Source organism: Pleuronectes platessa, chromosome 13 (assembly GCF_947347685.1).
Source record: "Pleuronectes platessa chromosome 13, fPlePla1.1, whole genome shotgun sequence".
Lineage (NCBI taxonomy): Eukaryota > Metazoa > Chordata > Actinopteri > Pleuronectiformes > Pleuronectidae > Pleuronectes > Pleuronectes platessa.
In genome coordinates, this window is record NC_070638.1 from 1,337,975 (window position 1) to 1,621,331 (window position 283,357).

General features: G+C 45.4%; 19 protein-coding genes and 1 non-coding gene across 27 annotated transcripts; 7 read left to right on the forward strand and 13 right to left on the reverse strand.

Annotated features, from left to right (window-relative positions):
* Positions 1-4,840: 4,840 nt before the first annotated feature.
* basp1 (brain abundant, membrane attached signal protein 1) lies at positions 4,841-26,911 on the reverse strand. Its single transcript, XM_053437483.1, has 2 exons — positions 26,627-26,911; positions 4,841-5,818 (listed from the first exon to the last, which is right to left on the reverse strand). The coding sequence occupies exon 2, from the start codon at positions 5,800-5,802 to the stop codon at positions 5,155-5,157; it is 648 nt and encodes a 215-aa protein (XP_053293458.1). The 5' UTR covers positions 5,803-5,818; positions 26,627-26,911; the 3' UTR covers positions 4,841-5,154.
* A 3,803-nt stretch (positions 26,912-30,714) lies between these two features.
* myo10 (myosin X) lies at positions 30,715-96,197 on the forward strand. The gene is made up of 41 exons (XM_053437484.1): positions 30,715-30,750; positions 53,246-53,344; positions 57,617-57,775; positions 65,610-65,797; positions 71,699-71,833; positions 72,102-72,226; positions 72,599-72,612; positions 72,708-72,792; positions 73,084-73,187; positions 73,466-73,595; positions 74,115-74,233; positions 74,421-74,567; positions 74,896-74,996; positions 75,096-75,162; positions 75,926-76,018; positions 76,144-76,212; positions 76,322-76,404; positions 76,751-76,859; positions 77,513-77,593; positions 83,075-83,199; positions 84,154-84,268; positions 86,823-86,929; positions 87,027-87,251; positions 87,464-87,503; positions 87,788-88,936; positions 89,241-89,361; positions 89,509-89,752; positions 89,919-90,014; positions 90,120-90,213; positions 90,410-90,465; positions 90,813-90,955; positions 91,190-91,381; positions 91,463-91,620; positions 91,710-91,833; positions 92,469-92,766; positions 92,871-93,078; positions 93,160-93,296; positions 93,373-93,493; positions 93,901-94,377; positions 94,500-94,691; positions 94,848-96,197. The coding sequence occupies exons 1-41, from the start codon at positions 30,730-30,732 to the stop codon at positions 94,965-94,967; spliced, it is 6,471 nt and encodes a 2,156-aa protein (XP_053293459.1). The 5' UTR covers positions 30,715-30,729; the 3' UTR covers positions 94,968-96,197.
* A 2,833-nt stretch (positions 96,198-99,030) lies between these two features.
* Positions 99,031-104,483, reverse strand: marchf11 (membrane-associated ring finger (C3HC4) 11). Its single transcript, XM_053438808.1, has 4 exons — positions 104,121-104,483; positions 100,377-100,532; positions 99,695-99,887; positions 99,031-99,353 (listed from the first exon to the last, which is right to left on the reverse strand). The coding sequence occupies exons 1-4, from the start codon at positions 104,481-104,483 to the stop codon at positions 99,031-99,033; spliced, it is 1,035 nt and encodes a 344-aa protein (XP_053294783.1).
* A 3,434-nt stretch (positions 104,484-107,917) lies between these two features.
* On the reverse strand, positions 107,918-113,832 carry znf622 (zinc finger protein 622). Its single transcript, XM_053438254.1, has 7 exons — positions 113,721-113,832; positions 111,589-112,171; positions 111,105-111,386; positions 110,708-110,870; positions 110,068-110,180; positions 109,179-109,322; positions 107,918-108,909 (listed from the first exon to the last, which is right to left on the reverse strand). Exons 2-7 carry the CDS (start codon positions 112,163-112,165, stop codon positions 108,776-108,778), a joined length of 1,413 nt encoding a protein of 470 aa, XP_053294229.1. The 5' UTR covers positions 112,166-112,171; positions 113,721-113,832; the 3' UTR covers positions 107,918-108,775.
* A 247-nt stretch (positions 113,833-114,079) lies between these two features.
* Positions 114,080-116,514, reverse strand: LOC128454745 (tripartite motif-containing protein 16-like). Its single transcript, XM_053438260.1, has 2 exons — positions 116,439-116,514; positions 114,080-116,186 (listed from the first exon to the last, which is right to left on the reverse strand). The coding sequence occupies exon 2, from the start codon at positions 116,039-116,041 to the stop codon at positions 114,368-114,370; it is 1,674 nt and encodes a 557-aa protein (XP_053294235.1). The 5' UTR covers positions 116,042-116,186; positions 116,439-116,514; the 3' UTR covers positions 114,080-114,367.
* Positions 116,515-118,463: 1,949 nt separating this feature from the next.
* Positions 118,464-120,583, reverse strand: LOC128454744 (tripartite motif-containing protein 16-like). Its single transcript, XM_053438259.1, has one exon. It carries the CDS (start codon positions 120,426-120,428, stop codon positions 118,752-118,754), a length of 1,677 nt encoding a protein of 558 aa, XP_053294234.1. The 5' UTR covers positions 120,429-120,583; the 3' UTR covers positions 118,464-118,751.
* A 3,250-nt stretch (positions 120,584-123,833) lies between these two features.
* On the reverse strand, positions 123,834-138,950 carry ranbp9 (RAN binding protein 9). Of its 2 annotated transcripts, XR_008341644.1 has the most exons (15): positions 138,400-138,950; positions 135,994-136,105; positions 134,886-134,938; positions 133,336-133,503; positions 132,866-132,888; positions 131,131-131,315; positions 130,323-130,435; positions 129,528-129,636; positions 129,195-129,349; positions 128,756-128,909; positions 128,420-128,541; positions 127,989-128,140; positions 126,945-127,056; positions 124,364-126,705; positions 123,834-124,281 (listed from the first exon to the last, which is right to left on the reverse strand). XR_008341644.1 is itself a non-coding variant. In XM_053438257.1 (14 exons), the coding sequence occupies exons 1-14, from the start codon at positions 138,614-138,616 to the stop codon at positions 126,575-126,577; spliced, it is 1,806 nt and encodes a 601-aa protein (XP_053294232.1). In that variant the 5' UTR covers positions 138,617-138,950; the 3' UTR covers positions 123,834-126,574. The 2 variants fall into 2 exon arrangements, 1 of the variants encoding a protein (XP_053294232.1); XM_053438257.1 differs by having other exon boundaries at positions 123,834-126,705.
* Positions 138,951-141,868: 2,918 nt separating this feature from the next.
* rnf182 (ring finger protein 182) lies at positions 141,869-142,732 on the reverse strand. Its single transcript, XM_053438263.1, has one exon. It carries the CDS (start codon positions 142,730-142,732, stop codon positions 141,869-141,871), a length of 864 nt encoding a protein of 287 aa, XP_053294238.1.
* Positions 142,733-150,417: 7,685 nt separating this feature from the next.
* On the forward strand, positions 150,418-159,697 carry retreg1 (reticulophagy regulator 1). The gene is made up of 7 exons (XM_053438262.1): positions 150,418-150,858; positions 154,112-154,229; positions 154,703-154,787; positions 155,144-155,266; positions 155,396-155,463; positions 155,965-156,088; positions 156,641-159,697. The coding sequence occupies exons 1-7, from the start codon at positions 150,827-150,829 to the stop codon at positions 157,135-157,137; spliced, it is 1,047 nt and encodes a 348-aa protein (XP_053294237.1). The 5' UTR covers positions 150,418-150,826; the 3' UTR covers positions 157,138-159,697.
* On the reverse strand, positions 159,685-164,302 carry nol7 (nucleolar protein 7). The gene is made up of 8 exons (XM_053438265.1): positions 164,104-164,302; positions 163,389-163,449; positions 163,019-163,074; positions 162,908-162,933; positions 162,725-162,791; positions 161,731-161,852; positions 160,942-161,019; positions 159,685-160,860 (listed from the first exon to the last, which is right to left on the reverse strand). The coding sequence occupies exons 1-8, from the start codon at positions 164,289-164,291 to the stop codon at positions 160,787-160,789; spliced, it is 672 nt and encodes a 223-aa protein (XP_053294240.1). The 5' UTR covers positions 164,292-164,302; the 3' UTR covers positions 159,685-160,786.
* A 569-nt stretch (positions 164,303-164,871) lies between these two features.
* On the forward strand, positions 164,872-167,286 carry epdr1 (ependymin related 1). Its single transcript, XM_053438266.1, has 3 exons — positions 164,872-165,107; positions 165,631-165,839; positions 166,380-167,286. The coding sequence occupies exons 1-3, from the start codon at positions 164,872-164,874 to the stop codon at positions 166,571-166,573; spliced, it is 639 nt and encodes a 212-aa protein (XP_053294241.1). The 3' UTR covers positions 166,574-167,286.
* Positions 167,287-169,113: 1,827 nt separating this feature from the next.
* Positions 169,114-174,824, forward strand: stard3nl (STARD3 N-terminal like). Its single transcript, XM_053438264.1, has 9 exons — positions 169,114-169,289; positions 170,742-171,087; positions 172,567-172,644; positions 172,726-172,803; positions 173,075-173,128; positions 173,252-173,369; positions 173,639-173,737; positions 174,078-174,145; positions 174,233-174,824. Exons 2-8 carry the CDS (start codon positions 170,890-170,892, stop codon positions 174,140-174,142), a joined length of 690 nt encoding a protein of 229 aa, XP_053294239.1. The 5' UTR covers positions 169,114-169,289; positions 170,742-170,889; the 3' UTR covers positions 174,143-174,145; positions 174,233-174,824.
* On the reverse strand, positions 174,472-190,195 carry LOC128454751 (solute carrier organic anion transporter family member 5A1-like). The gene is given in 10 exon segments (XM_053438267.1): positions 174,472-179,388; positions 179,390-179,748; positions 180,279-180,343; positions 180,501-180,745; positions 181,920-182,079; positions 183,244-183,442; positions 184,756-184,920; positions 185,132-185,349; positions 185,800-185,932; positions 188,981-190,195. Coding segments are annotated over 10 exon segments (2,655 nt in total). The 5' UTR covers positions 189,927-190,195; the 3' UTR covers positions 174,472-179,223.
* A 1,638-nt stretch (positions 190,196-191,833) lies between these two features.
* On the reverse strand, positions 191,834-193,998 carry LOC128454743 (tripartite motif-containing protein 16-like). Its single transcript, XM_053438258.1, has one exon. It carries the CDS (start codon positions 193,794-193,796, stop codon positions 192,114-192,116), a length of 1,683 nt encoding a protein of 560 aa, XP_053294233.1. The 5' UTR covers positions 193,797-193,998; the 3' UTR covers positions 191,834-192,113.
* Positions 193,999-203,042: 9,044 nt separating this feature from the next.
* Positions 203,043-230,303, forward strand: LOC128454466 (double-stranded RNA-specific editase B2). Its single transcript, XM_053437876.1, has 10 exons — positions 203,043-203,307; positions 222,673-222,759; positions 223,225-224,168; positions 226,173-226,290; positions 226,697-226,859; positions 226,944-227,095; positions 227,393-227,546; positions 227,737-227,931; positions 228,662-228,830; positions 230,139-230,303. Exons 1-10 carry the CDS (start codon positions 203,229-203,231, stop codon positions 230,301-230,303), a joined length of 2,226 nt encoding a protein of 741 aa, XP_053293851.1. The 5' UTR covers positions 203,043-203,228.
* On the reverse strand, positions 210,109-219,196 carry LOC128454740 (uncharacterized). Of its 2 annotated transcripts, XM_053438256.1 has the most exons (4): positions 218,997-219,196; positions 218,734-218,760; positions 215,271-215,372; positions 210,109-214,352 (listed from the first exon to the last, which is right to left on the reverse strand). In XM_053438256.1, the coding sequence occupies exons 3-4, from the start codon at positions 215,362-215,364 to the stop codon at positions 210,904-210,906; spliced, it is 3,543 nt and encodes a 1,180-aa protein (XP_053294231.1). In that variant the 5' UTR covers positions 215,365-215,372; positions 218,734-218,760; positions 218,997-219,196; the 3' UTR covers positions 210,109-210,903. The 2 variants fall into 2 exon arrangements, with proteins under 2 accessions (XP_053294231.1, XP_053294230.1); XM_053438255.1 differs by lacking the exon at positions 218,734-218,760.
* Positions 221,271-221,353, forward strand: trnal-uaa (transfer RNA leucine (anticodon UAA)). The gene has a single exon. It is a non-coding gene; the product is annotated as a tRNA-Leu (tRNA).
* A 1,852-nt stretch (positions 230,304-232,155) lies between the features above and the next one.
* LOC128454752 (WD repeat-containing protein 37) lies at positions 232,156-245,176 on the reverse strand. 6 transcript variants are annotated; one of them, XR_008341645.1, is made up of 17 exons: positions 245,027-245,176; positions 243,978-244,124; positions 243,560-243,595; positions 242,659-242,755; positions 242,428-242,523; positions 242,239-242,303; positions 241,620-241,706; positions 238,325-238,460; positions 237,811-237,882; positions 237,629-237,673; positions 237,252-237,328; positions 236,906-237,143; positions 236,557-236,698; positions 236,133-236,267; positions 235,330-235,444; positions 234,683-234,904; positions 232,156-234,594 (listed from the first exon to the last, which is right to left on the reverse strand). XR_008341645.1 is itself a non-coding variant. In XM_053438269.1 (16 exons), exons 2-16 carry the CDS (start codon positions 244,113-244,115, stop codon positions 234,773-234,775), a joined length of 1,611 nt encoding a protein of 536 aa, XP_053294244.1. In that variant the 5' UTR covers positions 244,116-244,120; positions 245,027-245,176; the 3' UTR covers positions 232,156-234,772. The 6 variants fall into 6 exon arrangements, 5 of the variants coding, with proteins under 5 accessions (XP_053294244.1, XP_053294243.1, XP_053294245.1 ...); XM_053438269.1 differs by having other exon boundaries at positions 232,156-234,904; positions 243,978-244,120; XM_053438268.1 differs by having other exon boundaries at positions 232,156-234,904.
* A 466-nt stretch (positions 245,177-245,642) lies between these two features.
* gtpbp4 (GTP binding protein 4) lies at positions 245,643-253,407 on the reverse strand. Its single transcript, XM_053438274.1, has 17 exons — positions 253,269-253,407; positions 251,682-251,852; positions 251,444-251,547; positions 251,112-251,248; positions 250,585-250,685; positions 250,245-250,337; positions 249,646-249,837; positions 248,863-248,928; positions 248,473-248,562; positions 248,275-248,385; positions 248,084-248,161; positions 247,828-247,879; positions 247,628-247,728; positions 247,297-247,494; positions 246,999-247,064; positions 246,468-246,611; positions 245,643-246,317 (listed from the first exon to the last, which is right to left on the reverse strand). Exons 1-17 carry the CDS (start codon positions 253,314-253,316, stop codon positions 246,165-246,167), a joined length of 1,905 nt encoding a protein of 634 aa, XP_053294249.1. The 5' UTR covers positions 253,317-253,407; the 3' UTR covers positions 245,643-246,164.
* A 2,549-nt stretch (positions 253,408-255,956) lies between these two features.
* Positions 255,957-279,586, forward strand: larp4b (La ribonucleoprotein 4B). Its single transcript, XM_053438275.1, has 17 exons — positions 255,957-256,538; positions 261,202-261,335; positions 267,410-267,563; positions 269,846-270,019; positions 270,377-270,455; positions 271,293-271,429; positions 272,112-272,215; positions 272,541-272,651; positions 272,835-272,888; positions 273,055-273,261; positions 273,396-273,502; positions 273,619-273,882; positions 274,288-274,312; positions 274,558-274,728; positions 274,847-275,037; positions 275,368-275,479; positions 275,929-279,586. Exons 2-17 carry the CDS (start codon positions 261,255-261,257, stop codon positions 276,259-276,261), a joined length of 2,304 nt encoding a protein of 767 aa, XP_053294250.1. The 5' UTR covers positions 255,957-256,538; positions 261,202-261,254; the 3' UTR covers positions 276,262-279,586.
* The last annotated feature ends 3,771 nt before the right edge of the window (positions 279,587-283,357 follow it).

A 283,357-nucleotide genomic window follows, 5' to 3' on the forward strand; every position in this document is an offset into this window, starting at 1 on the left:
CATTTACTTCATGAACGTACTTAACTACATGTTTCATGTGTCGGTACATTACACAAGTGTTTATTTTCAGGTACTTTTCACTCTGATACGACATATATCAGCAAATATTTGTACTTTCTAGAGGTTTCCCATAAAGCGTTACCTTCCATGTTCACTTCAGTGTTTCATCGATTATCCCACTGATCCAATCAGAGCTGGCAGGTTAAACCAGACCACGCCTTCTCCAGCAGCAGCATCATGGGTGAAGAGGAAAGTATAAATCTATTATAGAACAGGCTCCACACTGCAAGTACTTTTAAAGGTAATAATTTAAGTACATTTAAATTCTCTTAAATTGTGATTCCTTGACCTTTACATTTATATTGATTTATTTGTATTTCTACTTTAAAACAATTATTTGAATACTTCCTTTACCGCCGGTATCATGTTTCTTTTAAGTATAATTGACATCAATTAAAATGTACAGCTTTATTAACTTGACTTATTGTATGTGTTGCACCCTACAAGATAAACTGTAATGAAAGGATCTGAGGGGGGGGGGGGGGGGTACAGAAGTCCACAGCTTCACTTGAGAGACTGAGCAGTTTAATTACACGTGAACAACGAGCAGCTATCGAGAGTATTTGTGTTTCCTGCTCTCTGACAGGAGAACACGTCCTCCATGATTGTTTCCAACAGACGTCTCTCCTGCTCCTCCATCATCGTTTGTTTCCTCTCCAGTGAATCCGACTCTCGTCCTTGTTCCTTCGGCGTGAACAAGCGCCCGAGCTTTAAATATTCAACACATTATGTAAGATTACGCAAGAACGACGGGGAGACATGAGCGAGATCATGGGAAACACTGAATATTTTAACAGAGCCCTCATGCTTCAGTGGCTCCGAGGAGCAGCTGAAAATATTAGTACATTAGTACAAATGCACATTTCCTTCCTAAACTGTTTTCACTGCTTCTTGAGGAAAGAAATGAAACATTTCTGTCGATTTAATGTTTTTAAAAAGATGAAATGCTTCAGTGTGTTTTCAAATCTGTTCTTGATCTGTTTAATGATTATTGGATTCTTGGGTTTGGGGGTTCGGACCTCTTGGAGGGTGAATGAAGACAGAAGTAAAACCAAGGCGTCTCAATCGCCCCCTAGTGGCTGGCTGCAGTATAGTTAATTAACCCCTCCTCCTCCATGTTAGCAGATGGGACATAGATACGTTAAATAAATGTTTGTCAAAGATGTTTCTGTCATTTCAGGTCGTTCTTATCCCTCTGATGTTTGTTCAAGTGTTTCTGATCAGTTTGGTTTGAATCAGCTATTTGATGATATAAAGAAAGGGGTGTGACGTCATGATGACAGCTGAGGCTGACGCCTGATTGGTCGAGACATTCCTCTGTCTTCCACTATCATCTTCACAGTAGTGCTGCAAATGCTAAGAGCTGAAGCACAACAGACGACAGCTAACCCAACAATGATAATGGAATAAAGAACATCGGAGAACTAGGCTAACTCACGTAACCACTGTCAGAGCCGTCACTGCCCTCAAATCTAGATCTGCACCAAGGACCCGAGCATCAGCTGCTACCACCTGATCTTTTATAGAGTTTTGAAGTTGAGTGCTGTCCTTCATTAACTTTGCCTCCTCGTCCTTCTGGAATGAGCCGGAGTCACTTCCTCTGATCTCATTTTGGACTGCAGCCCTTCATCGCTCACATTTTAATGTGCGCTCTTTCATTTCATCCAAACGGCACTTTATCAAATTGAACACGTCCATTTGTAGAACGACTCCCAAAGTTTATGGTCTTTAAAGTAAAGATGGTCTGAGCTGTAAAGTGCTGTCACTTGATCTGAAACACAGACACCTGCCGACCTGTCACTCGATCTGCTCCCACTGCCAACAGCTTCTCTAATGACTTCACATTCTGACACCAGCCATCGTGTATATACATCCAACACTTCTACCGTTAAAGTCCTTTTCATTTCAGTAGCATTGTAATGACCATTAGAGGCTCCTGTCTGTCCCCTGAGACAGAGACATGTCTGATATTCACACGTATGTCTGGTGACAAACATCCTGTCACATCGTCCCTGACGTTCGCCTGAGCAGGGCCGCTGCCAGATACCGGGCTGAAGCCCCCCGATCCCCCCTGGACGGAGACCATCCATGTGACAGGAGGATCTGACTCATCCTCCACAAAGCATCGCCTGCATCTGCCTCCCTCTCCGTCTCTGCGTCTGATCCTCCCCCACAATGCTTTGCTTTGAAGATGGAGAGAGATGGAGGCTGGGTAAGAAGCTGAACACAGTCAGCAAGCTAAATGACACAGGCTCTTTGAAAGCAGCTCCTCACGCAGGCTTCAAACGCCCCTGAAATGAGAGGGAGGAGAAGAAGAGAGAGACAGGAAGCGACCAATCAGGAGCTGGTTGGTTTGAGGGAGTTTGAAGCATCAGGTCGAGTCCTCACTGGAGCCGAGGATTCAAACCTTTAAACTGCAGCAGGAACTTAATGATTGTTCGATAATGAGCAAACGACTGATGAAGCTTGTACTTACCACTGCAGCAAGTGTGTGTGTGTTTGTGTGTCTGTGTGTGTGTTGTGTCTGATTCGTTCCACATACTAAAGGTCAGAGTTTCTGCTTCGGAGCATTTTGATATTTATAGCAGACACAAACAAAGACTTACCTTAGCTAGTGTTTAGAAATATAAAGATATCAGTGGAAATGTCAGGAAGCTTCAGGAGGTGTGAAGGAGAGAGAGAGTGAAGGAGAGAGAGAGTGAAGGTGTGTGTGTGAAGGAGAGAGAGTGAAGGAGTGTGTGTGAAGGAGAGTGTGTGAAGGAGGGAGTGTTTGAAGGTGTGTGTGGAGGAGGGAGTGTGTGAAGGAGAGAGAGAATGAAGGTGTGTGTGTGAAGGAGAGAGAGTGAAGGAGAGAGTGAAGGTGTGTGTGTGAAAGAGAGAGAGAGTGAAGGAGAGAGAGAGTGAAGGAGTGTGTGTGTAGGAGAGAGAATGTGAAAGACTGTGTGTGACCTATGACCCTGAGGTAAAATAATATCCTCATCAATTTATGTGCATGAATAAAAACTGACTCCTCCGGAAGTTTCAGTCAATTTCTTATATTTTATTACTGTTGCACCATTTATACAAGTACATATAATTTTGAATGCATCAATTTCATATCATCTTTTTGTTAGTTGGATGGACGTGTGGTGGGGAGCGGCGGTGACACATGGGATGAAGATATCCACTGTAGTTGCCATGAATTTCCTTTTTTTATTATTTTTATCATTTTTTTTTTTTTCCACTTGACCAAAACGACAGGACTACAGGTTCACCCAACCACGGACATGCAATTCACCGAGTCAAGAGAAGAAGAGGAGATGACCCCGGTGACCCACAGCGCCCCCCGGTGGTGGTTTCTGCTACGGTTTGACAAGTGTGGCGAGGAGCACGCTGCGTGTCACTGGACGAACTGAAAAGTCTGATGAGTGCTGAGATGAGTAAATATATATAAATACACATACGCCCACATGTATGTACGCATAAGTGGAAAGTAGGAAAAGTACATTTAATCAAATATTGGTTTCTGGCACCGTAAGCCGATGTTTATCTATTTTCTGTCAGTTGGTTTAATTTGTAATTTACAGATTGTCGATAATAAATTATCACCGATGTTTCATGTGTTTCTCCTGACGTCTTTTCCTTTCTCCTCCTTCTCTCTTTCCTCGTTCTTTCAGTCTCTCATTCCTCCTCCTGTCCTTTTTAATTTTTCCCATCATAGAAAAGCATGATGTCTTTTTGCTGCTCGAGTCCTTCCTGCCTTCCTTCCCTCTTTCCTTCCTTCCTTCCTTCCTGCTTTCCTTCCTCCCTTTTTCATCTTCCACTGCTGCATACATGCACTGACTGTTTATGTGATATATATATATATTCCAGGAAAGTTAAGAAAATGAATGAGGCATGGAAATCAGAGGCTGCCTGTCATGTGCAAGGCTCGTCCATCCCATAATGATGGCAAATTTATTTGACACACTGAGAGTGTGATTTGACAGTTGGGTCTCGGCCGAGGTTTGAGTGACGTTCCAGTTAAAGTTTCTGTCTTTAATATCTCAGGTAAGAGAATTTCAAGGTGAGGAAACCTAAAGTGAGAAGGGTTGCAGGAGTTAACTAATCCTTAAAATAGAAAATCTCAAAATATTTAAATTATTTCATTCTCAAATTGTATAAATTTGGAACTTTGTTTGGATTTGAGTTCAACCTGCAGGAGAATGTACGACTGATTTAAAAAGTATTTTCCAGCGAAGGATTTTGTTTCTGTCGTGAATCTGCACCGTCACAGGAAAGAGTTTAAGAGTGGAGTCTGTTTTCTACCGACAGGATGTGGACGCTCCTGAACGCCACCTGCCTGGAGGGTGCGTCTTTCAGAAAAATTAATCTTATCATATCATAAGAGTTTGTCTTCAGATGCAGGATCAGAGATTTTCCGTCTTTCTAAGAACATCATAGACGTCTCTGCAGCGAGGCTTTGCAGGATTTATTAGCATATTACAAATGTTAAAAAACCACTTAGTGCACTTACAATATACCTAAGGGCTTCAGTACAAAATCTAGAACCTTATCAGAAAAATTCCTATGACTGTTTTTTATCTCTAAGAATGTGTTTTTCTCTGCAAAGCTCCTGAGCAACTTCCAAAATGTTCTAGAAAGACCGGAGGTTCTCCGTCCTCACGACAAACGACAGGGGGGGGAACCACAGCTGTAGATACCAGGCTGAGAACACGACACTCTGAGGAGGAGGAGGAGGAGGAGGAGGAGGAGGAGTGGACTCACCAACTCCTTACACAAGATCAATTTGCCTCTGGGTGGGTGGGTGGGGGGGGGATGGAGGTGGAATGGTGAAGCCGACACAGACTCGTATCAAAGTTCAAATACTACAGCAGAAAAAAATAGAATAAAACATAACAATAATAATAGCAATAATCATCTGCAGCGGTGGAAACTTCTCCAGGTGTTTGCTCCCGTCCTCCTCGTTCAACAAATCGTCATCATTACAATTATTATCATTATTGTTGTTATCAGAATAAGGGGCGGGGCTAGTTAATTTCTTCTTCACTTTTTTTTGTTCTTCATCGTTGAGTTATGAACTTTATTTTTTCATTTCCGAAAAGAAGCTGTCCATTAATCTTGAACTGCTACGGTTTGATCCTTGCTCGGTGCCTCGGTGGCGTTCGCCTCCTTGGCCGGAGGCTCGGCGGCTGGTGTTGAACTAGGTGCAGCGGCCGCCTCCTTTGCCGGAGCGGGAGCCGGCGCCTCTGTGGGCTTGGGGTCGGGGGTGGCCGCGGGGGCCGTCTCGGCTTTGGCTGCTGGTGCCGCGGGGGCCTCAGTCTTTTTGGCGTCGGCCTCATCTTTGATCTCGGCCGCCGGGGCTGGAGCCGCGGCCTTGGCCTCAGGCTCCTTGGGGGCGGGGGCCGACTCTTTGGCCGGGGCGGGGGCGGCTGGTTTCTCCTCGGCCTTGGCGGGCTCGGCGCTCTTCGGCGCCTCTGCTTTGGGCTCAGCGTTGGCGGCAGGTTTCTCGGGCTCCTTTGCGGCGGGAGCTGCGTTCTTATCTTCGTCTTTGGCCGCCGCGGTGTCGGCTGCCGGCGCCTCCTTGGCCGCTGTGTCGTTCGCTACTTCCTTAGCGTCGGTGGCAGCCGGCGCCTCATCCTTGTTTTCTTTCGGAGCTTCGCTCTCCTCGGCAGACGCCCCCTCGGCTGTGGCATCTTTGTCTTTGGCCTTGTCATCAGTGACGTTGAACCCCTTCTTCTTTTTGCTGAGCTTGCCTCCCATTTTGGATCTCTGGCTTCTGAAAGAGAAGAGGAAGGAACAGTCAGGATTATTGGAAGATAATGAGCACATGTGAAGCGTCTCACGTTTATAGAGAAACATAATGTGGGCTTTTTGATGAAAGCTCTCAACCTGAACCTCAGAGATATTCATCATGTTATTCATCATGTTATTCTGAGAGATGAGCACGAGGACAGGAAACAGTGAGTGAAAAGTGATTTTAAAATTGATGGAGCTCATATTTACAGAAGGAAAAAACAAAGACTCTTTGAATCACGTAAAACAGTGAATCATCAGCAAAGAATTGATTTCTCTGAATTAGATCTTTGTATTTCTTGGCTCTAAGAAAGAATTATGAAAAGTGATTCAGACAATGAGCAGGTAGACAGCAAACAAACACACACACAAACACACACACGCGCCAACACACAGACACACTCTGCTGGCTCTCCTTCAGACAAAGCTCTTTTTTCCACCATCACCATCTGTCGGCTCGATGGGGGGGGGGGGGGGGACTTCAATAACCCAACAAATCAGATCTATTAGGAGCAAAGACTCGAGAACGGAACAATTTGTTTGTTTATAAATCTGTTTATAAATCTAAGTCTGATTCGTAAAACTGCCAAAAACAGTATTTTATAGCTTCAGGACTCTTCACTGAACTCGTGTAAATTGTTAGTCAGAAAGTTGTGAGTGTGTGTGGAATATGTTGAGTGAAGTTAAAGGAATTAACACGTTGTGGGTAAATATTTTAGATATCCTTTTGCTCGCCCTGTGATCCGTAACATTTTTACCGTCCACACAGTCACACAACGTTTTTGCTTTTGCTTCTTTTATCCTTTTCTTTTTCCATTACTTTGAAATGTTGTATCGTTTAATCTGCAGCTGAAACGTTGAACATGTTTATTTTATCAATTGTTTGGAGAAGTTTTCATTTCCCCAAATAATGAGCCGTAATTAACTTTAATGAGTCTCAAGTAAAACCAACACAAAACCAGTTTGAGTGGATTTTTACTATCGGAAACATCCCAGAGTACAAATACTCTTAAATGGGAGATATTAATACTGATGGCTAAAAGAAGGTGTAAAATGTAAATTATGAAAGTTGTGTGTGATTTTCACGACACCTGCAGTCTCCTCTGAAATCCACAAAGCTGCTCTGGACGCACCCCCGACCTCGTCCTCCTGAACAAACCACTGGGACACTCTGCTGGGCGCTCAGATCCCAGTTCCCTGTGACTGGGACAGAGCCGGCGGTGAATCCACTCAAAATGCAAATCACCTCGTCTCCACAGAGTGAATTCTCCACTATTCATGCAGAACTCCCCCGAGCGGCCGACAGGCGGTATCTGCCCGGGCCGCCGCTCCTGCCGCAGCTTCACACCAGACACAATGGACGTCCCTCTGCTGCATCACATCATTTGACTGCCGGCTTGTGCTGCCAGGACAATGACTCACAATCATCTGGGCACACAATGGCTGCTTGTCAAGCTGCCAGACGTGTGGTTCTGGTGTTTGAAGAGCCGGGGCAGGGCCGGGACAACCTGGAGAAAATGCTCCGGGTCTCACAAGAGACTTAATTTAACCTGCAGGCTGCAGCCAGGGGACACAAGGGACGTCTGTGGACTTCCAGCTTCACTTCCTTTCAGCAGCGTCATCACTGATGTGCAGCTACGTGACTTCAGACTCTTACACAGCTGCTGCTCCACTGGGTTCAGCTTCTACTCCACTGGGTTCACTGGGTTCAGCTTCTGTGAACCATCGACTCTCCACCACACTGGAAGCTGATAATCATCTCACAAAATGTACTTTTACCAAACACCTTTAACTTTTGCTGTAACTTAAGTTTCTTTTATCCTTTTCTTTTGAATTCTCCTCTGATTCTTTGTTTTTACGCTCACTCTCCGTCACGTCATCCGTCAACAGGCCGGTGCTACTGGTCTTGTCCCAATCTACAACTCGCCTCCCACTTTCCTCTCTGTGGGATGATCCCTCCATCGTCCCTCCAGCCTCTCTGAGTCTCTGCTCTCGTCTGCTTCACCTTCACCGTTTCCTCTCCTGAGTTTGTGATTTCAATCCCAAACTCTTCCTCCCTCCTCTGTTATATTTTCTAAATGAGTCTTCCCCTCCTGAGACAGTTTTCCTGTGGATGCACCTTCACCATCTTCTCTCTCAGCTGGAACCTCTTCTTCCTTCATAATAACACGATGCTGAAGCCCTTATGTTTGCAGATTTTTCTACTGCATCAAACATTTTTCCAGCCCATAACTTTACTGATTCTGCTCAGTTCTGTTTTCATCCATCAGGACTCAACCCTCTGTCCACAACCGGCCCAGCTCCACATCGATGAAGGTAAATAAGATTACGTGACAAGAACTTTCTGTGGAGATAATAACCTCAAGAGTATTTCTACCCTCTGGGCGAATGTTCTGCTAATTGACGCAGGTTTAAATTGATTTTACTAATGAATTGTTTTCTTTCCATTCAAATGTAGGAAACAGGTCAAATGATCCTCTACTGATGAGCTCAGTCTGTGAATTGATTGGTTTCGTGTGTGAAAGTCCTCTCTGCACAGAGGCCTCGTTCTCTTGGTAAATATTTGATCTCTGTTTCCTCGGAGCATATTTTTGTGGGTTACATGGTAATCCCTCTGTCCCGTCCCTCTGTCCCTCCTTCCCGTCCCTCTGTCCCTCCGTCCCGTCCCTCTGTCCCTCCGTCCCGTCCCTCCGTCCCGTCCCTCTGTCCCTCTGTCCCGTCCCTCTGTCCCTCCGTCCCGTCCCTCTGTCCCTCTGTCCCGTCCCTCTGTCCCGTCCCTCTGCTCGGGCAGATGGACGTCTCCAGGAGGTCCAGGCGTCTCGGTAAATCCCCGGCCTCAGAGCAGTGGCCAGCCGAGCCTGTAGGTTCTGTGTCCCTGCCGTCCAAGATGACACGTTAAAGGTTGAAGCTGTCGCTGACCCGACGCCGAGCGGCTCGGCCACGTCGCTCCGTGGGGGAATCGACCGCTTCTCTTTCTATTGATATGGACCACTATTATGTTCTCCTGGGCATTTCCATCCCCAGATCATGAGAATGTGATTTTCAAGAGCACGACTGTGGCCTCATCCACTCGACAACATTTCTCAAGAGGAGCGAAAACGGAGAAGTCTGGAAACTCTGGAGCTGAACGAGGAGAAACTGAGATGTTTGGAAACGATGACCACCTCTTGCTGATTGGTTCTTTTCTGTCATGACGTGGACTTCTCTGATTCGTCAGGCTCCTGTCACATGACCTCCTTCCAGAAGATTTGTCTGATTGAGTTCAATTCTGTATTTTACAAAGATGCAGCTGTTAAAATGTGGAGGAGAACAGAACAAGTGGTCGTGTGGGTGGAGCCTGTGTCTGTCGACTAAACTCTAAATACGCTGAAATGTGAATAAGGTTATTTTTTTCCATAAAAGTGACAAGATGGATCTTTAATGTTTTCACAGAGTGGCTGACGGTGTGTTCCTCATCCTCTCTCCAGCCTGAGGACACAAGCTGCAGTTCCCCCTCCTGGTTTCCACTGAACTGTGTTTTAAAGACAGCTCGTCCTCGTGGGACTGACGGAGGACGGATCTGCTGCGTCAGTCCGAGGAGGCAGCTGCTGCACCGACTCTGTTTCAGCTCGGTTGGAGGAGATTTGCACCGAATCAGTGCTCAGCCACTCGGTTCTTCATCTGACCTCCATGACCCAGCAGCTGTCACAGACACAACACGACGTGGATGTACAAATTCCAGTTAGCTTGAGAATAATTTCATCACAGAAAATATTTGATTTCTGCCGGTTTTAATATTTATAATAAAAACTACACAAAAACCAGAAGACAATACTTCAGTACACAAACAAAGACACATGTTTAACCTGCTCTAAAGTTAACACAGTGATTAACAGACACGCTCTGATGTGATAACCCTGCACATCTGTGTCACAGCTCGTTCAAAACCGTCCAAATAATTAGGTTAAAAGTAGGTGAAGAACAAAGTCCTGGCTCCGACCTCTTATTGTCCTGTTTTCTACGTCACATTCACTGAATTCATGTTTTTACAAATATTAAATGAGACCGTTCAGCCGTGAAGATTCATATAAATCTCTTTTTCGTCAAATCTCAGGATGCATGGTTAGCCTAGCTTAGCACAAAGACTGGAGACAGGGGGCAGCAGCTAGCCATCAAACCTGCAGGTCACCTGTGAGCTTTACAGTCGAGGAGCAGCGTCACGTCAGGCGGCGTGCACGGGAAGGTGACGTGTGTGTCAGGTGGAATTAGTTTGAACCTGATTTTTGGAAAAGTGAATTCAGTAATGTAGATGTGAGCACGAGACGTGAGGAGGGAGCAGAGTCACAGCACGGAAACCAAACTCCTCGTAAAAACTGTCTGTGTCGTCAATCTGCTGAATAAAGAAACGTTAAAACTCTACGTCCCGGAGCAGCGGTGTGAGGGAACATAGAGCAGCGGTGTGTGAGGGAACATAGAGCAGCGTTCTGAGGGAACACAGAGCAGCGGTGTGAGGGAACACAGAGCAGCGATGTGAGGGAACACAGAGCAGCGGTGTGAGGGAACACAGAGCAGCGGTGTGAGGGAACACAGAGCAGCGGTGTGAGGGAACATAGAGCAGCGATGTGAGGGAACACACAGACGTGGTTCAGTATCTGGCGCCAGCGCTCACAACGTGAACGTAACTCTACGGCTGTAATTCACGACTCTGCACTTCCAGCTGGAAGATTTAAGACGAGTGTGTTTCTCCTGCAGCCGGCGAGAGCAGGGAGCTGATTGGACAGGAAGGAAACTGGAGCAGAAAATCTGGCCCACTACACACACACACACACACAAACAGACACACAGACAGACAGACACACAGACACAGAAACACACACGTCCACACCAGCTCTCTGCATTTAGAGAAAAAAGGTGGAGCATCAGAGCTCTCCTCACAGAGCTGCTCTGGATCGTGACATCACGGCCACAGATGATGTTAAAGTTCTTTCTCCATCACGTTCTCTACATTTTGAGCCTAAAACCAAAAAGCTGTGATTTAAAATTCACGCCACGGAGAGAAACCACGACTCTTACTTCCAACTGTGTGACGCTGGTTTCATCATCATGTGACTTGGGATCAACAGGAGAATCAAGCGAGGACCTTTCAGACCTTCTCCTTTATTTCTGAATATTAAATTGCTCTGAAAGCTTTATCAGCTGCAGCATTTCCTCTGGATGGAGGGGAGGTAAAAAACTAGGCTCTGTTATTCTTCTCCTTGTTACAGACGTCATCTGTCAGATTGAGAGACGACTTATTGATTTCAGGTTTTATACGAGTTTCTCTCAAGCAGCTCAGCTTGTCCTCAGATTTAACATGGCTGTCATTTCACAGTAAGATGGCAGAGAAGGTTCCTCGTGACACGTCTCAGTTCATGTTGATCATCTCCTCATTTAGCTCGTTCAGTTCACTTTAGCTTTCTGAATGTGTTGACGTGGAATCGAACCCACGGGACCAACGATGAGCTAATTAGCATTTAGCAGCTAACAGCACTAGCATGTTAACAGTCACGGCAGCACCTGCTCACCACCCCCCCCCCCCCACTGGGAATGTGACTGATTGGACTCAGATGTGTTTTCAGACCAGTGGACCCTGTGGCCTGTTGGGTAGCGACACGGTCTCAAACCTGCGGTGTGATCAGATCCGAGGAGCTCTGTCTGGTCCTCCACTGAAGTAACGTGTCCATACTGGTTCTTCACTGGTTTCTAACTGGACCTGGAGACTCATCTGGATTCGCCTCAGGTGGATCGAGCTTGGACCCCAGGGAGCAGCTGTGAGTCGGGACATGAGATGAAGACGAGCGGAACCATAACGTTTCATCACCCCCCCCCCCCCCCCCCCCGTTATGACGTCCTCTGACCAATCAACACGCTGCGTGCAGTTTAATTGGCTGATGTGTGTTGAGGAATGTGACTCGTTGCACATTGATTCGACTCGTCTGTGGTTTTCAAACCTCAGTGAGACTTTAATGATTTTCCTTCAGAGGTGACAACAGGTCTTCAGAAATATGCACCATGACGCATCGTTCTTTGTGAATTTCATGAATAGAGCGAATCGACCCGGCACTGAACTTCGCCCCCCCGACGTGTCCCCGGTGGCCGTGGCAGCGACAGAGAGGCGGCGGCTCTGAAGCTGCTGGGACGAGATCCATGTTCAACCTGAAGCACACGGACGGGTTCAATGTTCGTCTCCGTCTCTGGAGCTGAGAGTTCAGTTCTTATTTCCTCTGAGTGGAGAACACTGACAGGATGGATCCACCTGAGCGGGGGGGGGGGGGCTGTTCTGGTTTGCTCCTCACTGGACACAACAGAGTTTTCAGCTACAGCTAAAATCCACAAACACAAAAACACATCTCAACATTCCATTATGAGTGTGTGCTTTTTAATAGCTCGGGGACAAAAACCCTCGGGGGACATTTTCAACTTGTTTCCTTTGTCCAACCAACAAACCACAAATGAAAAAATTATAATAACTATCCTTGAATTTCCCTCAAGATCAGTTAAGTATCTAAATATATTCTGTTTGCTTCAATTCCTGACATGTTCCTGATCTTTATCTGATGCTACACTCTACAAACAGGACTGTCAGGACAATGTAACTGCTGCTTTGTATATTTATATTCCAGCACATATGTGGGATAATATGAAACTGAAAAGGTTTTGAAGCCTTTCATAATGTTGGGCATCGAGTGGAGTCCTGCTGTGGACGAGTCCAGCTGAGAGGACAGAAGTAGAAAACGATAATGAGAAGCTCGTCTGAATCCAGAGAGCACGAGGAGCACGGAACAGAACTTCCCCCGACTCGTTAAACAGAACGAGCCGATTGGGAAATGGTGAAGTTTATAAAGAGAAAGAAAATCCACTGAAGCTGAGTTATAACTCTGCAGGTGTAGAGAGCACGGGGACACATTCAAACTTAAATAAGCATAAAAGAAAGACTTCCTGTGGGTTTCATTCAACTTCTGAACACGACGAGACAAATCTGGGTTTTTCTGCTCATATCGACTTCACAATCAAATTCTGTAGATATTCAAATCAGCAGAGAAACAGAGAGTAAGAAAACTCATCTGGGTTCAAATCCAGGAGAACAATCCTCAAACTTTAGTTTCACATGGCCGTGTGTGTGTGTGTGTGTGTGTGTGTGTGTGTGTGTGTGTGTGTGCGTGTGTGTATGAGACAAATATGTAACTTGTCCACATGAAGCAGAAGTTCAGTGTGTGTATGGAACAGGCCACTTCCTCTTTATCTGCCTCGTGCTGAAATTATTTATTCCAGATCCTTCAGTGTTGATAAGAAGAATATTTTACATGAGCGGATCTGAAAAAATAAAAAATAATAATAATAATATATATCACTCTCACTCTGTTGCTTTCCTACTTTGATCAGTGGAGATATCTTCTAACTGGTTCACTCGTTCAGTAACAGCAGCACTAACGTATTAAAGCTCATTGATTCACCGGCTGATTCACGTTTAATGAAACACTGATAATGTTTCACTCATATCTCATCAACCATCTCATCGTTTACACTCTTCTCATGTGTATTCACAGATATCGTGACTGATCAGCAACATCCACAGAATCACTTCCTGAGCTGAATGTCAGAGCTTTTATTTTTGAAAAGACGTGAACATGGCTGAACCGGTTGTGAACATTCAAACTTTAATATAGTAAGTGAACAATAATAAAGAAAATTGTTTCATTTGATTTAAATCATCGACTCTAAAACCTGCAGATAAACCAGGTAGGATGAACACAGAGACTGTTTATAAAAAGCTCTGCACACTTTGTTGTTTGAGACTCACTAATGAGAAGGAATCATTCTGAAGTGTCATAACACAACAACACAAACACACACGTTAACAACATCACAAACACACACGTGAGCAGGATTGGTACATGTAGATAAACCTGCTCGTCAGAGGTCGACTGGGCATCATGTCCAGTCTATGAGGTCATGATACTGGATTCAGTATCAGAACATCTCTAGTTCCATGTGAGGAACTGTTAGAGCGCCCCCTCCTCCGATCAGCAAACTCACAATGATCATTATTAATAAGCCTGCAGCAGATAACAATGATCATTATTAATAAGCCTGCAGCAGATTCAAAGCTCCTCTGTGAACCTGATCCTCTTTGACCTGCTGCTGTTTGAAGGAAGGACAAATAAAACCTGCTTTTCTGGTTCTCTGCTCTCAAAGAACTAATCTACACACAATTATGGAAATGTGACGCTTCAGTGACACGCACATGCACAACCTGACCACACGGAAATCCAGCCCCACAGTTAATGCAATGGGAGCGGCAGCATTTGTAAACTTCTCCGTTTTAGCTCTAAACCTCTGAAGTTGTGTGAACATGAAGTAGTGATGATGTCACATGTAAATAAAGATGGACGACAAGACAGCTGTCAAAAGTGAAGCCAAAGCATCTTGATCGCCTCCTGGTGGCTGCAGGACGGGTCGTACACCCGGTCTCCTCCATGTCAGCAGTTTGGACATGGAGCACATCAGATTCTCTCAATGTGCAGGTTCTTAATCTGAGGAAGTGACCATGACACAGAGCAGTTCACAGTCATCAGCATGACACTGGGATTCTGCAGAAGGCCACAGAGGCAGTGCTGACGCATGTAGGGACACACACACACACACACACACACACACAAATGCGCGCACACACACACGCACAAGCACAAGGCATTTTGTGTGTAGAGATAAACACACACAATGTTTATTAATGAGAGACGGGGACAGTGTTTCTGAGAAATATGTGAACTCTGACCTGCTCCTCCGCTCACTGCTAAAAAACACACACACACACACACACACACACACACAGACACACACACACACACAGAAACTGAAATGCTGCATTTAAAGAGACAGTGCAGTGAAACAGGTCTTTAACTAAACTTTGAATCAAAGTGAAAAAAATTATTTCTGAGTTTATCTATTTTCTATCCGCTGGGGAGGGGGGGGGGGGACACATGAACGAGCTGAGGAGTTTCATTCCTCATGTGGTGAGGAAATGACACCAAATGTGTGTGTGGGGGGGGGGGGGGGGGTCTTCTCCTCATTCCGGCAGGGTTAGACCTTGTGTGGCGTTTGTTTTCCATCAGAGATTAGAGACAAACAAACAAACCTTCACAACATGTTTCTAAAACCAAGCCGGTCTGATGCCAGAGAGGAGGAGCTATCGGACTGGGGGGGGGGGGGGGGGGGGGGGGGGGGGGAGCCTGATGGACGAATGGAACATGAAGCAATAAACACAGAAATTGACAGAAGTTGAAATGTTGAACAGAAACTCTGCTTCCTCCTCGACTGGTTCTGAAAATACAGAATAACAGCAACAGGGAACTTTCCAATCTAAATCTGCCTCTGAAGCTTCAAACATCCAGAACTGAACTTGTGATACTGTGACATTCAACTTCTGCTCATTATTCAGCAGCTGGTTAATAAAACTTATTTCCTCTTTGTCACTTTCTTCTCACCAGGCCGGTGCACTTTCACATCAAGGACAGTTTAGTCTGAAACCACCAGTCGAGGTCGACGTGCTCAGGCAACAAAACTTTCCCTTTTTGAAAAGTCCTTCAGTTTTAAATTCCACAAGTCATTATCTTAAAATATGTTCCCACACATTGTTTCCATCGCTGCAGACGAACGATCAGCAGCTGAACCTCGAGACGTGAGGAGATCACTTTAGATTCTGGTGTTTTTTAGAGAACAGCCTGCAGAGAAATCTGAATTAAGACCAGCAGCTTGTGATCCAGTGTGATCTGACTTCAGAGAAGTGAACAGAAGAAGAATATAAAGATGAAAACCTGCAACAAGAGGAAAGATTTCTCCTCCAAAGACATGAACTGAAGTCTGGACGTTTCCCTGAAGGGATCTGTACGACAGAAATCAAGTTCTTTTATAGAAGTCATCCTGCCAGAGTGAGAATACAGCAGGAAAGAGAACAGAAAGTTCAGAGTGGACGAGTTGATGAGGTTTCTAACACGTGACGCACGTGAAACCTGAAGAACACAACTACCTGAGGATGAAGAAGAGGAGACGTACACGTGGAAGACGAAGACGTCAACGTGGAAACACGAGGAGATTCCAGATCTTTTTAAATGACTCATTTTATTGCGGAACAATTGGAAACAATGAAGTTAAACAGTGATTCTCAATCGTCCTTTAAACAACCTGGACACGAGCGTTTGAAGAAGATGAAGATGAAGATGAAGAGGCTGTCGAGCCTTCGTCTTGTGGCCCAGCAGGTTTCCCTGAAGCCCGTCGTGAACTCGATGAACTCTGACTCGAGTGGACGAGCTGAAGAAACTTACATCCTTCAGTTATTTGCTCAAACGAAGAAGCTTCTTCTCTTTGAGGGAAATAAATGTTTTAATGAGCGGCTCCGAACCGGCAGAGCGGCAGAACAGCCCATAAAAAAGCACTTAAGCATCTATTTACCACTTCGTGAAAATTAAACTTCCGTGCATGTTCCCAGATCAGCTCTCTAAAAATAGCAGCGGAGTCGTTGGAGGACTCGTGTCCTCTGAGGAGACGGAGACTTGAGGGAACAGAAGGTTCAGCGAGTCCACATGAGGCCTGAGTGTTCCTCCTGAAGGATTCATCAGCTGGGATCACTGTGACTGTTTGATTATCATTTATTGCTGTGTTAAGGTTGTTTTTTAGTAAACTTTATTATCCATCTGAGGCCAGCATCTCGAAAATAAAGTAGAACTTCCTCCCATTAAAGCCCTGCACATTATACTGGAGGCACTGGGAACGGACATGTTTATATTCCTCAAAGAGAAGAATCCAAAGTGGGAAATGTTTCCAAATCAAGCAGATTTAACTGGGAATAAAAATCATAGAGTGAATAACTGTCAGTGGGAGGAGTTAATGTTCGAGTCGACGAGAGGGAGACACAAACACACACACACACACAAACACACACACCCACAGAGTGCAGACAAATAAATGTGACACCTCCGGCTGAGCACAAACAGCCTGACAGAGAAATTAGCTTTGTTCGGGTCGGACACTCGTCCTGTTGAAGAGTCTGATGACTTCAGAGATGAATTGACACAAAGTGTGTGTGTGTGTGTGTGGTTTCCTGAGCATGAAAACATTTGACCTGAATACCACTCGTTTGAATCCTGCAGAGTCCAGTGATGGTTTCTATTGTAACAGAACCACGATGTTCTGAAAACAAAACTTTTCTTTTAAAGAATCTTCTATTTACGAGAAACCAAATAAATGTCGACAATGACAAACTCCCCGCTGACCTCCCCGTGACCCATGAGCAGAAACCATCAGTGCATCAGCCTCATCACATTTCACCACATTGAAGCTGCTCGTGACTTCTCCTCTAGGAGCAGCTCTGGATGCTTCCAGCCCTGTGGATGCTCTGGATGCTTCCAGCCCAGTGGATGCTCTGGTTCTGGCGACCTGCCGCTCTGTCTGCTGAACCCTGCTCAGCACCGCGGTCCACTCAGTCGGTCAGAGACTCTCTGAATCCTCTCAATTAGCCGAGCGGCAGAGTGCAGCCAGCTCACCGAGGGAACCAGCCAGAGCCGTTTATTCTTAATACCAGTTTATTAATGTTGTCTCCGGTTGTCGGAGGGGAACCAAACACGAGCTGAAGAGTTTAACAGCTGTTACCACAGAGCTGAAGACCAGTTACACCAGTTCATGTATTCTATGGAAACCACTGAGCATGGTAGGGGGGGGGGGGGGGGGGCATATTGAGCGTCTACACACGAGTGAACATGAGAGATCAAACTATTACACTGGATTATTCTTCCTTTCTGTTGATATCTGATGTCTTCATGTTGTGAAGACGGTTCTTCTCTGAGGGTCTGTTAGCATCCGGCTCTGATCAGTCCACTCGGCAGCCATTTTGAGCAGAAGTGCACGTGTAAGATAAGCTGCAACAAAGTGCACATCACAGACCACCGACCAAAATGGACCCGGAGACGGAGACGACACAGGGAGGACGTGTCCGTCTTTCAAAGGGACTTGTCTCAAACTGAAGAGACAGCCGACTCCATCACAAGCTCCTGCCAATAACACACACACACACACACACACACACACACACACACACACACACACACACACACACACACACACACACACACACACACACACACACACACACACACACACACACACACACACACACACACACACACACACACACACACACACACAGAGAAAGGCTCTGTGTTTTGTGACGTTGCTGACACAACATGGTGGTGTCCACTGTCCGGCGCCATCTTGGTTATTTGAAACCAGAAGTAACCACAGATGAAGCAAAAACAAACACAACAACTGGTTTTAACATGGAGTCAAAAACTAATTAACACACGAGTCCATTAGCACGAAGCACTGAGTCATCACCGCTGTGTGTCATGTGTCCGTCTGTGTTCTCAGCTGTGTTTGCGTGTTGTCAACAACATACATGTGTTCTCAGAGGGATTCGAACCTTTCCCCTCTTCTGTCGTGTGTCACACACACAAAGAGAACAATAGAGAATCCAGAACAGGTGCTCGGTGCCACTGAAGGGACCAGAACCTGGTGGAGAGGAGACGAGAAGCATCGAGACGTTAACTGCTTCCAGATCATCAGGTCCTTAAGAACAAGTTCATAATCACACGAGTGACAAGTTTGACTCAATCATTAAATACTCAGAGAAGTAAAGTGGGCAGAGATTGTCTTTGTCTCCAGTGGAGTAATTTATGCGTCTTGTCCACAACTGTACCTGTTCATATATGAGTATATATGATACTTAAATATATATATGAACATTTTGAGGAGACGACCACCGGGGGATCGTTTTTAAAGCTGAGGATTTCTTCCCTTTGTCTTTCAGCTCGATCTCTGGTGTCAATCAATATCACTGCAGCTCTGAGCCCGACACACCAGGGGGCGCTCTGCCATCCCAGTGTCCAGCAGCGTCCTCCATCTGTCTGCAGAGATCCCAGAGGACAGACCTGGTCTGAGATCAGTCCATATCTCCCCCGGGCCGCTGAGCGGAGTGGGTGTCTCCGAGCCGAGGGACACTTCTGACAAACTTCTGGGAATGGAACAACAAACTCCGATGGGGAACTGGATTTGGTGGTTTTGCTTGTTTCACCTCATTAACTGCAGAATGTGCTCATATTTCACCAGAGTGACTCATCGGGTTTTGTTGCTGGTTTCTTACTTGACTGAACTTTTCTAATTCAGGATGGAAACAAACATGGTTTCTCCTCCTCCTCTTTTTAAAGACACCGTGTGAGAGCAGGAGGACGACGGCTGAACGCTGGAGTCAGATCCAAGAGTCGGATTCAAGAGTCGGATCCAAGAGTCGGATCCAAGAGTCGGATTCAAGCACAAAGGAAAAAACACGGATTCAGATTTGAAACTAGAAACATAATCAAACAGAAATATTGTCCTTATCATATTCTTCACATTTTGGGGGGAGGGGATGGCAACACCGATATTGGGCAGTAGAAGATTTCCGATACCAAAATAGCCGATATAGTTGGTACTTAAAGAAATGTACATGAGGTTTAATATTTCACAGTTTATCTTTTCTTAATTCTTTGATCTGTGAAATAAAAAATTTCATATCAACATTAACGCAGATACTGATATGACTGTTACAGATTAATCAGCTGCAGCAGCGTTATTACTCGTTTGCCTCCTCGAGCTCTTCCTCGTCTTCGATGAGTCTCGAGTGGAGAATCGTCTTCAGCAGATGAAACCACCACGAGACTGAAATAGTCCTGAGACTCTGCAGAGTCAGAGGTGGAAGTGAAAAGTGGCTGCGTCATCCTCACAGCTACACAAACACTTCCTGTTTCAAATGCAACACAACGACAGTTTCCTCTGTGAACCTCCTACTTCTACTTCTACTTCAATTTTATTAATTTCAATTATATAAATACAACTTGCACCACCCTTGACATGTCACACAGCCAAAGTTGTGCAGGACTCCCGATGTGACTCAGTCAGACCTGAGGACGTCTGTTATAAAAGCCCCCCCCCTCCTGCCACCAGGTCGTAACTCTCCCCCTCGTTCTGGGGACGTTTCTGGGATGTTTATGATCGGCTCTAACAGTTTGATCCGAGCGCACAGGGAAACATAAAGCACCTTCCCGGGAATCAACTTTAATATCGAACCATAAATCTGACGCATGAAGGGAGAGAGAGAGACGTTTAGAGGAGGCGGCGAGAGGAGGTTCTGCTGCTGCCCACACACACACCAGACCTCCAACACACACACACACACCAGACGTCCAACACACACACACACACACCAGACCTCCAACACACACACACACACACACACCAGATGCCCAACACACACACACCAGACGTCCAACACACACTTAGCGCTCTGCACAATCAAGTCCTTGAATGGCCGCTCTCAGTGGTGACGTCACGCTGGGTTCACACTCGGCCACGTTCCAACATGTGGAGCAAAGTCTGTCATCGATGAAAGTGACTCCGCCCACTTTCCATCAGAGCTCAAACCGCAGAGAGGAAACTGTGGTCGGCACCAGAACCTGGACCGAGCTTTTTAAAACAGAAGATCCAACAACACGACTGGAACAAACCAGAAACCAGAGCGTCAGACTCCAGACACTGGTTTACATCCACTGGTCTGTCTGACCACCAGCGAGTCTGCAGCTCAGGGCCAGACGCCGCTGGATCCAAAATGGAGGTGGCGGGCGTCCGCTGTCCCCGGCCACAACAGTGAGACAGTGAGAGTGTGAGGAGTGAGGCTGGGGGGGGGGCAGGACAGACGAGGGGACGGGACAGAGTCGTCTCTGAACTCCAGCTCACCCTTCAGAAGAGCCAGAGGGGGGGGGGCAAGACAAACACATTAGTCTGCACCACCCAGACAGACTCACTGAGGACGGGGGGGGGGAGCAGTTTGTCTTCAACTGTGAGATCTACTGTTATTTAACTGGAACAACTCAGATTAAAACATTAAATACTAATCAGTTTTAATCCATCCATTCATTATTATCCATGATATTTTAATAAAATAAATGTTAAAATATATGATACACAATCAAATATTCTAACCACATTATTCTACCCCCCCCCCCCCACACACACACACACACAGTGTTTCAGACAGGCCCTTGATCACGTCTCGCTCTTGAGGGAAAAAATAAAAATCCAGTGGGAGGTTATTTTTGTAATTTCCTCCGTGTCGTCAGTTGTCTGTGTGTTGATGGGAACTGACAGAACTGGGACTGCAGCACAGACGTGAGGAGGACGAGCACCTTCGAGTCTGAACCCCGTTCTACCATCTCCTTACTTTCACACTACGTCTCTGGACTGTTTAAGATTCACGTGGTGACGAGCTCCAACTTAATGGGGGGGGAGTGAGGGGGGGGGGGTGATGAAGGCTGTGCAGCTCCAACGTGAGCTCACCGCTGAGGAGATGTGTTTTCTATATGTGTCTATATTCTCCTTCTTTTTCATTGAGCTGCCACTAGAAAGGATCCCGTGAATTCTGAAGGGGAAACAGAGACTCAACCTGTCAGCTGCTCATGATTCTCCAATCAGGAGCTGCTTTTTAGTTTTTAATGCATCTCATACAATCATCTATCGACTGCAGCGACTGATTCAACAGATCTGTGCAGATGTGGTTCATCTCACCAGCTTCACACCGGTGGTTTGTGTTGTCCAGGGCCTGAGGAGGTGATAGGATCCATGTGTTATTGAGTTGATCTATAATTCACATTCTGCGTCTCCTCCACAGATAAGACGACAGGCGAGAGGAATCTCGTCTGATCGGCTCCTTCTCTTTCTGACTTCACATCCACGAGGACTTCCCCCCCCCCCCCCCCCGCCGGCCACATATCAGATCATGTTGTCTCTTTCGGTCGGAGCTGTAATGTCCTGGAGGACGAGGCGCAATGTGACAGATGGTGCTCATGGTGAAAGAGCTGCTGAGGACGAGGACACGTTGAACTGTCGTCAAACCTCCGGCAGGGACACGAGGACGAGCCGGACGCCACGTCCACTAATACTTCATCACTGCAGCAACACTGACTGTGAGACACGTCCAACCCCGGGTCAGACACCCGGGTCAGACGCTCGGGTCAGATGCTCGGGTCAGATGCTCGGGTTCAGCATCTGTAAACTCGTGTTAGCGTTGAGTTCCATTTAGCAGATAAAACATGTTTTTATCTTTAACCTGTTGAAAGGTAGGCTCTCTGCTCCACTTCGGCCCCAAAGCATCAAACCTTTCTCCAGCTTCTGTTGATGCTCAAACACAAAGTGACTTTACGTCTGCAGTCATCTATTTGTGTCCACTAGGGGGCAGAAAACAGCAAAACATGTTGACAGATCCAGCCGCAGAGTTACCAGCTGTTCTCACTTTGGACAAACACAGAGCAACGGGCTCATCCATCAGATCTGCTCAGGCTCTCCAGTCTGATATTCAGACTCAGTTTTAATTTACTCTTTTTGAATCACTAGACGATCACATGTTTTCAGCAGCGAGCTCGTTTCCTGAGAGAGGAAACTCAGAGACACACAGACACTAACGTCCACGGGTACATTCACACCTGAGGCCAATTAGAGTCTCCAATGAACCTGATGCACTGGACCGGGAGGAAGCCGGAGCACTGGGAGAAAACCTCTGGAGAACATGCAAACCCAACATGGAGAGGTTCAGAACCACACGTTATTAAAGAAACTCAGTTAATGCAGGATTCTGATGAATATGAATCTGGTTTGTGGATCTTCACCCTGACAGAGCTGTCATGACTCTGTGTTAATGGTGGTCAGTCACAGTCAGATGCAGAAACTGATGGAGACGTTATATGACTCATTTAAATAAAATGTCAGCCCTCAGTGACTCATTATAACTCAAACTAAACGTCAGGAACAAGCTGAGGACCATGTTACTGTAAAGCCTCAGCGTTCTGTCACAAACCAAAATAAACTTTTTAGAGAAGTTATTCAATTCACTGAGTCACGCTTCCGTTGACAGGAAATCTAAACATCCAACTTCCTGGTTCTGGTCGACCGGGCGGTGACGAGCGGCTCTGACAGTTTTCAGCTCTAAAGTGTGAAAGTGTGAAAGTGTTTTTAGAGAATGAACCACTTCAGGTCCAGCTGCTCTGGAACAACTGGCTGCTGACGGAGGCTTGAAATCCACTTCCTCATGTCTCACCCAAACAGCTTCACAGCCGAGCCGAGCGTCTGCAGCAGCAGCTGTGATCACGCTGCAGCTTCCAACGAACCAATGAGAATCAAGGAGCACGACACTGAATGAGCACAAACACACAAACACGTGTAAACAACACAACAGTGAGTTGAGCCAGAGGACGTTTCACTTCCCACTGAGACACACATCGTCTCTGTGAGGCTCAGGTTTGATGCTTTAAATCACATTCTGCTGGAAAACACAGAAACATCTAATTTACATATCGTGGAGGTGATGGATGCTGGACAACATAATTCATAATGTGTTCATAATTCAAAATGTTCATTCCTTCAGTGTGTGTTGTAAACATGTGTGTGTGTGTGTGTGTGTGTGTGTGTGTGTGTCTGTAGTGCTGTGTTCTCTTGTCCTACGTTCATTTTTCAGAATCTTGTATTATAAATATATATATATACTTATATTCAATATTCTGTCACTTACAGTTTGTGTGCAGAGCTTTTCATAAACAGTCTATGTTCATTAGAGCTGGTTTATCTGCACTGAAGATTTTATATTTTTTATCAAATTAAACATTGAGACTTTTGTGTGTTTCTTTAACAACCGACACAATCTTCAGACCCAAGTCAACAACTTTTCAAAATAAAAGCTCTGTGATTCAGCTCGACATGAAGCATGGCCGCAGTAGAACTGACTCTGGATCAGCCCCTGAACTGCCCGGGTGGAGAAGGGCCTCTTGAAGCATCAGGTACCAACCGCGTAGAAACTGAAATCTGATTGGCTACGCGTTTAGGTCTCGAACCCCCGGGGCCCCACAAGCTGCAAGTCACAGTGATGGAGAAAACCTGCACCTTAGATGAAGGTGTAGAGTCAGAGCCTGGCACAGGTGGAAGATGGAGGGAGCGTAGAGAAAAGAGAGGGAGGAGTGGGGGGGGGGGCAGAGTCGGACTCGAACCGACAACACCTCCGTTGATGGAAGTCGCTACCGCCCAGTTTCACACTTAAGTCTTTTTTCTATTAAAACTAGAGACGCTGTAGAAGAGCGGTGGTGAGTCAACCTGCAGCTGCACCCACTCCCCACCCTCTACACACACACACACACAGACACACACACTCTCACTCTCAGTGCTGTGCGTGCCTGACAAAGCATCTGCTGCCTCCCATTGTCTCCTCTGCACCACACGCACACCGATGGTTTAATTAAGACGCTGCACCGTGTGATCCAGATCCCGTTGATCACATGACTCACTGGATCCCAGACAAAGAGTGTGTTTTTCAGGCTTTGACATCTTAACAGGGACACACACACACACACACACACACAGAGGGGACGCTGCTCCATGGTAATGATGCCTCGCTCGCCCTCTCTCTACTTGTGTTTGTCTCATACTAATAAACTACCTCTTCTTCTGTTGGACTAAAGTATGTGGTCATCTTTGTTATGGCCCAAATAACTCTTTGTCCACATATGTGTGTGTGTATGTGTGTGTGTGTGTCTGATTCATAAAGACACAGGAAAGAGTTGTGTTTGCAATAGAGAGACACACACACTCACACACACCTGGAGAAGCGCTCCTGGATGAGTCACTCATCAGGCCGCTGCTCGTCTCAAGGATGATTGGACGCGCTCAGGGCGGGATTTACGTGAGCCAATCAGCAGCCAGACAAACGGGAGACATTACTACAGTCCAAGCGTCACCAGAAGGACACACAAACTCACAATTCATCCCAGTTGTAGAGCCGAGTGACCTGTGATTTTGGTTTTTGTAGAAGATGTTTGTGTGAAGGGTCACATGGCAGTGCACGAGCCAATCAGGAGGCACCATGAGCCCCAACTGGAGGATGACACGCAGCACAAACTTTACCAGAGAGCTCAACGCATCGCACAACAAGAAAAGATCCTCGACAACACATGTGCTGCAAACACACACAACGCAACTAAACACAGACAACAAGTGTTTCCAGTGAATCCGAGCTGAGCTGAAGTAGCACGGTCCGGTTCGTCACTCTTTGTGTCCCCTGGAAACACCCCCACCGCCTCCACCTGTGTGTTTGTGTGTTTGTGTTGTGTTGAGCTCTCCGGGCCACCGTACATCAGTGAACCCCTCACAGACAAACTACGATCCTCAGTGTGAGTAATAATTACATAGAACAGATTATGAGAGGGTTAAAAAATAGGTTACGTCAATATTCATTAATACTGCAGTACAACTGGCAGTTAAAGTACTGAGTGGTAATCATGTACTGTGATATAAAAACATGATTTATATATCATTATAGCAAAATACTGGGAGATAACCAACATTGGTTGATACCACAAATGCATCATGGGAAGAAAACTCCATTACAGGTCAATCTGAGCAGTTGATATGAAGATTATTAAATACATATACATATATATATATGTATAGATACATTAAATCCTAATATTTTTAACACATCTGAAATTAATCCACATAACTGAGTGTTCATGCCAAATAAGGACTTCAACAATAAATTAATAAAGGTTCTGAATGACTCATTTCCATCGACTAATAGATTCACCGACAGTCAACAATTGATCGATCAAAAACCTGATAAACAGCGTCACACACACACGCACACGCACACACACACGAACACACACACTGTATCTCTGCAATCATTTCTTTACTCCTTGAATAAACAAATAAACCGACAATTAAAACGCCATCCTCCTCCTCCTCCTCCACCTCCTCCTCCTCCTCCTCCTCCTCATCCCATTGACAGGCAAGGTGGCATCTCTCCCATCCACACCCAACACCCAGTGCGCATGCGTGCCACGGCAAACAAAGGACCATGCAATCAACCGACGGATGATGGCGAATAAAGTTTGACTCGCTGCAGAAATCACATCGAGGCGGGGAGAGAAGATGTGCGTGTGTGTGTGCGTGTAGCGAGGGATGGAGGGAGGTGCAGATACATCCCAATTCCTCCATCACTCCTTCCTCATCCCACACGCACTCTCCCCAATCCCCCCATCCTCTTATAATAAAAGTGCACGGATATGGAATCGTCCGTTCATCATCGTGAAAGAACCTGGTTACAGACGCTGCGGGTTCGCGAGCGTGCACGTGCGGTGTCACACCTCCGCACAGACAAAGAGCTGCTTATTCCTCAAACTGGTCAAACTGGGTGGAAATTAAAACACGCTCCAGCTGCGCGTCACAACCCGAGGAGACCAATCACTCACCAATAATCAATAATAAGAGCGCGCGAGGACACTGTCCAGTTTGATCCATAAAAGTGAAAATGAGGAGAAAGAGTGAGGCGCGTGCCTGCCCCCTCCCCCCCAACACACGCACACACACACTGTACACACCCCTTTTCAAAGCTCGTTCACGTTCTTCTCCTCCTGGTTTTAAAACATGAAGGAAACAAGAAGAAATTATGGAATTGATCAATTCTCGGTTGTTTCTCCTCCAGCGTGAGGAGGGTCCGTGCGCGTGCACGGTGCGCACGGGCATGGCAAAAGACAAAAGGGACGAAGATATATAAATAACTTGCAGCAGCAGCAGGTTGTGGGGGTGAAAGGAGGAGAAAGGAGGAGAAGGAGGAGAAAGGAGGAGCGGGGTCCGAAGCGGCGGCTCTTACCTCGGACTCTGAGCTGCACGCGCTCCCTCTGCTTCCTCCAGGTAGCGGATGCTCGGGTTCTACTTCGCGGCTTCTCCTGCGCGCCTGGCGGCTCGTTCCTGCTGCACGACGGCTGGGCTCAGCGATCCTCCGCCTGCGCGCACATGCACCCGCGCGCACGTGCACCCGCATGCAGTGTGTGCACGCACGCGGAGAAGAGATGCACGATGCAAATGTTGTGAGGAGAATAAACAGTGAAAGTGTGTCAGTTTGTTGTGCGTTGTTCGAGTGAGGTTTGTGTTTGTGTGAGGATTTAACTTCCGTCTTTCTCTAAGATGACAAGGAAGAGTCTCCACAGAGGACGTGCGTGTCGCGCGTTTCTCTTACGATCAAACATTTTGTCACGCACGTTTCTCTGCGCCTCCATTCTCTGGCTCTGCGCGCCCCCTGCAGGCGGGTCCGAGCACTGCCTCGCTGTCCCAGGGGACTTGTTGATGCACATGAAGGTTTCAAACATCTGATCAGAAGAAACTCAACAGCTCCTGCATGTTAGGATCAAAAACAGCACAAATCGACAAAATTCACTTTTCTATTTGATATGGTGATAATATTAAAGTTAATTTATACATAAAAACACAGTTACCAGGTTCTTTACAAGTAAAAAATTATGGTAAACAAAAGGAAACAGTTCAAAGCTGTTTGAAGATCAATCAGCATCAGAGCAGAAAAACAGAAAAGAATAAAAATAAGATAAAATATAATTTGATCTTTGCCATGTGGCACTTCATTCATATACATATATATGTGTATATGTATGTTTGCATCATTCTTCATCTTCTGCATCTCAACTATCCAAAGATAAAAAATATTCTATCATAATAAACACAGGAAAAAACCAGACAAACCTCACAATTATGAATCTGGAACCAGAAGACTTATCACTGAGACAGATTCTTCATGTTATCAGTTTGTTATTTCTGTGTGCGACGGGGACAATGAGACGCCATGAAGCTGAAGGACGTCTCACAACTTCTTCACTGCTGCTTATGAACAACACAACCACACAACAACACAACTCAACAAGCTCCATCTGAATGAGTGGAACCGTCTCAGCTCACAGCACATTGAACTTTAGACTGATTCCTCTGATGGGATCATGTTTTCATCTGGAGTTTGAAAAGTCTCCTGCCACCGGGATCCGTCCAATCCTGAGGCAGCATCTCTTCAAACCAGCCAATCACAGGACGAGCGAGCACAAAACCACTTGAAGGATCAAACTACTGATTCGAGCTGTGACTGGAAAACTACAGAACTCACACAGACGTGGATTTGGTTTCTGTGGATGTGTTGAACGTTGGGGCCTTCTTGTTTTAAATGATGTACTACTTCAACTTCAACACCAGGGGGCAGCGTTTGCACAGACCTGAGACTTATTGACGACGTCACCAAATAATTTAACTGAGCCAATGAACAGCTCAGTAGAAGAAGAGACGGAAGTTCCCTCAGCAACTCTTTATCCAACCAGGAGCGAGAGATCTAATCTGAAAACTGTACATTTAATAAGTTCAATAAAATAAAGGTCGTTGCCTCTGAAATGAGGGAACTGAACCTACGATGGTGAAGGACGTGTATGTGTCAAGATAATGAGACTGAGGTCAGAATACTCCACCAGTCTTAATCTGATTGTTCATTATTCTGATTACTTTATTACATTTCAGTTTCATAATCAGATTATTGTCCTAATCTGTTTAATATCTGAATATTGAAGTTCATATAATCAAGTCATTGAAAATATGAGTATAAATGAAGTCAACAATTTATCTTGGAGATTTTTCTGGTTTTATTCAAAGGAAATTGACAAACTAACATTCAGATATTCATAACTGGGATTCATCGTTTAAGGAATCATTATATATGTGGGGGGGAGAGTCCTGCTGGTCCTGCGCCCCCCCCCCCCCCCCCCCCACACACACACTTCCTGCAGGGAGTAAGAGGAGATTAGGTGGAGACCTGAGCGACCCGGCTGTACCTGACCTCTGCTCCGAGCTGCTGCTAAACCCTGAGTGTTCTGAGATGATCCCACTGCTTCTGAACTAAATCTGACCCACAGGCTCCTCAAGATCCTCCAGATCCTCCAGATCCTGCAGATCCTCCAGATCCTGCAGATCCTGCAGATCCTTCTCTGTGTTTCATAACATTAACAACAACAACAACAACAACAACAACAACTAAAAGTGCCTCACAAGCGTTGGTTCAATAAAATTGCTTAAAACACAAACACAAATGTCTCCTGACGGAGACATCAGGCCTTAAAGAGACTTCTGCATCCGAGAGGAACACGAGGAGCACGAGGAACACGGAGAACAGGAGGAACACGGGGAACGCGAGGAACACGGGGAACAGGAGGAACACGAGGAACACGGGGAACATGCAGGGAGTGAATCCAGATTCATATTAAAGCCACATTCCACTAATGTCCCTCGTCTAAGGACCTTAGAGATGGATTCATCTTCATATTTTTATATTTCTACTCTTGTACTCTTTCTACTTTATTAACTTGATCCCAGGAGCAGAGGAAGTGGATCTTCTGAGTTGTGGTGATCATGAAACAATCAGAGGTTCCTTCAGCCCCTCGTCACTCTCACAGATCGACCTTCCTCTCAAACTCAACACCTGCACTCAGCCCCGGGGACAAGGGGGAGAGCGGAAGGTTCGATGCTTCCTGGTGAACGTGTGTTTCTGAGGAGGAAATCTTTGGTCCAGTTTGACCCTGACTGAATCCTCAGGACCGAGAGTGTAACTTAACCTCTGTCAGCCGCCGGGAATCAGAGGTCAAGGGTCACTGAGGTGACATGGTCCAGACAGGTGGAGAATCCTCAGAGACGAGGTGAGGACGGATCAGAGAGGACAACTAGTGCTGTCGTCTCTTCTCGACTCTTCACAGAGCTTCATCTCCTCTGGACGGATCCCCACGTGGATTTCAACTTTTCCTCGTTCACACAGATCTGATGGTTTTCAGAACAAAACCTTTATTTATGTAGAAGTCTACATCTATCGACTAATTCCACAAACTGGAGTCTGAACCGTTCATCTCCTCAGCTCCACCCTCGTCACGTGTCCAGTGAAGATCAGTGACGAGTTTGATTTGGACACGTGACATGTTCAATATTAATAAACGTTGAATAACAGCGGTCAATGTCCACTGAACTTTGAATGCTCTGAAGATGATGTCACGAACATAAGACACGTGCACAGCAGAGCTAAACAATAATAATCATACTAATCGTAATAATAATAATAATAAACTTTATTATATTATTTATGACAACAAAGCAAGAAAAGTAAATAAAAGCATGACACCATCACAGCTGCAACATGAAGAACAAGTAAAGTACAAGTTGAACAGAAACAAAGTTCTCGACCGTAGTTCATATCGAGTTTCTTCAGCAGGTATAACAGTGATCGTAGTTTTAAATATGATTAATATGTAAAAGAATAAAGCTCAACGTGGCACAGACATGAGGACACCACACGCACCTGGATGAAAAGGCACAAGTCGAGTAAACAGATGAAGAACAACGAGCAGATGGAGCAGATGGGGACATGTTGGAGTACCTGCACCTCCTCGCTGGGATTCAGCTGGTGTCAGCAGGAGGAGTCAGAGGCGCAGGAGCAGGAGCAGGAGGAGGAGGAGCTTCAGGATCATTGTCCACCGAGGACTCACTCTCTGAGGCAGACTCTCACAAGTTCCCCGGCCTGTCCTCGGTCTGTCCCCGGCCTGTCCTCGGTCTGTCCCCGGCCCGACCCGAACCCACCACCGAACCGGACGGAGCCGCGGAGCCGCGTGACGCACGGATACGCGCATAGCGGGGGCGCACGGAGCCGAGTCCGCGCTCCGGGACCCGAGGAGCCCTGAGCTGGACGTGTGTGTGTGCGGGAGTGCGCGCTGCAGCTGTGACCCATGAAACAAAGAGTAAAAGTTCCACTGAGTCCGCGCACGTCAGGGACCGAAGCCCCCGGAGCCGCTTCCCTTTGCTTGGCTTGGAATCGCACCATCAACCCATGAGCGGGGTCGAGCGGACGCGCGGTCTCCTCACAGTCAAGCCCCGGGGATTCAAATAACCATGGACAACTTCTTCAAGGAGGTAAGAAGCTCCTCTTTGACTCTTTGACTCTTCATCTGACTCTCTGACTCTCTGACTCTTTGTGTCTCGTGCTGGTTGTAGTTTGTGAGTCTTGGCAGCTGCAGGAGAAATGAGACTCAGCTCGCCTCTGTTCATTGGGAAACGTTTCAGGGAATGAAACATGATGAGTTCTGTAGAAAGGTTCCAGATCATCAGCTCGGACTCTTTGGAGGATACCACACACGCGCACCGTGGCCGCCTGCAGGTTCATCCCAGTACCACCACCTCTGACCCACTGGGTCTGTGCTGTTTCCGCTCCTCTCTCCTCGTTTCCTCCCACAGAAACTCCAGTAAAGTTATAAATAGTCTGAATCCGAGCTTCTGATTGGTCAGCCAGCAGAGACACTTGTTGAATGGACAGTTTTATTTCCTTCCAGGACTCATATTTATACACACATGCATCATATGTAGAGCATTACACAGTAATAATCAGAATCCAGAGCGTCACGGTATTTGAAGCAAGTCTCCAGAAAACTTCTCCAACTCCAACTGAAAACTTCTTTCAGTGAATGTTTCTCATCTTCGTGTTCGTCTTTAGCTTCGACTTTCTAGAGATTTGTTTTTATTAATATATTTGTCAAACATCCTGTCATCAGGTGATTAATTGATAAGGACAGAAAGTTTTATTATTATCGACCAAATGATGAATCAATCAAATCGATCTGCACAGTTCCCTGATGTTTTCCAGAGCGGCTGCGTGTGGGAACGTAGATGTCGGAGTCAGTTGCTCTGGAACTTTTCATTCCAGCTTCCTGGTGAAATGTCTGAATATGTGAGGAGAATTAGTTTCTGATAATCAGATTGTGTTCCCGTACGTTTCTTCAGCTTCCTGTTTGAATGAGAATCAGTTTTTCTTCTTCGTGGGGAAACAGCTCGTCCCTTCCTCATCCTGACGTCTCCTCTGGATACAGACGTGAGTGGTGGGACCAGTTTGTCGTGATGATTTCAGTTTGTGCAGCAGTGAGCTCTGCAGTGGGCTGCACAGTGTGTGTGGATGAAGCCCTGGGTGGTGACTCATGGTGAAAGCCCTTCAGCCGGTGGATCCTCAGCTCTCTGTGATCACGTCAGGTAACGGCTGCAGCACCTGAGTCACTGAGTCGCTGCAGCTGATTGGCTCACGAGAGGAAAGCACACAGAGCTGGTTTCCTGGGTAAAGAGTTCTCTGCTCTCTCATTGGTGCGTTTTGAAAATCCCGAGAGGGAAGAGGGGTCAAAGGTCACCAGACCCGCTGAGCTCCTAGGTGCCTGTGTGAGTTAAACAAACACTCGGAGGTTGGACAGATTTTCTCTGGAGCAGCAGAGTCGTGTCGGCACAGCTCCTCTGGAGAGAGAGGGAATCGAGCAGGCGGCACAGTGGTCTCAGATATCGTCCCGCTGCCTCAGGATCTGCTAATCGCAGCTGAGACAAAGAGCCCAGTCTTTGAGGAAGAAGCTGTTTGACAGGAGGGAGAAGCAGCGTCCTGCCGCAGACACTTTGAGCAGGAATGTGAAGCGGGAGGAAACCGGAGCGTTTCATATTTATACTGAAGACAGTTGAGAGACCCACAGAGACGCTGTGTTGTTAAAGGGAATCGAACCCGCGGCTGGTTCACTCCTTTGGTAAACGCTGCAGACGGACACCCACAATGCATCATGGGTACTTCCTGAATCTACAAACCGCTTTGGACTTTGTTTGATCATTGTTGTTTTTCAGGTTTAAAGTGAAATTACAAACTTTTGTTGGTTTAATCCTGAATTTTTGTTTATTTGAAACTCGACGACCTTTGATCCCAAATGTGATCATCAGATTTAACATTTTACCAAACATCTTTAGTTTTTAGTTTAATCTCAAACTTTCATGATATGAATTTTGAATATTGATGAGCCCAACATTCACTCGTTGATGGTTTCATTCTTGAAAAGACTCCGTGTTTGTGTTGAATCAGCATTTTTTCAGAGTTGATGATAAAGTTTTTATTGTGTAATCAAATTCTTTATTTGGTATATAAACACAGTTTCAGGTTTTTTCTAAACTTTTGAATATTCTAATTTCATCCTGTGAATTCCTGTGTAGCTTTAATAAAGTGTTCAAATATTGAAGGAAGCCTAAAAAACCCGGTGGAATCATTTTCATAAGTTTCATTGTTTCTGTGGAACAAGCAGTGTTGAGTCGGGGGGGGGGGGCTCAGGAGCCTGTTAAACTGTCAAACTGGTGGAGGACCAGTGTGAACCAGTGAGAAGCTGTTACTTTCAGCACTTTGAAGAGCTTCAGAGTTTAAAGAGAACAACGAGGAGGAAACCACCTCTGGAAACTTTATATGAGCTTTTTTTAAATGGCCGACGTGTTTAATGAGGTCAGAGGTCGCGTGCCTCAGCCTCACCTCCGCTCACCTTCACTCTGAGGACAAGCAGCAAAGCTCCATCGTCCCAAACCACAGAGACGTCTCTAATTACTGAGCTGCAGCCAGAGCGACCTGAGAGAGACTGTGAACAGAACCAGGTTCCACCGCTCCGTCCTGAAGCCTGGTGGGTTCTCCTGTCAGGGCCGAGCACGAGTCGAGTGCAGGTTCGAGTCCGATGCACAGGTTCGATTTAAGCTGCTTATAGAGGATGTTCACGTGTCAGAGTTTCCTCTTTATCGAGAGTTGTACTTCTGCAATAACACTTTTTTCATCTTCTACTCTTGTTAGTTTATTTATTATTGTCGCTCCGACAAGTATCATAACACAATCGTTGCATCGTTTAAACTGGAGGAGACACATCAGCTGATGCTGATAGTGATGTAAAGACATTTTTAAACTCTGACGTCAAAGAAATGTAAGTGAGGTTTGATGTTTTACAGTTAATAATAATAATAAACTTGATTATAACTATCTATAAGAAAAATAAACAATCCTGATCTTTTTTCCGGAAGCTACGTTTTTAGTTTAAATCCCAAATTTCCTCGACGCTTTAACGTTTTTTGAAAAACAATCTTTTGTTTTTTAAAGTTTTTAATATAATCTCAATATCTCAGGTTGAAGTTTGAATTTTCAGGCACTTAACATTAACTTTTTGAGGATTTATTCTTGAAAATACTCAATTTCTGAGTTTAATCAATAATTTCTAGGTTTTTGTAATGACTTTTGTTTTTAGTCCCAGAACTGCGACATTTATTGTGTTAAATCCTAATTTAAATTTGCATACAAACAGTATTTCAGGTCAATCTCAGACCTTTTGTCTTTTAACAGATTTTTCTTTTTAATTACTGATTTAATGCCAACTTGTTGGATGAATATCACTTTACTACCTACTTATAGAACTAGTGTTGGCAAATTAAACGCTGATTTAAGATCAAATTTTCTACTTTGTTTATGCTTTGAAACAACAAACGCTGATAAGTCTGTGAAAGGTTCATTCAGGCGGGTTCATCGGAATCTGGATTCATGTACGTCTCCACGTTAACTCCCCACAAACATGTTATCAACTCTTAATAGAGCTTGAAAACCTCTCACGTCTCTTTTGATCGTTTCCACCCTGTGTCGTCCCAGCAGGGGAGAGTCTCCCAGTCAGCAGACGACCCAGTAGCATTAATGTTCCGTTCTGTTGGAGAATGAACCAGGATGATAAACGTGAACTGATCCAGCAGCTGCAGCTCTGGCAGCCTGAGCTCAGTCCTGGCAGCGAGCAGCTTCCAGGTCTGAACTTCCCTGAGAGCCGCTGCTTCATGGTCCTCATAAAACAGAAGACAGCCATACTTCCAAAATAAGCCTGTAAGAGTCTTTATAAGATTCCAGCTTTCTCTTCCTCTCTGCTCCGCTCCTCCTCCTCTCACGAGCTTCAGCCTCCTGCAATTCTCATTAGAGCCATAAAGAGCAGGAGGCCAGTGATCGAGGCTAATCGACTCGCCGGCTGAGGAAGACCCGGCAGCTCCAGTGAGGAAGAGGAAGACAAACACTCGGTCATCAGGACAGGGGGGGGGGGCGGATTCAAAAAGACAACAAGCATAGAAAATGGAAAAGCTAGAAAAAGAAATGTTTGTGTGCAATTCTGATACCTGGACTTTGTGTCCTTTAACAGCTGTGTGTTACCAACCCTGTATGAAGTGATGATTACTATCATTGTGTTATGACCTGACTCAGGTTAAACACTTTGAAACACAAATACAGAGAATGAATCTAAACTGAAGAAGAACAAATTCAACATTTACTTTAACTTTCAGGACGAGACTTCATTTACAATAAAGGTCAGAAAATAATAAAAACATTTCAACACAAAAAGAAAATAGAGAAATCTGCCAAATAGCAAAAACAAGAGAAAAAGTTAAAGCCTCAGGAAATCAACAAAAACAAGAAGAAAATTACAAATTACTGACATGTTAGCTCTAGCTAACGCTGCCCTCCTGCAGATCACTTCCTCTTCCTCCTCCTCTTCCTCTTCCTCTTCCTCTTCCTCTTCCTTTTCCTCTTCCTCTTCCTCTTCCTCTTCCTCTTCCTCTTCTCAGCTCTAAAAGCAGAATTTACGAGAGGAGAAGAAGAAGTAGGCGTGATTTCTGGGAAAAGAAAATTGCTTTGCGTTCTCACAGAAGCCCGACCCGGCAGAATCTGTGTCAGTACGTCTGTACATATGTAGGATATTTATAAAATATGGAAGAGCATGTATGGTTTTTTTATGCACATAAACACTCAAATATATTTTTTGATAATCTCTGACACATGGTTACGTATATGTTGTGAAAAAACAATGAAGTTATGAAGTTAAAAATTTTCTCTCCGTCTCCTAAAAGACTCAATATCGTTAACGTGCGCCGTAATTAAATGAGCATAATAAAAAAGAAACGTTCAGCTTCACTTTTAGTTTCAACCACACGAGTTCCTCTGCTGTGTCACAGCCTCAGCTCCCCCCCCCCCCCCCCCCCGGCTCTTCCCAGGCCGAGCTGAAACCTGACGCCTGCGAGCTGCGAGGAATTTAAACAACTTGCAGATTTGTCGATTTGTGCACTGCAGAGCCCCCCCGTCCCCCCCGCCCCCCCTCCCAGAGGACAACTGTGTTGGACGTGCAGCTGAAGTTTTTAAGCGGTCAGGACTTTGACAAGCGACCAATCAGAGACGGAGGAATGTGAGAAGCAAATAACCGTCATGTCTCCGGTTAATGTCCACAAGTCTTTGCCTGAAGGACAAAGAGAAGAGGACGGTAGAACCACAGGAGACCAAAGTCTGTGGACACCTCAACAAACTCAAGTTCATTCTTGATCTCGGAAACAGCGACTTCACAAAAACAAACAAACCCGGTCCCAGAGGTCGACTCCCGGTGTTTCCTCACCGGACAGAACAGAACCGGCGGTTGAAGCCGAGATGGATCAGTTGTGACCACAAGTGGAATGGAAACGTGTTCATATGAGAACGGGTTCATATGCAGTTAGTGAAAGCTTTTGATTCTGCTGAAGGACACGACAGGAGCAAACACAACTTAACTATTATTAATTATGTGTTGAAGTAAATCAAAACTTCTCTTCATCATGAGACTTCGGGAAATCAAACCCAGTTACTTTTATTTCCTTCATTTCAATTTATCTATCTTCTGATTCCAGGAGTCTCTCACTGTGTGGAGCAGACGGAAATTAAATAAAAAGCTTTTATGATTTTACAAAAAGAATTATGAGAGTTATTGTGACTGATCTGCTGTAGTTCAAGAACAAGAGATGAAACCTTTTCTCTCTCTGTCTTTTACATGATGATCAAAACGTCTGTAAACTCTTGTTGTGACTCTGATCAGCTCTGAAACCATGATGATGATGATGATGATGATGATGATGATGATGATGATGATGAAGGTCGCTCTCCTCTCGTCTCCTCCCCCGTCTGTAACTCTTTGTTTCTTCTTCACCTCCGTCTGCTCTCTCTAAGACTTCTGGTCTTCCTGCCGGATGGCTCTGAACATTCCTCTGGACCCGGACACTTCCTGAGCGCTGACTCTCTCCAGCTTCCTGCTCACGCTCATATGGAACAAGGAGGAGTGATGTCATCTGTCAGTCACACTGTGCTGGGACATATTTAACGTTTTGCTGTAGAACATCTCAGACATGTATATGAGATGGATGAGAATGTGATGACCCTGGAGAGGTCCAGTAGAGTTTGAATGTTCAGGTGTTTAAAGTGTGAGCGGTGGTTCACCATCACCTGACCCCCCCGGTGACCCCCCCCCCCCCCCCCATTATTGTGTGATAGAGCAGAAACTCCATTAAGTGCATGTTAGAATCCGTCACTCCTCCTGCATGTGCTGCGTCCCGACTGTGCACTGTACGCGCTCTGTGCACAGACCTCGGGTCAGTTCCCCCGTTCGCTGGCTGCAGAGAAGTAATGTCCAGCATCCAGTGGAGTGGGTTTTAATCTGAGGATCTAATCCCTCAGCGTCCTGCTGGGATGAGCCCCCCCCCCCCCCCCCCGTCCAAGTGCTCAATTAAGAGCAGGAGTGGAAGGAGCTGGTTCATCTCCACTGATCTGGGTTCATCTGACCTGCTGATACAGATACTGACAATCTGTACGAGGGTTTCTCTCTTCATCAATTCATTCATTTGTTATTTCTGGTTCTGCAAAGTCTAATTAGTTAGTTTCCTCATTAGTCGCCTCAAATAATCATAATAATAAATTTAAAAAAGTGAATTATCAGAGTTATTTCTAGACACTTTCTTATGAAACAATCAGAAACTGTGTTTATTGCCAAAAAGGTTGACACGACCCGGGAATTTGCTGTTGTGTGTTTGTGTTTGTCTCTGGTTCACAATCCACACGTTCACAAAGTGATATCTAAATCAGTTCAGTAGAAAACACATTGTCTCGGTTGGAAGGATTCATGAGTCAGAAATCATGATTCATGTGTTCCCACGTGCTGCCATGCAGTTTGTTATATTTATGAGACCCACACACCGACAGGCAGGTTACACCGGTCATACACAGAGCAGTGTATGATACACACTGATGGAGACACACACACACACACACACACACACACACACACACACACACACACACCTGGTCCACGATATAAATCCACCTGTCAAACTGCTGTGATGATTTAGTGGGAACACCTGCCGGGAGGAAGCCATCTTCTTTCAGTCCGTTCCCTGAGGGGATAAAACACGTTAAAGGGAGAACACGTGTGTAGAAGGTGTTCTGTCATACATGTTCCCAGTCTGCTCTGACTGACTGTGATTGGTCAACTGCTCTCACTCTACCTGGCTTTGTTAGGGGGCGTGTCACCAGCTGTCATGTGATGAACCGTGTTTGAGAGAATGAATTTAATATCGTCTCAGTCTCCTGGTCGGGTCTGAGAGAGAAGTGGGAGGGAGGTTATCTGATCCCAGATCTGTGTTGACAGCGGCTTCCTGGAAACCCCCGTCCACACACACACACACACACACACACACACAGACACACACAGGATAGGCACAACCCCAGAACAACCAAACATCCCATTTCCACTCATTAGCTGCCTCTCATGCGATCCTCTGAGGCCTCCTCAGGACACTTAGTGCTTCATCAGACCGGAGCTGAAGAGCTGAGTCATCACAGATCGGCCTCGATGCTGATTGGACCGTCTCTCTCCAGATTCCCGAAGCCCATTAACAGTTTATCGCTCTTTGATTGATTGATCCACGGCGTCTCTTTGGAATCTCACATTAATGTTCTGTTGTGTCTCCGGCTGAAGGGGTCTGGACTTCCGGAACCAGGAAGTACCTCAGCCGGTCGGTGGACACTTGTCTCGCTCCCCGTCCGTCTGTCCAGTCTGTAAATGATCGATGTTAGTGAACGAGGAGGTCGGGGGGGTTGAGGGAGAACATGGTGTCTTCTGAAGAGTGTCTCCAAAGACTCCAGAGCCCTGCCTCAGACCAGGTGGAGGACGGAGGGTTGGGTGAAGAATTTAGACGTCTGTCAAGAGGAAGCACTTAAATTAGAAATAAAGAAAAATGTCTGTTTCATTGATTTGAACACTGGGAATCGCTGCTTACTGGGAACAACGACTTGCTGTAGAACATCAGGTCTGGTCCACGACGTGGTTGAGATCATGGGATCGGCCACCGTCTTGTTCGTGTGTGAGGAATGTCGGCCGATGAACAAAGAGTCAGTTTTTGTTGGTTTTGCTGAAACTAAAGTCTGGATTCTTTTCGCGTGATTTGCTTTCACATGATTTTTGACCTGGAAACAAACACAGAAGCTTCTTCTCAACACAAAGACCCATTTAAAAAAACCATAATGTAATTTAGTGATTTGTTTTTTTTCTCTTTCAACTTCAATGAGGACAAATGAGTAGATTTGATCAAGATCCACTAATTCAAACCTTGCTTTTTTTGTTTTAAACTTTCTTTATTGAATCTCTCAAAAGAACAAAACACTTTCTACTTTATATTACCCAGAGTTCAGTGCAGGTCTGAGAGCAGCTTTTTATGTCAGAGTAAAGTTTATCAGCTGTCGAGTGAAGTTCATTCAAACTCTTCTCCTCACGCTGTTTGAAACACGGGGATTCAAAGACGCTTCTGAGACCTGATGTGTAAAACTCTCCATTTTGTTTTGTTTACTCGTGCTCGACAGAATCATTCTTATCTAATTCAACCCTAACCACTCAACCCAGTCCCTCGCCGGCCAAGCCACCAGAACCACTAGATGGTCTTTGCCTGGGCACTCAGGGACTTGACTCGTTTCCAGAAGAGCCATCAAGTCATCGGAGGAGGTTGATGGTGGAAGCGTGTCCCCCGGTGGATCAGCCCAGTTCTCCCACTGCAAACAGCCCCAGACAGAATAACACGCTTATCTCTGCAGGTCACTGGGTCGAGCGGCTTCAAAGGGTTCTTCATACCTGGAGATCAAGGCTTGTTTCCTTAGGTCAGATCAGTGGGAGTCGGGGGGGGATTCAGAAACTAGAGGCACAGGGTGGAAATGTAGGTCAGAGAGGACGAGAGGATTTGATTCGGTTTGGACAGTGGCATGCTGGAATGTGTGTGTGTGTGTGTGTGTGTGTGTGTGTGTGTGTCTTCAGCCCTATGTTGTGTTTGGACACAGAGGGACAGTGGACTCGTGGATCGTCCTTCAGGGGTGTTATGAAGTTCTCGACCCATCACGGGTCAGAGCTCATTCCTTAAAGGGGAGTTCCCGACGCACCAAGTCCCGCCCCCTGCTGCTTTAACGAGGCTCCGCCCCTCGTCTGATTGTTCCCCGTGTTGACTTCCCATGACGTGTAGATTCCATGACATTATGCTGCATCCACTTTAGGGTCAATAGTCAGAAGTTAATGTCGGGTTCAGATTGATGTAAACGTGTGTTTCCTGTTCATAATGATGAAAACGTGTTCGAGGAGAAGTAGAAGAAGTTCTAACTTTTAAGATCCAGCTCTGAACCAACCTTCAGCAGACTGCAGATCAGCTCCCAGGGAACCGCAGCCTGACTCTGTGCAGACACACAGTTTGTTTCTCAGAGTGAAACCGACTTCTTTCTCCTGTGAAACCAGAAGAAACAAGACGTGTGTTGTTCGCTGCCAGGAGCCGAGCGGAGAAAGGAAGACGTATTTATATTCTGCCCGTTCGCTGCGAGGAGCCAGCGCCAGGCGACCACAGCTGGGAAACACATGGCAGCTCGGGCCTCAGCTGCCAGCCTGTAACACACACACACACAGACACACACACACACAGACACACACTCTTTTCAGACAACGTTACTATTTACTCTAAACTCTAAACCAAACCTTCACTTTAACCTGCTCTTAACTTACATTTATATTATTTACCTCATTGGGACTGAAACTGTGTGAATAGATTCACGTCCCCACAACATGACAAATCCTGTAAACACACACAAACACACACATGAACTCACAATAACACTAAACATCCTAACCGCACCTATTGAAATCGTACGTGCACGCACTTCTCTTTTCCTTTGTTCCTCTCGTGCGCTTGCTATTCCACACGAATGTCTCCCACGTGCACGCACATTCTCTCGTGCACATTCTCTCGTGCACATTCTCTCGTGCACGCTCACGTGCAGCGGGGGAAAGTAGGTCAGGTGGGCTTTAACGAGGGGGGGGGGGGAGTCTGGTCATTTCCCCTCTTTTATGGGCCCTAGTGCTCCTCAGGGGTGGAAACTGGTCTGAGCTCAGTTAGTTCAGCAGCGGGTCGACTCTGACCCGGGGCTGCAGATCGTCTCACACTTTACTTTCCTGCGCTGAACTCAGATCCCCCCCCCCCCCCCCCCCCCCCCCCCAGTCATGTGACTCTGGTTGCGGCTGCAGAGACGAGTCGCTTCTCATCGTTGTGGCGACTAATTAGTCACAGGCCGAACTTATGAGTAAATAACAAACTGCCTCTTTCTGCACATTTTGTGATGTTCTGTTCTGAGTTCTTCTTCTTCTTCTTCACCCTCATCATATCTGTTTTCCTCCTTTAATGAAAAACAAAGTGGTGCAAACAGTGAAGTGTTGATCTTGACTAACGGCTCTCAGACAGGAAAGTAATGTGGCTTGGCTTCGTGAGGAGCTGGTTCTCCTGTGGTCTGGAAAGTATCTGAGCTGCTCAAGAAAACAATAATCAATAATCTGAGGGCAGAACTCAAAGACACACTTTAACTGATGTTTGCTGAGAGTCCAGTGAAAGTGTGAATCTGGTGAAATAACAGAAAACGGGGCTGAAACTCAAACTATGCAGTCTCATTGTCTCTGGACCACAGAACCCTCTGAATGCTCTGGAACACAAAACCCTCTTTTCTGTGGATGCTGCATGTTTGACTCAGTGCAGAGGAGAAAACACAGAAAGATGCTCAGCCAGCGTAACTGAGACGAGAGCCTCGGTTTGATGGATCCAGTCGCTTTGTTCTGTGAACCACAAACAGCTTGACCACGCCCCCTCATTCGGGGACACGCCTCCTCATTCAGGGACACGCCTCCTCATTCAGGGACAACACGTGAAGAAGAGGAGGCGACTCTCTCACCTGCTGCTGACCTGTGGGCCCGACTCCTTCTCAGGGGGAAGCTGCAGGTTGAATGTCAAAGCGTTTTGATCGCCCCCTGGTGTTTAGGTGCAGTATAAGTTGTCCTCCATGTTAGCAGATGGGACATGGACCCAGCTAAACAAAGGAGACATTTGTAAAAGGTGGTTGACTCATGATTGGTCGAGCTCCTGTGTTCATGCTGCTTCTCCATCCCCCCCGATCACTGAGAAGGACGATGATGTTTTTAAGAGAGAAAAATATGTTCATTTTAATGTTTGAGTTACATTTAAAAAGTAGCTTGAGTTACTTTAAAATGGTTTTTAAATTTTTGGAAAAGTTGCTTCATCATGTTTGACTCAGACGTTGGACTCATCTGGACTCACTGGTATGAGACTGGACCAAAATGGCCGCCCCCTGCATTAAACATATTCCCCCTGAAAAGCAGGAAGGAGTTGGACAAAGACATGTGTCCCGGGGACAGGAAGAGCAAGTCAGAATGTCTCCACTTCAAAGCTGTGTGTTTTCAAAGGGCTTCTTCAAATCTCTTTTGAACACGTCCATCGTTCCTCTGCAGGATAGAAGTGTTTATCTTCTAGTGGGGGGGTTCAAAATGTCTCCGAGTTTGTTATTTCTTTTGCCCTCTTGTTGTTTCATGTGGCCGCTGTGAGGCCGAAAGCCAAAAGCATCTCCTCAGTGGAGTGTAGCCGAGCCAGAGACCAGGTGCTGAGGTTTAGATGACAAGTCCATTCAAAGACAACAAAGAGTTCTGAGGCTGAATAAGAAGGGACCCGGTGTGCAGGTGTCTGAGCCCGGCATCGAACCTTCACGTCTCCAGTGTGGTTCCCCTCCTGGTGCCTGGACACAGGCTTTGTCTCCTGATTGAAAAGTTCAATCTGCCGTTGACATACAGACGTGTAGTGAAACACAAAGCTGCAGCGACAGCTTGTTAAAGATTTAAAGGTTGTTTCCACGTGTCTGAAATAAGCTGAATAATCACAGAGTTTTGCTCTAAGAAGCAGATTTGATGTCAAACAGGCTGCAGCATGTTTTAATGAGACAGTGTTAGTCATTAGTTATTGTTTAATGAAAACACTCAACCAGGTGACACACAGTGAATATTCATATCTTTCATAATAGCTCAAAGCAAAGGTGTGGATCTATGAATATGTTCCACTTCACACTGACACATTGACACATTGACACAGTTCACAAAGACAATAACAGTGTCTCCAGCACTTCTCTGGTTTCGGTGGCCGTGAGGTGAAAGTCCTGACTCGGCCCTGAAGTGACGTAGAGATGGTGAAACCTCACAACACACCCTGCTGAGTCAGCCGGGTCGGATCCTACCGATCTACTCTGGAAGACACGAGACACGTTCTGACACGCTGAGGGACAAGACAGACAAGAAGGTTCTGATTAATGATGCGTGTTGAAATGTCTGATTAAATATTTTCTAAGTTTGTCAGAGAGTTTGTTTCTTCACTGAACGTCACAGAGCAGACACGTGGTGCGATGGTGAAACCTCCTCAACAAGTGGGAGCAGAAAGGAAACGGGGGGGAGGGGGGGGGGGGGTGATGACGGTTATTAGAGCAGCGGTGACACTCGGAGTAAAGACGTCTTTCCCTCTGGTGATACTCTGCTGCTTCTAATGCAGACACCTCCTCACATTTGAACATTTGTACATTTTCACTAGAGTTATTATTTTTTCTACTACTGTATTATCCCACCTATAGTGTATTCATATTTATATTTATCTTGCTCTTAGTGTATTCATCATTCTTATATCATACCTTACCTCTTAATACTGTTCATATTCCATTTATATTTCTATTTATTTACATATTCCATGCACAATACTCTTCAACTTTTACTGCCTTTTTTACACTTCTGGTTAGATGCTAAACTGCATTTCGTTGTATATGTACTTTTACTGTGCAATGACAATAAAGTTGAATCCAATCAGTCGAGTAGACTCAGGTGAAAAACCAGAAGCTGACAGGTCCGGTTAATATTCTGCACTGTTGTTGTTTACTCGTTAAATTGAATATGAATATGATCAGAAATCGTCTCTTTTAACCGAATCTACCGAGGACAGAAGTGATTTCTACTTCAGTGAAACTCCTCCTGACACAAACTGCAGGTTTACACTTCACTTCTCTCAGGGAAGTTAAATGTCTGACTCCCTCAGGTCTTGGTGAGTTGTGTCAGTCGGTGTCACACAGTAAACACATTGAACAGGTAGAGGCACTGACGTCCTGTCTGTGAGCTTGTTGCTCTCCTGTTGCATTCTGGTCTCTCACAACTCCTGGAGCCCCCCCCCCGGCGGTTCGATATATTCCCTCGAACCAAACTGAGATTCCAAGTCTCTCCCGAGGCGGATCCACCCTGCAGCTGCTCACCAGATCCACCACGGGCCTTTTCATTATCTGCTGAGCAGCTGAGCCGGACCCGGAGACAGAACCAGGAGCCTCTGAAGTCTCCAGGGTTGGATTGTGGGAAAGTGTCGTGTCTCCATTCGGTGATTTGTAATTTGGCTAAATGGCTCCTGATCTGCCCGACAGCCTGTTGAGAGGTTCCATCCCCCCCCCCCCCCCCCTTTGTGCTGGATGTTTCCTGATCACTGACAACAGGAGGAGGACGCAGCCGAGGAGCAGCTGCTTCCTGTGGAGCCTCCAGTCAACACCTCTGCTCTCCGACACCAGAGTGTGCCGAGACACGTGACCTCTGACCCCTCCCGACAATGGCCCTGTTAATAATTCAAACAGACCAGGTGTGCGTTGTGTTGTCGACTGGGTTGTGAGCTGTAAGTGCAGAGTGACTTGTGTTGAGTTGCTTGTTTGAGGAGTTTGGAAGCTTTCCATTCATGTTGTTCTACACTAATTAATCATCTCAGGCTACAAGAGGACGGTGTGTGTTTTGAAAAGAGCTCGTTGGTGAGCAGAGAGGAAACTGTCCCGGCCTGAACCCCCCCCCCCCCCCCCACACACACACACACACCAGGCAGCAGCAAACCACACTCTTACTTTTCTGACCATTTCTAAATTGAGTCTGGGCCCGAAATATATTCCGACCACTGAGCCTCTGAGCTGATGTGGAAGTCGTCATCGGCAGGAGCAAGACGCCGGCTGGGGGGGGGGGGGAAGGGGGGGGGGGGGGGACGCTCGTTAGGAGTTGATCCTGTGGTCAGAGCTCAGTCCTGGAGGAAGATTCCAAAACAGCGTTTCTGTTGTTTTCACATGTTGGAGTCCAATCAGCTCTTTTATTCAAGTTTCTGACGAAGCGTTTCTTTAATTGCTTCATCGGGATAATTAGCTTCTTCTGGAGCCTCCTGGCAAACGGCTGGTTCACGCGGTTGCTTTTTTTTTTTCCTCGTTAAGTTTCCTTTGTTTCCTGAGCTCAGGCGTTCACGTTTTCTAGAGGGGCTGTGGGTAAGTGTCTGAGTCAGCTGCTCTGGACGTCGAACATCAGCTCAATCTGTGCTGTAGTTTAATAAACACCCAATAAAAGCAGCTTGATCCAGAGACTGTCAGTAAAGTCCACTCAGCATCTCCTCGCAGCGTCTGATTGGCTGCTGTGACCATGTGCTCCACATATTCATGTGACAGCGATGAGTTACGGATCGTCCACAATAGAGCTTGTGTGTGCAGATTTACTGTAGTTGTGTGTGTGTGTGTGTGTTTATCTCTGTGTGTTGTCCTGGTTTGAGTGTAATAACCACAGTCAGCCTTTCTCTCCTCATCATCATCATCATCTTCATCATCAGTCGTCCTTGAAACACCAACAATAAATCATAAACACTGAGAAGCTCGGAACACGCAGACAAAGCCTTTCTCACTGGTTTAATATCCCGAGACGGCTTCTCCCCTAAATCAAATTAAAAAATAATAAAACTTTAAACAATGACTCCTGACATGAAGAGAAATCTACAGAGAGGAAGTTCCAACAGAAACAGAACCCACAGCAGGTTTTAATAAAGAGGACGGATTAGGAAAAAATGCCTGAATATTGGGAGGCAGGCCTGTGTCGGCCGGATGTGGCAGCAGAACTCCTGACTGCCGAACACATGGTTCAGTTTAACCCTGAACAAGCTCCCAGCCGTGTTCCACATCCAGCCGGGCCTCAGAGAAGCTGGAGTTTCTCTGCGTCTCGGTTACAAGCCGAGTGGGTGTGATTAGCCTGTGATCGAGTTCTGTTGTTCTGCTGCCACATCAAGGAGCCACAGGAGGGAGGAGGTCCTCTGCTGCCTCAAGTCCTGCTTTCTCTTCTGCATACTTTTCAGTTTGCTCCCCCCCCACTGACTCTCATAAGCTGCTGAGGTCCAGAGGTTGGCCTGAAATCTTATAAAGTCAAATGCAAGAAGAAATCTGGAACTTCAGGGGCTTGTATTTGTTTGTTATTTATCGTGTTTCTCTCTCTTTATTGAATCTTGTGTAGAAATGAGACCATTTGAAGGTGTGTGGGAGTGCAGCTGTTTTAAAGACTTGTTGTTTGTCTCTAAAGTCGGATCTTTACTCTGCTTCAGATTTCCATAAATGACATGTAGAGCAATGGAACCAATGTAGAGCTCTGACTTTAATAAAGGGAGGAAATCAATTTAATAACTTGTCATAAGTGGCTGTAAAGGATCTTTATGTCTTTATTTATTATCTTTTTACATGTGAGAGGAGTTTTGTCCTGATATAGACTGATTCCATTTCAGTTCATACACATGTTTTAAATTAGGTTTCACCAATAATGTCCACTTACTAGCTTTCAGTTGACATGTCTCCTTTAGATAAGGTCAAAGGTCACAACTAAAGCATTTAATGAGACCTTGGATTAGGGTTAATTCAAAAGCACAGTTTCCAAGCTCAAGCAGGAATGTGTGAGCAAAATGATTTTAAACATAATTCTAACAGGAAAAATCCACAGATGTTTTGACGACTTGTTGCCCTAGCCTCTCCTCGTCTGGTACATTAAACCACGTGAAACAAATTATCACAAATATTTGGAATTTCTAGTTTGTTTTTGTGTGAAATTTCACGTTATAATGTGTTTTTCCGACTCTGCAGCATATGTTCAGGGTTCTACACACACATATGATCTAATGCTCCTTTAGTATTTGATATATGCTGTTGCTGTGCAGCCTGGCTTCACTGCAGCTCTGCAGGAGAACATCTCCCTCCACCTGAACTCCTTCAGGTCTCCACACTCTGATGTGAAAGTTCCTCTTCAGCTACTAAACGTATGAGCCGCTCCTCGCCGCGCTGGGCGGTTTGGAGGAATGTAACATCTCATTAAGGGTTATTAAAGTCTGGAGATTTAATAAGGGGGATCTGAAGTGAAGGCAGCAGTTATTATGACAGATGATGTGTATGCCATCTTCTGAGGAAGGGGTTCCAAGATGTTTTTTTTTGGTCTTTTGTCGTGAGTTGTGCTCCCTCATGCGACTTTAGCAAAACTTTTGTGTTATTCCAAAGCTAGCCGACGATCACACAGACTCCGAGAGACATTTGCAAGATGGCTGCGCCCATATCTCAGATATTGTGGTTAATTTTTGTACAGTAGGAGGAAGAAGATTCGTTATATGCATCTTTATAGCACATTTATAGAGGCCGTCCTTCACTCTTAGCCACAAGAGGCTCCACCCACTCCTCCACCCTCAGCTCCTCCCACTCCTCCACTCTCAGCTCCTCCCTCTCCTCCACCCTCACCTCCACCCTCAGCTCCTCCCTCTCCTCCACCCTCAGCTCCTCAGCTCCTCAGCTCCTCCTCACGCTGCACCGATGATCTCCTGCTGAGCTTCAAACCGACAGCAGGACCAACATGTGTAGACTCAACAGTGGAGCTGCACTATCAGTTGTGTTGTGTGTGCGTTAGGGGGAGCTTTGCATGAGTTGCACACATGAAGGTTAATGCATTGCTTTGTGAGTCACAGGGTTTGCTTGTGATCACGTGTGCGTGTTTGTATTTTACTGTGAGAGTGAACTGTAGTGTGTCGATACCGTGTGAGGGAGATAAACGGGTTCATGCTGATGTGTGTGTGTGCACTTGAGTTTAATGATTGTCCTCTGTGTTTGTTTTGTGTGTGTGTGTGTGTGTGTGTGTGTGTGTGTGTGTGTAGGAGGGACCAATGAGGCTCTCCCAGACCTTTCCAAAAGTAAACACGTGGAGCTTATCAGTTCCCACAATCCCTTGCTCTAACTCCGTGTGTTATTCAAATCTAAACAGCCTTCAGTGTCGTCCCACGTTGACAAAGGTCCAGAGTTGATTTGCAGTCGCACACTTCCCTCCTGGCTGCGTTTCTCACAACACACTCACTGGTGTGTGCATTGTTTCTATTGTGCTGTCACTCAGCGTCATCACAGGGAAGCGTGTTGAATACTTTCAGCTTTTTTTACCCTTTTACCCCCAAGGCCCCAAATTCCTCTGCTGCTTTTGCAAAAGCTGAAGATAACAGCTGGAACATGTGGAGAGCTCGATCTTCAGACGCCTGGAGAGTGAAGGAGATGACAACCTCTCCTCTGCAGCACTTTAATTGTGTGTCTGTCTACACACCGGCTGATACATTCAGACGCACACAAACGGTAATCATGTGAAGGGAGACGGCTCCTCGCTTTAACCTTGATCGTAAAACACACTTCCCCTCCTGAAGTTAATGGTTAATCCCTCGAACCAGTCGTCCATGTGCTTATCTCCCCGAGGCCAAACACAGGGCCCAGTACAGACGTCTGCAGCACAGACCACAACAATGGAAGAGCAACACAACCGAGACGGGGAACGTGTGTTCGCTCGTCTGGTCTCAGGGATCCAGGCTGATTGAATCCTCTCTGATCGCTGCTCCTCTCTGAAATCACGTGACCATTCACTGACTTTATTCACCTGCACTCAAACAGTCAACATCAAATAGAACACGCCTCTCAACCATCAGATAAACGTTGTGTCACCTTGTGATCCGTTGTTCACCTTTGTCCCTCAAAGCATCGAGCTGCACTTCACCAGTAACTGCCCACGTTACGTGTTCGACTGTGTGTGGTACAGCTGCCTGGTGAGGGGGGGGAGATGATGAGCATGAGGGGCTTGTACAAACAAGACGGAGACGGAGTGTTCCAGTCGACTGACGGAGGGGAACCTGCTGTTCTGCAGGTGGGGGGAGGGGGAGGAGTAAGAGGGGGGGGGGGGTCTAGTTTTGAAGGAATCACATGAATTCACAGCATCAGAATCATTTGAGAAACAAAGTGGCTGAAGAGTGTGAATCACTAACTTGTGGTTTTATAACATTAAGTGCAAACGACATATTGTAGCTGTTATCGTAGTAATTCAATTAAACTTTGAGTTTCATCTTTACTAACATCAGCAGTTTAAGTTCCTGTTTGTCATCAGCCTGTCATGTTGTCCACAATTTAATGCAGGACAGCGTAGTATCAGAAACCTGTCTTCTGTGTACTGACCAGCAGGGGGCGACTCCTCTGGTAGTTTCTATAGAAAGTGACTTCTCACTTTATAACGTCAGTGAACATTCAGGAGTTTCTGTCTCAGTCTCTAGTTTCAAGTCTTCTTCAAACAGCTGAAGTTCATTTAGTGAATTATGATCATTTAGAGTCAAACAGACCATAAAGCACTGGATGTGTTGGGGGGGGGGGGATATCGCAGCGTGATTGACAGCTAGTACCGCCCAATGGGTGCAGGTGGCAGGTGTAGGTGGGAGTGTCCTCAAGCTCTCAATCAGGCTCCACCCCCCACACTCACAAACCAATGGGTGACATCACGCTGGGTTGCCCCCCCCCCTCACATTTAAATGAGAAGGTGGAGGTAGCTGAGACGAGAGGGGATCATGTGACCTTTTAAATCATCCACATTCTGCATCTCACTGTTTCATACCAGCGCTGGGCTCAGCCCCATATCTCGTATATGTGAGGAATCTGTAGGCAGAGTAATGAGTTTCTATTTATACTCAATATTATATTGTAACACCTGGAGTGTGATGTTCAGTAGATTCAAACTACCAACCCTCACCTGCCCAACGAGGGTGTGTGCAGGTTGAGAGCAGACGGTGGCAGTGGTTTGCAGGAGCAGCAGGGCACCGCCTTCCAGGGAACACACCAGTCGGTGGTGTAGAGTCACAGTTCCAGTGTTCACCCCCCCCCCCCCCCCCCCATCCAGTTGAAGGCCCTGACAGAGACGAGGGCTGTGGTTCGAACACAAGACTCTGTTTGTTACAGCAGAGGAAGTGGGATCTCTCAATCGAGACAGCTGCTCATTCCCGACCCCAGCGGCGTACGAACGCCCCCCCGATGGCGTCCTGCAGTGAGAGCATTAGCCAAACATGTCGAGGTTTGGCTAATACACGCTGGACACGGGTCACTGCCTCGGCTGTACCGAAGCATTCTGGGAGGGAGGAGGTTGTGTTGTTGTGGCTCTGATCTGCAGGAGGTGTCTGGAGTGAGAGCAACTTCCTGGACAATTGACTAAAGACATCATACAACTTGAGATCTGAGGCAGAGAAGTTGAACATGTTAACGAATGACAATCAGGATCATTTTATGCAGATTTCAATCAAGCGTCCGGTGCCTCTATCACCTGACGATACAGGAAGCTGCTCTGGACCGCTCTTGTTTTATGGTTTTATTATTGGTGCAACACTTATTTCATGTCAAAACATTTCCTGGAACACGACGCCGCCCTCAGAACGTGACTGCTGCCACAACAGAGAGATGAAGACATCAGGTCACTGCAGAGACATGTCTCCACTGAAACCAAACACAGTGTAGGTTTGTTTTCCTGACTTTAACATCCTGGCCTGCGTCGCTCTGTCTCTCTGACCCTGACACCTCTGCTCTGGGAGCTGGTTCACTCGGGTTTGGATGAGAGGCTCCGAGGTCTCAGAGGTTCAACAGCTGGGCCTTGATCCACAGCTCCCAGTCCCAGTTGGATCTGCTTAGTGTCTCCCAGCTCGTGTGTTGACATTACATGGCTGAGGCCCAGCTGCCCTCCATGTCAGGGGGATGGCAGAGAGTCCATGTGAACCCAGGGTTTTTTCCTCCCATATCCACAAAGTTGTTGGTGTTGAGGAACATTAATAATCAGGACTTTACTCAGCCCGATCAGATGAAGTATGAAGCTGCCTTTGTGGACGTCCAGGGGCGTAACAACAGGCAGATGTGCTCGGCCCTGAGCTGAGATGGGGCCCCTGAGAACAGCTGACTAAGTTTCTCCATAGTGAAAATTGAATTCTATGATCAGTTATAAGAATTAGACTGGTCAGAAACTCTCTAAAGGCTAATTTATTCTGTCTTTACATTAAAAAATACATCTGTAGATTAACGTTCTTATGGCTGTAGAGCAATACCTCCACTAGGGGGCAATGTAGAGGTGGACGATTCTGACGACATCAAACATGGCAGCGGTGGAGGAGGTAGTGATGATGTGAGAAAGAGGCTGAGCAGTGAAGAGCGCTGGTCAGACTCGTGAAGACTCTTCTCAAAGAGTCATTGTGAAATATCGGTGTCAGACGTAATCCAACACCACGGAGGATTTGGCGTCTCCCTCGCTGAGCTGAGCGTCGCCCCCTGCTGTTTGGATCTTTGGGTTTTGTTGCAACAGAAGTTTGGTGTTCGTCCAATCACAGAGACTTGGGTCCTCGTCCTCTTTAGTTCATCGGAAAGTTCAAACGAGATCTGATGTTCAAGGTTCAGGCACAGAGGCCGACTGTAGACATTGGCTGGTAGCTGTGTGTCTGTGTGTGTGTGTGTGTTTGTGTCTCTGTGTGTGTTTAGACACAAGGGGCGGATGGAAGGAAAGTAGATAGTGTTCCACTGTCTTGAGTCGTGTCTCTCCAGAGGCGGGGGGGCGGCACACGCTTCCCACAAAGAACACGGATCTGTGTGTTTACATGTGTCGTGTTCTTTGGTGGTGACAGAGCCTTGAGAAGTGTGTCAATGGGGGGGGGGGGGGGGGGGGGGGGGGAACCTGCCCTTCTCCACCCAAACTTGATGTAAACATCAGATTCCTCTGGTGGTGCACGTCAGGAATGTCCATGTGGTCACAGCTGGTAAACAGCACACGCCTTCTCTTTGTGCACGTTTCAATGGGACGTCTTCTTTTGTTTGGTCCTTTTCTGTCTCATCAAAGTGACTCTCGTCCACCGGCGTCCCAATGAAAGGCTTTCTATATGTCTGTATCCCCCCCCCCCAAAAAAAGAATGACAAAACAGAAAAACTGTGATATAGAAATTAAAAACGCTAACATCTAGAACATCACTCAGTCCAGAAGATCAAGTTCTCCTTTGGAAGTTGGTCAGACAAAGTAAAGACAGATTTGTTTGACGTTCTGTGACCAGGTCTGGATCAGTGGCTCTGTGATCCACTGCTGACACTGCAGACGCCAGCTTTACTGTGTGTGTGTGGCTGTGTGTGTGTGTGCTTGTGTGTGCATGTGTGTGTGTGTGTGTGTTTATCCATTCATGCATCATTCTCCCCCCCTCAGCCAGGTGCCCCTCTCCACCATGCTATAGTAGAAGTGAAGGCCTGTGGGTCAAAGGTCGCTCGTATGCGCCCCCTTGGAGAGGGGGGGGGGGGGGGTCGAAGCCTCCCACAGAGCACAGCGTTTGTTTTTCCCATTAGCGTTAGCCTGTCACGCTAATGAGCAGAGACACATGTGGCTTCACGATCAGAGGAGGGCGTCCACTCAGTCCTCAGCTGGTTCCTGTGTCCTCCTGCATCACAGTCACAACTTATCATGTGATCACATTCAAAAATAAATAATTAACTAAACTGAGACGGAAACTTTCAAACTTGTCGTCAAGACTCGGACTTCCTTTGAAAGTTTCTCCGGATTCTCTGCAGCAGTGATAAAACCTCCAGCTGCTGGTGGGGGGGGGGGGGGGGGGGGGGGGGGGGGGGGCACCACTGTGTGACCAGGAGCAGTAAACTTCACAGGTCATCAGGATTAATACGAGCATGCAGGTTTACTGGCTTCAGGTAGAGACCAGTGAAACCAGAGACCCTCCTACTGTTGGGAGAAAGGTCGGTGCCTTGGGAACGAGCTCCACGTGGAGATGAATCTATCTTCAGGTCAGAGCTTGTGTGATTAGCAAAGAACTTAATACAACGTTACACAACCTGAAAGGACATGAACACAACAGGTTGTCTAACAGATCGCACAAGAAAATAACTTCACAACGGAAGAGAGAGTTCCATCCCATTCCTTCTGTTTACCAGACGACTTATTAGAGATCAAACCCGATATTAAAATTACACCGTTTCACAAATGACACAATAAAAAGTCCTACAGAAGTTCACGTCAGGGGCAGAATCGAAACTTTATTATAAAATACAATGTTTACTTCAAGTATAAAGAAGCATTTAATGGAAATTTACAAGAACCTTAACAAGTCATTTAGACTCTAGGTGGAAAAGTCATGTGATTTCTCTGTCTTCTGGTTTACTGTGTTTTCACGATGCTGGTTTTTCATACTGGTTCACCCCCCACATCCCAGTGTGTGTGTTTGGATCTAACGTGCCTCGTTCTCTCTTCCTGTGCAGGGCGACCGGGTGTGGCTACGGGAGGATGAGCAGTACCAGCCCAGCACCGTGTCCTCCTGCTCCGGAGGCGTGGTGGCCTTCGCCACAGACTACGGCCAGGTGAGAGTCACTGGAGGCACTGGAGGCACTGGTGGTTGTCCTCTCTGTGAACCCACACATGCAAACACTCTTCCTGCAGTTTGACGTCAGGGATTCGACAGCGTCCTTCACACTCGAGTATCAAACTCGGGGATTCGAGCTCGTACATTGTCCTGCTCGTTGTTTTCGTAAACCTCCAGGAGAGCAGAGGCTTAGAGAGGTCCACTCATAATTTAGGATCAGCTCAAGATGGAGTAAATCCTCTAATCCCCATATGCTTCTGCATGATTCTCCTTTGATCCACGTGTTGTCTAAACAGCCGATGGAGGACGGGAGGGACATATGGAGCAGGGGTCACCGGGGACTTATGTATTTAAGTTGGTTATTAAGAAGGAGGAACTATTCAAACTCTTCTGGAGGTTCTCTGCAACACAAGATAACTTATTGAAGTGAACTCACTCTCTGGATTTGTATATGAAGCTTCTCTGTGACTTTGAATTAAAGTGATCCAGAGAAGGGTTCCAGTTTGATGAGGAGGATTAGGGACAGGGTCACTGAGGTGGACTCATTACAGTGTCATGTCCTCAGAGGTTTTCATTTATCAACTGAACCTCAACTCAGACGGAACCTGTTTAGTCTGAGTTTCCCCTGCAGGTGGATTTCATCCTCCGCTCATTTCCTGTTTTAGTTTGAAAAACGTGGATGATCAGAAAAGGAGATGATTGGAAGCGATGACGTGGACGCTCTTCCTGATAGGTTCTTGTTAGTAGCCTCCTCTGATTAGTCAGGTTCCTGTCACATGACCTCATGCATGAAAAAACAATCAGCCTCATCTTCCGGTGAAGAACACAACATGGAGGATCAATCACAAGTGTAACTGACCCTGTGTCTGTGTCTCACAGCTGCTGTTCAGTTTGTGGGTTCTCATGTTCACCTGCACGTGTGTGAGAGGTCATGTGATGTGTGTTTTCAGAACAGGGATTAAAACGGATTCGTGGCTAAAACTCTGAGATCGTTTTAGTTTAGTTTGAAAACAGTGAAGCCAGGAAAGCATGGAGGTGTCTGTGTGGAGTTACTGTGCAGCCCCCTCCTGTGCCGACAGCTTCAACAAAGACTTCCTGTGTGAGAGCGGGTCGCTGCCGGAGGACGAGGTGTGAATGTGAGCGCTGGAGGATTTAGGGTCATGTCGAGCTGGAGTATTGTCCTGGAGATTTACAGCAGATTAAGACATTCTTATCACCGGGCTCCGACTCGCTGAGCGACTCCATCAGAGCCGCTGGTCACTGAAGCTAATGATCCTCCGCACCACAGTTCACCCTCTGGATCCTCCGTGAGGTGCTGAGCTGGTTCAGCTCCGGGTGGGGTGGGGGGGGGGGTGGTTTTCCAGCCACACAGATATTCTTCTGAGTCTGACTTCCACAAGCACCTTGAGGTCGACACTTGAGCCGCTTGAGTCCACTAGATGTTGAAATGTGTCTGGGACTCAAGGCCTCCTGCAGGACATCTCAGAGTCCATCAGCTCCCATCAGAGCCAAACACTTAAACCATTAAATGGAGTTTGGTGGGTTTGGTTGGAGACACCGGGTTTTTCTAAAACCTATAGGATCTTAGAAATCAGGTCCTGAAACCTCCAGTGATACAGGAATCCCCTGTTTGACTCATCCTCCAAGTTTATTTATGGTTAATCTTCTTTTACATTATCATAATAATTGTATGTCAGGTCTTTTATTTTCTAAGGATTATGATTATGATCATCTCATGAGTGGTTCTTTCATATGAGCTGTCGGGGGGGCCGCAGGGCTCCTCTTGTCTTGCTCTGGTTTCAGTGTTCTGGACGGAGCAGACAGGCTCCTCCTCCCGAGCTGACTGCAGCACAATGCAGCAGCAGATGAATGGTGATTCAAAGTGCAGCTGTTGCTTTTGATGATGAAGATGAGGATACGGGGGGGGGGGGGGGGGGGACTGGGTTACCTGGTCGACTGTCTGACAGAGTGTGTGTGTGTGTGGGGGGGGGGCGGGGCCGAGGGCTCAGTTTCCCTCCTGACGACGCATAATTAAGAGTTTCTTTCCCGAGGGATCACTGGCTGGAGAGTCAGAGTCGTTATTAAATGCGTTTTATAACACAGACACACACACACACACACACAAAGATAAAGATAATAATCTGACAAATTCAGTGTTACATTCAAAGAAAACTGTCAAATGTACGTATAAGTCAGGGCTGGACGATATGAACATGAAGTTTATCACAATAAAACAGTCAATAAGGATAATTATCAGAGTAAATGTCACATTGTTATTTGTCTTTATGGTTAATAAATGAGTTTTTGTTTACAAAATGCATAAATAAATATCCATTTATAGTGAATCTTCCTTACGTTGCTACAGATGAAAAGGATTGATGTTGTTTTCTTTCCCAGCTCTAATGTAAATAATTAAAACAAGTTATGGCTTAAGTAGATGAGTTTCATTATGAGAGTTCCTCAGTTGCTCATTTCACGTTCCTCAGGATCGTCTCATTGCCTCCAGCTCAATGAGAACTCACTTTTCTGATCCGTTCAAGTAAGAACAACAGACCTCCTCCTGGCTGATCCCAGAACAGATCCTGTGGTACAGTGCTCACGACCCACCTCCTCTGTCCAGGGGCTTTGTTTCTCAGGGATTTACTCGCGTTAGCATCTGTCGCTCGGCTTAGCGCCCGGGCCCCAGCGCTTTGTTCTCCAGGCGTGGACCCTCCTCATCCCCGCCAGGACAACTGGGCCAATTAGAAACCTAATGAGTCTCCACGGTACAGTGTCAGAGAGGTTCTACTGCCAAAACCTCAAGGGTGCATAGGGGGCGCTCATGAGACCAGAATGAATGGGGGCCCATGGAGCTGAAGCAGAGTTATGGGGCAGAAACAAGTGGTTGTGGTGGCTAAGTGAAGCCAAAGTGTCGGCCATCTTTATTGACACTGTGGTTTTCAGTGTTTGAGGAACAGGTTGACAGGTGAGTGTGTGTTTACACTCACTCACCTCCCTCTCAGGACTTCAGGGCAGATTGAACTTGTTCAACTGTTGAATGCAAACAGTGTTAACAGGTCTAACAAGTCACTTATCTCCTGTGTGTAACTGTCTCCTCTGCAGAGCACAGTCTGAAGGCTACACTCACAGAGCTCCTCATGAACTCTGGTTAGTTTAGTTTCTGAGCTCAGTAGTTTTCTCCAGGTGCCTCTGGACGTTTGGTTTTCCTCACCTGGACTCTCTGTTCTAAACCCATCAGAACACGGAGGTCTCGAACGCATCACAGAAAAGACCCCATCACATTTCACATTCTGATGTTTCTGTGACATTCAGTTTCCCCCGAAGCGTCACTGAGGCAGGAATGTGAGAAATGAGGCCTGGCAGGATGCTGGGGGGGCGGGGGGGGCTTTGGAGGTTAATATGTGTGTGTGTGTGTGGGAGGGGGGGGGGGGGGGGGGTCAGATGTGATTGACTTCCCAGTCAGACACTGGCTTCCTTCAGGAATAGTCGCCCTGACTCGCTTGGTCACGGCAGGTCACCGACCTACCGACCAGCCGGAGTTCAGTGTGTGTTGATCACAGTGTGAGACGTGTGGTTGAGAGTCACAGTTTCATTTGACTCCTGAAATGTTCAAATGTGTGAAACACTGAAGAACAAGAGGAATCGGCTTGTTGCGGGTTTTTGTTTCCAGTTTCTCTCTTTTTATCTTTACTTCCAGCAAAAGAAAAAATCACAGATTAACCAAATGATGTCACTGACTTGTATCTTTATCTTTATTTATATATAACTGTTTGCCTTCTAGAATGTGACTCAGTAGATCTTCTCCAGCAGCCCCCTCATGAAACCACCATGCAAATCCATGAGATTCACGTTTTTATTTGGAGCTGCAACCAAAGTGCACACACACATAAATATCATTCCCCTACAGTAGACACAATATCAGACACTCGACAGGACTCAGATTCAGTTATCATCGGTTTGGACTCGTCACTGTGGGGGAAGCAGTTCAAACTGTTTTGTCTTGAGAAGCTGTTCGACCTCGTCCTCAGACACTCGAGCAGCAGAAACCTTCCTCCAGCTCATGGCCACGTTCAATCTGTCCTCTGTCTCCGGCACAAAGAAAAGTGAAATATGAGAAGCAGGAGGAAAGTACATGTTCAAACTGCAAACAAAAGATGGAAGGGGATGAAAATACATCACCAAGAAGGAATTGAGGCGATGTTGTTAATATCTGTTCTTCCACTTTTTTACCCACATAATGAATTGTGTGTCTCTTGTGTGTGTGACGCAGGTGTACACCTACAAGCAGAATGCGCTCACCAGGCAGAAGGTGCAGCCCATGCACCACAGCAGCGTCACGGGGGTGGAGGACATGGCCACGCTGCAGGACCTCCATGACGGGGCCATCATGCACAACCTGCTCCTGCGCTACCAGCAGAGACACATCTACGTACGTACACAACTCACCCGATTCCAACAGCAGCCCACAGACAAGGACACGGGGGAAGCAGCTGAGATTTAGCTTATCTGGTTCTGCTTTAATCCCTTGTGGACGAATGTCGCAAATTCGCCTCAAACCCCATTCCGGTCTTTATGCCGCTGAGGTCACGATTGTGCCTGATGGTGCAAATACTACACATACCAAGGAAGGTATTGGAAGCACTCTGCCGCCATCTAGTGGTCGCAGTGGAAAATACATACTAGCCCCTTGGGACTGTGCAGCAAAGTTATTTTGAGGTATTAAGCTGTATTTGAAATACTGTGATGATGGAACAGCAATGATTGTACAGAAAACATGTTGTTATTCAATTTACAGCAAAAGCAGCATCAATATAATAATCTATATTCCAACATTTGTTAAATTAAGGTTATGCCCCATTATGCCTAATGTCGCTAATTTGCCTCATACCTAAAAATCGATTGTATATGTTATATTGAAATTAACAATCTCCACTTAATTTAGCATCCGTATGACAGACCAAAAACACCAATAATATTTGTTTTATATAATTGGAAATTAATTCAGGCAGTAAGGGGTTAATAAAATCAAGATGAGCGCTGAACAGGTGATGATTCTGAGCCAAGTCGGGGGGGAGATCTGAGAATAGACAGGAGCCGTGTGAGCGTTCACGTTCCTCTAAGTTCTCTGTGTGGGAATCTCCTGAGAACGTCTGAAGTTGCTCAATCGTTACGTAACAGCAGAGATAAAGGTCTAGACCCAGAAGACAGATAAGAGATGGACCAGTTAGACAGAGGAGGAGCTCCCGTCCTTCTGGAACCATCACAGAACAGTCGAGAGCTTCTTATGGTTTCTCACCTTCTGTCAGAGACGTGTGGTATTCCGAGGTCACAGCAGCGTTCCCTGTCAACGCCGTCATGAGACCGTTTGGCTGTCGGCCTTATTACAGACAGTGAAGGTTGATTGACAGCTTCACTGGTGGGAAATAGAAGATAATGTTCAATAAGCATCAAGAGGGAAACGTGCACAGACGCAGCAGAAACCTGCCGGACTGCTTTCGTTGCTTCAGGTGTGAAACCGATGACGGATGTTTCCATCGCATAATCTGGTGATTATATCTGATATGGTAAAAGAATTCACGTTTGGTCTACAGGTAGTGAGAAAATGTTGTGAACCAAGGTTAGATCCTGCAGTTCCAGGCCTTCAGGGGGCGCTGTGACGATGAGAGACGTGCCACTCCTCCTTTTATAGAGTATATGTACCATCAAAATAATTCTTAAGCTGTTATTTAAAACTATATAAATGACCTAATGTTGCTTTATAGGTTTAGTGTGTCAGATTTAGGTATAAGGATCTATGGCAAATATTTAATATAAGTATTATATATACATTTATAAATTATAAATAATTCTAGTGATGTTTCCCTAGTGTTTTTCATCTACATTGCACAAATGTTGTTTTATTTACCATAGAATGGTCCGTTTATATTTAAATACTTTATATTTACATCCTTCACACGTGGCTCGTCATCGTTTGGGGGCGGGACTTAGGCCCGGTGACTGATTGGTTAACCGCAGCAGTCTTGCTCAGCGGTTGTGGAAGCAGCCGTGATCGGAGCTGAGATCTTTTCTTCTGCTGATTGAACACAGTATTAATTCCCATCCTGCTTTGCACAGCGAGCTGATTGGACAACAAAGCAGCTCTGTTCCCCCCCGACCCCGTCAGACTAAACTCTGGAAACAAAGGAATATGTGGGACGAATGTCTCTCCACCATTACTGTCTCATTTTCTACTTATGGACTAATGAACCGACCTGACTCAGCAATTTCTGCAGCAGAACAAGCCGGTGACAAAGGCAGCCTTGTGCTCGCTGCACACATTCACCGCAGTGACCTTTGACAAATAGCATTTAGTTACTTTAATCACAACTGAATGCTCCCGTATGGTCGAAATTATCCAATCAATTCATCACAGACGCCCGTGCTCCACACTGACGGGCGTCTTCTACCCTTTCTGGGCCAGAAGCTGCAGCAGGGGAACATTAGAGGAGCGGTTTGAGTGAAGTGGGTCGCGGTGGACCAACGGGAGGATCCGCAAACACAGAGCCGGCATCAAACTCTGCCACGGGTCAGAGGTTAAACAGGTTAAAGTCGGACTTTAACTGGTGACGCTGGTAGTTTCAGGTTACATGAAACTCCTGGGAACTCAGGACTGTGATTATTATCTTCCTTTTGCACATAACCAGTGGAGTTTTTAAACCAGTAGAAACAGTATAAGGACTGGTTTCATGTAGTCAAGTTTCCGATGGGACAGTTTGAACTACAGACAGATCCAGGACCTGCACATGAAGGTCTGGATTCTCTCACTTTGCTGCTCATGCATGTTTTCTCTGTCCTCATGGACATCGTGGTTTCTACCTTCCTGAGATCTGCCCTGACTCCTGACACGCGTGTCGAGTCCTGTGTGGTCTTTAGACAAAAGCTAAAGACCCCAGTCAAACGTTTAGAGGGACGGACATGCCAGGGACACACGCTGCTGAGATCTGAGAGCTGCAGGAAACACAGATAAAGTTCCTGACTTTACTTTGGTTTCTTCATTTCCTGTGTGTGGTGTGAAGAAAAGGGCAGAGAGAGGTGAAGTGTGCATGAACGCATGAAGTCAGATGCATTAGAGCAAGGGGCCCCGATGCCATAACCTGTCAGAGGCCCCGGAATGTCTGAAAGCACCCCTGCTGACTTCTGAGAATCACACAGGCAGAATTAATGAGTTGATGCTTTGTCTTTTAATCTCATCACGTTCTGTCTGTACAGGATGAGACAGATTAATAACATTACGATTACAGTGTTTACATTTAAGACTTTAAAAGAACAGTTTGATGATGATGAAGACGATGAAGACGATGAAGATGGTGATTTTACTGGAACAAATCATATTTTAGTTTTGAACTGGCAGCTAGCAGCTAGCCTCAGTGCTAAAGCTGCTTCACTTTAGAGTTGGCATGACATAGATGAACTGGAAATTTAGCCTGGAGGCTTCCACACTGGTTTGTGTGTGTGTGTGTGTGTGTGTGTGTGTGTGTGTGTGTGTGTGTGTGTGTGTGTGTGGGTGTGTGGGCGCGTGCGTGTGTCTGTGTGCGTGTGTGTGTGTGCAGTCTTTAGCTCCTGTGATTGTAACCAGCTGTGCTGTCTACTGGTGGCCTCCCTCGTCTCCTGTGTGGATTCCAGTTGAAATGTGCACACACACACACACACACACACACACACACACACACACACACAAACTATGTCTCTCTCTCTCTCTCTCTCTCTCTCTCAGGAATCTCTGACTTGCTCGGTTGCCCTGTACTGTCCCTCTTTCTAAAACACACACTTTCAGACTTTCATACACATCCTCTCACACATACATTTTAAACACATGAATTTTAAACATACATGTTAAACACATACATTTAGAATAACGTCATCTCGTGGCAGCACATTCCTTCCCTGGGTATTTCCTCTCTGTTTACATTGAGTGCTTTGCTCTGTGATGAATTGCAGTGACAGTTTATTATTCTCTCACGTTCTGTCTTTAAACTCATTTTAAACTCGGAGTGTTGAGCACAAAGTGAAAGTTGTTCTGCATCGATGAAGAAGAAGATGGAGGCTCCTCAGTGACTCATGTGGGTTTACTACAGGTGGCTGCAGAGAGCGAGCAGCAGATGAAGATGATGAAGATGATGAAGAGCGCTGCTGCTCTCCAGCTCGAACAATAAACTTTATTCAGACGGCAGTTTTAAAAAAAAAGTTCACAAAGAAAGAGCAGAAAGAGTTCATCGACACACACGTCCCTTTATTCCCACAGTAGATGTCTGGTCTCCTCATACATACACAACCACACACGTACTGAACACACACACACACACACAGATACACACTGTGTCCTTACAGCATGTGAGCTTCCAGACGAGTCCACCTCGGCGTCCTGATCACAGACAGATGTGGAGAAACCGTCCTCCAGCCAAAGAGGAGTCACATGATGTCATTTCCTTTCAGCTATGTTTACAAATAACCGGGGCTCATGTCACTTCCTGTGAAAGCTGTCGTGAAATAAATGAGTAAAAGAAATTTACTAATTTCTTTGATAATTTACTTAACAACAAAAATTGAAAAACGATGGAATCAATAGAAATCATACTGTCTTAATGAAGTCAAAACATCTGGATCGCCCCCTGGTGGCTGGCTGCAGTATAGCTCATAAACTCTGCCTCATCCATGTTAACGGCCGGGACACAGACCAAACTGAAAAGTAAACATCCTTCTGTCATTGAGTTCTTATCACACTGATGTTTGTTCCAGTGTTTCTGATCAGTTTGGTTTTAATTACTAATTTGATAACGTCAAAGTGTGCTGAGACGTCGTGAGTGACAGCTGAGTCCTGATTGGTCGAGTGCCTGTGTATGTCAGCGGCTCTAGCAAAGTAAAACAATCGTCCTCTTCTCCCGAACAACCCGGCTTTCACAGATGTGGGATTTCTGTCCGTCAGCAGTGATATTAAACACAAACAGCAGGATCGCTGCGATGCCAAGAATAACAAATGTGCAGGAATTTGTCTTTGTGACCCAGTAACTCTGTGACTGCTGCAGATTCTCTCCTCCTCTCTCTCTTACACTTCCTGCCGACGCTCTGCCTCTGATCCTCCGTCTCTTCTCTGCATCTGTTCTTCATTTCCCACTTTCTGCATCTCACTGTCTCAGAGAGAGATCTTGTTTTTTGGCCTGCATGCCTCCCTGAGCTCTGTAGTTACACCATCAACAGCCACTGACGCCTCTCTGTAAACAGGGACGTGGCTGTGGCTGCAAACTGTCGACAAACAGAAGATCCACGTTGGGTCAGGGATCTGCCCTTTGTCCCGAAACTGAAAGTATTAAATATTAAAATAATAGTATTAAAGTATTAAAATATCTCTAGAAACTAAACGCTCCTGCATCAAGATCCTCCACATGTTCCAAACCTCTGTCATTGGACTCAAGTGGTTAATACAATCTAATTAAATCCAATAAAGCTGATTTCAGACCTTTTGCCAAACATCAAATGTTAAAGATGTTTGAACTCATGACGTTTGTTTCACATCCCACTGAAGTCGAGGTGTAAACCTGAACGTCCACCGTCCAGAGTGCCGCGGGTTCGATGTCTCAAACAAACACTCGAGTGAGTATCGTGTTTCCTGCGTCACCTCTGTGGTACGGCAACGATATGTGATTTGACACCAGGCGGGGGGGGGGTCTGATGAGAGTGGCAGCCAAGGTGCTGCAGTGGTAACTGTTCCCAGGTTGGAGACACAGGGAGATTTAATTCAGTCCAAATGGTTTAAATTCACTGAATTAAGGGAAGGACTTTATTTTGAAGTCTCAGTGACACAAACCAACCGTCTGGTGTGAACGCCTCCGGCTCAGAACTGAAACCCACTCAGTGTGAAACCAGACCAGGTGGAGCGTCCACCTCCTGCACAGGGAGGTGAAGGTCGAGTCCCTTTTCCTCTTGTGTTTACAAGAACTCAAGTAAAAAATCCCAAACACGACGTGAAGCATCAGGAGAAACGATCGCACACGAGAGTGAAGCTCACGAGCCTCGAGCCAGAGACCCGTCCGACTGGGAAGTGTTCACACCGCTGGCAGAGGAGGAAGCCACTACATCTACACACAGACACACACACACACACACACACACAGTCATTTATGATCCACAGGACATCACTATAACAACCACACACTCTGGCAGGACAGTCTGTGTTTGTCATGTAAATACATTCACCTCAACTGCCAGTCAAATGTATTTGCATCCAGGCTGAATGTAGGTCAGTCAGTCAGTGAGACGTCTGAGTGGCGAGGGGCAGTGGGGGGGGGGGGGGGGGGGGGTCAATGAGGAGCTCGGGGGTCAACAAGTACAAATGCTAAAACAAGGCCTGACCAGTAGATGGCGATAAAGTCTACGATCCATCCAGTACCAGAGAAGAACGCTGTGGTGACTCTATCGCCATCTACTGGTCGGGCCTTGTTTGAGCGTTTGTTATCGTTTCTTTGTCTTCGTCTAGACGGAGACATTTATTCAGACGATCGTCTCATGGACGGACGAGAAAACTGTCTCTGATCTCGTCTTGTCTAAACAGGAAGTACCAGACGGGTCGCTCACACCTACTGGTTTATACGGCTGCCACCAGACATGGAGTAAAGAGAGGACCTCTCTGTATCTGCTGGCACCATCGACCATAACCATATTACGATGAGATCATTGTCTCCATGCCCCCCCCACACTGTGCGCCCAGCAGGCCTGGCCCTTCACCCAGTTATTATTGTTATGGCTGTAATGTGAGTTCTCCACCTCAGGGCACCGGTTCCACCTCAGGCTTCTTTTTCCTCCTCTTCCGATCCGTCCAAAATAAACACTTTCTCTGAAGTCACGTCCGTAATAATAATTCACCTGCCACAGTCTGAACTTTGAAGTTAAACTTTAATATAATAAACTTGAGTCGCAGCGAAAATAAACAGCGTGAACTCGAGCGGCAGCGGGAAAGATGTCGGAGAGGTTTGACGAGACGTTGGCCGTCAGACGTCGTCCGGTGTTTTTGTCGGTGAGGACAGACGGAGACGCTCTCTGGTCTGTCCCTCGTCTCGATGCGTCTCGTCCCCGTCCTCCACCAGGCGCCTCTGATGCGTGTTTATGGAAACGCTACGAAACATTTAGAATTTCACGTTGCACGAGTTGTGATGTTCTCATTCTCCAGGAACCGGGATTAAACTCTGTGAACGGTTTGAGTGAAGCTCAGGTTCATGAGCTCCTCCTGGTGGCCGGCTTTAGTATCGCTCAGAAACCCCGCCTCCTCCATGTTAGCAGATGGGACGTGAACCAAACTATTATTTTCTTGTGACGTGAGCGTGTCTGAAAGATGGAAAACGTCTCTTCGGTTTTGACGGCCTCACCTGTTTGTCTCCGAGAACCCACGTGACTCCACTGTAACCGTTTTAGACTTTTTAAGAAATATCTGTTGCTTCTGTCACAGACGCTGATGTGTTGCCTTTTTCCAACTCCATTATCCATGAGTCACCACCACCACACTACAGCCTCTGCCAAGAAAACAGCCCCCCCCCCACCACCACCACCACCACCACCCCCGGCTTCACAAGCTTCAGCCGTTTGGTTTGTTTTTGCTTCGAAATGTGAAAAAGGTCTGATGTGTTCATATTGGAGTTTTCCCGACTGAAGGAGGTTTTGTGTGTTACTCAGGTCACGTGTCATGTTTGCTTTCCTCCACCTTCCTGGGAGCTTAACAAGGCTTTTATGACTCTGTGCTTTTGTCCGGTGAATTGGATTAACTGAAGCCTCTGGCCCCGTGTGTGCTTCCACCTGAGCAGCGACAGGCAGCGTGTGATGTGATTGGCTCTGATCGGTCTGCCTCTCTGTCTCGCTGCTTATTGAATGAGAAGTTATGACGTATCGGCTCAGAGACGTCGCTCAGATTACCTGACAGCTTTTCAACTTCCTGCTCTGAGTAGGAACTTCTTTCCTTTTCAGTTTTACTCCATTTTGCAGAAGCAGAATATTTCTTGAGTCCCGTTTTCCTGCTTAGATGTTTAATTCAACTAAATTCAGTTTTATTTGTTTATTTTTTCAAGACCTCACAATATTATAGAGAAACTGTCTCCACTCCATAAACTCCTCCAAACATCTGGAACATCTCCCAAAGTCTGGATGTGAACTGGTTGATGAAGACGTATATATATATATATTTATGATTCCTATTATTCATGTTAATGATTCTCACACTTCTTCTCTCTCCTGACCCTCAGACGTACATCGGCTCCATCCTGGCGGCGGTGAACCCGTACCAGACGCTCCCCGGGCTGTACGACCGGCCGGCGGTGGAGCTCTACAGCCGGCACCACCTCGGGGAAATCCCCCCCCACATCTTCGCTGTGGCCAACGAGTGCTACCGCTCGCTGTGGAGGAGGCTCCAGAACCAGTGTGTCCTGATCAGGTGGGTCCCAGGGTCGTCGTCTTGGAATCGAACTCACAACCTGACACAGAATCCTGAAGTAGATAAGATTGTTGCTGCTGAGTCTTGAGCTTCTTCAGTCGCTCTTCTCTCGGTGCGTCAACCGCTTTGATCGAGGTTCGAGTCCCATGGGCGCTTTGGCAGCACTTCTGAGCGTGACACACACACACAGACACACACACACACACACACACACACACAGAATGTTACTATCTCCATCCTCTGCTTCCCGTCCTCACTTCCTTCCTCTTTGATTTTAACTGGACGACTTTCACCTCTGCTCTCTCTCCATTGTTCGAACCCTTCCTCCTCTGACCTGAAAGAGAAAAGTTATTTTTATATTTGGCTTCGCCGGCGAACTGGGGGGGGGGGGGGGGGAACAGATCGACTCTGTGGGAACCTTGTGTTATGTAAGGACACAGCACATACACAATAACACACAAACGTTTTTTTTTAGACCGGGGATGAATTGAATATGTTAAGTTTGTCCCGAAAAATCATTCAAATTAAATCAACTTTTGGAAAGTTTTTAAATGCCAAATATTAATATTACAACTAGAGCCCTACATATATCTTTAAAACATGTATTGCACAGAATAAACACAAAAGTTATTTAAAGTTATTCATATTAAAGTTTATGGTTAAAAGTGTCACAGATTGATGACATCATTTTAGGAATCATTGCCAAAATGATTTTTAACATCATCCTTCATCGCAAATATTTAATCTGCATCAGCCCATGAAACTAAACCCAAACGGGTCGAGATCTATTTGTTCTGGGAAACTGATCTCATCAGTTTTCTCGGTGTGAAGGAGCTCGATGGTGAACGTGTGTGTTCTGTGTTTACAGCTTGTTCAGCAGAACCAGAACCTGAGACCAGCAGGAGTCTCAGTTTGAAGCTTCAGGCACAAGTGCTGCAATTTCATGTAAATTATCTGGCCTTAGTTTACAGCCCGTTTGGCCCGGTGGTTAATGAGACACACATGTTCCTGAGTGAAGGCAGCAGCAAGTGAACAGTGGCTTTTTATGACTTTAATAGTTAATGATTCATTAAAAACTCAGCAGCTCTCTGCACTGACGTGAGTTCAGAAACATTGTGTGTGTTTAGAAACCCACATGTCTGACTGTGTGAGATTCAGAGGAACCAGACGATTCACATTTATTAATGACACACTTTAAAATATCTAAATACTTATTATAATAATTAAAGTTGCATGTGTATCTCTGGTAAAAGCCTCTGTTTCCCTGGTGGTCTCCTGGTTGGAGTCGTCCTCCTGTTCAGGGCACAGAAGCTCCTTTGTCTGACAGGATGTTGGTCAGTGGGAAGAACATCCACCAACGCACACACACACCGAGGCGTCAACACAAACATGTTGTCATAATGAGCTGCACAATCCTGCCAGTCTCCCCACAGAGACGTGGAAGTCGTGTTCATCTGGATCTCTCTGACTTCCCGGTTCTTTCCCGGCTGCAACGAGCAGATTCCACTCAGGTTCATCCGTCTGGAGAGAAAACTGAAAACTCTGAATCCAAATCTAACTTGGAGAAAAAGAGAAACAGAAGTTTGGCTGCAGAGTTTTTCCAGAGAGGACAAACCACAGACCACAGGCCTGACCTTCAGCTGTTGTCTCAGCTAAAACACAACCTGAGGCTTTACTGTCTGTTAAAATAGAGAAAATGACACAGTGAGCCTCCCAACACACACACACACACACACATACACACACACACCCACACACAGACACACACACTCCCTGTGAGACCTCATTCTCCTCTCTGATCCTCTGTCTGGAGATGTGGAGGTTGAACGTTGCATCTTGTCACAGGAGGGTTCAGGACTCAGCTGGAGATCTGAACCTGTGGCATTAAATGGCTTCTTCTGGACTTCAGTGAGGAAACGTTTTTCAAACTCCACGTGGACGAGCCACTGAACCACCGTGCCGCCCTGCTGCAGGTGAAGCAGATCCAAATACTCCTTTAAATCATGAATCTAAAAAGAGTCAGTGTCACTCTCCTGCTTCTGTGACCACAAACAGCCAGTGAGTGTTTTACAGCCTCTGAGCTGCTAATCAGCTGTTAACCGTCGCCCTCGAGCAAGGCACTAAACCTCCGTCTGCACCAGTTGAGAGAATATAAACCGTGTGAGTGCTCTGCAGATCCTCCCTGGTGCATGAATTATTAATATAAGAATCCACTTCAGTTTGATGAAGTCTCTGGGACCCGAGGGATCGGTTCCTCAGAGTCGCTCCTGAACACAACTGGTGTCTTCAGGTCTAATGTGTTGATATGTGTGTGGTCAGATCGTGTGCATGTTGTTGGATGTGTGAGGGAGGGGGGGGCGCCCTCAGTGTGTGTGCAGCTCGCTCTGTGGCTGATGCATGTGTGAGGCTGTGTGTAATTGCAGGGCGGAGTTGTGTGTTTTTCCTGAGGGCTCCGGTCTCCAGGCGGCTGATCCTCGCTGGTGTTTGGTTACAACCTAAATAATATCGTGTTGTCATTTTATATGATGCTGTTTAATAAAAAACACAACTTAATAGATGACGTGGACGCTCTCAACCTCCTCCTGGTCACAGAGTAGCCTTCACTGATTCGTCAGTTTCCTGTCACATGACCTCCGTCAACCATGAAATCAACCAGCCTCAGCGCCCGGAGGAGAAACAACATGGAGGATGAGTTACGAGTGTCTGTGCTCACAGCTGCTGTGGAGTTAACGTGTTGACATGTGGAGGAGGAGCAGGAGAACCTCCTCTGGCTCCTGAGATCAAGACATAACCCGACTTGCATTTCTGTGTTTGGAGAGAGAAGCAGGATGGAAGTGAACTCTGAGGCTTTAGATGGATGTGTGTGTTTGGAACTGGATCCTGGAACTGGTGTGTGTTTGGAACTGGATCTTGGAACTGGTGTGTGTTTGGAACTGGATCCTGCTGCTGTCAGTGAAACAGAAGTCGCTCTGCACCGATGGAGCTGAGCTGCAGACTTCCCACAGCTCGACCTCCAGCTCCTTTCACTGTTTGATGCCCTGAAGTTCAATTTAGTTCCTTCTTGTTTTGTGGAGGATCATTTTAACGCAAAGTCCCAGCTCCGCCCCAGCTGCCCCAGTACGTGGTCTGGTTCACAATTAACTCACACACACACACACACACACACACACACACACACACAAACTGTTGGTCCCTCAAAAACACCAAAGCCATTTCAGAGCAGACCCTCGTAAAACATGTAACATGGCAGCCCCCCCACCCACACACAAAAAGAGTAATTTCATGGTTAGTGTCTGTGAGTGCGTGTGCCTGTGTGTGTGTGTGTGTGTGTGTGTGTGTGTGTGTGTGTGTGTGTGTGTGTGTGTGTGTGTGTGTGTGTGCGTGTGTTTGTGTGTGAGAGGGAGAAAAGCTATAAATTGCACTTTTAGGCGAAGGCAGGAAGCTTCGCGTCGGATTTAGGGATTGTGGGTAATCAGATCCAGGCAGAAGGAGGCGAATGAAACAGGAGCTGGTTTAGAAGAAGAGGAGGAGGAAGAGGAGGAGGAGGAAGAGGAGGAGGAGGAGGAGGAGGAGGAGGAGGAGGAGCGAACTCTAACAAGATGCATCTGCTCATTAATGCTCATGAACCCACTTTGTGTTCTCACTGATGCGGATCCCCGGCTGCGTTGAGCCTCATGATTTTAACGTTGTCGCTGCAGATTTCACTGAGAACTCAGCGTGAACCTCCAAAGAGGAATCCGCTGGAGATGCTCCAGACTGGTCAGACTGGTTCCTGAGAGCAGCAGAGACCAGCACGGCAGATTTCCTCCAATAAACAGATTCAGACTTTTCATTTTCACGTTTTCCTCACTGAATGTTTGGTGTGAACAGTGAGTTCCTGCTCCAGGCTTCAGAGGAACAGTTTTCAGAACCGGTGTCGGACCTTTACTGGTCCCAACGCCTGGTGTGAAACCTGAAACCAGAAGATCATGTGATCATGTGATCTGATGTCAAAACAATCATTTTAGTTGAAGTCCTTGAACCTCGGACTCGATCTCGACCCAGTCAGACTTCAGGGCTCATACTGGTCTGACTGTGGCTCTGTGTCCGGTGCAGCCCAGGTTTGATTAAATCCCCGACCCGGCAGTTTCTGCCCGACCTCCTGACCCCAGAGGTGCATGTGAGGTCAAACCCTCGTTAATCACTCAGGAATCTGCAGTAACACAATCCCTGCAGCTAAAGCAACAAAACGAGCACCGCAAAAACACGCCTGAAAAAGTCTTCTTCGGGGATTGAGCCGGTTTTATCTGCGTCGTCCGGATCCTCCTGTTTTTGTTGTGAGTTTTTATTGAGTCACATAAATCTGAGCTGGTCCAATCAGAGGTGACGATGCATCTTGGTGCCTGATTCAAAATAATTTGTCAGATTCTCTACTGAACCAACATTCTCTAATGTTTCTAAATCTACCCATCGATGAAACCACATTTTAAATACACTAGATCCAGATTTTTTAATGTAAATGTTGAAGAACGTGATGAAAAGGTTCCGTCCTCCCACCAAGTGGTTTCTGTTTTCTATTAAAAAACTAAATGTCCTGCAGAAAGAAACACGCTGACCACACAATATTAATAACTTACGTTTGCTCTGTGGTTCGGCCACAGTGTGGTAACATGAAATCTTTCAGTCGGCATCAGCGAACGCAAAGAAAGATGGACGACGCTTCACCGCTTCCTCTCGTTTTCCACTTGTGTTTCCTGAATAGTGAATTCAAGACTTTCCCCTCTCACCTTCTTGTGAACGTTTGCTGCAGAGATGGAGGGTTTCAGTGTTTCTGGCAGAGCAACAGAAACTCCCACTGACCTCAGCCCTACATTCCAGTCCGTCCCAACAAGTCACTCAATCCTAATCCTCCTCAAATCTCTGGGTAGATGATGGTGACATGATTTCACTTCCATCTCCCGTGTAAAGAAATCGTTCCTCTAAAGACTGGAGACCTGATTGGACGACACGTGTGGACAGACGTCCCTCTCTCTCTCACTGCGTAACACTCTCTCGTCTCAGTTTCTCGCCCCCCCCCCCCCCCCCCCCGGGTGAGGTCCAGCTCTCGCTCAGTCGCTGGGATGAAGGCTCCCTCCTTCCTGCCTGTGTGGGAGGGGGGGGGGGGGGTACCTTGGGTGGCAACAGTGTGTGCAGAGCCAGGGATTGGGACAAAGACCGGGTGCTGCTCGGTTGTGTGTCTGTGTGTGTCTGTGTGTGTGTCCGTCTCAGATCAGTTGTCCTGCTGCCAGACGTCTTTTCCAATGGGATGCATTAAACCAGCCCCTTCACTGTAATCTATTTAAATGAGTCACACGCACATCGAGCCTCTTAGGACACAAGTGAAAGAAGTTTGAGAAACTGATGGACGAGTGAGATCTGAACTTTGTTGCTGCGATGCTTTTACATTCTGGTGAATCACAGAGCTTTTATTTTGAAAAGCAACATCGACTCAGTAAATCATTAGAGTGAACAGTGATAAAGTTTGAAGACCGGAGTCCAGTGCCCCCCCTAGTGGCTGGAACAGTTCCCATGATGCTGTGTGTGTGTGTGTGTGTGTGTGTGTGTGAACAGCATCAGTTGTGAGTCAGTCATCAGTAGCTAATTCACATCTGACCCAGTTTGTTGTGAGTTGCAGCAGCAGTGCACACAACCTGCAGGCAGACACACACACAGTCACACATTAAATAAAGACACAACCCTCGCACACAGTTTGAATTAAAGAGCCGGCGTCGGGCCTCAGGACTCATTAAAGACACGGGAGGTTTTCCAGATCAGGAAGAAAAGAAACATCAAGATAGATCCTAATTATTAGAGGCCAGTGCCTTGCTCAAGGGGCAGTTGAGAGGCAGGGACTTGAACCTCTGTGTGTTTCTCTGCCCCCAGTGGAGAAAGCGGAGCGGGGAAAACAGAAAGCACCAAGCTGATCCTGAAGTTCCTGTCGGCGATGAGTCAGCACTCTCTGGATCTGTCCTCCAGAGACAGGACGTCCCGCGTGGAGGAGGCGCTGCTGGAGAGCAGGTGACCAGGAGCTTTGTGTGAATTAAAGAATAAACACACTTAAACACACACACACAACACAACGATTAACTGATAGAAAGACGTCAGGACAGTTGAGCCCTTAAATGTAGATTTCTTATAACAAAAGTGATTTTAAAAACAACATTAATATGTTTCTTCAGCACACGACTCAGTTTCCAGCTCATAAAACACATTGAAGTGAAGTATCAGGTGAATTGTTGATGATGACTCAGTAAACGTGTGTGTGCTAACGCCTCTGCTCCTCCAGTCCCATCATGGAGGCCTTTGGAAACGCCACCACCGTCCACAACAACAACTCCTCCCGCTTCGGGAAGTTCGTCCAGCTGCACTTCAGCCAGAAGGGAAACATCCAGGGCGGCAGGATCGTGGACTGTATCCTTTGAAACCCATCACACTGTCACTGGGATGAACTGGGACAGGCTGCTGGTTGTAGAGGTGAAGACGAGCAGAGTCCTTCATGAGGATCTGAGTCCGTCTGTCCTGAGAAGAGTAGAACTAGATCACTGCAGTTTATAGTGGAGCAAAGTAGAAGACAGGACATTTAGGGCCTTGAGTATTAAGAGGGTGTGGACCAGCGGGAGTCGAACCATGGACCTGCTTCTCAGGGACTATGTTCCTGGTGCTCATGCATGTGGAAGGTCATCAGGTTTAGTCTCTCTCTCCCTGTTGCTCTTGGTTTCTCTGTGGGACATTTAGCCGAGTCATTCAGTTCTTGTGCCTTGACCGAAGCTTCTCCGACCGCAGACCTCTTAGAGAAGGTGAGTGTCCGTCCTCCGACGACCCTGAGCCTGGACCTCAATGAGATGAGTCACCGGCGGTTGAGTAATGAGCGGTTCTCTCTTCTTCTCTGCAGAACCGTGTGGTCCGGCAGAACCCGGGGGAGAGGAACTACCACATCTTCTACGCCCTGTTAGCAGGAACCAACAGCCAGCAGAGAGGTGAGCAGAAAACACAGTGCCAGGTCCAAACCCGACGTGTGCAGCATCGAACTCTCGTCTTTACATCAGAGACAAACATCCTGTTAAGTTTCAGAGTTAAAGCAAAAACATGAAACTGTCCCTGAGCGACAGCGCCCCCTGGTGCCACACAGGGTGCCTCGTTCTGTCAGAGTCGATCAGTCCCACTGAGTCGTCTCATTCTGAAGCTGCTGGTTTAGTGTTGACAAGTTGCAAAGTGTTGCCGGCTGTGACAGCGTGTGTGTTTGTTGTGTGTCCGTTGTGTGTCTGCAGATGCGTTCGCGTTGACCCACACCGACAGCTACCACTACCTGAGGCAGTCGAGCTGCGTCACCGACAAGACAATCAACGACAAAGGCACTTTTCAGGATGTTCTGGTACGCAGGTCACAACACAGACACACACACACACGCACACACACACACACACACACACACACACACACACACACACACACACACACACACTAACACACTACTGTCGCTTCTTAAGAGTAAAACTAATAAATATTCTTTCACTGATGTGTGTTTAAGTGTTTCTGATCAGTTTGGTTTTAGTGTTTTGATGATATCAAAATGATGGAATTCGATGTGAGTCCATGGAGAAGATGAAGGTGCGACTTGAGGAGCTCACTCTTCTTCTCTGTTTTTCCCAGAATGCCATGCGGACGATGCAGTTCACGGAGGAGAACATCGGGGAGATCCTGCGCCTCCTGGCCGGGATCCTTCACGCCGGGAACATCGAGTTCATGACGGCTGGTGGAGCACAGGTCTCCTCCAAATCAGGTCAGAGCTCTTCTCCTTCATCCTCTTCACTCCTCTTCCTCTTCACTCCTCTTCCTCCTCACTCCTCTTCCTCTTCACTCCTCTTCCTCTTCACTAACAGGGTTTCCTTACTTCAGGTTCAGATTCATTTGTTAGTTGGAAATGAAACGTCGTCCTCCACAGATCAGGGTCAATTTAACATATGACACATTCATTTCATTTCGGTTCTTATTTATTTCTAAAAAAAAATTATACAATCTGAGCGAGAAGGAATTCAAACTTATTTAATCAGGCTTCTTCTCCATAAATCATTAATTAATTATTATCTTATACCAAACCAGCTTCCTATACATCTGTAAATATGTTTTTTAACTGTGCTCTATATTGTATATATTGTACAAAAAAATTATGTATTAATAAACACAATATAAATGATTAAATAAGGCTACATATATATTCAGTATATATATATATATGTATGTGTAACTCAAAATGTCAGTGATAAGACCTGAGTTCAGTTTGTGTTGCTCTCGTCTGCAGCTCTCAGCCGGACGTCCGACCTCCTGGGGCTGAACTCAGACCAGCTGGCCGAGGTTCTGACCCACAGGTCCATGATCCTCAGGGGGGAGGAGATCTCCACCCCCCTCACCGTGGAACAGGTGAGTGATCTCATAACCTTCAGGTGTAAAGGTGAAGTCATGGGTTTGAATCTGAGCTTCTCTCCATCCTGTGTGTGGAAGAGGATCAAATCCCAAGTGAGAAGATCGAGACGAGACTCCTGATCATATTCTTTTCTATGTGGGACATGGTCCTTGTCCCCCTGTGACGTGGGTCTCTTGTCCTCAGGCGGTGGACTCCAGAGACTCCATGGCCATGGCCCTTTACTCCCAGTGCTTCAACTGGATCATCAGGAAACTCAACAGCCGCATCAGGGGCAACGAGGACTTCAAGTCCATCAGCATCCTGGACATCTTCGGGTTCGAGAACTTCGAGGTGCGTGGAACACTTTGTCAGACGAGCACATTCCAACCACAGGATTCATTAACAGATTCTATCATCAGAGGATTCAGAGGGAAATGAAAAACGCCTTCAGCTGTTTGAGTGTCTCACATGAAACCAGGATCTCATTAACTTCTCACTGATGAATATAGTTTATTGAATTTAAATCCAAATTCAATCTCTGACCTTATATTTCTCCTCTACTCAGTATGTGAATCATATTGTAGTTGTTAATGAAGACATCAGTAGATGCAGCTCAGTGACTCCTCGTCCTCCAGCTCATTCACTCTCTGCTCTCTGTGTCTGGTCTCATTCTCCACAGGTCAACCGCTTCGAGCAGTTCAACATCAACTATGCAAACGAGAAGCTTCAGGAATATTTCAACAAGCACATTTTCTCCCTGGAGCAACTTGAGTACAACAAGTAGGTGGAGGCCGTTCGGTTCCTCACTGTGAAGAGAAGAGACGTGATGTGTTCTAAAGGTTTCCTCCTGTTGACCACGTGTTGTCTTGTCCCCTGCAGGGAGGGGCTGGCGTGGGTGGACATCAACTGGATGGACAACGGAGAGTGTCTGGACCTGATCGAGAAGGTACGGGGGGGTGGGGGGGGGGGGAAGAGAACTGTCAGGAGGACAGAGAAGGTTTCAGAGCTTCAGACGTTTCAGGAAAGTTGTTTAAAACTGTCGAATGAGGAAGATGATGATGATGATGAGGATGAGGAAGATGACTGTTGGAGAATGATAGAGTCAAGCAGCAGAAAGAGATGTGACGAGGATAAGATGATGATGAAGATGAAGATTATAATGATGATGAAGATGAAGATGATGATGAGGATGAGGATGATGATTGTTGGAGAACGATAGAGTCAAGCAGAAGAAGGAGATGTGACGAGGATCTGATGATGATGATGATGATGATGATGATGATGATGATGATGATGATGATGATGATGATGACGATGATGAGGATGAGGATGAGGATTGATGGAGAATGATAGAATCAAGCAGCAGAAAGAGATCTCACGAGGATAAGATGATGATGAAGATGATGATGAAGATGAAGATTATAATGATGATGAAGATGAAGATGATTATGAGGAAGATGATTGTTGGAGAACGATAGAGTCAAGCAGAAGAAGGAGATGTGACGAGGATCTGCTGATGATGATGATGATGATGATGATGATGATGAGGATGAGGATGAGGATGAGGATTGATGGAGAATGATAGAATCAAGCAGCAGAAAGAGATCTCATGAGGATAAGATGATGAGAATAAGATGATGACGATGATGATGATGATGATGATGATGATGATGATGATGATGATGATGATGATGATGGTCTTTCAATAGAAACTGGGTCTCCTGGCGCTGATGAATGAGGAGAGTCACTTCCCCAAAGCCACAGACGACACCTTACTGGAGAAGCTCCACAGCCAGCACTCGGTAGGTGTCCCTCCTCTTTTCTGATTATTTATGATTATTATTATGATGCAGGTTTGATTTCAGCCAAACTCACGGACAAATGTTAAAAACCAAATATCTGAACCGTCTTTTTTCTCTGGCTGCAGAAGAACTCTTTCTACGTGAAGCCCCGGGTTGCTGTGCACTTCTTCGGAGTCCGGCACTATGCAGGAGAGGTGGGTGCTGCCTCCTCCTCCTTCTCCTCCTCCTCCTCCTTCTCCTTCTCCTTCAGTGTAGTTCAGGGTGTTGTGTTCGGATCTGACGCCCCCTTGTGGCTGGTTGCAGGTGGTGTACGACGTGAGGGGGATGCTGGAGAAGAACAGAGACACTTTCAGAGACGACATCCTCAACCTGCTGAGGGAGAGCAGGTGAGAGGCAGCTTGGATTATAATGCCTTGCTCAAGAGCGCCTGCACTAATGTCACTGAAACAAGAAATAATAGAGAAATAAAAGATTCTCACGATACTTCTCGATATATATACGAGTCACGGACAGACAGGGATTTCTGGAATTATTAAACAGAAGATCATTTCTGCACTCATTTAATTTCTACACTCGTCTGTTCATCTTTCTTTTGTCAAACGATGATCAGATGGAAAATACTCATGTTTTGATGTCTTTCTCCGATTGTTCATTAAACTTCCAGATTTGCAGTTTAGCTCAAACTGTGATTTTTGACACGTCCTGACTCCCTGTGTCCCCTCTGTGGTTCAGGTTGGACTTTGTCTACGATCTGTTCGAACACGTGTTGAGCAGGAACAAGCAGGACACTCTGAAGAGCAGCTGCAAGCGCCGCCGGCCCACAGTCAGCTCCCAGTTCAAGGTAAGTTCCCAACAAACTTCAAACTGGTTCAGGAATCACCGGAGCTGAAGAGAAGCACATGTGACTCAGTCAGTCCCGACACTACCAGCAGCCGAGGAGCAGAAGTAGCTGTACAGAAGTAGTGTTCAGTGGGAGAGAGGGTTGTCGTTATAACAGCTTTAACTGATATATTATGATAAATATGAATAATTCATAGCTTCTCTGCAGCTGCGACAAACAGTGAATCACCTGTGGAAACAAGTTCATGTTGTTGCTGCTGCAGAAAACAACTGTTTACATATCATGTTGTAGTAATAGAAGCAGCAACTTACACATATAGTAATAGATGTGGTAGTACCTTATCGTAAAAGTATTACAGCCGGCATTGTATTTACTGTGGTGGTCCACAGTATTGCAGAAGAAGTAATATTGTTATTATAACTACGGGAGATAGAACGGAGAAGATCAGACTATTCTAGTTATAGTGAGTGTTTGTTGTTCAACCTCTGGAAACATCTAAATATCAGCAGTCATAGTAGTGAAAGTAATATTATCTGCACATTAGTAGTAAGCAGCAGTAACTGTAACAGTAACTGTCATAGTAACTGTAATATTAACTGTAATAGTAACTGTAATAGTAACTGTAGTGTTTGTGCATGTTTGCTTTGATGCAGAATTCTTTGCACTCCCTGATGGCCACACTCTGCACCTCCAACCCGTACTTCATACGATGCATCAAACCAAACACACGCAAGGTGAGTACACACACACACACACAATCACACACTCACACACACACACACACACTCACACACACACACACACACACACACACACACACACACACACACACACACACACACACACACACACACACACACTCACACACAAACACACATGCAGCAACCATTAGCAGCTCAGGACGTGGGAGCGTTTGTCATTTTAATAATCAGACCATTCCCCCCCCCCTCCTGTGTCTGGTCCTCTCTGGTGCCCTTTGACCCCAGGTTGCCTAGCAACAGGCAGGAGTCGTGGAGAAAGTACACACAAAGTATTCACAGGAGCGAGTGGGGGGAGGTTCACTGTGACTCCCCCCACAGACAATATCACAAGATATTCTGGAGTGATCAGTTGTGACATCATCAGCGAAAATGAAGTATTTTGTGACCAAAGAAAATAGTTTAGGATTTTAATGGCTCGAGTTTCTCAGATTTACATTTCACTCATTCACTCAAAACTTCACTGAACTAAATAATAATGAATAATCTAAATATATGATATGACAAAATAAATGTACAATAAAAATACAGTATATGGTTTGAAAAGTAATAATCAACAATACAAATATATAATAAAAGAAAAAAATCTACAATATAAGAAGAAATAGTCAAGAAAAAATATACTATAAAAAAAACAATAATCCAACATCTAAATTTACAATATAAGAAAACAAATCTACAGTAAAAATGTAAAATATAAGAAATATTCCTCAATATAAGCAACAATAATCCAAATGTGAGCTCGGCAGCGTGGACTAACTGATCGATAACTGTCTGGACGACTCATCAGAGACGTGACTTCAAATGTTAAAATATGGAACCAGTCACTTTGATGGAAATGATCCGACTTGGAACTAAACTGGAAATGTTCTTCGTAGGTTAATTTTTTATTAAAGTTATTACCCAGCATTTTCTGGGGCCAGAATTTCTTAAGTCTTTGTGAGCAGCTCTGTGAAGAGTCTCCGTCACACTGGAGGTGTTCAGACAGCAGAGAATTCAAAATGGCTTCACAGCGTCTTCACTGTGCAGCTGTGACGGAGTCGGACGTGGTCACTGGAGGTTTGTGACGCAGACGTGAAGAAGCTCTGAGCGGTTTGTGTGTTTGAGACTCTGGTTGTCGTGTGTGGCAGCACAGAGGGTCCCTGTGTGTGTGTGTGTCGGGGGGGAAGTGTGTGTGTACGTGTGAGTGTGTGTGTGTGAGTGGGAGGGGTTCTGAGCAGAAATGGTGACAGATCCAACAAATTCCCTGCAAACTGAATCATTTATTACATTAACACCAGGAAGATGTCCATGGTCTGATAGATTTCAAAGTATTATTTGTTTCCGAAGTGTAACTGAGTTAGTTTGTTATATCAAAATACTTATTTTGATTCTGAACCAAATGTCAAGAAATAACCTAAATCTTATTAATTAATAAATCCTGGATCTGCCCACTGGTTTGAATCATCTCCAAAGTGAATGATTTCTTCGTTTGGCTCACAACCGAGTTTCAATCAAATCAGTTCAGCAGCTTGTTGTGAATCCTGCTGAGAGACAGACAAACTTTGACAGGAGACGGAGACACAGATGGACGTTCATGTCCTCAGAGACACCAGTGAACAGCCGGCGTGCTTCTATGAGACGAACCGTCTGGATCCTCTTGTGATCGAATGGTGAACGAGGTCCGGTGATGACTTTCAAATGGAGCTTAATGTAGTGAGGGGGGGGGGGGGGGGTCAGGGGTCAAGGAGGCACGTGGCCCCTAAAGGCCCCTGAGGACCGTGTCCCCGTCATCTGCCTGTTCCACTCTGAGCAGGAGGACAGGAGCTCCATGATGTCTCATCCTCAAAACCAGTTTCATCTTCTTAGATCATCAGCTCCAAACACATTTTAATATAAACGTTTATGGTGGGAACAGTGGAAACAGCCTGCTGGGTAATGGGACTCCTGCAGCTGGGAAGTGGAATCTGAGGGTGAATATCAATCTATTGACAGAATGCATACTGGTGTGGACAGACCTCTAAACACAACTAGGACACACAAATACACACACAGTCATTAACACAACAGTGTGTAAGATAAACTAAAGCTTGTGACTCTTAGCTTTAATGGCTTGTTTAATCGATATCCAAAGGTGGAGCCAGATAATCTCCATCGCCCCCTGGTGGCTGGCTGCAGTACAGCTCATCAACCATCCTCCATGTTAGCAGATGGAACATGGATCAGACTAAAAACTGTAATATGTATGAAATCGGTAATTGTGAAAACGTAATTATATCAGAGAAAGGTTAGCAAAATGAATAAATACATATTTTAATGTTATTATTGTAATTTAACTGCACGTTATAAGATAAAATATATTTAAGAACTCGAGGATGAATCTGTCGTTATGAAGAAAACATCTTCTGCTCAGATTAGAAAATTCAAATTAGCTGCAGCCGTTCATCTGACCAGTCCCCATCACGTTTGAATATAAACAGCCTTCTCTATGCAGACACACACACACACACACACACACACACAGACACACACACACACACACACACACACACACTCTACAAGTGGTCGCACAAATTAGCCTCAGCAGGAGATGCATCGCCATGGCAACCTCAGCCCTCCCTCTCCACACACGAAGGGGGAGTGGAGTTACTGGTTTGAAAGCCTTTGTTAGTCTGTGTGTGTGAGTCTGTGTGTGAGTGTGTGTCAGTGTGTGTGAGGCGCTCAGTGTGTGGAGGAGACGCACAGTGTCGGGAAGTTCTCTGTCGTGTGTCTGTGGATTTAACGTTCAGACGGAGAGAGACGGGCGAGCGAGGATGCGCGGTGAGGCTTGTGTGTACTGTTGTGTGTTGAAGTGTGTACGTGTTGAAGTGTGTGCGTGTTGCACAGAGGTTGTGTGTGCACGGTGGACGGAGGTGACAAGCAGCTCTCAGGTGTGTCTTCATATCCAGGACGAGTCAGACAGAAAGACAGTTGAATTATTATTTTGTCCTTTGTCGCTGGTTATTTCTCTTTAACCTCAAACTGGTTCCCACTGCTGGTTCCTTTCTCCCTAACTGGACTTGAAGGTTTTCACCTCTGGATTTCCACAGTCGAGTTTCAAAGCATGAATGAGGCCGAGGACATGATGAGGAGACTAGAGGACATGATGAGGAGACTTGAGGACATGATGAGGAGACTTGAGGACATGATAAGGAGACTTGAGGACATGATGAGGAGACTTGAGGACATGATGAGGAGACTTGAGGACACGATGAGGAGACTTGAGGACATGATAAGGAGACTTGAGGACATGATGAGGAGACTTGAGGACACGATGAGGAGACTTGAGGACACGATGAGGAGACTTGAGGACACGATGAGGAGACTTGAGGACATGATGAGGAGACTTGAGGACACGATGAGGAGACTTGAGGACATGATAACGAGGAGACTTGAGGACATGATAAGGAGACTTGAGGACATGATGAGGAGACTTGAGGACATGATGAGGAGACTTGAGGACACGATGAGGAGACTTGAGGACATGATAATGAGGAGACGCTGTGTGTCTGGATGAGATGTTTCAGATCTGCTGGTTTCTGATTGGCTGCTGAGGAGACACTGTGTCCTCAGATGGATCCTGGTGAAGCTCTGACTCCTCTGACAGCTGATGTTGTTCACAGCTACTAGAACCTTCAATGTCTGGTTTGTCTCAGAAGCTCCACGTCTGCAGGTTGGACTTGTGTCATGTCTCGTGTGTCAGAGGAATTCAAACCCAGAAGAATCTTGTAACTTGTGTCCTGATGAAAGAAGAGACAGGGACCTTCATGCCGGCGCTGAGGGACGTTCAGCTCCTCCTGAGTTAGATTGTCTCTCTGTCCCCCCCCCCCCCCACCACCACCGGGTCCAAGCCCCCTCGGGAGCGCACTGACACGCCCCCTTTTGTCCTCCTGAATGCCCTGGGTCTTTGAGGGAAGTTGAGACAGACACAGAGTTTCGTCCCTCAGGCTTTTGTTGTCCCGTCTCTGTGGACGCCTGAGATGCTCTGTCTGCCTCCGGAGGACGATTCACTTCACAGAACTGGACCTCAGAATATTCTGACCTCTGGACGAACAGAACCCAAATGTCCTCGTATAACATCTGCAGAAATTATCTGTTACAAATTTAGTCAAGCAATACAAACGATTAGTGCCAAATGTTACAGATCCATTTATTCTTGGTGGAAAACCTCATATTTTAAGAGAGTCTGCATTAAAATACATTTTGATAATATTTAGATAAACTGTCATTGTTTATATCTTCAACATTTCTCAACATAAGATCATCACAACAATACGATGAGTTGACATTAGGCTGTTTTCTCTTTCACTTCTGAAACACGAGCCATCAGAGCAAATCTCAGACAATTAAGATCTTAATACTGTCTTGAAATCGCAAATTTAAAATTAACAAAGAGTTAGTTCGTAGATAATATCTGTCCACCCTGGGCAGGTAAATTAGATAATAATAATATCAAGAAAAAGAATAAAAACATTTTGTCAACAAAACTGTGTTTGTCAAAGTAGTTCCCTGTTGTGTCCTCGCTCCAGTTATACAACAAAGTCTTTTGGGTTTTCAAAGACTTTGACAGTGAGACAGTTTAACGTGGTTGAATTTAATCCCTCTGGATTTCATTCACCTCTAGAATCCTGAACAGAAAATCCACCTCACAGCTGCAGCGCTTTGTCGGCAGCACGACACGTGTCCCGGTTGTGTTGAGGTTACGAAGAGAAGCCAGAAGGAGAAAACTCATTTCATATTTAACTGTGTGACATATAAAAAGAAAGAGAGCGAGAGGAGAATGGGTAGAGAACGTGTGACAGACAGGAAGCAGCTTCCTGACTCCACTCGTCTTTGTGCCGCCGCTGACCGGCCGTATGCAAATGAGCTTTATGCTGATGAGGTGTCCTCTGTGACCAGTGGCTGTTAAAGAATCCATTCAGTCTCTTCAGTGAACATCTCAGCAGCTCCACTGGGTCGTCAGCCGGCTCTCAGGGGACATGGGGGCTGAATGAAGAGGATGTTACAGCCGGTATGAAAGCCACCCCTTATCCAGAGACCCCCCCCCCCCACCCACGCCCACCGAGGTTACAGGGTGAGAGGGGTCCCCGGGAAATAAAGCGTCTCTCACTGAATGCACTTCTGTAAGAAATGAGGGCGTCTCATCGTCAGTGTGTGTTTCTCTGACTTGTGCGACTCATTTCTGACTTGTCAATGAGTCGAATGAAGTTTGAAGAATGTGTGTGGAAGTTTAAAGGGACGGGGGTGAGGTGAGGTTCAGACGTCAACATGAGGATTGTTCACAGCTGATGAGCCTCACACACACACACGTCTCTGGTTTAACAAGGGAAATGTCTGGTTCTGTGTTTCCAGCAGAGAAGAGCGTCAGAGAGTTTAAACATCTACAACTCCAGATGTTAATGTGTCTGTTTGCATCCCCCCCCCCTTGTCTGCCTCCAGATGCCTGACCACTTCGACCAGACCGTGGTTCTGAACCAGCTCAGATATTCAGGCATGTTGGAGACGGTGAAGATCCGGCGCACAGGATTCCCCGTCCGGAGAGCGTTCCAAGACTTCTGCTGCCGGTGAGTCTCAGCAGCTCCTCTCACACAGGGTTAGGGTTAGGGTTAGTGTTAGGTTTAGTGTTAGGGTTAGGGTTAGGGTTAGGTTAGGGTTAGGGTTAGGGTTAGGGTTAGTGTTAGTGTTAGGGTTAGGGTTAGGGTTAGGGTTAGTGTTAGGGTTAGTGTTAGGGTTAGGGTTAGGGTTAGTGTTAGTGTTAGGGTTAGGGTTAGTGTTAGGGTTAGGGTTAGTGTTAGTGTTAGGGTTAGGGTTAGTGTTAGGGTTAGTGTTAGGGTTAGGGTTAGGCATCATCTTCTGTGTGATGACGGCTCTACAGTCTATGAGCCTCACACACCAAAAGAACCTGCAGGTCTTAGTTTGACTTCAGTATTTCACCAAATATCAATTTCTAAACCAGTGTATTTCACAGATATTTAGGGATGTACCGATATGGACATTCTTGGCCGATAACGATGTTTGTTTATTTTGTTTTTGTTGTTATTCATTCACCCTTTTGTGCCGCGGAAAATAATAATTTAAAAAGCACAATTTAAAATTATTTCAGCCCTTTATCACTCTGATCTTTTAATGAGCACAAATTCAAATTCAAATTCAGATTTATGAAACAATCTTTAGTTTAATTCCCACAAACTAAACTTTATTGAAAGGAGACATATTATGCCCATTTTACCACAGTTGATTTGGCTCCTTGGGGTCTTATTTATATGTCTGTAACATATTTTGGTCAAAATACCAGAGGGATAATTTAATACAGCACCTTTTTCACCCTGTTTAAAACAGCCCTCCTCAGATTGACCTGTTTTGAGTGCCCCCCCCCCCCCCATCTCCATTCAGGAGACTCTGGTTTCTAGCTTCACTTTCCTATTCAGTGTTTTCAAACAGGGACTCGAACCTTGTCCCTGCATCCTGTGAACCTGAAACCCTCTGGATCCTGAACCTTCTCTCCCCCTGCTCCTCAGGTACAAGGTGCTGATGCGGGAGGTGTTGACGCCGGAGGACCCCAGGGGGCGCTGCATCCAGCTGCTGAACCACTATGACAGCAGCAGCGTGGAGTGGCAGATGGGAAAGACCAAGGTGAGGGACAGACGTTTGTATGTCCAACTTCACAGGACGCAGTCATCATGTGCTGAGTTCAGGGTATGACTTTTCCTGTCAAACCCTGAACTCCTGAACATCCTGTTCCTCCTCCGGCGCCGCAGCTGATCCGTGCTAATGTGGAATATTATTGGATGGAAGTTCGCCACCGGGGGGGGGGGGGGGGGGGGCAATCCACTTCGGCTGCATTCTGCTCCCCACAGGGCCTAATTTGGCTTTGTGCGCCACGTGTGTGTCTGTGTGTTTCTATGTGTGTGTGTGATTATGAATGATTGAGGTCCAGAACACCTGAAGCATGGAATCCAACAGCTATTGGCTTCAGTCCCTCTGCTTCCACTACAACGGGTGCCAGTGTGCGTGCCCGTGCATGTGAATTCTGTTAGGAAATGAAAAGACAGATGGTCGACGCACATCCCTGATCGCAGTGTGATTGTGTGATGCTGCAGAGGGCGGCAGCAGGAAGTGTGTGTGTGTGTGTGTGTATGTGTGTGTGTTTGTGTGTGTGTTTGTGTGTTTGTCCAGGACAGACAAGAAGCCGTGTGAGGAGTCAGCGCACTCGGCTGGAACCTTCATCACCTGTATGATGAAGACGAGCTGCTCTCACACTGTGTCCACGCCGTCCTCCAGCCTCTGCCTGTCAAACCCTTAAATCACTTCTATGTCCCTCTGAGGGATTGGCCCTCGGAGCCTCTGCCCCCCCGCAGACAGATTTACACTGAGCGGCCTCCGGCTCCTTTCAGGACACACATGTCCTCACCATTGTTTTGTTTTAACAGCCTCAAACTTAATTTCCTGGTAGCCGAGCCGCCTGCTCCTCCATCCACGGGTCTGAACCGCCCCCCCACCCGAGACCCAAAAGTGCTCCGAGGCTTATCCAGACTGTTGTTGCTCTAATTAGCATTTTAATGAACTGAGAAGGATTCGTTCCTCAATTCATGGGGATGCAAATGTCCGGCGCTTTCTGTGCACGTGTGATTCCTGTTTGTGCACGTGTCCCTTTGTGTCTACGTGTGTCCTTTATATGAGTGTTTACCTGTGTGTGGTCACGTTGTGGGGACATCTGGTCCCCTCATGAAAACTATAGAGGTACATGCATGTGTGTGTGTGTGTGTGTGTGTGTGTGTGTGTGTGTGTGTGTGTGTGTGTGAAACAGAGGAAAAATCGACTGAATAAATTCCTTCTCAACTGTTTTATTATTTATTTTCCTTTATTCCACCTTTCATTTCCAGATGAACTCACTTTCATCTCCTTCATGATTTTATCTTTGTGGTTTCTTCGGTGTAAAGTTATGAGATTTGTGAGATTGTGAAGTTTTGTTGTTATTATAACATCGTGGCTCCGTGCGTGGGCGGAGACATTTGATATCTTTGATCGATCGACTGATTGATTGGAAACGCTCTTACAGCCTGACAGCAGCTGCGTTCAGGGGGGGGGGGGGGGGGGGGGGCGTTGGCAGTTGTGTGAGTTTGTCTTTGTGTGTTTTAGTCGTGTGTGTGCCTGTAGGTGCACGTGCATGGGCATGTACTGCACGTTTGATTAACCTGCTCGTCAAAGAGAGAAATCCACATCACCCCGGAAATCTCATTAGTGCTTCACCGCTGAGGATTCAACCACCCACACACACACACACACACGCACACACACACACACACACACACACACACACACACACACACACACACAGTACATTATTCAACAGCAGAAAGGCGATCTGTATCCTGTACCCCACAGCACTGTGACATTTCCCCACCGCCCCATATCTAATTTCCCTCCCTCTAATCGGATTAACCCCGGGCGTCCCTCACTGGGCCCGTCTCTCTATCAATGGACGGCAGCTTGTCTCCGGCAGCGGGCGGCTGCACTGAGCGCCTCTGAGACGAGTCTTTTCACCGAGAGATGTCCTGAAATCACTCGCTGCAGTAATCTGTGCTCTTTAGCAGCGTGAACAAAGGAGGAGGAGGATCTGGATTTGATTCATGTCGGCAGCTTTGTTCTCGTCCCTTGTTCTCCTGGATGGGGGGGGGGTCTGTTACAGAGGGGGCCTTCCCTTTTTAATCCTGTTCACTTGCAAATCTTTTATTCATAATGTGTGTGTAACATGGGGAATGTGGTGAATGCACAGTTTAAAGTAGTGGCCGTATCCCTCCGTCCTCCGTGTTAACTCTCAGCTTTTATCCATTTTCCACTTTTATTAAACTATATTTCAGATTTTTCTGCAAGTAAAAAACAACCAACATCAAATACTTGTCACGTGCAGAAACATCATCTGCACGTGAGTCACTTCGTACATCTTTGACAAACATTTATTTAACGTCTACCTTGATTTTTTTAGTTTGGTCCATGTCCCATCTGCTAACATGGAGGAGGAGGGGTTTATGACCTATACTGCAGCCACCAGGGGGCGATCAGGGCATGGTCATGTCATGTTTAAGCCATAAACATCCAGATTAAAGATAAATCTAAATTGTCCTGTTATTGATCTTATTGAAATTAGATCTTTATATCTCCTCCCTCTCCTCTCCTCGTCCCTCAGGTCTTTCTTCGGGAGTCTCTGGAGCATCGTCTGGAGAAGCAGAGGGAGGTGGAGGTGCTGAAAGCAGCCATGATCATCCAGGCTCATGTCATGGGCTTCATGGCCAGGTACACAACCACAACCACACGTCAAAAAGCTGCTGACAAACCGTAACCTGAAGTTCACTTTGTTCATTAACGTGCGTCGATGCTGCTCCACACACAGGAAGCAGTACAGGAAGCTGCTGCAGTGCATTGTGGTCATTCAGAAGAACTACCGGGCTTTCTACTGGAGGAGGAGGTTCCTGCTCCTCCGCCGGGCTGCGCTCACCTTCCAGAAATGCCTGAGAGGCCAGCTGGCCCGCCGGGTCTACAGCCAGCTGCTGGAGGAGAGGAGGAGGAGGGAGGAGGAAGAGGAGCACCGCAGGAGGGTGGAGGAGGAGATGGAGAGGTGGGATCATCATGCAACTCCTTCCTCTTGAGATTACTGTTCTGAATTTACATGGTATCAGTAACACTAGGACCACATAAGGGTTTATTTAATCTGGTGTGGAATGGTACCTACTGCTTTGGTTGTTTTGGTTGATGATGTATATTTCCTGTCTGACATTAATCAGTTTAAAAATATATAATGTTGGCTAACGTCTCACTGTTTGTCTGCAGGGAGAGACTGAGGCTGGAGGCTGAGACACTCGCCAGAGAGGTACGAGGAAACCAGTTATCAAGAAATTCATCAAAGTGAAAAAGAGTGGTCGACCCAAATCTAAGCTTTATCTAAATGTGGCTGGAGAAGTTTTCTCCATTTTGTAGAAATTAGTCTTGAAAAGAAAAATATTTCAGAAGGAAAGTAATAAAAAATGAGGCATGAAATTCTTCCATTTTTACGAAATCAGCAGATTTTGAGTTTTTGTAAAGATTTGAGAAACAGTCTTTTTGTACCATGAGCACCGTCAGTGTTTGGAACACCACTTTCTTTTCTGTCCTCAGGCTGAGGAGACCAGGAAGCTGGAGGAGACCAGAAAGCTGGAGGAGACCAGAAAGCTGGAGGAGACCAGAAGGCTGGAGGAGACCAGAAGGCTGGAGGAGACCAGTAGGCTGGAGGAGACCAGAAGGCTGGAGGAGACCAGTAGGCTGGAGGAGACCAGTAGGCTGGAGGAGACCAGAAGGCTGGAGGAGACCAGTAGGCTGGAGGAGACAAGTAGGCTGGAGGAGACCAGTAGGCTGGAGGAGACCAGTAGGCTGGAGGACCTGCATCGTGCTGAGGAGTTGGCCTCTCTGGTTTCGGCTCAGTTGCCGCCAGCCATGGCTGCAGGAATATCACCAGACGCTCTAGAGGAGCTGGAGTCAGCCGAGACCTGTGAGGGGGCAATTCGTCCCCATGAAGCAACTAAGGTGGAGGAGATCCTACGACTGGAGCGGGAGATCCAGGCACTGCAGAGGCAGAAGGAGCGCCAGGAGCTCTCCCTGACGGAGGCCTCTCTGAACCGCCTGCAGCTGCTCCGCGACCAGGAGCTCAAGCGGCTGGAGGACGAAGCCTGCAAGGCGGCGCAGCAGTTCTTAGACTCGCTGAACTTTGATGAGATCGACGAGTGTGTGAGGAACATTGAGAGCTCCTTGGGAGTCAGCGAGGAGGACGAGAAGGAGAGGGACAGTGGACGGAGGAGAGGCGGTGAGGAGGAGGAGGTCGACGAAGGATTTGAGGCTGATGACGAGGCCTTTAAAGACTCTCCGAACCCGAGTGAGCACGGCCACTCAGACGGCCAACGGACCAGTGGGATCCGAACAAGCGATGACTCTTCTGAAGAAGACCCGTATGCCAATGACGGCGTTATCCCACCACTGCCTCCAACCACTGTTCTTCACCCGCCGCTGCCTTTACCGCCTGTGCCGCCAGCCTGCCACAGTGCATCGGCTTCATCCGAGGCTCAGTCTGATGACCTGGTGGAGCTCATTACGCCAAACGAGGATTCAGACTACGACCAGGATGACTACGACGAGGGCGCCATCGTGTCAAGTGGCAGCGTGGCGTTCTCCAACCCTTGCAGCGGGCAGTGGTCTCTGGACTACCGCGGCTCGGTTGGCACCTACAACAGCTCGGGGGCTTACCGCTTCAGCTCGGAGGGAGCTCAGTCATCAGTGAGTATCCTCGATGTGTTGTGTAAGCTGCAGAAGGAACTCAGATTGACCAACGGGCAGCTGAGACACCGTCCTGCGTGTCTGAGGTTGTGTCCCTGACAGCTCAGACGTCATGAGGCTGCTCTACGTAGAGGACTATTCAGAGAGTTTCTTAGATGGAATATATACTCATCCTTAAGTATTTGAAAAGCTCAAATCAGTCAGAATGTTTCAAACCCATTGGAATCAAACTGAAAACGAAGCTAATCCACTGCAGTACAGCGAACTCGTTCGGTAACACTGTATTTGTTCCGATTCCTTCCAGTTCGAGGACAGCGAGGACGACTTCGACAGGTTCGACACAGACGATGAGCTCTCGTACCGCCGGGACTCGGTCTACAGCTGCGTCACGCTCCCGTACTTCCACAGCTTCCTCTTCATCAAGGGTAACTCCCTCACTACTCACACGTCTTAAAATGGCGCCGAGAAGAGAGGATTTCACTCTTTTACATGGACACGCCCTCATATTTAAGATATTCTTAGAACATTCTTTTTTGTGGTATTGGTTACATTCTGCTGTTTTCCTCTGGCAGGCGGTCTGATGAACACGTGGAAGCGGCGCTGGTGCGTTCTGAAGGACGAGACCTTCCTGTGGTTCCGGGCCAAGCAGGAGGCTCTGAAGCAGGGCTGGCTGCACAAGAAGGGAGGAGGCTCGTCCACGCTGTCCCGCCGGAACTGGAAACGCCGCTGGTTCGTGCTGCGGCAGAGCAAACTCATGTACTTCGAGAACGACGGCGAGGACAAGATGAAGGGCGTGATGGACATGCACAACGCCAAGTAAGATGTCCTCAAAGTCACATTCCACAATGGATGGTGTCATATCTTCTGATTTAGTTATTTATTAGTAGTGTTATTAATAATTAGCAGTGCTGAACACCTTCCAGACCAATACTCAATACTCAGAGAAGACACTGTGGTCATGAGTGTTTTCTGTGACGTGCAGAGAAATCATCGATAACACCGGTAAGGAGAATGGAATCGACATCGTGATGCCGGACAGGACCTACCACCTGATCGCAGAGTCTGCCGAGGACGCCAGGTAGGTCGGGTGAATGTTGTTCCTCCCGAACAAAAGCCCGGTTTAAAAGGATTGAATAAGATGTGTCAGTAGCAGAGTGATTCAGTGAATTCTCATTGGTTGCAGCCAGTGGTTCAGCGTGCTGAGTCAGGTCCACGGCGCCACCGAGCAGGAGATCAAAGAGATGCACGACGAGCAGGCCAACCCCCAGAATGCTGTGGTGAGCACCGGCCCACCTTGTTTCATGTAGAGATCAAATAGTTCAAATAAAATAAGCACATTTTATAGATGACAGCAAACATTCAAACTCAAAAACCATTCAAACCATCACTGACCAACACTGTTTCTGAACCTCTCTCTCTCTCTCTCTCTCTCTCTCTCTCTCTCTCTCTCTGTCTCCATCTCTGTCTCTTCAGGGGACATTGGATGTGGGGATGATCGATTCCGTTTGTGCGTCAGATAATCCAGAGAGGTGAGGACCGAAATCAAATCATCGTGTGTCTTCAAGTTTTCCTTGCGTCATTTGAAAAGTGTCAGTCCGATAGAAGTCAGCGCTCCTCACTCAGATCGTCCACGTCTTCTTCTGTGGTGTCACCGTTTGCTGCGGCCATTATGATATGTCCACTTTTAGTTTTGTGGTCAAAATGGACAAGAAATTCACGAGTGGAGAATCTCCTGTTCATGTCTGACGATGGTTAGAGACTCTACCACAAATATTTAGTCTGAGTCTCTTCTTCTTTGGGATCTTCCCTCGAACGTCAACCAGGTGACTGAGATTTCAGAGCCTCTGGTCTTATTCTCACCATCGTTTCTCCTCAGGTCAAACTCCTTCGTCATGATCACAGCCAACCGCGTGCTGCACTGCAACGCCGACACGCCCGAGGAGATGCACCACTGGATCACACTGCTGCAGCGCTCCAAGGGAGACACCCGAGTGGACGGCCAGGAGTTCATCATCCGAGGTGATGGGGGAATCACTTTAAGTGGCTGGAGTCTACCCCTCAATGACAGTTTTTTGCTTTTAAATGTGTATTTCTTCATTTTGTTCAACTTGCAAAATGTGGATATAAATCCCAAATCAAAGATTCAGTGTGAAACCTCTGGTTCCTGCTGCCCAGTCGCTTTGTGACTGCACACGTTGTCTGATAGAGATGAGAGAAAGAAGCATCCTCATGTTACTCCTTCTCTCTCTCCAGGCTGGTTGCACAAAGAGATGAAGAACAGTACCAAAGCGTCACTGAAACTGAAGAAGCGCTGGTTCCTGCTTACCCACAATTCCCTGGACTACTATAAGAGCTCGGAGCGCAACGCCCTGAAGCTGGGAACACTGGTGCTGAACAGCCTCTGCTCCGTGGCTCAGCCGGACGAGAAGGTCTTCAAAGAGACCGGTAAGGAAGGGACGAGTCGCAGGCAGAATCAGGTCGGGTCCGATGTGTTGTTTCATCCTCCCTCTCCTCGCTCGCCCTCAGGCTACTGGAGCGTGATCGTGTACGGTCGCAAACACTCGTACCGTCTCTACTGCAAGCTGCTGAACGAGGCCACGCGCTGGGCCAACGCCATCCAGAACGTCATCGACGCCAAAGCTCCCATCGACACGCCCACGCAGCAGCTCATCCAGGACATCAAGGTAGGAAGCTCGTCGGCAGCAGGGCCGTGCAAACTGCCGTTCACCGTGTGACAGTCAGCTGATGTGTCATCCTGCTCTGCTCTCTGCAGGAGAACTGTCTGAACTCGGAGGTGGTGGAGCAGATCTACAAGAGGAACCCCATCCTTCGCTACAGCCACCACCCGCTGCACTCGCCTCTGCTACCGCTGCCCTACGGAGACATCCACGTCACCGGTGAGTCCAGTTACAGAGAAGAGTCGTAGAAGAGGAACCGGCTTCCTGGATCAGTCAAATATCAGTGAATACTTGTGTCCTTCACCTCATGAAGACTCCAACAGAGAGGATTATTGCATTTTCCCCCTAAACTAGATATATTAAGAAAGAACCGGTTTTATCCACTTACTATGATACATAAAATGGCCACGACCGTGTGATAATGAATCCCAAGTCCATCCTCTTCCAACATTTTCTTAAATAAAATCCATCTGACTATAAAGATTCCGATTCAGAACTGAAAAGCACAGAATTATGAAGAAGAGGTGACATGTACGATTAATGTCAAGAAGCAATGCTGGCTACTGATCAGTCAAGATCAACACATGTTCAAATGTGGTGTATTCATTTTAATAGAGAGTTTATTAGATAATATGATCAACAAGTAGTAGTTGAGACAGTTCTCAGTGTACAAACACTTTGATCCCACTTGAAAGGAGCGTTTTTAAAGGGAGTTTGGTGACACTGCCTGAAGCTACACAGGGTTCAGGTGAAAAGTGGCACATGTGGACATTAACCTCACACTTACATTCATGGAGCTACAGGTTCACAATCCAGAGACCCTCACTGACCTCTTCCCTTCATCCCCCGTTCAGCTCAACGACACAGAAGCTACACGACGCTCCAGGACGAAGCCCTCAAGGTGTTCAGCTCTCTGCAGCACTTGGAGGGCGTGGCCGACCCCGTGCCCATCATCCAGGGCATCCTGCAGACGGGCCAGGAGCTCAAGCAGCTGCGGGACGAGCTCTACTGTCAGCTGGTCAAGCAGACGACACGAGCGCCACAGCCGGGAAGCACCGGGAACCTCTGCACCTGGAAGATCCTGGCCTGCATGTCCTGCACCTTCATCCCGACCAGGAGCATCCTCAGATACCTCAAGTTCCACCTGAAGAGGTACTAGCTTGTGCACAGATGGATGAAGAATGATTCATCTCCAATTCTCTTTGTAAATGTCTGAATCTTTGGCACCGACATGCTAAACATCTCCCTCTCCCCAGGACTCGAGAGCTCCTCCCCGGCTCGGAGATGGATCGGTACGCCGCCTTCGCCCTGGACTGCTTGAGAAGGACTCGATCCAGGGAGAACGTCCCGTCGCAGGAGGAGATCCGCTCCATCGTGGCCCGGCAGGACATGAGCACCACCGTTCACTGCCACGGAGGAGGCTCCTGCAAGATCACCATCAACTCACACACCACGGCCGGAGAGGTGGGTGACACTGGCACATGGTGCATTGTGGTGAAGCTGGAATCAACAGAGAATTAAGATCCTGCTGTGTGTGTGCGTCAGGTGGTGGAGAAGCTGATCCGCGGCCTGGCCATGGAGGACAGCAGGAACATGTTTGCTCTGTTCGAACACAACGACACCATTGAGAAAGCCATCGAGAGCCGCTCAGTGGTGGCCGACGTCCTCGCCAAGTTTGAAAAGTAAGTGTGCGAGTGTGTTTGTCTGAGTTTGTTCCTTTGAGCTTTGTGTGTTATTAACTCGCTCTCTGGCCTCCAGGCGATCAGCGATTCCAGACGAACACAACACCGGCTGGAAGTTCTACTTCAAGCTCTACTGCTTCTTGGACTCAGACAATGTTCCCAGAGACAGCGTGGAGTTCGCCTTCATGTTTGAACAGGTGAGACGAAGCCGGTCACTTCCCAGCTGTGCAGAGCCGACTGAGCCAAAGCTTAGTTTTACCCTGACAGGGGAAAAAAGGGTTTCATCCAATGATTATTTCTCAGAATTTAGACTATTGTCTGTCATCTGACGGTGAATTAAAAAAGAATCTAATAAATCTAAAATCTATTTTGATACAGTTTTCCATAATTGGGTTTAAACTGTTTTATTTTGATAACAAATCGAGAAACAGAGCTCAACCTGTCCACTTCAGACTCAGCAGGTGTGTTTCTTAGGCAGGGAACCTGTAGAACCCATTTAACCCCATCAGGCTGTTTTGTGATAATACAACCTTGTGGCCCTTGTGAAACTAAAGCCTCTATTGAAAGTAGCTGTGTTAAGACTCTCTGTGTCTGCTGTCTCCAGGCCCATGAAGCCGTCATCCGTGGTCGGTATCCGGCCCCTGAGGAGACTCTGCAGTTCCTGGCTGCCCTGAGACTTCAGTACCTCCTGGCCGATCACAGCTCCCAGGCCAACGTCCCGGAGATGTCCCAGGTGTTCCCCATGGCGCGATTACGGGCCCGGGTGCAGAACTCTGTCAAAACTTTCGCCCCAGGCACCGGCTCCGTGGCCGACCGCTCGGGCACAGCGGAGAGGAAACGCTCGAGCTTCCTGGAAGGAACACTGAGGCGGAGCTTCAGGAGCGGCTCGATGAGTCGGCAGAAGCTGGAGGAGGAGAACAGCCTGGAGGCCTGGATGAGGGAGGAGGCGGCGGCGGTGAGAACCAGCGTGATGGACAAGTGGAAGAAGCTGCAGGGGATGAACCAGGAGCAGGCCATGGTGAAATACATGTCGCTGGTGAAGGAGTGGCAGGGATACGGATCCACGCTGTTCAACGTCGAGGTGAGTAGAAATAGTTCCATGGGACTTTTTATAAACCATCGCAGGAGTCCAAAGCCGTGTCAGTCTCCTTTTGGTCAGTCGTCCTCAGCAGCCGGACCTCAGTGTTCTTCATGTGGTTTCAGTGCCGGGACGGATCGTTCCCCTGCGACCTCTGGTTGGGCGTGAGCCGAGAGGCCATATCGGTGTACAAGCGAGGGGAGCCCTGGCCTCTGGAGGTTTTCCCATATGAACAGATTCTGTCCTTCGGCGCCCCGCTGGCCAACTCATACAGGATCGCCGTGGAGGGCCGAGAGCTGGTCTTCGAAACCCCAATGGTTCGTACATCAAAGCAAATCCTCCTTCAGAGCTGTTGTTAAAAGAATAACATCAAAACCGGCAGATACATTTTCAGTCGTCCAAATGCATTCAGATCATGAAATGAGAGACCAGCCGTTATTCTTCATTAACGTTGCTCCTCCTCACCTCTGCAGGTCATGGACATTGCCAAGTTGATGAAGGCCTACATCAGCATGATCGTCAAGAAGCGCTACAGCAACTGTCAGTCCGTCAGCAGCCACGGCAGCCACGGCAGCCAGTGCAGCGCCTGGTGAAGGCCGCCCTTTCAGTCTTGACCTTGTGGTTGTGTGCCGGAGCGCCGCCGATGGGCCGAGTGTGGACGCCCGTCCTCGGTGCCGGGGAAAGAGCAGCTTCTACATTTGACTCTGTGAATGCTGGAGACAAACCCCAATGCTCTTAATGTTAACTCGCTCAAATGATTGTTGTGACTGGTCACACTCCAAAACACCACATCGGCACAAACCACAGATCAGAACTGTAACTGCATGCTGGTTCCAAATCATTTCAAAATGGAAGGAACAAACGACCAAAGCTTTTTCGGAGAATTTCCCCGATTTGCCCACAAGTGAAAACTGACCTGCAAGAAACAACTGGAAAACACAGATTATCAAGTGCAGGCAAAACGCTCACAGCACAAGAAGCAGTCAACATGCAGAACTTCAACTGGAATCAAAACCAGAAACTATTCGAATCATGTGTAAACCTACAGCTCTGAAAGTGTTTCAGTTTGAGAGCAGGACTCACCGATTTCACGTTGAGATTTTCTAAAGCTTGCACTCAAATAGCTCTGCTTGTGCTCAAACTGTGTATTTGCACCCAGATACTTTGCTGTTGGACAGATCTCCTGCTCTCCAGCTTCAGCTCTTCCTGAAACATCTGGTCTTGGATTTCATGCGCTGCTCCCGCCCTCCACAGCTTTATCATTACACGGTCCTCCCATCGCAAGACAAGCTAAAGCACCCACAACAAGGGCGGGGCAGTTTCCTTCCTCATCGCCCCCCCCCTGGCATTCTGCTGGTTCTCCTGTTTGACAGACTTGTTTCACTAATAAATCCGAGAGCGGAGGAGAAATCAGTGAAGACATCTAAGGAGCACACAGAGGCGGCATGACAAGAAGCTGGAGCACAGGCAATCTGAGTGCAAGCGCACAGATTGAGCACAAGCAGGGGCTTTGTGTGAGTGCAGGCTTGTGAGTAAAGTTTTACTAAATCTCCACGTGAAATCAATGAGTCCTGCTCTCACACTTAAAGACCACCCTCTTGAATAGAGGTGAAAATATCCGTTGGTGTAAGATAAGTTAACTCAAATGTAAATATACAAGAAATTCCACTTTTCCAACACCAAAGAAAATCTGATTTCATTTAACAGGACGTTGTTGGCTCATCAGTTCTCATGTTGTCAGCTCAATGTGGTCGTGTCCCGTTTTGCAAAAAGGTTCTTTCTTCATGATGCTAACATGACTGTGTTGGGGGGGGGGGGGGGGGGTTGTGTGTCTGTGTCTGTGTGTGTATGTGTGTCTGTGTGTGTGTGAGAGAAACAGGTGTGTCGACAGGCTGTCCGAATGTGAAAAAACTAAAGCAGAGAGCCTTCACACCGTTTCCTCTGCTTTGACAAACTCTGGGACTGGACGTCTATATTTTTCTCATTGTCTCCAGAATCTGTTCATTGTAAATAATTTGCAGCTCAAAACATTTCCACTTTGAGGTCGGCTGTCGTGATGGATTTAAGTTGAGATACGAAGGTCACACAAGTGCTTGTTTAGAATAAAGCAGGATGAACACCAATCAGATTTGGTCATATCGAGTCTGGTGGAGGTGCTGCCACATTTCCTGCAACTACCAATGAACCTGTTCACTGCAAAATCTGTCCATCCACGCAAATCTCTCAAGTTAGATTTTAAATCCTCTTTATTCTTTCAAGAAACTTTAACAGAGTCAAGAGGCAGAGTGAGGCAGACTGCAGCATCAGCTAAAACACAAAGAACTCCAACACCTGCAGGTCATCGGATCGGGGAATTCAAAACTCTAAATGTGTCAATGTCCAGATGAACAAATTGTACAAGGTGGTCCTCCACTGTTAATGAGAAGGAGATCCTCACCTGCATAAAAAAACACATATTTATCTGGTAATTCTGTTGGTGAATATCAACCAAGTTTCCAAACTTCCTCAAAACAGGAATTAAGTTTAGTCCAAATTAAAAGGACCATTGCGTCGGATAGATATCTGATCTTTGTCAGCCTCTGCTGGCATTAAGTAGGAACTGCAACAACACAAAGATCCCTTTAAACTACAGACGCCTGAGACAGATGTGAGAGTTCAGATTCACCAAATTCAGAGGATTTCATTACAGATGTTTGTTCCGGGTCATTTCAGAATAACATGATTGTAAATACTAAAGAAATTCCTGATTGCTGACGTCAAACCTTCAACTGTTCGGGAGCGAAAGTCTCCAACGTGCTTGAATCCTCGATTCCCCTCGATTTCAGTTCTTGTGCCTTTTAAACCTCCTCAGTCTGAAAACATCTGGACACGAGACCCTGAACGACTCATTTGGACAGTTTGTAGTTTGGACAGTTTGCAGATTGGACAGTTTGCAGATTGGACAGATTGGACAGTTTGCAGTTTGGACAGTTTGCAGAAGGACAGTTTGCAGATTGGACAGTTTGTAGTTTGGACAGTTTGCAGATTTGACAGTTTGGACAGTTTGCAGATTGGACAGTTTGCAGATTGGACACTTTGCAGTTTGTACAGTTTGCAGATTGGACAGTTTGCAGATTGGACAGTTTGCAGTTTGGACAGTTTGCAGATTGGACAGTTTGCAGATTGGACAGTTTGCAGTTTGGACAGTTTGCAGATTGGACAGTTTGCAGTTTGGACAGTTTGCAGTTTGGACAGTTTGCAGATTGGACAGTTTGCAGTTTGGACAGTTTGCAGTGGAACATTCCTTCAACATCTCACTGGAGCTCCGCGGGCGGCAGATCCATCCAAAGACGCGTGTGCAGGTTAATTCCACGGTGCCTTGCTGTATATTGAGAACCTTACTTTATGTTCTATGTGTGGTTTCCACTTTTTTTTGGTATAGTGTTATATATATTATATAATCATATGGCTGTACATTTTATACTTCTGATGTTTTTCCTGAATGATGACCACGTTTCCAACACCCAGTGGATCTTATACCGGTATCTTTTATAAAAATAAATCTGTATGAGTTGTTTTGTGTATTAAAAGGATGATTCTAACAATAAATGGTTGCATATTTGATTTAAAGTTGTATTCAGTTAGACTTTCTCTTTTTTTCACACTTGTTCCATCAGGTCGACTTCACATTATGCAGACAAACAACACTGCTCTCCGTGTATACAAATATTCTTTATACATTACATCCATGTTACATTCAACAGAAATAGAAACAGAGCCGACAGCTAAAGTCACATTCAAGTCGTCACCAAGAACCGAGTCAAGAACCAAATCAAGAACCGATCCCCGAACCCGATAACCCATCACACATCCCAGAACAGCAGAGGGCTCCTGGAAGCTCAACAGAGGGGGGACACATCAAAACATTTCAACAGCAGCTTTAACACCGGCACAACTCATCTGAGGATCGATTCTGTGTAGCAGCAGAGACTGTTGTAGATTCACCAGAGATAAGTTCTATTGTGCTCGATCTGCCTCGTTCACTGAATCCTGAAGGCTCGTGGGTCAAAGGTCGGATGGGAAACACACTGGGTTCTTCTGAATGATTCACCTGAAGGAAAATCCTGTGACAGAAGGTTTTCATTGGGTTTCTACCAAGAGTTAACATTTAAATGTAAACCAACTGAATATGAGAATTTCATGTCAGTTTGGCTTCTGATCAGAGACTGTAAACAGAGATGGGGGACATGACTGCCCCCTGGTGGCTATAGTGCAACACGTGTCCTCCATGTTAGAAGACGGCACATGGACCAAACTAAAAAAAGTCACATTTCTCAAAGATCATCACATTGATGTATTTTTAAGTGTTCACGTTTGGTCTTAATTAGTTATTTGATGATATAATAAACGGGTTGATTGACAGCTGAGAGTGACGGGTCCTCAACCCCTTCACCACCGTCTCTCCTGTGTGCGGCTTCATGCAATAACCACGAGTGTTATTTTCACCAAGGATCAAAACACGTGTGGGTTCATTTAACTGTTGAGATGGTTTGGAGGACCGGCCCCAGAGCAAACTGATTTAATACTTCATGTGGTAACACAAAGAAAGTGGAAAATACATCCCAGTAAGCTCAGATTGTGACGGCCCAGTGGGAACCCTCAGATGTTTGGTTGGCGTCACACCGATGTGACTCGGATGACGACCTCTCCGGAGTCACCGTCCTGGCTGAGGTTGTTTCGGGGCACGAGGCCGGGGCAGAACGGGGCCCAGCAGGGGCAGGTCCACGGCTGTGGCCCCAGCTGGGTGGAGTGTAACGGGCCATCGGGCCCAAAGGTGGCCAGGGGCAACCAAAGCGTCCTGGGGGCCAATGAGGAATGACCCGTGCTCATCTCCTCCATGTCCTTTGCCTTGTCGTAACTCTGGACGTCCCAGTGGAGGTTCACGGCTCGCCAGCGCATGAAGACGCTGTACACCGCTGCCCCCTCATGGACAATCAGGCCTATGACAACGACAGAAACGGACACGTTGAAGAAATCAACTGTTGAAAATATTATGCAAATTATAAATGGTCCCTTTCAGGCTGCAGGTCATATTCAGCATCAGGTGGTTTCTTTTATTTTCTTCTTCCACCTTCCAACACAACAGAGTTTATACAAAGTGATTTAAAACACACAACAAACATCACACGTCTCCTTTTCAAACGTTTGTCAGATCCTCATCTCTCTCCTGGAGGCTCCACACTTACTTCACTTCAAAATAAAAGATAAGAAGCCAACATCAGCCCGACTATTAATCAGGTTGTGAGTTTGTATCGTAGTGTTTGTTTCATTCCATCCTCACCCACGCAGACCAGGTCCATGAAGCCGTACATGCCGTAGCAGATCTGGAAGAGGACGTCCCGGCGCTGCCACACGGCCGCCGGGCTGAGAGCCGACCACAGCAGCCAGGAGATGCTGGCCACCAGGAAGAGGGAACCCAGGAACACGGCAATGATCTGCACCTTCTCCACCAGGGTGATGGTGATGGACTGCCACTGCAGGCAGAGAAGACAGAGAGAGAACAAATCTCTTTATCTGTGAACGCATGTGAAGCTTGAATCCAGAGTCACAGGAACACAACATATATCTGACTGTGGTCGACTCCTCAGACAAAACTCAACATCTAATTGCTCTGCCTCCGGGTCCAGACTAATATAACTCAACAATCCAGCAGCAGATCTCTACTCCAGCCCACGTCAGCTCATACTGCTGGAGGTGTGCTCTCCCTAACTCAGGCTTTCCATGTATGCACCTGGTCCTACACCAGAGCATTAACGCCAAATATAACTTATCACAATTATTCAAATCAAAAACATTTTTGAGAAAGTGGTCCTGACTGAACTGAGGTCATTTGAAGCAGAGAGGATGAAATCAGGTTTCAAGGTTTTCTCCTAAAGGCTCCTTGAAGAAATGTGACCAAGTCTGGAACCCTGTATTGTCCCTTATCGATCCTCTGGAGGTAGTTGTTGGGTGCAGTGCTCTACCTGCCACGGCCTCTTCATGTTGATGGCGATGATGTGGAAGCGATAGCAGCAGAGCTCACAGGTCCAGCACCCCCGCTCGCTGATCCACTTCAGCAGGCAGTGCTGGTGTGTGTACCGGACCGAGCCGTCACACCGGCACAGGTTCAACAAGTCGCCCTGGAGGTCAGAGAGAGGGCAGAGGTCATTGCACTATAGAGAGAAGACATTGATTTGATAAAAGCACTTTAAGACATTCACAAGTGGAAAATAAACCAGAATAACTAGAACGGCACTTCGATTCATATTCATGTCTCGGCTGGACTTTCTATGAATCTGTCCACTTCCTGTTGCACCAGTGACAGAAGGAAACACACTTCCTGTTCAGTATTCAAAGCGTCTCCATCTTACCTCCATTGAGGAAGGTGTGTGTGTGTTTACCTTCCTTCTCTTCCAGCAGGAAGACACACGACTCGTTCACCACAGAGCTTCAGCAGCATCGCTCAGATCAATGATAATCTCTCAGAGCTACACTCACGGATATGAGCAGGAGGACATTAATCATTGAAGACACAGATTTGTGCTTCTGTCTTTTCCTCGGGAAGCCATTACTGCAGCTCTGACCTGCCGGCTGAGCTGTGAGTGGCATATTAATAGTGTATTAAGGTCAGTGGTCAGGAAGCTCGTTCTTCATCATGTCATGAAAACCTTGTGGGTTTAAAAGGACCTCGGAGGCTTCGTCTTGAATAAAGTGACGCGGCGGATGTGATTGATAAAAAACAACATCCTGGAGTCTGGATCCTCGAAGGGACCAACACGTGCACGTATTCATGGATTATGATACAACTAGATCGCTTAGATATACAATAACCCCACACACACACACTAGTGGCCACACCTCTATCTTTACATCTGTCTTTACTGCTCCATCTCTATCAGACTTCTTCTTTAGTACAAGTACAGTTTTCTACGTGTTTTAATAGTGAGGTTAAAGGGATAGTTCACAGAAAAACAAACTTCTTATCTACTAACCACTGTGCCGATGGAGGGGGGGGGGGGGGGGGGGCTGAGGGGTACGAGTCCACAAAACGCTCAGGTGTGAACAGTGTTGCAGCAGAATCCGATGCAAAAGAAGTAAGCGACGACTTAGACTTCAGACGTAATAAAACAGAAAAAACATAACATGCCAAGAGTCTGCAGGCTCCACCATTCAAGTTGTAGCTTACAATCCACCGGAGGCAGAGCAGCTAGCTGACGTAGCCACGCGATGGTGTCCGAGGGTCTGTGAACGCACCTGGTTAAGATCAACAGATCAATCGTGATTCGTGAATATGGGAATAATCACGTGTTTTTTTCATAAGATTTTATCATTTATTTTTAAATTCTAGAATTTACAAGAAGGCAAGCGAGGCTTCAACTGAGGGTGTAAATAGAAGTATGATATGTGCATGTCAGAGAGACAGGGAACAAGAGGAGAGAGAACCAGTGACATGGTGTTTTTGACCGCTCCACTTCCAGGAATCAACAGCTCCCCAATATATGAGCAAGTTATTTTATGATTTTTGGGTAAAGGTCAAAGGACCTTCTGATGCCGGTCGGGCCTTTGTGTTAAATGACATCTCATTCTCACTCTGTCTTCTCACACAGGAATATTTTAAGTGTCAAGTTTCTGTTTTGCAGTTTTCTTAGTAACCGGTGAGCTTGACCAGCCCGTGGCCTCGTATCAAAATCAAATATTAGTCTGGACCCGGAGGCAGACGATGAGATTAGCTCTGCTAATAGGATATAGCCCACGTTCAGAAGACAGGATATTCACTTAGGCGTTTACTGGCCTGACTCCTCTTCCCCTCCAGCTCCGGTGGGGACGAACCGTCCCTCATCACGTCTCGCTGTCACGGACCAAACAGGCAAACGGCGTGTCAGGTTTCAGAGCCAGAGTGTCCATTTGTCCCTGCTGGTCCACATCTGTCCATCCAGCTCCAGGAAGACGAGCAGACAGTTCGGCTGACGCATCGCGTGGGGGTGACGTTTATTATAAATAGATTATGATTCAGCCTTTTTCATCCAGCTCGGATATGATGGATATGAAGCAGTTTGATTCATTGGGTTTGTATTGTACAACGGACCAAGACACAAGACGTAGATTTGACTGTGCACAGGAATTAATGTGCACTAAGAAAAGATGCAGCCTCTAAAGGGAACTTCTGCTTCCTCTTGTATTCAGCTGCATTTTTTAAAGTTGGGATTTCCAAATAAAAATATAGTAACGAGTGGGAAAGTTCAAATAGAAGTCCTCAATTTAATCCAACAGCAGTTTCTGATATTCAGCCTCTAGAGGAACTCTGGTCTAACTTCTATCTCTGGCTTCCTCTCATGTATCAGACTTGAATGAAAATGGATTTTTTAATCTGGATTTGGGCTGGAACCATTTTCCAAAGTCTGAGTTTTACATTCTTCACACTAAACAAAGACAATTACTCTTTGTTAACTAAGACTTTAGATAATGAACAGGAAACTTCAACGGTCCCCTGAACTCAACACTGAACAGGAAGCAGTGAAATGAAGGAGGAGAATTTACAGAGAGATTGAACTTTGGGTTCTCAGCAGATGATCAGACCCTGAGTGAAGCCTCAGGACAGAAACCTGCAGCTGCTCTGACCTGCGGTGTCAAACATGGCCGCTGTCAACAGAATCAAACCTGCTCACAGAAGAATGGTACGAAGGGAGAGGTTTGATTTTTCTTTCATGACGGGACCCGTCCTGAGTTAGAACCCACTTTCAGAGCATGTTGACCTCTGACCCTGTGAATCCTCACTCAGGAACGTTCTACACACATTGAACAGTTTCCAGTTTCTGTTCAAACCTCCATAAAGATATTTGAACCAACAAATGTTGCTTTGACAAGTTCTTTCAGCGCTAGCTGTGAAGTGGAGAGCAGTAACCAAAGAGAACCTCTAGACTCAACTGTGTCCTGCCTTGCTCCAGTGCTCAAGTCACAGCTGACTGTAACGATTCTGTCTCCACACAAAGGACGTCCACCGGAAACCCGGGACACCTGGACCTGCAGCACCTGGGACAAAACTCCTTATGTAATTCACATCGGACTCTGAGACACACGTGACAGTGACCGAAAACTCACATTACAAGTTCCAACTGAATGTGTCAAGCTCCAGGCTTGGTTTGTCTTTGTGTTCTCGCTCTAGCTCTCCTCTGGCTCCTGCTCTGGCTCCTGCTTTAGCTCTCTTCTGGCTCTCGCTCTAGCTCTCCTCCTGCTCCTGCTCTCCTCTTGCTCTAGCTCCCCTCTGGATTCTGCTCTAGCTCTCCTCTGGGTCCTCCTCTGGCTCTCGCTCTAGCTCTCCTCTGGCCCCTGCCCCTGCTCTAGCTCTTGCTCTAGCTCTCCTCTGGCTCTCGCTCTAGCTCTCCTCTGGCCCCTGCCCCTGCTCTAGCTCTTGCTCTCCTCTGGCTCTCGCTCTAGCTCTCCTCCTGCTCTCGCTCTAGCTCTCCTCTGGCTCTCGCTCTAGCTCTCCTCCTGCTCTTGCTCTAGCTCACGCTCTAGCTCTTCTCTCGCTCCAGCTGCTCACCAACCGGTCGAGGCATATGTTGCCCACATTGAGTTTGGTTCTAGAGGTTTCAGTCTCCTGCTCATACCTGGAACTGCTCTGGAACTGAGTTGAACTGAACCGGGCCCCCGGCCCGTGGCCCCCCCACTCCCCACCACGGGAGTCTGACCCGTGCGCCTGTCCGCCCACGAGCCGGAGCAGCACTCACCTGCTCGGCTCCTTGGAAGCAGATGCGGCAGCTGGGGGTCGGGATGCACGTGTCACTGCTGCAGCTCGAGTGCATCGCCTGCGTCTTGCACGCTGCTCCCCCCACCGCCCCATCCTCGCTGGACAAGTCCCCCCGGTTCGATTCCTGCGGGTCGCCCGCAAACGTGTCCCCGCAGCCCCGGTCCTCGTGACAGTCCTCCTGACGGTCCTCCCCTTCGTCCCGCTCCTCTCGCTCCTCTGCCGGCTGCGCCTGGTCCTCGTCCCCGGGATGCGGACGTCCTCGTGGGGCGCTCGCTTCTTCCTCCCAGGTGTGGCAGTGGGTGATGGCGGAGCCCCCCCTCGCCTCTCCCTCCTCGGTGCTCATCATCAACTCAAGTGTCGGAATTAAATTGCATTGATGTCCTCCAGCCCTGCGAGACGTGATGCAGATCCCAGATCCCAGATCCCTGATCCCGGACCCCGGACCCCTCCGTTCCGTGGACGCCGAGCCGCGGATCAGCAGCCAGATCCCCGCCGGTGCTGCGGCCCGTCCGCCGGCTGAACCCGCCTCCTCCGCTCCGGGGACCCGGGGAGCGTTTCCGAGCAGCAGCGTCCAGGCATCGCAGCGGGAATCAAACCGACCTGAAGCACCGGATTCCCGTCTCCCTCTTCCCTTCCTCCCCCTCTGCCTCCGCCTCTTTGGTCCAAGCTGACAGCTACACAACACAACACACAAAAACACGTACACAATACACACAAACACACACTTGTATCTAAGTGAGCCTTTGATAAAATAAATAAATAAATACCACTTTTATTGTATTTTGTATTTCAGTTTATTTTGAAGCATCCGAACCTTAACCTAATCTTAACAGTCCATTGATGAAGTGTGTCCTCACTCTGTAGGTCTATGCTCACAATGGTCCTCACAAATATAGAAGTACACTAACACACTTGTATCTGGATGAGGACCAGCTACAGATGAAGTGGTGTGAAAACTACAGTGACCAAAACCATCAGTTATCAGTATTATCACAGTAATTTCACGTTTTACATTGACATAAAATACGATCAATCGAATCATCGCAGCAATAAAGGATTAAACAAACACACACACACACACACACACACACACACACTCACACAAACTGATGTGTCCTTGTGCTGCTGAGAGTCTTTCTGTCCAGAACCCTCTTGTGGTGAGTCCAGCTCAGGAAACAGAACGGACACGTCCCAGGAGACAGAACCAATCAATCACATCATCATCCCATTAATATGATGGAGGAGGTAACTGTCCAGACCCATGAAGGCACCACCTCTGCAGCCTGGAGAGAAGATGCATCATCTTCACAGCTCAGTGGGTCTCATTCAAGGGTTCTTGGGGGGGGGGGGGGCACACTCTTACCAGTGGGGGTCAAATGAACTTATACAACATTAGGTGAAGCCACAGATCCTTTAAAAAGTTAAGTTTATTTAATATTGTTATAAAGAAAAGAAACAGCACTGCAGTTTCAGTCGACATACATTTTCTTCCCAGACTAAGACGAGGACATTTTCAGATACATGTTCAGATATCATGTATTCACAATGCACCAAGTTCAAAAACGAAAGCCACAGTATGAAGTTGCAGATTTTCCTTTTCATAGTGACAGGACCGAGAGAGAAACAAGAGTTTGAGCACAAAGCTGCAGCTCAACTTCAGATCATCACATCTGGGCTCAGAGCTGGTTTTTAATATTTCATCAAAAGCAAATCAAACATCTGATCCTCTTCCATCAACCACCTCCAACCAAACTCCAGCTGCATCTCATTGGATGCACCGATGCTTCAGTTAACTGTGGGAAAAGACTGTGCTCACAAAAATAATAATCCTAGTTTATATTTATTAGATGCGTAATAATCCAGAGAAGCTGCCATGACAGGAGGATTTTACAAAAAAGTCCATGTGTCCATCTAGAAACGTCTAAATGATCGGGTGGTGCTGAAGTCTTTCCTGAATGAAGACAAACAATAAACTAATTTCCTATGTCACCCTGGAACTCCCCACTGTTCTGGGTGGGAGGAGGAAGAGGAGGAGGAGGAAGAGGAGGAGGAGGAGGAGGAGGAGGAAACTGCTTTTCCAAGAAGAATCTTCTCTCCTTCTTTTTTTCTTCTGACGATGTCTATCGCTTTCCGGGGAGTGGGCCAGTAATGGACTCTAATGCAGCAAAGGAAATTATCCACTCATGTCCAATCACTACCTACTGAGCACCGATCAATACCAGGTCCCCAGGGCTCGAAGGGAGACCGGGCTGGAGCTGAGAGCCGGGGGGGGGGCTGGGCGAGCTGCGTCTGAACAGGTTTGTTTAGGAAGGGGGGGGGGGGGACTGAGATCGACCGCCTCCGAATTTACTTTTGGATTTCAACTTCCATCTGAGAGGGTGGTGCCCCCCCACTGACTAGAATGGCACTCAGAGCACGTTCCTCCTCCAAGGCCCAACTCGCTCCTTAAATTCAAATCAAGCCGATGCAAACTGATCGATACCAGTTCCCAAAATACACCTTCAGGTCCACAAATGATTCCCCAGGAAATCAGTGTGTGTAAAAACTTCCTATCTCACATTGTTAAAGAGAGAGAAACAAAAATTCCCAGATGTTCCCCTTTATCCAGATGTGCTTCTAGATTGTTCTTTTCTGGATAAAGTCTGATGTTTCTTCCTTTAATGGAACTATTTAACAAAAGACATCCCTCATCCCCTTGTGCTCGATTCATCACAGCTGTAAACCCTTGATAAGAACTTGTGGGTCCACATTTATCCATATTTATAGAGAAACTTTGAAAGTAAATCTTATTTAAACTTGTTTTTGTTAAGTTAACGTTTCTATGTTAAGAACAGCTGCATCAATTGATGAATCCATCAATTCTTACAATTATTGAAATGGGAATGTTTGGTGTTTTTCATGGACTCACTTCTCTGCACTTTTGAATGTTTTCTAACAATTGACTGAACTTAAAATTCTCTACTGGTCCAGGGGAGAGAGGCCAGATGTGATTTGAAGAGTTAAAAGTTCATGATGGAGGACAAACATCTGTCAGAGGCATTTCACAACAACCAAAGAAGTTGTTCCTCTCAATGTTTCATAACTCATGTTTCCAGCTGAACCCAGAAACCTCTGTCCCCAGCAGCCTCACTGGAGCTGAATCTAAAAAGGGAGCTGGTGGAACACGTAAGCTTTGTGAAAAAGTCTTCACATGAATTCAGATGATCCAATTCAACTTCAAGATCAGGAGCAACCAGTAGATTCTAAGGCAACAATCTAAATACAGAAGGTGAGCAAATTAAACATCAAACGGTCGAGCTAATTTAAAGAACCACCTCCTCCCATCACCTCCACAGTGCTAATGCTCCTCAGCCAAGTCGTCCTGATCAATTATTCTCCTTCCCACCGTCGGCCTGTCTGCAGAGCCCCCCCCCCCCCTCTGTTCTTCAGTGGCGTTCTGTACGAGGCGCCTTCACCCCCGAAACCATTGTGCCACAAACACTCTCCCAGCCGAAGAAAGGAAGTGGAGAGCCTGCCAAAGATAGAGTGGAGGACCACAAACAGATGGAGTGGCTGAGCTCATTAAAGGGCTGGTGTGTGGTGGGTCAGCATCCGGCTGGAGAAGCCCCATCAGCTTTCCATGACATCATCTGCACGAGGCCCACAGCGCCTGATCAGTCTGACGTCTCTGAGAGAGATGAAGATCCACAGATCAAACCCTGTCTTCAGGAGACGGCTGAAGATCCAGAGGAACCGTCAGTGTTTAAAAGAACCAGGAGGAGAAGTCCACACCGCAGCTGTCAATCATGATGTTCAACACCGTTTTTATTTCATCAAAACCAAAACAAAACTCTTACAAGATAAATCGGTGCGATAAGAACTACTTAACGGATTGTTTAAAGTTGGGTTCACTTTACGATCAGTACTGCAGCCAGCCACCAGGGGGCATGATTAGGAAAGATGTCAAAAGTGGAGCATTTTAGTAAAAAAAAAAAAAAAGTAAGGATCATTTCTAACCTCCATATCTTTGACGTGTCTCTTTTCTATAAGGACGTAAGAGACGTTTATTGCATCATAGTTCTATGAGAAGACTTCTCTTTCCTGCTCAACAAATTAAAACGTTGGATTCGATCAAGGACACGGGTCATAGCTGCTAAGTTTTATTTCTTAATGGTTCCTGCACCGGCAAACAAAATGTAAACCAGAGCTAAACTGTATCCAATAAATATGAAACATGTATTTAGTTGGATGCATTATTTGTTATAAAGATCTAATCGCTCACTGGTCGAACTCCTTGATAAAGACCAACTGCAGCAGTTGTAAATATAGATTCTAAATAATTTGTGACACTGATGGTTGCTTAGTAAAGTTGATGAGATCTCCTCCCTTGTCGTCAAATCACAAGTTCATTTCAAGCTGATTTCCTGTGGACCTACACTTTCCACTCAGTGATAGAACACAATCAAATCAACACAACACATGAGATGGTGACAGATTTGGTCTGATCTGACAGTTTGAGGGTTCTTCCTGCCGCAGTGGGAGGAGCCACAGCGTCTGCAGCTGTGCTCGATTCTGAACTCAGTCCTGTTGCCTGGAAAACAGCAAAGACGTGACCGAGCCACGGTCTCACACCACGTCCGGTTCCCCACACACAGTCTAGAACATGATCTGGATTCTGAAGTGCTTCTGCTTGTTGGCGTTGTTGTTCATGCCCAGCTTCAGCATCCATTTTTTCTTCATCAGCTGGACGTACTTCATGTCTCTCTGGTTCCGATTGAACGCGCTGTTGCCTGAGAGAAAGAGAGAAGGGGGGGGGGGGCAGACAGGTTCAGGAACAGTTCTCTTGTCTTCATGGTGGAATAATGAGAAGAGAACAGGAGCCCTCACAACACTAAAGACTTTAAATCTAAACTCAGAGAAGTTATTTGGTTTTATTTATCAGTGGGACGTTGAGCGCTCATCAGAGACTGTGCTAGAATGTGAGCACAAGAGGACAACTCTCAGGACAGGTGTGGATTTAGATAGATAACAATATTTAGATTTGGTGGTGCACTCTTACCTCCATCTCCTCCCCAGCCCAGCGCCTTGTACTGCCGGAGGACTCGGCCCACGGCGTTCTTGTTGTGGCTGAGAACCACCGCTCGCTGATATCCAAATCGCTGCTTGTAATATCTCATGAGGGAGCGATGGCCGATCTTGGCTCCTGAAGAAACACACAGCAATCACAAGAATTCCAGTTAGAGCACGAGCACATAATAAAACCAGAGAATGACAGCACAGATCCTTGAGCAACATCTACAATTATTAAAAGAGACAATCAACTGGGGCTTACACATTCAACATAATGTAATAATTGCACAATATTTCTCTGTGATTAACCACTGGGAGTCCTGGTTTATCTTTTAATGCTTTTGCCTTTATATATTACATTAAGTGATTATCATGCCACAGCTGGGTATCTTCATTTGTTCAGCACAAATGTGCCTTTATGACCAGATCATTAGTATAATATGTCAAGGACAAAAAATGTATATATGCAAAATACACAAGAAAAATCTACTCTGATTGGATTTTTTTTTTACTATAAAACAGCACCACTAAGCAAAGTGCAAAATGTAGGTTGCAGATATGAATAATAAAGCTGATTTAAAATAAAGCAACTGGACTTATTTGAAATAAAGAAAGCAGGTGTGACCATATATCATATCTGTGTCACATCAGTTTGTGCTCCGAGTTTTGCATTCAAAGTGAGGGGAGTTCACAAATTATGTAAATATTAAATCTTTTTTGTTTTGCACTTCCATGGTGTTTGGTTCATGTTTTTGTGACACAAACGTTTTCTTTCTATCATAATTTATACTTGGCTGATCAACACTAAACAAAAACAACTTTCGAGTCGAGTAGAAACCAGCGTTTCGTGAGGGAGATGAAACTCATGTTGAAGTCACCTGACGGCAGCGTCAGCTCCAGCGTCTCGTCGTCGCACTCCAGGTCTTTGTCGTCAGGCAGATCTTCGGTCATCTCTGAATCCCCCCCCTCCTTGCTGTCAGGGTAGCTGCTCCTGTGGACGAAAAACAAAGCAAACAAAAAGAAAGTGAACAAAAATGACAGAGATGCAGCACAAATAAATCCAGATGCCTTTAAATTCTGCTTTTAAAACAACACATCGGTTCAGGGTCAAACAAGCAGGAGGCGGAATCCACATTTTAAAACCCAAATGAGTTTAGTGCCGTTTGGTTCAGTGACCTTTGACACCAAATTCTCATCAAGTAATCAGTGAGTACAAGTGAATATTAGAACCAGATGAAATGAAATTCGCTGCTGGTGTTCCTGATACATCAAGTGCACAAGAACATGCTTTGTATGGTAAACAGAGAACTTGACCTCCAGATTAAATCATTTAATTTAAAGATTCCCTAATTGTGTTTTTAAAAGATCAAGAATGGAGTGGATGGACGGACGACCACGAAACCCAACGGCTTTGCTTAAAGGGTCAGTGCGTAGAAGTTAGTGGTGAAGTGTCAAGATGTAGATCACCTCCCACAGCTGAGCAAATCACAGGTTATAGATCATAGTAACTTTAATTACCTGAAGTCATAGAAGTCGGCAAACTCCAGAGCAGCATCTCCATCAGTGAAGAGCTTACAGTGGCTTTTGTCTGTCATGTGACTCTGAACTGCTTCTGCTGAATAAAACGAGCGCCCCTTCTCGTTACACCATAAACACACGTTCCCGGCTCCGACCTTCTCTCCTGGGACGAGGAGGAGAAGAGTTTGTTAGAATAAGAACATTACATAATAACTGGCAGCTGTTTTCACATGACTTGCACAGAATTACAAACTTTAATGTCTGCTGCATTTGGAAATTCACATAAAGACACAGAAGTGAGTGGAAGGAGTCTTTCCTCCTCTTTAGTTCTGGTTTCATTTTCCTGCTCAACACTACACTTCAGGATCCAGGTGAGTGAACTGTGCTCAGAACTCACCGAGGTACCGGACCAGGCCCCCGAGGTCCACAAGGAACTCCACGTCGGGGATGAAGAAGCTGTGGACTTTGGTCATGTGGGCGACATTTTTCAAGAGTGACTTTGAGTGATGGGAGCAGAACAGGCAGTCGGTGACGGGGATGGAGCCTGGCAGACCAGCTGGGGGGGGGTCAGACAGACCCACAGAGTCCTCTTCCTCCTGATCAATCGTTTCCTCTTCAAGGTCCTCCATCTCATCATCCTCCTCCTCCTCCTCCTCCTGGTCAATGTCCTCCCACTCTTCTGAAAGATTTTCATCAGAACATTTTAACACCACAAATGAAAACTCAAATAAGTTTATCATCAACTTCTGTAGTGTACACGATTACATTTCAAGAGAAACAACCTCAAGTCTTAACATATAGATAACTGCAAAAAGCACGTAAAACAGAACTTGGTGGTACTTTATCTTTTAAATAAGGTTTGAGGTTTACTCAGATATTACCTCCCTCGGCCGTGGCTCCCTCTTCTCTCTCTTGCCTCTTGGCTTGCTCCTCCAGCCACATCATGCGGGGGGGTATCTCCGGCCTCTCTGTCTTCTCCTTCGCCCCTCCTTGTGACGTCTGGGCCTTCCCCTGCTTGGCCAGGCTCGACCTCTGCTGCTCTTTCAGGGCTTGCTGCAGGGCCTCGTTCCTGGCGTCTTGATCCACCTTCTCATCACCGAGTCCCTTCTCCAGGTTCTTCTCGTTCATCCTCTCCACTTCCTTCTGGGCGGCCAGCAGCGCCTGCTTCTCGGCCTGCTGGTGCTTGTGGGACTGCAGGTGGTTCTGGTAGGCGTTGGTGGTGGAGAACTTCTTGCTGCAGACGGCACAGCCCTCTGTGCTCGACGACTCCTGCAGATGTTTTTCGGCAGCAGCCCTCTGGGCCAGGACGCGCTCCTGGAAGTTCTCGGCCGTGACGGGGGGCATGTCGGCCACCTTGCGCTTCAGGTTGTAGCGGTGCCAGTCGGTCTTGTAGTGAGCTCGCTGCACTTCGCCATCGGAGAAAGCAACTCGGCAGCTGATGCACGTGTAGGAGGCCATGGCAACCTGGAAACAGGTCACGTTGAAATTACTCATACGTCTCAAATCACTAATTTGTCACAGAGGGCTTCACAATGCCGACAACACATTCTTAAAACCATTTGGATTCTGCCCAAATACACAAAACAACAACAGACCAAACTCATTTCAGAAAATAGCTGATGGTATGAAGCTGCTTTACACCAAAGATCCCAGAGACACTCAACTCCAAAGCCAACATGTTCTTTTATCAGTTGCTGCAGACTGTTGGTAAATTGTATATTTAAATTAGTGGCAAATCGGTATTAACTAAAATAAGCAAAGTCTTAGAATCATAAGCTTTGTTGGAAGAAATTGGGCAAAACAGTGCTTTGATGCTACAGGGTGATTTAAACCCATTTTCTTATGCAGTTATTTCCTGCAGTATATTAACATGTAATAACTCAGTGAGTCACTAACTATTGCTCTGTGACTTCTTAGGACTCAATTTTCCAACCTCTAACCTACGAATCACCTTTATGCAGATGTGTTATCATCTATCTTACATGATAATGAAGTGTGTATGAATGTGGTGTAGGCAGTCTGCAGAGCTCACTGACATTGAGGTGAACAATGGAGTCTTTATAGAGCAGCTTATAAAATAAACAAACAGAAAAACGTGAACTGAACAAGCGTCTTCCTTTAGCATGTAAAGGTTCAGTGTGTAGGATGTAGTGCCATCTGGTGGTGAGGTGTCATATTGCAGCTGAACCCCCCTCCCCTTCCAAACATGACAGAGAACCTGAGGTAAACTTCAGCTGGATATTTTGTCCAGTCTTTATCTACTGTATAAAACATGGCTGCCTCCGTGGAGAGGATCCGCTCCTGGTATAAATATGAAGTATGTAAATATCAATGACTCAGTCTAGATTAAATAAAAAAACAATTCGTACGATATAGACAAAATACACTCGTGAACCATCACCAGGATTAATTTATCCTCAGTTTCTGCCAACAGGACATTTCACCCAAATCGTACACACTGGACCTTTAATACGGGAATGTTGCATTTAAAAGTGAAAACCATAAATCTGGAAAACACACGAATACGCGTTGTCTAGTAACAGTAAAGGAACGAACTTTCTGTTGACAGTCATAACATCGATCTACTGGACATTAGCCTAGCTAGCTAGCTGCGCAGTTACAACCTAGCTGTCGCGTAAAAAGGAAGTTAAAGCGGGTCGACGGCGAAATTAAACGATAGTTCATCGGCTAACAAACAGCTAACCAAACTTCAGGCAACGGCTAGCTACCAGCTAACCAAACCTCAGGCAACAGCTAGCTACAAGCTAACCAAACACTCAGGCAACAGCTAGCTACAAGCTAACCAAACACTCAGGCAAGGGTTAGCAACAAGCTAACCAAACACTCAGGCAACAGCTAGCTACAAGCTAACCAAACACTCAGGCAACGGCTAGCAACAAGCTAACCAAACCTCATCACATTTGTGCAGCCTTTCACATTTAACAGGCCACGTGTCTGTCACTGTCCAGGACTTTATCACACACGTGCGGGCAACACGAACGGTGACACTTACTGAGTAGTCCGGTGAGCAAGGCAGCACCGATGGAAGTGTGTCCGGTGATCGAGCCCCAAACTCTGTTCCGCTGCAGCACCAACGACACACGAGGGCGAGTCGCTTCTTCTTCGGCGGCGGTCGAGCGGCGCTTCATGTGCAACACCGCCCCCTGCAGCTCCAGAGGGTTTGTGTTGTGCTGCCGGTCCACGAGGTGTGAGGCCTGGGAACCAGTATCTTGTGTCGGATTTTACAAAGTACATTTACTTTGTTGCTGTAGTTCAATACATGTGTAGTGTGTCTCTACTTTACTTGAGTAGAACAAGTAGAAAGACTGGATTTAAAAACTGTGTTAAGTATTTAAAACTTCAGCTTCATCACACATTTGATATGATTTTTATTTGTTGAAGAAATACAAAATTACATACGTATATATCAGGATCAATACAGTTTACAGAACCTTAATCACAGAACCGTATTTCTTAATGATTTAGAAAACAACAGCAACATTAGATCTTTCAAACACATTCATGTCAGGAATGATTGACAGCTGATCTCTGTGCAGAGCAGAAACGTCACCACGACGAACTTTGATCAACAAACATGGAGACAAAAGAAGTTAAAGATTTACACACAGAATCTAAATCACTGCTTTTAATGACTCGAGTCTATTTGAGTTTACAGAACTCAGCTGTGGATCCATCATAAAGCCAAACTCCAGCATAGAGAGGCTGAGTGAATGTGGTCTGGACTCTGTGGAGGAGAGTCATGGTGTCAGAGACGCTGTAGAAGGACAGAACACCTGCACTGTGATCCAGGTACACTCCTACTCTGGAGGACAGAGGACCTGACACTCGAATCTCGATGCTGTTGTAATAAAAGTTATAACTGTTTCTACAACAATATAATGACCAAGATTTATCATTTGTTCCCAAAAAACATTCACATGAGTTTCCTGCTCTGCTGATATTCTTGTATGTGACTGCTACATTAACTCCTCCTCCTCTCCTCATCTTCACCTCCCAGTAACAACGTCCAGTCAGACTCTCTCTACTCAGGACCTGAGGCCAATCAGTGAATCTGTCTGGGTGATCAGAATAAGACTGATATTCACTCGTCCATGTTACTTTTCTGTTTCCCTCAGATAATAACAGAAGTTTGTTTGCTGTGTTTGGATCCAGTGTGATTTCCTGTGAATATCTTAAGAAGTCAGCTCTGGTCTGTGGCTCTGGTTGTGTCAGTAAAACATCCACTTGAGACACAATCTGTAAAATCTTTGTCTCTGTCTCACTCAAAATGTCCTCTAGTTGACCTCTGACCTGGGACACAGCTGCTGTCACGTCCTCAAAGTTCCTCAGAGGACGGATCCTGATGCTGGATGAGTGTGTAGATCCACTGAGTGGTGACAGTGAGGGGTAGTTGTGTAGAAACTGGTTGTGGTCCTCTGTGTCTGAGAGCTGCTTCAGTTCCTGGTCTTTCCTCTTCAGCTCAGTGATCTCCTGCTCCAGTCTCTCCTGAAGCTCTCTGACTCGACTCACTTCAGTTTCCTGCTGGGATCTGATCTGCTGCTTCACATCAGAGCTTCTTTTCTCCAGCAGACGGATCATCTCAGTGAAGATCTCCTCACTGTCCTTCACTGCTTTATCAGCAGAGCCATTGAGGACCTCCTCCTCCTGTTGAAGCAGCTTCACGTCTTTCTCTGTGTCCTGGACTCTCTGCTGGATTGTTTGTCTCCTCAGCCCGAGCTCTCTCTGCCTCTCAGTCCTTTCTGCTGCAGCTAACACTGTGTCGTGGTCTTTATGTTCATCCACAGAGCAGAGATAACAGATACACTGCTGATCAGTGCGGCAGAACATCTTCATCACCTCGTCGTGACGAGAGCAGATGTTCTCCTGGAGCTTCTCCGAGGGCTCCACCAGCTTGTGCTTCTTAAATGGAGCTGACTGAAGATGAGGCTGGAGGTGTTTTTCACAATAAGAGGCCAAACAAACCAAACAGGACTTGAGAGATTTCAGTTTTCTCCCAGTGCAGACATCACAGGCCACATCTTCAGGTCCAGCATAGCAGTGATCAGAAGGAGCAGCTTGGAGTCCAGTCTTCTTCAGCTCCTCCACTAAAGCAGCTAACATGGTGTTTTTCCCCAGGACAGGCCTCGGTGTGAAGGTCTCTCTACACTGAGGACAGCTGTAGATTTCTCTCTCCTCCCCATTGTCCCAGTGGATGTTAATACAGCTCTTACAGTAGCTGTGTCCACAGCCAGTAGTCACCGGATCCTTCAGTAGATCCAGACAGATCGGACAGCAGAACGTTTCCTGCTCCAGTTGATTTTCTTGCTGCGCCATTTCAGCTGCTGCCAGAGACTGAAGAACAGTTTCACTTACTCTGAACAGAAACAGATCTCTGCTCCTCCCTCTCTCGTTCACTCCCTGCAGTGACTCAGCTCCCACAGTTCACAGCTTGTTGTTCACTGGTTCTTACACTGACACACTGTGAAGGGAGGAGACGCAGACATAACCTGACTGGGAGGAGCTGGTTTTGAGTTTTTATCTTTGTATCACATCTCAAAGTGAATAGTTGCACTGGGAACTGTCACATTCAGCTCACAGCAGCACAGGTTGTAAGATTCACATTCTGCTAAGTTTCCAGAAAAGTTAACGAATCTTTTCAATGGAATAAAAACGAACTTACAAAGTGCTTCACAAATGAAAAACACAAGTAAAAATACATAACATAACTGACCAAAGTTGTATCAAGATCCGAACTCTGTTGTTCTCGTTGCCTCTCAGCTCCTGAACTTCACCTCACTTCACTCTCACTTCACTTAAAACAGCAGCTCGGTGAAGGGGGCGGAGCAAGTTAATGTTTAATCAAAGTAAAACTTGTTATCTTTGCAATGAGGAGCCAATTACAATTAGGGTGTGTTTTATAAACACTGATAACTTGACAAAGTCCAAGTCATTCGACAGTTCACCCAGATTCAACAACACTTAATGACTTTCACAGGTCAAAGTTCTCCAAAGTGTAATTCCATGTGATGCCAGTGTGGCCGACCAGGATAGGTCTGTCTACACCAGACATGGGCAAAGTACGGCCCGCGGGGCTTAAATATATATATATATTTATTTTTGATTTTTTTTAACTTACAATTCATTAGCACTTGAATGTCACTTACTTATAGCACTTTGTAGTTTTGCTTTATCTTTTAAAATTGTACTTTCTTGCTTCTTGGGGTTCTGTGTTTTTACCCTCAGTATTGAATGCACTTATTGTAAGACGCTTTGGATAAAGTGTCAGCTAAATTAAATTTGACCGGGAGTGTATAGGCCTCGAAAGGGCACATGATCTCCCTTCACCTTTTCGCTTTGCCCTGTGAGCCCTTCTGTAAAATGAGCGGATCAAGGAAATGAAACGTGGACAATGAGTGCCGAGTGTTTAACACGGAGTAGACAACAAAATACTTTGTCACTGAAGTCCAATCGAAGGCTGTATGCCTGATATGCTGAGAAACCGTCGTAGTTTTCAAGGACTACAACATCAGCCGTCACTTTGCTACGAGGTATGCTAACTACGCTAGCAAGCAGTCAACGCAAGAACGGGCGGCTACGGCTCAGAGGTTGGCGGCTAATTTACAGACTCAGCCACATTTTTTCACCGACAAACTGCGATTCAAGAGTCAACTACCGAGGCAAGTTTTTGGTTGGCATTCGAGATAGCAAAGAATAAAACTCTCCTTCTCCGAAGGAGAGTTTTTGTTAAAATGGCCTTGCAAATAAATGCTTTGCTATTTGTTAAAGGCCAAATCCTTTCATGTAATGATTTTTCCATGTCATTTATATTAGTTCACAAAAATACTCCATCCATCTGGTCCTGGCCCAGCCCTTCTGTCAAATTTTAGAACCCATTGTGGCCTGCGAGTTAAAAAGTTTGCCCACCCATGGTCTACACTGTAGATCTGAGAGAGGCAACGAGGACACATGGACAGAGAGGAGCTGGCTGAGTGTTAAGATGGAGGGTTATCATCAGAAAAATGAAAAGTAAGAAATCCACCTTTAATAACAGGAGACGCTAGAAAATAAACCCTCCCTCACAACAGCTCACTGAGGAAATACTGCCCTCTACTGACCACATGCTGCCAGACATGTGACTGGAGCCTCTCCTTTGAGCACCACATCACAAAATGATTTTTTTAAATCAATTCTTCCAAAATCAGATCCATTTGAAATGTTATTAGAGGATCTCGCCCGTGGACTCGTGGGGGGGGGCTTTTCTCTGAAGCAGAAAACCATGAAGCATCTGCAGTCTAGAACCAACACATATGATCACAGCACAACTGTTTTATGATTTTTTTATTTGCCGCCCGTTTTCTTCAGGACTGATTTAAATCTTTCTTGATGACTTGTACGGCTCCTCATGGCCTGGCCCCCAGGACGCCTCCCATCTCTGAATCCTGAGTCACCTCCGTGCAGATTGTGATCTTAAGGCTTTTGGGGGAAATCGACTCGAGTCGCTTCTTCTTCAGCGGCGGTCGAGCGGCGCTTCATGTGCAACACCGCCCCCTGCAGCTCCGGAGGGTTTGTGTTGTGCTGCTGGTCCACGAGGTGTGAGGCCTGGGAACCAGTATCTTGTGTGGCATTTTACAAAGTACATTTACTCTTTTGCTGTAGTTCAATACATGTGTCGTGTGTCTCTACTTTACTTGAGTAGAACAAGTAGAAAGACTGGATTTAAAAACTGTGTTAAGTATTTAAAACTTCAGCTTCGTCACACATTTGATATGATTTTTATTTGTTGAAGAAATACAAAATTACATACGTATATATCAGGATCAATACAGTTTACAGAACCTTAATCACAGAACCGTATTTCTTAATGATTTAGAAAACAACAGCAACATTAGATCTTTCAAACACATTCATGTCAGGAATGATTGACAGCTGATCTCTGTGCAGAGCAGAAACGTCACCACGATGAACTTTGATCAACAAACATGGAGACAAAAGAAGTTAAAGATTTACACACAGAATCTAAATCACTGCTTTTAATGACTCGAGTCTATTTGAGTTTACAGAACTCAGCTGTGGATCCATTCCAACTTACACTAACTCCAGCATAGAGAGGCTGAGTGAATGTGGTCTGGACTCTGTGGAGGAGAGTCATGGTGTCAGAGACGCTGTAGAAGGACAGAACACCTGCACTGTGATCCAGGTACACTCCTACTCTGGAGGACACAGGACCTGACACTCGAGTCTTGATGCTGTTGTAACAAAAGTTATAACTGTTTCCATAACAATATAATGACCAAGATTTATCATTGTATCCAAATCTACATTCATCTGAGTCTCCTGCTCTGCTGATATTCTTGTATGTGACTGCTACACCAACTCCTCTTCCTCCCCCCACCTCCACCTCCCAGTAACAACGTCCAGTCAGTCTCTCTCTACTCAGGACCTGACACCAGAAAGTGAATCTGTCTGGGTGATCAGAATAAGACTTATCTTCAAACATACATGTTACTTTTCTGTTTCCCTCAGATAATAACAGACGTTTGTTTACTGTGTTTGGATCCAGTGTGATTTCCTGTGAATATCTTAAGAAGTCAGCTCTGGTCTTTGGCTTTGGTTGTAGCAGTAAAACATCCACTTGAGACACAATCTGTAAAATCTCTGTCTCTGTCCCACTCAGAATGTCCTGTAGTAGACCTCTGACCTGGGACACAGCTGCTGTCACGTCCTCAAAGTTCCTCAGAGGACGGATCCTGATGCTGGATGAGTGTATAGATCCACTGAGTGGTGACAGTGAGGGGTAGTTGTGTAGAAACTGGTTGTGGTCCTCTGTGTCTGAGAGCTGCTTCAGTTCATGGTCTCTCCTCTTCAGCTCAGTGATCTCCTGCTCCAGTCTCTCCTGAAGCTCTCTGACTCGACTCACTACAGTTTGCTGCTGGGATCTGATCTGCTGCTTCACATCAGAGCTTCTTTTCTTCAGCAGACGGATCATCTCAGTGAAGATCTTCCCACTGTCCTCCACTGCTTTATCAGCAGAGCCATTGATGGCCTCCTCCTCCTGTTGAAGCAGCTTCACGTCTTTCTCTCTGTACTTGACTCTCTGCTGGATTGTTTGTCTCCTCAGCCCGAGCTCTCTCTGCCTCTCAGTCCTTTCTGCTGCAGCTGACACTGTGTCGTGGTCTTTATGTTCATCCACAGAGCAGAGATAACAGATACACTGCTGATCAGTGCGGCAGAACATCTTCATCACCTCGTCGTGACGAGAGCAGATGTTCTCCTGGAGCTTCTCCGAGGGCTCCACCAGCTTGTGCTTCTTCAGTGGAGCTGACTGAAGATGAGGCTGGAGGTGTTTTTCACAATAAGAGGCCAAACAATTCAAACAGGACTTGAGAGCTTTCAGTTTTCTCCCAGTGCAGAAATCACAGGCCACATCTTCAGGTCCAGCATAGCAGTGATCAGCAGGAGCAGCTTGGAGTCCAGTCTTCTTCAGCTCCTCCACTAAAGCAGCTAACATGGTGTTTTTCACCAGGACAGGCCTCGGTGTGAAGGTCTGTCTACACTGAGGACAGCTGTAGCTTCCTCTCTCCTCCCCATTGTCCCAGTGGTTGTTAATACAGCTCTTACAGTAGCTGTGTCCACAGCCAGTAGTCACCGGATCCGTCAGTAGATCCAGACAGATCGGACAGCAGAACGTTTCCTGCTCCAGTTGAAATTCTCTCTGAGCCATCTCACCGTCCTGGATCTCAGTTTCCCTTTAACTGACAAAAGTTGTATCAAGATCCGAACCCTGTTGTTCTCGTTGCCTCTCAGCTCCTGAACTTCACCTCACTTCACTCTCACTTCACTTATAACAGCAGCTCGGTGAAGGGGGTGGAGCAAGTTAATGTTTAATCAAAGTAAAACTCGTTATCTTTGCAATGAGGTGCCAATTACAAGCTTTGCTTCGTCCCAGGATGTTCAGGGTGTGTTTTATTAACACTGATAACTTGACAAAGTCCACGTCATTCGACAGTTCACCCAGATAAGACAGAACTTAATGACTTTCACAGGTCAAAGTTCTCCAAAGTGTAATTCCACGTGAAGAACCAGGACAGGCCTCTACACTGTAGATCTGAGAGAGGCAACGAGGACACATGGACAGAGAGGAGCTGGCTGAGTGTTAAGATGGAGGGTTATCATCAGAGAAATGAAAAATAAGAAATCCACGTTTAATAACAGGAGACGTTAGAAAATAAACCCTCCCTCACAACAGCTCACTGAGGAAATACTGCCCTCTACTGACCACATGCTGCCAGACATGTGACTGGAGCCTCTCCTTTGAGCACCACATCTCAAAATGATTTTTTTAATCAATTCTTCCAAAATCAGATCCATTTGAAATGTTAGAGGATCTCGCCCGTGGACTCGTGGGGGGGGGGGGGGGGGGGGCTTTTCTCTGAAGTAGAAAACCATGAAGCATCTGCAGTCTAGAACCAACACATATGATCACAGCACAACTGTTTTTTCGATTTTTTTATTTGCTGCTTGTTTGTTTCAGGACTGATTTAAATCTTTCTTGATGACTTGTACGGCTCCTCATGGCCTGGCCCCAGGACGCCTCCCATCTCTGAATCCTGAGTCACCTCCGTGCAGCTTGTGATCTTAAGGCTTTTGGGGAAATCGACTCTGTTTCAACTGAGCGAGAGCCTGACGATGTCGTGGGAGTGAAATCCATGGCGAGGAGTTCATCAACAAACCACTTGGTTGGGTCACACACGTTTTAAGTGCCAGGTGGTCATTTAGAACAAAGTACACAAAACTTAAAGGGCACATCGTATGCCCATTTTACCACAGTTGATATGGCTCCTTGGGGTCTTAATGAAATGTCTGTAACATATTTTGGTCAAAATACCAGAAGGATCATTTAAAACAGCCCTCCTCAGATTGAACTGTTTTGAGTGCCCCCCCCCCCCCCCCACACACACACAAGGGGGGACACCTGTGTGATATCAAACCCATCTGATGAGCTACTCGTGTCATTCCAGCTCAGCCCGTTAGATGTTGAGGTTTCACTGAACACACACGGAGCCTCGCGTCAAAACTCACCCATCTGCCCCCAGAGCAGACGTAGGAAGTGCGTCTGGTGGTGCGTGGCGCTGCCTCCCATCGCCTCTATGAGATGACCGTGGAGCTGTGGGGCCGTGGAGCTGCTGCACTGGCTGACTATGCTGGTGTCCGCCGCTTCCCCGGCTACACCGGGGAAGAGGCGGTGACACGGTGCGATGCGGGGAAGTCCGAGGCAGCGGCGGATCTGCTGATGCGATGACATAGCGGCTGGGATCATCAAACGTCGCCGCCTCGGACTGCCCGGATCGCACCGTGTCACCGCCGCTCCCCCCGTCGCTTTTGCCGCGTGTTAACAAGTTGCTTACCTTGAGTTCCGGGCTTGCGAGCTAATGCCTCAGACAGCTAAGTAGCCGCGTACAACATGCCAATCGTCGAGGCGGTGGCCCCCGGGACACTAAACGATTTCCGCAGGATCCGAGCTTCACCCTAATGCACAGTGTCGGCAGAGTCAGCCCGGGCTCCATCGTTAGCTCGCGAGCTAACACTAGCCGTTGAACCGGGCCGTCTCTCCCCGGAGCCGGTGAGATGATCGTGGGGCGTGATCCAAGGCAATGTAGCGAGACTCCCTACATGGGCATGGTTAGCATATACGTATTTTTTGCCGTAATCCAATGGGACGCACTCTAGAGTATAGTTTCTGACATATAGGAACCACACAAAAAAATCCAGGGAGTTTTTTCCCCCAGACTTTTTGGGACGGTAGACATGCCAGATACCCAAGATAACATGAAGAAGCACTACAAAAGTGGAATTTTCATAATATGGGCCCTTTAAATTGAGACAGTGTGTGACCCTTCAGGGTTTTCTACACGGCCTGCTGCTGAGAAGCAAACATGGAGGGTACAATGAAAGTGAAGGAAGGAGCACAGGAAACAGTGAGAGTGGGTTTGTTCACTGTGCAGCTGCAGGTCCAGAGGAGACGAGTGAAGAGTTCTGCAAAAACATCAATTCAACAAACTGAGACGCTGAGCGGATAATCCAGCTTTCTGCTGCCTTTAGAATGATTAATAATGTTAATAACTATGTTATTCTTTTCCTGATTTACTCGATTATACGTTACATACTTAGATATTTGAGAAAACTGTTGATTGACAGATTAGTAGCAAACTAGAATAACTGTCCGGTGGTCGTACGCCTCTGGCCACAGGTGCACTTCGGATTTCTGACATTCGTATCGTTTCATCTCTGAGTCCAAACGGTTGTTTGTACCAAAGCTGAAGAAATTCCCTCGAGGAAGTTTTTAGATATCGTGTTCACATGAAGGTGATGTTCCTCCAAACAACCCAATAACCTCATGACTGCACTTCCTCAGCTTGTCCAGCAGGGAACATGGACACAAAGAGGTTCTTCATGGTTCTACATTAAAAGGTTCAAATCATAGAATTCAGGGACATCTGGTGGTGAAGTGTGATGCTGCAGCTGAACAGCCCCCCCCCACCCCCACCTTCCAAACACTAGAGCGAACCTGTTTAAGCTTCAGTTGTCACAGAAACTCAGGAAGTTTAGTTTGATGTAAATATAAAGTATTTAAGTTTAAAGTATTTTAATAAAATGACCCATTCTAGGGTAAAGAAAACAATTTGTACAATTTAGAATTAAACACACAAGTGAAAACATCACTTGGATTATTTCATATTCAGTTTCTGCCAATATAATCTTACACACTTGACCTTACAAGGAAACATAATCATGTCTGAAGTCAGTAGGACCCAAATATGAATATTGGCCACAAAGAAAATATTATCTATTTATCGTTGGTTGGACTTGTAGACGCTGCCTTGTACAAACAAGTGACAACAAAGAGAATATTGAAGATATTTGTTCATCGTAGTCGTATATTCTGTAGTTAGAGAAAGATGGTTATTAAATAGGCCCAGATATTACATCATCTACACAGAGCTCTTGTCTAAAAGTGTCTATACTTTGCAGGATTGTGTTTGGACTCCAGAATAAAAGCCGAGCTCTGCTGGTTTCAGTGGCGAGGCGGACTTCAGCTCCACGAGTCATGCAGCATCCACACAAGTGCTGTCATCATTTGTCATTTTTAATATAAATCTTTTCACCCTCACACAAATTGCACATTTCTTTCTCCAAATGGACGCAGAGTCAGCAGTGGACAACTTGACATCTTCTGTGTTCACTGTGAACTGGCTAAAAGAAGGAGAAACAAAAAGAATAAAATAAAGAGACATCTAACTTGATCTTACCACCACTTTACTATGGCATGCATAGGTTTCAGACCTTACTCAGAAAGAGACAACACTTTGTCTAAGAGAGTTTCTAAACGATGGTGGGACTGCTTGCGACTCGGGGAAGAAAAGGAAAAAGTACAGAAAACGAGTTTCCCTGCGATCACAGACATCCAGCTGCTGAATCGACTTCCTAAAGAGTTTGGTTCTTTCTTTTGAAAGCGTGCTGGCCGCAGTGCAGTTGATGATACTGAAGGTTTTCTTTCTCCATCCAGGACTCGAGCACTAAAGAAGCCAGAGGAGGATCAGGTCAGAACCAGGGCTCAGCACCGAGGGATCGGGGGGGGGGGGGATATATTGAACATACTTCTGCTTCAACCAGGCGCGGCACGGTGGCTGAGCGTTTACTGCTGTTGTGTCACAGAGAGAAGGTTGTCGGTTTGAATCCAGTTTCAACTGGTGGGACATGGACCAAACTATAAAAAAAAAAAAGACTTTAAATAAATGTTTGTGAAAGATTGTTTCTGACATTTCAGGTCGTCCTTCATGTTTCTGAGAAGTTTGGCTTTAATTCCTTATTTCATGATGCAGCAGTGAGACCAACTGACTCGTGCTCTCAACACAGCACCGTCCATCACATTTAGTTTTTCACTCCTTCAAATTGTCAATTTCTCTTTGAACTCCGTCTGTGTGTTGTTTCTTTAATGTCCCTGTGCAGAACCCGGAATCAACCTCTGTACGTGAATGAAGCTGGAGACGTGAGGATCAACTCCACCATCGCTCCTGCACAGGCTCCGTGTCCTGGATATACTTTGTCTTCACTTCCAGACAGTAGGAGAAAGTGGAGACGCGTCTTTATTGGCGGTCTATGGTTGGAAGGGACTGAGGACAAACCAAAGACCTTTTTAATCAACGTTCAGTCTGTGACACAACAGGACCAGGACCTTCTCCTGTCAGGAGCTCATCATTCTAAACAGAGGAGGAGGAACAAAGGGACATTTTGGCTCCAGAGTTCTTTGTTGGTTAAAAATAAGCGTAGACACTGATAAGAAAATAAAAGATGAACAATGTTTGCATCTCGCCTGCTGTGCAGCTGGAGGCAACAAGGGGTCAGAGGGTCACAGGGTTCCTACACGAGGTTTCCATTTCCAATGTTCCAGACTTTGTCCAGAGTTGTTCGAGGAATCTTTCAGACACATTTAGCAAAGCTGTAGTAAGAGAGATCACGTCGCAGCAAGCACCACCACCACCACACCGGAAGTTAAAGATCTAAAACTCTTCTGAGAAATTCTACTTTCCAACGTTTGACAGAGCTGGAGAAGATCAAAGGTTTCACGTTCCCACCTGCAGAGGAACCCTGGAGCCCGGAGAAGGGGAAACATGAAAACCAGCAGCTGTGTGGCTCACTGGTGTCAGCACAAAGTTCCTTTCATTTGAGAACTAAATATCTCACTCTATTGATAGGACTCCATTTTGTTAGAGTCGTTTATAAACGTTAACATGTACACACGCTGGTCATCGTGGAAGCGGGAGCTTTATTGTAAGAGGTCGGGGGAGTTTGCTCTTGCTGGCGCTCAACAAATATACTGTGAATGCAAGTAACAATAATTAATATAATGATAATTATAATAATGATAATGACACTCATCATCGTCGTCTGCACGGTGCCTTGTAAACCTGGAAAACTTAAAAACAACACAAGAGCCAGGTAACTACACCTCCTCAGCCCCCCCCCCCCCAAAAAAAACAACAGAAGATTAAAAACAGGGAACATGAGTCGAGGCGGTTTCTCTCTGGCTTCTTCCAAGTCCCAGAGTCCATATGCGCCACATAAATGTCTGACCCGTGTCCTGAAGTCAGTGGGAGGTGGATGGGGTGAAGGGAGGGGGTGGGCTGTCTGTCACAGAGCCTGGGGGGGGGGGGGGCTATAGCTCCAGCTCTCATAAAGCCTCTGTGGAGCCTGTTTGCGAGTATGTGTGTGTGTGTGTGTGTGTGTGCGCGTGCGCTGACCTGGTGAGTCCGTCTTACTGGGACCACGCTAAAGGGCGGTCGGCCATGACGGTCACTCGCCTGATTTTCTGTATTTGTTCTTTTGTTTTTTCCATCTATGTTTTGACCGGGAGTCTCTCTGCCCTGTTTTGCTGCCCCCTGGTGGATGGGGGCGGGTTATCTGCACGAGTTTGGCTCATCGGATATTTTCAAGTCGGCTACTCTTGTCCCCATGTAGATGCAGGGCTGGAGGCGGGGCTTAGCAAGGCCAACCAAGGTGGAGGAGTAATTTCATATTAACGATGGAAAGAGATATAGTGTGTGTGTGTGTGTGTGGTTTGAATGTGGTGTGTGTGTTGGGGCCCTGAAGATCTGCCCAGAAGTTTCCACTGGTCCTCAGTGGCGACTGGTAAAAGCAGAACAAGAAGCCGGTGACGTAGTTGATGTTCATCTACTTGTTATCGTGCGGAGGAGCGTCTCCTCAGCTAATATATGACTACAGGTGGAGGGAGACCTTTCTGGACAGGTCCTCAGAGGGTGTGTGTGTGTGTGTGTGTGTTGTGTTGTGTGTGCGCTCGTATGCACTAGGCTAGTGCAAGTAATCGTCCACTGCGGCGAAGGCGCAGGAGCCACTGCCAGTCCGTGCCATGATGGTGAGGCACTGGGCTGCCTGACCCACGGCCTGGGCCAGAGGGGGCTGCTTGGGCAGGTTGTGAGTCTCTGGAGAGATGAGGAGGGAGAAGAGGAGGAAAAAGATCAGAGCGACAGACAACAGAGGTGAAGATGCATCAGAACGTTTCAACCTCCCAGAGCTTGTTGGGCATTTAACAAACATCAAATGTTCAACAGTGGAAACACTTTCCCCGACTTGTTGAGGCTACTTTGTGTTTGTGGCACCAGTTCACACACTGGTGCTACTCATCTACTGCTGTGTCATCAAACTTGAAAAGCTGCCCTACCTAATATTGCACTGTTGAGGGTGGAGCAGACCGGCTCTCTCTGAATGGCGTCCAGCTGGTAGCCGACTGGACTGTTCCACGGGTCGGAGTAGGCGAGGAGGCTGAACGCATCCTGCAGCAGGAGACAGAAGGAACAGAAGATACTGATCACACAACAGAGGACTGCTCCTGCTCCACCAGTGGCTCCCCACAGGTTGCGTTCACACTCATTAACCATTCAACCACTCTGCAACAGGAAGTATCCTCCAGCGTCTACACTGGTATTTTACTGCCATGTCATTTCCTGGAGAATCTTCATATACTTCATATAAATCTGTACAACCAAAGCAAAAAGGTTCTGTAAGTCAATAAACTGTGATAAATGATAAAAGTGAAATTGTGTTATAAATGATTAAACAAAATCTGACACAATCAACACATTTAGCTCAATTAACACAAACATTTGTCTGACATAGTTTGTAAATATAGAAACATGAACAAGTTATGTTTTAAGTGATTTGAACTATGTAAAGTGGATCTTTTCAAGATGTGAAACGTTTCTCTGCTCCTGTCATGAATGAAAGTTCAAACTCTTATAGTTGTTTTATATATTAAACATCATCTTCCAACAGAAATATGTCTCAGCCGAGACCAGTAACTTCCTGGTTCCTTGGCAGATGTGGCCATAATAAGGCAGGACATGTCTGACAGATGACACTGGATTATGGGATATGTAGGATGAAATGTTCATATTCATGTTTAACATTGCATCACTGAGTTGATCCATATATTTCTCATGCAAGTGCAGAAAATGCCCTTTAAACTGTATTTCTTCTAAACCGCAGATAAGTGTCTTGATAATAATTCCAATACAATACCAACATTGTGATCCTTCAACCTAAAAGCCTGTTGTAGTAATTTAAAAGATTTTTCTGTGAGTAATTTAAGTATTTAATCTTAAATATCAAATGCCTGATGAATATGATCAGAGGTTCATGAGCTTTCAAAGACAAACAACGTGTTTATGCAGTGTGGGTCAAAAGAGCAGAGGAATTTGTGTGTTACCTTGAGCATCTTCTTGTTAGTCGAGTTCTTGCCACACTCACGGCGGAGGTGTTCGCTCATGCTCTGCAGCTCCCTGCCGAAATGGATCATTCTCTCGATGGCTGCCTGGCTCCCACCGCACAGCTGCCGCTTGGACTGAGCAGATTCCACTTCTGCAGGGTTAGGGTTAGACAGACAGTGAGACACGCAAGAAGGAGGAGAAAATTGTCAATTTTACAGAGAACGAAGGAAAAGGTATTTTTCTGACAGAGGAGAGGAAGACAGAAAACCTTCAGTCACTCACCAGCTAAAAGCCAAATACATGTTAGAAACAAGCACAACTCCAAATCAATCAAGGTAGACATGTAGTGAAAGGGTGCCAGGGATGTGTTGCCTTTATGTTAATGCTACACACACACACACACACACAACCACACACTCACACTACCCACCCATGTCTGCGTCACAGTCGTCCGGCTCCGCGGTGTGTTTAGAGCTGCCGTTGAGGAATCCATTGGAGGAGGATTCTGTCACTCCGTTGGTGAAGTGGTCGACCTCCATGTCGATGTCATTGCTGTAGAAAATAAAGAGAGAATGTGTGAAGGCTCACAGGAAGGACTTCCTCCTCAGTGGACGCCCACCAACACCTGGGACCTGCACCCATTGGACGGTACCAGCTGTCAATCACGATAACTCCTACAATTAATGCTTCTACTCCGAGACCACACCTCCACACAGAAGCAAAACTTCAGCTTCATAAGCAGCCAAATGAAAGTGAGGCTCCTTACCTGGTGACGGGCGGTTGACTGTGGCTCCCGTTGAGGCTGACGTCAGCCGCTGGGGGGGTGGAGCCAGTGCTCGGAGGGCAGGGCTTGTGACTGTGAGGGGAGGAGCTGTGGCTCTTACTAGACGTCACGCCATTACAGCAGTTGCTGTCAAACCCTTAAAAACGGCAAGTCATGAGAGACGTGTTTAAAATCTAATATAAAGATGGTGTTTTCTTTTTGTTTACATTTGAGTTTCACTGTGATATTTGAGCTTTGTCCAAAACCTCCTGAATCAAACTATTTCTGCTCCATCTTTCTTTCACCAGGAGAAGATGAAAACTCCCTTTCCAGGGGTTGTTAGCTGTTAGCTCGCTAGCGACAGACGTACAGACGGTGTTTGTGCGTTTTGTTTGGAAACACACTAACATGAACTTTGAAGCTATCATCATGTGGACTGTACCTGTGAGGTGCGGCTGGGAGCTGCTGGCTTTGTGGCTCGGGCTGCTGAAGGGTCGCGGGGAGCCGGGGTAACTGTCCTGAGACTTCGGGCTGCGACCTCCCAGACACCTCACCTCACTGTCCGTCCCATTCACCATCTCGATGAACTGTCTCACCCTGGAGTCAGGGGGGGGGGGGGGACAGGAAGGACAGAGACTTTTAAACCATATGTATCTGTCTCAATAAAGCCAAAGTCTGCAGTCCCATGGCCACACTTTAAGGATCAGCTGCATTCAGGTGATCCAATAAGTTTTAAATCATTAAAAGAAACATTCAAACTCAGCCTTGGTCGTACTTGAGCATGAAGAGCAGGTCTGGGTTCCTCTCCAGGAGGTTGGGATAGAGCTGCTGGGTGGTCTCGATGGCTTCGCCCATTCTACCGGACAACACCAGCTTCTGGATTTCTGCAAAGCAACAGTGAAGACAGGTTAACATGACACATGACTGACACAGTGTTTCTTTACAAGGACACGGTTTGTATGCTTTGTTTTGTTACACTAATATTCCTGTGATTAAATTATGATGTTTAATTCAGTTTTTTAAGCTTACAGTTAGTGGTCGCCTTCCAAAAATATTACTGCAAAAACAGTCCAACAACACTGCAGGTTGAGCTTCAACAGTTTAACAGGTGTCTGGGAATTATTGCTGGAAAATACACATTTTAATTCAGCATTTTATGGAATTGGTAACACTTCGTAAGTTGTAGTGGCTCCTAGTGTCAGATTTAACATTCTGATAAAGTCCTGATTCCTAGCAGTAGCATCATTGAAGCCCTTTTCAGGCATGACCTCCAGAGCAGCAGCAGATTCTCAGGAGGTCTCAGGTGAGGAGTGGAGCAGCAAGCAGGAGGTGACACATTCATTCTGCTTCGGAGATCACATGTTCTGGTTTACAGCACATCTCACATTGTCGCTTCCGGACATTCAGGGGACTTTTAACTTTTGGAAACTCTGAAGAAAGACCGAAGGCTCTGACTCGGATATTTGCGTTCACACATCCAGCTCCTTGCGCAGAACCTCCCGGGGATTCTCTGGAGTTCAATGCAGGTCTTAAAGCAGCTCTAGAGAAATGCCAGCACAGATTGACTCACTCTGTCGATTTTTGATGGAGGCCAGCTCCTCGTGTACGGCCTGGTCGGTGGATTTGGCAAAGGCTTCAGCTGTGGCACAATAGCTGTGGTGCACCAGGTAGGAAGCCACCATCCTAACAGGGCAACATGTGGGAAAACACATCAAGTGATTAGACACAGGGGAAATGGTAGAGCGCAGACATATCCCATGAGTTCCAGTGATTTCATGTAAACCATCAAACCATAGCATCCGCTCTGCCTCCTGGTTAAAGACAGGCTTATAGTGTGTGCAGGTCTGTTTGACTTTTGAACGGCAGGTTAGAGGGGATGCACGGCTGCTGGTGTTTACAGGGATCTTTGAGATCAGAGGACTGATCATCTTAGCGTTTCTCTACAAAGACAACACAAGCCTCCCGTCCACCAATCTGACCCGAACTTAGACACATCCTGTTTTAAGTTCCAGGCCATGAGGTGACTTCACTTCAACCCCATTCCCCCATCAAAAGGAGATTAAATCCATTTCAGAATAAGTAATCATAGCAACAGAGAACTAATCCAATCAGGCCATAGCATGAAGTGAAACCCAGTCCCACAGTTTTCACTTCTGGATCCGGGCTCCTGCTCTCTAGTGGAGAAGCGATCCATATGGGCCCAGTTTGTACCGCAGGGCACCCCCAAGTCTGTTTTAATAAAACTATAACAATAATACGAAGACTAAATGAATTAAAATCAGTCATATAGTGATACAACTGCTTGTGTCGTCATATAAACCCTGTTATCTCATGGGGAATGTGTATTTTGTACGGGTTCAGTTTTCCGATCCTCTTACTTCTGGATCATGGACTGCCACTCGCCCTCGCGCTCCCCGATGGGGAAGCGGTCGATCTGGGCCTGGATCTTTGTCCTCCACTCTCGCATGTAGTCCTCGATGTCGAACACGAAGGGGTGTTGGCCGAAGTTTGCATCCACCACCTCCCCTGGAGTCTGAAGGCCCACGGTCGGGTACAAGTTCGGCTGCAGCACAGAGAGAATCATGAGATGTGACGATAGAAGGAAGTGGAGATCGGGAATGAAATGAAATTCTCAGAAGTTAATCTGTTGTCTAGATTGACCACATAAAAATTAACTTTACCTATCGAGCTTTGTTCATCAGAACCAATGACTCAGTGATTATATTGGCATGTGCTGTGATATCTGAAACACTTGAAACACTGGCCTGCTCCACTTTGGCATTCAACTTCCCAATCTAAGTTTTTGTGGAGCCCCCAGTCTCTACAACCTCCAATCAGCAGAGATGGAAACATGACACCAGGGTGAATGCACCAAATTCTTTTGGAAGCCTTTAGGCGGACGCTGCAGCTTGTCTGCACAATGCTAGGATGCACATTAAACTTCTGGAAGGTGAAGTGAAAAAGCCATGAACGTTTGTGAAGTGCAAAATGAAACACTGGCAAGATAGAGACGTGAGAGCTTCTCCGTTTCAGCACGTTTGATGACAAGGGGACAGGAAGTCAAACTCTTCCACTGGCTATGGGAAACGAGTCCATGGACTTTTAGCGTGATTACCTGCTTAAAATACAGATCACAAAAACCTGCATACACTCATGTTAGTGTGTTTCCACTTTTAGAACCCATGTGTCTAAAAGTTGCCTTTGTCACGGTCCAACAAGGTCAGCTGTGCCGAGGTGACGCACTGCACAACGCTGGAGGAACACGAGTGTCTGGCTCCCAGTCAAGCCCGAGCTCAATGGATTATTGTTGTGGTTAAGACTCTTATTTTCTTCTCCTTCGAAAACAGCCGGCCCTGCTCTCATTTGCTCCTCAGCAAGAAGGGAGGGGAATAACTTTAAAAACAAGGATCTCCCTCGGATTCCCATGAAGTCAATCCATTGATGCATCCCACTGAAGTTGATGTCCTTTTGGTCTGGGAGTTGTTTACATAATGAAGCACGAGAGCGAGACTCAGAATCTGACAATGAGCCACAACAACACAATGCAGCACAAGTGGTGTCCCGCGTAGACGCACAACTCTTTTAAGATGGTTCACTAAACTAGTGAGCAAATCATCTGGCAAGCTTTAAGATTCAGGTTCCTAACGAGATGAATCCAAATATCTTTCTTTAATAAATATCATAGATAAGATTTGGTACAGAATATATGTTACCAGCTTGGTAAACAGTGTCTATGAATGCAGCAGTGAGACTTGACCAAAACAATGAGCTGAAAGATGCTATGAAGCTCCATAGAGTTGTAATAATTCAGTGGGTTTGTCAAATCGAGGGGGCCAACTCTGATGATGGTTTGTCTTTCAGGGTATTACTATACAACCTGTGGATTATCTCACTGACTTAATTGATCTTTTTCCAAGTCAGTGTTTTAATACGAGCCTTGTAAATATGTTTTTACACTTTTAACTCCTGCCACCAATCAATTTATCATGGTGTAAATATTTTGACGGCAGTAGATATTCTGGAAACATTTATTTTCTATAATTAGCCCAAAGTCCTACAGCCCTGATTAATTATGGAAACTGACTTCACAACACAGAACATGTGGGTACTCACTGGTAGGTCTGTGAAGGCAATACCTGTAGAGGAAGAAAAAGAAAAGTCAGCTAGGCACATTGGACACATTATCCAGACCTGAATCCAAGAATCCAGATCCACTTCCTCCTTTGATTAAATCTTTCCATAAACACACAAATGTCCTTGTTTTTCTCTCACTCGGCATGACTGTGCAAAAACTGTTGCAACTGTTGCTCTAAACCTGATTAATGAAATAACTATTTTCTGAAATGTCCTGCATCTCGTTTGTTTTTGTTTTATAAAATCAGTTAGATAACGTTCAGACATAAGAAATAAGCACAATATGAACCAGGACTACGTGTAAACCTCCCGTTCATTTTGTTTGTGCGACCCACCGATGAACCTGTGACATGTTCAGGTGTGTAAAGTTTTATTTATTGTGTACCTTGTTGCTTAACACCTTTCCACAGGTTCATACACTATCATATCAGGTCAAAGAGGTCTCTTACCTAGGCTGTGGCCGTTCTTTGTGTAGAAGCACGTGTTATTGATGAGGTTAACGCAGCAGCCAATCACGTCGCCTGTTGTAAACGTGGGTCCGTAGGGTTGACCGGTGCCGGACGAGCAGAAGGAGTGTCCATCATCTCCGTGGTAGCCATACGAGTGCTTGTCCCAACCTGAGGGATGGGAATGCAAAAGTAAAGTATGAGGATTATGAAAAATACAAATTCTGAAGCCTTTGTGGCCATAACCAAATCTACACTTGTGCTTGTGAACGTGTGTGAGCGAGAATCTAGAGCTGTGTGAAAGAGAGAGACCTCGACTTCAGTGGAGCGTTTCCCTTCAAACCAGAGCAAACTCCACAGAACCATAGTTTGTGTTGCTTTGCTTTTTAAAACTTCACGACCAGAAACCACAACAGCATCTGAATATGAGCCATCAAACAGAAACCTGCAGGGGCTCCATGCTTCCTTCTTTAGGAACTGAACCAGCAAATGTTTATCTCTCACTGTGCTGCACAGCCACACTGAGATTTGGGAGATTTCCTTAGTTTGATCCTCATTCTTTTCTGTTGACTCCATCACCTACAGACTGTAGAACATTTGTTTCTCAACACCTGACTTGGACCAATTAAATATAATTCTTGGTGAGCATAAAACACAGAGAAACCCAATATTTTGCTTGTCAGTGTGTTGGGAGCCTTTGTCCGATCGTTGTTTCAAAGAGAGGAGAAGAAGAAGAACCAGCCTCTGTGCAGCCTGGAGGCCTCGGGGCTCTTCTGACGTTACAAACCAAGTGGCAGCATGTTTCTGCTGAGCTGCAGATTTAATCCTAATGTTGCCACATTCATCACTGGGAGAAAACACTCAACTATGCAGCCTGGCGTCAGTCCCTCACAATTAGTGGATTTTCATTAGCCATCAATCTGTGTGCAGTCTGCTCTGAGCCTCCTGTTATCTTTGGATGGAGAGCCTGGAGCTTCAGGGTGGGTCCAGTTCTCACACTGGTGAAGGGGAGTCAGGCTCCTGTTCGCCCTGATGACCCAGTAGAGCACTGGGCTGACGTAGTCCTGTGCCCTCTTAATGGCAAAGTGCTGGCAGAAACGGTTTCATGTTGGTTGCACTAGACTTCTGAAACTGTGGTTACACCTAAAATATCTTTGAGTTGTGGGAGTAGTGACATTTTATTATTCCTCTAATCAAAATGAAACCACATCAACAAGGAAAACCTTCGTCATCATTTTGGGTCCACACACAAACTGATCTGAATAATCATGTGACAATAGCTTGAAATAAGATGGTTTACTAGTTCAATGTTTAACTACAACTCTCTGCAGGTGTCCTTCAATATGCTACAATACATCCATGCTATAACCATGGAAGGATTATGAAAACGTTATACCTCGTTCCCAGATACAAATGACACCCACACAAAAGGCATAAGAATGCTGGTATTATAAAATAGCAGACGCAGACAGTGATGCAAACTTCTCAACACACCCACAGGCAGTAGCTACAAACACAGACATGACACCAATGCACACAAAGCGTTGTCTTACCAGGCAGTCTGTTCATGTTAACACCCTGAGCTGAGAGGCCGATGCCCATGTACCTGAGGGAGAGAGAGGTCAGAGTTCATATGAAAGACAGGAGGGTGAGGAGTCAGTGAGCAGCCACCGAGTGATCCTCGCTGATGATCATCATGAAGACCTCACCATCTCCCATATCTGACTGTACAGCTACACAATCAGTGCGTGAGGCTGTACTACTCAGTTAATGCAAAGAAGAACAAGTGGCATAGATGGAAAAGATGCAAAACATAATCGTGAACCTGCTAATAACAATTTGCATGTAATATTATTTTCTGGTAACATGACTTGTGGCTGTTGAACTTTCAGACGAGGCCCTTTCGATGAGGGAATACAACTTGACTCCTATCGCTTTGAAGATTCAAATTATTCTTTAATTTAATAGTGATTTGAAGTCGCAGCAAAGAATCCAAAGTACTGATAGCGTCACAACACATTGAATAGTTTAGTATGAACAGTTATAGCTGAGTAGCTAATATGTGATCTGCTACAAAAACAATCTGATCAGTGCCTCAAAGTCATGATTGAAAAGACAGCTCCTGAAAGGGAAGTCGAAGCATCTGAATCGCCCCCTGGTGGCCGGCTGCAGTCTAAGTCTCCATCCCTCCTCCATGTTAGTGAAATTGTACATGGACCAAAACTTAAAAGTATATTTAAGCCTCGGTTTTGTACAACAGGAGGAAGCTGAGATATGTCGTCTTTATTCATCTTTATTTACAGCATATGGTCCAACTTTATAATGACTACAATAAATGGCTTTAGATTTAATTTAGTCAAAATCCTGATGTAAAGTGTAAATGTTCATTTTAAGAAGGGATGAGCCAAATGCTTTAGAATGATGGACATAAAAAAATACATAGGAATGTTTGTTTATATTATTATAAGAAGCATAAAAGCTAGTGTGTTCATTATAAAACTGTGGTCAGACAAACAAGTTAGTGGCTCATCAAATAACATTGGAGATCATCCCAATTCCATTTCAGTCAATTTAACAGTTGATGAGATATTTTACTTTGGACCAAAGTGTTGGAGAAACTGTCCGAATGAAAATGTAAATGATTTTTGTTTTGATCCTTACCCATCTCGGCCTTTACTGATGATCTTCACCTCGAAGTAGTAGACCCCGCAGGCGGCTGGGATGGGATGAGTGGCGCGGACAGACGCTGCATCTTTAGGAGTTTTTCCATGACCTGAAGTTGAGTGTAAAACATAAAAAGTTGTGAGCAGTGGGGTGTGGTTAATGCAAATGCAGACTGGATCTTTATCTTACTATGTAGGGATGGAAATGCTGACAGTGAAGACAGGCTAACACTCCTCAGCAGCCAAAGAGGCCGATGACACCAGGTCAGATTGGATTGTCTGAGAGATGAAGATCAGGGGGCGTGTTGAGTGTTTTTTTCGACTTTCTTTAACATTGCGAGAAAGGACACCTTTCAAAATTTGTAATAATGAATATTCAGAATGACTCATGGATTTAGACAAAAGGAATCAACTGATATCTATGGGTGTGTGAAATCTGGTGCAGCTTGATTTATTTCAACAGAGCTGTTGGGACTTAGCAGGTTTACACTCTAGTTTTTCTTTTTGATTACAAAAAAAAAAAAACTTTATTTAAATCTCAGCTGTGAGGCTGGTTTAACAAAATTGTACCACAAAATGTTTCCTAAAATTGTTTTAATTTATTTCATGTGCTCTTTCTCACGAGGCATCTGATTCCCAGGAGCAGGTTTGAATAATGATCAGGATGTGAGATGAGATTAAAACGTTTTACCTCCATTTTACATCGGTTGACAAAATGGTTGATAGATGAATACATTAAACTGCAGAAGATACAGATAATAAAGTATCAGTCATGGGGCCTGTATTTAAAATACTCAAATAAATAAGAGGTAAGTGAAAATTAAGAACCAAATTTGCATGTGTCAAGCCATTGATTAGTCAACTAGTTGTCTATAGCGCAAGTTAAGATGCACATCCTTGTATAGATAGAGAAATCGGACGATTCCCAATTATCTGCAGGAATAAGATAAGGAACATTTCTGCTTTGCTTTATCTGACGTCGCCATAAAACTTATTTTACCCCCACTCTGAGATGAATGTAAATTACAACAAATATTTGCAGGAAGCTGTGTTGTTTTTAAAGCAGATATCTTGAATGCTGCATTGGGGCAGTTGTTGAGGCTCTAATGACATTTTCATGATAGTTTTCTCCATTAATCAGTGGGATCTATTTTTTTGTAGTTTGTCCGTCCTCTCGTTGAGGATTAAGAACAGAGGATTTCGCACCTTGTTAAACCCTGTGAGGCAAATTGTGATTTGTGTACATGTGCTATAATTGTAAAATTTGACTGATTTCATTACAATTTCCAAAGCACAACATAATATATTCCAAAGTCTTCTTGTCCAGCCACTACTTCTAAACCCAAGGTTTTTCAGGGCAACTACATGCAGTCTTAATTAATTAACTAGCAGAAATCTGCATGTAAGCTCCTGGAATTTGCCATGTTGGGTTGAAAACAGATTCAAACCACTGATCAAATCTCTAAAATAGAAGCTAGACAATGAAATAATCATTAAAGCTCTCGTACTCTGCTCCAGCAAAGCAGTACATTACTCATAACTGTGGATTAGGGGGGATTGAGCAAAGATGACAGAGTTCAGCTCATTTAAAATCAATATGCCAGGACGTTTGACATAGTGAAGCATATTTCATTACTTGTATTTTCTGCTCAACACTGCAGTACAAGCACATCCTTCCTCAAGCTCCTGGTTGGATATTTGTTCTCAGCCTCTGCACACCTGCTCTCAGACACCCAGGTGAATGTGTTGTACAAATACACACAAGCAACAAAGAGGTGTAATGTGTGTAGCGAGCCGGAGCAGAGGAACACACCCAGGAAGCAGAGGTTTATTTGACATTAGCCTTTTTCACAGGCCTGCACCAAAACCCGCTGGAGAGCTTTGCTAAGCAGCTAGTCAGCCCAGCACGTCCCAGTAGAACAGACACTAAAGCCCGGAGCTCCACCAGTAACCAGCCTGTCATCCACAACCACTACCCCCACAGCCGGTCCACTGGTCTGGGTGCCTCGGTCTCATCCTGATATGAGACACTGGGCTTTCCTGTCACTTAACACCACCCAGTGAAGCTACATTAGCCAGTAGAGGCTAGCTGCTCACAGGATTATATTGTGTTGACTCATGTCAGCTCGCACTCGCTTTGACGAGGACGCCACCGTCACGGGTGTTTTTGTTATGCAGGGGGAAGCTAACGAGCTCGCGGGACCGGATGCACCTCGCCAGCTGGTCGGGCTGGCAAGATGTCCTCTGCCGTGTTGTTGATCGAGCCGCTAGCCTAGCCCACTTTGTTTTTAGCCACAACGGCCAGCTGCCTCTGATCCGCTAGCGGCCAGGCTAAGCTAACGTTAGCAGCAGCAGCCTCGGGTCGGACAAAGTGCCGCGGGGAGAGCGGGTCTCCGGGACGAACCTTTGTAGTGGACCCGCAGGTTGTTCTGGGAGAGACCGATGTAGCTGAACTTGTCCTTCGGGCTCCAGGAGCGAGGCAGCGGGGTCTCGGTCTCGTTGACGGCGGGGTAGAGCCGTCGGAGTCGCTGGTTGAGCTCCTTTTCCTGCTCGTTCAGAGCCGCGTCTCCGTGGACGACAACCGACATGAGGAAGCCACAGCCCGACGACTGCCCAGACATGGCGACGACACGAGTGTCAGTAGAAAGGAGCCACTCGTGTCAGTCACTGTCAAGTTTGTTAAGGAGGAGGAGGATGGGGGGGGTAGCTAAGCTAGCTAGCAGGCTAAGCTAGCTGGCTTCGATCGTCGTAGAGAGGCAGCCAGAGCTAGTTAGCCGAGTAGCTAACCTGGCTAACCCGATGTGCTTGGCCAGCACGGGCAGAGCGATCGCTGACACGGCTCGGGCGGACGCTAGCTGGCACCGGGTGGAGACGGTCTGCGGCCCCGGAGCCGAGGAGGAGGTGCGACAGGAGGAGGTGCGAGGAGGAGACGCGTGTCGCCGCGATGCGCAGGGAGAGAAGTGACGTTAGGACGCAGCTGCTCCGCTAGCCTCGCTCTTTTGTTTGTTGTCTGAGCTCGATCCGCGAATCTCATTGGCTGACAGCGACTCCACTCACTTCCTGTGGGACTGTGAAGTAAATACACAGAGTGAGCAGAGGACTCATCTTCATCAGTATCTTCATCTTCATCAGTATCATCATCTTCATTATCATCATCTTCATCAGTATCATCATCATCTTCATCAGTATCATCACCTTCGTTATCAGCGTCATCAACATCTTCATCATCAACATCTTCATCAGTATCATCATCAACATCTTCATCAGTATCATCATCTTGGTTATCAGCGTCATCATCATCAGTATCATCATCTTCATCAGTATCATCATCTTCATGATCTTCATCAGTATCATCTTCTTTATCATTATTATATTCATCATCATCATCTTCATCGGTATCATCATCTTTTCATCATCTTCATCTTCATTATCTTCATCTTCTTCATCGTCAACATCTTCATCATCTTCTTCATCGTTATTATATTCATCTCCATCATCTTCATCAGTATCTTCATCTTCTTCATTGTCACTATCATCATCTTCATCAGTATCATCATCTTCATGATCTTCATCAGTATCATCATCTTCTTCATCTTCATATATATTGTTGTTCAATATTGTTGTTGATTTTATATTGTTGTTTTTAAATTGTTGTTTGTATATTGTTGTTTGTACAGTGCACCAACCACACCAAGGCAATTTCCTGTATGTGCAAATATACATGGCAATAAAAATAATTCTGATTCTGATTCTGATCTTCATCTTCTTCATCCTCATCATTATTCATCAGACAAAGGTTTTCTGGACTGCCGGGGGCGCTCCTGAAGACCTTCAGTCACTCTGTGGTCAGCCATCTTGTTTGGCGTGGTCCCCCTGACCATCCTGGGACACCTCCTTACTCACACATTCAATTCTGAACTTCTGTGAAAGTTTTGGACTCACTGTGGAAACATGAAGACTTGAACATCGGTGTGATAAGAACAACCTAAAATGGCAGAAACCCCCCCACTAACATGGAGAAGGTGGGTTTATGACCCATGCTGCTGCCGGTTGTCTTTCATAACACACAGTGTAAACACGTGCTATGACAAAAACACAAAGACGCCTTCAAAGTGTCACCTTCTGTTGTTGTTGCTTCCAGCAGCTCCGATCAGACACGTTTCAGTTAGACCTCTGAACGTCCCTCACACCGACGTGTGGGAGCTGCTTCACTGAAAAGGAATCTGAAGGGCTGTTGGGAAGCACTTGCTCAGACTCAGATGAAGAGTCCCCTGGAAAACAGAGACGGTCCAAGGCCTGGACTGTTTATCATCAGCAGGACGTGTGTTGTAGAAGAGGACAAACTGTGCCGGGAACAGATCTCAGACCAGTCGCTGTAGCAGCACTGAAAACAATTACTTAATGTCCTTTCAATCAAGGATCCAAACCCCAAGGGTAGACAGAGCAGTCAATGAAGTACTGGAGGTTCTTGTACTACTTTACTCAAGTATTTACATTTCAACTCTGCTAAATCATTTACTCTTTAATTCTCAATTTCTTAGTTTCATTTCTCAGATTTTAAATTAAAGGTAAGAGTTGGGTGAAAGGATCTCTTGGGGGTGTGTTTAAGTGTGTTTAACCAAAATGTGTGAATCATTGTTTTCTTGACCCTAGAATCGGCCCTTTATACTTAAATACTTTATATTAACATACTTTATATAGACATCAGGAGCGGGGCCGCTCTATGGAGGCAGCCATGTTTTTTACAGTAGCCCAGACTGGACAAACTAAACCTTTTGAGTTTTTATGACAACTGAAGCTTCCACAGGTTTTCTCACATGTTTGGAAGGGGGGGGTTGAGGTGAGGGGTCGTCAGCTGCAACATGACACTTGACCACTAGATGTCACTAGCTCCTACACACTGAACCTTTAAAAAAGCACGATTATATTATTTTTGCTTACACATCCAATCAAATCATGAATTAATGCTTCCAGAAACCACAGCTGATTTTGGATCTGGTCTCATTTGACTTTCCAATTCCTCGTCCAGACACTCCTGCAGCTTCTCTATCACCCTCTGACTCAACAGCCTGAGCTGATTTGAATGAAGACACTGATATAAACTCTTTGAGTGAAGGTGGGAGGCCAGAGGAGAGCCATCACAGCGCCCCCTGGTGGTTTCAGGCTCATCAGGAAGCTCTCTCATTAATCACACGATTCACTTACATCTATGAACATTACGGACCAGTTGACTAACACCTAAGCAAGGAACACTCACTTAGAACAAAGTACACTTATATTTTTATTTACCCAGTTTAATTCAGGATCATACAAATGTACATATACATATTTATATTTATAATTCTTTCAACTGATTCTGTCTTTTTGGTGCATTTTTTGCAGGATCATCCTGCTGCTGAATTCAAGAACTCTCAGGACTCTGCAATAGTTGAGTTCACATTTGACGCATTTATGGCCGTGACACAATCTGAAAAGGACGAGAACCACCGTTAGATAACAAATTAGATCCCCTGGAGTCGGAGGCAGTTATTACCAACAAAATCTGCCAGTTTCTCACTGCAGCATAATTGTGCATACTATTTAGCAGGTGCTTCCAGAATCTGCTAAATCTGTGAGCTCCACTGGGTAATAAGTCTGTCAAGTTAAAGAAATGCACAAATTAACATATATAATAATGAAAAGCCCACAACTGTGAGCTTCCTCTGTGATGTACATGATTGTGTTGCTTTCTTCTCCCATAAAAAAGGATGATTTTCCAGCCAATGAAGTCAACGCTCACATGGCCAGTTACACAGTAACATCCCATTAGTGAATTCCTGACGTCTATTGTGAAGCATATTCAAAGCAAACCATGGCCCATTCATCTGCTCCCATTATGGTGGCATGCAGTCCCAGAACTCATGGCAGATACACTGGCAGAATCCATAGACCATGATCATGACGAGGCTGGCCGGCACCAGGCTCACCAGCAGCACGCCGAGCGATGTCCTCTGCATGATGAGCAGGTACACCCCCATGGGCAGCGAGCTGAAGTACAGCAGCCCCAGCACCCACACCAGTGCCCGGGCAGATGTCTGGCACAGGAGGGCTGCACAGTTCCACACCGTCCACCTCTGCGTGATGGACGCCATGGAGTCCAGGCTGGACGAGCGGTAGCCCCGGCTTGATGTGTGTGATCCATGTGGCTGCTGGTGGAGATCCTGGTTTGAGGCAGGGGCTGGCGGAGGTTCCAGTATGGTGATGACGACAAAGTTAGGGGAGCTCCGGATGGAGGAGTAAGTAGTGGCGGAGGAGGCGGAGGAGGAAGGGGAAGGGGTCATCACTGGTGCGTTGTTGCCCATCAGCGAGTTCAAGCGCCTTGGGCTGAGGAGCAGCTCCGTGGTCGAGTCCTGGTGGAAGTGGAGGTTCCTCTTATTCCTGCTGCGGAGAGACAGTGCTGACACCAGGTTGCAGTCATCTGGCAAACTGCTCACGGCCTCCCCGGGAAGTCTGGTGATGTAGCGGCAGAACGGGCACACCACCACGTTGGGGGGCGACTCACCCAGATCCAGGATCTTAGCGAGGCACTTGGCACACAGGCGGTGGCAGCACTCGAGCACCTTGGGCCTGCGACTCCTGAGATTGTACGCCCAATAGCAGATCTTACACTCCAGCTCCTCCGGGCTCAGTAGGTCCATGTGGCCACAGCCACCACCACCACCACCACCATCCTCGGTGCTTTGCAGCTCAATCATCATCCTGCCACCAACCTTCTCCTGCCTCGAGATCAGCAAAGAGGTCCGACCAAGAGCTCACAGGCAAGAGCACCAATGGACATGGAGAGTTTCCCATAGATGGAGACAGTGATGAGGATCCACTCCACTGAGGCTGTGGGGTTCATTGTGGCTGTCCAACAGGCTCCTGTAGGGTGTGTGTGTCTGTGAGAGAGAGAGAGAGTGAGAGCGAGAGAGAGAGAGAGAGAGAGAGAGAGATTGATTTGTGAGTGAATGTGGCCAGCACCTCACAAGCGGGCCCGGGCCTCTGGGGTTCGCCTGCCTCCGAGCCGTTGGGGTAACTGGGCTTCGTTTGGGGCAAAACGCCTTTCATGGGCCGCACGAGAAAAAAGAGAGAAAGTGAGAGTGACGGAAAGAAAGACTCAGAGAGACAGGAGGGGGAGGGGGGGGGGGGGGTGAGAAAGGGAGAGAGATAACTGTTAACACAGCATTAGAAGAGAACAAACAGAGGCGAAGGGACAACAAAGCAGAGCCTGTGCAAACCAGAGCTGGAATTTTCTAGCTTAATCTTTTGTTGCTCGGTGAAATTCGGTCCAATTAGTGGCTCACACACACACACACACACACACACACACACACACACACACACACACACATACACATACACACACACTCACGCACACACACTCACTCACTCACTCACTCACTCACACACACAAAATATACAGTAAATACAAGAGTCAATAGTTTTACGATGATAATACATATATTAAACAATAATATGTACGATATCAAACATACTGATGAGCCACTAGAGAAACACATTAAAGTCTTTATTCACACTAAGTTTTGTAAACGGCCATTTTTTCTCAAGTGTTCATGTTTCTGATCATTTTGGTTTTAATCAGTTATTTGATCATTCAAAAAATGGATTGAAAAGTCATGATTGACAGCTGTGACTGACTCGTGATTGGTAAAGCATGTGTATGGGCGGGACCTCGATTGCAACTGCACAGACTCTGGCTCCAAAGGCACAAGATGGCAGCGTTCACATCGGAGATGTTTGACCTCCAGGTCTGGATGGTGGGAGGAAGTGGAGACGACTCGTCCACCTTCAGTTACAATCTGTGGTTTGAGTGCATTGTAAAACAGATTGAGTTTTCATAAATGGGTGTACTGATAAATATCTTCATTGATTAATGACGTTGTGTTGCATTTGTCAGTTCTGTTTAGAGCTGCAGCAGGTGACGTTTGACCTTTAGGGGTCAGAGGCCTTGACCTGATCTACTCATAAAGCAGCTGCTGCAAACACAATCACCAGGAAAACAGGAAAACAACATTCTCCTCATGTTTGTGTCTATTTGACAAACAGGAGTCTCACTTTAAACAGCCAGTCATTCTATGTGATTTTTAGAACATATCAGTCTAATGTAAGTATGAACCATGAAGTCATAACAGCAGAACACAAACAAATTACGTCACTTGAAATGTACAATACACACACAGACACACAAACACACACACACTGACATCACTGAACCACAAAAAAAAGTCTGGAGCTGCATCAAGTCAGAAAATATGGACTGAATGAAACAGGAAGCCTAGAGACTTTTCACAGTAAAGGCATAAAAGGAAAAGATTATTATAATCGGTAAAATGTTATTAAATAAGAATTCCCAGATGCCCTCAGTCACACACACACACACACACACACACACACACACACACACAAGGAATTAGCTGTGGTGTAATTGTGCAAGCATGAATATAAAAAATATAGAAATAAGAAAGAAAATCAAATATCACAAATACTATAACCACCAAGGGGGATTGTGCAATACGTTGTGATTGAACACTAGTGACAGGATTGTGCAAAGTACAGTAAGTCTGTCATTTGCCACTGGAAGAAAGTGTCAATGCCATTATCATAATGACATCATTGCAATTATTGTGTCTCCTGCACACGATACACGTCCGTCCCCAAATCCAGATTAAAAACTAGAGGTGACCAGTTCTTTCCTGTGATGGCTCCCCCCCCACCCCCCCCCACCCCCACCCTCTGGATCCATTACCCTTTGTTGTGAAACATGCAGAGTCCATTCAACAGTTTTAAGAAGTTGTTAAAAACATATTAATTTATATTTTACCTTGGTCTAGTCCTCACTGTTTTTGGTTGCCCTATTTCTATTGTTCGTCTGTGTCTCTGTCTCTCTCTACTCTCTCTCTCTTTTCCGTCCACCTCTCCTCTCCCCCCCGCTCACGAACTGGTTGAGGCAGATGTCGTCAGTCTGGTTCCAGAGGTTTCTTCCAGTCTGGTTCTGATGGAGTCTGGTTCTCTCCTCATGTGGTTTCTCTTTAACATTTAAGGTCTTGACCTTCTGTATAAAGTCCCTTTAGATAATGTATATTATGATCTACTGCTATACAAATATATTTGAATATTTGGTTTTGAAAGGTGCTAAATAAATAAAACGTACTCACTTACATTTCTCGCGGTGACCTTTGTTTTGTAAAGCCACTGCCGGAAACAGCATCGTGAAGCCTGCAGCGAGCTTAGCAGTGTGTGTCTGCAGGAGGAGCGGAGCGGAGGAGCGGGCCTGTGCGCTTCATGATGCCGCTGAGCCGGGAAGCAGGAGCCGGGGGCGGGGGACAGCCGGGTCTGCAGAGCCCGGAGCCCCGCGGCGAGGAGCCGGGCCCCGGGCCCACAGGGGCTGGTCTCTGCGGCCTGGTGAACTGGAGACAGAGGCCGGGCAGGACCTCCATGCTGTGTGCTGCAGCCAACATGCTGATGTGGTGAGCAGCATGACGCAGGGATACACACACTGCTTCATATAGATATATATATTTATATATATAAAGATAGTTGAAAGATCATGAACTCTTTAACATTTGTGACTCTGGTGCTTCTGAATTGTTTTTAATTCATTTAATTTTAAACGTTTATTGGAACTGTATTTTATGGGACAGATTATGACTCTGCTGACTGTGACAAAATGTGTTTAGTTTGAAATGGTACAGCGGTGATGATGTCTGATCTGTCCATCCCATAGTCTCTGTCTGTCTGTCTCTCTGTCTGTCTCTCCATCTGTCTGTCTGTCTGTCTTTCTCTCTGTCTCTCCCTCTGTCTGTCTCTCCCTCTGTCTGTCTTTCCATCTGTCTGTCTGTTTGCCTTTCTCTCTGTCTCTCTCTCTCTCTCTCTCTGTCTGTCTGTCTTTCTCTCTGTCTCTCTGTCTCTCTGTCTCTCTCTCTATCTCTCTGTCTGTCTGTCTTTCTCTCTGTCTATCTCTCTCTCTCTCTCTCTCTCTCTCTCTCGCTCTCTGTCTCTCCCTCTGTCTGTCTTTCTCTCTGTCTGTCTTTATCTCTGTCTGTCTCTCGCTCTCTGTCTCTCTCTCTCTCTCTCTCTCTCTCTCTCTCTCTCTCTGTCTGTCTGTCTTTCTCTCTGTCTCTCTGTCTCTCTGTCTCTCTCTCTATCTCTCTGTCTGTCTGTCTTTCTCTCTGTCTATCTCTCTCTCTCTCTCTCTCTCTCTCTCTCGCTCTCTGTCTCTCCCTCTGTCTGTCTTTCTCTCTGTCTGTCTTTATCTCTGTCTGTCTCTCGCTCTCTGTCTCTCTCTCTCTCTCTCTCTCTCTCTCTCTATCTCTCTGTCTGTCTGTCTTTCTCTCTGTCTATCTCTCTCTCTCTCTCTCTCTCTCTGTCTCTCCCTCTGTCTGTCTTTCTCTCTGTCTGTCTTTATCTCTGTCTGTCTCTCGCTCTCTGTCTCTCTCTCTCTCTCTCTCTCTCTCTCTCTCTCTCTCTCTCTCTCTCTGTCCCTCTGCCTGTCTCTGTCTGTCTCTCACTCTCTATATGTCTCTCTCTCTGTCTGTCTGTGTGTTATGATTTATTATGATTATTATTATGGTTATTATTATGATTATTATTACTATTACTATTATTATTATCGAGGATTCCAGTGACTCACAGTCTCCAACTTGCTGCTCATTGTGAACTGCTGGTTTCTATAATGATAATCATTATAAGTATAAAATGGAATTGAATTGAATATGTTCTGTTTCTATTCATTCGTGTCTTTGCCATGTATATTGTGAAGCACTTAGTAACCTTGTGTAGATAAGTGCTATAAAGTTATCATTTTAATTTAATATCACAAACATCCTGTCCAGGTTCGTGGCCTTCAGTCCTCTCCGAGCCTTCAGTCTGCTGGCCGTCCTGCTGGTCCTGCTGGTTCTCCTCGTGACCGTCAGAGACCTGGCTCGGTCCAGATACACAGGTAACGTGAAAACACTCATCCTGGATTTAAAATACTTTAATAATAATAACTTTAATAACTTCCCAGTGATGATGAATAATAGAGTTCTTCTTTTCCACAGGAGCTCACTCATGGCGCAGCATGACTGCAAGGTAGGAAGCTGCAGTGGCTCTGATGTGATATGTCACTTTGTGTGCGTGTGTGTGTGTGTGGGGGGGGTTGTCTTCTTATTAGTGGAGTTAAAAAGAAGTTATTGGTCAGGGTCCAGGTTCTGCTGCTTGTCAGTGCTCAGCTTAGTGTCGACAGGGAAGGAACTCGACACTGGAGCTCGAGTGATTTATCGGTTGGTGCTTGATGGTCAGAATTCAGCTGGACGAGCAGGAGTTCCCTTCTCTGGGATTTCAACACACCGTGGAGTCTCCAGGCTCGACTTGGCTCGAGGGCAGAAGCTGTGGCAGGTCTTGTCCCGAGAGTGACCTGCTGCCCGGCAGTCTAATCTAATCCTAGTGCTCACATCTCCCCTCACACACTGAAGCCCACAGTTCCTCATTTTGAAACAGTGATGATCAACAGTAAACAAATATTTAATCTTTATAGGTTTGGGGTTTTGATTGTTGGTCAGACGAAGTAAGAAGTTAGAAGAATTCACTTTGAGCTCTAACTGCAAAACAATCATTATATTAAACATTGAAGGAATCATTAGTTGCTGCTGGCGACACCCAGTGGCCGGAGGGTGTAATGTTTATGTATATAAACAACTAGCTGTTATTCTTGTAACACGATCCAGAACTGATCACATGATCACTTGAGTCACATCAGTCCAGTGAACAACAAACACATTGAACTGATAGTTCACGACTTCTTCACAACATTTTTCGTTATGTATATTCCTCATGTTTTCCTATTAGTTTTTTAGTTTTATGGTTATTTTAAATTCAATTGAATTAGTTTTCCTCTGAAAACAGGAAACTGGTCTTGAATTGTGGACGAAAACCACAGAGTGTGTCACTGTCTGGTGTGAATAAAGTTTTTAAAAAAACACACACACCACCTCCACCTCCTTTCCTAACTCCTTACAGCATCTCCTTCACATCTATCCTTTCCTAACACCTTACAGCTTCTCCTTAACATCTTTCCTTTCCTAACTCCTTACAGCTTCTCCTTCACATCTTTCCTTTCCTAGCTCCTTACAGCTTCTCCTTCACATCTATCCTTTCCTAACTCCTTACAGCTTCTCCTTCCCATCTTTCCTTTCCTAACACCTTACAGCTTCTCCTTCACATCTTTCCTTTCCTAACTCCTTACAGCTTCTCCTTCACATCTATCCTTTCCTAACTCCTTACAGCTTCTCCTTCACATCTATCCTTTCCTAACTCCTTACAGCTTCTCCTTCCCATCTTTCCTTTCCTAACACCTTACAGCTTCTCCTTCACATCTATCCTTTCCTAACTCCTTACAGCTTCTCCTTCCCATCTTTCCTTTCCTAACACCTTACAGCTTCTCCTTCACATCTTTCCTTTCCTAACTCCTTACAGCTTCTCCTTCACATCTTTCCTTTCCTAACTCCTCACAACTTCTCCTTCACATCTTTCCTTTCCTAGCTCCTTACAGCTTCTCCTTCACATCTTTCCTTTCCTAACTCCCTACAGCTTCTCCTTCACATCTTTCCTTTCCTAACTCCTTACAGCTTCTCCTTCACATCTTTCCTTTCCTAACTCCTTGCAGCTTCTCCTTCAAATCTTTCCTTTCCTAACTCCTTGCAGCTTCTCCCTCCCTCGTAGGGAAACAGTTGTTTTATTCTACTCTGTGTGCATGGAGAACATGGAGAACTTGTTTCCCCCCCTCTGTTGTACGCTCCCTCTGTCACGCTGACATTTGGCCAGCAGCTGGTTTGTGTTTACGTCTATCAGAGGTGTCTTCTGGGTAATCGCACATGAGGCTCAGAGCACGTCTCGGGCAAAGGCTTGTGGGAGATGAGCTGTTGACCCAAGCTGACAGCTGGGATATGTATACCTACAGTGCCAGCTTGTGTGTGTGTGTGTGTGGTGAATCCATAACATAGCACTAAAGTATTAAAATATAATGTCTTTTCATGTTTAAGTTGCTGTGTCGCCATCTTGGGGGAGGAGCCAACAACGTATTTTTGCGTTGATGTGACTCACCCCAAGAAGAAGAAGATCAGAAACTGCTCACGTTGATCATTTGGAAGACGACAACAAAAAAGTACTTTAGAGTTTTAATCTATAAAACATCACATTTTAAACTCTTTTTGTTAACGTTAACGTTAACGTTAACAAAAAGTCATGTCGAGACGTTCTGATTGGCCTGATAATTAAGACCAAACAGTGTGAAATCCAATTAACTTGAAAATAACTAAACTTTTATATTTACATGACGTTAATGAGAACAAATTGTTGATTCCTGTAACGTGCTGCACATGTTTTGACAGTGTGTGTTGTGTATATTTCAAAAATAGATGTGTCATGCCAGTAAACATGGAGAGACGTCATGTGACTCTGTGCTGCTGCTGTTTGTTCCCACAACAAACACAAAAGTGTCTCAACAGTTGTGAAACCTGAGCATGGTGTGTGTGTGTGTGTGTGTGTGTGTCTGTTATTGTGTGTGTGTGTGTGTGTGTGTGTGACTCAGCTGCTTCTCACCGGATGGAACTGACCCAGAGGTGTGACACGAAGCGACCGAGCCAATCAGATCCCTTGACACTGGAGTGGGTGCGTTTCAGAGCGGAGCTTATGATTGGACACAAGCTTGAACCAGTGGAAAACAACACAAACAAACCACAAGTGTTTGATCACGGGCAAATGATGTGATGAAGTCACACACACACACACACACACACAGACACACACAGGAAATCACACATCTTGGACGTTACTGGAAGTTAATGACGACATGACAAGAGCACAGCTGGAAATAGATCTGATTATTTATAATGTTGAGCAACACAACAAATAGCATCAATATTGGTGATGAGCCGAATCCATTTCTGTTATTTATTTATTCATTTTGGACATTTTTTAAATGTGTCTCTTGAGAGAAGGGTTAGGGTCAAGGGGTTAACCTCTCCTGAGACAAACATGTACATTCAAAGTGGAATTAGACACATCCTACACATCACTACATTACAGTTGAGAAAAAAGCCAAAGCAAATTTTTTTTTCTCATTCATCAAGTTCTCAACAAGTCAGCATATTCTCCCAAAATCGACTTTTCCCAGGAGTCACTTGTTCTTCACTGCTATGAACGAGTACCGTTTCCAGAGCAGTGAAGAAGAAGTGATTCCTGGTAGAGCAGTGTTTGCCGGAGCGAACCAACTAGTGAGCGATTTGGAAAGAGACCTCAGGTTTGAGTTAAACTGGTATCGGATCCGTACTCGGTATATAGTCCAGATACTTTTCCTATAAACAACCAGTAAACAGAAAGTCATCAACATACAAACAGTGTGTCAGCATGTGAGACACACGTGTCCACCCTCGTCTGTCCGTCCACACCATGTCACTGACATGAGAGGAAGCCTGTGTGGGAGGCTGGTGGAGGGAGTGGCTGTGTCTACCCTCCTTAACCCCATCCCTCCTGATCGCTGCCTGGTCGGAATGTTTGTGTGACCAGGTTATTTTTAGGCGAGGCCGCTTGAAATACTCCGACCGGGGCTCCATTGAGGATAAACACGATCTGCTCTCGCGCCGTGTGGCACGTAAAACCAGGTTTTGGCTCGTCCCAGAGTTTGCCGTCGCATTCTTTGCTGACAAGACAAGTCGTAGCTGTCTCTTTGTTTCTCCCTCACGAAACTATCGTCTCCACCATCCAGCGTTTGGCTGACTCTTGTGGCGCCGCTGAATCTTCTGAAAGTACCTGAGATGTCTCCTGACGATCGTGGGACTGGAGTTGTGTGAGTTCTGCAGAGGAGACTTGGAGAAAACGGCTTGTTGTTTTGTTTCTTCAAAGGGTCAAAAGATATTTTCTCTCTGTGGTCATAATTCCCCATTTGGACAGTTTTTGATTGTTTTTTATTTTAAATATTAATGCCTGAGATTTCTACAAATGGGAAACGATGAACGAATTATTTTTTGCTTTGGTTAAAGGAATCAACATTTTGATCATGTCAGCAGAATTGAGTCTTTTCAGAAATAACCCCGTTATCTATTGCCCAAAGATGTAGCCTAGAGAAGAGTGTAGGGTGAGTAGTGTGTCTTTTTGTGTACTTTATTTTGGTGGTTTGGTTGAACTGAAGCTTGAGGGCTTCTGAGTCTCTGCTTGTGAAGATGACACAGGGCACTGCACCCTCGTGTCGGTCCGGCCTTCTTTTAACCCTTGAACTAACTTCACACCAAAACAATCCATTTCAGTGGAAATAAGATCAACAACACGAGCCACCCGGCTCAGATGGAGTTGGAAAGCCTCCCCTCATTGAGTCATTGCTTCCCATAACTCCAGCATCTTCTATTACCAGTAGCTTTCGGTGTTGGGTCTTGCGCAGACTGGCCAACCTGTCGGGACTCTGCCCCCGCTCTCCTTTAATGCATATTTAACTGTACCCAGAACATAATCAGGTTTTAGCTGCAACAGAGCTCGTGTCTGTTGTGTAAACCCACACAGACAGGTGGGTAAACATATTTACACCCCCACCCAAATCACAAGTGAAGAGCCGGGATGTTTTTGCCGCCATTCCTCGCATTGTTTTGTCTCGTTCTATTTTTAACGCGCCGTCACCGGGCTTGTTAGAGGCTCCGATGTGCCGCTGCCTGTTGGTTCAGAGATTACTGGTTGGGTGAAGCGGGACAGCTGCTCACGCGGTGCAGGCGGCCTCCTTCCTCGCCAGGAATCCTCTGACGTGGTTGTTGTCGGGTTCTCTAGTGAAAGTTGGATATTTCTCTGTGTGATTGATGGCCGGTCTTTCAGCTGTGGAGCGATGAAATGTGATATATTTGCCGACAAGTACCCAAAGTGTTTATGGAGCTCATGTGACAGGAGGTCAGGGAAATGTTGTGATTTGCAACCCGTGTGTATTGGGTTGAGGATTATGCTTCTGGATTAAAACTCAAAACCAAAAACCTGTCAGGACCGAGGAGCTCAGGGAGTCTGACTCTGAAGAAATGTCACAATGATCATGTATGTAGAATTATTCGCTTTAATTTGGATTAAGGTTTCATAACATGGTCCCAGGTAAAAGTTCTGATCCTGATATATGTCCCAGTTCAAACCAACCTAAGTGCAGAATGAAGGGAGGACAGGCGAACCAAAGCATTCTGGGTTGTGTGGTTGGTTGTTATCGATGGTAAAATGGACAAGAAAACCTTTAACAGCTGTTTTCTACACATAAACCCAAAGTGAAAAGCTCCACACTGATCCACTGAAATCCACCAATGCCCTGTGCCCTATTTTATTTCCTAAACGTCGGTGTCACTATCCACGGATGTTGTGTTCACACCCAATGCCAAACAGACTTTCCGCACAATGAGATTACGTACAAACTCTACGTAAAGAAGCAGATAGATGCTAACCGGAGAAAGGTCCCGGCACCGATTCAAGCTAGCAGCTGGAACCAGCGTCCACACGCAGCTCCTGGAGAAGATGGTGAAACTTTCCGGGCATCATTCCACGACACAGTTTACATACAGAGTTTGTTTTCCAGTAATACCAGTTCTGCAAAGAGAAATATCCAGTAGCAAACTCCCCATCATCAGTGATACGGTGAAACTTCACGATGCTCCTTCCAAGAAGATTTTCATCTCTTTCCAGGGACACGTCCGTCTTTCACGGAACAGAGAAACGCTGACCCTGTCCGTCCGTCACTGAAAGTGTTGCTTCACGCTCACGCTGTCACGCGTGCGGCTCATCAAGTTTCCCTGGAGTCCGGCCTCCCACGGGGTTAGGTGCCTAGAAGTCCAGAGACAGCGGGCTGACCTTATCGTCATGAGGGTTACGTGAGACCATGCTGGATGTCTGGGTCATGTGAGGGGGGTGTTGGGTGTATATGAGATTCCTCAGCTTCTGGTTGCCTCTGGTGTGTTGTTGCATGATGAGGCAGAAAGAAGAAAGGGGGAGGGGCTTTGGCTGGTTCAGTTTGTGTCCTTTAGCGAACGTTATGGTTGAGCTGACATCGCATCTTTAGAACTCCGACCACAACGTCGCACGTCGTTATAGATCAAAGCTGATTCTTTCCAGTGGGGGGGGCCTTAAAGAGACAGGAGCTATAACCAAGTGTTAGAGGCAGAGGCTGAAGAGAGGAGCTGCAGCGATGGACAGTCTGAGGACATTAACCTGGATAGAAACTGAATGTTTATTTATTGGAGCAATAATGTCTGAGATAAGAACAGGATGAAGAAGAAACAAGGAACCATCCCATCATGTCGAACACCCTAATACCCCCCCCGACAGACAGCGGTCATACGGTTTTCGGAGGAAAACCGTATGAGTTGGAGGAGGAACTTCTCTGCTGTGCTGTGGTAACCAGATCTCCATGATGATCTCACACCAGCTGTTTCCAGGACAGCTGCGTCCACAGGACGTGTAGTTTCCGTCCCCTGTGGGTCTTATATTTAGTACATGGTCATTTCATCTGCTGAACCCAGTCGACCCACCGGTACTCTGCTGGTTTGATTGTTGTCAAAGAAACAAAGGTGGAAATTTCACTTTTTTGTTAATCTGCCATTCGTAGACTATAAAAAACACAATGGGAAATTATCCCTTTTAAAAAAAGACTTAGGATGGAACCTCTCTCAGACAACTGTTGGTATTATTGTTAATGCTGAGTCGCTGTATCTGAGAAGCACATTCTTCAAGGCAACACAAGATGAACAAAGTGTGTGTGTGTGTGTATGTGTGTACAAAGTTTCTAGATCATGAAAATCTATGTGAAAGCAACACAGACGATGTGTTTTTCCACTTCTTCCTTTCATCCAGAAAGTTAAGCTGGAACACTTCAAAGTCATTGTTCAATAAAATAAAAAATGTGATTCAGGTTTAAATGATAAAAAAAAAGAGCTCATTGGTTGAATGAGGATGAAGCAGCATCACTTTGTAAAAGTCCTGGAATGATGTTGTCTCCGTCATTAAACACCCGTCTGGAGACTCGGTGGCCGAAGACACTGTCCAGGTGAGAAACCTCGACTGACTCGTCCTCTGTCTCTGCGTCCCTGCAGCTGGGAGATCATCGACTCGGGCCAGGATGGCCGGTCGGGGTCTGGACCTCATCTCAGCGACTCCATCAACCTTTTCCTCCAGGAGACTTCTGCTTTCAAACAGCAAAACCCCGGCAAGGTGAGACGGCTGAAGAGCCCGAGAATAAATCGATGCCACTGATGAATTTGGTTTCAGATTAGAACCTCAGTGGTTTATTGTAGATTCTAGGAAATCTGTGTGAATCCGCTCTGATAGGCTTCAAGCTGAGGTCGGGAAGCGTTCCAAGCTAAATGCATCGGATACATCCTGATGTGCACAGGTGCTCTGCGTCGGTTAATGACGAGGGAACTGAACCTCCGATATCAGAGCCGCCATTTAGGGAAACGCTCTGATGCTTTGAGAAGATCAATAGAACCAGTCTGATTGATTTATGGATCTGAGGCGAGGAGGTGGCTTAGCTCAACATGAACACTGACTCTCTACACATTAAAAAATGCATCTCCTCTGTTTGCACACACAGAAGGTTTGACTTGTTGAGAACCTGTGACTCCACTGTGAGCAGAAGAGGATAGACTCAGTGCTTCTCTGACCCTCACTGTCTTCTCCTCTAGTTCTGCCTGCTGGTTTGCAGCCTCTGCACCTTCTTCGCTGTCCTAGGACGCTACATCCCAGGGATGGTCATCTTGTATATTCTCGGTGAGTCGCCCTAATGTTTTTGGACATAAAGAGGTTTTGCTCCTCGTCTAACTTTTCAAAATCCCTGTTCCTCATTCAACGACTGCAGAGGGGACTTCCTGTTTACAACACGTGACCAGTGTCCATGAATGGTGACAGGGTTTGTGATGGTGTTGTCTGTCTGGACTGGGACTTTTACTGAAGATGGTTTTAGCTTGAAAACTAAAACATGTTAGTGTGGATGCTGGTTCCCTAGAAGGTGCATGTGAAGATGATCAACCCTGTTTCTCCACAGTGAGTTCAGATGCCTTTGCTGTGTGTTTTTGTTGTGTTGCTGGTGTGTTAATAGCTTCCTGTGAACAAATGTGTGTCTGCAGTGCTGGGCGTCTTCCTGTGGCCTCTGATCTCATCTCATGACATCGGTCTGTGGCTGGAGCCGGTTCTGCAGAAGCTGGACTTTGGCATTGGAGAGCTCCTCCAGAAAATCAAAGAAAACCATGGTAAATAGAATCCAAATGATAAATTAAACAGATCTCTATATGTTAAATGCGACGAGAGGATTATAAACAAAGATCATTTCACCTACAGTTTCTCCTTCACTTCTCTCATCTGTGTTTTCCTCCTTTCAGAGAAGAGAATGATGCAGACTCAGACTGAGGCGGGGGTGGAGTCAGACCTGTCCTGCATGTTCCCTCAGGTTGGTGGATCAGCCCCTCCTGTCTCATTGGGCCTGTGTTGACCGACTGGATCCAGTTAAAGCTGATTGAATTTGACTCCACACTATCAAACTGAAAGATATAAGAAATGTTGCTCTTCAGGCCAAACACCCGATTCCTTTGCATCTTGCTTCTTCTACCGTCCCAGGTTTTCCTAGTTTTTTTTATTTGACTTCTGTGGGACTTTGGAAAGACGGTGACTTGAGACTAGAAAGCAAAGATCCACCTACCTTCAGTTTCTTTTCAGTGGAAGTTAAACTTGAGCAAAGAGTTACTGCTATATCCAGCTTCCATCATGAATAATCTGGAACTTGACTCTAAAAAATCTGGCCATGCATTGTTGGAATCAATTTAGTTTCTGACGAAAAGTTATTATTCTTGTTGGTTTAGTCAGAATTTGATAAAAGGGTTTCGAGGTGGACTTTTATAGCTATTTCTGAAATCTGACTTCTCCATGTGTTTGATTGTTTTCCGCCCGACAGCTCGACTCCACCGCCTGTAAGGACATGTCCGTATCGGACACGGAGGTTTCTGAGGTGACGTGGACGGACAACGGCACTTTCAACCTCTCAGAAGGACACACACCACAGACGGAGAACTCAGAGGGTACGTTTGACTCACGGGTGTTAAAGGTGGAGTTAGTGATATTTGAAAAACGAGTACACCCCTCCCTTCACTGCTCCTTCTGAAGCTCCTCCCCCTAGACTCATGCACATGCATCGCTGGACTCGACAAATTGGGATTAGCGCCAGAGACATGAGTATTATCTGTAGACTAAATACAACCTCTGTGTTTACAACGCGTTCAGCGACCGGAATCCATAAGAGCACTGATGCTTGTTATGAACCCTAACCCTCCATCCCCCTTCACCCATCACCCCACCTTTAGAATAAAGATGTCCGACCTCTAGGGTGGAGCTGGAGTATTTCAAGCCAAAATACTTTATTCAATAATCCCCAGTATATGACAGAGAGATGTAGAGAGAAAGCAAACTCCCAATGACTCTGCGTAGCCGTGGTAGACTCATGGTATGTCTCTGCGTGTTTCTCCTGTTCGTAAAGTAGTATCTCATGTCCCAGCGCCACCACAGCACCTTCACCTCCCCCCTCGGTGTTCAACCCTGAGTCTCCTCTTGTAAATGTCTTTTCCACCTCACAGACCTCGACAGAGAGGAGGCGTTCCTCGGTGGCCTCCAAGAATTCCCTTCACTCGACAACGGCACAACGACCAATGGCGACGACAGCGATGACCTCGGCCTTCCCCTGCCAATCAAATCCAAGCATACACCCCCTACTCACAAAGACCAATCAGACGACAGGGCGCTCGAACTGGTCAACCAGATGGCGGGAGACTTCATCGCCGCCGCGGTTACAGCTGCCATCCAGGAGAGAATAGAAGCAGCCGTGGGCTTCCCGGCATCGAGCCACGACAGGGACCGGTCCGGACTCCGGGAGTCCACCAGGCTGCTGGAGCTGGCCGAGGAGTCGGACAGCGAGGTGGAGGACTTTGAGCTGTTGGACCAGTCGGAGCTGGAGCAGCTGGAGGGGGAACTGGGGCTGGGAGAGAAGAAGACCCAGGTCAAAGAGGAGGCACCGGCCAAGACGGACCGGTCGGCCTCAACTGGATTCTTCACCAAACTCCTCAGACGCCAGTGATTGATGATAGAGTACGGTCGCAGGGCGGAAGGGGGAGTCCACCAGGACATGTGGAAGGGGGAGGTGGGGAAGTTCTGCTCACAGGAAACTGGGGTGTTATGAGAAAACAATGTTTCCATTAATCTTTTTACTTTAGTGCAAAGATCAACATCTGTAAAACATGAAGGTGGAGGCGACTCCTTCAGCCCAATGCTGAGATCAGACACACAGGTTCAGACACTCACAAAGAACATAACTCACCATAACTCAAGGTCCATTAAGCCTTAAAGGTCTCGTGTTAGGATGAAGTAAATGGAGATTAATATTCTCGAGTTAGTTAATGAGTTAGTCCGCCATGTTGCACCATCGTGTTTCTACAACATGTCGACGTGACCTCTTCTACATGCTTGGACGAGCGTAGGGGAATTTAGTTGTTGGGAATTTGCTGCTTAATCCACTAGATGGCACTAAAAACGCTACACACTGAACCTTTAAATTATTAAATTGCATTTATAAGTATCTAACGAAGGTAACCATGATTTTCCATCTGTGAGTTAACACGAATCGGTCTTGTAGAGTCTCACATGTTGCATGATTTGTCCGGTGGGGTCCGGACTCGTTTTAGAGGTCAGTGCAGAGGGCTAAGAACTTGTTTTTCATCAGTTGCACCTCTGATCCTATTTGATTGTTGAGGTTAACAAGTCAAACTATAACGTAATTGTAAGTAAACGAGGACATTTGAACACGTGTATCGATGTTTATTTAAACAGCTTTAACGATCGTGCAGCACCTGCTGAATAAACAGTGATATCATCAAATCACCACAACGTGAAGCACTCGTCCAGAGGCTGAAGATTCAAGCTTGACCTGGAAATACTCGTGTGACAAAAACAGTTTAAAAAACCCCATTACACTAAAATCATTTATTTCCATCTTACATCTAAATCTCCGTCTTTTCTCTTCTTGCATCCAATCAGAAAGCTCTCTGGACTTGTTTACTTCCTCGTTGTGACAATACATTACGACAGTTAGACTCAAGGAGCTACGCTGTCACACTCATCGGTTACATCCGAGGTCGAAGGTGGCGAGACGTCTTCATGACGCTCCATGTCGAGCCACCAGGGGGCGTGAGGCACATGCAGCGCTATTAGCCAATCAACATCCACGACAGCTCCCTCCATAGCTTTGTGTTGTTAGTAAACATGTAGAATCCAGCTGCGCTCTGACAAACGTGAAAGTTGATATTATAAAAAACTTATTTTGTAAGAATTAAAACTGTGTGACGTGAATAAATCATAATTTAATCACTTTTAATGTCCCTTAAATCTTACAACTCGTTTATAGTTTGTTAAAAAACTTATGACGACACATTGCTGATGAATGCTGGGTTAGAATACAGGGTTAGAATTACGTGTGGCCGTTTAAATGTATAGACATTATATGTAAACATGCATTTCTTTAAATGTTGGGAATACAAGCTTGACTCATACGTAACATGAAGAGATAATAGTATCAAATGTATTTTAACCGCTGTCATGTATAATCATTCAAACCCACAATCCGTCTTTTCAGCATTACACACTTCTACTGGTTGGATTGTCGAGGTTAAAAAGTAGGAACACTTTTATTTAACCACAACAAAACTCAAAATACTATGCATGCAGATCTCATTATGAGTCTTAAACTTATGAAAACAAACATTTAGCTTCCTGTGCTTCCACACGTCTTCGGGCGCAGGTTTGAAAACTGAACATGACAAATAGAGCATATCTCTGGGGTGAGGGCTGTTCAGCTGCAACACCACACTTCACCACTAGGTGTCACTGAATCCTACACACTGAACCTTTAAGTCACCTTGTCTGGGGTACGCTAACCATCACGTTCAGTATACTTTCAGGTCCTGAATAAAATCACAGGCCGAACGATCCCGGTTGCATTCAGAGCCGATCTGAAGCTCTGGAGGCATCTTCTCACTCCATCAGTCCAAGTCCTCCTTCATGCACTTTACGCTTCACCCCCCCCTCCTGCCTTTAAACACGCGTTGTCCCCTTTGAGAACGTTGGAACCAGAGAAGTTGAACCAACCCGAGGTGATTACACACAAAGCAACGAGTGCCTGCCAAGTTGTAGCTACTTCACCAACCCGTGAAGTTTCCTGCCCCTCGTGTCGTTTGCTGTGTGATTCAAAAATGAAAGTTAAATGTTGAGACGCTGGATTTTCATTTGCACCTTGATGATTATTTAACGATGCACCAGGTTGAGGAGTCGTCACTGAATGAGGAGGAAGAGGAACTCCTGTAACATGCTAGTACCTGAAGACGTTCTTTTATTATTTAACACGTGCAGTTCAACGTATCCTCTTGAATTCATGATGTATTGTCGTGGTTCACCAACTCTTCCTAAGTTTCCGAATAATAAGATGGTTTATTTTTTAGTTCATTAACCTTCCAGTTGTATCAAGTTGAATTCAGAGACACATTGAGCCCGTTTCAGAAAGTTCTTGGTGAGTCGGAACCAATATGCATCAACAAAATGTACTTTTGTGTATTTAAACTCAAGATCAATAAAATGTTGTAAAGCCATCTGCAGTTTTATTCATTTGACCTCAGTGTTTGTGAACGCTGGCTCCTTTAACAAAGTAAACACATATCTCTGACATCGAAGATCAAATCACAGAAGAGTCCGTGGCGTTTATGACTGATGTGAAAACTTTCACTTGTCAGAACAAAGCACAGAAACACTTCCACCAGCTGTAAAATATGTCGTTATGTAGTTGTCAATAACAATTTTCCGACTGGTCCAACAGATTAATATGAATGAGAACAGACAGTTGGGTCTCGGAGGTCTGAGCTCTACTGGGTCCTATTCATTCTTCTTACATATTGTAAATAATCAATATAGCTCACAAGGCAGAAAAGATGAGTATTTCTTTTCATATACTTTTTAATTCAAGTTCTATATCTTTGGATCTATTTTTAATTATTTATAATGAAGTGTGGTTAATCTGTAAAACATCTAGCCTTTGATATATTTCTTGTTCATAAGAGTTTGATAACGACATCGTCCCAATCATTGAGAATGTTTTTCAATATATAAATATATTAATCTTGACATATAATCGGTATCTGGCCCCAAACATCCACATCCTTCTGACACGTTCTCTATCGTCTTAGCGCTAAATAGATCATTGCATATTAATAGTCGGCTTGGTTTCATCATTTGAAGACGTGTGTCCACTCAAGTGTTTACTTTGGATTTGATCAAATATGAGATACTGTTACAAGTATTTATTCATAGAGCGATTAAACTGGAAGCAAAGAAAAAAATTAATGTTCTGAAAACAAGTTTTTCATCAGCACAGATACAAATGACTGTTTCTTCGTGAGTTCTGCTCTTTCAGAAACTTCAGGTGAGAGCCTCAGGGTTTATGGGTTAAGGCTCCGATTCTCCGTCTGTCCCAGGACTTTTGTTCTGGTGTAATCTTGCCCCCCCCCCTCATTCAGCTGCACATTGTCCTGCTACTGTCTCCACATTAAGTCCAGCCTGAATCCCAGCAGGACTTTAAACCACGTCCTTCCCTTGGTTTCCTGTGACTTCAGCAATGTTCTGTGTCCCCTTTAAATCCACGAGCAGCTGGTGCAGAGAAGCGCTGAGGGTTCTGGTGCCGGCGGTCAGCCGGAGGGAATCTGCTGCTTGAGGAGCCACCTCTTCTTCAGCTTCTCTGCTTTGGCTCTTTCTTTAGAGGCTGGAAGGTCAGACAGAGAAACAGATCTGAGCACCGCTGATATTTGAGATGACTCATTTCCCTTTAGTCCCCTGAACTTACCCCAGTCTTTCTTGACAAACTGCACAGCTGCACTTTTATTCTTCCCCTTCTTGTTCTGGAGGGAGAGCAGCTCGTTGTCTGAAAGCAGAAGGACAGAGGGTGAATATCTCCGGACTGACGATGGGATGGAGGTCAGGTGGAAATCTGTGAATGTCGCCGCAGGTCACCGTGTGGAAACCCAGGAGAGTGGGCGCCGCAGTGGGACGAGACAGACGTCACTGTAGCAAAGCTCAAATTGAGACAGGTCATCGTTTTTGCAGACTCCTGCCACAGAGTGTAGCCTGCAGGTTGTGTATAAACCATGTTTGTCCTACGTTAGTCCGTCTCTGGGTATACCCCCCCCCCCCCCCATCTTATTTAATTATGCAGACATGTTTACTTATTTATTATTTTTACTTTCTCCTGTAACACGTGACAATTTCCCCCATCGATGGACTAAAATAAATATCTTAACTTATCTGACGGCAAATTATAAAACTGAGTAACAAAACTAAATGTATTTCTACGGGGCCTTTCCAAACCAGAGTTACAAGGTGCAAAGATAGAACATGATAGAAAAGCCAGATCATGCTCAGCAATGCAACAACACAAAAACCAATAATAAAATAAAAGCAAATAAACTATGGAGAATAAACATAAGTGAGTTTTTAAACTACATTTTAAAATAGTTTCATGTTTACAAAAGGCTCAATGTGTCGTGCAAACTTTCTTCAAACCAGGACTCATCATTAGGGTCTATTTTCTCTGGAGTGACCCGTGGTCAGTGTACTGGTGATGTATGGTTCTTACTTGTGGTCCGGCCGCTGCCTGGTCCGTAGAGCCGGGACTGGATGAAGGCCTCGGCCGCCTGCTGCTGGAAGGTCGCCGACGCCGGCTCCTTCACAGTCACCACCTTGTAGTTTCCCTTCAGACTGACAAATGGGAACGAGCCAAGTTCACCGGGAGCCGTTGCACACAAGTGACACACAACACACATTCCTACCAGTGTTGTTACAACACACTCCATGCAGGCAGAGAAGACGCAGGTTGTGTGTTTTAAACCTGCTTTGTCTCCATGAGTTTAACTCAGTAATGCACATCAATTCTTTGATTTCTATATTTCCCTGAAATGTCACAATGATGTTTCCTTCTGTGTATTTGTGTCTTATTGTCTAATGTGTGCACTGATGTTGATTACTGCTGTGATTCAAACTGAACCTGTCGGGGACAAGAGGAAACTCTCGGCCCCAAAAAGAGGGTTTATTTAAGCGGGACACAGTTTGTGTTACTGTCCCTCACACTCATTATTATTAATGTTTTCACTGGTTATCGACATGGGAGGTCAGGTGGAAACCTGGGAATGTAGCCGCCGCCGTCACCGTGTGGAAACCCAGGAGAGTGGGCGCCGCAGTGGGACGAGACAGACGTCACTGTAGCAAAGCTCAAATTGAGACAGGTCATCGTCTTTGCAGACTCCTGCCACAGAGTGTAGCCTGCAGGTTGTGTATAAACCATGTTTGTCCTAAGTTAGTCCGTCTCTGGTCATATTCTGAATTTCTGCCCCCATCTTATTTAATAATGAATACATCATATCTACTTATGAATTACTTTTACTCTCTATTTTCTTTTATGCTCTGTCTACAAAATACCATATTATTGAATATGAGGCGACAGAAATTCATTGTTCCGACAACCAGAGTGAGTTCAGGATCACTTTGTTTAAAGTTCTTGGGTTATTTAGATTGTAGGTGAAGCTGCGCATGAAATAAAACCTTTACTGTTGATGAAATGTTTGTTTACATACTTTCGTATATGCGCCAACTTCCCACTCTTCTTCTTTTGCTTCTTCTTCTTCTTCTGCTGCTCTTCACCTGGAGAGAACGGATTGAATTGAGAACATGAGTCAATCTGATCTGAAGCTTGTTCTGCTGCTTTGTTTAAAGTGACTGAATTATGACGGGGGGGGGGGGGGAGAGGGGGTCTTCACCTTCGTGTTCAGACGGCTTCTGTTTCCTGCAAAACAAAGACGATTCAAATGTTTAAAAGGAGAAAGTTAAAAGCAAAGAGCAGCAGAATGAACCAAACCACCGTGACTCACTTGGCGGTCGAGTCGTCGATCTCCTCCAACACGTCGGCCGGTAACAGTTTTCGCTTCTTTAGGAATCAACAGGAAACAAACAAAAGATTTTCACCAGAGCACAAAGGAAGTCCAACGCGTTTAACAACTGGATCCAAAACTCACTACACGTATGTTTCTATTATGATTTGTTTCAGAACTTGTGATCGTACTGGAACGTTCTCATCTTTTGATAATTTCGTGTCTATTGGTATCGTAATGTCGATATGCCCTCTAGTGGACAGACGGTATAACAGTCACATGATGACCGAGGCACTAGTAAAACATGGTGCTGACTGACAATAGGCTGAATTTCATTAAGAGCCTGAACATCAGCAGCTCTGACACTGACCTTCTGCTCTTGGAACAGCTCCTGTCTCCTCCTCCTCTTCTCTTTGAGCACCTCCTTCTCCCTGCAAACAGAACAAATGCTTAACTAACCTCCAACACAATAAATTACACTGGAAACTGGTATTTGTGGCAGTAGACTGGTTTAATTTCCAGTCTGGACAGATCAACGTCAGTGTGTGGAATGTAGTGACATCTAGTGGTGAAATGTCACGTTGCAGCTGGATACCCTAAACTTCACACTATGCTAACCCGGGGTTTATCCACAGATCCTGGATCATGAGCTTCACCTTCCACCCAGAAGGTTTCTTCACTTCAATTAGAAAACGCTCCTTCAGCTGGAGGTCCCAGGACCTGGGCCCCTTCCCACGTGGTCCTCGTGGGAGCCTCAAACCAACACGCACGACTCTGCTCTACCTCTGCACGTGTCACAGTAAGGTCCACCGAGTTGTTGTCTTCGTGTCCCCGGGGACATTAAGTACAGGAGACAGTAAACCTGTTCCATTAAGCTAAACGCAGATTGACGTGCACGGAGCTGATCTCAGATCGGAGGATCGAACACCATTTAAGAGACATTCCAGCACAGGTGAGTTGAACGATCGATTAGCAGGTTGCGTGTGAGACGGTGAAACTACTGCGTGGAGCTGTTAGCATGAGCGCGCACAGAGACGCGTTGTTTTGGATGTGGGAGATGTGTTAGCCGGAAGCTAGCTAGCTACCTCCTGGCGGAGTCCAGCGCCTCCTTCAAGCAGCGCAGAGCCGCGAGCTTCGACTCCTCGAACGTCAGCTCCTCCGGAGCCTCGTCGTCACTGGACTCCAGGAACAGACCCATGTTCTCCGCGTGGTCTTCACGTTTATCCGCCGTCTTCGACGAAGACGCCGTTTTCCCACGTTGCTTCGGCGCCATGTTGACTGTGTGCCACCGGAAATGACGTGTGCCGGGCGGAAGCTTCTGTTCTGTCACCTAGCGGCGAGGAGGAGTATCACAACCCAAGGTGGCTTTTATATTAGACAAAGATGTTATTTGTGATGAGTATTGAAACTGAAACATTAACATCATTCTATATATTTATTATATTAACAAATTAAAGAGTAATTAATTAAAAAGTATAAATGAAGAAAACAAAACAAACCTAGTCATTTCCCCATGTTGTGTCAACAAAAACTGATGGACAATATCATAATAATAATTATTGTTATTATATTCAAGTTATGATAAAAACAACAATAACGATAAGGAAATTAGATGATTTATGTATATAATATTTGTGTATTGTGAACTTGACGTCGTTAATTGGTTTTATTTCTAATCTCCATTTGTATTCCTGAATGATGCAGTAACACCTGTTTGTTTTGATCGCACTTTATTTTGAAGGCCGTTTCCGGGGAGCGTTTATTGTGACATCTTGTCTGCAGCGGGTGAGGATCAGTAACGGGACCTGCTAACGGGACCGGACAACGGGACCGGATAACGGGACTCCGCCGCCATGCTCCAGCTGTCGCTCGTGTTCCTGGCCGCCGTCGTGGCCTCTGGTCTCGGGCTCCCCGGGCCCCACGTCTCCGGGGCGGCCGGGCCCTGCCTCGCCCCGCCGCAGTGGGAGGGCCGGTGGGTGCGCTACGACCACAGCACCGGGAGGAACAACCGCGCCTCGGTCTCCTACGACGGCCTGAACCAGAGGGTCCGAGTCCTGCAGCAGCTGAAGAAGCACAGCCCGTGTCAGAGGTCAGTGTCCGTCTGTGTGAACCTGTGTTTGAACAGGACCTCACCGAGACCCGGTCTATTGTCCTGCTCCACGCTGAGCACCACTGAGGTGACAAGACAAGAAGAGTCAATCAATAACACGAGACAAGAATAAGATCATAATAAAGATAATATTATTAATAATATAATAAGATGAGATAAGACAAGATATGATAATAATCAAGATAAGATAAATAAGGTAAGATAACATAAAAGAGCCAGAGAAAGTCCAGAGGCACTCCCTCTCAGACATTACGTTGTCACATGCAGCCCCTCTGGAGAATGTCTGGAGATCCTCTGGAGTTCAGTGCATGTCTGAAAGTAGCTGATGTCAGATGATGTGTTTTCACCTGTTGCACCCAAAGGAACCCCCCCAAAAAAAACAAAAACAAAAAACAGAATGAATAAACGCAGCTGATCTGAATCGTGATCTTCTAAGTTCTCCTCTAGGCCAATTCCCAAGATGCTAATTAATAACACATACGACTCCATCTCCTTGCTTCAGGTTTTTTGAGTACATCTACCTGTACCAGAGCAGCGTGATGTTCCAGATCGACCAGAAGACCAAAGACTGCTCTAAGATCGCCCTGACGGAGAGCTGGGATCCCTTCGACATCCCGGACAACTCCACGTTCGAGGACCAGTACCTCATCGGGGGCCCCGGGGACAGCGTGGAGGTTCAGGAGTGGTCGGACAGGAAGCCGGCTCGCAAACGTAAGCCTGGTCTTTAATGCCCCGCCTGGTCAGTCAAGAATAAAACCTGTGTTCTCTTGACTGACCAGCAGGGGGCGACTCCACCTGTTGTTTCTATATAAGTCTATGAGAAAATTACTCTACTTCTCACTTTATAACGTCTGTTAAAATTTTTCCTGAGGAGTTTATGTCTCAATCTCTAGTTTCAAGTCTACTTCAAAACAACTGATGTTCATTTAGTAAATTATAATCCATTGGTTGGTGCGTGGATATGGCAGCGTGATTGACAGCTAGTATCGTCCAATGGGTGCAGGTGGCAGGTGTAGGTAGATGTGGAGTGCCCTCGAGCGCTCAGTTAGGCTCCACCCCCCTGCTCCACCAATAAGGTTACTTCTGTCAAACTCACAAAACCCACTGGTGACGTCAGGTGCCATCGTCACAGCCAATCAAAGGTGATACAAATCAGGCTCTAGCCTTTTAGTGCTTAGTAGTGCTTTTAGACTACTTCCCCTGGAGGTCAATCTGAAGACGGCTCATTTGTCCCGCTTGTGTCTCCTCCAGATGAGACCTGGGTGGGCGTCTACACTTTGAAGGACTGTTATCCCGTGCAGGAGACCTACGCCTGGAACAGCAGCGTCTCCACCTCCACCCGCTTCTTCAACCTCCAGCTGGGCATCAGCGACCCCAACGTCTTCACCCCGCCCAGCACCTGTCAGTCAGCTCGGCCCGAGGGGATGAGCGAGTCCGACTGCTGAGGGCAGTGTATGGGTCCATTACAATTTGGGCTCATGCACATAAGCTAATATACATATTACAAATATCCTAGAAATTGGACACTCAAATAAAATTGCATTAAGTTAATTCATAGCAAGAAGGGAGTGGTCTCTCACGCAGCCTCTGTCCAGTGTTTCACAGAATTGCTTGTTAACTTGTTAACATTGTTATTAGGGCCGATAATCATGATAACTGCAACCTAACGCACAGATAAAACTATCAGCTGATTATAATTACTCAATCACAGAAATAAGCACATGTGGATGGCTCGATTCATTAACATGTTAATGAGACATTAATGTGAGGAAGAGAAGCTGCATATGTCCTGTGTCCTTCTACACTCTAGACCTATAGCAACATTAATAAGAGCTGGACACAGACTGACCTGAGCTCGTCCAACGATGAGCTTCATCAGAAGGAAGGTTTGAAGTCAACTCTTAAAAGTAGAGAAGATTCCACAGAAAAGCATTATTGTGATCAGGCTTTAAAATGAATGTGTGTAGCTTGAGTCTTTCTTGTATGTGTTTTGGGGGGAACTTGTATTTATACAACTAAACCAACACTGAACTAATAATAACTGTAAAGTAGGGTATCAGTGGTCATAATCCTAAATTAAATTTGATGATTCTTGCAGAAACCTTGTGAAACATGCAAATATAATTCAAACATTAAAAACAAAAATTCCACCAAGAAATCTAACTTTTCGTTGTGAATTATTTAAAAATGGGTTGTTCAGTGTGATGCGTGCACATGACCAGAAACCAGGGCTGCCAGCCTTCTCCCCTGTGGCCTTCCCCGACCTCTTATCTTGTACAAGACGATCACATGGAGGTTATGGGTCGAGGGTTTCCTGACTAAAATCTGCTTCTGGCTGCAGCATGTCTCCATTGTGAGACCTCCATCTTGTTTTCCTCAGATTGAAGCATCCCTGTACCTGGCTCTTTGTAGGGAGTGATGAGACGGACGGTCTCCAAACAGGGTTAGACTGAGCAGTGCTGTGAAGGGGTTTGATTCTCACTTCCTGAGAGCTACCCTGGTTCAAACTGCATTCAGTTCTCCAGCTCTCTTCATGTTCCCCCTAATGTGCTGGATAACGTTATGGATGACCCGGTGGACTGATCATCTGGGCACAATGAAAACCTTGGCCACCACCCGATTGGACAGTCCATGAGCCAGCCAGTACACACCAGTAAACATCACTGGACCTTCACCAGTTTTGAGCCCAAATCCACCAGTTGTTTAAAGTGTGTAACTACCGTGTTTACCTTTTGTTTTCAACTATGTTCTTTTTTTAATCTTTTCCTCAAACACAGAAAAATTTACTTATGAGACAAATCGTCAACAATTGTCTGTTACGTGTATATTATCCCACCTGCTGGAATTATGTCAACATGAATTTGAAATCGCCCACAATAATTACTTCACTTTATTCCCAGTATATAACTTTTAGCTACTCGGTTGAGTAGCAGGACAGAAAGTAGGATTCGGGAATAAACCTTTAAAAGTAGTGGTTTTCCTTCAGGGCAGATAAACCAGGTAGGATGAACACAAAGTTTTCTAACTGCACTCCTCACACAAACAATAAAAAGTGACAGTAGGTGGTGGAAGCGTTGGGGGAGGCCTCAATGGAGTGTGAGGTTCGAACTGCAGCAGGTGATAGATAGATAGATAGATAGATTACTTTATTCATCCCCGAAGGGAGATTAAGTCGTCATAGCAGCAGGTATATTTGAATACAATAAAATACAATACAATAGAATAAAATAAAAAATATTGAGGTAGAAAGAATAAAAAAACAGGAACACAAGATAAATAGGTAGATAAGGTGCAGTGGCAAGATGATGGTAATAGTACTGATGATATGATGGTAATGTTATTGTTAGACAGTATATACAAATAGTACAGTATATATAGTATATGATATAACATAATATATATATATTTATATATTATAGTAATTCTACCAGTATAATAGCAGTATATAGTAATAATCGCAGCAACAGTATATATAATAATAGTAAATATAATAATAATAACATGTACACATGTATAAATATTATATACAAAGAATATACAAAGAGTATGATATAATATGATATGATATATAGTAGAGGTATAAATATAAGTATTCGACTATACAATAGATAATATAATATACTATGAGTGTAAGAATATGTAGACAGTGTGCAAAAGACAATATTATTGTATAAAATGATATATAGTATCAATATGGTTTATATTAACACATAGCGGAGTGTTTTACAGGGTACACAGTGCACAGTGCACAGTCCCCTGGAAACACTTCCGGTGTTGTTTTAGCTACTTGCAGTGCGTTTCTGTATCTGCACATAACGTGACTTTTTGTGGAGCATGTGTCGTCAAAATGACGAAGCTGTTTTCTTAATTTTCGCAACGCGTATTTTCGCGTGTTGAGCTCTCTCGACCACCGTAGAAACTACAGCCTTTCGGTCATCCACATCGCTAGGGGGCGCTTGCACAAAAACAACTCCCAACACGGCAGCCTCCTGTTTTGCAGGAAGATTTGCTCGGGTCAGGAAGTGAAGGAGTCCGGATCGAGCGGACGAAGTGAAACCATCAGGGGACCGGATCCATCGAGGGACCGGAGCCACCAGGAGACCGGAGCCACCGGGGGACTGTTTGGGGAAATCAGACCGAGCGAAGCAGCCACTTTGACAGGTAAAGAAGACGCTACACGCCGCTGTCAGTGCTCCAGCAGCAGGAGCTAACAGGCTAGCATGCTAACAGGGAGCTGCTGCTGCACCTCCTGTCGTGTCTGTCTCAGTTTCAGGGGACATCGCAGCACTGGTCCCTCCGGGGAGTCCACGTCCCTCTTCTTGGGACATTGCTCTCTGTTGCTGTTCGTGTCTCACTCAGGTCCTTTCAGCTCCAACCTGTCCCCAACAGAGGTTTGTCCAACACTCAGGTGGACATGTTGTTGAGTCCAGAGGGACATGAACCCGGTGTTAAAGTGAAGATCACGTGACACCAGACAGGCAGATTGTTTTGAATGTGGAGACGAGGAGTCTTCTGTTTGTGTCACGTGCGCACCGGACTCCAGGTCCTCTGTGTGTGAGGACGCGAATGTCTGTCTTGTTCTGGACATTCTTCGGAACGTGTCCATCCTGCCAGCCTCCAACATGTCCAGGGTGAGGGACGAGTCCAGCAGGACCACGTCCCAGGGAGCGAGTGGACGCGTGGATGAGGGTTCTGACACGTGACGGACGTGGAACTGGACGAGGACACACGTATCGGGAGGAAGACGAGGAGCCGGTGTGGATGAGCTGTAAACAACAACAACAACAGAATTTGTGCGTCATGACGGCCTCCTGCTGCTCTCCAGGCTCCGCCCCTCGCCTGGACGTTGCCCACATGTTCCTGTTGTTGTGAACGAGTCGGACCCGGACAATCTCCTGGACTCAATTAAACTATTGATTATTAATTAAATTGACGTATTCTATATTACACATATAACACGTGTTTATCGTTTAGTTGAATGAAACCAGTTAATTATAATCACAAGCTTTTAAAGACACTTTCACGATCATTTGAAAGTCAGTTATTGAATCATTTTCTGGTTTCATCCCTTCAGATGAAATAAGACGTTTGAGTTCTGGGGGATAAAGATTGACCTTTTTTTCTATAAAAGAAATAATTGAGTGATTAATGGCCCCTAATCACAGAATGCAGATTCTGTGTGTTGAGGCGATGCTATCTGCTCGGCTCCGTGACACTCCAGGAATTCAAGGAACCTGTTGAAAGTCTCTTGTTTATCGTCTCGGCTCCAAAGAGCATCACTGTCGTCCAGAACCAATAACAACAATAACAAGTCATCCCGCCGGATTAATCCGCCACAAAAAGTAGGCCCCCAACAAAGGCAGTGTTCACTGGGAGCAGTGGAGGAGAAGCACCTGGACCAGGAGGTGTTTTTAAAGATCTGCACCCTGGTCCAGAGGGATCTCCTCAGGCGGCCTCAGACATGGTGGACACGTCAGAAAGCGTTGGACTCAGACTTGTTGGTTTGGGTCTTTTCATGGGATTTGTTGATGATAATAAAATGTCCAGACGAACTGCAGCCATGTCCCTCAGAGTCCATAATATGTCTTCCACCGTCTGCTTCCCCCCCCCCAGATGCAGTTCATCTCCACAGAGTGGGTCCACGTCCACTAACGCTGCTGTGGCTTCCTGCTCCGATGACCCGCCTCCTCTGAGTCCAAGTGCACCTTCTGAGCGTTGACCGGTGGGCGGGGCCAGCCCTGCCAGGAGGGCGTGGCCGACGATGGACAGCCGATGCAGCAGCAGCGCTGATTCGCGGCTGACCGCCAGGGGGATGGGGTCCATCAACACGACGCCCATCTGCGCGAGGTCCTACGAGGCCGGGGAGAAGAAGTGCATCTCCGACGTGAGGAGGACCTTCTGCCTCTTCGTCACCTTTGACCTCTTGTTCATCACCTTGCTCTGGATCATTGAGCTCAATGTAAGACACGTCTGTCTGTGTTGTGTCTGATACTGAACGCCTGTTTCTCCTCTCAGTCTTGGCTGTGCTCCTGCAGCTGCAGCTCAGAACTGACATGTTTAATATGTTGACGTGTTGTCGGCTCAGTGTGAGGTCGACCTGCTGATGGTTAGTTGTGACTCAGAGCATCTGAGGACGAGGGGACGCCACTAGTGTTGATATTAGGTCACAAAACACACTGGACAGATTGTATTCATCCAACAGCAGAAGAGATTTTTCACTTGAAACCATAGAGAGAGAAGAGCTGACACTGATATCAGTCAGGTGATGGTCAGTGATCATATGATGTCGTTATCAAACCCTTCTGACACACAAATACATATTTTTACAGTTCAAACATAAACTTTATTAGAAATAAAGAAAACACAATTTCAGACAAATATAAGCTGCAGAAGTTATATTCAGAAAATAAACATACATTTTTACATAAAATGAAAACCACACATACTTTCAGCTTCGTTTAAAAGTGGATTTAATTTGAGTCGGCACAGTTCAACATGAATCAGCTGTGTCGTGTGATGCAGTGTGATATTTCTACAGCTGTGCTTTGTGTGGTCAAATGTTTGTGTCTGAATTGTGTCGAGTCCGAACAGAAGCGGGTCAGGCGCTGCTGGGGGAAGTGAGTCGAGGTCATGCAGCGGTAACACTTTGTGCTCTGAATGAGGAAACACATTCCCACAATGCTCTAGGTTCAGCCAACTCAGCCTGGAGCGCTGGGGAGCGAGTGTGTGTGTAGTTTGTGTACACTGTGTGAGACTCAGACGTTTTGTGTGTCTTTGGTTTTTGACTGTGTTTGACTTTAAACAATTACCGTGTTTACCTTTTGATTACAAATATGTTATTTTTTTTATCTTTTTCCTCAAACACAGAAAAAAAATACTTATGATACAAATCTTCAACAATTGTTTGCCACATCTGACTCACTCAACGCCCTTTACCGACAAACAGGCATCTGTTGACTTTAGCCATGACGGGGAAACTCAGTTCAGGAAGTTACTTGTGATATAAAGTTGTCACAGTGTTGTCATTAAAAATAATAAAGATTATGAGTTCACAAAGGATCATTGTTGAGGAGGGAAATTCCAAAGTTCAGTTTAGTCACCAGAACAGTTTGAAGAACAAGTTTTGAATTCCACTCAAGCTGCCGACATCACAGGGGCTGAGGTGACATGTGAGAAACCAGGGAAGCAAATTTTTTATCTCTACTCAGCTACTTCAACATATCTTCCATATCTTCCTTAATGAGCAAGTGTCAGTGATTGTGTGACTGTGATTTTCCTTCATATCTGTTGCTCTTGACATAGATTAAATCAAATTTCATTCATGTTCTTTAAAAGAGACAAATGGAAAACAATCAGGGACTGATATCTATGAGTGTGTTTGATTTGAGGTGATTGATTTAAGATTGGATTGTGTTGATCAGTTCTATTTGTGTTACAGGTGAACGGCGGCATTCAGCAGCAGCTGGATAAAGAGATCCTGCACTACGACTACCACGCCTCCTTCTTCGACATCTTTGTGAGTCTGAGTTGTTGTTGTTTGTCATTATTCAGAAAGACCATGTTTGATTGTTCATTCTTTTGAATTGTCCCCCCCCAGCTCCTGGCTGTGTTCAGGTTTGCTGCACTCATCTTGGCCTACGCTGTCTTCAAGCTTGGTCACTGGTGGGCCATCGCTGTAAGTTCTCATGCTGTGATACGGCAGTTTGTCTTCTATCTCTACCAGCATTTACTCCAGAGATTAATCTTTGTGGAGAACACGGAATAAATGAAACGTCAGTGCAAAGCAAGTTGTTTTTGATGATTTCAAGTTAAATTTATTCTTTTAAGAGTTTTACATCGTATACATTCATTGTCAACCTTGACATTTTTATATATAATTCATGGACACACGTGACTATTTAGTATTTGACATGAATGAAATGAGAATTGTGTGATGCTCTGTGCAGATCACCACTGCAGTCAGCTGTGCTTTCCTGATCGTTAAGGTCATTTTATCAAAGGTAAGATTCACTATTCATATTAGAAAGATTACATCATCATTATCAGGGATATTTCTGTGTAAGTGTCAAAAGCTGTGTGTTGACTGAACCTGCACTGGTTTGTGTGTGTCTGTGTGTGTGTAGCTGCTGTCTCAGGGGGCCTTTGGGTACCTGCTGCCCATCGTCTCCTTCGTGTTGGCCTGGATTGAAACATGGCTGCTCGACTTCAAGGTTCTGCCTCAGGAGGCCGAAGACGAAAACCGTGAGTCACCGTCACACAACTCGTCTCCAACGTCAAACTCCAAACAACACAAATATCTGACCTCTACCTTAATGTTCAAGTTCGATTCTTAGTGTTTCTTAAAAAAAATACTGCATTCAAGTACAAATACTCCATTTCTAAAGTAAATCCCCATGTGTGGCTGCAGGGGGCGCTGTTGCTCAGTAACAGTTCCATTTTGATGCTTTTATACTCTGTGATTCGTCTCCTGTCCTCACTGTCCCCTCATGCCCCCCCCTTTTGTCTTCCAGGATATCAGTCCTTCGTGGACGCCACACAGCGAGCTCCTCTCCTGTGTGCGGGTCCGTTATCTGACGGACAGTTCTACTCTCCACCGGAGTCTGTGGCAGGTCAGTTTAACACCAACCAGCCATCGTTCAAAATATCCACCTGTGTCTGAGGACGTCTGGTTCCTCAGACACAGAGACACTGGTTAAACAGGTTTAACTGGAACCACAAGCAACAACAGAGCAGCTGAGTGGAACATCTAGAACACACACACCCCGCTAGCTGTTTACCTTTGATTCCAGTCTTTATGCTAAGCTAAGCTGGTTTTCTATCTTCTCATCAAACGCTTGTCAAAAGAGCAAATAAGTGTCTTTCCCAAAATATCAGATTATTCCTTAAAAGTTGAATCTTATTTTATTTGTCGGTTTCCTGTTCCCACTGAATTGTTTCTCTTGTTTTCAGACTCTGACGAGGAACTGGATGATAAACATGATCCAGAGATAGGGCTCATCCAGCAGCTGACCTAACAGGTGACAGTTAAACTTCCTGGATGACGATGAACTTACTGACCTCAGAAGATCGACCTTCTCTCATCTCTCCTCTTTTCTCCTTCACAGGATCATCACGTCTGGGTTGTTTCTCCGTTTTGCTCCTGAGGGAAAATTCTGCCTTATGCATTGTGACATTTTAGTTTTTATTCACCTCAAACTGAGTCTTTGTAAACTACGAATGCACTTCAGTGTGTGATCTCAGCCTCCTGCATGAACACAGAAAGGCAAAGTGCCGCTTCAAAAGCAACGTCAGTGTCTTGTGGTCATTTTTAGAATCCTGTTTTTTTTCTGTACCTTTGTTTTGAGGAGAATTGAAATGAACGTTATCGAAACGCTTCTGATCAATTTCACGACTGTTTCTTCCTTCTCGAGGGAATTAACGTCTTATATTCACGTCACGTTTACTTTGAGTTTGTTGATCATTTCCATGTGTGTGGATTTAAAGTCACTGTAAAGAAAAGTAAGCTCGCTCCGGGGACGCTGCATCGAGAACAGGAGGAACTCTCCGGCCAGTATTGAATTCACAGACGGTGTTTGTAGCAAATGGAAGTCGAAATATTTACGATAATTGTACATATCTTCATGCATGCCTTGCCCAGTGGTTTTGTTTTTATGAAAAGCTTGCCTGTAAAACAGAATCATTAAAATGTGAAACTCGTGTGATTCTCCTTTTATTCCTACTTTGATTTATTTAAGGATGTCGTCAAAGAACCAAGGAGACGATCTGTCTGGAATAAATCTGCTGGAGGTCAAAAAGATAAAATGTTACTCATTCATTATAAAAAATTCATAAACATAAGAAAAGTTGTATTTGCTTATCCACTCATATTAAATCAATTAGAACCAAATTAGACAGAAAACAGGTTCTTTTGAGTTGTTTCCTATTCATTTATATTTTATTAGAATTTGGTAACATTTCTGCTGCAGCTTCATTATAACGAAGACAACACAGAACAAAGAACTGAACAAACCAGCAGCGTCTGTAATACTGGTTTATTATTATTTTTTTCACATTTTCATCAACATGAGTCAAGAATCCAATGCATTTGTCCACAAATCTACATTTTGCCTTCGTTCATTGTGGCCTTCAGTCAAAAACACTGTACTTTAGAAATAAATACAATACTGATAATAAACGAGAAGAAAGAAGAAGACAGATTCAGTCTTTGATGCCACATGAGACGACATGAGACGACGCCCCCTTCTGTCCAAACCAGGACATGACAGCAGTGAGACTCCGAGGAAAATCAACAACACGAGGATGAAGCACTGAGACCGGATGAGGATTAATCCGCCGCTGAAAGTAGTCCCCAGCAAACGCCCCAATTTGCTCTTGTGTGTTCAAACCGACAGTGAGCAGCAGCTTCAGGACGCGACTGAGGCCTTCACACACGTTCAGTAAGTCAGAGTCAAATGGATCAATAAACACAACACAGTGGGAGGAGCAGCCGAACCTGACAGGGAGCTTTCATGAACACTGAGTCACAGCCACAGTCTCTGGAGCGACTGGTCCTATCATTATTAAAGATTCCTCTGTGGAGGAAGAGAAGAGCGTAGAACCAGAACCTGAAGTCGGCACATTGAGACTCGGCCCAACACAGAGACGGCAATTCAATGGACACCAATAATCTGACCTCTGACCTCATTCTGAATGAAACATGACTCAGGTTCTGAGGACCTCACTTGAAGCCAGAGTCTGTCCAGCAGTGATCGGGAACCATTGGTCTGAATTTCTGTTTTCTGTACGATCATTTTACACAGTGAAGTTTTGAAAAACAAAAAAGTTTGTTTGTTTTGAGGATAAAAAAAAAAAAGGAATGCCCAATAACAGGTAAAGGGAGTAACTCTCCTGGTAAAGGGAGTAACTCTCCTGGTAAAGGGAGTAACTCTCCTGGTAATGGGAGTAACTCTCCTGGTAAAGGGAGTAACTCTCCAGGTAAAGGGAGTAACTCTCCTGGTAATGGGAGTTACTCTCCAGGTAAAGGGAGTAACTCTCCAGGTAAAGGGAGTAACTCTCCTGGTAAAGGGAGTAACTCTCCTGGTAAAGGGAGTAACTCTCCTGGTAAAGGGAGTTACTCTCCTGGTAAAGGGAGTTACTCTCCTGGTAAAAAGGAGTTACTCTCCCGGTAAAGGGAGTAACACCAGGTAAAGGGACTAACTTTCCTGGTAAAAGGAGTTACTCCAGGTAAAGGGAGTAACTCTCCTGGTAAAGGGAGTAACTCTCCTGGTAATGGGAGTAACTCTCCTGGTAAAGGGAGTAACTCTCCAGGTAAAGGGAGTTACTCTCCTGGTAATGGGAGTAACTCTCCTGGTAATGGGAGTAACTCTCCTGGTAAAGGGAGTAACACCAGGTAAAAGGAGTTACTCTCCTGGTAAAGGGAGTTACTCTCCAGGTAAAAGGAGTTACTCTCCAGGTAAAGGGAGTTACTCTCCAGGTAAAAGGAGTTACTCTCCTGGTAAAAGGAGTTACTCTCCTGGTAAAAGGATTTACTCTCCTGGTAAAAGGAGTTACTATCCTGGTAAAGGGAGTTACTCTCCAGGTAAAGGGAGTTACTCTCCAGGTAAAAGGAGTTACTCTCCAGGTAAAAGGAGTTACTCTTCAGGTAAAAGGAGTTACTCCTGGTAAAGGGAGTTACTCTCCAGGTAAAAAGGAGTAACTCTCCCCTACAGAAAACAATGACTCTCCTGACACACCTCTTCAATCTGGACAACACTTCCTCACATTTGCGAAATGCGCACTACAGATGTTGCGATGCCATAATTTCTTTCTTGATTCTGATACCAGTGCATTTAATAAAAAGAAACGGTACTGTGTGTTACTAACCCTGTGTGAAGTGATGACTAGGATCATTGTCGTGTGACCTGACTCAGGTTAAACGCTTTGAAACACAAATACAGAGAATGAATAACACAGAACTTCTTTTAGTTTCTAGTTTAACATTCAGAACTGAAAAAGAACAAATAAATAAATCTAGGAAAAACACAACAACTACTTCTTTGACCTGCTCCAAACTGAAGTCTGGAGTCTCTTAAAGATACAGGAGTGTTTGAGACAGAGGCTGAAAAGAGGAGCTGCAGCAACGGGCAGTTTGAGGAAAGCGATGTTTTCTGAACATTATGAAAACATTAACACTGATTAAAACCATCAACCTCAATATGAACAGAAGAAGAAACTTTGTAAGGTGGAGATTCCTCTGCAGTGTGGTTATGGTTTGGTGAAACATTAAAAACTTCTTCTACAAGTTTCACTTTCAGAAAAGATCTTGTCTGGGGACAATCTAACGCTAAAACAATCAGTGATTCTGACAGAAGTTTGATCAACAATATTTTTGACATTTGATTAAAATGATTTATCAAACAATAACACTAAATATTTAACAGTAGTTAAATTCTTAAATGTGTAGAATTGCTGCTTTTTCTCTGTTTTTAAACCTTTTAGTTTTGGCTCAGAAAGTCTAGTGAAAAGCATTTTTCACTATTTGACACTAATCAGTAGATTCAATGATAAAGAAAACAATCATCAGCTGCAGTGATCTGAAGCTTTTCTGAACCAAACACATGGAAACAGTTTCCTTCTTTGTTCTGATCACACTTCAACTCACACAGACTGTGAGCGACGTCCACTTCTCTCAGGCCAGAAGGTCATTACCCATAAATCACTGGTTCTACTGGGAAACAATGAGCTAACCTCACGCAGGAGGAATGGAAACTTCCTCCAAACGCAGCTTGTTATTTCTGGAGATGACTTCGATGAGACGACTACACTACGACCGCTACGTGATGGTCGACTACTCGTCTTTCTACAGGTTTAGTACAAGTGATGCTGTTGGTAAATGGCTGTGTCACTCATGAGCCTGGTAAGAAGTCAGAAATACACTTTCCCAGTCCAATATGGAAAACTTCAGCGAGCACAGTTCTTTTCGTTTTCCAGCCGCCCGGAGGATCCCACAACTGGTTCCCAGTGACTCGTCCAGCTGGGTCAGGAGGAAAATGCCAATCCTGTTCTTTTCAGGTTAAACCACTTATCAGGGAGCCAGTCCGAGGGGCACAGCTCGGCTGCACTGTGTGGATGCATTGTATGGAGCTTGCAGCGGTAACACTACTTTGTGTCTTTGTGTCACGGGAGCAACAAAAGGCCTCACATCGCACAGGAATGCATTCTGTGTGAGCCAAGCTGCTTTAACCCAGTGACCTGTTGTCCAGTTGGATTCTTTTCAAATGTTTTTTAACCCTAAACAAATTAACACCTAAAAGAAAGGAGCAAGAAATGGATGCTAGACATTGTTTTTTTCAGTTTTAGTTTTTTTTTCCACGTAGCACCATGCCATCGGTTCCTGTTCACTTGCACAAATCGCAGTGTAACACATTTCCATGTTCTGTTTTTTTTTGTTGTTCTTTCGTGAGCGTTGATATGCAGGGGAAACTAAAACCGCTCACATGATGGTGAAGAAACAAAAAGGACCAATGAGGAAGAAGAGGAAGAAGAGAAGCAGACCGCAGGGGTGAAGGGAAAGCTGGAGGACGGGTGAAGTGGAGACGCCTGTTCAGGCTGGGACGTCCTGGTGCATTCATGTACATGCTCTCTACCTGTGAGGTGTGTGGACCGTGGGGACAGAAGGCACATATTGCCGTGGGGGTGAGGGGGGGGGGGCGATGAACTCTCCTCCGTCCCAAGCGGCAGAAGCAAAGCTGTCGTTGTCTGCTCGCTGCGCCCTCTGGTGGATAACAACCAAAACAACCGGCCGCTTGCAACGTTTTCACCATCGAGCGGAGGTTTCATGACGGAGACGGTGTCTCCAGGTTGAGACAGGTTGGTCCTTCAGAGATGAGACAGGCTGGTCCTTCAGAGATGAGACAGGTTGGACCTTCAGAGACGATACCTCAGGACCCCCAGTTGTTGGTCTGTGACGCAGACAGAACTGAAGTGTGTGTTCAGCCATGAGATGAGGGCGGGACCTCCGCCTGGTGACGCCAGCTAAAACCCATGTGACTGGATTTCAGAATAAAAGAGTGAGACCTGGCTCATCGCCCCCCCCCCCCCCCCCCCCCTCTGAAACTCAGACTCGGTCTGAAACGTGTTCCAGTGACCGGGCCGGTGTGGGGGTGGGTGTTGCTGATGGTGTTGATGGTGCAGCAGGCGGGGGAGGGGTTACTGCTTTCAGCTCGTTGCCGGGGCAGCTCTGGGTGCTGACCCCCCGGTTGAGGACGCCGGCGCGGGGGGGGGGCGTGAGCCGGCAGCGTGCTGGGGTCGCTTCTCGGGATGTTGACGGGGCAGGAGCGGGTGCGGGCGTGGCCCTTGTGGCCGCCCGGGTGGCACACCAGGCTGCCCACAGTGTCGGTGGGCGAGAGGTGCCGCTTCACCCACCGCTCCACCCGCTCCTCCTTGTACTTGAGGGAGTACCAGGTGAGGAAGATGAAGAAGAAGCCGAAGAACTTGAGGCTGGCGGCGAGGCCGAAGTAGACGAAGCGCAGGGAGGTGACGTCGTACTCCTGACAGGAGCCGTGCACCCCACAGTCCTGCTGCCACAGCATGCAGGTGGTGTCGATGACCGCACCGAAGTAAATGGGAGTCGGGATGTAGGCTGATCGCAGGAAGGAGGGAGGAGACAGAGGAGGAGAGGAGGTGAGGAAAGGGTGCAGAGAGAGAACAACAGAGAGGGAGGGAGGGTAAAGAAATAAGAGATTCAGTGTCAAAGTCGAATCAAAGAGGAGAAATCTGAACAAACTGATTCAGCACTGAGACGGGAGAAAGAGAGGCCGGCCAGAAGAGCAGTGATTAAAAAGATTTGTATAATCTAATTCAGAACCACTGGATCCTACAGTTCCCATGATGCACAAACTCATCCCCCCCAGTTTGTAACCAGTCACACTGACAGCAGCTTCCTCCACGTCTCATAGATCTAAACCACTTCACCTCCTTATCCAAGGGAGCAGCCAAGCTGAGGCATCAAACACAGACAACACCTCCATCGACTGTCATCTTGTGCCACTTCTGTTACATGTTTCTTACCCAGTGAAATATCAGGCTTGGAAATCCTCCGTCACCATAAAGACAATAAATGAATAAATCAACTGAAGGAGTCGTTTTCTCTCCTGCAGTGATTCTACTCACCGAGAGTCCTGAGGAGAACGAACTGCATCCCCAGAGCGAAGGGCCTCTCCTGCTCCGCCACCGACCTGCAACACACAACCACACAAAGTGTACACAAAGGAACCAGAGTACATGGAAGCACAACACCCTATCACCATATTGCACACACACGTATTGAGATCCGATGTATAAACCGTTGACCAGTGGACCTGTTGTGTCCGATTCAGCTGCTCAGCCACTAACCTCAGGGTGACGATGATGGCGGAGGGCTGGGCGCAGGCGGTGATGAGCGTGACGATGAAGAGGAAGATGAGGAAGGGGATGAGGGTGCTGCAGGTGCGGTCGCACTTCCCCGACACGGCGTGGCCGTTCTCGTTCAGGTAGGTCTTCACGATGACGAGCTGCAGCTGGTGGCTGCCCTGACCGCTGGAGGACGGCGTGATGACCTGTCGGCTCTGCACGCAGGCGCAGTCCGAGTAGTTACGCACCTGGGGGGGGGGGGGGACAGAAACATGGAGGTGGAGCTTCAGAGACTTTCTCTTGTGACTAGTTGAACGAGTTCAGTGTCGCTCTAAATCTGTAAACGTGTTTTTTACTATCCAACGGGTCACCTGCCCAAATCGCACACTTCACTTCATTGGACTCTTAACCCCTTATTGCCTGAATTAATTTCCAATTATATAAAAAAAGTATTATTGGTGTTTTTGCCCTGTCATACAGATGCTAAATTAAGTGGAGATTGTTAATTTCAATATAGCATACACAATAGATATAAATTTAGGTATGAGGCAAATTAGAGACATTAGGCATAATGGGGCATAACCTTAATTTAACAAATGTTGGAATGTAGATTATTATATTGATGCTACTTTTGCTTGAAATTGAATAACAACATGTGTTTTCTGTACAATCATTGCTGTTCCATCATCACAGTATTTCAAATACAGCTTAAAACCTCAAAATAACTTTGCTGCACACTCCCAAGGGGCTAGTATGTATTTTCCAGTCCGACCACTAGATGGAGGCAGAGTGCTTCCAATACCTTCCTTGGTATGTGTAGTATTTGCACCATCAGGCACAATCGTCACCTCGGGGGCATTAAGACCGGAATGGGGTTTGAGGCAAATTTGCGACATTCGTCTACAAGGGGTTAATAACACATAAGCGTGAAGCTGGTAAAATTAACGGTTCTTCAGATCTCAGGGATTTTTCTGTTCGTCTCCTTGTGCACGTTTTTCCAACAACCAGCAGCATAACCCCCCCCCCCCCCCGCCTCAGCTTCCTCTTCCAGGCTTGTGGGAGAAGCTGCGGTGGCCTTCAGGTCACATCAGAACACGAAAGGTGCTGTGACTCTGTGGAAGAGGAGCCGCTCCCGATGAAGAACCTTGAAACTAAATCTCAGGTGATTCTACACTAAAGAAAACATCTTTATGAATATTACATTCCATCTCTGATCCACCTCCATCCTGCACACTGGCCCTTTAAAAACGCACAAGCACCAACTGCTTTAAACTCTTTCTTCAACAAAAGGTCAGAATCAAATCTATCTGCTGGTTTCTACTCATCAACACATTATGTGACAGCTTGATTTCCTGTGTGTTGAGTTTCAGCACTGAGATGATGAATGTCTGCTTCAGCTCCTCCCCGGTGCTCGGCTCTTACCCCGGTGCTGTCGTTAGCCACGCTGCTGCAGCCGGCCAGGCAGGGGTTAAAGTAGGTGATGCCGTCGGAGCCGCAGACCGGAGCGTACTCGTGGATCTTACAGCCGCAGTTCACGTTACAGCCCCCGGTCAGGTTCCTCTGGGTCATGGTGAGAGTCGGGCTGGAGAGAGGAGGCATGAGGAGATAAACAACAGCTGTTCAGGTTTCATCAAGCATTGAAAACAAGATGATGTTTGTCTGCAGTTTGACACCAGCTCCCTTTCAGAATGAGGCTCAGGTCTGGAGATTTGTTTTGTAACTGGTTCACAATAATTTAGATCTTATACAGTTTTGTGTAACCGCGTCATTTCCAAACATGGAAGCTGAATGAATCTAAAATCACAGATCAGGCTCAGCTGGATTTCTTCTGCTGCCATGAACTGTGGAATAGTCGACCTCTTTTTTGAACTTGAGGAAAAGTCAGGTGATCGCTCGAGTCACGAGAATATATAAGATAAATGTCTGCATCAAATTTCATCTGTCGTTGTTCAGACATTCCTCTGCAGGAACAAGACGGCAGCAGCTTCACTCACAGCTCGGCTGAAAACAACATGAACCAACTGCTGAGCAAACAAACGTTTGTCTTCAACTGATTTAGTCAAAGTTCTTGTCGAACACTGAAACGATGGAAGAGAACAAAACGTACACAGGAAGAAACAGGACGGAAAAGACAGAAGGAAGGACGAGAGACAAGGAGGAGGTAAAGCCTCTGAGATGATGAGGAGACGTGAGAAGGAAAGGACGATGGAGAAGAGGCTCAGGCATGAGAGGGATGGACGAGGTGAAGGACATTCTAAATAATACAAAATGAGGATTTGAAAGCAGAACGGAAGCTGAAGAGAAGAGAAGAGAAGAGAAGAGGAGAAGCACTGGAGAGAGAGAAGAGAGGGCAGCCGGCCAAGACTCGTCTCTTCCAAGCTGTCCTTGGACATCTTCCATCGCTGCCACGTAATCGCTCTGGGGGACGCTCTGTCCGAGAGAGAGGCCTCAGTTCACCAGCTGGTTATCTGTTATCTCTGATCTGATCTGAGCGCTCGCCTCCTCCCGACATCGAACACCGACTCCGACAGGCCAGGAAACGATTTGATTGGAGAAAGGCCGAGCTGCAGTCAGGAAACGACTGGCTCCGATTTTAATGAAATCTTTCAAGAACCCTGATTAATCATGGATTAGAGAGAATGACTCCAGAGGAGGTGTTTACAAGAAGCTGTTTGACCCCTCATTGGCTGAGGTCAGAACACGTGTGTGCAGATGGATCCAGCATTAACATCTCAGAGCCCCTCACCCGGTGGTGTAGGGGATGTTGATTCCTCCCAGGTTGATGCTGTCACAGCCCACGATGAACAGCGTGGAGAAGCAGAGGAGCGACACGCCGCTGCAGATCATGGCGAGCTTGGCCGACTCGCGAGCTCCGAGCTTCAGCTTCTTGATGATGTAGCCGCCCAGGACGATGCCGACGCCGGCACTCGGCACGATGATCAAACCTGGGGAAGAGGAGAGAGAAGCAGGTGTGAAGAACATGGCCTCCTTGGTCTTTAAAGCTCTTTACATCGGGACCAGTGAGTCCTCCAGTCCAGGTAGAGAAGACAAAGTAGGTTTAAGAAACATGAGACATGTGATTCTGATGTGTTTGTTTTTTTGTGTAACAAATTCCCGGTTGTTAACCTGCTTGTGTGTGATGTTGTGTGTGATGTTGTGTTCTCAGATTGAATCCTTCTCATCAGTGAGTCGTCACTTTTTATTGTTGTGTGCAGAGTGAAGTTAGAAAACTGTGTGTTGATCCTACCTGGTTAATCTGAAGGGACAATGTGTGACTATAGAATGGAACTGACTCATGGTGTGTATGTGTGTGTGTGTGTGTGTCTGTGTGTCTTTAACATACATTTTTATGATTTTCTGAATTTATGTTATTTTTTCAACAAGAGACTCAATCTTCAGAACCCAAGTTCACAACTTGACAAAATAAAAGCTCCGTAAATCAGCTCGACATGAAGCAATGCAGCAAAAAAAAAAAAAACATTATGCTTTTACTTTGTAGACAAACTTCTGTGAAAACCCCCAAAAAATGTAGAAACCTCAGAAGAGCATCAACAAAATAACATTATTTACAAAAAAGACCGTGTCTCACACAAATGGAGATGCGTATTAATATTTATAAAAGATGGAAAACAGCATAATGCCAAACAGAACAGCTTTTGTTGAGAAGAGAGAAATAATTTGATCAAGTCAAAAGCCCTAGTAGGACGGATGTGTCCTTACTGGTTACTGCACTAAGGTCAAAGAGCTACACAACCCCCCCCCCAGTGTGTTTTGTTAGTAGCATGATGTCAACAACCTTTTAACAGGATAACATGCACACAGCTCCATGCCATGTGTCTGCCTGTGTGCTTGTTTAAGCATGTGTGCAACTGGGAGTGGTTCAGCACTTGAATCTGTGTGTGTGTGCGTGTGTGTGTGTGTGTGTGTGTGTGTGTGTGTGTGTGTGTGTGTGTGTGTTTCTAAAGGAGTGTGTAATGCACTCATTGCTCCAGCTCAGCGTCCCAGGTGCCCCCTTCAGTTGAGGACCAGCAGGCTCTGTATTATTTATGTGTGTTGGTTGTGCAGCTCTGAGCCGACAGCCTCTCCTGCTCCGCTCTCTAACCAGCAGGGCAGCGCCGACCCGGCAGAAGGTGAAGTGAACAGAGAGAGAACCAGAGAGAGAGAGGACTGTTCGGAGCAGCAGATGATGAACAGCAGAAGCATCCTAAACAAATCATTAATGACACTTGATGACACATGTCTCTGCTGCGCCGCTCACCGGTGTAGATGCTGGCGCTGGAGGCCGGGATGCTGAACTGAGACTCGATGAACTTGGGGATGAAGGTGATGAAAGCCGTGACGATGGCGCTCTCGGCCGTGTACGACAGGCTGACGAACAGGAAGGTCACGTTGCTGAGGATCCTCACCGCGGCTTTGGGCATATCTGGAAGAGAGAGAGAGGAAAGACAGGAAAGTTACCTCGTCCTGCTCTCAAGATAAATGGAAATTGGAAATCCTTGAGGGTCTTCACATGCAGCCTCTGAATGCAGCAGCCCCCGATTTGGTTTATAGCTCATTTCTAGTTGACATCATCATCAGTGATGTCACAGAGAGGCTGCTGACATCACTGGTGACGTCACGGTTCTCTCTGGTACCTCTGATGTCCCGGCCGAAGCCCATGGACGAGGTGACCGCCTGGCTCTTGTTGTTGCTCTTCTCCTTGAGGACGTCGTCGTCGCTGGACAAGTCGTCCATGCTCGGCTTTTTCCTCCTCTTCTTCTTCTTGTGTCGGGGGGGCAGCTTCTTGGGGAAGGTGAACATGGGGAAGATGACCAGCAGCATGGCCACGGCACACAGCAGGAAGCCGCTCCACCTGGACACACGTAGAAACACATCACTCAACACACAGGAGAACAAGTGTGTTGTTGGTGTTTGTGTTCCGTCGAGCGGTGAGTTCAGGTGAATCCGTCAAAGAGGCCGCTCTTCATTGTGCACATAAATAAATGAGTAGTCGGGCCTGGCACACTCATCCATCCTCTAATTCCTGTAGGAAGCCAGTGGCTGTTTGCTACTGAGTCACTGGTTATGCTGGGATGAGAGGATGGCATCACCGAGGGCTGTAAACAGATGACTAACCACATCTCACACCCCCCAGCAGATTGACAGATTGGTATTTAAGATGAATGGAAGAGCCAACATGCTTCACAGGCATTAGACTTCTCTCTGGTGTTCAGGTGGAATAATCACTTTTTCAGATCCACAAAACAAGGAAAACAAATATATTTCACACGTGTATCAACCAAACCAGCCACATGTTTCTTACCAGTTGCCGATGAAGCGCGGGTCGCTCTGGTCAATGGTGACAGAGGTCTCGGGGTCCACATAGAAGCCGATGAGGACTCCTCCCAGCAGGTAACCCACTGCTGGGCCCAGTGCTCCCATCACATACATGATGGCTGAGGAGAGGAGACAGAGGGAAAGTGATAAGAAAAGCCTTTGCACCGGTTTTTCATCCTGAGATATTTTGTCTTCTTTAGGGAGAATCTTCAGATACGTCTCACTGTTCTGTTGAAGCTGCACAAAGATCAACAACTGCCTTCTTCTATGATCCAGCACTATGACGCCATTAGGGTTGTGTTAGAGATGTTGTGATACCAGCAACACAAATGACTGTGACACTGCTGAAGATGCTGGATCAGTCATCGACGAGTGAGATCTGATGAAACATCTTTAAAGTATATTAGTTTAGTTGGATCTGAGAATAAGAAGTGATTTCTGTATTTCCTCTGGGTGGTAACTGTTTCATAAACTGCTGAACATTTTAAGACACTCGTGAAATCATGATCACTTCACTGGACTGGGTCTGAGGAACTTGATTTTAAAAACATCTGCCCAAAGAAGAAGTGATGCTGCTCAGATTCTGTTATTCAATTATCCAAACTCAATGACATGAGCCCTACTCTGACCATTATGTAACGCTCCAAATCAAAACTAATCTGGCATTATGGGCCGGGTACAAAAGGTCATGTGTGCAGATCATGTGAGGGGCTGAGAGTAAGATTTCTCCAATTAGAGGGAATTAAAATCTTAGAGTCCTTGGCTGGAGTTGAAAGCAAACACCAGAATCCAGTGGCGTGACTTCAAAACTCCAAGCTGGGCCAGGCACCAGTCCAGTCCCATCCAACAGCCAGAGCGCTGGGAACTCACTGGGATGTCCTCATGTAGAGGTTTATAATCACACTTTTCAAAATAAAATGACAACATGGTAGTGAAGTGTCAACGGCTGTCATCTGTCATGGCCGACGCGGGGAGACAGAATCGAGAACTCATCTTTCAATTGATGGAAAACAAGTGAGCAGAGGTCAGCTGGTTGTGTGTCCGCAAAACTGACAATTGTGTAATGAGAAGTGTTAATCCTCCGACTGGAGCAACACAAACTCAGGAACTTTGGTTTGCTGAAGCTTTTTTTCCATTTGTCGGTAATTTTATTTTTCATTTTATAACTTCGTGGATGAACCAGAGCAAAGAACACAGACCTATTTCCATTATCGAGTAATCTACAAATTGTTTGATTTATTATTTAGTTAATTAACTGATGATCAGATCAGATATTTTATTTAAAAACAATGAGTAAAACTATTTTCCACTTAATGAAAATTAGTTGATAATCAATCTGGTGAATGTTCTGTTGATCAGTGAATCAATTGATTGACTAATTGTTGCTGGTCTCCTTGATGGTTTCTCTTGCACACCAGTGAACAAGCACCATTTTCACCTGAAAACTACTTTGAAAAAACATTAATTATGAGAATCATTAGTGATTCATATTCTGATAATATTCTAATCAAGTCAGCAGAACATGTGATGAATGAATTTGTCCGTCTAACGCATGAAACAGCTATATTTCCTCAAAAAACAAACCCTGCAGAGAAATTCAAACGTTTCTCATGCATGATATTCCTCACGTTATAATAATACAATATATATATATATATAATGACCAAGTGCTTCACAACGTACACTTTCAGGACCTTTCCCCAATAAAAACACAAAGATATTCCAGAGAGACAGGATGAGCACTTCATCCCTCGTCTGCAGAGCATCTTCACAGAAGCACATTCTCTGCTGCTCCATTCTACTATGACATCATCCCACTCGGTGGCCAAAGCCCGGGATGATGAAGCTCAGGGACGAGGTTGAGGACTCGGGTTTTTCCAAGGGGACCGAGCGGCATCGTGGATAATCCCCCATCGAGCCGGAGAGGAGGGAGGAGCCTGGAGGACCGGCTGTCAGGTTACGTAACGTGAGGCCGACCATCAGCAGAGGGACAAACGGCATCGCAGGGACAAGACGAGCTGGACGGACAACGTGAGGCTGAGGGACGGGACAAGTTCCTCTGTGTCCACTCACACTGAGGGATGTTGTGAATTTACAGATTAAAAGGAAGAATCAATTCAGAGCTAAATAAACTAACTGGAAATGAGAGACAACTTTCTCCCTGAATCATGTGTTGTTATATATAATACACACATGTATCATTATACCATCCGCAGGGCCCATTGGAGTTATTATAGGGGGGGGGGGGGCACATTCAAACTGAAAGAGGCAGCAGCGTGGTCCTCTTCCTCTCACAGGAGCCAAACAGAGCATCTCTTATCGAGGCTACAAAGAAATATTGTGCTGAATTATTCTGTTTTGCCGTTGGACATGATCTCATATGTAGGCTAATGCAGAGCAGGGCCAGAAGGGACCAGAAGGTTTGTTCTCTAGTGGAGAGTGTGCAGCTCTGAACCATGTGTGTTGTTAAGGGACCTGGGAAGTCAGTGTGGAATTTGGTGAGATTTGGACTTGTGATATGTTCAATATTAAAAAGCTTTGAGGAAACCGGTGAAGGGCGTGATGCAGCGTCAGGGTCTGAGGCTCATCAGCGTTTGTTGGCCTCTGTGGCTCTTTGAGTTTTAACCTCTCGATGACAGGAATGCTGACCTCAGCGTTTTCCCTCCCCCCCCCCCCCCCCCCCCCCACCCCCACCCCCATGTACTTTCATTCACAACACAGTGCTCATCCGTTGCTTTAATCAGGAGCCACCTTGTTTGAGGTTACTGGGGCGAGAACTTCCTGGGAGGCATGCACTAGGGAAAGAGGAGAGGTGTGTGTGTGTGTGTGGAGGGGGGGGGGGGGGGGGGGGGGGGGGGGGCAGTTTCAAGGTCACATTGTTGCTTTGTGGTGCGACATGCAGGCGGTGACAATGTTGGCAAACAGAGGGAATCACAGCGGCTCAGAGTGGAGACGGATGGATATAGAACCCGATCCATCCATCTCTCCTCTCCTCTGATCAGCTTCACCATTGTCATGTGACTCGTTAAGGACCAGAGAAGGTGAAGTGGAATGAAAAAGCATCACATGACTTCTTTAAACCATTCAGACGAACCCTTTGGAGAGACCAGCCGCCGTGGAGGCTGAAATGAAACCTGCATGTTTGAACCATCCTCTCAAACTCTTACCTAGATACAAGGAGGCGTTCTCCTTCTTTACGTTGTCGTCCAGGTAGGTGGGTCCTAGCGTGTAGATGGGCGTGGACCCCATGCCCACCAGGATCTGAGCGATGACGAACAGCGCCACGTACAGGTTGTGCTCGTTTCCCTCCTGGTCTCTGGGACAGGAAGTGATGTCGACACGGTCTCTGCCACTGGCGTTGCTGTTCATGCACAGGCCCTCGTTGGCGGACGAGGAGTTGACCTCCTTGATCTGGTAGGGCGGGGAGATGAAGTGAGGCAAGGAGAAGAGGGCGGCGCCCACGGCTATGAAAACACCGCCTACCGCCAGCCAGCGCGGCCTCTGGCCCCGCCCACCGAAGTAGCTGATGAAGACGACCACCAGGAGGCTCCCGATGTCGAAGCAGCTGACGAGCAGGCCGGACTCGGAGCTCCTCAGGCTGTATCTCTTCTCGATGGTGGTGATGACACTGCTGAGGTAGCCCGACACCATGAGGGACTGGATGAAGGTCAGGTAGCACATGCAGAACAGGAAGCAGCGAGAGTCCTGACAGATAACGCTCAGGTGCTTCCGACTGGGCAGACGGACCGAGGCTAGCCTAGAGGCGAAAAACCCCGGGGCCTTCCTCCTCGCCATGGTCTTACTCCTTCTGATCTCAGTGTTCTCCATGTAGGAGCTCGGCCTGTTCAGAGCCGACTTCCCGGACTTGGGCAGGTAGCTGGTCCTCGGTGGGGACTCTGTCTTGGCCGGTAGCTGAATGAACTCTGCGCTCTCCTCCGCCGTTATGGACATCCGCCCAGAACCAGCCAGTAAGGTCTCCTTATGTGGACCCGCGTCATTTAAAATCGGCATACTTTTAGATTTGAAGTTTGATCCTGGTTCCTCCTGTTCGCTGGAGAACCCGTCCTCCTTCTGCAGGGACTCGGACAGCCCTGCCTCCTCCTGGTCAGCCATTATGTCCAGTCGAAACCACCTTGCTTCAGGGCTCAGGAAAAATAATCTGGTTTCAAGGCGACATATTCAATTCAGGGGCTGCTGCCCGTTCCATTCATTATTAATAGGTTCTCCTGCAGATGGAGTTCGTGGAGCCCAGAGAGGCCCAGAGAAGGCGCAGCAGACTGTTTATCTGCAGCGCAGGCAGGGCAGATCTGGGGTCTGTTTATCTCCTCATGCACACTTGCCTTGTGCCGGTATCCGATCGGGAGGTGACACCGCTCCGGGCCCCGGGGCCGCGGCTCCCTGCAGAATGGCAGCCGCTCCTCTCTCAGCGGGACGCCGCTGCTCCTCGAACCCGGAGAGCCCGCACCGCATCCCCGACGGCCCCCGCGATGAGGACGACACAGTCACGATGTCCCTTCGCTGCGTGCATTACATGGTGGTGCTCCCCCCTTCTCCACCAGCTCCTCCCCCCAGTCAAGGGCATCCTCCTCCGGACTGCTCCCGATGCTGTGGCCGCAGCAGCCGCACCAGCTGCACCCCCCCTGCGGCCGAGAGAGAGCGCCGTCCTGTGCGTGAGGTTCGGATGAGGAGCTCGGTGGAGCTCGGAGAGGACAAGGAGCCGTCGAAGGAGAACCGAGGAGAACCGAGCGCGAGGAGACGTCCGCAGGATCCCCGCAGTGCTGCTTCCAAAACAACTGCGTCAAGCTGCAGCCGGACGGAAGCGGGAGGGGTTGCACTTCAAAATAAAAGCGCAGACCTTAAATAAAGGGAAAGTTCACCGCAAAATTGAACATTCACTCATTATCTACTCGGCACTAGGCCGATGGAGGATTGGGTGAAGTGTTACACATTGTTGCAGCCAAATCCAAATTAATTGAAGTAACATTTTGATTAAAAACTTGGTGAAAATAATTCCAGTTGAATTTGAATATCGGGGGGGCTTACAGACACTTACATTAGATTCAGAATCAGAATTATTTTTATTACCATGTATATTTGCACATACAGGAAATAGCCTTGGTGTGGCTGGTGCACTGTACATAAAACAACAATATAAAAACAACACAAATGACTCCACAGCAGAAGTATGGAGGCATGTCATGTTGAAGAAGGTTCCTCGAAGGTTTGTTGAGCTCACATCTGTCCAGTGAATAAGAAACTTGTTGAACCGTTCTCAACATCATCATCACAACTATATAAACATGTGTTCTTCACGTTTACATTTTCAACACTTCAGCTGTAAGATTTATTTTAACTTGGGTCTATTTCGTTGATTCTTCCTGTGAATAATTGAACTGAAAAAAATCCTTAGCACATGTTATTCTGTTTTGAACAGGAAACTGTATAATCCTATTTATATTCTGTCAGAAATAAAGTTGGTTTTACTTGTTTTTTATTTTATTTATGAGGATTTTACAAGCTGAGTGAAAGTGGATCTGTGCAACCTGGTTTCCTTTCCTAACTCCTTACAACCTCTCCTTCACATGTCTCCTTGATCTCGGAACGTTTTGTATTGGAGGTGAAGGAATAGTGTTTATTGGAAGGGATGATTTGAACTTTCTGCAGAGTGAGGCGCTTCTATAGAGTTTTACTTTGAAAGGACGAACGGGAAGTGTGTTTACTACACGGCTGACTTGGCAGCTAGCCGCACAAGCTAGCGGCTGAACGTACATGTAAAACAATAATGGCGGCCGCGCGCTTCACGCTCCTGACAGCGACGCCGCTGACTTTAGATCTTCACGTCAGACACACAACTCACAACTTACCGACCGACAAACAAACCAGAAACACGCGAAAATCACAATCCGCTGCGTCAAGGCTGCAGGAAGCTTGCTAAAAAACAGACCGGAAACAGACAGGATGTACCTTCAAAATAAACATCAAAGCACGCGTCAGTCAAGCACAGGAGCTGAAAGTGTTGATTGATTTAAGTCATGAGAGTTTTATTTGTCATGATAAAACACAAAACACATAGAAACACATGAATGTGGTTAGTGATAAAGTAAACATGATGGTCGATCAACTATCAACACAACAACCAATGAGAGGACGTCATGGTGCCGCCCGTCAGGAATGATTGACAGCTGATCTCTGTGCAGAGCAGAAACGTCACCACGACGAACTTTGATCAACAAACATGGAGACAAGAGAAGTTAAAGATTTACACACAGAATCTAAATCACTGCTTTTAATGACTCAAGTCTATTTGAGTTTACAGAACTCAGCTGTGGATCCATCATAATAAACCCAAACTCCAGCATAGAGAGGCTGAGTGAATGTGGTCTGGACTCTGTGGAGGAGAGTCATGGTGTCAGAGACGCTGTAGAAGGACAGAACACCTGCACTGTGATACAGGTACACTCCTACTCTGGAGGACACAGGACCTGACACTGGAGTCTCGATGCTGTTGTAAGAAAAGTTATAACTGTTTACATCACAATATAATGACGAAGATTTATCATTGTATCCAAATCTACATTCATGTGAGTATCCTGCTCTGCTGATGTTCTTGTATGTGACTGCTACACCAACTCCTCCTCCTCCTCCCATCTCCACATCCACCTCCCAGTAACAACGTCCAGTCAGACTCTCTCTACTCAGGACCTGATAATAATCAGTGAATCTGTCTGGGTGATCAGAATAAGACTGATATTCACTCGTCCATGTTACTTTTCGGTTTCCCTCAGATAATAACAGATGTCTGTATACTGTGTTTGGATCCAGTGTGATTTCCTGTGAATATCTTAAGAAGTCAGCTCTGGTCTCTGGCTCTGGTTGTGGCAGTAAAACATCCACTTGAGACACAATCTGTAAAATCTCTGTCTCTGTCTCACTCAGAATGTCCTGTAGTCGACCTCTGACCTGGGACACAGCTGGTGTCACGTCCTCAAAGTGCCTCAGAGGACGGATCCTGATGCTGGATGAGTGTGTAGATCCACTGAGTGGTGACAGTGAGGGGTAGTTGTGTAGAAACTGGTTGTGATCCTCTGTGTCTGAGAGCTGCTTCAGTTCCTGGTCTTTCCTCTTCAGCTCAGTGATCTCCTGCTCCAGTCTCTCCTGAAGCTCTCTGACTCGACTCACTTCAGTTTCCTGCTGGGATCTGATCTGCTGCTTCACATCAGAGCTTCCTTTCTCCAGCAGACGGATCATCTCAGTGAAGATCTCCTCACTGTCCTCCACTGCTTTATCAGCAGAGCCATTGAGGGCCTCCTCCTCCTGTTGAAGCAGCTTCACGTCTTTCTCTGTGTCCTGGACTCTCTGCTGGATGGTTTGTCTCCTCAGCCCGAGCTCTCTCTGCCTCTCAGTCCTTTCTGCTGCAGCTGACACTGTGTCGTGGTCTTTATGTTCATCCACAGAGCAGAGATAACAGATACACTGCTGATCAGTGCGGCAGAACATCTTCATCACCTCGTCGTGACGAGAGCAGATGTTCTCCTGGAGCTTCTCCGAGGGCTCCACCAGCTTGTGCTTCTTCAATGGAGCTGACTGAAGATGAGGCTGGAGGTGTTTTTCACAATAAGAGGCCAAACAAACCAAACAGGACTTGAGAGCTTTCAGTTTTCTCCCAGTGCAGACATCACAGGCCACATCTTCAGGTCCAGCATAGCAGTGATCAGCAGGAGCAGCTTGGAGTCCAGTCTTCTTCAGCTCCTCCACTAAAGCAGCTAACATGGTGCTTTTCATCAGGACAGGCCTCGGTGTGAAGGTCTCTCTACACTGAGGACAGCTGTAGCTTCCTCTCTCCTCCCCTTTGTCCCAGTGGTTGTTAATACAGCTCTTACAGAAGCTGTGTCCACAGCCAGTAGTCACCGGATCCTTCAGTAGATCCAGACAGATCGGACATGAGAACGTTTCCTGCTCCAGTTGAAATTCTCTCTGCGCCATTTCAGCTGCTGCCAGAGACTGAAGAACAGTTTCACTTCCTCTGAACAGAAACAGATCTCTGCTCCTCCCCCTCTCGTTCTCTCCCTGCAGTGACTCAGCTCCCACAGTTCACAGCTTGTTGTTCACTGGTTCTTACACTGACACACCTGTGAAGGGAGGAGACACAGACATGTCCTGACTGGGAGGAGCTGGTTCTGTTTGAGGAAGAAGTTGTTGGTTTTTCAGGATTTACTGTATTTCACTACAATGAGCTGGTTGTGAGTCTTTATCTGTGTGATCACATCTCAAAGTGAATTAGATTAGATTAGATTAGATTTCTTTATTTATCCACACAATGGGGAAATTCACTTGTTACAGCAATGATAGAAAAACAGAATTAAAGTAACAGTGCCGAAGCACAATAAAAAAAAGAAAAAGATCACAATATGTACACTACTAAAACTACACATAATAAGTGTACAGAAACAAACAACCTGCAAAACAGACACTGTGCAAAAGCAGGTGCTGGGGATAAAGTGGAATGATGTTAAGTGTTATTGTAATGAAAACAAAAATATGCAACAGTAGTGACCATGATACAGAAAATAATTAAAAATAATTAAGAAGTAAGTGACCATAATATAAATAATACTACAAGATAGCATACTGGAAATATAAATATTGCAATGTAACCATTTTAAGTGACCATGATATAAATATAGATGGTAAGTGTTGTACACAAACATAAATAAGAAAAATAAAAATACAAATACAGCTATGGTGAGAGGTTTAGTGGAGATAGAGATAATCGACAGGGACTACAACATTATCAGGTGGTGCTGGTGTTGTAGAGCCTGACTGCGGCCGGGATGAAGGACCTGCGGAACCTCTCCTTCTTACACCCTGGGTGTAACAGTCTGCTGCTGAAGGAGCTGCTCAGGGACCCCACAATGTCATGTAGGGGGTGAGAGGTGTTGCCCATGATGGACGCCAGCTTGGCTAACATCCTTCTGTCCCCCACTTCCTCAATGGAGTCCAGAGGACAGTCCAGGACAGAGCTCGCTCTTCTTATCAGTCTGTTGAGCCTGCTCCTGTCTCTGTCCGTGCTACCCCCCCTCCAGCAGACCACAGCGTAGAAGATGGCTGAGGCCACCACAGAGTCATAAAAAGTCCTGAGGAGAGCCCTGCACACTCCGAAGGACCTCAGCCTCCTCAGCAGATGGAGGCGGCTCTGGCCCTTCTTATAGAGGGCATGTGTGTTGTCCGACCAGTCCAGTTTGTTGTTGAGGTGAACACCCAGGAATTTGTAGTTCTCCACCACCTCTATGTCCAATCCCTGGATGTTCACTGGTGTTAAGTTGGATGCTTTTTTCCGGAAGTTCACGATCATCTCCTTCGTCTTGCTGGTGTTCAGCTGAAGCTGGTTCAGCTCACTCCAGCTGACGAAGTCTGTGATGACCGCCCTGTACTCCAGGTCATTCCCCTCAGGAACACATCCAACGATGGCTGTGTCATCAGAGAACTTCTGGATGTGGCAGTGTGTGGTGTTGTGGGTGAAGTCGGAGGTGTAGAGGGTGAAGAGGAAAGGGGAGAGCACCGTACCCTGAGGGGCACCTGTGCTGCAGAGCACCACGTCAGACACACAGTGATGGAGCCTCACATACTGTGGTCTCTTGGTGAGGTAGTCCGTTGTCCATGCAGCCAGGTGTTGGTCCACTCCCACGTTCTCCATCTTCCCTTTGAGCAGTGAAGGCTGGATGGAGTTGAATGCACTTGAGAAGTCAAAAAACATGACCCTCACAGTGTTCCTGCTGTCCTCCAGGTGTAGCAGGGATCTGTGCAGCAGGTAGGTAACTGAGTCGTCCACCCCAATCCCAGGCTGGTAAGCAAACTGCAGGGGGTCCAGCTGTGTGCCCACCAGCAGTCGTAGGTGTCTCAGGATAATCCTCTCCATCGTCTTCATCAGGTGAGAAGTCAAGGCAACTGGCCTGAAGTGGTTTGGCTCCTTGGGGCGCGGCGTCTTCGGCACCGGGACCACACAGGAGGTCTTCCACAGGGCTGGGACTTTCTCCAGGCTCAGGCTTAGATTGAACAAAAGCTTGATCACACCACAGAGCTGGTCAGCACAGTCCTTGAGCAGTCTTGGGCTGATACCATCCGGGCCCGGGGCCTTCCTAGCCTTGATCTTCTTGAGTTGGCTTCTCACCTGATCATCAGTTATAGAGAGGGGGGTGGAGGATGACTGGGGTGGGGGTGTGGGGGTGAGGAGTGGTGAGAGTCTCAAGGGGGAATGATGATCTGGAGATGGGGTGGGGGTGGGCTGGTGGGGGTCAGGTGTCGAAGGTGGCAGGCTGAGGAGGGGAGGGGGAGGGGGGGGCTGGCCAGGAGAGGTGTGAAGAGGGGGCAGGGGGGGGGGGGGAATCAAATCTATTGAAGAACAGATTCAGTTCATCTGCCCAGTCCTTGTCCCCGCTGGGTTGTTGTCTTCCCACACCTTTTCCGTGGCCTGCGATGGTCTGCAGCCCTCTCCAGACGTCCCTGGCGTTGTTCTGCTCCAGCCGCTTCTCCAGTTTCTTCCTGTAGCTGTCCTTCCCCTTCCTGATCATCAGCCGGAGTTCCTTCTGGACCCTCTTTGTCCCCCGAACTGAAGACCCTCTTCTTCTCGTTCAGCAGGGTCTTTATCTCGGGGGTCACCCAGGGTTTGTTGTTGGGAAAACACCGTACCAGCTTGGAGGGCACAGTGTTCTCCTCGCAGAAGTTAATATAATCTGGGATACAGTGGGTCATGCTGTCAATATCAGTGCCGTGGGGGCTGCAGAGTGCATCCCAGTCTGTAGTCTCGAAGCAGTCTCTGAGCCTAGCACTGGTCTCCTCAGACCACTCCTTAACAAGCCTCTTCACAGGTCGTTGTTTATTCACCACAGGGGTGTAGTCCGTGACGAGGTGAACGAGGTTGTGATCCGAGCGACTAAGCGGGGGGAGGGGGGATGAGGTGTATGCATCCTTGATGTTTGCATACAGTAGGTCCAAAGTTTTATTTTCTCTAGTGTGGCAGTTCACGTACTGGGTGAAGGTGGGAAGAGCAGAGGACAGAGGGGCATGGTTGAAGTCCCCGGAGATGAGGAGGAGGGCTTGGGGGTGCTGGCTTTGGAGATGCGAGATGACTGTGTGGATCCGATCTGAAGCTACAGCAGCGACCGCCGAGGGGGGGATGTACACAGTCACAACAATAACATGTGAAAACTCCCTCGGGAGATAGTATGGCCGCATGCTGACCGCTAACAGCTCCAAATCTCTGGTGCAGAGTATCTCCTTCACGCTGATGTGTCCCGGGTGGCACTATCTATCGTTAACCAACACAGCGATCCCCCCTCCTTTCTTCTTACCGCACTCCGTTGCTTTTCGGTCCGCTCGTACGAGTTGGAAGCCGTCCAGATTTACGTGTGAGTCCGGAGAAAGTTCAGTCAGCCACGTCTCTGTGAAGCACATGAGGCTGCATTCCCTGTATTCCCTCTGGAGCCGTGGTTGAATGCACTGGGAACGGTCCCATTCAGCTCACAACAGCACAGGTTGTAATATGAGTTTCCAGTAAAGTCGTTAAAGTTCTTTAGTGAAATAAAGACAACATCAGTGTTTTATTTTTGTCATCTTTGATCGAGTGTTTCCTGAGGCCCAGTGACGAGCTGAGAGCAAAGTAAACTGAACCAGCAGAAAGTTGCAGCTTAAAGTCTCAGTGAAGAGAGATTTAAATCTGTGTCTGTTTGTTCACTCCTGTAACACTGGTTGGGACATGGTTTTTGTGAAACCAAAGTTCGGCCTAAATGTGCAGTCAAAAGTCTAAAGCTGCATGTCCTTTGTTCTGGAGAAAACCAGAGCCTCCAGAACTCAGACTCAGGGGCCTCACCATCACACAGAGGTGTGAGAACCCCCAGGGACACAAGTTTCACTTCTTATTGGTCACTCTGGGCCCCAGGACCTGTGAGGTCACCGGGCCAATATAAGGCCAGGTCTCCCTCTTTTCTATCTTCTTTCTAAAATCCCTCCAAGGAGCGAAGGCTGTCCAGCCTCTTCTCCTGCATCGCTGATGGAGAAGCCTGGTTTCTCCAGCTCACATCTCCTCTTTCCATCCAACTCTTCGAGACGAGCACAAAGGTGCAGCTTCCAGCACATCTCACCAAGGAAACCTCCTCGCAGCCCAAGCTCCACCAACTCCTAGCAGCGACTTGATGTCCTGCAGGAGAACTTCAACCAGCAACTGAGCTGCACAGCTCAACAGAACCACGAGGCAGGAGCCACACCACCAGCAAGACGAGGAAGTTAGTTGAAAGTAATGTTAGTTTGTTCTGCTCTTCAGTCTTTCTTTGCATTTCATTCTACACTCTTTCTCTAACTTGGCACAAACACACACACACAAACAGACACACACACATAATCCCTCACCTAATTAGCTCTGACCCCCGCTACCTGTTGTAAACATTCCAATAGGGGTTATCTTTTTGGCCAGCCGCCATTTTGGAAGCACGCTGACTCACACAGACACACACACACACTGACATACACATCTTTGTTGAGTAAATTTCATTAATTTTTCATAAGAACTCCATATCCTTTAACTTAGCTAATTATCTATATCGGTGTTTGATTGACAGCTGATCTCTGTGAGGAGCAGAAACGTCACCACGACGAACTTTGATCAACAAACATGGAGACAAGAGAAGTTAAAGATTTAAACACAGAATCTAAATCACTGCTTTTAATGACTCAAGTCTATTTGAGTTTACAGAACTCAGCTGTGGATCCATCATAATGAACCGTAACTCCAGCATAGAGAGGCTGAGTGAATGTGGTCTGGACTCTGTGAAGGAGAGTCATGGTGTCAGAGACTCTGTAGAAGGACAGAACACCTGCACTGTGATCCAGGTACACTCCTACTCTGGAGGACACAGGACCTGACACTGGAGTGTAGATGCCTCCTCTTTGTCTCAGTGGGTGTTAATACAGCTCTTACAGTAGCTGTGTCCACAGCCAGTAGTCACCATCAGCTTATAAATCAACTGGTCCACGCCTGCTTATCACTCATAAACTGTACAGGTGTGACTCAGAGCTGACTATCAGTTTTTTACTGTAATTAAGATGATTCTAGATGGACTTAGTTCTCTGCACCAGCTGCTCCCTGGATGATATCTTATCAGAGATGTCTGCAAGGAGGTGATGGACAACAAATTGGTTTTGAAATTGAAAGAAATCCCTCAGACTCTGCAAAAGCTCAGAGTCTAACCGAACACATGGAAGGTTCACTTACGCAGTACAGGTCCTACAGTGTTAATAAAATACATATGGTTGCAAAAATTGTCAATATTCCTTTCAAAATGTTCAGCATGACAACCTCCACTTATTGTTCAGTTCCTCCCTTCAGCCACTTGGTGCCGCCAGTGTCTCACGTTTCCTGTGATGCTGCTCTCAGGGGCTTGGCTCATCTATTTTCCCACAGTCATGACGATCAGTCAATCATCAACATTACTGATTATGAAACATTAACATTTATTATCAAGCCCAGTTAATATTGTGCTAAATCAGCCACTGTTCTATGTGTTAGACATTGTTTTTAAGCACTTTTTTATTTATTTCAGTCATTTTCAAATGACGTGTTTTATCAACATTATAAAAAGTACTGACTTTTCTCCTGTATTAGCTTCACAACACTCGCTTCCCTTAGAACTCTCCTCAACTCCTACACTTCAGTAAAGTTGGAAAGATATTCACAAAGAAAACCAATATTTCTGTATTGAAAAGTCACACATAGAGGACACAGGCGAAGATGTCCACAGAGTTTGTGGTGATAAGAGTCCTGCCTCTGCCTGCACCAGCTTCACCTGAATCCTGCAGACAATCTACTCGTTGTTCATGAGTGAAAGGCAAAGTGCAGAGGACGTCTGGACCGTCTTCTGTCTCCGTCCTGCAGGGGGCGCTCATGTCACTCTCTGAGGTCTCTGCATTTGTTCTCCCTATACATCCTTTTGTTTGGTAGTTTTACTCCTGTTGGGGGTTAAGAACAGAAGATGTCGCACCTTGTAAAGACAAATTGTCATTTGAGAATATGGGTTGATTGAAAGATTAAAAATGGATTTGATTGAATCATAACAGCATCATGAATCTGAAACTGAGTAGAAGATGGCTCCTGCAAAGTAAAGCAAATTATTTGTGGATCCCACTGGACTTCAAACACCAGAACCTGTCTCTACATCGTGTCCCTCTGGGTCACAGCTCATCTGAATCTGAACACTGAGATATGACACAGAGTCATAGCTGCTGTGTCCAACAGAAATATGATCTGTACAGTGCAGCCAGCTGGGGCGTGATATGATCTCTCAGTCTGTCAGAAAGGAAAAGACCAGAACATATTTAATCACAAATTTGGTTTAAAAAATATTCATGAAATATAATCAACTTAATCACAGTATAATCTTTATTTCACAGCATAATGAACCCCCCCTCCCCCCCCACACCACCACCACTGCCCCCCGCCTCATCAGTCAAGCATGACCAGGGTGGCTGACTTCACGGTGTCGCTCTCAAATACAATAAAACGAACGCACCTCTCTTTTACACACACACACACACACACACACACACACACGTTTATACAGCTATCTTAGTAAGGACACCCATTGGCATAAAGCATGCCCCCGGCCCTACCACTAACCATCCAAACTAAATGCCTAACCCTCACCTCAACCTCACCTAAACCTAATTCTAATCCTAAAACCAAGTCTTAACCCCCAAACAGTCCATTAAAGAGGGGGGGCCAAAGGTCCTCACTTTGTAGGTTCTAGACTCAAACTGGTCCTCACAAAGACAGCTGTACAAGAGCACACACCCCCCCCCCACACACACACAGAGAGAGAGAGAGAAATAAGAAAGGCAAGAAAGTATGTACATTCTCAAACAAATACAAAAAAAGCTATAGAATATGTCTTTTAATGTTTATATAATAGCTTTAAGTTTTATTAAATTGGTGCAAAACAACTTTGTGCAAAACAACTTCACGTTTTTCTTTAAATTATCAATCGACCAAGAAACAACACGTTGAAAACTGGAAACAAAAAAAAACAAAGCACAGAACCGAGCAGAGCAAGTGTGAACTGAGGAGAAGGAGATGAGGAGAAAACATAAATATGCTAATTCTGCAATATGACACAATCCCATCATTCATCGTGTACATGCAGCTCAATCCTCCGCGCCACCGAACCTGACAGAGGGGGGGGGGGGGGGGGGGACACGGCGATGGATCTAATGTACAGAATAATGTTTGGCCTGAGGAGCCCACGTGGGGAAGCTGCTGCGTCCTCTTGGCTGGGACGTTGAGCTCATTTAGCAGAGCACTTCATTCTCCCTGTGGGGTCTGAGATACAGAGCATCAATCTGCTCCTCATCATGGAGGGGAGGGGGGGGGGGCTCTGTGTCCTGTCCGTGTTCTACTTTGAAGGCTCACATCTTTTTTTGCTAACACTCTTGAAACAGCAGGAGGACACGTCAGATATTTGGTTTCTATCACACGTGTGTCGTCTCCAGCTCTTTCTTTTTACCTGGAACCTGTGATACCATATTTTGAATTGAGAGTTCATGTTTCAAATAAGATTAATTAGTTATTTGATGATTAAGAAAGGTGTGTGACGTCCTGATTGACAGCTGACTCCTTTACATGCATGTGCCGGATTTTAGGACAAATCTCTGACACAGCTCAAGCTACAGATCCTCCAAAAGGAAAGTCAAATCAACAAGGGGGGGGGGGGGGGGTCAAGCTGCCATCAGTTCATTCCTTCTCTCCCTCACATTTTAAGACCGTGTGGAAAATCACATGAGGAACTAGCGGCGGAGCTTCGAGTGTCAAACAGGTGAGATACAACAGGAAGAGTGAACCCCAGACTTCTCACGATCATTCAGACCTTCACACCTGGAGATAAACCAGGAGGTGCATCGTCTCCCACTAATCCTCTGACGGGGGGGGGGCTCGGCCCCTGGGAACCTGCAAACCAAGAGGGACTGGGAAGAGGGGGGGGGAAAGCGGTCACATGTGATGATAGCCACGATTAAAACGATGTCGGGGACCAAAACAAAAGGAGACAACTTGGATCTCACAGCTCAGATTGAACGCAGTCAGATTTCCAGTTTGATGACAGTGAGTGGCAGGGATTAAACAGCTGATGTTAATTGGAAGTCAAGGTGAAGGGGATATAAGTGTGTGTGTGGGGGGGGGGATTATGCTAAGTGTGCATTGTGATGCAAAACAATGAATTGTTCATATTAAAGCCGAAAGCTATAAACGTTGTATTCTGGGGTTTATTATTGAGGTTCTTATCCCTTAAAATCCACTTTGCTGTCCTCACTGACGCTGATGATTCCTCTGACTGACTCTGAGTTTGTCTCTATGTGTAGAACTGTGTGAAAGTAGCGTGCAACGTTATTAACTGATCCCACATCAGTAGTCAGTCTCGTTTACTCGTGATCGTTTCTTTTGTTACTGCACAAATTTGACTGTTTTGCTTGTAACATAAACTTAACATTCATACCATTGGAAAAACGTCTTTCATCTCAATATAAAGTACATGGTAACACACACACACACACACACACACACACACACACACACACACACACACACACACAAACACACACACACACACACACACACACACACACACACACACACACACACACACACACATATCATCAATCACTTGACCTTCAGTGAAAGTTAAGAGCAGGACTTGTGTTCACTTGAGAAAAACAAATGTGCTCTGTTTTGTCGTTAGTTGAACACAATCCACTTCCACTTGTCACTATGAGTGAAGGGATCAGAGTTCAAGTTAAAACTTACAGCATTTCCTTTCTTACAAAGCAGTTTTTAAATGTTCCTCTGTTCCTCTTTGTTGTTTGCTCTGTGTCTTTTACGTTAGAACCTTTTTAATCTGACGTCACCCGAGAGAAACAAACTGATTTCACCGCCCAGGGTTGTTCTTAAATTTCTCTACAATAGTTTTAATGAGAAATAATCCACTTTTTGCACATTTGGACACAGACTCGTGCTTTGAGACTCAGAGCCGGGTTTCTCCTCTCCCCCTCATAACATCCAGATATGATTTTAGAGTCAAATAATGTAGTGACTCAGAAGGTTTCATTGGTTAATCTGTTGCTTGTGGGTTCATATATGTGGAGCTTCCTACCAGCTGATGCAGCCTGGTCCCAGAGCTCTGCCTCTCCCCGTGATGTCACAGCCACCACAGCCTCCTGCCTCCTAAAGCCGGCAGCGGGGGGGAGCTGCAAGACAGAGAGTGTGCAGAGACATTTGTTCCACACAGACGGAGGAGAGGAAGCAGCGGAGGACAACATAACAGAGGAGAGAGGGAAAAGAAGTTCTGAGAGTCGGGGGAGGAAGGGAGCTGCAGAGGAGCCATGGAGCTGTCGGACCTCCACGTGAAGGGAAAGTCCAAGAGGAAGAGGAAGAGGAGGAGGAGGAGGAGTGAAGGCAAAGGTCAGTACAACAGCTCCGGGGAAGTTTAAGTTGGGATATTGTCTCCTTGACACAGATATAACACTAATATTCCGATTATTAGAGACTTTAACATATCAGATTTTTATTAAATACACGTTTAATTTATCCTCGTGTTTTGGTCTCAATTGCTTTTGTTAAAATACTGTAATACGGGAACATGTGAGGGCTTAGTTTTGCTGCATTATATTATATTTTACATTCATTTGCAATTTCATTGTAAAATATACATAATATAATAAACACACCAAAGAAACTACACAATGTACATGTAGCACTACATTCAGGTGGGGCTACATGTAAATGCAGAAAATATTACAGCAATGTTACAATAAAACAGTAAAAGTGGGAAAGAATCTTAACTTTATGACACTAAGTGTTTTGATATTGTATCACATCACAGGAGGGTAAGTTATTTCATCTAAACAGTGGATTGCTGGAACAGTGTTGCTGCTGCTGTCAGACGGATCAGGGACCAACGAGACCTCATTGTCATAATACAACTCAGATATCAATGTCTACAGGAATATTAGATCTGGAATCTCCTTTACACCCAGAGTCAGATGATGAAATCATTTAAATCAAGAACAATCTCCAGCAGATCTTGACGTCTGAGAAGAACTCAGTTGTTCCATTATCAGAATCAGAATCAGAAATACTTTATTGATTCCATGGAGAAACTGTGTTTGTTCCAATAGCTCCATGCAAGATTAGAACGTTTTTAAGATTTACAAAATATGTAAAATAAAAAATGAAATATGTATAATATGTGCCTTCTGTACATTGAAATTAGTCTAGCCGGTTGAGTCAGATGGTCTGAGGGTCTGAGACTTTGAGGGTCTGAGACTCGGAGGGTCTGAGACTCAGAGGGTCGGAGAGTCGGAGGGTCTGACACCTTGAGGGTCTGAGAATCAGAGGGTCTGGCACCTTAAGGGTCTGGCACTCGGAGGGTCTGGCACTCGGAGGGTCTGAGACTCATAGGGTCTGAGACTCAGAGGGTCGGAGAGTCGGAGGGTCTGACACTCGGAGGGTCTGAGACTCAGAGGGTCAGAGAGTCGGAGGGTCTGAGACTCAGGGGGTCTGAGAGTCTGAGGGTCTGAGACTCGGGGGTCTGAGACTCAGAGGGTCTGGCACCTTGAGGGTCTGAGAATCAGAGGGTCTGACACCTGGAGGGTCTGAGACTCGGAGGGTCTGACACTCGAGGGGGTCTGAGATTCAGGGGTCTGAGACTCGGGGGTCTGAGAGTCGAGGGTCTGACACCTGGAGGGTCTGAGACTCAGAGGGTCTGAGACTCGTAGGGTCTGAGACTCGGAGGGTCTGAGACTCGGGGGGTCTGGCACCTTGAGGGTCTGAGACTCGGAGGGTCTGAGACTCGTAGGGTCTGAGACTCGGAGGGTCTGACAGTCGGGGGTCTGAGAGTCGGGGGGGTCTAGCACCTTGAGGGTGTGAGACTGTTAGAGAGTGTTGGAAACCTGAGAAGTTCAGTTCCCTCTGCGTTCACTCGTCTCACATGAATTGAATTTGTCATGAATGTGAACAAATGAAATGATGCGAGCGCTGGTAATCATAATTACAGTTGTCTGGGCAACAGGTCAGATGTTTAGGATTAATCTGGCATTGTTCCCCCCCCCCCCCCCCCGTGCTAATCCTGCGTAGATGGGGCAGATTACTCTGTGATGGCTTTTGTATTAAGTCCCATAGTTATTCAAAGTGCGCTAAGCCCAGTCCACTTTCATTAATGACCCATTGGCCTTTTTTGTGCATCAACGCTGCAGCGAGAGCGAGTCCTCCAGAAAACCAACACAGCTCCTCCAATCCCACTGGTTCAGGGCCAGAATGCACTTAGCTAATGGTCCCAGTGCAGCCAGTAGCGAGCGGGGCCGTCCCAACAGCTGTCACTTTACAAACAGAAGGTGGCATCTGTATCTTGAACACTCGACAGCAGGGAAACCAGTGCTCGACGGCCCAGCTCCCTCTTTACCTCCCAGTAGATCAATGGCTTTTGACTTCTTCTCTCGCAGTGAGAGACTTTGAGTTTTGACGTCTCCAATCACGATCATCTCAAAATGTTTGTTTTATCCGTGAGCATCAGTTGTTATTTTATGGACCCTCCAGGAACGTTTTTCCTCAGAGAAATATTTCTAAGAGTTTGGGAAACAAACTTAAATCTGTGGGAAAACAGCGAATCTGGATAATTTCAGATCCAGAAAAAGACTTGAGCTTTAATCGTCTCTTTTTGGGTTGTAAGTTTGGTTTTAATTATTTATTTGATGCTATAACGATCGGTTGAAACATCTCTCAAAGTCACATGTAGCACTCATACACAAACTCGGACAGTTCCACTTCAGGCGTGGACAGTGGGAGGAAGTGGAAATGTGTCGTCCATCTTTATTTTCAGGCTGTGGTGACGCATGAGTTTAGTCTCCTCATTTAACTCTGAGACAGAAAAGACGCCTCAGTAGAATGAAGATGGTTCTTTCACATCAAACGCTAATCTGGGTTTCAAACCATCCGAACGATGGGCACAGCACAAGAGAGAAGGAAAAGTGGAACCTGCAGCATCACACGACAAAACAACACAAAGTTTTCCAACCGTCTGGGTTGAACACAACATGTCAGTGACTCTGTTTAAAGGGAGCAGGTCTAATTGTTGCTGCACCAGGAAAACATTTCTGAGACGGGTTCAATGGAATAGACACAAAAGTAAAAGGTTCCAAATCAAATCAGTGAGCAACCCTCGCTCAGCACATGAAAACAAGCCGCCCTGCTCGAAGTCCATTGAGTGCAAAATGAAATTACTCTTTTAAAAAGGATTTTTCTCCAGACTGCTGGTATTACCGTGAAATTACCAAACTGTCGTTTGTTGGCCGTTAAATCTCGTGGCAGAAATGATTTCATTGTCCTGCTCTTAGTGAGGATTATGGTTCAGCAACATGGAGCAAGCAGCTGCTGTCTGTGACCAGCCCGTCAGTCCTTCTCTCAGGACGTCTCATGTCTGTGCGCTGATGCATTGTGGGTAAGTGAGCACCGTCGTGCAGTCAAACTTAGTGGGGCATGTCAGTGTGCAATCTCACTGATGGATTCTCCGCCCTTCTCTGGCTCCATGAAAACATTAGCAATATGGTTTGTGTGCCCATTTAACGTAATTGCAGGGATGCTCAGCGGGTAGAGTGTAGCTCCAGATCTGCAAGGGTTAGGGGTCCAATTCCTTCTGAGGCTCAGAGTGAAGGAAGCTGTCGCCACTGATCCGCTCAGCCACTGTGTACGCCACAAAAAGTTTCCCTCACATTTGCAGAAAGTGTTTGAACCTTTGTCGTCTTCATTTTATTGTTTGTTTCCCGTCACCTTAGCTTTTCCTAGAATAAAGACTTAGTTCTCTGCTAACTTGTATTTACACTGTGTCACACATCAGCAGAGCCGTGTCCTCTCCTGACATCCTGGATCCTCGTGCACTGTGCACGTGTGGTTCGGCTCATATCCACCAATCAGCTGCTTTCTGAAGACAAACAATCAACAGACAAACAATCGGTTTGTTTACGAGCAGCATTTTCATGTCTGGGTCAGTCGGAGATGTTTTTAGGAAAATTGCAGTCAATTCTATTTAATGGTCCTCTCATTATATTTGTTTTGACCTGAGCTATTACAGTGAAAAAAATCCAAATACCACACACACACACATGCACACACACACACACACACACACACACAGACACAGACACACACAACCACTTAAGGAAAGAACAGGACAACATGATAAATAAATATCAAAGTGGATATCTCATGTCATTCAAAGTTATTGAAGACAGCCCCCTCCATGTTAGCATATGGGACAGGGACTGAACTAATAAGTCAAACCACACATGGAATTTTGTTTTTTTTAAACTTGATTTTTCAATATAAAAAAATGTAGGGAAAAAATGAAGTATTAAGTGTCTCAAATTGTCTTTGTGAAAGGGACCTAAATCGTTCCCTTACTGTAAGATAGAATTCAACAGCTTTACCCAGAACTCTGATCCCTGATCAGAATTGTAAAAATCCACATTTAGAGACAAATGAAACTCAATCTTCTAAAGTGACGGAGCGACAGTGAAGCAGCAGGCGAGGGCATCAGGCAGTCAGCTGCTGTAGATTACTGCTGTCATCCTTATTATCTCTCATTGCTATTTCATTGCACATCCCCATATGTTTCAGGCAATAATTTCATCACTCATTTTCAAATAATGATCATCAGCCTGTTGATCTAAGAGCAGACGTTCTGATGCTGGAGTGTGATGGTTTGACGAGAGGCTTCGTGGTTTCTTCTCTCTGCTCATCTCAGAACATCTGAAATAACAAACACTCCATAATGATCACAAACAACACAGTAAAGAAATCAGTGAGTAGAAACAGAACACGTGTTTGAGCTTCACATGCAACCCTATAGAAAATGTCACCAGATAGCAATGAGGACATTATAAATTTGCACTTTAAATAGAAACTTCTGTTCTGCCTCCAAAAACTCTAATTCTACCATCTTCGAAACTCTGGTGAAGTTCTTATTTAGCTGCTTTCACGAGCCTTGGATTCAGCAGCTCAAAATGCAAGACCGACTAAAACCGTTTTCATACATGACCTCAAGAGAATGTTGGGAAAGTTCGTGCATTGATTTGTTCCAGAGCTTCGAGTTTAACTAAAGCATCAAACTGTTTCCATTTAGTTCCGTGTGGTCCCTGGTAGACACGGCTTGAGGAGGTGAAGAGAAGTTTAGCCTTCCTCTTCAGTAACAGTGTTCAAACATTAAAAGCTCCACAGGTTTCGGGGGGGGTGATTGGCTGTGAGCAGGGTTCGAACCAAGGGGCAACATCCTGGGCTGAGCGCTGAGGCCGATACGGAAGTGTAAAAAGCTGCAGCTCCATGGGAATCCGCTACGCCTGGCTCCAAGCAGCAGATAGTCCCCATTGACTCCCATGTTAAAAAGCCCGACTTTAGAGCAGAATTAAACCTGTTTACAGCCTGGTTCAAACATTGGTTTTAGTCTCAATCGCGAGGTTCCTCCTTCATGACAACTCTGAGGGGGGTGAATTTGTTTGTGACTCACTCGTTTAAGCCATATAGAGGTTTGAAAAATTCACGTGACGTCACAGTCTCCGCGATGACTGCAGCTCCTAGCCTCCTGCCTGTTCGGCTCTACCTGAGCTAACAGGCTAACAGGCTAATCCCCGGCACTGAACACCACCTGAGACCGAGGAAACGCTTCCACTCACACATCGGATGAATAACACGGTTTGATGTTCTGCTTGTTCTCCTGACGGACAAGTTAAAGACGTCTGCGCTCCCGTTTCTGTGGTAAGTAAAGTTTAGTATTTTATTTAGATGTGTTAGAAGTGATTCGCAGGTATCGGTGTCTCTGTACCTGGTTTGTTAGCTTAGCTCTCCGCTAGCCTAGAGGCAAGATACAGCAGTACTGGCGATGCTAACGGGAGTTACTACCGACTTGAACCAACATGAGCCAACATGAGCCGGTCCGCCGAGCAGAGAGAAGCGTTAGAGTTTGATGATGAATCTTTTAAACTGAGACAGGCGACTGTGTGTTTGGAGAATAAGCTCCACCACGTAAGATATCTAATGTTATGTAAAGTTGTTTCACTTGCCAAACCATTTGACTGGACATTGTTACACAGATTCTTATTCTGCAGAAACAGATTTAGTGTGATCAACTGAAACCTGAGTATTTAAAGTCACATCTGTTTTTTAAGAGCAGCTGTTTAAATTACGTCTCCTACGGCTCTTTATTCAGAGTATTGGTGTTGATGTGTTGTAACGTGTTACAATGAAAACTAAACTTGTATGTGTTTGTAATTGATATTATTTTTCGTTTCAGGATGTTGAGCTCCCCTTGCTGGTCATGAAGCTGTATTACAGTAACTACACCAGTCTCCATGTTAGTTAGCTTAGCTCCTCCTCTCTTCAGGATAAACACCTGTGAGTTTTGTGGAGACTTTACGATGATGTTTCTAACACGTGACAGATGCAAACATTTAAAATAAAACAAACACACACACTAAATATCTGTTGTCAATTATCTATAAACAAAACTTCTGATCTACGCAGCAGAATTTATACGATACTTCCTTTATATGTTACTCCAGATAAAGTCCGGACCAAATTCTGTGGAAATCCTCAGAATTTCCACAGTGTACCTGATGGTAGTTTAGTGATCTCTAGTGGTCATTCACATTGTGTTTAATTTAAATATTACGATGCATGTGTAACCGAGTTGGATGTCTTAGAAAGAGATCTTACTTGACTACTACTAACACCACCAGGATAAACCTGACTGATCCCCACAACTGGACGAATCTCTTACCAGAGGGTTCCCCACAAACACACAGATCAGCCACCAAGTGAACACAGAGACGTGTGTTGAAATGATCAAATACAACAATTTCTATTTGGTCAGAAGTTCAATTTTAAGAAACCTCAGAGACACATGTGAGGATCCGTCTCCTGTGTGACAGAGAACATCAGAAAGATCAGAGTCTTTACAGCTTTGATAAGAATAAACACTTTGTAGAATAACTGAGGGTCAATGAACTGATGGATTATTGTCAGTGATGGTCGAGTATCTGAGGAGAAATATTATATATAAAGCAGTGATTGGATAATTATTGACCTGACACACACAAATAATAAAAGGTTATTTTCCTTGTTACCAGCCAGTTACACATGAAATTCATGTTGTCATAGAAAAGAGAAAAACAGTACAAATGTTAACATGCACAAAAAGAAATAATCACTCAAATCAGTTGTTCAACTTGGATTTATTTACTTATATATTTCTGTCAGAGATACTTGAATAAACTGAAAAACAATAACACAACTTCACCTTCAATTTTTCCAAACATTTAAAAGTTATAGAACACAAGCAAAGATAAAACCATCTGTGAGTAAAAAACAGGTTCAAACCAAGCAAACTGACATTTGTTCCACTGTTTGTTTTATCATGTAATTCAGATATGAAACACATAAAGACACAGATATGATTTGGCCTACATCAACCAGTGAACTACATTGTTGACATGTCCGTCATGTGAGCTCTCAGCTTTCTACTTTGACACAGAGCAACATTACTCCCACACAACACGCTGTCATGCTGTGACTGGCAGCTACATTTTGATTTGTAATTAAAATAAATGCTAAATTATGAATTAATCAGCGAGCAGATGAAGAATCGTGAAGCAAAGAGGCAGAAACGTTAAAACAGAGAAGTTTGGAAACACTGTCGGTCCCGTTTCAGTTTGAAACTCCGGTGCTGCGTGTTCATCTGAACAGAAACTGAGATGTTTGGAAACGATCACGTAGACGCTCACAACCTCTTGATGATTGGTTCTTTACTCTATGATTCGTCAGGCTAATGTCACATGACCTCAACTAACAACAAATGCTTCTTGTTTACAGCGGCACATGCATGTGTACGTGCATGGTCAGGTGATGCATGTTAGTCTGGACGGGGATTAAAATGATATGAAGCCAAAACACTTTTAGACAGAGATGGTTTCGGTTCAAATGGAAGTTTGGAAGACGCCTCAGAGGAAAACCTTAAAGAAAAGACTGGAAGTCACTGGATGAACTCTGGAGGATTTCTTCTCCTCTTTCCACTTTAGCCATGAACTCTGCTTGTTCTCTCATGTCGCTCAGATACTGGACTCGGGTCTTCCAGCCCGACTTGGCCTCAGCTTTCTCTCCTTCTATGAGCATGTTGATGTACTCTGGAGTGGACAGATGGTTTGGCTTCAGTGCGATCTCTTTAAGTCTGTTTAGACACTTGGTAGAGTCACCCATCACTTTCACCACCTCAGCCTGCACAAGGTCGTACTCAGCCTTCAGTCTGTCAATCTGTGACCTCACAGCCGTTGCAGCCTCGGAAGCTTTCAGGTACTTTTCTTTTAGATCTTTTACTGTTGTTTTTTCTTTGACTTCCTTGAATTTCCCTATTATTCCAGAACCACGATCAGGAATACGCTTATTGACTTCAATCACAAAATCCTTGTTTCTGCTGATCTCTGCCTCGTGATCTCTCAGTTGTGAAGTCGTCTCTTTTATCTCCTCCAGCTTGTTTAACCCAATTTTAACCTGCTTCTTCAAACTCTGAACTGAGACCTCGAGCTGCTTTCTTTTTCTGAGGACGTCCTTTGTCATCGTCAAGCTTTTGGTCGTCATCACATTCAAAGCAGTGAAAAACTTCTTCATGCATTTTATCCCCATGTTCCAAAACATCTCATCGAAGTCTCCCTCGTCATCTTCCCCACTCGCGCTCTCTGCTGCACTCGATTTGTTTTTGGCAAACAACGCTGAGTTATTGAACTTGAAGTGAACCGGTAGTCCTTCTTTGGTTTTCGGACAAGGGACATCCGCCTCGTTGATCGCCTCCAGAACTGGTGGACGTTGGCTGCCTACAAATGTCACCAGAATCCGGATGTTTTCTGCCACGTCTTTGCCGAACATGGAGAGCACTGAGTCAAACACGTATTTCTGTTTTGGTGTGAGTCGTGCTGAAGAAGCCAGAGCTACGAAACACACAGCATCGATTTCACTGATTCCCTCCTCAGCAAAGAAGAGATTACGAAGCTGCTCTACGATCAACATTTGTCTTTCTATGTCTTCTATATCTCCTGGAATATCCACAATGGTCAGAGAGAAGGAGATTTTAAACCCCTCCTGATGGTTCAGTTTGTACACAGTGACTTGAGGGGTCTGGCTCTCAGCTTCTGACCTTGAATGATCCTTGACTATGAAGTTATATCTGAAATTGTCGTCCCACTCTACACCTACAATGTAGTTGATCATTCCATTTATCAAAGTGGACTTTCCTGATCCAGACTCTCCAAAAAGAATCATGGTGCGATTTCTCTTCATGCTTGTTTCGCCAAAGTTAAACATCCGGCAGCCTCCTATGACCATGTCGTCTTGTGTCGGACGCAGTTTGTTAACTGACAGGAGCTCAGAACTTTGACTTCTTACGCTCGTACAAGTGAGGAATTCTGTGAGAGGTTTAACATTCTTTGTGCAGACGTTCACAGAGATGCTTTCCTTGCTTCTGCCAGCTCCACCACAGTCACATCTGACCCTGACAACATACTCTGTCTCTAACTGAAGCTCTGATATGATCACCTCTTCAGCTCCTGACATTGTTTGGTTCCACTGGAGATTTTCTCCTTTCCCCACTTTGTCTGCTTGGGCGTACTCCACGATGTAGCTCAGAACGTGGACATCTTGTCCAAGCTCAGCAGGTCTCTGCCAGCTAACGGTTATCTCACTTGAGTGTGGTTCAACTCGAGGTTTTCCAGGAGGGCTGCAGGGCAGAGTTGTAATGGTTCCACTGGCCTCGTTGACTGGTCCAACACCTACTGAGGTGACAGCTCTGCATCTGAACACGTACTCTGTGTTAGGACTCAGGTCGCTCACTGTGACGTCTCCATCCTTTGACGCCGTCTTCTGTTTCCATCCATCCTCTCCATGGACACAGTACTCAACAGAGTAGGAGGTGATGTTCTCGGCTCCAGATCTGGGTGGAGAGATCTTCAGGGTCACACTGTTGTGGTTTATGTCACTTGCTTTCACACTTTCAGGCTTTGAAGGTGGTTCAAAGTTCTCCTTTACGGAGAAGCCGTCTTCATAAAGGTAGATGCTGGAACCTTTTTGTGTCTCATTTGTCAAACCCGCCATAAGGAACTTTATCTTCTTGTTCTCCTTGTTGGCCTCTGCAAAATCCCTGAAGAGCTTTGCTTGTTTCCTCATTTTATTTGCAATGTCTTGTGAGGTGAACCACTGCTGCTGAGGCTTGTCTGGTTTGGTTGGTTCTGATGGTGAATAGTTTGATGAGGCTGAGAGGAACGAGTCAGCGTCTCCCACTGAGGTGAAAACAAAACACAGGACCTGCTCTGCACTGAGAATCTCCTCATCTAGACCATTCTGCGATGAGATGGTCTTTATGTTTTTCATTATGTTGATGTAAGATCTCAAGGAGGAGATTTCTCTCTCTTTAGAGTCCATCCACTCAGTCAGGTTTCTGCTGCTGAACGGAGATGAGTGTCTCTTCATCAGTATCTCTGCAAGCACAGCCTCCTCTTCGCCTCCTCCTCGTATAGATGGAAGTTTCAATGATAAAGTTCGTTGGAATTCTAGTTTGAACACAGAGCACATTTCTTTAAAACTTTTAAGTTTTTTGCCAATCTGAGGAAACTGCTGTGCTGTTGTTGTTCTCATGGCATCGTTGCACCTCATTTCCAGCTCACTGAAGTCCTCCAGGACTGTCTGTGCTTCCTGAACTAGTCCTACACTTATCTGACGAACAAGTTTAGCAGCAGTAGAATCTAAACTTGTCAATGGCAACAGCCAGACTTTCAATGGAACTGCTTTTTCCCCATTGGATCCCAGTAGTTTTGGCAGGCTTTGATAGACCTCTACGGCATCCTGAAAGGACACAGGATTCTTTTCAAGACAAAAGTCTCCGTGGAATTTGCAAGAAAACTTCTCAACATTTGCCTTCTCTTTGTCTTCCATGTGCAGGGAACCTTCACCCTCTATAGAGATGCATGGGAGCTTCTTGATCACCACTTTCAAGTTGCCTTGAATTTCCTGATGATCTTCTCCTTTTGACATCTCACGATCAAACACAAAGAAGGCTTGTGCTCCATAAAGAATAGCTGTGACTACATGTGTTGCCAATCCTTTCTCAAAAACTTCCGGATGTTTCATGTTGGCTCTTCCGAGATGGTTCATGGACAGTTCCTTGACATTTGTGGTAGCTTTGTACTTCAGTGTTACTCTGGCCTGATTTCTGGATGTCTTATGATCTTTCAGGTATTTGGCCGATCCCTCCACCTCAACCAGTCCACCCAAGAAACTTGCTTTCAGAGAAGCTTCAACATTTAGTGCTGAAGATTTATCCTCAATTGAGTCAGATGCAACTATCTCAAAATCATTAGAGTTCTGGGGTCTTTCTCCGATATCTTTTTTCAGGTCATCGCGGTTCCACAATGTCATTCCTACAAAAAGAAGCAAAAATCAAGTTGAGCTTCCAGAATCATCCAGAATTTGATTAAATGTTTTTCATTCAAATTTAAAGGGAGATGCTCAACATCTCTGGTTTATTAATCAGCCATTAGCTGTAAACAAATTAGGAACCCCGGGGAAGGAGGACATTTTCCAACTTCGATTCATGAGAAACTCAGAAAGTCTGAGATTTAAGTTACAAATCTTCTAGAAAAAACCTGAATTTTGTTCTGGACTATCTCTGGAGTTTGTCTTTCGCACATTAACAACTCAGCAGGAGATTCTCCGCTCACACTCGTTCACAACAAGAAACAAATCCTCCGGAGGATCAGGTCAGAGGTGAGGCCGCCGGCAGAGACACACGTGTGCTTTCTAACACGGGAAGATTAGTTTTGTTTTTTAACTTTTTGCATCCGTCACTTGTTAGAAACCTCATCAACCCCCCCACTCTCTCGCCTGTGGAGGATCCTCTGGATCCAGAAACTCCAGAGGCTGTCACTGGCACAATGTGTGAACGCTGCTTTAGAGACTTCACACAGATGCTGTGATATGAATCTGTCCACTGAGTTGTATTAGATGCACAAAATCTCAAAGGAGTTTTTGTCATAGTTTCAGGGAAATGTTTAATTCTTATGAATTTATGACATTAATGTTGAATGATGTTCACTATTGTCTGGTTGTATCTTTAGCTATAACATCTCTGTATTTCATTGGTACCTGGTTTATATCAAAAATTAAAAAAGACATAATAAATATTAACCTGTTCAACTGTTAAATATACTTTCTGATTTTTGCTGCAGCAAGTACTTGCGAGCTGAATTGCTTTCATGATTTGTTCCATGGATCATTAATAAAAATGGAGTACAAACTATAATATCTTGTGTACTTGTTCTTTACATGTGAGTCCTCACCAGGCACTAGTAGATCTTTGCGACAGTCGTACAGCATCCCCAGGGAGAAAGGCCGACCGAGCGCCGCCACCTCCATCGACCCGACGAAGTCCATCACTCAGCCTGAACCGGACAAATCAGAAAGTGAGTTGACTTCTGATGCGACCACGTTCAGGTTTGATATGTTTGATACATTAGTGTCTCTAGGTGACACTAATGGAAAATGTCCCAGAACTAAAGGAAGAATTACATAAAATCTATGTTTTGTAAACATAATGTTTTACTTATTCTTCTTTTAATGTATTTTAAATATATTTAAATAAACAAACTGCAGCATCTTTATCTGCTGAACCTCACACGTCTCTGATAAATACTGCAAAGTACAAAATTATGGATAAAAAACTGATGCAAAGGAAAAAGGTTTCATTCTAATAATCAGAACATATTTAAATTTACAGTCAGTATCTTTACATCTGATCAAAGATGGAAACAACAAACAATTTGCTGAACCAATTTACAATAAATGAGACCGTTTACCAGAATCACCTGAAGTGAAAGTGACATTATCTCTCACACACGCACACACACACACACACACACACACCAACACACACCCATAAACACACACCCATAAACACACACATACACACCCACACACACACACACCAACACACACCCATAACGTCAGCTGAAAGCCAAAGGACGTCAGCTGGAGCGGCTTTCCAGAAAATCCGGACTCACTATCCACAAACAGATGTATCATGCCCACATCATCAAATACAAAGACGCACTCTCCTCTTTACAGAAAAAATCACTGCTGGTGCTGGGAACACAAGGGCCCTGTTCTCAGTGGTCAACAACACACTGCGCCCCCCAGATTCCCTTCCCCCACACTTCTACTCCACTGACCACTGTAACGCCCTGATGTCATTTTTTAACACAAAAATAGCTACTATCCACCAGCAACTGACCCCTCACATTTCTAGTTGTCCACCCCCTCTAGTTCTCCACTCCCCCCTCTCTCTACCACTTTCATGCTTCCAACTCCCCTCTCCCTCCGAATTATCAGATGCCATCCGGAAATCCAAAACATCCACCTGCCAACTTGACCCCCTACCATCCTCCCTGGTTATAGCCTCCCTCCCCTCTCTACTGCCCCTGCTAACTGCCATTATCCATTCTTCCATGACCTCTGGTTCTGTCCCATCGTCTCTTAAATCTGCTGCAGTGACACCGACGCTGAAAAAACCTGGTTCAGACCCCAACAACTTCAATAACCTTCGTCCCATCTCCAAACTGCCATTTCTCTCAAAAATCCTGGAAAAGGAAGTGGCATCACAGGTCCATGCTCATCTCTCCAACAATAACCTCTATGAACAGTTCCAATCCGGTTTTCGCCCACGCCACAGCACAGAAACAGCCCTTCTCAAAATCACAAATGACCCCCTAATGGCAGCTGACTCCGGACTATTATCCATCCTCATCCTCCTCGACCTGAGCGCGGCTTTTGACACCATATCCCACTCCACCCTCCTTGACAGACTAGCCTCCATTGGCATAACTGACATACCCCTAGACTGGTTCCGCTCATATCTCCATGGCCGTACTCAGTTCATCCAGTTAAAATCATTCACATCCCACCCATCCCCCCTCTCCTCTGGTGTTCCCCAGGGCTCGGTCCTTGGCCCTATCCTATTCATCATCTACCTCCTCCCACTTGGACTGATCTTCCGTAAATTCAACATTCATTTCCACTGTTACGCGGACGACACTCAGCTCTACGTTTCCTCCAAACCCACTTCCACCTTCCCACCCTCCTCCCTCTGTGCCTGTTTAAACGAAATCAAATCCTGGTTTTCCTCCAATTTCCTGAAATTAAACAGTGAAAAAACGGAGGCAGTCCTCATTGGCTCCAAACACACCCTCACCAAACAGCCCAGTTTCACCCTCACCATAGACAACACCTTGGTTTCCCCCTCTCCCCAGGTTAAGAGCTTGGGTGTCGTCCTCGACAGCACCCTATCATTTCATACCCACATCAACAACACTATCCGGTCTGCCTACTTCCACATCCGCAATATCAACCGACTCCGCCCCTCACTCACTCCCAACACCGCCGCAATCCTGGTTCACTCCCTTGTCACTTCCCGCCTGGATTACTGCAATTCCCTTCTCTTTGGTCTCCCACACAAACTCCTCCATAAACTTCAACTGGTACAGAATGCTGCTGCCCGTATCGTCACTAGCACACCATCCATCAGTCACATCACCCCCGTTCTACATCAACTTCACTGGCTTCCTATTAAACACCGCATTGACTATAAAATCCTCTTCCATACATTTAAGGCCATCCATAACCTCGCTCCTCCATACCTTTCGGCCCTCCTCCATATCAATGCCCCTACCCGGTCGCTCAGGTCTGCTTCCTCCATCAGCCTGACCGTCCCCCGAGTCCATCTGTCCACCATGGGACCTAGAGCCTTCAGCCACTCTGCCCCTCACCTCTGGAACTCCCTCCCCCCTGACATCAGGAACATTGACCCAAATTCACTCACACTTTTTAAATCTTGCATTAAAACCCACCTGTTTAGGCAGGCATATAACTTTTAATGTTCCTGTCCGCTGAAGCTGTTGTTCTGCTGCTGCTCTGCTTTGTGCATTTTAAAATTTTTAATTAACTGTATTGTTGACTGTTGTACGGCGACCTTGAGTATCCTGAAAGGCGCCTTATAAATAAAATGTATTATTATTATTATTATTATAAACACACACCCATAAACACACACATACACACCCTCACACACACACACACACACTGGGTGTGGTCTTCACTCTGGATGTTTTGTAGGCGTCTAAATCAGAAACTATTTCCTCTGAATCTGCCTGAAGGTGATAGACACACATATGCAAATGTACAGTAACTCACATGTACAGTAAATAACATGTACAGTAAATTAAATGTACAGTAAATCACATGTACAATAACTCACATGTACAGTAAATAACATGTACAGTAAATTACATGTACAGTAAATTACATGTACAATAACTCACATGTACAATAACTCACATGTACAATACATCCCATGTACAGTAAACCTCGTGTTCAGAACAATGTTTCTGGTTCATGTTGTGGCTCATGAGTCTCTGAACTTTGGATAACCTCAGTCTCTAAACTTCCTGTTGTCTCCGAGCAGCCGGTTGAAACCAGTTCACTGCTGAAGGTGAAGTTCGTCACAAGTTACTCAAGTTACTCAAGTTACTCAAGTTACTCTGTAACTTACAACTTGCTTGATGTTGACTGTGATGATCAACACTGTGAGCTGGAACATTTACTGCTCTGAATAAAACCACAGAATAAAGTAGAATAAATACATTTTGAGACTTTATAACTAAACATATATACATGTGTGTGAGTGTGTGTGTGTGTGAGTGTGTGTGTGTGTGTGTGTGTGTGTGCAAAGTAATTCAACATTGCACTGACCTGATCAAATCAAAGTTTGTTTGTTGCCTGTGGATTTTTTTTAATACGTGCAGAGTAAAAACAAAAACACACACACACACACACACACACACACAGAACAACTGATGAGAACATTTAGAAGATTGTTAAACAATAAAGAATAAGAATGAACAATACGACACAATATTCAGTTACAATTACACAATTACACTTATAATTATTATTATTAAATTATAATTATTATAATAATTCAGAGAGAAACAGCTCAGAGCTTAGAAACTCACCGTTGGTCAGGAAGTCCTGGAGAGTCTGACTGCAGCCTGCGCCTTTATACAGACACACACACACAAACACACACACACACACACACACACACACACACATACACACACACAAACACACACACACACACACATACACACACACACACACACACACACACAGTTGTGGCTACACTTGGTTGGGGAATGTAGAGACAAACCTGTTAGACTTTATATACGTCACTGGGTCTTTACTGGAAGTCACACCCTTTCCAAGAAATCTGCAAATCTGAAAGTGAAACTAAACCTAACATGACTCTGAGAAATACTGCAAAGTACAAAATTATGGATAAAGATCTGATGCAAAGGAAGAAGTAAAAGAAAGTAAATCACTGCTTTAAAATTCCAAACTGTTATTCACATTGTTTTCAAGATAGATACATTATTGTCCCACACACTTGCACACATGCAAGGGGGAATTTTTTTTTCTGCTATGACCCGTCTGGTGTACACAGAGCAGTGGGCAGCCATGCACGGCCCCCACTTAGACGGTGGGGTGGGGTAGGCACTTTGACAGTGTGGAACAGATCCAGGTGTTGTCCAGGTGTTGTCAGTCCAGGTATGTTGTTTTTGTTGTCACTCTGTGGATTCGAACCAGAGACCACCGTTGGATTTTCTGCCCACAATCCAATTTTCTGCCACTAGTCCACCGCCTCTCCCCAAGTTAAGTTGGGCAAGTTACTTGCAATTAGTTACAGTTACTAGTTACTTCTTTTAAAAGTAATTGAATTACTTCACCAGTTACTGTATATCAAAAGTAATAAGTTACTAGGGAAAGTAACTTTTAAGTTACCAGTCAACCCCAACCTTTTATTCCCTCCCACCCATATCACCAGTGTTGTATAACGTACTTGAAAGTCATACTTGAGTAAAAGTACAGATATCTTACCTGAAAGTGAAGTAACCCTTCAGAAAATGACTTGAGTAAAAGTCTTAAAGTCGCTCATATTACATGTACTTAAGTATCAAACGTATCTGGTGTTGATATATACCTAAGTATCAAAAGTAAAAGTACCAAAATTAAAAATGCAAAGTGTTTTTTATAGTAGACCTATATGGACACAAAACAACCCAAAAGGTTTGTCCTCAAGATGTATTTCAACTGACTGAAAACTTTTAACAACAATATGCATATAATGTGTATAATGTATAATTTTACAAATTTGGAACCCTAGATGCTGAGGTTCAAATAGTAATGGACTAGTGCATCTGGCTCTTGTGTCTACCTAAGCACATTAATTATTAAATGAATAAACCACAGTATAACCACTAAAGACTGAACTGAACCGAGCTCCTGCATGAGCACCTGGATAGTTCTAAAGGGAATAAACGGATGAGGAATGTGCTCCTGTTGATTAGGTCCCTCCCCTTTGTACACACATCGCTACTCCCCATTGGATGGTTCAGTGAGGTCCTCGGATCGGCCCCGCCAGAGTCGGTCATGGCCCTGGCGGAGCGTCGAGAGGACGATCAAAGTGGAATCTCTGGAGGAAGTCAAACTCGTAACTTATTTACAGAAATATCTTTTAACGGCGTTATTAAACAATAACAAACCAGTCTGCAAACACCAGGACAGAGAACAATAAGATGAGTGAGACAGTAAATCTTCTACGGTAACGACTTTCATTATCAGTCACTGAGAAATTATTACAAAAAGTTTCCCGTATTTCTTTGCCCTTGAGGAAAGACAGTCCACATTACAAGTAAATGAAACCCGCTTCCCATTAATTAGGCTTAGCAAATGAGATTATCCACAGCTGTCAAACCACACACACACACACACATACACACACACACACACACACACACACACACACACACACACACACTGGACAGTGAGCGGGGGCTCCTCGTCTCCCCCTGCCATGTCTAATTTCATTATTCTATTAAATAAGGTTCATTAGCAGTGGTTGGATGGAGAAACTCTTCTTCTGAGGTTTGATCAACATGAGCACTCGGTGACATGAAGCTTCTCATCTCTGCAAGGCTCTGTTCACTATTCTGTGAATTCAGTGGCTGCTTTGCAAAGTATTAATATCTGTTACACTTCAAGATGAAAGAGTAAAGTGAGAAGTTTTTCATTTTCCCTCTAGATTTCTATAGAACTCGACTCAGGTGGAGTCGCACTCTGCTGCTGGTTTGAGGAAATACCAGTTTGAAGCACATTGGATCCACTTTCAAGTCCCGGAGTCGACTTCCATCGTTTCATAACTCAGAAGGTCTTGTTGGTTGCAAAGAACCAGGATGGCCGAGTGGTTAAGGCGTTGGACTTAAGATCCAATGGGCAAATGCCCTCGTGGGTTCGATCCCCACTCCTGGTATTCTGCTTTATCCTTTAATGTGCTTCTTCCAGTTATATATATAGTTATAATGTCATGATTATATTACGTTCTACAATATAAGTTGAGGATCAAATGATTTACAGTTAGTCATATAAAGTCGGTGCTCTGGTTAACTTGGGCAATTTAAACCTGATGAGCAGAGGAACTCTAGAGCTCTAGGAACTAGTGCAATAGTGCACGTGGACACTTTCACACTGTCCCTCAGATGTGCACGTGTTGCACTTTCATCTCTAAATTGCTGAGATGATTGACAGGTAGGTTCCCTGCAGATAACCTCCAGTTAAATCAAGTGCAAACTCTAATACTGCAATTCACAGATGGGTGTGAGTTAACGCTGTGAGAGAGTGAGTGAGAGAGTGAGGGATGAGTGAATGAATGAAGATGACAGAAAGTGTGGCGGGGGGGGGGACAAGGGCTTCGCAGACAAACACAGTTATGATCTGTTTGGTCCCATTAGCTGAGATGAGGTCATTGAAACACCTCCAACCTGCAGCTGCACCTCAGAAGCTGAGGACTCACTTCATTACATTCACATCCTGTCTCACAGCTCCGGCTCACATCAGCCACGTAACAGCATCACACGCCCGGTGTAACTGTGAGGTGTGAGGTTAATGTAGAGCGGTTTGATCTGCTCTCATCATTCCACTAACGACTCTGTGTGCAGCGGCCTCTAGAACCACCGGTCAATCCACTTGTACTTCAAACTGGACGTTTGTCTGTTATTTATTTCAAATGATTAATGTATTTTATATATTTTTTTCACAGATTGTACTTGTGGTAAATGTAGAGGGAAACTAAATGATTTTTCCAGACCCTTGATGCTGCAGCGTTCTTTGGCAAAACATCTACAGACAGTGAAAACCAGGATATACAGATAATTATGGTCTCACCAGTGACTGATGAAGTGTCTTCAAATGGTGCATTGTCTTAACGTTGATTCATAACATTCAGACTTTCAGCTCACAGCCTTAATATCGTCTAAACAGTTCATATCACATGTTGTTGCCAGTGCAGCCCCTTGAGAAACCAGAGCGGTTAAATGGTGATGTGGCACCAGATAAATCCAAATGGGGATAAATGGGGTCACTGGTTTCAGGGCCAGTGGGGATCAGCAGATGATCAGTTACAGTTTTTCCAGGACGATGTAATAAGTGGTTGAGTCTGGAGCAGGGAGCAAAGGTCTGCAATCTGTGAATCAGAATCGCTGGGCTCAAAGATATGAGTTCTTCTGTTGTTATAATAAATACATATACTGTGGAGTAAAGACTGATTTCATACATTTATGATTCTGTTTTCAGAACGAGGCGACATGTTATCAACCCTCACCAGTCCAGTGCCACACTGGGAGACTGGAGCTTCATCAGCTGAGGATGCAGACAACTCAAGTAAATGATTTTACTTTTTTCACTTGGAAAAGTATTAGACAGTTAGAGTATACTGATTATTTTTGTTGCCTTATATTTTATTACGTGTACTAATTGTGGTAATTTACCTGCTAACCATCAGCAGATCATCATGGGGAGCTTGCTAGCGTTAGCATTAACCTGAATATCAAGAGGAGACCTAACAAAGAACAAACACGACTTTTACACTTTTACATTTACAAAACAAGCTTGTTAATTTCGTTGGAATGCATTTGAGGGGAATTCTAAATTCTGCATCAGCAATCTGAGCTCTTATACTTTTACTTGAGTTGTTTACTTCTACCTGAGTAAAGAATGTTTGGACTTGGCCTCCTCTGCTCACCTGCTGACCCACTCCCATGAAAAGCCGATTTCTAACGACCTGGAGAAATCATTAAAGCAAAACCGTTTGTCCAGGTCCCCGTCATGATTTGAATCTGTCAACAGGTACGAGCAGTTTGGAGGTGAAGGAGAATCAGGAGGATAAACTCCAGGTGGACTGTGACCTACAGAGAAAGTATCATCCCTCAGCTTTCTGCAGGACGTTCCCCAGACGCAGAGCGAGGGCCACGAGGAGGAAGCAGCCGCTGGTGGATGGAAAAGACCGACCGCTCTACCAGAGCCACTCGACCTGTAAACGAGCCTCGTGGGCCGTCACTCAGAAGAACGCTCTGGTGCAGCTGAACGAGCTGCGACCCGGGCTGCTCTACGAGGTCGCCTCAGAGACGGGTCCTCTGCACGCTCCGGTGTTCTCCGTCGGCGTGGAGGTCAACGGCCTCCACTTCGAAGGTCGAGGGCCGACCAAGAAGCAGGCGAAGATGAGGGCCGCGGAGCTCGCTCTCCGGTCCTTCATCCAGTTCCCCAACGCCTCCCAGGCTCACACCGTGATGGAGAACTTCACCGGGTCACCCACGGACTTTACAGCAGATAAACTGGACATCCTCGATGGATTCCTCCAGGAGTCTGAGCCATCACTGTTTGGAGATCTCCTGCATGGCAACACAGGAAAACAGGAGGTTTTCTCCAGCATCTACAACCACAAACGACTTGTTCATCTCACACTGGACTTGGTCTCCTCAGCAAACCCCAAAAGAAGAGTCCTCTGCACCTCTCTGCTAGAGCGCCTCAGCCCGGTGGCGCTGCTCAGCGAGCTGCAACCAGGGCTCAGGTACATGTGCCTGGTGGAGAGAGCTCACGGCAGATTGATGAGGAGCTTCGTCATGGTTGTTCGGGTGGCGGGGGGGGTGTTTGAAGGGTGTGGTCACAGTAAGAGACGGGCGAAGGAGCAGGCGGCAGCAGCTGCTCTACAGTCCCTGTACAACATCAGCCTGGGACCAGAGAAGAAGGTCATGGGTCTCCAGAGCAGCAGAACCAAAAACCAGCTTCCTCAGGTGAGTAGAGCTTCTGTTTACACCTCACAGGTTTTATTACCAAGAGCAAAGCAGTCTCCATCAGATGAACAGTCTCCAGACGAGCGGGTTGAAATCACTGGTCACATGACCTTTCACGTGCACTGGGGATGTGCTTGCTTACAGGAAACACTGTGCAGGTGGAACAGTGATGGTGAAAAGTAAGATGAGGGATTTCAAACCTAAAAAATCGATCCCCACAATAAAAGCATAAAACATAATGGATCAGGAGAAATGGAAATACGGGCATAAAAGAGAATTGTGTGGAAACGAGGGGTTATATGAACATGGTCAATCTGCAGAGAAGCTTCTGAGTCTTAAATGACCTGAAGTTCTCATGTGACCCAGTTGTAGAGAAATGTCTGGTCAGCAGATTTACTCCAGATCCTCAGTGTGTTTCATCACGAGTCCGAGTCCGGCAGTGACTTGGAATCTGTCCCTCGTCTCTGCAGCTCTCTGAGTCTCCTAAGTCTCTGGATGAGCGTCTCCGAGGTGAGACGTGTGCTTCACATCATCATGACCATCATGTCCCGAGGCCCGAGAGCGGGACGGTGGCCTGTGTGCTCATCTGCAGCATCCAAACAACTTCATTATGTCTCTGGGAACCGTCCCCGGCGTCTTCTAATGTCATGCTTTATGAATATGAGGCAGATTTGTCTCCACGGCGCTGAAGGGGGCGACTGAAGGAATCTGAGAAAGATGGAGATGCACGTTGTTTATCGAACCCGGTGGGTGAACTGATCTGAGTCCAGACAGAGGAAGATGACACAGGAGCGTTTGGATGTGATCTGAACCGAGAGGTGGTTTCAAACTGCTGCAGGCAAAACTTAAGAGGCCACCGATTCTCAGAAGCTTCTCCTCCTCTTTGTCTGGAAGACCGATTTTTAGCATTTGGCACACACGCACACACACACACACACACACACACACACACACACACACACACGCACACACCCTTCAACGCGAGCTGTCTGTCAGGCGGCGTGACGCATTGATGAACATTATTACACCACATTAGCGATGAAGGAGGAGCGGCAGCAGACCAAGGAGACGGAGGTGGAGCGGGGGGGCGGTGTGAAGAGCATCATAATCTCACAGATAATTGTTTAACACACTCATTACACACAACCTTGTGCAGCTGTCACCCAGGAAACACCGAGCAGAGTTTCACCAAAAGAAAACCACAGGACAGACGTGAGGTCCGGGGTTTAAAGACAGATTCTTTTATTTAAAAAATAAAAGAACCAATATCCTAAAAGTTAGTTTTCAAATCCTGGGACAATAAGTACAGATAATTTTGATTTTTAAATAGTTTAAGTCATATATATCTCTCAGTCCATTATTGCTTCAATATTAATTTTCTTCTTACTGAAGCCAATAAGATGAAAACTGGTGAAAACTACTGAGCATGAATTGGTTCCTGGCAGTTAGAGAGCAGAATACAGTATTGTAGTACTTGTATAGTACTTCTTACAGGTCAAATCCTCTCCATCGCCCCCTGGTGGCTGGTGTCAGTCTGAACCCCCCCCTCGGTGTGAGCTGATTGGGTCACCTAAACCAAAACGTCTAAACGTTTGTGTCCAGGATGATCGGCTTCATTTCTGGATGGCGTCAGGAAGTGGAGATTTATTCACGGTCGGTAGTGAGGACCTTACTGTAATGCCAGAACTTAAATCAAATAAATATTAAAATAAATCTCATGTTTTTTAGGCTGAACAAGCTCGAAAAACTCATGAACTCATTTAAGCAGGAAACGTTCAGAACCATTCACTGACCCGACTTCAACTCCCACCACAAACACTTGATGCACTTGTTTTTAGATATATCATGATTCCAGATGTTCCTATTGAAAAGGACTGGATTAATGTGAACAACCAGTTCTCAGCTAAAGTGATAAACGAGAGGATGAAGACAGAGAGGAATAAAGAAAGAGGACGAGTTGCCTCCTCAGATCCGTTAACCCTGTCTCTGCTGTTTCCTCTGCAGTTCTTCGCGGAGTCCATCTTCCACCTGGTGAGAGAGAAACACGCTGAGTTGACGGTGGGCGGTTCCTCCTCCTCGCCCGCTCGCCACAAGGCGCTGGCGGGAATCGTGATGACCAGAGGTAAGGGGGCGGAGTCACAGAGGGTCTGGTGTGAGAGCTGAACTGTGGCCTCGGCTCAAGGTCGTGACCCAGAGGTCATCAGGGTCCATGAATTATTCTCTGAGAAGTCAAAGAATAAAAACATCCAATCCCCCAAATGTTTTAAAGAAAGTGAATTGTGGGACGTCCACTAAATATTGGAAGCCGACACGAGGCAGCCAATCACAGGGCGGCGTCTGGATTGACCTGTTAGATATCACAGGCAATTAGATCAATTTGAAAGGAGACATGTGATTCAGGTGTTTCATTCTGAAGTTGCCGTCTGACGACTTGTTTTCTGAACTTCAGAGCACGTCAACATTTTACAGCAGTAACAGAACATGTCTCCTGAGCCGTGGATGTCTCTGTCCTCCTTCCCCCCCTCCAGGCTTCGACCTCAGATCAGCCCACGTCGTGTCTCTGGCCACGGGGACAAAGTGTCTGGACAACACGAGCGACCGCGACTCGACGCTCGGCGACTGTCACGCTGAAGTTCTCAGCAGGAGAGCGCTGGTTCGATTCCTGTACTCTCAGCTGGAGCTGCTGCTCTGGTACAAACAAAAACTATTCATCTTGCTCTTGGTTCCTTGGCTCTTGGTCCCTCATTGTCTCATGTCTTTCTGTCCCCTCTCCAGTGATCCGGCAGACGGCGAGGAACGATCCATCTTTGTGCCAAGTGAAGGCGGCGGCTTGCGGCTGCAGGACGGCGTCTCGTTCCACATGTACGTCAGCTCGTCCCCGTGTGGAGACGCTCGACTCAACTGCCCCTACGAGACCAGTGCTGCCTGTGAGACAAACACGTTCAAACTGGTGTCAGACCAGTACACTCTTAAAGGTTTCAGCTGAGAAATCTAAAAACAGAAGATAAACAAAGTATATTAGAAACCTGTCGAAGTAAAGTCATGACCTCACTCTCCAGAGGTCATTAGTCTCCTCACCCGATTGGCTGTTCCTTAACGAGTTCCTTAACGTGCAGGGGGCGGGGCTCTGGTCCCTTTCTATCGCTCTCTCAGTACAGAAAATGTCTTGCTCTATGGAACTCCAGCAGTTATGGCGCCTGATCTGATTCCTCCTCCTCCGTCAGATCCCGGCCGGAGGTGTCGCTCTCACCTCAGGGCGAAGGTCAACGGGGGGGAGGGCACGCTGCCTGTCACGGCACGAGGAGCCAATCAGAAACGGGACGCTCGGTCGCCGGGGGAACGTCTGGTCTCCATGTCCTGCACCGACAAAATGGCAAAGTGAGTGTTGAGACATGTGACATCAAAGGATCTCCTCAGGTGGATTCTTTAAGATCTGGCCCACGTTCACTGGAAGTCACTGATCACCTGAGTCGATCTCAGTGGTCCAGGGTGAAGGTCACAGTGAATATGAATCTGAAAAAAAAGAAATATGTAGGCTACAACTGCAGAACGTTTTTTGTGTCAACAGGTGGAGCGTGGTCGGCCTCCAGGGGGCGCTGCTGTCCCACCTGGTGGAGCCGGTCTACCTGCACAGCCTGACCGTGGGGACGCTGAGCCACACGGGTCACCTGGGCCGAGCCCTGAGCCGGCGCCTCGAGGCCGTCAAGCACCTCCCCTTCCCCTACCGCCGCCGGCAGCCGCTGCTCAGCTGTAGGTCCACGAGGCGTCGACACACTCACACAACTACACACTCACACAACTACACACTGGTACAACTACACACTGGTACAACTACACACCTCCTGGTGATCCAGATGGAGACGTGTGGTGTCCTGGACGCAAGGTCTCCTCTGATCTACAGCAAATCAGGGTGTCTGCATTGAGACGTCTGAGAGAGAACACATCAGTCCTCTCGAAATTCAAGATTTTTATAAATCTACAGTCATGAATTATTTGCTGGGAAATGAGTGAAAATGTCCAAAAGATTTAAATAAATAAATAATCCAACAGTTATTAGAAAGATTCCTGGATCCAGATGATCGTCAAAATAAAACGGCCTCTCTCTCAGTTCACTTTCCATCCTTCTCCTAAATTTTGTGCATATCTGATCTCTAGTTTTTACATAATCCTGCTGATTAACAAACAAACCCACAAAAAACAAGCTGACAGGGATGAAAACAGAACCTGATTGGTGGAGGTAATAATCCAAAACCTCCACCAGGACCGGGCGGTTTCAGGGAATTCAATCTAGCTGCAGCGAAAAAAGCCACATCTCATAATGTAAAATTAAAATGTAAGAATCCACAGCAACACTTAATGAGTTCTCCCCCGACTCGAGTAGTCCGGTGCTTGTTGTGTAATCTTGCTTTTGACCAATCAGCCAGGACCTCCTCGGTGGACATCACGTCTTCTTCCACGATGTGACCACGTGGTTTCGTCTCCACAGGTCTGAGCGAGGTGCGGCCGGGGGGGAAGGCCCCGAGCGTCATCCTGACCTGGAGCCGAGGAGCCGGAGGCCCGGAGGAGATCAGCACCTCCTCGGGGAGGAGGCGGGACTCCGGGACGCCATCGCAGCTCAGCAGGAGCTCGCTGTTTGACCGCTGGCGGGGGCTGCAGCGTCAGGTGGGTCAGAGACGCCCAGAGACGGGAAAACACTGAAGCTACTGCGGGGTCATGTCAGGAGATTGCTCAAGGGGACTCAGGCAGAGAGGGGATGTGAGTTGCATGAACTTACAAGTAGATAACTTCAAACACAAATCACTGAATATGATTCACAGAATTCACTTGAAGGCAAATTGTTTGTGTTTTCTCTTTGATGAACTTTTTCACTTTTTAACCTGAAATAAAAAACTGGTTTTCTCATGAAGAACAAAAAGCAAAAGCACGAGCGGTGAACTTATCTTCAGGTCCACATTAAATCTGCTTTACCAAACAATAGAATCTGCACAGAAACATTAAGTTGAGACGTTGGCTGAGATCGAACAAATAATTCAAGAACAGAGGGAAAAGCAACTCCTCTGGAAAACACCACATCATCCCCGAGCTCTGCCACATTATAAAGTGCTTTTAAAAGCAACTCCTTCCAATGGGAAATTAAAATGTGTATGACGTGGCAAAAAATTTGATGATGGCAGAAAGAGTAAATATATATATATATATATATATATATCACTAGCACCTGGAATCTTTAAAGAAGCTGCTCTTATATCAGGAGGAAGCAAAGACAAATCATTCTGAACATAGAGAAGCAAAAAGAGAGAGAATATTATAGTTCAGCGTTTGATAACAAAACATCAACTAAACTCAGAAATCTTCTTTTCCATAAAAGAAACGTTGATATTTTTTAAAACTGACATGAAAAGAACATTAAATTAACTCTATAGATTATAACACAAATGCTATTTTAATTCCAACTGATCGAACCTGAAGATCATATGACTGGATAACGTTAATAAGTCCTTTTGAAGCTGTACATTTTGAGTCGTCCACCGTGAGCTGAGATTGTTAAAATAAAGTGTCAAGGAACAATAAGCACAAATATGATTGGAGGGAAACAAATCGCTCTTTCTGATTTCTGACTTGGCAAAACTTAGATGTGAGCAATGTCACTTCCTGTTTTCTGCTGGTGAATCAGCAGCATGGCATTCTGGGAAACCATAATTAATGTTATTAGTTACACCTGCAGTAACAAGTCAAAATGTCTGCTGTGTAAAATGTGTATTTTCATGGGAGATAGGAGTCGTCACAAGGAGGCTAAGTCACTTTTTATCTGAGGACACAACAACCGGACCGTCTTTTTCTTTGTGTCCTTGAACATCCACAAATCAATCGTGTGTGTCGTTTGGTTACCGAGACTGAAAACCACCTTTATGTCCGTCTCTCTTTGTCTCTCCTTGTCTCTCTTTGTCTCTCCTTGTCTCTCCTGGTCAGATATCGGGCACAGGAGCGACCACCGGGACGTACAGCGGCTCCAAGCTGAGTGCCGGACGCTACCAGGGGGCGCTGCAGCAGTTCACCAGCGCTCTGCAGGGCGCCGGCCTCGGGACGTGGCTCCGGAAGTCTCCACAGCCGGGCCGGTTGTCCGTCAGCATGTGAGCAGCTGTGTTAAAGGCTGAAGGTCAGGCTGAAGGTCAGGGAGAAGGTCAGGGTGAAGGTCAGGGGAGTTTACATATCGATGAAGCACAAAGAATGTGACGCTGGATAAAGAAGGAGGTTCTATCGTACGTGGCCTCGATTGGAAAGACGTGCGACAGAAGAGACGATCTACATAATTATTTATTTATCATTCAAACGGGCACAAAGGAAAATAAGATGTCGGCAAAAGCGGGAGCGGACTTCTGAGTGAGTAACGTTAGCTTTTAGCCTGAAAGCTGCTAATATCAGCTGTGGAGTAGTACTGCCGACGACTTATAATTTAGCTAGCCTGGTAGAAAAATCTCTCAATTCTGCTAGATGCGCTGATTAGCATATTTGGGACATTGCTAAGTCTGCGTTAGTGTCCGATAGACCTTTACGATCAATCCCCTACGTTTTTTAATGTATCCGAATTCCATATAAAACTGTTTTAGTTTGAGTGAGAAATGGTGATTGAAACCCCGCCCAGAGAAGTAAAGATGGACGACTCGTCTCAGCTTCCTCCCGATGGACAAACATGATACAGGCCATGTCCCATCTGCTGACATGGTGGAGGGTTTATAAAGCAAGCCACTAGGGGGCGAACCAGATGATTGAGCTTCTCTTCTGAGGATCAAGTCGAGTTGTTCATCTAGTCTATGATCTGCGCTGCTAAGAATCGTCTAACCGCGGTGTCCCTTGAAAGAATCACCTCATACTTGATCTAAAGAAAGCAGTTGTGCTGTTTTCAGCTATTTTTATACATAAAACAAGTTCGGAGCAACGAGATCTCTTTAAGTTTAATCTTTAGTTTACCAAAACGTGGTTATATTTGGAGTTTGTCACTAGTGGGTTTGAAACGTCTCGATATCGAGCCACATATTGGTTATGCTCTGCTCTGGAGGCTAATGCTCTGGCTAGCTTAAACCTCAACCACCGTGGTATCACCAATTAGCTCGAGTTATTCAAACAGGCACTAAACATCGTATTACCTCTCAGCCACGGAGGCTACGTTTCAATCAGTGCTAGTTAGTTTGTTAGCTAGCAGGAAAAACCATGGAACTGATTTCGAAGGGGTGGGTTGAACATGTTGAGATACGGCACTCCGAGCGCTAAGCTTCTAGTTTCATATGTTTATTAAACCGTTGTTCTAATTAATGTGCCCGAAGGGTCAAAGGTCATTCCTGCTGTTTAAATACCCAAAGAAAAACCAGTTGAACTTCCAGTTTGATCTTCAATCTACTTTTAAACCTGTGAGGACCCTAAAGATGAATCCTATTTTATTGTGTTCGGTTTCTTTTGAAAATGTTCGTTGTGTTGTCGGTACTGTTGTGTTGCTCACCGTTTCCATTGTGTTGCTTTTGTTTTCACCCTCATGCATTTTGAACAGAGATGTAATGTGCACGTGCTGCCACCTAGTGGGAGCTTGTGAGCATTACAGGATGTGCAGTCCAGACCAAACCTAAGAAAATGGTTTTAAAATGTAGTTTCTTCCCTTTATATCATTTTAATGATTAATTCAGTTACAAATATCCCAAAGGTTGTTTGTTTAGAAGTTGTTTTCTATGTCTGTCTCCTCTGAATGTTTCTGTGAAGGTTTCCTGAGGAGAGAAATGTACCAGAGGATTTCTACTGGTGGTGTTTATTGAAATGTGAACTTTTATTATTCGGTACGCAGAGATTATGTAGTTTATATTGGTCATGAGTATTTTTACCAAATAAATGTATTTATTTGTGATAGTTTTTGTGTCTCGTGATGAAATTGAACTTGAACACTGGGTTTCAAAAGATGAACTCACACACACAGAGAAACCACTCAATGAGGAAACATCCCAACACTACCAATGGTTTATTTGATTTCACAAGCAGACGCATGTTCCAGTTACAATCCACAGTTTCCTGTCATCACACAGAACTCAACACGATGGCGGCTGAGCGATGGCTGAAGCTCGTGTGTTTTCACCGGGACTGAACATTCACGTGGAACTGGTGAATTATGAAAGTGGCTCAGTGTTTGGTAAAAAAGTAAAGATCAAACACAAACACACACTCACACAGATTTTAATGTTCTTCACACAAACTAAACGTTGCAAAATTCAGAAATATGAAATGTGGCATCATGTCATATAAAAGCTGATTAAAGAGCTGCAGCTGTAACACACAGCCACAAACACACGGTTAGAGCTTAGTTAGCGAGAATAACACGTAACTACATTAGTACGTGTGTTATTACACTGAAATCATTACGGACACTTCTCTATTGCTCGAAATACATTTCAATGGGCTCGATAATTGTTTTCATATTAAACACTGGAAATAAAAGGTGGTTTTTAGCCTCGAAGGAGAGAAACTTCTGTCACGTCCAGAGCCCGACTGATTCATAGGTTTGCAGAATATTAATTTCAAAGTATTACCTCTAATCACAGCAGAGACTGTTAATAGTTATTCAGTCGACCCCAAACGGGCAGGAAGGTCAGGGACTACTTCTCCAAAGAGGATGTAGTTGTCTGAAATGAGATCTATATCAAATCAGCATCTGTGTTTGAGTTTGCAGATAACAGACGAAATAAAGCCTAAAAGATCTTTACTCATGTTTATATTTTGTCTTATTTTTGGTTTATTTTATCGGCTAATATATATCGAAAGGAGTTTTTACTTCCCAATATCGGTATCAACCCAAGACCAGAATCTGTCGGGCTCCTTCCTTTCAGGTTGGAACTCGCAGCTTCGTTACAAACAGAAAGACGAGCTCCACGAATCAAAAATGAGAAACGTGATCACTGTGAGATGAACTGTGCTTGTTTGTGTAACGAGCTGAACCACACACACGTGAGAACTACAGCTGCACCACGTTTTTAAACATTGACTTGGAACACCAGACACACACAGACACACACAGACACACATCATCTCAGCCTCTCCCATTCACTTGAACACGTGTTCAGTGTTTTTCTGGCAGTGAGGAAGCATCACAACACTCTTTGACTTGTTTTTAAAAGTACCACGACAAACATGACACCGACAGAATCCCCACGACAGTGATTCAGCACTAACGACTAAAGGGTTTTGCCATGAATTACAAATAAAAACCTTGCTGTTATCTTTTTTAACAATCGTGTTAAGTGCTGATACGACAGGCAGGTCGGGCATCAGAGGGTTTCAACGTCCCGTTTAATACTGAACACCAAATACGACATATTTAGAATCAAGCCTTTTAAATTAATTAAAAAAATTAGTTTTGATAAAATTATAAAATGTGTTATTTTTTCTGTGCAACGTGTCCAAAGCAACTCGACCTTCCTCCACATGAAACAGTGTCACTGTTACTTTCTCCTGCTTCAACCCTAACCCACGAGTTCTCTCTGTGGACTAACGACTCATCAACTGTGAAAAGAAAAGATGGAGGAAACTCTTCCAGGAGTTTATCTTATCACTGTTTGGTTTCAACTGGTTATTTGATGGTATAAACGTGCTGAGACGTCGTGATTGGTCGAGCCTGTGAATCAGCAGGACCTGCACAGACTCCGCCTCCACATGACGTCAACGAGCACAAGATGGCGGAACCCTGATATTTTGGTTATATTTTTGTACAACAGGAGGAAGTGGACACGGGTCGTCCATCTGTAATTACATTCTAAATTACCTAACAAACATCTTTTTCGATCTTTTTCAAGAAACCACCGAAGAAGAACCAGACAAATTTCACTTAAAAGAGAAAAGTTTAACTTTCCCCTATTTCTGTGTTCAAACGCTGGAGTTATCTTTTCTAAAACAGCGACTGGTATATTTATTTAAAGGTGTATTACTCACTCAGACAGAGACGTCTACACACTGAGCAGGACCGACCCACAACAAACTGTCACCCGACAAAACACAACAACACGTTGAAAAGCTTTTCTTAGTATAATGTGGATCATAGATGAGACGCTGTGAATCTCAGGAGCCACACAGAACAATTTGGAATCAAAAGTTCAAATCAACAAGTTAATCGAATATTAACTCCAGAAATAAACGACCCATAACTAATTAAACTTGTGGATTATTTCTGCCAAACTTGACGATTTGTTGTCTCACAGGTTTTTACCTCTCCTGTTAGAACTCTGTGCTTTTTTCATCAGTTTGGTTTCTGTTTTCTTACGTCGAGGAATCAGCTCCACACAGAAGACACACAGTTGTGTTGGGGTTGTTTCAGTGGAGGTGATTTCCAGACTGAGGCAGGTGCAGCAGGCAGCGAGAACAGGTCCTTGGTTCCTTCTCAGGTAGATTGGAGGACCTGTCGGCTCGAGAAGACGGCTGTGAAGAGTCATTCTCATTGAGTCGTTAATTACATTCAGATCTCACAGACAAGAGCAGGGGGACACCTTTGACAGCCGCCTCCTCAGCCGACAGGTGGTTGACTCCAAACACCCCCAGCTCTGGGTGGAGTGTCACTGGCAGCTCACAGGAGGAGGTCACTTCTCCTGCAGCAGGGCGGGGATGTTGATGTTCCAGCCGATGGCCTGCCGGTCGAAGCCACAGCTGAACAGGTTGCAGGAGGCGTTGTCCTCACACCAGGTGGAGCAGCACACCATGCGCCGGTGACCCTGACCAGACAAACACAAACACAAACACACACACAACAACTGTTAAACACTGAGCACAAGGACGAGCTACGTGCTGTGAGACAAACAAGAGAGTAAACAAATCAAGTGAATGTTGCTGCAAATGCAAAATCCGACTATTTTACATATTTACATGTGTTCAGGTGTCTCCTAAAACCTTTGGAGGAGTTTTGAAACGTGATTAATTTACACAGTCATGTGATCAAGCTCCGTCAGATCACAATCTAATCACCAAAGTAATATTACTGCAGATGTAAATGTGGTTCACGTGAGCAACGGGAGTGAGACACAGTCGTTCTAGAATTCACTCAAAACTTTACTTATACATTTTTTTGTGTGTGTGTGTGTGTGTGTGTGTGTGTGTGTGTGTGTGTGTGTGTCTGTGTGCGTCTCCTCCACTGACTCACCTGTCTGTTGGTCCGCGGGAGTCGAGCCAGTCGCACCCCCGACATGTCGAACAGTCGGACCTGCCGATTGTCGTGAGGGAGGGCGATGATTCTCTGGTTCACCGACACGCTGATCCTGAACCGGACGAACACACACCAGCATCACAACAGTGTAACACACACACAGGCAGCTCAACATGATGTAGTTAAAGGCATCACACAAAAGATTACAACATTTTTACAGTTTGAATGAACAAATCCATTCATTCTTTGTAAATTCACGCTCATGTAAATAAAATGCAAACAAGCGTTATCTTAGGGTTTTGATCTGAAAGAGGAAAACTGATGAGAAACATTAATGTTAGTTTCAAACCATAAACTACAAAGTGTGTTTTCCACTGGAGAGAAATTTGACCAGTGCTGAATGCTCCAGTTTGAGCATCAAATTTTACACTGGTCACTGTTTTGCATTTCACTTTTTACTTCACTTTTCATATCTTTTATCTCTTATATATTTTTATTTAGATATGTTTATGTCTAAATAAATGTTAGTTTGTATATTGTAAAAAGTTAGTAAATAAGAAGTAAATAGTGAGTAAATATATATAGTTTTTTTATTGCTTTTCTTATGTGTGTTGTATTTATTGTGTTTTTATGTTTCTATGTTCATTGTATGCACAATAACCAGAGCAAATTCCAGGTAGATGTAAACCTACTTGACAATAAATACTTTCTGATTCTGATTGTGATCTTATTATCCTCAAATGTTCTGTATAATCATCTGTGTTAATAATCATAGACAGTGAGTTTGTGTTGGATGAAACCTGTTGACAGCCGAGTCGGTGCGGATGGTGGCGATGGGCGACCTCATGTTCTTCAGGTCCCACACTTTGACGGTTCGGTCGTCGCTGCCGGACACAACGTTGTCTCCCACCGTGAAGACAGCCGAGGTCACCGTGCTGCCGACCACAAGGAACCAGGTGAGACACTGAACTACATGGGTTTCCATTATCAAAATGTTTTATTTCCTCTAGAATCCCCAAAAACAGTTTTACCTGGTTCAAAACAAATCAGTATTTAAAGTTCAGACAGGTAAACTTCTCAGTAAAAAGTTCAAATACAACATCGATGCATCTATGTTCTAGTTCTTTGGCTGTTTATTGATAGTATTTGACCTCACATACATGTTGTGTGTGTGTGTGTGTGTGTGTGTGTGTGTGTGTGTGTGTGTGTCTGTGTGAGACTGACTCAGTGTGTCCCTGGAACACGTTGACAGAGTGGATGGACGGATCTCTGAAGTCCCACAGTCTGAAGGTGGTGTCTCTGGACGAGGTGACCACCAGACGTTGGGTGGGGTGTGTGCAGCAGTGGGTCAGCTCCTGGTCATGACCTGCACACAAACACAAACACAAACACACACACACACACACACATGATTAAATAGTTACCTTTTGTTGCAACCCTGCAGTTAGTGGGGGTAATTATTGCGCCCTCTGCTGGATTCCAAGGCAAACTACTTCAATCGGTGTGTTGCAACAAATGTCTGAATTCTTAATAAAACTTCCCAACTGAAACATGATGTGTTCCTTCCTCCTACCAGTGAGTGAGTGAACCAGCTCGGACGTCTCCACATCGTACAGGTTGGCGGCTCGATCCCAGGAGGCCGTCACCACCTGTTTGCCCCCCACCAGCCAATCAGCCGCGATCACCACGCCCTGGTGGCTCCGCAGAGTCGTGGTCGCCACGCGGACAGAGGGACAATCGTTTGGACCCTCCACTTCCCCGTCGGCCTCGTCTTTATCAGAAAAGTCCACGTCGTCCTCACAGGGCGTCTGCTGCTGGGACAGACGGGGACAGACGATGGAAGGATGAGACGGGAAACAGACGTTAACACAACTCACGCAACTTCAGAAACACAAACTGAAGAGGCTGTTGATGCTCACGCTCATATCAGCAACAGGCTGCGGAGTCGGAAGCTGGACCATGTACCTCCAGATGTGAGCGGTCTGGTCTCCGGAGGCTGAGGACGGGAGAGAAGGGACAAAGACAGAACTCTGGAGAATGTCCACACAACAGCGTCCGGACATTCTCTGAACTCTGGATAATTTCAGGAGCGGTTATCTAGAGAAGCTCTTCTGTTTGTGACTGCAACTCCACGTGTACAGTAAAATGTTATTACAAAATGAAAAATCCCATATATCTAAATATCAATACGAGGAGGTTCAGCTCGGCTCATATTTGGGTCTTTATCCAGAAAATAAAAGCGCAGAAAACAAAAGTGTGTTTGACACCACATTGGATATTCAGGATGTTTCCTTACCTGTGAGAGCCATCTGCTCAGTGGGGTGGAACTTGATGGAGTTGACTGTGGACACATGGTTAACTGTATTACTTCACAACAGACAACATTCTATTTACTTTCATATACGAACATTATTTTTGGCGTATTTCAAAAGCACACATTCACACGTTTCATAACTTTACAGCAGATCTAAACTTTACCTGATCCTTGATGGCCCAAATACTTGAGGAGGCACTTCCCAGTCTCAATGCTCCACAGCATCGCAGTGTGGTCTGTTGGAAGACATTATAAATGAAAAATTACTTTTTAATTTCCAATGGAAGGTAAAAAGTTGTAAAAGCAATGGCATATATTATTAATTTGGTCATAATTTTTTTTTTTTAACTGTGGTTAAATCTATTATGAAATACATTTTTCAGCAAGCGGTCAAATAAGATAAATAAGTTTAGGTTTGACTCTAAATGTGAGATTTTAATCTATGTAGATGCTGCAAAAACAAAAAGACAGATTCAATTATACATGTCCAGTTTCATATGAGGTCACCCTGACCTTTGACCTCTGAAATCTGATCCATTAGGTTTTGAGAAGAAGTGAAGACTGGTCAAAATATAAAGAAATCCTCCTAAAGACTTTCTAAAGATACTGTTTTCACCAGATGGAAGAAAAACTGCAAAAACATAATTCAAAATAATACTAATAAAATGAGTGACCTACCTGCAGAGGCTGTTCCCAGCACCACCGGCTGTGTCCTGGTGACGCTGAGGTCCCAGATGCCATCTCTGTGGCCCACGTACTCCCGGACCAGCTGGCACACGGCTCGGGACGTGGTCGCTTTGAAACTGGACACAATCTGACAGCGACGACAAACTCAAGTTAACACACAAACACCTGAAGACACAAAGCACAGCTGCGTCGGCGACAGGGCTCCTACACATCGGAACTCCTCCTCGTCTGTCGGGGGGGTGGAGTCTGACTTTACTGTGATTCTTAAATATCACTTTGACAGAAGTTAAAGTCGAGTTGAAGACTGTTGATGCATATTTGGGGGCATTAGGATCATATACTATAAATAAAGATGGACGACACAATTAAAATACACAATAAATCAAATTCTGTCATTTGAGGTAGATCTCATCAAACTGTTTGTCTTCATGTTTCTGATAAGTTTGGTTTTAATTAGTTATTTGATGATGTAAAAATGAGCTGAGATGTTGTGATTGACAGCTGAGACTGGCTCCTGATTGGTCAAGGGCGTGTCTCAGCCCAAGACTCCATCTTGGATGTTTCAGCTTAATTTCATGATGTCGGGCGGATGTGGGGTGGAGGCGTCGTCCATGTTGATTTACACTCTACGATTAAGACCTTTGCATCGTTATAGATTTGACTTCTACTTATGAATAATCATATTTTTGAGATGCTAGGGGTAAATTAGGGGTGAGAACTTTGTGTAGGAACCCTTTGATCGGGGGAGGAAGCAGGTGAGCAGAGCTGAGGATCACTGAGGTCCGTGTAGTAGACCAGCGCTAAGAAGCTTTGGCTTATTACTGAGTTATTTAAATCAGTCCTGGGTTCCAGAGGTTTGACCAAAAAGATCTTTGTTGGTGCAGTGTTTGTTTTAAGCTCATCTGGGAATATGACAGGTGGGGGTCGCCATTAACTCCACCCGTCTAATGTTCCATGTGCTCTAAAACATTCACCACCACTGATCCCAGATCTGGTGTCGACACACTGCATCTTGCTTTTATCATACCAGGATTACTGTAAGTGCAAAACCGAAAGAAAAATCTGGAGGGGGCAAAAAATACAGAGTTACGGTGAGACAGCGGTAAAAAGACCGGTGATTATTATGAGTGGAGGTGTTTACATTGAAGATAGGGATGATACAAACTGGACTCTTGGTTCGTTTGGGACAGAGGCCGCTAAATAAGTTCCCACTGAAAGGAAGCAGGAGAGCATAGAGAACAGCATCATTCACCTCATTATCTGTTGAACCTCAGATATTCAACGACCGACAGTCAAAATTAATAAATAGCCAACGAAGATCACATGATGAAAAATACCATATACAAGTGGCTGCTGGTTGTTAGCACAGATTAGCTATAGATTAGCATTTCTTTATGCACGTCTTTCCCATCTTGATGTTTGTTTTATTTACATTCCACAAAGCACGAGTTTTCTGAGCTGCAGTTGGTTTGTTTGATGATGTGAGGATGAGTGAAGAGCTGACCCAGGATCAGCAGTAAAGGACTTTGCACAATATCCTGTGATTCATATTTGTCGAACCTGTATCCAGACAAATGAAGCTTTCACATCAGCGTGGGAACTTTCACTGATTCTGGGAATGTTTATTGCAGATAAAAAAAATTCAGACCATTGTTTTGCTTCCAACACGTTTATATTAAACCAGAAAGCGATTTGAAGCAGAAGAGTTGTCTTTTGTCTTTTGTCTTTTACTTATGTTTGTCTTTGTTGCTGTGATGTAGTCGACTGGAAGCTGTGATCCAGCAGAAGGCTTCACAGCCACGACTGTTTAAAGCAAATTAATTACCTAAAACAACTATGATCTTGGCTCCAGCTGTTTCAGCAGTGTCTTCTCTATGTGGTGAAGCGGCTGTGAAACACTTTAAGCTCCTGCATCAGTGAATCTCCACATGTTCTCCTCCACTAGCACCACCCGTCCCTCCACTACATCTCTCTGCAGGGCCGGTCGCTCCAGCTCGGCGCTCCAGCTTTAATGTGAATACTTAGACTCGTCGAAATTCACCTGGGAATCATTCATAATTTCACATCATTCATTTGCGTCGCTGATTATGTGCAAAGGCCTTAACTTGAGTGTTTCCTGCTGTGATGAGAATGATGATGAATCCAGAACTTGTTAAATGTAACAAGGAAGCAACAGGGACTGCCAGGTTCAAGGAAAACATAAAACTGCAAAAGAAGCTCAAAGTGGATGAACAGTGAATGTAACGCACCCAGCGGTTACTGCCCTTCAGTGTGTAGTCTGCTATGGCCACATCAAGATTTGACTTGATTCACAGTAAATCAATAAAGTAGATGTCTTTTAAAACAACTTGTTTTCTGGGTGATAGAAGAGAGGCTCAAGGCTAAATGGATGCAAGTGAACGGTCCCATGTTAAATCTCATGATTGGACAGAAACACATTTGTTCTTCAGGATCTCCCCCCCCCCCCCCCCACTCCCACCACCAGAATGTCATGGAAATCGGTTAAGTAGTTTTGGCATGATCAAGCACATTCCTCTGCCAAGGCCCATCAGTCTCCTTACTTTCAGCTGATAGCTGCTTAATACAACCTGAATACATGACCTCATCTGGGAACAGGATTTGCACCCGAGTCCAGTCAGGTAGACTTTCATTGGTAATGGAAGTGATGACAACAACTGCCATGATCCCATGAAGTCATTCAAGCCTTTTTTTAAATGGTTGTGATTAAGAAACCCCTAGTGGCTGAAGATTCATAATGAACCTTTAAGGGACCTGTTGGGTCGTGGCGGAGGCACATGCTCTACTGAGTACTGCTCTAGTTTTAGTTCAAGATCAATGTCCTGAAGAACAAAAGATGTGTCGATGTCTGATTAATATCTGTCAACAGCCCAAAAACAATATGAAAGAAGCTAAATCGATGCGGCCAAGCAGCTGATCAGCAGACCACACACTCTTCAAAATGAAGCCATGATCTAAAGCAGGCAGCGAATGCTCCTCCTACATGAGAATTATATTATATTAATAAAAGCCAGGTAAACAACTGCTTCATGTTCTAGATGTCTCCAGAGCGTACCATTATGTGAACAAGTAGCCAAATCAAAATGAAGGGAGCAACTGAAAGAGACTGTTAGTGAGATAACGAGGTCGTGTTTCCTCTCACACAGAAACAAAGAGCTCTGACTCCTACATTTGAATGACCAGGTCTCTTGGGGAGAGAGAGTCCACCCCCTGGCTGGGCTGTTCATGCATATTGGCACACAAGGGGGAGAAACCATCGATAAATTACCCATGAGTCTCCACCCCACAACTCCCAGCCGGTTACGCTGAAGCTGCGGGTTCCGCCTACTCTGGCGTGGCAAGAATTAGAACGCGGCTACGAGCAAAGAGGTGAGAGAGAGAAAGGTTCTTCTCTGAGACATTCAGGAGTGTTACTGGAAAACAACAAGGCCAATTTAACCATTTTGTATTCTGTAAAAAGTCCATTAAGATTTTCTCTGCTGCACTGACACTGTAATATTTACATCAATAAGAGTGGAAACAATATCTACAGAGCCTGACCGACTTATCAATCGAGTAAAAGAAATCGACAAATATGAGCCTTACCGACTTATCTGTGTTTATGTTTGCTGATATGGAAACTTTTATTCTCACCCTCTCTCTCTTTTTAAATAAAAATGTATATGTCGGTATTGGCATCAGTCCTCAAAATCCATATCAGTCAGGCTCTTCTCGCCACAAAATACATCCTCCCAAACAAACTGACAGGAGATTACTGCAGGACTGATAATGAACTGGTAACAGATCATACACACAAGTGACAAATATAATATACAATAATCATTTCACTATTTAATTCACGAAACCTTCATTCCACTGGCAGATGAAGAAATGAATAGAACACTCACTTTGCTGGTGGAAGCCTTGTAGGTGGTCTTCAGTTTCTGTGACAGCTGACTCGTGCTGTGACTCGCTGAGAGTTAATGTCAGAGAATTCACAATTAATAAAAGACACTGTTTACATTTCATAGTACATGCACCGTTTGAAATGATCCTCTTGAGATGAAGACCCAGAGGAACATGGAGGTGCTGCTCACCTTTTGTTTTCAGAGCTCCTTTGGCTAAATCCGCCCCCTCGAAGGTCTGTCCGTCCGGAGCCAGTCGGTCGTTCAGCGTTTCGATTTCTCTGCGTACTGAGGATTGAAAAGGTCACAGGTCAAAAGAGACTGACTAGAAATGAGAAGCTTCTGGCTGCACATTGGTTACCTGGTGTTTATTATTTTTATTTGATTAAAAACCAAACCGATTCTGCATTAGTGATAACTCACACTCCAGGTTTTCTATGTAGAGGTTTTCAAACTCCCTCTCGATCTGGCTGAACAGGTCCAGCAGATTGCTCCTCAGAGACACGGGCAGCTTGGAGTCCTGCAGGCAGAGAAAATGATATGATATATATATATATATTTAATCATATGAGCCTCTTTCAGAAGAAAACCTCAGCTTCCAGAGTGGAACACAACATGGAGGATAAATTACAAGTGTTACTGACCCTGTTGTCTTTTATAACAGCTGTTGTTTAGTTAAACTCTGAATGTTTACAATGCTACAACTGTTTACATGTGGAGGAGACAAGGAGCTGAGACTATGGGTCATGTGGGCAGGGTGGGCTTAGTATGGACGGGGATTAAAGGTCCTATAAGCCTAAGAGCTTGTGTGGACAGAGAGTCGTAGCAGTAGCATGGCTGCAGCTTTAGTGAGAGGCTGACTGTGTCTTTATAACCCTCATTTGAACAGGAGGACACAGGGAGGCAGTTTAACATGTCAGGGTTACAAAATTATACAAATAAAATCACATCAAAACAGACAGAGGACAATTAAACAAAGTGGAGATCGTTGAAGGAAGATTCAGTAGATTGAGGAACTGTAGTCGTATTTGAACTCATGAGTGAGGCAGTTTATTATCAGAGCTTCCAATTATCCTTGGGAGACAAAATTATTAAAGTGGAAACAGTTCTGGAGGAAATGGGAGGAGACTTGAACGCTGTGAAGCAAACTGCCCCCCGCTGATTGAGACACAGCTTCTGATTCCGGTGAAATCCCGACCACACAACACATTTACTAAATACCAACCCAACCTAATCTATACCAGGCTAAATGATCTAGCTCTAAGAACTATAAGGGGAGGGACACTTCTGTCTCAAACACGGGGACCCAACACCTTAAACTCACCTCCATTCTCATGAAAGACTCCAGATTATCAGGGGACTGGGACCAGAAAGGACCAGAGTGGAGAGAGATAGTCACGAGAAAAGGATGAAACTGTTTGTGCAGCGTTCAGATAGAAATCCAGCTCCTGTCACAGTGACTGTGTGCTTGTTTATTTATTTATTTATTTTAAATGCAGCGTCGACCCTCATAGAGTCTGACACAGGAAACAGGAGCTTGATGCTACGACAGAGCACATACGTGTTGGAGGCTTCAACTGAGAACTACTTCCTGTCAATTTGACACATGAACAAATACCTAAAGAAAAAGAACCTTGCAGGACCGGACTAACCACGACCAATCATATTAATTTCTCTTGCCAGCTTTTCGGGCTTTAATCACTTTCTTAGCTGTGAGTCTGAATGAGGAGGATTGTCCTCACCTGTCCCTCCAGCATGTCTCTCTGCAGGCCGGACCGCTCCTGCTCCGTGCTGTTGGTCCTGCGGATGGACAGACTGTGGGACTTCCTCTTCTGCTTGGCCTGGCGGGCGGCGGCGCTGGTCCCACTCTCCACCGGCATCCCTCCTTCCTGTCCGGGTGTGGAAGGGTGAGGCCACAGGACACAAGGTCACCAGAATCAGAATCAGAATCCTTTTATTTGCCAAGTATATTTGCACATAAAGGAAAATGCCTTGGTGTGGTTGGTGCACTGTACATTAAACAATTGGACATAAAATAATATATATAGTTAGAAACATTAAGTTATGGGCACGTGCGGTGCTAAGGTGCAGTGATTGTTTTCGGGGTCAAGGGTCAAGAGAGCCAATGGGAGGCCTCAACTCAAACGACCATGCTTGACCTGGCAGCGTGGGCATGAGTTTTTTTAAATCTATAATCTATATATTTATTTACTTTCTTTACTATGAAGCAATGTAGTTGAAAATGACATTAAAATATGAAACGTGCCTATAAATAAAAAGCTTAAAACAAGGAACCGAAAGACCTGTTTACCCACAGCGAAGATTCCCATTAAGAGACTGGGACCAGTGGAATCTTGGCACTTGTGAGTCAGCGATTAATTTACAATTCATATCATTTGGTTCAAATAATCTATATCTGTCCGGGTCGGTTGTTCCCGCAGCTCTCAGGCTCTGGGGCCAGACGTCTGCCCGGAGATGAGTCGGGCGTGTAGATGAGTGACATGATGTTGTGGGTCAGTGTTGTGTTTGTGGAACATGTAAATACAGGAGGTGTGTTGCAGCTTCTCAGGAATAAAGACGTTGGTGCTTCGTTCATTCTCCGACTGACACCGGGAGGAACCGGGAATCGAACCCGTCACACCTTCATGGCGCAGGAGGAACACACGAAGTCCACTCAGCACCTGAACGTGAGGGAGGAGACGATGCTCCGCCACAGCTTAGCCCAGCTAGCCGTTAGCTGCTAACAGGCTAACGGCGGATAACAACCCGCCCGCGCGTGGACTCCACTCACCGGAACAGCCTGCCTGTACACGGTTCGATTCCCGGTGGTTTCTGGAGGTGTCGGCCCTTCCTCACATGTTCCGTGGCGGGAGAGACGAGCCGGTTTCCTCCAGACTCCGTGTGGATGAGCCCCGCTACGAGAGATGCAGGTCACGACGCTACTTCCGGCTCCTTCGCAATAAAAGCCCAGCTCAGCTTCTTTTAATCTGCGTCGCCTCGAACCGAGCTCGAATCAGAACGCGTCACATTCTTGGTTTCTCGGTTATCATCACAGGCAGATCACAATTTACTTTGAGAAGTTTTAAATATATAAAAAGTGTTTAAATCAGAATTAATTCAAACAACTGAAAAGGTGAAGTGTGTGAGATTTAGGTGAAAGGATATTTTGGCAGATATTGAATATGAAATAATCTAAATTGTACAATTTTTTTTCTTTACCCAAGAATGGGTCCTTTGTATTTAAAGATTCAGTGTGTAGAACATAGTGACATCTAGTGGTGAGGTGTTGTGTTGCAGCTGAACATCCCTCAACCCCACTCTCCTCTTCCAAACACGACATAGAACCTGTGGAAACCTTCAGTGTCAGTATAACATATATGAATTTGATAAAAAGGCAGACAACAGCATCTGTTCAGGTGAACATTTATTGGGCTCCCATGTTCTTTAGCACTTGTAAAGGAAGCATCATCACTTTATCTGAAGCAAACCCGGCAGTTTCCAGAGCCACTTACAAACTTCATGGCACGAAATCAGACTTGAACTCGCTATTGCAAAGAAAAACAAAATGTGAAATAACTGAATATTTAAGATAGGTACTGTCAATCGGATCATGGCAACTGCATCATCTAAATGCATTGTTTTTGAGCCTCTTTCATAGTTTATGTCCGTATGGTTAATTTAGATAGAGGTGACAAACAAATACACATTATTTGAGTTACTAATCACCTCAATGGGTTGGTACACATCCTCATCAGCTTTACCTTTCACTGAAGACCAGTTTCCTTTGTTCAAAGTAAATATATCTCAGGTTCTCTTTACCTCAGGGGGGAAATGGATACAGAATGACAGACATAAATACTATGTCCCCATAGAAGCCTCTCCTTGACCAAAGAGTGACACGGTCTTTATCAGTCCAGAAAAACACAGATTTATCTGCGGTCGTTGGTGCCGGACTTCCTCTTGCCGGCCAGCAGGTGCTTGGGTTTGAGGTCGAACACGTGTCTGTCGGCCTCTCCCTTCTTGCCCATGCGGTTCATGTCCTTCTGGGAGTGCTTCATCATTTTCTTTGCCTTCCTTGCCATCTGAGGAATAAACAAACAAACGAAAACAATCAGAGATGAGTTTATTCGAAACAATTTTGTTTTTCATATACAAAAAAAACACCTACACGACACATTTAACCTGCAGCAGAGTTAAACAAATACAATTTGATTGAAGACAGATTCACATACCTTCGGGTCTCTGACACCGGACTGGTCTCGAGGTGGACGGGAGGCGCTCTGGCTGCGCGTCTTGGAAAGCGGAGTGACTGAAGTTTCACGCTTACGCTTCTGAGTGACACTGCGGGACCGTCGGGCCTGTTGCACATAGTGACTCTGAAACAAAGAGGAATGCATCAGTGTTAAGAAACAACAGATTGAATTGAAGAGCCTTGGTGGGGGTGTGGGTTCGGAGTGAGACTACACAAAGTGTCACTGAGTAGAATCTGAAATCTAACGCGTCGTGATTTAACCACATTCCAGATGTCAAGATATCCTGAGCCTTTCTGAAGTTTTGATCCAAAGTCAAATAAAGGTAAAAGAAGATTATAAGAAATCTTTAAAACATAAAAAACTCCAAATACTTAATATTTGTCTCAAATTCTATAATCCACATGATTATTTAAACCTTAGACAGACTAAAACTGTAATATGTCATATTTCCATATGAAATTAGGATTATTTTAGAGTCAAAATATTCAGGAAGTTCTGATATGAACTTACTCCTTCCTTGTTGCTCATGTCCAGACCGAGGTCTCCCATCTCCTTCTCCAGCTTTGCTCTTTCAACCTGTAAACACACAAACACATCGTCAGCACATGTTGATCTGATGGAACCTTCTTCTCTTCTTTATTCTTTCAACCGACGCTGTCCTGAGGAGCCTGGAGTAAATTCTATTGAAGTTATCACCAAACTTCAGTTCTCCAGGCTGCAAACTATTGTCAATATCTCAAGTCTATTTCCAGATTAGTCATTTAAACGCAGTTTTAAGGTCCACGAGTTGAAACAAACCCCCCCTCACCTTGGTGGCGGTCCTGGGCATGCGTGGCCCGTGCACATCCTTCTCCTTTGACCCCGCGACCATCAGGTGCTTCTTCTCAAGGATCTGTTTGGCCAGAACACGGATCTCCTGCATCTCCTCGTCCTCGCTCTCCTCATCAGAGTCGTACTCTCCGGCTCGCTCTTTCAGCTCCTCCTCCTTCTCCAGCTCCTCCAGTTTCTGTGAGGGACATTTTTAAAAGTGGACTTTAGAGGACAAACTATTTAGTCTCTACAAACCATTGCATGTTGTGCTGATTAGAATCTACCACCAGAGAAACAACCACCTAACTCTCCAGCGAGCAGCGACTCACCTTCATGATGTCAGGATCGATGTAATCTGCGATGTTGTGGCCCTGCCAGACCTCAGGGATCTTGTCCTGCTTCTCATCCTCGTTCATCAGATCCCAGTATTCTTAAAACACAAAGAAAATATCCACATTGCAGACGTAAGAATTTCACTCTGACAAATTCACAGCGGCTGCAGGATTATGGAAATAAAAACACTTCTTACTCTGCAAGTCCAGGACGTAGTCATCGCCTTGCTCCATCTCCAGATCTCTCTCCTGTGACATGAAAGATGGGATTGTTTATTAAACGTTAAACTGACAGGAGGGAACTACAACTTCTAGTTTAGGAAAGTTATACACAGAACAACCACTGATGCATCGCCTTATTGTAAATACTCAAATTGTACTTATATAGAGTACTTGACTATATTTAACTATTTTCCTTTTTGACCAAGTGCCAAAAGTCACCAGAACTCATACCAGTTTGCGTTTGGGCCCATCCACCTCCATCGCCTTCTTGCGCATCAAGGCTCCCTCTGGGATGAAGGGAGGCCTCGCCTGGAGAGGACAAAAGAAAAAATATACAATCAAATTGAATAAATATCAAGGAACATGAAAGAAAGATTTTTAGTTAATTTATGCTCGTATAATTCAATTTGCCAAACTCTAACCTTCTCGTCTCTCTTGGCAGGCATGGCCAGGTGGAGCCGGTTGAGAACATCGTGGACCTTCTTTCCCTTCATCTTGGTGTCCACACGATGGGCGAGGAGCCGGTCGCAGGCCTGAGTCACAGGACATGAATCAAGATTATATATTTACAATACTTCATTAAAACAACCAAAGCAAGCTCAACGTTTTCTGGCTCTCACCTCGTTTTTAACCGCCATGACGCCCTCCTCGGTCAGGGTGCTGGTCTCGATCACAGGGATTTCATCGGCAGTGAGGTCGGCGAAGATTTTCTGACAACAGCAAAATGCAAACGGTCAAAAACGAAGCCTCGACATTAAAAACACCTTTTCCACATTGCACCGAGATTCAGCTGCAGACCGGAGAATCTCCTGCTGCATTCTTAATATACGACAGAAACTCTGGAGAAGGTCTGAAGCCCATTGTACGGATATTATCTGGAGTGATGAAAACAATCTAAACAAACAAACTAAAAAACAGACAGTCCCTTTATAGTTCACCCTGACTGACAGACAGATTAGATGTCTGTCATTCATTAACATCACAAGATGCTGAGACTTTGAATCACTCACCTGGTTCTCCTCAGAAATCTCACTGATCTTCATCACATCACATTTGTTGGCGACGACGATGAGAGGCTGCAGGGGACGAGACACCAGCGTTACTTCAACAGCTCTAACATCATCACTGTGGAATCGACCGCAGGGTTTTATCTACCCTCAGAGTGACCTGACAAATACACTGGACATGTTCTACTTTCTTCCTGAGGCATTTAAAGTGAGCACGTTATTCTCTCCTTTCACCCATTAAGCCCTGATGCGTGTCTGTACCTTTTAAAACTGGGTGCAACGTTTATGTGCTTCTCCCTTTAGTGCCAGATGACACGTCTTATCCCAGATGTCATCGCTTTTCAAGACATGTCAGAATTTTTATCGTGATTCACTGAAATACTCCTTGGAAAGGCATCATGGGAAGTGTAGTTTGCACTCTTAGCCTTCAATAAAGTGGCGTTACATACAATAGCAATATTGATGAAAATATCAATAGAGAAGATTCAGAGACAATGTTCCTGTCGACCAAGACTGAGTAGGTAGAAACATGTTAAAGGAGGAGGGGGGGGGGTCTAAGAAATAAAAGATTTGGTAAACATTGGTAATTCCATCAGCTCTTCAGAAAACCCTCTGGTTTCAGGAGGTCGTCACGTAGGTTTATATTCTGCCCCTCAGGTTCTAATGGGTTTATGAGTCATGCAGCTTTTGCAGCCACCCCCCCCCCCCCCCATGATTCCTGCCTGTATCTCTGAGGCGGCCACTTGCCGCTGTGCAGAGCAGATGTAAATCGTATCATCCACTGACCTTGTTGGCGAACAGGGGTCGGATGTTGTTGAAAAGCTCCAGCTGCTCCTGCAGGGTGTGACCACACTGCTCGGAGACGTCCATGACGTAGAGAACCGCCGCCCGCAGGTGAGCCAGAGCCGTGATGGCCTGCATCTCAATCGTGTTCCTGTCCTCCAGGGGGTGGTCCAGGATGCCAGGGGTGTCCACCACCTGAGGACCACAACCAGGGTGGGAGAGTTAGGAAAACTGTCGGCACACTTCTGCATAGTAAGGCAACACATTACATTTTTAAATAATAGATTTGCACAGACATTTCCAGAAGGGATATGAAAATTGGCTAAAGTCGCGTTCAAAATTCATGTTTAACTTCGATGACAAGTTAGAGGCACAGGTTGTTAGGATCTGTTTTTAATCACTCCATAAATTAGACAATCTGTCAACAGCCATAACAAATAAATGTCCATGTTTTTAGCAATAAACAATGCTTTAAATCAGGCTGTGAAATACATATGAACAGAAATAACAAGAAAAGGTTGGTTTAGGTATAAGCTGGTGAAGTGGAGATTTGTGAGTCATTTGACAAACTGTTTGTGTAGTGAATGATGTGTAGTGTTTACCTGCCAGCGGAGGTATCTGTAATCCATGTGACCCACAAACAGAGACTTGGTGGTGAAAGCGTACGGCTGCACGTCAACATCAGCTCTGGTCACCTGAGCAAAAACAGACATTTCAAACCATTTAATAAAACGGGAGAACGTGGCTCTGAATCTGAAGACACTACTATGATGAATCCTGAATTCAGAACACTTGAAAATGAATTTCCTTCAAGATCTTGCAGAATTAACTCATTGAATAAACACACGCTTGTGAAAGGCATCAACTACCCACTGCACACAATGACATGCGTCTTATAAACAACTGTGACACACAATCGGTACACTGGAAGGTGGATCTCACCTTGTTGATGAAACTGGACTTGCCGACGTTGGGGTATCCGCACAGGAGCAGGGTCCTGGTGTTGGGGTCGATGGTCGGCAGACGGGACAGATGCTGACGCACTGTTGGAGGTTAACATCGGGTTATGGTTCGTTTTTCATTCTTTAAATATTATACACAGATAAAAGTATCACAGCAGGATTATAACAACATCTGAGCTGAACAGCATGAATCGATATCTGAGGATCCGTCTGTCGGCTTCGTTACAACCAGGAATGTGGAGCATCGTGTTACGTTATACTTCAGAAACAGTTTCACGATACAAAGCACAGGTTCTTCTCTCTGCTTATTCCAAATAAAAGGTTTGTTTTTTCATTTACTCCTTGAAATCTGAGACTTGAATGTGTCCCTAATATTCCATTATAGAAAGCAGCTCAGCTTCCATTTCGTTCCAGGGCAGAAAAATTTTATAAAACGGAATTTGAATCTCTTTTGAATCTGGAATAATTTTTTTTATATATAACAAAATAAAGCAAAGGCGGTCTTACCCTGCTCCAGATACTCCAGACTGGACTTCTGCCTTTTCAGGATGGTGCACATACGTCCCAGAGCCGCTCTCTTCAGCTGCTTACACCGATACAGAGAATCTCCATATTTCATCAGACGCACATAGTCTTTGGAAACACTGCAGGGTTGGAAAAAAACAATTTGTTATATCTAGATTGTATTTTGTGTACATTTGTGTGTCCTTAAGACACCTGAAATAGCATAAACTGGCTTTTCCTATTCAGGCGGTTGGAAGAGCCGGTTAATTAGTTCAGCTCGGTGCGTTTCAATTTATGATTTTGTGCGATGCCACAAACATTTCACCCAAACTCACTTGTCAATCAGGTTCTTGGCGATGTTGATCTGACCTAAGGCCAGTTTGTAATGGTCTTTGTCGTACAACACGTTCATGAGATCAGCATAGAATGGATGGATGTCCTGAGGGAGGAAGAACAGGTGAGAATGAACCGTTACTGACGTCAAACAAACAGAGTTCTTCTACAGAAGTTGCACGGTTAGAAAAAAAAAGTTAAGGTTATTCAAAAGTATTCCAGAGAAGTAGTTTGACTTACGTCGAGCTTGGGGAAGTCGGTGAGGATCTGTGAGAGGCGGTCGTGGCAGCTCTGCTGAGTAAACTTCACTTTCCTCATGTAGAAGTGTCGGATGCGGTGGATCTGGTAATGCTTGTGTATCACCGTGGGCGTCTTCCTTTGTGTTTTGGATAAAGTGATGTCGATGAAATCCTGCATGGGGGGCAGAGAGTATACAGGTCAGGGCTTCAGCAGGGCGACGAAGAATTCACTTTATAGAAGGATAACTATTTTAAACAACTATTTTTACAGCAGAGCACTGGATTCCATTTTTTTTGTATCATTAAAAAAAATTGTGCATCCTTCAATGATTGTCCTGAAGCGTATTTGTACCTTGAACTCATTGCAACTGTCGCTGTTCTGATATGAGAAACTATTGTTTGTATTCATTTTTACATTCAATCTTATGGTTAATTTTCCTGATCAAGTTCTTCAGACATTGTCTTTAAAAGTACTCTCAATAACGTTTACTGTTAAACTGTTAAATATCGAGCCTCAGTTACATTTCTTTGCCATAAGAGTTTGAAAATGACATCAGATATGCACTGGAACTGGTTCTTAACAGTTTTGAAAACCACTAACGAGCCAATTTCCTCTATTTCCCCCAAAACAGTCTAATCCCAGTGAGAACTTCAAAACTCCATCAAACGCCCTGTGACAGTTTGACTCTAGGTCAATAACTAAACAATGTTTTCTCATTGTTTCTGTTATATTAGTAAAAATAAGATGGACGCTTTTTTTATTCAGAACTGTTTTTGACTTATTGTCCAATATTCGGACCGTGTGAGGGACATGTGTATGACATGGTTTTACAGAACAACGATAACCACAAGTAAACGACACCAAAGTGCAGTTGGCCTTTCCACGTTTTCTTTTTCCAATATGTAAAGTTACACTGGTCTGATCAGACCAGTTCACAGTTTAAGAAGGAGCAGACTGGTTCTGCTCAGGACACCGGACAGACTGGTGAGGAGGCTCGGTCCTGGGACAACCCCTTGACCCAGAGGACGATGACAGAGACAGAGAAGCTGTCTTCTCTGATGGACAACCAGTGCCCCCCCCCCCCCCCCCCCCCCAGGACACCACCACAGCACTGGGCAGCTCCTTCAGCCACACACTGATCCACCCAGCAGCTGTGACACTGCACCAGCAGCTCTGCCCTTTAACTCTGGTTCCACTCTCTTCACTGGGCAGCACATTAGTTCACGTGCGATCCGGTTACTGGGCTCAATCCCACACTGCAACTCTTCATACTGGTTTTTACACTGTACATTCTAGTATTATTATTCTCACACTTACTTGTTACTACTTACTGATATCTATATTTAACTCTTACTGATATAATATTTAAATGATCTTCTCTTCTCTTATGTTTTCCCAGGTGAAGCAGGCGAACGTGTCTGACCGGAAACCAGCTGCTGTCTTTTTTTTACACCAGCACAACACGTGTTTTCTCCCCCGCGCTGAATCCCACCGCGTTTCTCTAGTTTCCATCTTTCACCTTCTCTCAATGACGACGCGGAAAGAAAGAGGAGTTTCAAAAGTCACCGGACACGAAGCCAGACTCACCTTAGCGGTGGGAACCACCATAATCTTCTTGAAATTGTACTGTGCCATTTTGTCGCGACACGTTGGAGTCCGCTGACCGCACTGGGAAAGGAACGCTCGAGGTACTTCCGCTCCAACCGGAAGAGACGCTTCTTCTTCTTCTTTTGGTTTAATGGTGGTTTGCGCATTACCGCCACCTTCAGGATTAGGGTGTGGATGAATTGTACACAAATATTCAATTATCCTCGTGTAAATGTAGAAAATAATACAAATATATGGACTACAATGAAACATACAAATTAATGGCCCCTTTTGTGTATTTTTGCACGTAGGCTTTACTCATTTGGAGCTAATTCAGATCTGACAATATGATGTGCACCCTCGTTCTGAACATGGTCCGATTGTGGTCTGGAAGTAAAAAATAAACAATATAACAGTTAAACCTCCCTTTTTGTGTTTTCAAAGGTGGAAGAGAAATTAACACTCAGAAGCAAGACTTTAAAAAGTTTGTTTTTACTTGTCTGGGATCATCTTTAGGACAGATTGGACACATTTTAGTGGAGTGATCTGGACAGAGTAAAACATACCTGCTTTGTATTTTCAAAAATACAATGATACAAAAAAAGAGTCTTATCATGATAACTTTTTTTACCCAGCACCACAATGATAATATGATACATTATAATATAATATAACTTATTTGAATAGTGAAATTCACACTCAAACACAACACTTTTCAACTCATGTAGATAAACTGACTTGATGCAGTTGGTTTAACCTGCTTCGTGCAGTCAGATGGTTTACTCCAGTCACCATCAGGGCACATGGAGAATCTAAGAATCTGAAATAAAATCTCAAACTTCTTGTGGTTATTGTGAAACATTTGATTGCTCTGATTCTCAAACAGTGTTCGAAATCAAATGAAATGAAATCATTGTTTTGCAGCAGAACTGATCACAGCTCTGAGTCTTGCAGTGCCAGTGAAGTAGATTCGTTCAGATCTCATCCCCGTCATGTTCCTTCTTTCTCTCTTTTCTTTTATAGTCACTCTTATTATCTCTTGTCTTTACTGTAGCTTTTTCAGTGATTTTTTTTTAACGTTTATTCAGATGTAGGATATAATAGTGGATTTCTGTCACAACAACTGACGTCACGGAGTAAACAAAACAAACAAACACACAAACACACAACAACAGTGAAGAACAAACACTCTGCTCCATGTTAATTGTTATTCGCTGGGATCTAGAACGGGCCAATCAGCGGGCGCAGACTTATTTGGGCCACGCCCATCAACCCCTGATCACGAGTACGTCCGCGTGCGCCCACTGCTAGTCTCGACCAATCAGAAGGCTCGCTGAGAGCGCGGAGGGGAGGGGGCGGGGGCTCGAGTCCTGTGTGACAGCTCCGGCCTCAGTGCTGCACCAGAGAGAGGAAGAACACGAAGAGGTCTCACTCCGCTCGCCTGACAGCGGCTCGTCTGGACATTTTCCACCTGTAGAAAAGGCTCTGTGCCCATAGAGAGTGTTGATCATCTGTCCGTCTGTGATGGTTGAACATGGATTTAATGGTTCATATGTAGACTCTATCTAAATCTATAATTTTAGATTGTATCCTCAATGACACTTTTATTTTGACGCCCATCCCGTCCTGTCCCCATTCATGAGCAACACACAACAACACAGTTATTAGGTCATGTCTGATGGGTGAGGTGTTTTTCCAAGAAGCCCAGTGGCTCCTGTGAATCAATAACTGGTGTATAAACAGTATGCGTGGATTACTGGACTGGTCGTCCGGCCACACAATCCTTAAAAACACAACACAACCACAGCAAGATGCCAAAAGGCAAAGAAAGACCATGGAGACGGATGCAAAATGACAACTTAATGAATACAAAGACTAAAAAAATGACTACAGGGATGGATACAAATAAACAACATGACATAAAAGCATGAAAAGAAGTTACAAAAAGACAACAAAGAGACACAAAATGACTAAAGACACAAAATGACTACATAATGTCAACAGATAAAGCCAAAATGACAACAGAGACAGATACAAAACGATACCAAAACACAAAATAACTACAACGAGAGACATGAGGATCACAAAAACACACAAAATGACCACAGAGATGCAAAATGACAACAAGGAGACACAATGATACATGTTAATTAGTATTTCATCCTCCGTCTCTTTTGCCCACAGAAATATTCTATAATATAATCGATTGGACACTAAGAGATGATAATAATACATTACTTTTGAATTTATAAAGTGAAAAATTAAATAAAAATAGATTAAGATTTAATATTTAAACTTGGCCCTTTTTATATTATTTTCTCCATTGCTGATATTAATACTGATCTTATGTTGATATATATAAACTTTTTTTAAAGTTTTACTTTTAAAACTCTAAAAGCAAGGTTTTTGTGTAGCAGAAGGCAAAGTAAGAATATCATGTACTGTATATATATGACAAATAAAGCACTTGAGTCACGTTCAGTGATTCTGCGCATCTGTCCCCTTCAACCACTGATGTTATTGAATTCATGTTTAAAAACAGTCGAGTCCTTCATTGTTTCTCTTTGTTTCATTTGAATTGTCCCTCTCCCCACTGGGTTGTTATCACCATCGTTGTGAAAGGAGCCACTGCCTCAGAGTGATTCATCCCCACGGCGGTGACGATCTTCGCGCTGCACTCGAAAGGGAAAGGAAACAGCTACTTCTCCATTCCTGGCGTCGTCCGTCGCGCTAACGAGTGTCTGAACCTTCCCGGCGAGCAGCGGCTTCTCTCCGGCTTCACACAGGGATCCTCGCCCGGCTCTTCGGACTCCCTCTCCCGCAGAGCACCGCTGTCCACCGAGACCGCTTCGCTGTGAAAACCTCAGGCGCCAGATTTACCGAGCCCGACTGCACGAAGTTGATAGGCAAGCTAGCTAGCTAGCCACCTAGCTAAGTCTCAGCTAGCTTGCAGTGCTGGTCGGGGGGGAGCAGCTTTTATTATTTTCTTTTGTTTTTTATTTTCTTTGTAAAGTCATTATTTGGGAGGGGGCGTCGCTTTTGCATCGTCCTACGACCCGCTGTGGCTGTTCCACCCGGGATTCTGACGCGTATTTGCGGTGTGGCACAGAGCGGTAAGCCGGTTGGTTGTCGCTAGCGTGCTTGATTTAGCCTGCTAGCTAATACCCTGCGTATTTAGCCTGGAAGCCAGTTCAAGGCCTCAGTCAGGCGCCACCAGCAGCTGCCACCGCCGCCGAAGTGTTAGCGTCGCCCCGCAGTGAGAAGTGACAGGTGAGTCCGCACCAGACACTCGGCTATGCGCCGTCACAACACCGCTCTGTGGAGCTAGCTTCAATTAGCTTCACTTAGCTCGCATGCTAACTTGATATTACTCCGTCTGGAAAGGTTGAGGGGGGGGCGGGGGGTAGTTTGGGGAATCCGCGAAATCACGCCGGAGGTCGCCATCTTTCACTGGATGCTTCTGCACGCAGGCTAATGAGACGCGGCTGCTACTTTCCAGAACCATATCAACTTTATACGATGTCATCGCGGTGTGTTTCGCAGCCTCCATTTTATAGCTCCTTTATTACCGTCCTCCGGGCTGCACTTCGCTCGCAGGAAGCCCGCACGCGGCCCTTGGCATTGGGCATGGCTTGTGTGAGCTGCAGCCTGGCTCGGCGGTGTCAGCTCCTGAAGGCGCCTGCATTGCGTCTTTAGTTGTAGTTGCAGCGTGTGAGTGGTGAAGTGGACCCAAACACGGGGCTGGAGTCGGTCTGGTTGGAGATAAACACTGGTTCACCCTCCCCCCACCCCCACAGGGACATGCAAGATGCCTGGTGACCATCCTCCACCAGCGGAGGCTAGTCACCAGAAATAACCTCGTTGGCCCACTGCTGCATTTGTCACCAGAGGGGTTGAAGCTCGGGGTTGTGTCTGAACCGCAGTTTGGTGTTTGCGTTGTGAATCCCCTCTTGTGATGATGCAGGGTGGAGAGAAGGCGTGTGTCTCGGGCCAGGCCTCGTCTAGATGTTATGATTCAGTGGATCTGTGGCGGAAAGGTGTCCACACTGACCGGGTTCAGCCTTTCTATGGGATGTGCCGGGTCACACCGCAGTGCAAACCCTGTCGGGAGTTGTGTGATGCTGCACAATCTTTACTAAAACGTCACTGTATTCTTTATACACGTACTGTGCTGCAAGGTATATTGTTTTTCCTTACATAAACAGCTTAGTATAGCTGTGTATTTGACCGTGACTAATATCAATAATTTAGATTAAATCCCACCAGTGAGGATTGTAACATACTGGTCACATGTGTTGAAGCTCATGAATATCATCCAGTTCTCTGCATGAACAACGGAGTCACAACTTTCATGTGAGGATTTTCACCTGCTCAGTTTAACAATGGCTCCCAAAGCCTTTTTAATACACCAGAACCACACCACAGTAGAAGGACACACAAACGATTCAGTGAAATGGCGATTGCCAAACCTGTATTCAGATGTGTAACAGCATCACGCACAGTTTGTGTGCGTTGTGTGTATCCCAGCTGCAGTTGTTGACTAGGCCAAAGCTCTGTTAGACAATCATAGCAAACTGTGTCCCTGAGGTATTAGTTGTGTTTACATTAGGTGTGCTTTATTTACACTGACGGCATGTTGATTTGATTCTTAATCTAATTTAGTTTATAATGCACTGAAGATGCTGTTTGTGTACATGTCATATTTTGGATGTGTTCACATTCATGGTTGCTCACTTGACACCGAGCGCATCTTCACTTAATAAAGCAGATGTTGACCATGCACAAGTTTATGAAAGTTACTGTAAACTGTCCAGTTTTAAGCATCACTTTTCAGAGACTCTTGTTTAGATTCAAGCTGGAATTAGTTTCATAAAAAATCCTGAACCGCAAATATTAGAAATCAGCCAGTGGAGATTCCCAGTCTTTTTAGTGGCTTTGTGGGGACTCCCACTGGCCTGGCCTGCACAATTGTTGGGGAAACACTGGACACACAAAGTGTTATGATTTGCTGCACTGGATGTAAACAGACCTTGTTTGTTGACAAGAAAACTCCACCAGGCTCCTTTTCAAGGGATATTACCTCCGCCTGGGAGGTAATGTTTACACCCCTGTCGGTTGGGTTGTTTGTTTATCAGCAGGATTACACAAAAACCAGTGTACAGATTTCCATGAATCTTGTTGGAAGGATTGGACATGTGTGAGTACACAGCCCTTTCTTTAACGCTGTGTGGGGGGGGCTTTTTATTACATTTTCATCTATTTCCGAATAATTCATGGCTCTATAGGGTAAAAACCTGGGATTTATTTCTTATGGGATTAAACGCACACATTAAACATTAATCTTTTTGAAGAAATAATTCACTTTTGAATCTAACCCCCCAACAAAGCACAAGCAACACTGTTTTGTTCTTAAATAAATAGCTGTTGCTCATTGGCACTGACAGTTGTATTTAGGTTCATGTGACACACAAATCAAGTTGTAATGGACTCCATGCCTGTCTGGAATCAGCTGGTACTTTGACCTGTGGTGATGCTGGTTGCAGCTTTCTTACTGAAACTATAAAAGGGACCTGCAGTTAATGAGCTGTGGCAAGTAAAGGTTGCCAGTTCACTCAAAGTTTACACATGAAGAGTGTGAAGCCGAGAAGATGAACAGTTCTCAAGATTTGTGAGTCACAGACAAGACAGATTACAGGAATTATTAGATAAATAGATTTATTGTAAATGGGATATTTGGTTGATTCTGGGCTTTTTGTTAAAAATAAACAACCACCATTGAGGATGTCACATTGACCTTAGCATTCCTTTTTATGTCTTATAGACACCGTTGATAAATTGTTGAACTTAAAATGTAAGAATAACTCATAATGTTATTAACTGTTAGTTGGAGCCATAATGTTGATGCTGCAAAAACCACAGACAACTTTATTAAATACTTCTCTACAGCCTGGTATTTGCATCATTAACAGTGCCATGGGGGATGCACAGTTCTGATGGTGAACAGGTTTTAAGTGAACTGTTCAGAGACGTTTATCACACAACGGCTGTTTTGATGACTGAGTAGAATTAACGGAGAGTTGTGTTTAGCCCCAATAATCACAACTGCATCACACAGACACACACACAAGCTGTGTATGGGAATCAGTATGTGGATCAGAGGTCACCAGCTTTACAGCCATGCCATTCTTTTTCTGCTTTGTATGCAAACACAAGGCCTCTGTCAGAGACAGGCACCCGATTGTTGTGCTTGCATTATCGCTGCTTTACAAACGGCCCCATCGGGACAGGAGAGAAGGTGTTGCCAGTGGTGTTTGGACTCGCTGGAGCTTCCTCCTCCTTTCTGGCCTGCGAACGTGTGACGCTGAGGTCAGCTGTAGTGGAAGTGATTCATCATTAGGACGTCTGGTGCTGAAACTGCAGCCTTAGAGATGAATTAGTGATGCTGAAAACCTGATCCACGCACCAGTGCTGCAACATGTAGTCTCCATAGGTTCATAAACAGTCTAAGGCCACATCCATACTACTACGTTTTCATTTGACAATTCATCAGCCATGCTACAGATCAGCTGGCATCCACACTAGATGTTTTAGAGATAATCAAACAGAGGGTTGGAAGCGCTGCTGGCCACATTTTAGTGAGAAAGCTCTGGGCTGTGTTTAATATTCTGGACAGACAGTTTTTTTTTTGTAAACTATCCATTAACACTCACAATCATTTGCTGATTGGGTCTTTGCAACCGCGACAAAGCCTTCCTTGATTTGTCAGACTCCTATCGGAAGAAAACCACTGTCATTAGCCTCGGCTACCAGTTTAGAACGCAACACGGATAATCAATTACGAGCTTTGCTGACCCTGTTGTCTTTGCTAACAGCTGTTGTGTTTACATGTGGAACACAAAAGCTGCTATTCGGACAATTCCGTGTTCACTGGAACACACATGCTACGTAATATTCATCTTCAGTTGTGTTAGTATGGACAGATTAAAACTGATACAGAGCCAAAACACTCATGTGGACAAAGTAGTATCTGGTCTAAAGTTCAACATTTATTTATATTGATACATGCTGGTCAACATATATAAGCCTTGAGCTCAGCTTTCCTCGTTGGAATTTACATGAATCCTCTATTTTTCATGTCTCATAGATATCAGCTGGATTGTGTAATAGATGTGTAATCATTTATTTTCCTGTTCCGTGTTTTAAACTTGTTTTAAACTCAGTAAAACCTGTCTGTCAAGAGCTCAGTCCCATACACCAATGTCCCTCCTCTCTTTCCGTAGCTCACAGCTTTAGTGAGACCGATGTGTTGGCAGCAGTTGACAGTTAAAAAAAAAAGGTTTTACTTTTAGCCACCAGCTGCTACACTTATTCTGTAAAGGATATTAAACCACGAAAAAAACATCACAAGTAATAAACCCTGTGGTGAGAAACTAAGATTAATACCTGCCCGTGCTGCTAACATTTGTCTTTTGTGATTTTAGAGTAACAAAGCGATAAACACAAAATATTGTTACCTGTGTCAATTTGTTTCATATTTCACGTGTGTTGCAGATTTATACGTAGTTAAATTATATACATAAGAACTTAGGATATAACCAAAATGACACAGGGCAACAGATGGTTAATAAAAACATGTCTGAATGAGACGATGAGCAGCTTTTAATTACACATCTCAAAGATATTCACTACATGGTATTGTGTGTACAAACCAGCAATGAAAACAAGTCCCATTCGTTAGTAAAACAATATTTTGATTGATGGATGTTCTCCAGAGGCGTTTGTGTGCTTTGTTTGAAAGTTCAGCCATCTGTGAGACACTGTTCCCTTTTCCCCGTGCTACAACTGGTATGATGCCACAGTTCTGTGATAAACATGTGCTCTTGAATCTAACTTGTCCGTCCCCTCTGCCCCCCCCCCCCCCCCCCCCCTGTAGCTTACTTGGTGACGCAGAGACTTCTCCCTGAGGAGCCAAGAAGCAGACGGCTCATGACTTCTGACCAGGACACGAAAGTTGTAGCTGAACCACAGGTGCAGCAAGTGCAAGAGGCAAAAGAGAACTCCCATTTGGTGAGTTTTACACAAATCATACACGTTTTGTTTTCATGTCCAATAATCTTGATGTATTGACACGAGGATCCAGTCTCATGCGTATTGAATTTCAGGTGACCTATGGGCCTGGTTGAGGTTGGGGCTGTACTGATTGACATTCTAGTTTTGTCTGTTTTTAAGCTGTCTTGCCAAAGCTCAAGATTTGATCCACTACCCTATCTCCTAGATTACAATTATTAACATTATTATGTTTTAAAGATGATATTATGTCCCGACTGGGTGTTTGCAGTCTCCAAGTCACAGCCTGCCTTTGAATAGAGTCGATTTCCCACACTGATTATGTATACTGGAGAAGTGAAGGAACAGAGAGGCAGCTCTTGTAACTAAATAAGCATGACCTGTTTTTATTTCTCTCTTTTCATGAGCCTGTAGTGGCCCTATTGATCATAGACGTGACATTTTGTTCCTTGTTGGAGCATGAAAGCCAGGACTTTAAAAACAGAGCGGTGCATGGTGGGTGCAGCAGTGCATCAGTTGATGATTGATTCCCATGGATGGGATGTGTCAACACGACATTACGCACTGTCTACCAAACAAGCTGGAGCTTAAACCCGAGGCCTCGTCAAAAAGTGTCCGAAAAATAAGATGTTCGGTTACTATCATCACACTAAGCCAGGGTGTGGGTGTGGCAGCTCTTTCTTCCTGGTGTTCACTTGGCCCTTTGTCTTGTTATGCTTCTATTTGTTGAATGTGTGTGTGATTTTGTCTTAGTTGCTTTTCCTCACACTTGAATTGTCATTTTTAAAAGTGGTTAATTCTGAGGCTGTAACTTATGATTATGATACTGTGAGAGCCCTTGTGTTGATGGGGATGTTTAGACATTTAAATAAGTTATTTGTTGAGTCAATCTGCCTTTATTACAATATGTCTCTTAACTTTAATTAAGTATTATAAGTTTTAAATGATTAAATATATGGTTGCATAGGTGAGAACGGCTTATGATTGTTACAAGGGAGAGTTTGTCTGAAACTGCGAAAGGTCACCGTGAGTGTTAATCAGAGATTTGCCATAACTTAAACCCAAGTCGATAGTTTTCATCAACGCAGAGGAAACATCCAGCAGAGCTGCTGTAACTCATGTTTTGGAAACTATTGTTAGACTGGTTGCATTCAGGAGCCGTGTTCCCTCAAAGCCGATGTTTTACTGCTTTGCTTGCCGTCATCCATCAAGCAGACCAAACAATACCAGTCATCGCCCCACCTTGACCTCAGAGGTGTAAAGTGGTGTAACTGGGTCAACATAAGCAGTTTTAATAGAAAACAAGGTGCAGAGCAAGTGTCTGACGTGTTCTTCCTGAGCAGCTTGACTAAATTAAGCTGTTAATTTTTAACAGGCTAAAATAATTAACTTCAGTGAGACTTTTATTCAGACCGGTTTCGCTGACAGGTCCGTGTTTTACTAAACATGCATGATTGCTGTATGAAGTGATGATTAGTATCTTTGTTGTATGACCTGGCTTCCCCCTATTTTCTAAGTTGGTAGAAGTCCGGGAGAGAAGATGTGTGAACACAGTAGTTTCTTCTTTTTCATTTTTGAAAAAGAAGAAACTAATATACTTAGAAGACGTAGTATTAAGTAAATACAGTAGATTCGTGCTCTTGCCGATGTCCAACCCGGCATTTCGGGCCGTATCTGAGGCATTTCCTAAGCTTGTATAAGTATGTGAACCTCTTTAAGCACAACCTCTGTCATAGACTTGTGTTTTTGTTCCTTTTCCCAGGATGATGTAGCTGCTTTAAAATGATGGTTTTGTCTATAGCACATATTCATTTGCAGGCTGTTTAGCTTCTGGTTCACCCAGGGAGCTCCACAGCTCTGCCGGTTTGATTGACGCTAGCGCATGTGAGTTTAGCAAAGAATGTCAGGGCTAAATGTGGTCACCATGGTGGGTTACCACACCATCTTTCAGCAAGACACTGGTGAATCCTGGTTGTGACCCCCCCCCCCCCCCCTTGGATCTCTGGTGCAAAGAAAACACAATGAAGGTCGGTGGTGAATTATAGGGGCTGTCTGAGCCTCCCCCAGCTGTGTTGTGCTGTCAGAACAGTGGTGGAAACACTGTTCTGCTTGTGTGTCTGGTCGGCAGCTTTTCTTGGCTGGTTGTGCCACAAGGTTCTTGGTTTGGATTAATAATCAGTTTTTCTTAAGCAATGTTTTGCACCAGCACCACAGCTTGTTCAGGTTCCAGATCCCTCCCTGTTTTGCAGGCTCCACTTCCTCGGATCAGAGAGCAAAACACAACTGCTGCTTCAATATAGTGGAAACCCAGGGAAATGAATTGAGGGAGCGAACCAGTATGTGTCACTAAGCAAACTCAGGGAAGTGTCGTCATGTTTCCCTGGTGGGTTTCAATCAACCTCTTTAAATAGGAAAGAATGTGGGACTAAGGAAATGGGTGAGAAGTAAGTGGATGGCCTTCAGGCAAAGAAAAAGTTATTTTTCCTGAGAACTCTAAAATAAGAAATGGAAACAGCCCACTGTCTTTTTCCGCTCTCATTTACGCATGCTCGAGATTGGAAAGAAGATTGGCAGCCAAAAGGGAAGGGGAAATTCTCGTCCTTGTCGAGTCCAGTGGGCTGATGCCCTAGGCTGTAGGTCTCATTACGAGCCGGGATTAGTGGTGTGATAAGCGGCTGAGACCCAAAATGCCGCCTCCGGGGTTGAATATGCACAGTTCAGGATGTGAAGGTTCTTGAGCAAAGTCAGTTTCCGTTATTAAAAAGTCATAAAAGGCACAAGTTCAGTCCAGGTTATCTTTGTAATCGCTCATTTTATGTTTATAGACGATTCACATGCTGCTGCCAGTGGACCTCACAGAGAACAGCAACCAAAACAAGAGGAAATGTATGAAATCTGTAAAATGAACACCGGGAAGTGACTTTGAAGGTTAAGTTATTTCCTCAGACTTTAGATAAAAGAGCCAATTGATAAGGCTCCAAGCTCATTACTGCAGTATTTAACTTAGGGATAATTAATTTAAAATATCACTTCAAAAATAGGACTTGTGAAATAAGAAAATGGAGTTTTTTAAATAATCCGAGTCATGTGTCATAGTAACACAAGTGATGTGGTTCTATCATCAAAACACACACACACCCACACACACACAAACACAATGATGCACCATATGCTTTGCACATACCTGTTCAGTTATGGACTCAGACTTGAAAGAGATAATGACTCAAACTGGGATCAAAGTCTCATCGTAAGCCACGTGCCCCAGCTTTTAATAACATGACATTTGTAAACAAATGTGTCAATGATCAAAACCGCCATAAAAATATCATAGTAATATTATTTTATGTTTTTCCTGTGTTATTTTAACCGCTATCCGCCCTGATCCTAACTAACAAACATACATTCTTTTTCAGTATTTTAACTAAGTGGTGATTAGTCCAGGTCAGGCTCAATCTTTGTGTTTGAATACGTCACAAACATTAAACATTTGTTTAGGAGGAGAATTGCAAACACAACAACAGGAGTGTTCAAAACATTAAGGTGAGGGTTGGCGATTGTGTAGAGCAGCAGGAGGCAAGACATGTTTATGTATAATTTCCACCGTGGAAAGAAAATCCTCCCTGAATCTTGAATATTAGTTTCCTTTAATCACGACAACCTCATCGTCTTTCCAAGTCGACGTCAGCACCCTCTGTGTTTGAAAAATTGAACTGCCTTGAATCTGAAATGCTCATATTATATTTAAACAGCTGCGTAGTAACTTGTGCTCAGGATGAAGCGTGTTACAGCCGTTGAGATGCATTTGACTCCTGAATGCTCAGCGTCATCTAGCCCATTGTCTCCTGCAGCTCTGTAGCTGTGAGAGAGGGATGACGAGCCTCAGGTGTGCAGACAGATGGATAAATCCAAATTCAGCTGTTTTGCTTTCTCCCCTGAAGGCCTCTGCTGTCCCAGACTTTATATCCGCGGCAGCAAGCTCGCCTTCATCCGAGATGCGCAGCAATAAAACCAGTGCTACACCGGCCGCCCTCCGGTGACACTAACAATAACTTGTCTCTGTCCACCGTCCATGATGAATCACATCGTCTGGTCTCCTCCCAAAATACAGCCTCAATCAGGGAGGCAGCTAACCTTTCCCTCCTTTGTGAGGGAAGGGAACATTTTAAAATTGTTGAAAGGTCAAGCGGTGCCCACACGATCACATCCGGTGACGTCAGCAGCAGTTTCTATGGCTGCAGCCAGTGGGGCAGGAGTGGGAGTTTTACTTTAGTGCAGGGCTGGATTATTAGCACAGGTGGGGGGGGGGTGTCTGTCTGTTCCAACGCATCCCAAATTATCTTTTAGCTCAGTGTTTGTGAAATACGACCCAGAAAACCCTGTTTGTTTGTTTATAGCCATCTTTGCACCAAGTCAGGCTAACCTCTCTTTCGTCACTCCTTGAATATCTTTCTTTCTTCTTTAGTTTCTATTACTGATTTGTTTTTGCAGCTTCTTGAATAAGAACCAGGTTTTCAAAGCCTTTCTTCTAGCAGAATAATCTATTAAAACCAAGGCTCGTGAGGGTTGATTTAATTTGAGTGATGCCTCAGGGTTGATTTAGCGCGTGGATCACCGGAGCAGGCTTCGTTTGAGCTCAGGTGTGACAACTCAACACTCCCTCCTCAGCTCCAGTATTTCACTGGAGAGTGACTCACTGCAGCAGCGACAAAGCAAAAGCAGAGAATTATGTTTGACAGCAGCAGGAGAGCCAGTCAGCGTTTGCAACGTCAGCCCAGCCCACCAGGCAACGGAGCCTCAGCAGATATCAGATTTGTTGAATCAACCGAGCCGCTTGGATCTAAGGGGCCAGACAGAGCGTGGCTGTGATATGACCGGGGGGGGGATTTAAAGAGGTGTGCTGGTGGCTGCTTCACTTGAAGAAGCCCGGTTATGGTTTAAGGCATACAATGCTGGTCTGGAGCCTTCCTCCGTCTGCCTGTGAAGATACTTTCACTCAGTTTATGAGTGTGAACCATGGATTGGATGCAGTGGAGTCTTATACCAGCAGCGGCAGGAAGCGCCTGGCCCGGTTTGCCTCAGGACTTAAATGAAACGCTGGCTCTCACCACGGCTCTGGGTTACAGTCTGTTGGCCTGTGAGACATGCGTGCTGAACTGCTGCTTTGATTCTGTGAGTATGCCCAGCAGGTGGCCAGGGTGATGGGCCTGGTCCCTGTCAGATTGTACTGGTATCTTAGTTCCTGTCAGATTTTGTTGGGCTGAGGAAGCAGAAATATAATTGATTGTGTGATTGTCAGTCAAAGGATTTCTCAAGCCAGGGATAAGGTAATGTAAGTCTTCCCAGTCAGTCTGGACACAATGCTGGTTCCTCAGTCACTTGGAACAGTGCTCAGTAGTGTTCAGTAACCTTATGTACTTATACAAACACTGTTCAAGAGAAGGGAAAATATGTTTTGTTTTCCCGGTGATTGACCTGTCACCTGGTCTCCTGCATCATCTGCCCCACATACTCGATGGTTATGTTACATCAGTTCTTATATTGTTGTTTTGTCTTTACTTCAAATGGATTCATATTTTATGCATCTTAATTTTTGTATGAATATGTTGAGTATTTTTGATGTGAGGTAATAATAAACAGTCTTTATTGCAGGGACACTACATCTGTATTAAACGACTCCATTCAAATTAGCAGTTCACATCCCTCTGAATTCATTTAATCCTAATACATCTGTATTTATATTGAATGGAGACAGTGTGTAAATCATTAATAAGGGAACCAAAAGCAAACAAGGGAGGGTGTGTTTGATTCACGACGTGCAAATACTGCTTCTGACTCTGGACGGTAAAAACAAGCAGCAAGTAGCACTGGACACGGCTGTAGAATGCAGGATTAAAGCAAAACACAATGTTTTATATGCAAAACAAAATTATGACGAGTGTACAAAGGTTTAGTCCAATGAGTTGATGAGTATTTATCTTCTTTTTCACTGTAACCTCCTTTTTGAAGAACAGGTACACATTGGCTTGAATTGACATCTGACTAACAACTGACCTACGTCTGTGGTCTCTTCACAGGAATCCGCCAAGGTTTCAGACCTCAACCCCAATGCGAAAGCATGGGCCAACCACATGTTTAGCCTGGACCCAAGCGGAAGTGCTGACACCACAACTGCTGCCCTGCAGCCATGGAAGGAAGGCTGCGATAGTTTGGCTGACCCCGGCCCAGAAGGTCAGCCAATAATTCGGGAAACAAAATGTAATGACCTCATCTATAACAATAGTAAATGCAATGAAATGATTATCAGTCAAACATATTAAATTCTATTAAATTTCAATTTTATTTATATAGTACCAGCAACGTATATTATGTCAAGGCACTTTATATAGTAAGTTCGAGACCTTACAATATTATAGAGAACCCCAGCAGTGTGTTGTTAACACAGAGTATTAAGCTGGGAGCACACACACTGACAACATGTCACACGGGATAGTCTCCATCTTGTCCTATGTTCTAAGAACAATTTACAATGCTCACACGTCTATTTGCAATCGCAAATGTGAGTAAAGCAGGTTCTTTGGAGTCGTATTGGTTAGAGAGGAAAAGGCGAGGTGGAAGTCTGTTAGTTTAAAAACACTGAGGGAATCAAAGTGGAAGTTAGAAGTGAACAGTGAAGATAATTAATTTGTCCTTTTGACTCCAACAATGAACAGAATACATGAGTCATTGGAAGTTGTGGGGTCAGATGGAGTTCAACTAATGATGGGAGTAAAGTTAAAGCAGCCAATCTTCTGCTCATCTGTCAACCTACACCCCAAATTATATATATATGTGATACTCTATGGGCAAAAATAACAGCTACGCCCAAACCCTTATTTTAGTTTGCCTTTGTCTATTCTTGTCACTTTCTCGTCATGCCAAGACACCTCTTTAATCATTCATGCTCAATTTAGTATGAGCTATGAATATTCCCACTGCAGTCGCTGTTCCCTCGGCACAAATGACCATAATCACTCACTCTAATGTGCCCAGCCAAGTATAGCCAGTGCAGAGGCAACCAGGATGTGGTGGAGAAACAGAAATTATTGATTAGTCTGCATTTGAGTCTGATTGACGTTCTGGCCTGTTTCGTCTTCTCTGTCTCTGAAGACATTTGTGGAACATTTATTGCAGAAGTTGGGTGACGCAGCAGAGTCAGGCCATTCATGCAGACGCCTGTTTCCACAGACTCACTGTGACTTTGTGTCATCAGGGAACGAAACTCCTGTTGATAGAGTAATATTTGTTCCTTTGAGTAAATAAAGATCTATCGGTGATGAAGGTGTTTACAGCTCAGCACCAGGACTCATGGATTTAATTCAGGACATTCACTCTAAGTTTTAGCCATTGAATTTCTTTTAACATGTTTTGCTGTAAGGAGAATTTGTTTTGGGCCGTCTCACCTTAATCGTCACTAAGAGAGGAGTAGGCGATCTGCTCATGTACTTTAACTTAAAGAGCAACCAGACCTTTATTTGAAACTGCCTTATTTCACAAACACTCTGCAACCAACGTTTATCATTTGTCATTTAGACATCTCCCTTTTTTAATCTAGTGTTGGGATTGTTGCCTGCGTCACCTCCTTCATTTCCTCTTTTCTTTAATTCAACGTATTGTGTTGTGCTGCACTCATTCTGTCAACTCAACAAACTTGGTCCTGTCGTACTATGTCACCACTTACAGATGTTTCACATTAAAAGCCCTCAAGTGACTTACAAATTGTTATTCTCAACTTTTGCAGTAGACTTTAATTGTGAAACATTTGCAAGAATTATTTAAATTTCAGGAATGAAGGCTTAATCTCCCAAAAACATTCATTTTATGGCAAATATATTTTTCGTATAACATATTTATAATTATAACACTACTTGGATTTTGTTGTTATAGAGTTAATACTGCGGAGGTGTTCTCAATTTATCAGTGCAGATTTTTACATTACTCTATTAAAAGGTATTTTTTATTTGTATGTGTCGTAGACTAGAAAAGATGTCGTCTTTGTAGACACAGTAGAAAAAGGGGCTGAGCTTGTGATGTCAGTTGCTGGAGATAAGCATCAGGCATTAATTATCTAATGTACAGTTTTATCTTTCATCTTTAAGCTGCTTTCAGACGTGCACTGGATTCCGTACAATCTCTTCTGGCTTTGCTGCACGTGGAAACGGATGTGTCAGTCAGTTGTTGCACACTTTCTCTGGAGTTTTCCTGATCCCAAGTAGAAACTGCAGATAATGTCCCAGTGAGGCCATGTGAGAGAATAGAGCAGTGGTCGTGTTGATGACGTTTCTAACACGGGACAGACCGGAAACTGAGTTATAACCTGAATGTTCTGTTTCCTGCTGTGTTCTTCATATCTGAAAAGAAAATGGAAAATGTTCTCTGGAGCCCATGTCTGATAACGGCTTTAGAGACGGATCTCAAACACGAGGCACTTCATTAATTCTTCTTCTTCTTCTTCTTCTTGTTGATTGTCACAGGCTATGAGGGCAGTGAAGACAAGGCTTACAAGGAGCCACTACTAACCGGCCCCGATGAGCCTCCACCGGTTCCAGTGATGCTGGCTGAGCCGGCCCCCACGGCCCCCGTCACCCTGGAGTGCGCCGAGCCGGCCTATACGGAATACCCGGAGCCCGGACAGCCTGGGCACACAGGTGGGCTGGTTAGTGACTGGTTGCTTGTAGGAGCAGGCTGTGGGCGGGTCACAGATCGGTATGGGGGGGTGGGGGGGGTTGTACAATGTGTTTATTAAAATATCTGTTACAGTTTAGTCTCTGCAGCGACCAGTAGATAAAGTGTTTGGGCTCTAAAGATGTAACATAAACCTTTTTTCTCTTGTTCTACTTCTTCACGTCAGTAGATGTTTCGTTTCTCACCACCTCTGCTCCTCTCTCTTCTGTTTTACTCAACCTTACATCTCATTGGTCTTGAACATGTTCTGCTCCCAGGCTCAGAGGTTTCCCGTACTGCTCTTTATTTTACGAAGATATTTCCTGTATGTGTGTCAGCAGGCAGTGATCCCCAGCCTGAGAATCCCCAGGAGGGCTTGAGGGAGCACCTGAAGAAGACCCTGGAGTTCTGTCTTTCCCGGTGAGCTTACCGTAGTAATTTAAAATGTATACATTTACAGAGAGCTTTGAGACGACCAGAACTCAAGTCATGTTGTCATCTGGCATCGTTAGTGGTGCTGTGCTTTGGATAGTATCATATTTTTTATTTTTAAAAGAGAGACACGAGCTATAAGGACAAATATTCGACTGAACCTCTCATTGGCCAACCTGGTTCAGCCTCATATTTCTGTGGTGTCTCGGCAGCTGTTTCACACTTGTTAATGGAGGAAAGCACTTAAATTGAGACACAGCAAGAAAAATGTCTGCTCCTTAGTGATCACTAAAGGAAGACCAGAAAAGAAAGGCCCCCGAGGATGGCTTTTTCCTTCCTCCTGTTAATCAACTTAGAAAAGTCACAGAGTAAACTTTACAGACTGGTTTAAGACAAGTAGCTTCACCAAACCTACATTTGGGGCATCAAAAGAGATGAGAGAACATCTGGAGACGGTGAAATGAGCTCTGTGGCTCTTTAGAAAACCACTCTGCAGTTGAATAAGTAAAGCAGCCGATTGGGCAACAGCTGTGAACAAGAGATGGTTCAAGAGTTGCACTTGTGTCCAGAAGGGCACCGCTTCACATTCTCAAATCTGTCCTCGTCACGTATCGTAAAGAAAAGCCGCTCGATGTTTATTTTTATTTATTAAGTGAGGTTTGATGTGACGTCTCTCAGGTGAGGAAAGGTGTGACTCAAACACACTCAACCGTTTAAATACAAGTCAAATGTCCACACCACATGTTAACAACGGGACATTTCACTGTGTGAGCCGCGCCCTGAAAGTGTCACTAACCTTTGCTGCTGCTCTCCTTTGTCTCCCAGGGAGAATCTGGCCAGTGACATGTACCTCATCTCCCAGATGGACAGCGACCAGTACGTGCCAATCGTGACGGTGGCCAACCTGGACCACGTCAAGAAGCTCAGCACGGATGTCGAGCTGATCGTCGACATTTTACGATGTGAGTTAAACGTCGATTAGGAGCCGATACAAAACGGACTCTGTGATGTTGTGTGTTTGCTGCCAACGTTCATTAGGTGTGTGTGTGATTTCATTAGTGCAGCAGGACTTTGAAGGTGGCTGCTTTATCTGCTGAAGAGACAAACTGGCCGGAATTTTTTTCAGCATTGTGTTTGAGGTTGATTTCCCAGGAGAGGTTGTTGAAGTGCATCCAGCAGAGCCTCGACTGCTCTTCGATAATCTATATACACACCTAATTTACCACCTAAAGGAATCCTCTCTGTCTGAAAGCTACACTTTTAGTTCATCGATCTTTGCTCTAAAGATTTAGTAAATTAATTTTAAGGGGGGGTTTCACTCCTTCCTGGTTTGTTTTGGACTGTGACTTCTCAGTTTAGTCTGGACCAGTATCAGGTGTGAAAGGTTCCTTAGACAAAGAGTCGGTCTTTGTTCAGTTCGTTTGCAGGGTGAAAACATCCTTTGATGAAATGCTGCAAACAAATTCATTGGCGCAGGTGTTTGGCCTCATGTGGTCATAATTCATGTTTACACTCAACAGTTTTCCAGTGTGATAGACGGCATAATGTGAAGCATCCAGTAAATTTGATTATTCTAAATCACAATCTGCGAAATGCGTCTCTCAGTTTTTACCATCTAAAACTCATTCATCTGTTTTCCTCCAGCTCTGCCATTGGTCCAGGTGGATGAGAAGGGGGAGAAGGTGCGGCCCAATCAGAACCGCTGCATCGTGATCCTCAGGGAGGTTCCAGAGACCACGCCCATCGAGGTCAGTGAACGTGCTTTATTCTAACAAGCTAATCATTGACCCCTTGTTGTTCTCCAGGCAGCATGAGTCAGCAAAGACCTGAAGTGTGATCATTGTCGGGTTTGCCTCTGAATACAGGCAAAGCTCTCGTGCATTGAAGTGACAAACATATCTAATATAAACATCTAATATGTGTGATTAATAGTTTCACGTCATGGTCACACTCACATTTCTTTGTTGGCTGTCTATTCACAGTCTTGTTAGTTCTGTGCTTTAAAGACAAATACTAAATCTGAAGGTGTAGTTGATTCTGTGACCTCCTTTGACCTTCTGTCTTGTGCTGCAGGAGGTCGAGGCTCTTTTTAAAGGGGACAACTTACCCAAGTTCATCAACTGTGAATTTGCCTACAACGACAACTGGTTCATCACCTTTGAATCAGAAGCAGACGCACAACAGGTAACAAGTGAAACGTGTACATTTAATGTTATCACTCTGAGCCCCACCCTTGATTTAAAATGTTTTGTTGTGCATTATTATTTGGGTTCTTACAAAAGAGTCATCTCGTACTCTGATGGTCCTGATTCCCTAAAAACTAATTGTTACCTGATGTTGTGTCGTCCACTTTACTTTTGGATAAAGGCATATCAGTATCTGCGGGAGGAGGTGAAGACCTTCCAAGGGAAGCCGATTAAGGTAGGCCGCCTGGTCAAACACACACAGACTGAGTGCCACCTGACACGTATACAAATTAAGCCTTACACCAAGACCAGCAACACAACAACAGCTGCCTTCAGACATGCACTGAACTCTGGGCCTCAGTATGTGATGGCAGGCATTCATTTCATGCCCTGTTGCGCAGGCGAGGATCAAGGCGAAGGCAATCGCTATCAACACTTTCATGCCAAAGAACGGTTACCGGCCGGTGGAGGTGAACCCGTACGCCCAGCAGCGCTACACGTCCTACTACATCCCGCCGGTGTACAGCCCCCAGCAGCAGTTCCCTTTATACAGCCTCATCACGCCACAGGCCTGGTCGGCCACACACAGCTTCATCGACCCCACGCTGGTGAGTTCCAAACATGTCATCGTCTGCTGTCGACTGGCACATTAAAAACAGTTTGTTAAAATAACACGCATATAAAGCATTAGGTGTTAGGATTCCTAATAATTCTGCTAATTAATCTGTGTTCTCTTTACCAGGTCGCCCCATTTCACAACAACCAGTTCCTCAACGGATTTACAACATCACACAGTTTCAAACCAGCGACGTCCCCCCTCACTGTCAGACACTACTCGCTCAGGAACAGGTTTGTGTCTCTGTCTTCTCGGATAAAGATTCAGAAGAAACATTGTCCAGAGTTCATGTTGTTTCCTAACAGCAGCTTCTTGCTGGTTTATGCTGCGTCGTGTTTCCTTCCTGCAGGAATCACAGTAAACCTCACTTGAGGCCGACCCTCCCGACAGCGGACCGCAGCACAGGGCTTCTGGACAGCCCCGCCCTCTTTCCCAGCTTCCCCAGCGAGAGGCTCAACGGTGTGCGCAGCAGCCCGCCGACACGACTCCCCGCCAGCCAGCCCAGAACGAGGTTACCCTCCACCGCGGCCTTCCCCCGTAGGGACACCGTCGGCACAGGGCGAGTTACTGAGCCCTCATCCACAGACTACTCCCTGGGCATCGGTCGAGGAAGGTACGTCATGTTTTTCAATGGATAACAACCACGAGAAGTTTTTATAATGTTCCTTTAATGATCCTTCAGAGATCTTTCTATAGTAAAAACCACAAAAGTTAGAACATTTAATCCTTTTGCATCAGAAAGCAAAGGTCTCATCACGTTGTACATGTTTCTTTACGTGAGATGTAAATGTTCTGGTAATGTGTGAGAGTGGTGAGGAGAGAAATGTTTATATCAATTATGTTCATGGTTCATATGCTTAAGCTCTCATAAACTCCAGAGTAGTGTGGACAGCGGTGAGACAAGTGGTGAATGTGAATCAGTATTTACTTTGAGCAAAGTAAATTCATTGATTCACTGAGTGGATGTCTGTAAATGGAGATATTCTCTTTCTTAAAGGAAAAATGTTTCTGCTTCTAGGAAAAAGAGGGATGAAAAGTTTACAGTAAGTATTATTTTTTTCTGTCTTTGTCTTTATATTGAAGCTGATTATTATTTATTCTCTTAAATCTATTTGTCCTTGGATGTGACAATGACAGCAGGATGGAAGTTATCCTGTATTGTCATTATTCGCAGTATTTTATGAGTTCAAAGCTGTTCACACTCATCACTGCTGATGGTAGTTTGGTTTTGTTTGTGTCGCAAAGTTGTTTGTGTCTTTTTGACTCCGTGTTTGCTGCCGTCATGCAGAGAGTGACGCCCCAGTCGCCACCGCCTCCTCCCAAGCCCCCGTCCCCGAGCTTCGAGCTGGGCCTCTCCAGCTTCCCCCCCCTGCCCGGAGCAGCCGGCCAGCTCAAGACCGACGACGTGTTCGACAACCGACTGGCCAGCAGCGTGGTCGTCGGAACAGCCAAGGAACGGGTACGGACCGGTTTTAACCTCGAGCTCTGCCCGATGGGTCTGGTGTTTACATGGACACCACAACTTGCTTTGTAATCACTTTTTAATCTCCATTGTGTGTCTGTGCGTGTCTTTGCAGAATGTAAGTGCGGAGTCCGCTCCTGGAGCAGCTCTCTCCCCGGCCGGCAACAAAGAGCCACTTCGGTCCCCCACCTCCCCGATGCCTACAAACTTCCAGCCCTCGCCGACCCCCCCGACCCCGGCCTCGGCCCCGGCACTGACCCCCGCTGCTGCCCCCCCGCACAGTCCTGCTCCCTCCCTCCCAGCAGCGTGAGTGTCCAAGAATCTCGTTAGGTGGCACCGGCGTCTTTAAGAAGCCATTTTTTGAAAAGTGTGTTTGTGCCTCTGCTGAAGTCATCGGTCAGTTAGACAACCCAGATCACTAAGTTTAAGCAAGTTAATTGTAAGTTTTGTGTGTGCCATATATTTTCCAGCTTTAGCTAAAAGGTGAGGTTACACTTTGTCAATAGTCATGTCTGTTGAACAACCTGACTACTGCTGGGATAGCCTAGCTCGTCTGTGGCTTGTGTTGTCTCACATCTCTATTGTCTAGATTGTTGGTGCGACTTCAATGACCATGCTTCCTGTTTGTCGTTTTAGGGAGGTGAAGGTGATGGAGGTGAAGCCAAAGGAGGTGCAGTCGTCCGTGGAGCGAGTTCCTGGCACTCCTTCCACTGCAAGCAAATCAGTGCAAGTCAACGGCGCTGCCACAGTCAGTATTGATTTCTCCTTTTCTCCTTTTCACCTCAGTCTCCTCTCCAGACCCTGTTTTTAATGCTTATCCCTCCTCAGACGTCTCAATCACAGACAAATCGATCCTAGTGTGAATAAAAGTGTGTAAATTAATCGTTCCTTAATTCTGCACCATCTCGTATTGACTTTGATTTCAGACGATTCAATTTCTCACACTTCCTTGGTGGAAAAAAACGTTTGCTTCTTAAAACGCACGCAGGTATCAGTCTGAAACCAAAACACGGTAAAGACAGAGTCTGTGATGGTAGAAAAGATGCCTGTTGTTTTTCTGCATCACGGTGGAAATGTAAATAACAACACAAACTCACATGACCAGGTCTGAAGAAGGAGATTGATGATTTATAAAAGTGATGAAGTCAGTGGACGAGCAGAATGTTTAAAGACTGTGTGGTGGTTGTTCCCTGCCAGGAGCTGAGGAAACCCTCCTACGCCGAGATCTGCCAGCGGGTGAAGGACGCCCCGACATTACAGCAGCCACCGACCCCCAAGGAAGCCAAGCCACCCTGCGCTGTCCCTGCAGGCGAGGAGAGGAAGTGCCCGGACGCCTCGGCCAATGCAGGCGACACCAAGTTCAGAGAGACACACCCTCCCTCCTCCAAAACCGGCTCTGCGGCCATCACCCCGGGCAGACCCCCGAGGGAGGGCAGAAGGCCGGCCGGGCGGTGGGCCTCCCCGCCCCCCCACCCAGGGAAAACCCCGAGCAAAGATTCCCACCACACGCCGCCCAAGTCTCCGCAGTAGGAAGACTCCCTGCCCCTCCCAAGTCCGCCGACCCCCTCCCCACTATGCTCCACTGATGCGTTTAAAAAAAAAAAAAGAGGAAATATAAGTCAGGGCTACTCAATACTTATATCCCAGAATCACCAGTCACAAACAAGCGTAGAGGACGCCTTCTTTTCTTGATCAGGGCTTGCAGACAAAAAGCACTTTACTGTGCATGTAGAGCACCGTTTCATCCTTTTTATTCTATTTATTTGCTTCTTTTATTTCACTTTTATTTCTCCTTCTCTCTGTTTGCATTGCGTAGTTGTGTCAGTCTGCAAGTTGGCACAGACGACACTGAAGCGTATTCATTCTGTCCAGACGGCCTTGTGGAATTAAAGTGGTCTCGTGTGTGAAGCAGCAGGGCATTGTGGGAAGCCGCCCTGGTGGATGATGGGAAAAAAGTGCGCACAACAGACTCCACCTTGTTTGGCTCTCAAAGCGACGGGCCTGTTTGCATTTTTGAGTGGCACTGTTGTGCAACGTGATGTAGTTTAATTATGGGTCATTATTAGCAGACGTGTTTTTTTTTAATACATAATCACATTCGTATGCAACTTAACATCTAATTCTCATCACAACAAGACTCTGGATTCCTCGGTTTACATCACCTCTGGGTTGTTTGTTCCAGATTCATTTACAGCCGATGACTTTTCTTTTTCACACGTGGAGTTGTGTTTGCAGACTGTCGGTACAGTTGCTGCTGTAAACCGACTTCTCAGCGGTTTCTTCCACTGATTGTTGTGTCTGTACAGAATCGCCTCCCTCTGCTTGTCTTTGCTCTTTGCTCTTTGCTCACTCTGCTGACCGGCTCATCACGTCACAGATCTTGTTGATGCGTTACCAGTGTCGGTTTTAGCGTCAGGCAGGAAGAGCGGTTTGAAGTTTGAAGAAACTTAACAAGTCAGGGGAAGCTCGGTGTTCTTGGCATTGCCCTTTTTTGAGAAAAGGACATCCTATCGAAACCTGTGGAATGTGACTCTCAGCAGGCACATGTGAAAGACGCAGGTTGAGGGTCAAACCTTGGTTTCAGTTCTCGTCTGAAGCAGTTTGGAAATTACCACTCGCTCTCATCCGGTGACTTGTCGGTCAGGAGCGTAGGGTTGAGTGTTTGGTACAGACTGGTGACAGTGGCATGTTTCTACTGGTTTCTCCGACTAATGGTGCTAGATGTCGACTCCTGGAATCTGCTAGTACAACTCATCTCATACTATATATAGAAATACTTGATTTGCATCTGCAGAAGTTAATTTGCACTGTTTTGTGTTTTCTCAAGGAAAATGTATTAGATTTTCCTACCTGAGGCAAAAGAAAAAGAAGAAAAGGGAATTGATCCTGAACGCTGAGGAATACAACGAGATGCAAATCCAGTTTTCCAGGAGCAAATTATTCTGAAGGACCCGGTAACACGATCTCTGAAGATACAGCGGCTGAAGCCTTCTGGTGTTCCTCACTCTGCCTTGTGGATTCCTGAACACACTGTGGTGCAGGATGGGTTTTGTCCAGCTGGTTTTATTCCCGACGGCTCGTCACTGAAGTTATTAGTTTTTTTTTTGTTTTTTTTTATGATTCCCTGAAGGATGCGTTGCTAGTGGGGGCACGAGTTGGTTTGGCTTTTCTGCCTCTGGTTTTATGTCAGTGAGGATTTTCATTACAAGGCTGCTTTGGTGAAAACTGAAAGTGAGACGAGAGGATTTTTAGGAAGAAGTTAAATGAAGAGTGGGGTCTTCTTTGGGGGGGGGAGAGGGGGCTTAGTTTGACATGTTGGAGTGTGAATTATTTGATCGTGGCTCGTGTTTAACAATGTTATGATTTTGGCCGACAGGAGTCAGGCGGGTTTACAGCAGGAGTGTGATGAGGGACATCTGACCGTGTCCTGTCGGGTCCGTCTCTGGAGCGATGATGTGCAGCTTCTCCTTCCTCCTCAGTGTCGAGTCTTAACCACTCGGCTTGTTTTTCTTTTTGTTCCCGTTTGTCTCAACACACGTTCTCCTCAGTTTCTTCTCATTTGAGTTTTTCACACGTTGATTTGTCCCGAGTTTATAACGGTTTCTTGTAAACTAAAAAGAAAAAAAGCCACATTGGGAAAGTTTAACCGAAGCACACAGTCTCTTCTCGCTCCTTGAATCCTGTCCTCTCGAATAAATTGCAGCCGACAGGAGTAAAACTTAAAGCACAGAGTGAAGGAAAACAACCTTTGACATCCTCTTACTCACCAGGAGCCCGAGGTTCAGGATGGAGACGTGATGGAGGATGGAGACATCAACCAGGGGCGGGATTGTGAGACATGTTTTGGAGAAGTGGAAATGTTTGATTCCGAGTAAAGTAGCAAGAGCACAGATTCAGGCAGGGAAGTGGTTGATTGGGTCGAATTTGGTGACGTCCGTTTTCTGTAGCAGCCACTTCGGCAAATCCCGGATGTTTTACTGTCGTCTAATAATGTGATCAGTGGGTAAAATGAAATTTAAAAAATTAAAAAACACATAAAACAAATTAAAAACATTTGCTTTCTAGGACGTATCAAGCTCGAAGAGAGAATCACTCCCTGCTCCTCAGTCGTGTGCTCGGGTTCATCTTTCAAAGTTCTCACTTCAGATGCAGAATCCTTAAAAAACTAGAAAGGAAATAATAAAAAAACTAAAATAATAATAACCACTGTACTTTAAACGGTATCTTTATCGGCGGAAACGCAAACCTACGCGACGTGGGACCTCGCCTGTCTCGCCAAAGTCTTCCTGCAACAATAATCATTCTGGGAAATCCCACTAAGAAAAGCCGTGTGTAGAAGGGAAGCTTCATGAAAGAGCCGGTCTCCCGCTCATAGCTGCTTCTGATTTGGACGCTAAATCTTGAGTTTGCTATAATGATTTTTGTTTGTCTGTTTTTGAAGGACTGAGATGCACTTGGATGGGTCAATTATTATTTTTCCCTTTTCTTTTTCTCATTGGTGGAAATGGTAAAAGACATGAACATTCACCATATCCACTTATTTGTAAACCAGTGCTGTTTATTCCATGAGAAATATCATTAAGTTTTTTTCTTTCTCATTTCGTTTTTTTTTTTTTGTAGGGAGATGAAAAAAAAATAGAGATGTGTCGAGGTCTCTATCTTTACACAAAATGTAAAAAAAAAAAATCCATCCAGTGTTTGAGAAACTTGAATTTTATTTAAACTTGAAAAATGACTTTGCCTTAACTTTTATACAAGAAAAGCATAGAGTTTATTTCTTTTCACAAAAAAAAAATCCCCAAATGTTAAAGTGTGACACGTGGAAAATATTTAGTCGTCACAAGTCTTACACAAAGAGAGAGAGGGAGAGAGAGAGGGGGAGGGAGGGAGAGAGAGAGAGAGGACAAATCTAACAGCAGTTTCTCTCCACTTTGCTTTTTTTGTTTGTTTTTGTAAAATGTACGAATAAGAATCGTTTTGATTTTCCTTCTTGTTTAATCGTTTCAGGTTGTTTTCTTTTTTTGGGGGGAAAAATATAAAACCTTGTAAATGCAAAACTAGTCAATACTGTATTAAATATGTGCACTTTGAAGTGTGTGCTTTGCTTGTACAGTTGTAAATACTCAGAAAAATATAAGAGGTACCTTAAAAATGATTATAAAAATATATTGATCCTGTTGAACTATTAATGTCGCTATCGAGCTGGATGTAGGATATACAAAAAAAAAACCTTAATGTTGTGCTTTTGAAAATATTTTTCTTTAACTTTTTTTTAATTTTGATTTGGGTGTGCTCTGCAGCGTGGGCAGGTTGTCTGATTGTAAAAATGTTTTTTTCTTGTCAGTTGTCTCATTCCATATTTTCCCACCTGTGGTCGATCACACCTGGGATGTACAGGTGTGACTCCGCCCCCTTCCTCTGCTGTGCACCATAAACTTTATATGAAGATGGACGACGCGGCTCCACTTCCTCCTTCCACCCAGAAACGAAGCCAAAATATCTTGAACTCGAACGCCACCATCTTGTCACTGTGGGTCAGTCTGTGCAGCAGCGAACTCTGGGCGGAGCTTCGGTGTCGAGGGCTCTGGACCAATCGTGAGTCAGCTGCCAGTCGTGATGTGTCACCTTGTTTTTATATCATCACATAGCTGACTAAACCTGGCCTGATCAGAAACACTCGAACAAACAGTGAGAAATGAAGACCTAAAATATCAAATCATCTTTGAGAGAAATGTGTTGAAGGTTTACTTGTTTTAAGTTGTGTACATGTCCCATCCACTAACATGGAGGAGCCGGGGCTAAGCTTTGGCTTCACCACTGGGGAGTGTTCTTGGCGTCCTCTTCAGAGCTTCTCTCCTCTCTCTTAATGTCGGGGGTTGTGTTACGTTGTGTAGTTACACTTTGTTTTCATGGCAGTTATACAAGAGACAGCACTACAGTCAGTTGTGTAGTGGTCACTGTGCGCAGCAGGTGTTAAATTCTACTTTAAACTTACAAAAGTAAATAGAAAAACCTGCAGTTCTTTGAAAACTGAGGTTTTCCAACAGAATTGTGATAATTGCCGACCGTGACACTAACACTAAACATTACAGTGACGACATGTTCATGTGTGTGCGACTCTACGTGGTGTCACCAAGCAGCTCTTTACTGTCAGGAGAGGAGGAGGCTGGAGCTCGGTCTGGATTCTCCTCGTCCACCAGCTGTGGCTGAACGTGGTCCTCATGGAGAAGCTTTGATATCTGCTGCTTTCTGTCCACGTTACCAGACGATCACCTGCTGGAGGCCGCTAGCTTAGCTTAGCATGAAGAGCTAGCCCGTCTCTGTCCAAAAATAAAACTTCTCTAGAACTAGAGTTCTGTGAGAGTTTGTGGTTTTTATTTTTTGGGGATGAGCAGCAGAGTTGAGAAGCCGTCGCTGCAGCCGCCGGCTTCTCAAACATCACATGCTCCTTGTTCAGCTGTAGAGGCTTTAAACTCCTGTCCTCATGCTAAGCTAAGCTAGCCCTCCTCCGAACACGGACATGATTCCGATTGGTCGGGTGTCTCGTGATGATGCGGCGGCTAAATGCTTCAGAAGTGATGTCATCGATTCAAACGTTTTGTGACTCGGCAGTTTTTGTTGTTTTTCGCTGAATAAGATCAACGTTTGTGTTGAACGTTTTTTTGCAAAGACGAGAAAAAAACAAACGAGAACAAGAACGCGATCATACGTCGGATGCTAACTTCTGGTGATGGACCGTTTGGGTTTGAGGTTCCGTGTCCAGGTTTACTTTAGTTTAGATCGTTTATCTGTGGGAGATGTAGTTATTATAAAGTTTTGGTAGAACAGGTTTGTTCAGTTGTACGTGAACAGTCGGCGGCATTTGGTTCTTGGTTCCTCGAACCCCTGGTTCTGATTCCGGCTCAGTCCAAGTTCTACTCTGCTGCAGCTGTTGGTTCTGTTTGGGTCGGACGTGTTTTCATTTAGAATATGGACAGAAAACCACAGCAGCTTTTCAGCTAATAACAGAAAACTGAAAATCTGAAAGTTAGCAGAACAGACTAACTTCAGTGTCTCGCTTCCTGTTGGACGGCTGATGGACACGTCCCAGTTTTGTCTCCTGTCTTCAGACGGACGCTGTCGACCTGGAGCCGGTGACTCAGATTTTAAGCGGGAAACGATCGGTGGCGACAAAACGTTGGGCAGGGCGTCTGGATTGTAAAATCATAAAACCAACTTTTGGAAAAGTGAAGTGGAATTTTGAAAAGTTCGATGAGTTAAATCCTGAAAGAATCTGAAACGTGCTCCGTGCTCATGTCGTTCACTTTCTTCCCTCCGGTCGATCGGTTTCACATTTCTCGTTTGTGTTCGTCAGTTTTTTCTCTTTCTGAGAAATAAATGTACAAATAATTTACTTTAGATTTGTTAGTTTTAGTTTTGGAGCTGGGGACAGAAGCTTTTTTTTTTTTTTGGGTTGTGTTTTCTGGCACATACAGAACAGTGACATGAATGATGCGTCTGCTTCAACCATTTGATCACATGTGGACGTTTTGATGTGGCAAAAGAAAAACCAATAACTGTGCCATTATACAACTGTTGTTTTCGTCTGGACTGGGCGGTTTGACCTGTACATAGCTGAGCGCTTCCCAATCTCGGGCTTTCCCCCTTTTTTCCTTGTTATGAAATTTGATTTTCAGGTTCGTGAAGTCCCATCAAAGACTTCTCACAATGTGACACCTCTGACTGTAGGAGCGGTTTTTCCGTGGAACTTTCTGGACGTACACGCAGACGTCGGTTGCAAACGGAGCATCCCTGAACTGTGAATGTGAGCATGTGTGGGCGATGGGAAGGCGACTCTTCTCTGGAGCTCGGCCCCTCGGACCCGGACGGCACCGCTTTGAAAGGGATTCCTCTCGTCCTGTCCCGCCGGCATTAACACGAACGCTGGGCTGTGGCGTTTTAGAAGAGCTTCTGATTCTCGTGGACTTCCTCCCGGAGCGTCACACGTCCTATATTAACCTGTCAGCCGCTTCCTGTTCACCCGTTTTGACAGTGCCATTGTTCGTCTTGTTTTTTTCCACGAGGATCGCGTCTTGTCGTTAAAATGGGCTCCTTTGTGGTTGTTGTGTATTTTTTTTTTTTCTTGTTGAAGTTCAATTAACGAATGCACACGAATTGACTGGAACTCTTTATCAACTCACTGTGGTTTAAGTCATTAACTCTCTTACCCTGCTTCGCTAACAGCTGTGGACAATCGACGACTCCACCGTGTTGGGGTTTGGACAAATAACTTTGCCTAACGACACCTTTAACACACGTGGAATGGAGGTTCTGTTGAAGAGGGCTCTTTGGTTCTCTTTTTGTTTTGATTTGTTTTCTACTTTTTGTTTTTTGGGATCTTTTCTTCCATCGAGACTGGAATCAAGCGTACGTGTCAGCTATAGATAATTTAAGTTACTCTTGTGTCATGATGTAAAACTGTCTAATTTGGAGAAAAAAAAATGTAGCTTACTGAAAAATAAAGATTTAGGCACTGTTGAGGATTCACTGTCTTTTGTTGATCACACAGAAACTTCAATACAACTTTTTCCTGTCACATTTCTTCTGTTAAACTGAATTCAGTTTCCTCTTAAGACTTAAAATGATG

What these genes read in the sequence shown, in the direction of transcription:
- basp1 (XM_053437483.1), bottom strand. Translation starts at nt 5,802, where the DNA reads ATGGGAGGCAAGCTCAGCAAAAAGAAGAAGGGGTTCAACGTCACTGAT.
- epdr1 (XM_053438266.1), top strand. Translation starts at nt 164,872, where the DNA reads ATGCTCCAGCTGTCGCTCGTGTTCCTGGCCGCCGTCGTGGCCTCTGGT. An exon ending in AAGCACAGCCCGTGTCAGAG is followed by an intron (nt 165,108 to 165,630) that starts GTCAGTGTCCGT and finishes TCCTTGCTTCAG; the next exon opens with GTTTTTTGAGTACATCTACC. An exon ending in CAGGAAGCCGGCTCGCAAAC is followed by an intron (nt 165,840 to 166,379) that starts GTAAGCCTGGTC and finishes TGTCTCCTCCAG; the next exon opens with ATGAGACCTGGGTGGGCGTC.
- larp4b (XM_053438275.1), top strand. Translation starts at nt 261,255, where the DNA reads ATGACTTCTGACCAGGACACGAAAGTTGTAGCTGAACCACAGGTGCAG. An exon ending in CAAAAGAGAACTCCCATTTG is followed by an intron (nt 261,336 to 267,409) that starts GTGAGTTTTACA and finishes GTCTCTTCACAG; the next exon opens with GAATCCGCCAAGGTTTCAGA. An exon ending in CAGAAGCAGACGCACAACAG is followed by an intron (nt 272,652 to 272,834) that starts GTAACAAGTGAA and finishes TTTTGGATAAAG; the next exon opens with GCATATCAGTATCTGCGGGA.
- LOC128454743 (XM_053438258.1), bottom strand. Translation starts at nt 193,796, where the DNA reads ATGGCGCAGAGAGAATTTCAACTGGAGCAGGAAACGTTCTCATGTCCG.
- marchf11 (XM_053438808.1), bottom strand. Translation starts at nt 104,483, where the DNA reads ATGAGCACCGAGGAGGGAGAGGCGAGGGGGGGCTCCGCCATCACCCAC. An exon ending in ACATGAAGAGGCCGTGGCAG is followed by an intron (nt 99,888 to 100,376) that starts GTAGAGCACTGC and finishes CTCTGCCTGCAG; the next exon opens with TGGCAGTCCATCACCATCAC. An exon ending in CATGGACCTGGTCTGCGTGG is followed by an intron (nt 99,354 to 99,694) that starts GTGAGGATGGAA and finishes TCGTTGTCATAG; the next exon opens with GCCTGATTGTCCATGAGGGG.
- LOC128454745 (XM_053438260.1), bottom strand. Translation starts at nt 116,041, where the DNA reads ATGGCGCAGCAAGAAAATCAACTGGAGCAGGAAACGTTCTGCTGTCCG.
- stard3nl (XM_053438264.1), top strand. Translation starts at nt 170,890, where the DNA reads ATGGACAGCCGATGCAGCAGCAGCGCTGATTCGCGGCTGACCGCCAGG. An exon ending in CCTCCTTCTTCGACATCTTT is followed by an intron (nt 172,645 to 172,725) that starts GTGAGTCTGAGT and finishes GTCCCCCCCCAG; the next exon opens with CTCCTGGCTGTGTTCAGGTT. An exon ending in GGAGGCCGAAGACGAAAACC is followed by an intron (nt 173,370 to 173,638) that starts GTGAGTCACCGT and finishes TTTGTCTTCCAG; the next exon opens with GATATCAGTCCTTCGTGGAC.
- rnf182 (XM_053438263.1), bottom strand. Translation starts at nt 142,732, where the DNA reads ATGATGATTGAGCTGCAAAGCACCGAGGATGGTGGTGGTGGTGGTGGT.
- LOC128454744 (XM_053438259.1), bottom strand. Translation starts at nt 120,428, where the DNA reads ATGGCTCAGAGAGAATTTCAACTGGAGCAGGAAACGTTCTGCTGTCCG.
- ranbp9 (XM_053438257.1), bottom strand. Translation starts at nt 138,616, where the DNA reads ATGTCTGGGCAGTCGTCGGGCTGTGGCTTCCTCATGTCGGTTGTCGTC. An exon ending in CTCCATCAAAAATCGACAGA is followed by an intron (nt 129,637 to 130,322) that starts GTGAGTCAATCT and finishes GTTGCTTTGCAG; the next exon opens with AAATCCAGAAGCTGGTGTTG. An exon ending in CTAACAAGAAGATGCTCAAG is followed by an intron (nt 127,057 to 127,988) that starts GTAACACACAAA and finishes CTCCTGCTGCAG; the next exon opens with GATGCGTTCAGCCTCCTCGC.
- LOC128454466 (XM_053437876.1), top strand. Translation starts at nt 203,229, where the DNA reads ATGGAGCTGTCGGACCTCCACGTGAAGGGAAAGTCCAAGAGGAAGAGG. An exon ending in TGAGGATGCAGACAACTCAA is followed by an intron (nt 222,760 to 223,224) that starts GTAAATGATTTT and finishes ATCTGTCAACAG; the next exon opens with GTACGAGCAGTTTGGAGGTG. An exon ending in GGCGGGGGCTGCAGCGTCAG is followed by an intron (nt 228,831 to 230,138) that starts GTGGGTCAGAGA and finishes TCTCCTGGTCAG; the next exon opens with ATATCGGGCACAGGAGCGAC.
- retreg1 (XM_053438262.1), top strand. Translation starts at nt 150,827, where the DNA reads ATGTCTCCTGACGATCGTGGGACTGGAGTTGT. An exon ending in AACAGCAAAACCCCGGCAAG is followed by an intron (nt 154,230 to 154,702) that starts GTGAGACGGCTG and finishes CTTCTCCTCTAG; the next exon opens with TTCTGCCTGCTGGTTTGCAG. An exon ending in GAAAATCAAAGAAAACCATG is followed by an intron (nt 155,267 to 155,395) that starts GTAAATAGAATC and finishes TCCTCCTTTCAG; the next exon opens with AGAAGAGAATGATGCAGACT.
- myo10 (XM_053437484.1), top strand. Translation starts at nt 30,730, where the DNA reads ATGGACAACTTCTTCAAGGAG. An exon ending in AACCAACAGCCAGCAGAGAG is followed by an intron (nt 72,793 to 73,083) that starts GTGAGCAGAAAA and finishes GTGTGTCTGCAG; the next exon opens with ATGCGTTCGCGTTGACCCAC. An exon ending in GGCAGATGGGAAAGACCAAG is followed by an intron (nt 84,269 to 86,822) that starts GTGAGGGACAGA and finishes CTCGTCCCTCAG; the next exon opens with GTCTTTCTTCGGGAGTCTCT.
- gtpbp4 (XM_053438274.1), bottom strand. Translation starts at nt 253,316, where the DNA reads ATGGCACAGTACAATTTCAAGAAGATTATGGTGGTTCCCACCGCTAAG. An exon ending in ATGGGCCCAAACGCAAACTG is followed by an intron (nt 247,880 to 248,083) that starts GTATGAGTTCTG and finishes TTCATGTCACAG; the next exon opens with GAGAGAGATCTGGAGATGGA. An exon ending in TCGATCCTGACATCATGAAG is followed by an intron (nt 247,495 to 247,627) that starts GTGAGTCGCTGC and finishes TGTCCCTCACAG; the next exon opens with AAACTGGAGGAGCTGGAGAA.
- nol7 (XM_053438265.1), bottom strand. Translation starts at nt 164,291, where the DNA reads ATGGCGCCGAAGCAACGTGGGAAAACGGCGTCTTCGTCGAAGACGGCG. An exon ending in AAGTTGGCGCATATACGAAA is followed by an intron (nt 161,853 to 162,724) that starts GTATGTAAACAA and finishes CCCATTTGTCAG; the next exon opens with TCTGAAGGGAAACTACAAGG. An exon ending in AGGCAGCGGCCGGACCACAA is followed by an intron (nt 161,020 to 161,730) that starts GTAAGAACCATA and finishes TTCTGCTTTCAG; the next exon opens with ACAACGAGCTGCTCTCCCTC.
- LOC128454740 (XM_053438255.1), bottom strand. Translation starts at nt 215,364, where the DNA reads ATGGACTTCGTCGGGTCGATGGAGGTGGCGGCGCTCGGTCGGCCTTTC. An exon ending in CAAAGATCTACTAGTGCCTG is followed by an intron (nt 214,353 to 215,270) that starts GTGAGGACTCAC and finishes TTCTTTTTGTAG; the next exon opens with GAATGACATTGTGGAACCGC.
- znf622 (XM_053438254.1), bottom strand. Translation starts at nt 112,165, where the DNA reads ATGGCCTCCTACACGTGCATCAGCTGCCGAGTTGCTTTCTCCGATGGC. An exon ending in GGGCCTGGTCCGGTACCTCG is followed by an intron (nt 110,871 to 111,104) that starts GTGAGTTCTGAG and finishes TCCTCGTCCCAG; the next exon opens with GAGAGAAGGTCGGAGCCGGG. An exon ending in GGAGCTGACGCTGCCGTCAG is followed by an intron (nt 109,323 to 110,067) that starts GTGACTTCAACA and finishes GTGTTTCTTCAG; the next exon opens with GAGCCAAGATCGGCCATCGC.
- LOC128454752 (XM_053438269.1), bottom strand. Translation starts at nt 244,115, where the DNA reads ATGCCGGTGGAGAGTGGGACCAGCGCCGCCGCCCGCCAGGCCAAGCAG. An exon ending in AGGAGCTCTGAAAACAAAAG is followed by an intron (nt 242,304 to 242,427) that starts GTGAGCAGCACC and finishes ATTAACTCTCAG; the next exon opens with CGAGTCACAGCACGAGTCAG. An exon ending in TCCCGCGGACCAACAGACAG is followed by an intron (nt 234,905 to 235,329) that starts GTGAGTCAGTGG and finishes TTGTCTGGTCAG; the next exon opens with GGTCACCGGCGCATGGTGTG.